The sequence below is a fragment of the Odontesthes bonariensis genome, chromosome 8, assembly GCF_027942865.1.
Source record: "Odontesthes bonariensis isolate fOdoBon6 chromosome 8, fOdoBon6.hap1, whole genome shotgun sequence".
NCBI lineage: Eukaryota > Metazoa > Chordata > Actinopteri > Atheriniformes > Atherinopsidae > Odontesthes > Odontesthes bonariensis.
Window position 1 is genome coordinate 6994229 of NC_134513.1, and position 250359 is coordinate 7244587.

A 250359-nucleotide genomic window follows, 5' to 3' on the forward strand; every position below is an offset into this window, starting at 1 on the left:
AACGCGATGCTCCATTTATTGTATTTCAGCTAAACCAACAGAGTAATAAAGCGTTGGTGCCGTCATTTCAGAGGAACAATAATTGCTACTTCTAGGATGATGAATTATAAAAATTCATCATCAATTTTGCAATTTCAAATTAATGTATTGAAAATTAATGAAAAGGGATGCACACTCTATGTGGAACGCTGAAGCAGCAGATAAACTGTATGCACTTTAAAATTCGAGCTTTAGAGGCAGGTATTTCAAAGTTTTTCACCTGAATAGTTTCAGCTAATCTGTGCTTTGTTTCCTTAAAATTTAACACACCTCAGAAACTGAGGCACTACTGTGAACTTAGTGTGTGATAGTATTAAGACCTAAGACGATTCTGAACATTGTTCATTGCATTTGTAGCTTACATACACAGTGGGATGTGGGATTATCCTCTCCAACAAATAAATGTTGATGTTCCAGGTCTGTTGAAACATGGATTCTAACACAGCTGCAATAACTGAGTGGTCAAAATGAGGATAATGCAAAAACAAGATAACCTGGGAAACATTGTCTGTTTTCTGATGAACTGAGTCAAATAAAACCATTTTTATCTAATCTGAAGCAGGCTGTTCAGAATGCTCAGAACGCAAACAACAGGTGTTACTTGTTAGCACAGGATGGAGGACCAAACCTGCAGGCGACGCAAAAAGTTCATTTAAATTCATCTTACAAAACAAACAGAAAAGGGCTGGAGATAGAGACGTGATAGTTCAAATGAAGTTAAATTAAACAGAGACCTAGAGGTGAACCAGGAAAGTCCAAAGAACACTAACAAGCAACAAGCAACAAATTTGGTAACAAAAGTTCAGGAGACAAACCAGGACAAGCTAAAGACAGAACTATGTATACACATCTACAGTAAAAAACAGGTGAATCCAATGAGGGCGAGTCAGGCAATCAGAGAGGAAGCAAAACTGCAGAAGATACACAAAGAAAGAAATTACATTAAAAAGTTAAAATGGAAGATTGGGACAGGAAAGTTGTTTGCATTGTGGGAACGGCTAATTTAGCTTTCCATAGCCCAAGTCATGCCTGGACTAGGACCTCAAATCCAGACCAGTTTGGGTGACATCTAGCATGCAGAGCAAGAACAAAATGGAGAAAAAGGAGGAAGTGTTGTTGAAGTGTTGTTGAGCTCTTGGCTGTGAGTTCCAGTCCAAGTTGTGTGGTAAGAGAGTTCACCTGTTTTACCTGCCGAACAGGAGCTTCAATGTTTTCTTATGAATTCACTTAAGCAGAGGAAACACTGAAGGGAAAGAAGATCATTCTGTCCCACAGTTCTTTGTGGCCCCAATCATCACATGGACGGTTTATTTTTATACAGGTGCACTAACTGTAATTCATACAAATCAATATGAGGACAGGACGGTGAGTGTGAGGAGCATACGCAAGCACCTGTGACAACAAAGTTCACTTTTGTGGCTTCAAAGTAATTATCCCAGCTTAGTATGTCTGGGTTCTTTGTTTCATAGATCATTCAGAAAAAGTCGAATGATCTCAGTCTTTGCAAAGATTGTGCTGCCAGCAAAAGGTTCTATACTCTGTATCTTAGGAGTATTTGTTTCATGTAAACTTGACCGAACCTGGCTGTAGGTTTTACAACTAAAAGTAAGTCAGACTGCTGGTATTATAAAATGCTGTTCAGAATTCTTAAATTCGCCAGAGCGAGCACTAAAACAGTGCTTGGATCAACGATCAGACGGGGCATTGAAATGAGATAAATCCAGAAAACATTTTCTCCAGCAACATTTTTGCTTGATGTCTGTTTAAGTGATACAAATCCACTGAAAATACGTTTTAATTTCCATGTTGTAAGGAAAGAGAACAGGAATAAAAAAAAAAAATCAAACCCCACACTGTTTGCTGTTGCAGAACAGATTAAGATAAAAGCTTACACTTTTTGTTGCATATCTATTTAGGGGAGGTCTGAATAGGCTCTTTAAAAAAATGTATTGATATAACTTTCCCATTTTATAATGACTGTCCCTCAGCCTAAGATTCACTTTAAACATAGTTTTCCATTGAAATGTAAAACGAAATGTTGGTGGAAAATCCCCATAGTGTGACCATCTAAATGGATTTATGTTCTCACTAATACTTCCCTATTTGTAATTGCAGGGGGTATGTGAGTATAATCTCATTGTACCCCTTTGTCTGTATTGGGAGGGGCTCTGTATTTAAAAAGCCAGATGGCTGGTTAGCTGCATGTTCATCTTCCTTTTTTTTTTCCTCTTTTTATCTTTTAGCTCTATGTCTTGACAGTTATTGGTCTCTATGAAACAGGAAATTACAGGTAATATTAGCATGCCTGTGACTAATTCCTGATGACTAATATATATTTATTTGTAGAAGGGCAGATGGACACCTGCTGCTGACTACTTGATGTGCCGTCTCTAACGAGCACCACTTATTACCATGGCAACTCCCATACACCCGTGCACACCAGCAGTCTCACACACAGTGCAGAGTGATCATTAAAGTCTCGTGATCTTTCTTTTCTGCGCCCTCATCATTCCCCATCACCCTTCCTTTGAAAGCCAAGCAAATTGCCCAACCTCCCTTTAGCAGGCCCTTCCTCTCAACGTCCCCATGCATTCTCCCTCCCCTTCATCAGCTCTCCATTTGCACATAATGGTCCTGTCTCCTCCCACATACTTCATTTCACCAAAATCTTTCATCTTTCATGCTTTATCATCTTTCCCCCAAAATGTTGACAGCTTCCTCTATTTACTTTACTACATCTGTCTGCTATAATTCCCTCCGTCCCACCCGGTCCATTCTTCTATCCTTTAATCACCTTCCACCCCCCCATCTCCCCATTTCCTTCAATTTTCACCCTGTTGGAAGTTTTAATTAGAGAGAAAGGAGGAGCTATTTGACTAGACAGAGTTCAAATTGAAACTCCATTGAATCTCCTCTGGTCGTTGGTATGGAGCTGAAAATGAGATTTTTTTTTTTTTATCAAGAGGTGAATTTTCTGAATTGATTACTTTACCTTCTTGTAAAAGTATTAGGGTGGAAAATCTAAATTGCACAAGAAAGAGTCCACTTATTGGCAGCTATTATAATTGCCTCAAACATTCTACCTCAATTTTAATGGTGGAAATTAACAGCAGAAAGCTGCAGCAATTGAGGAATCCAAAGAAAACAACAAAAAGGTAACCTGTTGCCTTGGTGATAACCATAGTGACCTAAAAAAAAAACAGCTGGTCTTGTTTTTAAGAGGATGGAAATGTGGTACAAAAGCATGGGCTGAAAGTGCTTGTGTGTGTGTGTTTCTGAGGACCCTAACCTAATGGTTTGAATTCACAGTTTGCCAGTTGACTCAAAGCCAAAGTATAAACACACGCAAAAGCCATTTTATCCTTTCTTTGGGCATGAATTTAACCTGCATCATAAGAAAGGAACAAATACTATTCTGGCATCTAAAGTAAAAACAAAGAGATTTGACTCGGCATTTGCACTCACACAGTTATATGTACAGCTGAGTCAAGCTACAGTTAAAGCTGGAGTTGTCTTCATCTTAATGAGGTAATTTCCAGTCACAATCGAGATCCTTTTAGCTGTTTGACAAAAGAAACATATGTGAATGAGAGCAGTTTCATTGGGAAATTGGCTGTATTAATATACCCTTACACTTACCTGTTTCTACCAAAACAACCAAAAGAAATCCACTTTGGAGCATGTTCAAAGCAACTAAGCTAATTAGAGTCTAGTTGTGTGTGTACATGCAGGAGTGATTCAGCCTCTAACCATATTGCCAAGCATTTAGAGGCTTGATTTAGCCCATTTTGGTCATAATAAAATAGTAAAATGCATTTCGAAAGTCCAGTTTAGGTTGGACTATTGCCATTATTCATTTTCTCTGGTGTCATGTAAATGTGCTGGCTTAAAACTGGCCACTGAGATTAGGATCTCAGGACTTTTTGCATTACTAATTATTTACATTGAAGTTTAATTCAATAAAGTTAATCAAGATTAATGTTAGAATAGAATATAGTAGTTTGTTTATGTGGTGTCATTTAAAGTTTTGTGTTTTTCACAATTACAGGAGAAATCCATAAAGTATGCGACAAAACGATGAGCAGACTGCAGATTTTTCTTTACTATAATGGAGCTTAGTGTGCATAATTGGGGATGACAAGTCCATAAAGCTTAGAATTTTTCCACCAGTCAAACAAGAGTGCGGGGAATTCTTAAAGAATGATATTTGATTGAGTTTAAGTTTCCATTTCACTCTTCATCCATTAACTGCATTCATGCTGTGCGACTACAGGCTTTACTTCAGTGTTCAAACACACACTCCGTCTGCCTCAGAATGGATAAACGCTCTATCAAAGCCTTCCACACATTTGCCCTCTTCACTTGATCCCTTCCCTGTGAAAATCTGAAGCAGATGCATTCACATGAATTGCCTCATCTCACACACATACACACACTTTGGTAAACCTTCCCTTCACACTTTCACCCCCTGTTGTGTCCAGCCCAGACAAACGCAGCCCTGTCCTATCTGCCTCCGGATTCAGCCGTAGACAACCACAGAGAAGAGCAGATCCTGATAAGCTCCCATTGATTGTCTTCAGACGGGCTGACTGGCTGAAGACGTCGCTGCCTTCACCCTCTCTACATGAACACACAGACATGCTCATTGCATTTAAAATGAGAGAGAGGAAAGAACTGATGGATAGGAAACAAAATTCACAGAAAGTGAAACATGTGAAAAACAAGGCGAATGTCTGATTGTCTGGGCAGGTCGCTGAAAAGACAGGAAAGAGGAAGGGGATGAAAGGAGAAAAGATTGAAATCAGCAGGTATAAGCAGCTGAGTATAAGATAAGGATTTTGCTCCGGTTGGATCAGAAAAACAGGAGGAAAAACTGGTAGACTGACAGCTAATCAAGCAGATTTCACCAGGCAGACAGACAAAGAATAGATTCTGGAAAAGCTTACACAGAGATAGTCAAATGAAACGAACACGTCATGACTCCCGACTGATGGGCAAATTAACGACACGTCTTGGGTCTAAAAAATGATCTTCAAGCATTTATGGAAGTTAAAATTTGCAGCTTTAATCACCTCTTTCAAACAAATCATTGACTCTCGCTCTGAGCTCCCATTAAATTATTTGTTAGTCATTCCTTTGTATATTCTGAAAATGCATAAAAGAGGAAAGGGAGAAAGAATGACCTTGTTGACTTTTGTCAAAGGCACCGGTTTATTGGGGTGTTGCAAGAGGAGGAAAGGAGAGCCAAACAAGACAAGGCCAGATTCAAAGCGTCAACTCCCTGAAAATGAATTCAGTGTTGCAACCCGCTGTGTCACAAGGATGCCTCTGACTGGAAAGATGGGATTTTTAACAGAGGAATTGTGGCGCTCTTGTTGTTGAGGTGTGACTGCATAGTTGTTCCACTCGGCTACAAGCTGTGGCAGACTGATTCCTCCTGGGGAGTCGGCAGCTGATGCAGGGACGAACTGAACTGGTGCGCCAGCAGGAGCGAGAAAAATCATGAAAAGTGAGAAAAAATTATTTTCATTTCTTTGAATCTGAATGTTTGTTGCTTTGTTGACTTTGAGATATATTAGTTTGCATGAACCCTCTCTTATTTTAAATCTACTTAAGTCACAAATGCAATTAAGCTTTACATGGACTCTGCTGTCATATAGCACTGGTTTAAAAGCATCATAACCAATGCTGTGCATTACCACGGGATCATATGATTTTATGTAATGTGATAAAGTTGCTCACACTGACAGAAACAATAAAATATCACATTGATGTGCAATTCCTCTGAGCTCTGTGAAGTGTCACAGCATCTTTTAGTTCATCTCAGTTTCTCTGTCAACAGCTTCCTGCTGAATACAAGAACCAGTCGCAGCACTGCAGCTTAGCTGAAGCTCTCATGCAATATCGTTCTGAATTTCTCCGCCTAAATATAGATCACTTGAGCCAAAGCAGTGCACTCTTATGTAATTGATATTTCACACAAACTGTAAATTTATGAGGTGTACTGTGTTGCGCTGCAGTCTCTTATGTGATCTTTTAATCTGCTAATTATTTCCTGCTTATATAACTGCAAATAATATAATTCTAATCAGTTTTTTTTTCTTCGGTTATATATCCCAAACAGCAATTCTAACTACAAATAGCCATTTTATTTTTCAAGTTGAAAGTTGGAAAGTCTGGTTTCCTATTTGTCACTGAAATACACTCGTTAATACTAAACAATATACAATATTAGCCACCAATAAGAAAACTGAAGAATGAACAGTGGGGCCTGGGGTTTATGTAGCCTATAGGGAATTTAGAATTGATTTTTGACTGTTGGCTGGCTGCAAAGTAGTGTTTTAACAAATTGTGCCAGCTCAACACATGACTCAGTGTGACTGTGCCTACAAGAGGGATCAGTACCAACTGGCTGTGGCCGAACTGCAGATGTATCTAAGAGTAGAAATTGCTAGTGAAGTAATGATTGTAGTGTGTGTTAGTCTGAGCTTTCAAACGATAAACTGTATGCCCTCTTGCACAGTAATAATATGCTTTGAGGGTCATTACGTAGTTCCAACCTTAAGATAGGCGGGTCCTGCTAAAGGAAAGGTTTAAGAGGTGTATATTCATGGTTGCAAAAAGGCACTGGGCTGTTTTGAATGGGGCATGTTACAGACATTTCATAGTTATTATGAAAACAATGATCAATAATGAATTAGGATTAAATAAATATTAAATATTAATGTTAATATCTAAATTGAATCACTGTGACTCTGCATACCGGTCTACCAACAGGCTGCCGACAGACCCACTGCAGGTCACCAGTATGGTTTCAGCAAATGTTGGGCCACAGCGATAGCCCTACATGAAATACATAGTGTTCCTTTTTTACATCATTATCTCATAAACTGTGCAAAAGTTTTGTGTCGGACAAAGATCTGTGGCAACCGATTCCGTGATTTATCGATACTAATTCGGGGAATGTTAAGTCACAGGAAGGTCTGAGGGGTCAAAATCTGGTGTGAAGCTAGAAGACAATGAGCTGGTAACTTTATGGACACTGTAAAGCAGAAGAAAATGTATGTCAGTGAAGACAGCTGTTTGTAATGAATATGGAATTAGATCATAGTTTTACTATAAGACAGGTTTGAAAGGTTTTGCTTACTCTCTCTTTAATTAACAGTGTATGATAAAATATGAATATCGTTTGACCTTTTTCCATCAATGAACTCCAACTAGCAAAACAGACTCTGATCAAGACATGATTGTGTCTGTTTGCACCAATTAAAAGCTGTAAAGCTCCATTGAGCTCCAGTCCTCCTTCGGTCTTTCGTAGTTTGATGTTGTTTAACTGAGAGGTATAACCTCATTCACCTGCATACTGCTGAGAGATACAGAGATTCTTGTTTTTATTAGCAAAATGTTTGTTTTCTAAAATAAGGTTAGGGTTCCTCTATTCATCAGAATCCTATATAGAACTTGCCCTAGATATGCAATCATGACCCATGATCATGCAATAATATTCTGTCAAAGATTTACTTCAGTAATTGTACGCATCATTGTGTTCGCAGACAGTCAATTATTTATGTTAATGTAGCTTTGAGGGGGAAACAATGTTCAAAGCCCATGTGAGTCTGTGTGCATCTGTGTGTGAATATGTGTGATAAAATAAAACTACACAGAGAGGATATGTTTCTGTGCCCTATGGTCTGGTGAAACCTGCAGGGTACCTTGCTTCCTTACTTTCTCTCACCTCCTAAAAAGACTTCTTCTCTGTTGTTCATCCATGTCTAACATTTTCTTTCCTGTCCCTTGTTCTCCTTTCTTGTTTTCTTGCTTTTGCTCATATTTTTTTCAAAATGACTCTTCTGACACCACATGTCTTCAGGGGAGGCTAACCTGCCAAAGTGTATCAAGAAATAAAAATCTCTAAGCAACGCCAATACAAATGTCAGATGCATCGGGTTTCACTGCAGTGCGATGCAGATTGTGTTGTTTCCTTTTGAAGCATCAGTTTTTGTAGCATTGGTTGGAGCTAAACTGGACTGACTGTTCTCTTTTTTGGGTACATCCAGCAAGCTTGTTTAGTTTCGCTTGTATCTATGGTGCAGTTTTGTTCATTTCTGTCTTTTCATGTTGATATCAAATTACCCTACGGCATTACCTCAAGAGTTTTTAGATTGCAGGTGTTGCAGTTGTTACATATACATCCCAGACTGCCTTCTAGCAGCCCTGTAGCACAATATTAAATTAGAATACACAACATACAACATCATGCATCATAGGACACAAAGAAATGCTTGACCTCAATTTTGTTGAGTGCTTTTTAATCCACTAAAGCATAAAATTGCCTCATAAAACTTGATATTTTGAGCTAGACTAAAATCTCCCATGCTGTTGTCTCATAATAGAAAAACATCTTAGTGTGAATTTTGTCTGGACGCCATGTGTGAAATTTGAGATGACAGTTCAAAATATTGTGTTAGTTTAGCTTTGTAAGGTTTGCTTCCACCGCAAACAGCTACTGGTTGAAGCCTAGCAGACTTAGTAAAATGATTATCTAAGCCCACCAAAGCCACTGTCTGTGCTCAAAAGCAGACATTAACTATGCTGAGTGCAGGGAACTGAATTACACATGGACTTAAAGTAAGGGATTAACTTGTTATCACTCAGCAAACAAGCTTTGTTATCGTAGGATAACAGAATAATCAACTCATAATCTTGAGATAATGGTATCAAAATAGGTAATTGTAGGCAAGGCTGCTCTTGACTACAGCTTTCAGACACATTTATTTCAGCTTCAACCAAAATTTCACTTACAAACTGAACTTTGAAGAACAGTACTTCAGCTAGTTGCCTGGAAAAAGCCAGGAAGTCATGGCATCTGGCTAACATAGCACATAATTTACTTCCCTATTATCTCTGCATGGACTTAAAAAAAAAGAGAGAAATAAAAAGATAAAATAGAATAGAAAGAAATAACAGAATAAAAGTGTACATTTAAAAAAATGTTTATACAGCTTTTACCTCCTAAGAGGAATGAGCTAACAAATTGTTGGCAGCAACTTTGTTGTATGCTCAGACACCAGAGTTTTAACACTGTTTTCCAGTGTAAGCTGAAACAAAGCAAAAGATCAAAAATTCTTCACAAAATTTAATATCTAAAATGGTCCATTATATAATTACATTTCAATTTCCTCACCCAAAACTCAAGATATCCCAAAATGGAAAGTGACTACTTGAATTACCCAGTACATGTATACAAAGTGAGATGATAAGTACATTTTACAGATAGCTTGTGAGTAGAAATGGGACAGTTTCGCTTCAGATCTACTCTGCTGTATCCTTATCCGCCTTGCTTTCTTCCTCATGTCTCCCAGGCTTTTGTCTCACATAACTGTCCTCATGCACACACACACAAGCTCCCCTCACACAAATGTCAGCCAATATTTCACATTCTCTTCCCCAAAATGTCAGTGCATTTAGACAAAGCTCATCTGCCTCCCTTGCTTTCCTGCTGTGGGCCTGCCTTCATCCCACCTAAATCTGCTGTCACTGCCTGACATTTCACATTCCCCAGGTCAAAGGGCAAACTAAAGGTGTGTCAATGAAGGATAGCTCGGGTGGACTAAGGCCTGAACGTAAAAGCGCTGCATAAATTCCATGGATGGTAAGTACTGGTTTCATGATCTGCACAAATGTAACTAATCCTAAGATTTACTAAATCCAAAGTAATCATTGATATGGTAATAGATGTGTATATTCTGTACAGTGGCTGAACTGTATTCTAATATATTCTAGGGCTTCACATGATGGAAACATCTTAAATGTTAGAGCACAGTTAAGTGAAGGACGCTGCAAGTTCCAAATTTAAGTCCAGAAACAACATTCAGCATAAATAAAGGATGTTGTATGCTCTTAATGTTGCATGGCAAGCAGGCTTACACATCTTTATTGTCTCAGGCCTGGAACGCTTTTACAGTCAAATAATCTCAAAGCAAAAGATTTTACGTTATAAATCATATCCAAACCTATTTCTGAACCATACAAAACCATGCAGGGACCAAGTATTACCTTTCATCGGCTTTTGTTTAGGAGTCTCAACTGCAACAACAGAAAGAGAACTCTCATTTTGTTTGTGTTACAGCCTCTTAGATTCCTCGCACCTCCTTCCACTTCTGCACAGTGTGTGCTGAGGTTTTTCCCTCCCAGTTTGCACACTGATTTGTGAACATTTCTATTCCAAAACATTTCCGTTTGATTTCAATTTAGTCGAGAGAGGCTTGACCTTGCTGCAGTGTCAACAGATACTGTTTGGTTAAGACTGGGAATCATGCATTCATTTCCACTTTTTTGTTTCTCTCCCATTTCTCATTTTATTTCTTACGTACTTTCTCCTTCCCTAAGTTATTATCTTATTCTGAAATGTATTTTTTTTTTTTGCTGAAATAGAAAAAATATAATGATGATTTAAAGAAAATTGAAGTGTGGACAAACAAACACGACAAAGCTATTTTTCCCCATTCGGTCCTCTATGTGCCAAAAATTAATTAATGTGACAAAGAATACACATATTCAACCAATTTTTAAATCTAATTCAAAAAAGGGGGAAAAAAACACGACGCTTCAAAAAAGGGTCTCATTTTATTTATCCAAACTGAAATAATATTGATATCAAGATATGTTTAAAACTATTCTGTTCAGTGTCATCAATCGTGAGCAATGACCATTTTAGCTTGAAAGACCACACGATCTTTAGAGGGCTGGCCCCAAAGCAAACTAAACCAAGGGCTAAACAGTAAAATCCACAAATTTCTAAGCTCATAATAGGTAAAGTAGGAGTGCTGACATCCTCAGTGTCTGAGATTTTGCAGTGGAACGACAGCTTTTGATACCCACACATTGCTGATCCTTCATCGATCAATCTTTTCGGGAACCCACCTTCTTTTTTCCTGTATTATACATTTATACATGGGAAATCTCATGATCCATCTCTGTTAAATTTCCCAGGTTTCCTTCCTGCACCTTTAACTCGCCTTGAAGAGATTACAATAATCCACACACACACACGCTCTGACCCACCACCTACTTTAAAACACAATCTTGCACATGTTCACTCACACCTACACATTATTCTAATCTCTTGTTCATACCTGCCAACGACTCACCAAAATGGATCAGGGAATGAGGGGCTTTCTTATTTCCTCAGTGGCAGCCCAACAAAAAAACACTTCACTGCAACAGGCACACACTCCAGCTCAGTGAGTCAAATGGTTATCCATTTTTAATGATGCACAGACAGCTTGACCTAGTATTGCTAGGCTCTGTGTGTGGTTTGTGGTTGTGTGTAGTATCTTGTGGCAGTAAGAGGCAGTCTGCGGATACAACAGTGAATGTTCTGTAAAAAGTGTATAAAAGACAAGCTGAATGAGAGGGATTTCACCCACATGATCACGCACAGTCATATGAAATTAAATTCCCAAAAACCTGGAGGGTGCTTGACTTAATAATCCTACCTGCAGATGTTTCTTTACCTCCCATCTTTCCCCCCTTGATCTAAGCAGCTTGTTAGCCAGATAGCAAGGTGCTTTCAACCCACCAAGATAGAGGTCACCTTTTCATATAGATATTAGTCATTCATCTATGCACACACATTCACACAGAGCACACTTCTTCACTCTGTGCACTCTGTGTGACCTCAATATCCGTTTTTCCCTTTGGGCCAGCATTTGTCTCCTTGAGTCCACATCCATGCCGGTTCCACAGGCACAAACAGTTCTCATGGAGCTGCTTTGAACATTTTATTGATTATTTTTGTAAATTTCTTGTCCTTAAAAAGAACGTTCTATGTGTTATGAACAAATTGAAGACCTATAAATGTAGTAAAATACCAGGAAAAATGTAAACATAGAACACATTTTGAGTGCTATTGTACTTGAGTGCATGGATAACACATCTATGTTGGATAATCAAGCTAGGATGACAATGTTGCCCAAAAATAAGTTTGAAAAAGACCACTTTCATTCTTTCGCTAAATGGATAGAATACAGTTGGGATATAATATATTCACATATCCTGACACCCACAGTCAATGTGTAAATAAAGTTATTCTAATGTGCCTATTTGCACAAATAACCTTGTAATCTGACATACAATTCAAATGGAACATTTTTGTCCTTGTGCATGGATCTGGATCCAGTCTGTATATGCGAGTGTGTGTGTTTGTCCCTGTTAGCCATAGAAAAAAAATGACTCCCTGTTGTCATGGGGAGAGCAGGGTAGTGAGACTAGAGGGATTTACTGAAGCATGCAAAACACACAGTCAGGCACATTAGTAGTCGCACACAGGTTGAATCAAGGGTGCAGGCTGCTTAATGAAACTACAGCACCTATAAGTTGCACTGTGCTGCCATAGCAAGATAAATGTGCAAATCTTGAAAGAAAAACAGAGAATATGCATTTCAAAATTGACTACTCTGTCACTTACACACGACTAAAGACACACTCAGCATGTGTGTCAGGTTGTTTGGAGGAGCAGTAAGTGGATCACCGATGCAGATGCATGAACTACAAATATGCACACACATGCACACACACAAGAGCAACAAGACACTCTCATATGCATACTCTCATATGCATGAGCACAGCGTAGTTAACAGGGATTTTATTAAAAAAAAGTCCCCTTCACATGATGCTGTGTAAGAACTAATATGCAGTGTTGATGAAGCAGGTACCTCATTAGTCTGCAAGGCGAGTCGCAGGCTCTGCAGAAAATCCACAGTAATACCACTTCAGTGGTGCTTTTCAATGTCTGACATGTACTAAAATGTCTTTAATAATCCTTCATATATATAGGCTTACCTGTTGAAGCAGAAAAAAAAGTACATTAAGCGAGGATCAGATGCTGTGCCTTTAAGACCTTCAGACGTTGTTGTTTTTTTTTTTCCATCGTAAACACTTGAGTACAGTTTTGAGAAATAATGACTGCTGTGGAGAGACTTTAAAACAGCTCTTTTTAAAATGATGTTAATGTTAAATACCAGCACTCATCTGTTATCTATTAATCATATTTCCTTCAAGTATTTTCAAAGTGTTCCTTGACTTATTTCTGTGTTGTTTTCAACAAAGAGAGACAGATGGATGGCGACAGACTGGGAGGCCACAGAGAGCATGTGTGGCCATGTAATTTGATGTGAACATTGATTGAGAGTGGGAGAAGGCAGAATGACAATGTAGAGGAAAGAAAGAGTTCATTGTCAACTACTTTGATGTGAACATAGATACGCAGAAAGAGCGGTGGATGACTAAAGAGAGGAGGCAGTAAGAATGTCCATTGTGAGAAAATTGCGACACAAAGTTCTAATTTTACAGGCATTTTACAACATGTTCTGAGCGTTGTGTTTCCAGTTTGTCTCAGCCAAACTAGTGAGCTCCAACTCCATAAGTCTATAGATATAGCCCTCAGATGAGCAACATGCTTCTCGCCTGCAGCTGCAGAATAGGAAGAAAGATGGGGAGAGATGGAGCAAGAGAAATATGTGTGATGGTGATCAGAGACAAAGCGCTGCAGTACAGTGCAGACATAGGCTTCCCTCCATCACAGAGTGCTCATTGTATGGCTCTCAGTGAAATGTTTGTGCCTAAGGACTAACTGAGGAAAGAAAAAGGGATGGAGGGGGTCACTAGTCACCACTGTTTGTGTTCAGCTATGTAGGGTGTGTACATAGTATGTGTGTGCACACAACTGTATATGGTTCAGTTATATGTGTATGTGTAGGCAGCTGAATGCAGGAGTGAGAGGGTGCAGCAGAGTGTTGGTCTGAAGGCAAGTCACCCATACTGTCATTATGCATGTGTTGTGAGATTTAAAGAATTCAGGAACAAGCCGCTATTCTGCTCTCGACCTACAAAAATCCCTATAGGCTAAAATACAAAGCACAGACTGAAAGATCCAACAGAAAACCTCACAGCATGACCTTGGGGTTTTTCCACCCAGTCCTGTATTCACTCTGAAATGTGTCCAAGCCAATAGGCAACATATACTGGAAGAGATTGTTCTGAATAACACCTAAAAAAGTAAACAGAATCTTAAAAACATTGGGAGCCAAACTATCCGACAGTGAATAGAATAGCCTACACGACAGAAAACCAAGAAAAAAAAAATTGCACCTGCGATTTTTATATATTAGAGAAGACTTGAAACAGTTTTCACAAATGCTCTGAATCCCTAGTTTGTAACAGTAACAAGTAATAGTGAATGAAAACCTGATCTACGGAATCATTTCCACAGACACGAGTTTGTGTGATTAACAAATCTAACCTCCATAAGGGAACACGGTGTCGTGGCTTTTCATTAAATAGTCATAAAATGACTGCTGCACCACTCTGAAGAGGCCACATAGTCCATCTTTAGGGGTCACAGGGGCTGATGGATGAAGCCACACAAATAACTGTCGAGCAGAACAACAGCGTTCAGCTCCCAGATGTTTTAAAGTGAAGTTTAAATTGTCTTCTTAGAAATCTGTTGCAGTTTGCCTCCGCTTTCAGTCACTTTATCTCTTGAAAAGTACTCAAAATGCATTACAATATAATTGGTTAAGGTCAAGCATGGGGTGCATGGGGCGATGGGGCGGCCGTGGCTCAGTGGTTAGAGTCGGTCGTCCAATAACCGGAAAGTTGGCAAGTTCGATTCCCACTCACGCCACTCAAAAAAGATTGGTGGAACTGACAGCTGGAGGGGTGTCAGTCCACCTCCTTGTCACGGCTGAGGTGCCCTTGCGCAAGGCACTGTAGCCCCATGCTCCCCGGGCGCTGCGAACGGCTGCCGACTGCTCCAGGTAACCTGGATGGGTTAAAAGTGGAGGACAAATTTCGTGTGTATGCATGACCAATAAATCAGATCTTAATCTTAAAAACTGTATCAAAATATGACAACTGGGACAGGCTCTGGCCGCCAAAACACCAGCGTATCGTGGCTTATAGTTCCTCCAACAAGCTTCCACTCGCTTTGATCCCCTCTCCTCCAGGTGCATTTTAAGACTTGACACATCCTTCAAAATATTTTGCTGTAAACGCATTTTGGGTCAAAAGCAGGAGGATGACAAGATGAGGAGGCAAGAAGGTTGAAATTCAACAAACTAAATTAGCCTTTGGTGGGGCTGATGCAAGTGTTGCTAACTCGCTTAAAATGACAAAGCTACTCTGGAGATGGGTGACCTGGTTAATGCCTCAGAACACAGTGGAATACGGAGGCCAGATACTATAGTTTTGGGAAACCAATAGTATATCTTCCCTGCACATGTACACAGCCTGTCCTTTAGGGTTGGGATGCAGAGGCACGCAAAGCCAACATTGTAATTATCAAACAAAAGAGCCATTTAAATGTTACACAAATTGATTAACCCACACAGAAGCCTCTTTCACACATGTACCATCAACACTGATTATGCATGTTGTAATTATCATACTTTGATATTCACACATGATGTTTGGCATGCATTAAAAGCCTGAATGTTGACTTTAGTTCTTTTCCATGAGTGTGTGGGCAAATGTGACAGTGGCTGCCAGATTTCTTAGAGCTGCTTTATGTGGCTCTCTTTGTGAATTCCCACTCGGATGTAGCCGTTTCTTAAGGTGGAAGGAGAATAGGCGTCATTTCCACAGTCACATGGGCAAGTTGGAACAAAAAGTTTTTGTGAATGTGTCTGAGTTTCCTCGGTGGTGTGATGAAGGGGTCCATGTGGATCAATCATTCCTGCGTCAGAACACAAACTCACCCACCTACACACACCAACATGTGTCCACAAACACAAAACAGAGGGAGAGAGAAATATGCAAACGCACGTTCTGCGAATCAAAGTCTGTCTTGTTCACTCTGTAACACACACACACACACACACACACACACATGCATGCGCACACACACAAACAAAGGACAAATGAAAACAGGAAGGAAGGAAGGAATGTTGGCGCATTCAATTTAAGCTTGGACGCCCAACTACAGGTTTTCTTTAGCAGTTTTCAATTGTGCCACATTATCTCTTGTGTGTGTGTGTGTGTGTGTGTGTGTGTGTGTGTGTGTGTGTGTGTGTGTGTGTGTGTGTGTGTGTGTGTGTGTGTGTGTGTGTGTGTTTCCTGCGTGTAGGTCAGTGTGAATGGATAAATGGAGGAGGTGCGACCAAGGTCAAAGTGGGTGGTGTTAGACACACCACAGCCTTGCGCTCCGTCTCTGTGCATCACAACGCCGCCTTTTTCTTCCTCCCCATTATTGTGAGTCTTCCTTTTTGGCTTTTAAATCCATTTCTCCTCTTTAACATCATCTTTTGTCTATTTGTTCATTCTCCCTTTTGTTCCTGCTTGTTCTTTTTTCCAGAAAGCTTGGTAGAAACACTGCTTCATGCAGGATTTTTACTCCCACTGGAGCGACAACTGACCAAAGTCTATTTCACCAGCCACCAGTCATCCATAGAAAATGCCTGGAGCATACAAGCACCGCCAGCAGACATACACAAAAGGCTTTGCTGGGACTGTGTGGGGTGTTGTATAGTTTCTAGCTCCATACGGGGATGAATAATTATCTGAAAGTATCTGTGTAAATTCTGGAGGAAAAAACTGAAGAAATGGGGGCACAGGGAAGTGTACTTCATTCTCATTATACACCTACTGTATTTTGAATATGAATTATACAAGCAAATTGTTACCAGACTGTTCTTATTCAGAAGAAAGGATCAAACCAACAAATGAAAACACCAAAATAATGCTGCCTGCATAGGAAATGCCTCATGATGAACCTCAGTTACAGTACCACTTCTTTGTCAATGCACTTAATCTCATTAAAGCCTTACTGAAAAAATATCCACACACACTAAAAAAGCTGTCACTGAAATAATATATTGACTGTCACTTTGATTCATTTAAAGCTGCAGTCGGCAGGTTTTCAAAACTCCGAGTCTAAAGTCGGAAAATTCGAACTGATACAACTTTCAGGTCCCTGCTCCGAATCGCCCCCCAAACCCCTCCCCCTCTGTGGACGAGGTTGTGCACGTGAGTTCACACCAGTGTGAGCGCACACAAGCTGGGGCAGACGCTCAGCAGCGTGTGCACAAGCTGTGATTGACAGGTAGGATTCCTCCACCCTAACTTGATTGGTTAAAAACAGCCGGGAGCGCTCGGTTTTTGCAAGCACGATTACAGGCTTCAGAGGGAGCTACAGATTTCGTTATTTTTCCTAAACAGCCTATTTAATATTCTACTTCCAGAATCCCATGACAGTTCAAGCTAATATGACTAAAAAAAAGTTGACGACCGCAGCTTTAATGAAATAGGAACTAAATATCAATTTGAAAGGAGCTGAGAAGTTAAACAGATTTGTGTTCGACAGAGCCAGATGTGGCCAAGCAAGCTTGTGCATAGCAAACAATGTTTCTGAGCACACAACCATGCACGTTTTCTTTGTGCATATTGATCCTAATTTGTTTCAAGTTCTTTTATATTCTTCTCTCATTAAACTCATGCCAGTGTGAGGACATATGGCATCTCCAGATGGTCCCTCAGTCAACCTCTTCAAGGTGAAAGGCAGACATTTCTCATACTTACGATGCCAGGTGATGCCACATTTTTCTAAAAAAAATGTAAATTTTTTTTTTTTTTCAGGAGAATGAAATCTCCAACCTTACGGTTTATGGAAATAGCAGGGGAACTGCGGGGCTACTGTAATAGTGACGGCGTATTACTGAAAGGTTCCAGATACAAGTACTTACAGCAGCTATTTTTTAGATTAAAAAAAAAAATCAAACTCAACACTAGACTTGGAATCCCTTTAGCACCTCATAGAGATAACCATCTCTGGAAACCTCAGCTCATAACGACTTTCTCATTTAACAAATCAATGAGCGATCAAAACATTTTAGACACTTTTCCTTTCATTTTTATGAATAGGGGATTTCAGGAGCTTATAGTAAAGTACAGCATCTCCTGTGTGAGGCACTGCTTCTTTATTACTCAATCCACATGTAACTTGAAAAAGAAATCAATCACCTACCCTCTGCTTTACTAATGTCCTTTCTATTTCCTGGAGACACATCCAGGTCCCATATTGAGGGTACTTAAGTAAAGAGAAGCTGTCAGACAAAAGCACATTGTTTTGCCTCTGGTTTACCTCATCCTCAAGTTAATTACAGGGATGCTTTTCAAGATGGGTGGCATCCCATCTCAAGTTCCTCCTAGAAAAAAAAAAAAAGAAAGAGAAAACAGAGAATAATCAAATTTGTATACGAGCTGTGAACACAGAGGTTTCGGGTGGAAAATCAGCTTCCTTGCTAGACTTGCAATAGTAGATGTGTCAAGATGAGTCATGTGTTTTTCCCAGACCTTCCTCACCTGGCGAAATACGTTTCTCATTAGGGTCATGTGCTCAAAATGTCTGGCTGCAAAGGTTCTACTGTCTGGTCTGTGCCCTATTTGAGTTATAACTCACCTGGACAACACGAAAAGTGATTAATCTTGCGAATGTCAGAACACAACATGCCCTCACTAAAGTCAGAGGACACCTTTGGAGAATTACCTCTACACAGTAGTCACTTTTTTTTTTTACGTCACTGAGACTAAGTTCTCACCAATGACAGCCAAGGAGGCAAATAATTCCAAATTCTCACCAAAGAACTTTGTGAAATTAGTCTAAATAAAACAGCAGGAGTATGGGATGGGTGACACACAGACTTAAGTAAATTAGGAACTACTGAAACAACTAGAATCACATAATCTGTAATGTCAATATTTCAAAAGTTAAATTCACCTGCTTTTGTGTGGAATGATAGGTGGCGAGGAAATGTATTCATAAACATATGAATGAAGATGGAAACAGATAGACAAATGCCAGTCAATAAGATTGAGCATGAGTTGTCTGCCTCCTCTTTATGAATGTCATTAAGCAGGCTGCATTAATGCATGAAGATGCACAAACCACAGTCTATTCAGTGCTGGTCATGCAAAATATCATTTGCTCACTGACATACAAAACACTATGAAGAGGATACTCTGTACTCTTTGTATCAGGTTTAGTTATTACTGGTGTAGTTAGCAAACTCTCAGTCCAGCTGTGCGGGGCCAACATCTGCTGTCCAGTAAAAATAAACAAAGTACTGTGATTATCTCAGAAGACCATGATTATCAGAAGCTGTGTTCCAACACAGCCTGCAGGATGCAGTGTAATGCCATCCCTTTATCCTTCAGTTACGGGCTTGTCATTAAGATGTGTGTGTCTGTGTGTGTTTTATAGTGAGAAATTGCAGCCCATCACAACTACTGAAATTTAAGGTCACACGCCTTCCATTTTTGGAGCCATTTGTGACATACTTATATAGTCATACAAATATTTCTTAGGCTGTGAGTGTTTACGTGAGAGCAAGCATTGGAAAGCATTGAATAAGCAGCCTACAGTGCATGGACTTAAAGCGAGTTTGCAACGCAGGTACTGAGGTACTGCATAATTACAAGGAAATGTGCTCAATCTGGCTGCATTCATGAAGAATAACATTCATATCTCTGTCATTGCCATAGTAACCAAAAGGTCTTTTTGAATATCGTTCTTTTGAAGCTTCCACACAGCCGAAACCAACGTCATCAGATCTGCTTTAAGACCAGTAACAGAGCGTGTGTGTGTGTCTGATTGTGTGCGTGCCAGTCTACCTGCATGGGACCATGTAAATTCATCTCCACTATTCCCAGGCACAGCATGGAGGGGGTGCTGAAAGAAAGGGAGGGAATAAGCAAGGGGAGTGTGCACTGTGCCAGAGTGCAGGCTGTTGCTAGGTGGAGCAAGGATGATGCTTTGAAGCAGGGATTAGGGTTACAGTTGAAGCAAACCAAACACATTTCTGTTTCTATTTTAAACGCTTTAAAATGTACATATGAAAAAAACTTTGCACTCCATGATGCTGTAAGTCAATGCATCAGTGCTGATGTTGGAGATAAAGCAAAGAGAAGACAGGGGGAACAAGAATAGGAGTAGAGTTTAGAATACTAACAGGAAAAAAGGGAAGAAAGCTAATATAACATGGAGGCAATAAGAAGTATACAGTGGGGATGATCCCAGAGAGAGAAAATATCAGATAGAAAGTGTTGAGAAAGAGAAAAGTTAAAGTGAAGTATTGAACAAAGTGGAGAGTTCAAACTTAAAACAGGAAGCAAAGCGAAAAACTGAAAAATGCAATCTAGATGAGTTATTTTTGTATGGAGCTATATGATGCAAAGTCCTTTATTCAATTAGGTATTGAGGACATAGAAAAACACATGTCAAATGGGAAATCAAGTTGGATCTGGATCTTAAATCCTCTCTCTTTACACTGGTTGTAAAACAAAGTATAAACTATAAAGGTGCTGCATGCAGCCATTGTGCAGTCCGACGAAATACACGTGGTCAGTTTCTCTGGTGCGTTTCCAGGCCGAAAGTTGATGAAAGATGCTTTTTGTGTTGTTTAAAACACTGTTATTATAAGCTTAGCTTGAGCATGTGTGCAGTAATTATTCCAAGACACTATTAATGTCAAAGATTTTTTAATGCTAAATATAAGCTCAAAGAAAGTCTGAGAAAAGTTAAAATTTGACAATTTGACAACTTCAATGAGATTACCTGCCGATGTAAAAAAACAACAATAATTGCATGTACACTATTAGCAGGGGAGGGCAGATCATGGATGAAAACAGATGCCTTTGCATTGTGAAAACAAGCTGTTAGCTGGTAAATGCTATTGCAGGTCAATTTTATACAGCCCCTGTAAATGTAGATGTGATCAATGTAAATTTCCCTTTGTCATTTAAGCTTTGCTCCATAAAGCACTCTGGGTTTCTGTGCTTGAAAAGTGCTTCCTTACAATAAGCAAAGCTAAGTTCTATTAAAACTCTTCACTGTCTGTAAAAATGCTCTGATTTGTTGCACCATGGGTCGACAATGTCAGTCTTGCTCTTTTATGCTATTTCTCTATATGCCAACCATGAGCAAGTAGTTTTTAATGCCTAAACCACAGTCTTTAGTTTTATATTTTGAAAATCAACTCAACAGCAACTGAAATCAGGAGTAAAGTATGAGTAAAAATGAAGTACCCAATAGGATGCAAAACAAGCTGTTCCACCACCGAATGCCACCAACTCCAAGTGCAGAAATTTTTTTAGATTCTTTTATTGTACTCCATGCAGATATTTGTGTTCACAAGCAGGAAGAAGATAAATCTGTGTTGCAGGACACAGATCAATAGATTACAGTTTGTTACAGTTTCAAACAATTCTGAGAAAGAGGTGAAGAGGGGTGAAGAGAAAACAGGAAAATCCAAGAGAGGCATCTGGATGACACTTCGACTAAAACAGGACAAAGACCTTTTCCTCCCACCATGTTTGTGAGTCATCACAGCCCTCCTTCCACATCTATCTCAAAGCGTGCTCTCAGGACATGTGCACCCATAGAAAACCCTCATGACGACCATAAACACATCTATGTGCGTGTATACACAGAAACACACACAAGTGCCCACGTAAACATTAATATATAGCCTATGTGTATGTAAAGCTGTGCATGCGTATATGTGCTTTTAAAAGCAAAAGAGGAAGTTGCCCACAGAAACAGACACACACCTAGTTTCTGTGGGCCAAAGGGAGTTCACCATGGCAACAGTAGAGTGGGGCAGCAGCATGCAGTGTGTGGCTGGCACAGGTGTGTGAATGGATAACACTTGCTTGTGCACACACACACACACACACACACACACACACACACACACACACACGCACAAACACACTTGGATGCATATGCACAAACACATCAGCAGAATGGGAGTTAACTGCAGCTGCAGCATCAGCTTATAGAGGAATGATGGAAACATGGTTCTCCTTTTTTCTTTGGGTTTGTGAGTTCTGATGTGAAGGTGTGATCGGATCATGTCTCTTGAAAAATGATTCAATAAGTTATTCACAAGGTGCAAAAATTATACTGTTTATATGAAATACATAAATCACAGATAAGCCTCTCAAAACCCAGGCTGACACATGCAGTGAGAGGGTTCTTGAGAAAACTCACATGCCAAAAATAGATAATAGCAATAGAGTCTGTGTAGCAATACTGTGTGCAACCATAGAAACTAAAGGAGACTGCCAGCTATAAATGTCCCATGATAGACTAAAACCTCACAGATATGAGGCACAGCCGTGTATGAGTTTCACATCTAAAATGATCCCATTGTATTGTCATTCAGTGGCCATTTATAAAGAACAGCGGACTTTTTTGTTCTCTGTCGAGGTGATAAAGGTGGACCCAGAGCTCAAAATAGACACAAATATTTATAATCGGATGCCCTCATGTAAAACTCCAAATGATTTTTTGTGCCTTCTTATGCAAGTGCAGAATGCCATTGTGCTGTGCACTCACACATTAAGGCGACTAATTAAAAAGATAAAACTAATCCATGGGCTCTTGGGTCTGCAGAAACAAGGGATAACTTCTCAATATTTAGAACACGTGTATTTCTTGCCGGCAGTAAAAACGTGAAAGTAGAAGAAGATTTTCTCTCGAAGTGCAACTTGCAGGCTGTGCCATTCAAAAAAGTACACAAATTGTATTTTATTAGACAAATAAGAAAATTCAGAAGAAGCAGTGGACATTTTCTGAATAATGTTTACAGTATAGGTGACTGATGTTTCTGCAGAACATAGGCGAACATTTCCCAATCAAAGTGGGTGTTTTTCCAGTTGGTGGGAGTTTTCAATTGCAAGATGCGATTGGCTAATTTGACTTGTAGCTTCCATGGGCTGTCAACATGATTTCTGTTTGTTTGTTGGTTTGTGTGCTCGATGGTGAGAGGCATCAGGCCGGCTCCATTTCACAGCTGCAGCGACACCAGAACGACAGAGAGAAGGAAGAGGAGTAGCTGAGATTTTCTGCCTCATTTTACCTTCTCTCTGTGAGAAACGCCATACATGTAAATATAGCCAAATTCACAACACAAAACCACCACTTACTTTAACTTGAGTGTGTGATGGTTTTGCCAGATGAATTCAGGATCTTTAAGTAGAGCAGAAGCCTTGCAAGGGACTGCTGGCAAATATGTTGCATTGATGGAATGCTATTCATTCTCACTTTTAGGTCATTTAACCATCCGACAAAAGCAATGGCAAAATATCTGAATGAGAACAGCTTTATTGCATCATATGTAAACAAGGAGTAGGTAAGACACTGTGCTTCTGCTGTGCCGCTTACTTACTTGAGATGCTAACAAGCTCTGTCTTTTTACAGCCCAACAGGTTATCAGCAGAATTGTGTATTTCAATTTTCTGTCATGAAAATTTGTTACCATACAGCTATCTATAATTTGTATCAGTCTGCCTAAAAATTTACTTTATTGTATATATAGTTTTACAAAGATCCTATCCATGATTTAAACAAGGAAAAGCTTGTCCTTCTTCACAGTATTTTCCAATAAGAACCACTTCCTTTGCAGTGAAGTCATCTCAAAGAGCAATTCTAGTCCTACAATTGAAGAACAACCACCAATTGAGAAACTCTCCCTTGGATTGTCAAAAGCCTACCTCTATTCTGCATAGAACTCTTTCTCAGTGTTTCTAACTCAATGGAGCGAACAGAGTTAGATGCACTAGATGAACTTTGTACAAGTGAAGAAAGGGGATTTTACTGCGGCTTTAACAATATTCTAGACAAGAGGATTACGTACCTGGAGATTTTATGGAGTTGCAGAAGGGTGTAGAAGTCAGAATCATGTGAGATTTATAGGTCATAGAGGTTAACTCCTTGCAGCTGCTCTGACTAAGTTTCCACCAGTATCAGGCAGCCAGGACGTGTGTGTAGAAGAGAAAGGGACAGACATTGACACGGGGCTTAAATTCAGCCAAATAGATATTGTGGGCTGTAAGTCTTCATTTCAAACATACTGTAATATTTCATATTTTGTGTCTAACATGAGTGGTATCTAATCTGTGTTTATTGTGTGTTTATCCTTTTGATAAGAAATATACTCTCAAATTTTCCCTATTTCGCACAACGTTCTCATGTTTACCCTAAACTGAATCTTATTTGCTGTGCATATGTGACCAGCTAAGCATATTTGTTTCCTGACTCCATGCAGGACAATTCCCTTATTTAAATGAAAAATATTTCAAGGAGAGCTGGATAATTGGAAATTGTAGTGAATATAGCAGAGATAGAAGGACTGTAAATGTAGACACATATTGAGGTTACAGTTTCTGCCCCCAAATGGTTTCATATAGTTTTAAGGGATAAGTGGTTGTTAAAGCATTAGCACACCATGAGTAAATCATTGGAATTACCAGGCAAGTTGACCATTTAAAGATGTGATTGAGCATCTGTGCAAGGCAATGAATTGGAAATATCCTGAGAAGAAAACATATCAATAGCAGTGTATCAACGGCAACAGCTCCTGATAAAAATCACAGATTTGTGTGAAGCAAAGTCGCTTTACAAAAGACAGCCGTGTGTATGTGTGTGTGTGTGTGTGTGTGTGTGCGTGTGTGTGTGTGTGTTTAGGGCGGGGCGTCACGTCCACAGATATCGATTTAAAAGTCCTTGATAAGAGGAACGTCATGTTCAGGTTCAACTGAGGTGTTCCACATTGATGCAGACAAGGAGATGCGATATGATGATAGAGTGGAAACCATTACGAGCACAGAATGACTTTGAGACAGCCACAGGGAATTGGGTCACTGGCTCGTTGGAGAGAAATGCATCAACTCATCCTGTGTGTACATACACACACATACCGTACACACTGCTGGCACAGCCTCAGATCTCCATTTGAAATACTTTTGTCCAATTTGTCCACTTAAAGGCTCTTACATTCGAACAGAACAGACACACTGATAACACCTGAACACACATACAGCAAAGCATGTATCATTGTAAATGATCATATATCGATTTAAATCAATTAATCACAGTAGATGAGTTAAGAGAGGGAAACTTACTATGTATGAACACCTCTCATTCATACATATGTGCACACATGGGTGCATCTATGCACCCATTTTTACAGTACAGTACAGTAAGTGGAGGTGGCTAAAAATAGATTTTAGCAGACACTGCTGTGATGCAGAATAAATTCAGGAGAGCTGCTCAGTCCCAAGTTCCTCTGTTGCAGGGCAGAAATGGGTTGAGCGAATTCAAAAAAGTGTGGAGCTGCAAAAAAGGAGCAGAGACGGGGGAAGCATTTCGCTGTATCATGCTACAGTCAGAACTGAAGAAGCAGGGGGTGGGTGAGGAGGACACGCACTTGAGCCTTGATGTATTTTATCTCTGGGTGTCAGATAGACCTGGTTTATCAGATCATAAAGATTGTTAGCTGGGGACAGAGTGAAACGGGTAAACCTGAAAATAACTGTCAGTTTGCTCTCCTTTTTATCTCATGTTGTGATTTCTCCCTTTCTCCTTTGCTTTTTACCCCTCCTTCGATCAATATACAGCTTACCGATCATTGCTTCTGCGGAATAAAATCCTTTGAAGCTCCTGCATTATGGCAGCAAAGCAGAATTAAATAAAGCATTATTTAATGAAAACTGAATGATTTAGAAGGTCTATACACAGAGATTCCTGTGTTCAAAGAACTATTGATCAAAAGGCTGTACAGTCATTCAGATTCAGTGACTTGTGCTTCAGTAAATATTCTGCATTTTTAGAAAATGTTTTCATATGAATACAGCTAATCACAGAGAGCTAGAAAATGCACATTTTCTCACCTTAAGGTTTGGTCACACAAGCAATTAAAACAGGAAAATGTCAAGAAAACTTGAAAGCTTGACAGGTCAGCTACCCTTAATAGCTTCCTTCCTAGATTTCCCCTTTATTAACTTTTAATTGAATAAAATCATGTGAAATCCTGAGAAAAATGGTGGGAACTTAAAAAATAGAGGGAACAAGATGTGACAGAACAGCTCCAGATCTTTATTGTATGAATCTTACTTTTCAGAGTACTACATTATGCATCTTTAGAGGCAGAACTTTGGGAGCAGAGAAGAGTTTCCCCACTTCTCGATTACATATGCATGAGAAAGAAAAAGTCAGTTGGCAATCTGAAAGAAGAAGAAGAAGAAGAAGAAGAAGAAGAAGAAGAAGAAGAAGGGATGGGCAGTGGTGAGAACTACAAAGCAGAAAAAATAAGAGGTTGAAAGCAGATAGGGGTCAAAGAGACAGCAGGGAGAGAAGATGAGAGATCATAATGTTGCAGGAAACGGGCAGCGGAGAGATTTGGATGCATCTGGTTGAAATTAACAGCAGGGGCTGACAGCACCCAAGTGAGTGTGTGCGCAAAAAGACTGAATTATTCAGAGACAAGCTGTGGCTCACCGAGTAAACATTAAGTCGATGTAGAGATGCAGACGCACACACACACACACCCCTGCCTTCTAGTGCTCAGGGATACTCTCACGTCCTCTCGGTCCCACAGACAGATGGGACAAGAAATGTGTCACTGGGTCAAACTCAGACTGGGGCGGCCATCTTGGAGCAACTGAGCCCGGAAAACAAGTGGCTTTTTCCCCTGCTTATGGATATCAGTCTGAATAGTGTTCAGTGTTCACCAGCTGACTGATGTGTTGAAATGTTTGAAAGTGAGATGTGTTTGGTGGCTGCAATCATTGCATGGGTTCTTGATGGTCCGAATTGGGGAAACTGAAGTAAACCAGACATTAGAATTGAGATGGTCAAATTGTAGATTAGGCTCAGGGGGAGGAACAGGTCATCCGCTTATCAAAAGACTTATACTCCATCAGCTTCCATCCACGTGTTTTTGGATATGCAATGAGTTAGTGGGAATCAATAAGAGTGGACACATTAAATACTTCAAAAAAAGTGTTGTCTATTATTAATAATATAAAAATGTACACTCCACCACAATGAGGAATCTTAAAGCAGGTTTCATCCTACTGTGTGTGTTTGATTAATTATCATAAAGAATGAGTATTGGAATCCTGTCGGGGGGGGGGGTTCAGGCTTGAAGCAATAATCAGACAACTGTTACGATGCAATGGATGTTTTCATAATCATGTGTCTGTGTCCACTGCCATGAGGATGTATTTCTCCGTGGCCACCAACAGAAACGCCTCCAGCTTGTTTGCTGGAAGGTGACTCCGAAATCTGCTATTGATGAATTTGAGTATTGAGAACATGCTTTTACAGGCCACTGGGTCAAGGAAAAGGACAGCAAGAACTTATATGCAAGCCCAAAGAGATGATAAAAAAAGATAAATAAATAAAATAATTGTTTTATTGGCGTGTTATCACCATAACTGTTTTAAACCGCTAGCGTGTTCACCACTAACTGTCTTTACTAAGAGCTTCATGGGTTCCTTTGCTCATAACAGAGCCTCAGTGATGTGAAAGCGGTTTACAGCAGGTTCGACATTCTGCTGTTCCCCGGTGATGCCACCACCACCATCAGCCACAGAGCTGATGAAGGCCCTGCTATGGCGAACATGTCAATCATTTTTGCACATTTGGCAGCATCTGTCTGAAGTGGAAGCTCCCCCCCTTTGTAATCGTCCTGTTTACTCTCCATCTCAATTCTGACAGATGCCTGCATCCACTGGCACAGAGCCAAAAGGGGTTCAAAGATCTAAATGAGCCAGCCCCATGGCAATTAGGAAAAATAACAGTGAGCTGCAGATAAACGAGTTTCATGGGTCGGTGGTCAGGAAATAAATTCCTGTGCTGACTTTTTTTGAGGAATGCGTAGCATAGCGTGGGCTCTGGGAGTTGAGCAAAAGCGGTGGTGTTTAAAAATGTGATCAGCCCAGCCCAGTGTTAAGAAAAGAACCACCCGAGTTTATGGGCCAGTCAGACCAATGAAACGTTGGCCCACCGGCAAAATGCCTGGTGTGACAGATGGTCAGTGCATCCCTGTGTAGTAAGAAAGCCGGAGAATGATGTGACAAAACGCTGGCCTGTCAAGTGTCTAATAGGACTTTCCAACCCCTTGGCCACACGATTTATACTGTTTAGTGTCTTAGGAAATATACTAAGTGAAGAGCTCGTAATAATAAGCCAACATCACACATAGTTATATCCTAAACTGGAGCTGGAAATCAGAAAGAAACTTTAGTACTAAGCTCTGATAAATCGTTTCCGAGGCAGAAGGTAGCCTATGACCCATTCCAACCTCTTCCCCTCTCCAACATTTTGTTCTGTGTGTAATGAATTTGTAACTCCATACCTGAGCTGTACCTGATTTTCTGGGAAGGCAGCTGGTGAGATTAAGCAAGAGTGTGAAGAGTGACAAAACAAACTGATGGTCTTCCTTAGTCGAAAATATGTTTTCATGTCTGTCATTTTACCAACTGACTCCACTTTGTTGACATACGGGAACAATATTTCATCCAATGACCTGAACGATATAAAGATAACTGACATGCTCACGTCAAAAAGCAAACTGTGATCAGATGCAGACATGTATGGTATTCGAAAATACGCTTGACAACTTTAATACTGCACAGCTACTAGAGAGAATGGACATGCCGTATCCCTTGGCAGTGTATACCAAAGCAGCTTTTTATCCTATCTTGTATCAAGCATTTTCTAAAGTGCCTGTCATTTTTTGATTTTGTCCTGTAAACAGCTACACAAATAATTTCACCCAACAATAGACGTGATCTGGGAATTCATTGTTGTCACAACTGTCTCTTTGGCTAGAGCTGCGCAACCATACCAACATGGCATGACTCCCAGCACAAACTCCTCTAAAACAACAAGCTATTTTACATTTTTGTTCAAACTTAAGTAGATAAGAAATAACTACTTAAATCACTGAGCTTTAGAGTGATTGTATCATTCATTGGGTTGATTCAACATGCAGTCCTTCAGGAAACCGATGCAGAAGTGATCTTGTTGTTTATTTTTTTCATTCTGACGTTTAATGTTCGTTTTTCTTTATATTCTACTCCTATTTCAAAACGAGCTCTGACTGCGCTACTTCATTCTCCCTTCTAGATTTTGTTTGCAAGTATAACTCATGAGCTCTCCGTCCCTTGTTTCTTGCACTCTTCCTATCCTGCATGTTTGATCGCCCCGCTCTGTTGGTGGAGCAGCCGAACATAGCTGTCTAACCCTGTCACCTGTCGAGATATGCTGGATGAGCGCACTCTGAGGAAATTAGCAGCAGGATTATGCAAATCCAAATTGAACTCTGAAGTTAAGAAGCTCGGCCCAGTGACCTCGTCATCTCTCACGGAAGACTGATCGACGTGCTATATTCACCCGCACACACATACGCTCACTAATGCATGCACACACATTGATTTCACATACAAACTCGAGCCCATAGCAACACGCCAACAAATCAACGTTTTTTGTTCTATCTAGTCTGTGCCAGTATCCATGCATGTTTGTGTACACTTGTGAGTCCATGTGCCTCTCCTGCCTGGGTGCGTGATCAGAATTATAATTTGGTCATTAGAGCTGTGTAAGAAATTACCACACTCAAACACAGACGCAGGCACAGGCCACCGGCTTCCCCAGCAGTGACTGTCGAGCCTGCTCTTTGTTAGATGAGTGCATCTCTTTCAGCTGAATTTATAAAACTCTAAACTGTGTAATGATGCTACAAAACAGCATACTATGACTCAAATATGGATTTTTTTTTTACAGTTCTTTAAACAGACCTTAATGCAAAAGTACATATAACAGTAAAGGTGATCCAAATGTGCGCCGCTGTGGTGGCCTTTGTGCCCAAAATACACACACACATACTATGCCATGTTTTCAGAAAACATGGCATAGTTTCAGAAAACATTATGGTAAAAACAGTCAAATTCCAGGAAACAACAATAAAACATATGACACAAAGTATTTTCTTTGTAAGACATGAAATATTTGAGTTTTTTTTTATTTTTTTTTTAACTTTTGGCTTTGTAGTTCTGCCCCTAAAGGCTGGCAACATTTTTACAGCAGGGCATCATGTCAAGATGTGACTTTGTGTAATTTTAAAGCTGCAGTCGGCAGGTTTTCAAAATACCGAGTCTAAAGTCGGAAAATTCGAACTGATACAACTTTCAGGTCCCTCCCCCAACCTCTAACAATCTCCGAATCGCCCCCCAAACCCCTCCCCCTCTGTGGACGAGTTTGTGCACGTGAGTTCACACCAGTGTGAGCGCACACAAGCTGGGGCAGACTCACTCTCAGCAGCGTGTGCACAAGCTGTGATTGACAGGTAGGATTCCTCCACCCTAACTTGATTGGTTAAAAACAGCCGGGAGCGCTCGGATTTTGTAAGCATGATTACAGGCTCCAGAAGGAGCTACAGAATTCGTTATTTTTCCTAAACAGCCTATTTAATATTCTACTTCCAGAATCCCATGACAGTTCAAGCTAATATGACTAAAAAAAGTTGCCGACCGCAGCTTTAAGGTGGTGAATGGAGGATAAACTGACTATTTGAGAGGAAACAGGAAGAAAAATAGATGTAGAAAGATAAATTGAAGGACTGAAATATGGAAAACATCTTTTGTCTACTTTCTCCTTAATGTCTAAAACCACCTCTGTGACAGATGGCAGATATTAATGTGCAAGTTATGACAGATTCACATACACTATATTCATTCAAAGGTGCAGATTTGCACACATACACACTGTGCAGATTTATATTTATCCTTATGTGTGCACCCGTACAGTCTGCCAGATTTTAGATGTAAAAATTAGCATTAGCTCAGCTTTCACTTGACATTTCACTGGAAACGGGCTGCTAAATGTGAGTGGTTTAATGTGTGGCTGTGTGTGGCCGTAGCGGACCCATAGACAGCAGTGGGTGTGAGTGGTGTGTTGGATAGGACAAAGCAATGCAAGGAAGGCGGCTGAGAGGGAAATGACGAGAGAGCAAAGAGGGAGAGTTATTGATGGAAAAACAGAGAACCACAAAGAGCAAAGGTGAGTCATGCAAGTCAAGGGGAAAAAAAGAGAAATAGAGTCACTGAGAAATAAAGAGAAATATCAATCCACCGTCGCCAAGCAGCAGGAAGCAACTCTCACTGGATAAACCAGAAGGTTTTAGCAGCTAGCATGATAATGTCATGCATGTCTTAAATATTTGATTACCATTTGTAGCTTTATTCAATAGAGCTTGGGCTCCACATGTAGTTATTGTGAGGAGCAAAGACATTGTTGCAGAAGGCATCTGTCTGCTGTGTTACACCTTTGGTCCCATTGTTATAGCTGACTATGCTCCAAAGTCCACCAGGAAGAGAAACCTCATAATGCACGTTGTACATAAAAAAATATTTAAAGACAAAACTGAGAGTCGGTGCAACTGATGTGGCAGACATTGTGCACATGCTCTGTTTAAAACCTGCATGATTGTCTGGTAGGTGATTGAATCTCTACCAATATAGACATGACAACGTGAATCATTCACAAAGAGATTATCATTTCTCGGTGTCAGTTTTCACACTAATCTATTTGGGATTTTGCTGAGATTTTGTGAAGCCCCAATTATTACATTACTCTTCCCTTTCTCCTCTCTGAACCCCCTATAACCTATTCACGTCTCTTTTCCATTTCCCTTCCTCCCCCACACAACTTCCTCTCATCCGTCATTTTCCAGTGACACTGAGGATCATATCCTCTCTCAGGGGAACACAATGCAACTTGATGCAGGTCAGTGATACACAGAAATGTTCTAAACTCCTCTAACCCAGTTACTCAGTGACACTGTAGTTAATATGTGAAGCTCCGGGGGGGGGTGGCAGTATGTCTTTGTATAGATATTCTGTGTCCATGCATGAATCTATATCCATTCATGTGGAAGATCCCTGCCAACCCCCAACAACACTAATGAATGACACTGTCTCCTAAAGCTTGCAAACAGGATAATGATGAGTTCAATACACTTTCTGACCTCCGCGAGACTTCATTAAATACTCACAATAATGATAGTGGAGGCTTTCCACTTCTGTGGTATTTATAGGTAATGAAAATTACAATTTAAGATTTTAAAAAGATAATTTCTTTAACAGTTTTCCCCACATGGGTCAGTGGTTCAGAGCACTGTGCAGATGAGCAATAAGTGTGAAATAACTTTTTATTTTTGATTGGCAGGCTAGCCTGCAGATTTTCTATCATTGTAGGGTAAGTTAACTGCTTCTTATAAGTTGACAAACAGCTCTTATCTTTACCCAACTGTCAAAAACATCCAGCATACTTCCAAAACATCCCCTCTCGGATTATTTGATGTCGTCGATTACTGGGAGGTTACCATAGCGTGCATTAGGTCAAGTTCATAATAGAGTACTGAATATTGTTGTTTTCACATGCTGCATTATCAATGACATTTTCTTGTGGATAAAAAATTGTGGTTGAGTCATGCAAGCATTTAAACAATGTGCTGCATTAATTATGCCATCAAAAATGTCAGGATAATGAGCATATGTGCTTGACATTAAGAGTTAAGTGTCTGTGGGTGGGATTGGATGTGCTAGCCACAGTGGTTTGGAAACTGAAAAAAAACATTGGTCATTCTCACAGAGAAGTGAAGGTTGGAGCTTACTCATGTACAGGTCTTAAATGTTTAGAAGAGCAAATCGAGTTCATGTATTCTAATATTTGTGAAATGAACATAAGACGATTTGCTCTTGTGAAATGGCTGTTCATTTTATGACAAACATGTATGAGCAAAAATGTTGCCTTTACGGAGATGATCGGTTTAAGACACTGACTCAGTGGGGTTACGTGGCACTGTAAAAATCAGATTAAGGGCTAAATTACAATAAGACTGAGTTATTAAATTCTTAATCTGACAAGAAATCGGATTAAGACCCCGAGATAACTCGGTTGAAAGTCACACTAAATGTGTTTGTAGACGGTGAAGCACGTGGTGAATTGGACTTTGCGTTCTGCGCATGCTCGAGATTTTTACCCGGGGTCGCGAACCGGCAGTCAAAGGAGACGATATTACTGTTGTTGTCGCCGTCGTAAAGAAACAAACAACGCGATGGAGAATGCGTCGTTGTGCATCCTGTTTGTGCAATAAGCAGCTCATCACAAACAAAGTGTAGAGGGAAGTAGCTTCATCTTGCTCTTTGTTCGCCATCTTTCTCGAATGCCTGAGTTTGTTGTTGTTGTTGTTGGTGAAGAGGTCAACAGGAAGTGGCTCTATCAGCAATAGTTGAAATGGGTACAGCGCCACCTATCGTACCGGGGTATGACATGCTTTGTGCCAATGATTCGATTCATTCACCACCATCTATCCAAGGATAATTACCCTTGCTCAAACAAGGAGCATAATCCAACTATAGCTATAATCTAATTAATCTCACCATGTAGACCCACTGACTGTTTCATAAGCCTTTGTCCAATTTATGCCTAGTCAATGCACTGAAGTTAGATGAAACACTTATGGGGAAATTGCATTATTTTATTCTAATATCATTGGAGTACAAGTTGCGTTTGGCCACCTCCTCAAAACTTGATGTCATAACTTCTGGTTAAAAAGTGTGATGGCAACCTAGTCAGGGGTTAAAGGTTAATAAAAGAAACAGTCATGGTCATTTTTAACCGATTTACTCGATACATTTGATCACAAGGCCTTGGAAAAAAAACACCCATTATACTCAGATTTTAATAGGTAGATCTTAAAAATCAGATAAAGTTTTGACCTGTGGAAAGAAAACTGGGGTCGATTGTGTATGAAAAATAAGAATATTCGTTAGTAAGTCTTAAATACTTAGTTTTAAAAACAACAATAAGAAACAGTTTCTCGTAATAAGTTTGAATGATGGTAAGTCTAAGTATATCGGTTTGCCACAGACTTCCAACAGCCATCTTAACTTTTGATCAAAATGGCCACACCCCAATCATTCCCTCCCTTTTATCCCATAGAAGACCTGAGAGAACATTTGTCAAAGTAGACCAACTCCACACAAATTGTATGCAAATACAGTCGGAGCATGCAGAATCTGCAGCATCTGCATCCTCTAACACTCAGCAGCCCTGCAGGGAAAAGTAAGTAAGGAGGAGCTGAATATCATGGCTGACCCTTTAATACAAAAAGCAAGCACATTTGTTGAGGGAAAGGGCAGGAATAAAAAAAAAAAAAACAGGCTCAGTAGGAGAGGGGAAAAGAGACTGAAGAGTTGCAGCAGTGATGCCAAAGGACGACTGGAGACATATGGAAACCAAAAGTGGCTCTGAGTGGCAGATACTGCACATAAACATGCAATTCCTTGGGGTAAAATAATTGTTAAGGAGCTGTCAAGCTGATTATTTATTGAGTGACCGACTCCTGTAGGAAATCACCTGTAAGGAAACGCATTAGAGCGCAGCTTGTATGATTTACATTCACTGTTAGGTAATCATTTTAATGAAAGTCATTCTATTTTACAGGACGTAATGAAGAGAGATTGTCATAAAAACCCAATCCTCACTTGGTCATTTGTGATTAATGTTGATGCAGTGAGCTACTGTTGGAGTCTCTCCTACAGCAGCTCATTTCTTTAAATCAGAGAATAAGTCAATTTATTAGATTGGGAAGACTTCAGGGAAAAAACCTTTTCAGATCCTTAAAAGGGTGTTCTGGTGACAAATGTCAGTGTACACATTTATTTATGACACACAACAATGAAAGATACTGCTAATCTTTTGCCGGGTGTTGAACTCCCCAGCTTATGATTGATAATAATAATAATTCAGTTTGAATGTTATACAGAAATGTTAACATAGCTATATGACTTCATAATCCACCCATCCTACAGAAAAAAATACTAAATAAGATGTTCAAGTTTCAGGCAGAAATACTCAAGACAGTACATGAGAGTGTTTTTGTTAACCCAACCAGGCAAGCCACCATGGGACCTCATTAGGAGAAAGGATTTATTTTGTTTTTTTGTCCCTGAACTCTTTCCATCACGAAAAACTGCCACATCTGGGCACCCATCTTCAGTTATGTTTGGCAACTTTATTTTTAGGATTCTGAGGTATTTTGACATCGGAGTTGAAAACAGTGTCTTATTTCCATATCCAAGAAGCTGCTTTGTTTATCAAAAGACTCCAAGAATAGGCTTTCTAAAGCTGAAAGAGAGGTGTCACAAGTTACACAGAATGAAAAGATGGGTTTAACTTTCATGGGAGCAAATGACTATTGTTGCACAGCACTCTCTTGCAATTTCCTTTCAGGATGCTTAATTCAAATATTTGTAACATTTGATAATGTATTCATCAGTCAGCATCCTCCCACTTTTTCCAGCTCTTATACAAAAATTTAACTGAGATTAGGACCCCTTGTGTTATACTCTCTGTTTATTATAACTTTTTTATATGTGAAACCAGATTTCAGTGATTCAGTAGAAATGAGTGCTATCAAACTATGAAATTAAGGGAAAAAAAACAACCAGCTAAAAAAAACAAAATCATAAGGGAGCCACAAGAAGGAGGAATAGAAAAGAGAAAGATAGAAGGAAAGATTATTCACAATTGGGAACATTCAAGATAGTTGCCAATCAACCCAGAAGTGGACATCCCAAGAAGTTTCTAAGGACAGACTCAGAGAAAGTATAAAAAAAAAAAACCACCAAGAGCTCCATCTCAGACTCTACATGTTAAAACTCATAACAGCATAATTAGAAAAGGACTGAACTGAAGTATGGCTTGTTTAAAAAGGTTGCCAGATAAAAAGGGTCTTCCCTCCAAAAAGAACATGGCAGCACAACTTGGCTTTTCAAAATTGCATTTATGCAAACCAAATGTTTTCTGAAACAGTGTTCTTTGGACAGACAAGACAAGATAGAGACATTAGAGGACTGACCTAACCAGACACTTCCAGCTAGTCTTCCATCTTAGAAGGACACACGCCCAGAACTCCACAAAAAAAACAAACCAAAGCAGTTCCAGTGACAGTCAGTTCAATTTAATTCAATTTTTTTATTGAGTTTAGCTGACTAAACACTATAAAGATTTAGTTTTTTTTTTTTTAATATGCCAATCATGGCATTTTGCTTGGTCTGATTGGTCGCCATAGCCTCTCGCTCCCATCCCCTGACTTAAGCAGTTCTATGCTTCTCAAAGAGCTTGTGCTCGTGTAACACTAGCTTTTTAGGTCTTCAGTCCAGGGTTTGGTGGTTGACACAGAAAGAACTGGTTCTAGATTAGGCACTTGCCAACCCTTTGTCCTGCACCTTTATATCCTTTTCTAATCTCTCTCATCTGGTCACTCAATCTCTGTCTTTTCAGTCTGCCTGTCTGTATCGAGACAAAGAAAAAGAGAGGGACTCTACTGTGCATAAAGATGCCGCAAAAAGCAACACCAATGACAAAGTGTGAGGCACAGGGCGGGTCTGCAATGATCCATATCCATATCACTACAGGTCTAATACATACCCCAGCCAGTGGTGGATGAACCAATCAGAGCATGACACATTCATAGAGCCTCAGTATCCCATAGCTACAATATTCCAGACCTCCCGTGGGGCAAACAGAGGATAGTAAATAAAATGGATTAACAGGGACTGATCTAACACAGAGGATAGTCTATCTCGCAATCTACCTTCATAACTAGCCTATTTCTTTTGTTCCATCCCTAAAATCTACTAAAGAAGTAGCACAACCACAAAACAGAAACTCCTGCAGCTAGAGTTCAATCCCAAGGCGAGTAAAATTCAATCACATCCTCCGCTGCTGCTGACCCACCCGTCTAGACTGAGAGGGACAGAAAAGAACAGGGAGAGGTGGAGAAATCAATATAAAGCCTGAGGCAGGCAGAAGGCTGGCAACAGGTACACAGAGTGCTGGACTGAGTTAAGTTGTACAAGAGGAGGGCAGAAGAGAGAGGTTCAAGGAGCAAATAGCAGAAAGAGATTTGAGGGAATAAGTCAAAGGCAAAACCAAAACCTTGTATATTTCAGCGTGAGCTGACAGGGTAAGTAATATAAAACAGAGGAGCTTAAACAAGTACTAGAAATGAAGATTTTACAACCATGTGACAAAAAAGGATACGTTAAAAAGGTCCATTTTACCTTTTGTGTACAGAAAGCAGGAGCAAGATACATTTGATATGAGCTGAAGGAGAAACATGTGAAGTGATGTTACATTCAAGACAACTGTCATGTTTGTATGGATTTTACTGCAGAGTGCTGAGCACTGGTTGAAAATATACTGTATGAAATCTACAGAATGAGATCACATGTGGGGCCTGAGAAGTGAGGTCTGCAGTTGGACCCTGATCAAGCCTTCATCTAACAGGCTCCCTTTTGTGGAAGCAGCTCTCCGTTTGGGGTTCAGGAGGCAGACATCCTCTCTGCTTGTTAGATGAAGATAAAAACAGTTGGTGATAAAGCTTATAGTTAGGGCTAGCTCAGGTGACCCTGAACCATTCCTTAGTTATGCTGCTATAAAACCAGGCTGCATGATGCACTGAGCACCATTCACCTCCTTTCCTTGCCCTCACAACTACACATTTTTATTCTCTGTCTGTCTGACCTGTGGTCTGGTTAAGGCCCCATCCACACGTAGCCGGGTATCTGCTAAAACGAATATATTTTTCTACGTTTGGACCTGTCATCCACATGAAAACGCATAAAAACGCATCGTAAACGAATGTTTTTAAAAACTCCGGGCAAAGTGAAGATTTTTGAAAACTCCGTTTATGCAGCTGCGTGTAGACAGAGATAACCGGAGTTTTGCGTTTTCGAACGTCACAATATGTGCCAAAACAACAACAAATCTGCTTTAAAGTCTAAAGTGCGACCTTTGTTTACTGAAGAAGCATGGATGCCTTGAGAACTATGGTGGTTATTATTGTGCAGGCGCTGTTTACTGCCTTGATTTTACACGCCCAAGTCGTACTCCCAGAGGAATGGCGTGACAATTTCGCATGTCCCGGTCCTCAGTCCTCTCGCTGTCGGAATTATTACGTCCTCATTTCGAGGGGCAGTCCACTGTCATGCGATCACCTGTCAGTGTGCTCAAAAAGGTTGCGTGCACACTTTATTATTTAGCTGACAAGGGCAGATTGCGCTAAACAGCAAATGCATTTGGGTTGTCAAGACAGGTGAAAACGCAGATGTTCGGTTATGTGTGGAAGGTGTTTTTTCGAAAACGAGGTAATGTGGATACAGATTATTTTATAAACGGAGGGGGGGAAACATTCGGTTTTAAAAATACCCAGCTACGTGTGTACATAGCCTAAAAAACCACAAGTTTCTGATCTGCTGTTACTGTCCTGACCAAGCTGTCCAATGTTTCCCAGCTGTTGTCTCTTGTTCTTTGTTTTCTGCATCATCCCAACTGGTTGAGAAAAGTAGCGCTAGGGTGCTGGAAGTTTCTTCCTGTTTAAAGTGACATTTTTTCTTCCCTTGTTTGGAAAAACAGTAGTTTGCTTGAGATAAAGGAAGACGTGGCCAAAGAGCTTGAAAAAGAAAATGTCCATAAATGTGGAGGCATTACCAAGGAGATGACTGGAAAATCTCTACAAGAAGTCAAAAGTCAGCTGGCCAAAATTTGCATTCTCACATGCCATCTTCTTGCCACAGCTGTGTGAAAACATCTGTACTCACAATGACTTGGCCAGCATGGTAATGTTAACCCTGTTTGCCATGGCATCATTAGCTCAATGCAAACTGCTAACTTCAAACTGTGCATCGTTTGTAAGCAACATCACCTCTATGTATGTGTGTGGGACTGATTGCTTGACCAGAGATACTCCAAACTCAGTTTCTCAAACTGGTATATGACAATAAAGACGAAAAGGATGGAGGAGTATAAGAATAAAAAAAAGTTCATAAAAGTGCTGCATGAGAGGCTATTCTTTTATTTCAAAAATGCTTTAAGTACTTTAAAAAGAAACAGTGAAAGAAATTTACAATTAAAAGAACATAAAGATACGTAATTAAAAGGTAAGTGGAACTATGTGGGGGGTGATACACAAGATAAGAAATGACAAAAGGGGAAATGAAGGTTAGGATTAAGTTGAAGAGATGTAAAAGCATGGGGGTGGGTTGACGATTATTTAAGATGACAAGGTTAAAAGGAGGGTCACTAAGTCACAGCAGGGAGGAAGAAAACTAAAAGAGAGAGGAGAGAATGAAATGGGTAAAGAAGGGTTGGAAAGGCACAGATTAATTATACTAGGTAATCCGGTGGGATTTAAACAGGAGAGTAAGAAGAGGAAATAAATTCCAGTAATCATTAAAATAAAAGATGATAGAAGAAAGTTGTGAATAGTTCAAAAGACTCAAAAAAGTGGAATTATCTGAGTAATATTAAATGAATATATTTAAAAACCTTGTCATGAAACTTGGAGAAGATATGGAAATTATGAAATAATAGAGGAGGAGAGGCAGTGAGTGAGTGCAGGATGGGTGAGTCGAGCACAAGTTAATTACAATATGAAAAGCAGGGGACAGGAGAGAACATTTAGATGCAGAGACAGGGAGAGAAGAGGCAGCTATGTGAGACGGGGTGAGTCAGAGTTTTATGTTGCCGTGTGTGTGAGCTCCGAAGGGTTTCAGGGTTGAACAGAATTCCTGATGAGGAGGGACTGCCTAAGCAAAACCTAAACTGTTTCAGAAACTGTCTTCATCCTTGCCCTCATTCTCTTCCCAAATCTGGCTGGGGGTACACACACATTCACACACCTGTATATACAGACATGCCACAGAAGGGCAGTTGCACTGGAAATATAAAAGGATCAAAAAATGTATGATATCAAAACAAACAGGAAATAAAAGAGACAAGCACAAACACATTACCCTTCCCAGCATGGCTATGTCAGACAAACCGAGCGCCTGGCCCCATCGGTCCATTCAATAATGGCTCAAATTGATGGAAATGGGTGCTGAAATTACATTTTCAGGGGTTCTCATTTTAAGTGCATGACTGGAGATTCACAATCATTTCCTGCGTGACTCGGTCAAGCATCACATCAATCAAACATCACGTAACTTCATCTCACAGCCATTCACAGTCTGTAATAGCTTAACAGCCTGATGAGAACATGTTGTATGACATTGCATAGCTCCTGTTAAGCACTTGATTAATCCGATTTGTACATTAACAGGAGTTTGTTTTTGTTTTTTTAAATAACACATCGTACAGTGACAACAGCAGCAGAATTGCTGCACACTCATAGACCATGTGCACTTCAGTTACTATAACTTTAAAAAAGCCTCTTTGTTTTGTTTTTTTTGTGAATAAAAGCAACATTTTGCAGCAAGAGGGGGTCCACCCAAACCATCAGAGACTATGTCACATTGCTGCCATCTAGTGTGTAACATGAACATAGTTTGCTTTACCTAAAATAACAGAAAACTGTATTAGCAATTAGAACAGGCAATGTGACTATATTTACGCTGTGGAAGAATAACTGCATGTTTTTTGTGATCATATTTTTATTGATTTGTACATTAGCAAAAACATTCAGCTGTTGAATAAAGTAGTTTTGAGTGGTATCAGCAAAATTAAAACAGCTGAATGAACATTATCCAAGAGTGGTGATTCCATGTTCTTTTGCCCGGGGTTGCAAATTTATACCCAACAAAACTATGGGGGGGGGGTGGTGCATTTGTTGTACTTCATGAGACTGCTGCGAAGTGATTCCCTCTGTTCAAAATCTAATAAACAATGTGTTGTAAGAAAAAGGGAAAAAAGTATAAAATTAATGCATACCCAGAGAAGCAATGACAACAGACTGACTCCAGGACATCAACCCAAGGTCTGCAGAGTTTTTGGATTCTGAACATGGAGACTCGGGAACATGACTCACTGACTGAGATGTTTCATTGTAGGCCAGGAATAGGTGCAATGGTGATATGGACCCGACACATTAAAATCAGATCTGCAGGAATTTGCTTTGGTGGTATTGAACCACACCAGATAGACTTTATCAGAACAAAGAGGAGTCTGCAGAAGTTCAGATCTGTGAGTCAGTTTGAAACCACAGGAGGCACACTGTTATCTCTTAGGCCCCAGAAAGGCCACAGATATCTCCATTTCACACTAGTGCACACACACAAACACACATTTGTGTTCAAAACTATACACACAGACATGCATTAGGCAAAGAGCACACAGACACGAGCAAGAACGGGACGTTAAAAATGCAATTCACAGCAGTCATAAAGCATTAAACATGTTCCGTTTAATATATACAGACTGTGAGACCACAGAGGACTGTTCAAATAGGTCGATTACAAATTCATACCCGCATAAACACGAACAAACTCAACACATGCTGACATAAATTCTGAGAAAAATCACTCCAGACAGAAACTCAGAAGCTTAACCAAAAACCCTTTTAAGAGATACGAAGTGCAAATTATTTCATGACACTATAATAGTTGCATCACATGTCAGAACCACACTGCAACATACACAGACAAAGGGCTCACTATACAACCTGCGATGACAATGTACAATCTACAGTACCACTCTCTGCTTTCGGCAAATACTCAGCACTGCCGCTCTGTGGCTGTGCAGATGCATTGAAAGCATTCTCACATGTACAAGACAGTAGTTGGTAACAGGCTGCAGGCTGTGCAATGATCTGGGGTTTAAATGAATGCCTTCAGAGGTAGTTTAAAGGGATGGTGCATATATTTTAGGCGTGTGATACACTTAAATGTAACAAACACTGCACATGTCTGTATGGGACGTTTGTGTGTCAGGAAAGGTAATTACCAAATTCAACAAGCTTTTTGTATGCACCGCTTGTGAGACACTGTTGAGCCACCTAATGTCAATAAACTTTTTTTTTTTTTAACTCTTCATCTGATTAAAATGTATCATTTGAAATAAAGTTATAGTGAGCGAAAATTACATTTAATGATACATTCAGTGTCAAATAAATAAAGTCTTTCCAAAGCTAATACTGATCAAGCACTCCTAAAGCCACTGTCGCATATTGAGACAGCATACGAGTCCAAGACTGCTGAGCAATTGTTTTCAAAATCTCTTTTGGACCCGAAAATGCAAAATGCTGACTCGTCAGCCTAAAGCATGCATCCAACGCAGAAATGTGTATTGATCTATTTGCATCTTGATTCTTGGTCTGGCTTTTGTTGGGTAATTTATTCATTCATTTGAATGAGACGTGCTTCATTGAATTTCTTTTACATGCGAGTTTAAGTGGCCTCGCATTACAGCACAATAATCTGCCGTAATGATCATTAACAACTTGTAATTACAACAGTGTCAGCACGTCACAGGGGGGCGTGAGCTTACTGCATCAGCTTCATTCCGACTCCTTTATCATCTCGTTTTATGTTGCCTTCAGATGAAATAGGAAATTTGTATATACCGTTGTGTTTACTTCATCTGCATCACCCTTTTACCTCGGACACCTGACCTCGTGGGTCATTTACTGCAACCTAAACATAATTGTTTAATCACCATGTTTTTTTATGTCAGCATGATTATGATTTGTAACCCACATTTTTGGGTAAGAGATTTATTATCAATGCATTTTCTGCAATGCTTTTTTAGTGTTTTTTTTTTTATTTATTTCAAATAAGGGCCTTCTTCAGGCCAACAAATAATTCAAAAACATTCAAAATCGAGAAGTAAAAACGACTGATAAATGTTGGGATCTACTTTATCATAAAGGAAATGGGCAAAATGATTTTTGTTTGATTTCTGGGACATAATGGGTGCGTTTTGGTGTGGAATGTAAACAGAGCATAATGTTTGTTTACAGGAAAACTCGGCGGGATAGAGTTAATAGGACCAACATTTCCATGAGTCCATGAAGGCAGCAGTCGCTACCAGGAGATTTGCCGCAGCTCGCGCCTCTCTGCGCGGCCACAGCTGAGCAGAACAGAAAACACAATGTTAAGGAAGGGGACAACATAATCTCCCCCCGCAGAGTGACTGATCATGGCCGGCCGATGGCGACACGGTCCCCGCAGCTGTTCAGCAGAGCGCGCCGGTGAAACGGCGCCCCCCCAGCGAGCATCCTCCGGGGACACCGGGGATGCAGCTGAGCCTCGGCGGGAGTTGCCGCGATGGATGCGGCTTTACTTCTACGGCATGCACGGTGTGACTTTGGATGTCCTGCTCTCATCATTTCAGGGTTTTTTTTACGATCGGGACCCTAGACTTGTGGGCTTTTCGTCTCCTTACCTTTGCATCATGCACTCGCTGACCCACTTTGCGCTGGAGAAGATCTACTCTCAGAAGAGGTGTTTCCGCGGTCGGCCTGTGGTGTTTCACCTCGTCTTCTACCCGTCGGTCTACATCGGACTTCAGATCCTGATCGGGAACATCAACACTTTGACCGAGCAGGTGCGGGTGGTCTCTGGGACGCAGCTGGCGGCGCACTACCTCCTGGCTCTGTATTTCTCTCAGGTGTTCCACAGAGGGCTGTCACATCTTCAGCATCACCCCTCCTGCTCCGCCGACCAGATGGAAGGTCGTGATCGCACACCTCCCCACGGTCTGCCCGGCTTTGCGCGTTTTCTATTTTTCGGTATGCATGGCTTTCTGGACGAAGTGCTTTTCACTTCTCTGTTCAACTTGGTGGAGAAGTCTGACCGGAGCCTCAGCGGTCATACGTCCCTGTGGTCTTTCCTGATGTACGGCAGCTGCAGCTTCGTAGTAGAGAAGCTCTACCTCCATCTGCACTTCAGCCGAGGTTGGGGCACCTGGCGGCGACTCCCCATCTACGTCTGTTTCATCTACACCTGGGAGTTGACCTGGGGCCTGGTCCTGAGGCAGTTTGACGCCTGCTCCTGGGACTACTCGCACTACCCCCACAACTTCATGGGGCTCATCACCCTCCTCTACCTGCCCGGGTGGGTCTGCCTGAGCCTCTATCAGGACGTGCTCTCCAACGTCCTGCTGACGATAAAGTGCACCCAAAATGTAAATTATGTTTGTGGGGGGAATGGAGAGGTCAACGGACAGTTTGAGTCAAAGAAAAAAGTACTTTGAATTAGATTTTTGTTTAAGTTTTGAATGCGCACTGGGTAAACTCTGGCCTACATTTGATTATGAAAGAGACAAAGGTACATTTGAGTCCAGAAAAGAAAGTAAACAGAGCACATGGGCTATTTTGTCTATTACCAAATGATGATAAAATTGATGAAAATATATGTAAAGTAGGTTTGGGACTTTAAACCTGCCTCAGCTCAAGGTTAGCATTTGTCACATATCTGAATATTTAAAAGTATAACCTTATTCTTAATTTTCTCTGTTGAGCAAAGGTAACAACATTTTGTAGTGACATTTTTTTTTTTGCAAGGTGAGAGTCCAGTGCACATTTCAGTCTTGACTCTCATCACTATGCAGATCAGACATTTTCCACTTGTCAACTCTGCCACATCTGATATTTCAGGCTCTGATAGGACCCTGAGTTTTTTTTAAACTTGTGACCTTGTTTAAATTCCTACTGCCATTTTGTATCCTACAAATGTAAAATAGAAATGGAATATCAATGACTTTCACATCTTCATGATTTTGAAAGTGTGAGTATGCAGGTGTTTTGTCCAACTGTATCTGCAGACTTGCCATCTTATACAAAAGAAGATCTTGTTGCAGGTCTGATTTTTGCTAGATTAAGTCGTTTACATTTGCACGTTTTAACTTGAGCTTGTATCTGCATGCAACTAATGTAACGTGAAAAGTTTATGGTTTTGTTCCCAAATACACAGGTTAACATTCCAAGGTCAGCATTTCAATGATCCTCTTTTTTTAAGTTTCTTAGAAAGAAAAATCACCTCCCCATATGTATATGACTCCTGAGTCATGGACAGCAGCTAACAGAGAGATAACCCCAGTCATAAATGTAGCAGAAAAGAACCGGTGGCTGAATGAATATTTAGAGCAACATGAGATTTTACTGTGAATTTTTCCATGAACCAAACAATACTTTGCTGGAGTGCCTTCCTGTGCAAACAGAATTATTTGAACAAGACACGGCTTCTCCTGCTTATCTGCAAGTGCTAAACTCATGGCTCACACTCGCATACACTCTAAAGATCTTTTGTGAGGGGTTTAATAATTTCATGAAATCACTGAATACACAGCTAAAGCAGTGTGTCAAATGTCCTCGTACGTCACGCATGCAACACAAAATTCAAATCCAGCTTTTGGATCCTTAAATCAAGAAACCAGATTTTTTTTTAATTGTATTTTGTCTGCACATACTTAGAAGGCATTTGGCACAAATATTGAATTGCATCTGAGCCCTATACTGTGGCTCGTGTTTGGTTTTTGTTTTTTTGCACTTGGCTCTTTGCACAGATGTTCTCTAACAATTACAACTTCTGCGACACGAGTGAATTACTTCTTAAATCCTTAAGAAATCCCACTGCCGAATAATTACACTTTAATCATACATACTTTATACTTTGTGTTGTGCACTTGTTTGAAGAAAGAAAAACAAACTCCTTAAGAAAACCATGAAAAGTTGAAGTAAAATGCTAATTAATATAACAGATATATTGATGAAATTTAAAAAAATAAATAAATTCACTCACACTGGCATGTGCTGTATGACCTATAATTTTGATTAAATCTAAAAAAAAAAAAAAGTGACTGTGTCAACTTGTATTCCTTAAGTTTGTTACAGTTGTGTGGTGGTGAAGAGATGAAGACCCAAACGCAGACTCTGTGGACAACCAGAGGTAGAGAGAAACTAGAACTGAACTAGAGCTCCGAGCCAGAACAAAACAAAACCCGAAGTGCAAATAAACTGGAAACTACAAATTTACTATAAACAGAACAAAGCATGATGAAAGCCATGAGATTATAGCAGCGAGGATCTGACAATGACTGAGAGAAACCAGGACGCTTAAATACTGTTGGGGGGAGGGGGGACTGATTAGTGAGCGATGGCAGCTGAGGGTGACGGACAGAAGCGTCAGCGGAGCTAATGACTAGACAAGGGGGAACTGAGAGAAACTATGGGTGAGAATAAGGAACAAGAAACAAACGGAACTGAGATAAGACAAACTGACCAAAGAAAAAAGACAAAATATGAGTAACTATAAAAAGAAACTGAAGAAATCCTGATAACCCAAAGAAACTAAGCTTAAACAAAATGCCAACTAAGAACAAGGACAGAGGGCAACCAAGGAGTAATCAATGAACAAAAAGACAAATCAATACTAAACAAATAGACAGAATGAATCCAAATGACGATCAATGACGGACACAAAATAAAACACAGTAAAACTAAGTCCCAAATACACAAACCAACACATTTTTATGGTAATATTGGCAAATATCATAATCATTATTCAGCACTTCTGAGGAAGTATGCATTTGTTTTACAGCGTTTTTGTATGATATACAATACCAGCAGGTCCAGATAAAAGTTCTGGCCTTATATTTATTTCACAGTTCCAGCTGTATGGAAAATGAAGCAGAGTGTCACGCCCAGAGACTCATGTTTTTAGTTTTCATGTTTAGGTTATGTTTCTTTTCAGTCCATGTTTAGGTTTCCCTTCACTTCCCTCACTCAGGCCATTAGTTCATTCCCCTCACCTGTTCATTCCCCACCAGCTGCACCCACTCACTTAATCACTCAATCCCTATTTAGTTTCCTGCCTCCCCTTTCAGTTTGCCGGATCTTTGTTGTTGTTGATGTCACTAGTACTGTTACTGTGTTGCTGTAGTTTCCACGTCATGTTTCCACGCCATGTTTCCACGCCAAGTTTTCGTCCAAGTTAAGTATTTATTATCCATGCCATGTTAAGTGTTTTGTTTTGTTTTTCCAAGTATTTATTAAGTCAAGCATTTTGAATCCGGCTCTGCCGCGCTTTTTGTTTTTTTGTGAATAAACCCTTTACCTATTTTTTGAAAGTCCGCATCCGTGTCCTCCCCTTCTACACCACAACGTGACAGAAAGATCCGGCCAGAAATGGACGCGGCGGACTACACAACCTTCTGGGAGCTGGCTGGGGACTTCTGTTGCCTCTCATCGAGCTGCACCTCCTGGGAGAAACTGAACTCTGCCAATGAACTAATTGACTTTTTTGTACGAAAGCAGGTTCTCAGGCACATGTCAGGAGTGACGCACATCTGGGCAGAGGTGAGGGGTGTACAGCGCGCTGCTATGCTGGATATCTTTGGCATGGAGCCACAGAAGGTAGCCGCGCTGTACACACCCTCCCTCACCACTCCAGCATCCCAGGCCCCGGCCCCAGCCGTCCCTGAGCTGGCCCCAGCCGTTCCAGAGCTGGCCCCAGCCGTTCCAGAGCTGGCCCCAGCCGTTCCAGAGCTGGCCCCAGCCGTTCCAGAGCTGGCCCCAGCCGTTCCAGAGCTGGCCCCAGCCGTTCCAGAGCTGGCCCCAGCCGTTCCAGAGCTGGCCCCAGCCGTTCCAGAGCTGGCCCCAGCCGTTCCAGAGCTGGTCCCAGCTATAGAGGCCACAGGGCCTGACCACGAGGCCTTAGGGCCTGACCACGACCAAGAGGCCGCAGGGCCTGACCAAGAGGCCGCAGGGCCTGACCAAGAGGCCGCAGGGCCTGACCAAGAGGCCGCAGGGCCTGACCAAGAGGCCGCAGGGCCTGACCAAGAGGCCGCAGGGCCTGACCAAGAGGCCGCAGGGCCTGACCAAGAGGCCGCAGGGCCTGACCATGACCAAGAGGCCACAGGGCCTGACCAAGAGGCCGCAGGGCCTGACCATGACCAAGAGGCCACAGGGCCTGACCAAGAGGCCGCAGGGCCTGACCATGACCAAGAGGCCACAGGGCCTGACCAAGAGGCCGCAGGGCCTGACCATGACCAAGAGGCCGCAGGGCCTGACCAAGAGGCCGCAGGGCCTGACCAAGAGGCCGCAGGGCCTGACCATGACCAAGAGGCCACAGGGCCTGACCAAGAGGCCGCAGGGCCTGACCATGACCAAGAGGCCACAGGGCCTGACCACGAGGCCTTAGGGCCTGACCATGACCACGAGGCCTTAGGGCCTGACCACGAGGCCATAGGGCCTGACCACGAGGCCATAGAGCCTGACCACGAGGCTTTAGAGCCTGACCACGAGGCTTTAGAGCCTGACCACGAGGCTTTAGAGCCTGACCACGAGGCTTTAGAGCCTGACCACGAGGCTGTAGAGCCTGACCACGAGGCTTTAGAGCCTGACCAAGACCAAGAGGCCACAGGGCCTGACCACGAGGCTTTAGAGCCTGACCACGAGGCTTTAGAGCCTGACCACGAGGCTTTAGAGCCTGACCACGAGGCTTTAGAGCCTGACCACGAGGCTTTAGAGCCTGACCAAGACCAAGAGGCCACAGGGCCTGACCACGAGGCTTTAGAGCCTGACCACGAGGCTTTAGAGCCTGACCACGACCACGAGGCCACAGAGCCTGACCACGAGGCCGCAGGGCCTGACCACGAGGCCGCAGGGCCTGACCAAGAGACCTCCGGGCCTGACCATAAGGCGGCAGAGCCCGACATGGACTCACCGGTTCGAGCCCCTCCCTCCCACCCCCAGACTTTGGGGATGTCTGGGATCCATCCCTTAAAGGGGGGGCTCCCCCCCCGTCGGAGGTCCGTCCGACCGGGGGACGGTCTTCGCCTCCTGCTGCCACGCCACGGGATGTCTGGCCGCCCGCCAGACCACCGCCTCCTGCTGCCACGCCACGGGATGTCTGGCCGCCCGCCAGACCACCGCCTCCTGCTGCCACGCCACGGGATGTCTGGCCGCCCGCCAGACCACCGCCTCCTGCTGCCACGCCACGGGATGTCTGGCCGCCCGCCAGACCACCGCTTCCTGCTGCCACGCCACGGGATGTCTGGCCGCCCGCCAGACCACCGCTTCCTGCTGCCACGCCACGGGATGTCTGGCCGCCCGCCAGACCACCGCTTCCTGCTGCCACGTCATCGGGGGTCCGGGCGTCCGCCGGATCACCGCCTGCCGCCACGCCGACGGAAGTCTGGGCGTCCGCCAGACCACCGCCGTCTCCTGCCGCCACGCCGACGGATGTCTGGGCGTCCGCCAGACCACCGCCGTCTCCTGCCGCCACGCCGACGGAAGTCTGGGCGTCCGCCAGACCACCGCCGTCTCCTGCTACGCCGTCTGCGGTCTGGGCGTCCGCCAGACCACCGCCGTCTCCTGCTACGCCGTCTGCGGTCTGGGCGTCCGCCAGACCACCGCCGTCTCCGGCTACGCCGTCTGCGGTCTGGGCGTCCGCCAGACCACCGCCTGCTCCGGCTACGCCGTCTGCGGTCTGGGCGTCCGCCAGACCACTGCCTCCTGCTGCCCGAAGCCGGTACCACGCCCGTTTCTGGTTCCCCGACCGGCTTCGAGCCCCTCCCTCCCACCCTTGGACTTTTTTGGGATGTCTGGGATCCACCCCTTGAGGGGGGGGCTCTGTCACGCCCAGAGACTCATGTTTTTAGTTTTCATGTTTAGGTTATGTTTCTTTTCAGTCCATGTTTAGGTTTCCCTTCACTTCCCTCACTCAGGCCATTAGTTCATTCCCCTCACCTGTTCATTCCCCACCAGCTGCACCCACTCACTTAATCACTCAATCCCTATTTAGTTTCCTGCCTCCCCTTTCAGTTTGCCGGATCTTTGTTGTTGTTGATGTCACTAGTACTGTTACTGTGTTGCTGTAGTTTCCACGTCATGTTTCCACGCCATGTTTCCACGCCAAGTTTTCGTCCAAGTTAAGTATTTATTATCCATGCCATGTTAAGTGTTTTGTTTTGTTTTTCCAAGTATTTATTAAGTCAAGCATTTTGAATCCGGCTCTGCCGCGCTTTTTGTTTTTTTGTGAATAAACCCTTTACCTATTTTTTGAAAGTCCGCATCCGTGTCCTCCCCTTCTACACCACAACGTGACACAGAGTATGCAAGCAAACCTTGTGGGTTACAGTGTGCATACAGCTTCCGTTTCACTTTCGTATTTGTTGCTCTGGGATTACATGTTCCTCTCTGTTGAAGCATTAAGCATAGGCAGGCTCACGTGTTATTGCCAACAGTTTGTGTTTTCCATTACAGATCAGATATTTAACAAAGCTGAAACAATATTTTTGTGCCTGTAAATTCATAACATGCACAGACTAGTTCCTGGTTCTCACCAACACCACTTGTATCAACAGCTGTTTCCTTATTCAGAAGTTGTCATGAAGTAAACACCACAAGACATGGTGAAATCAAATCATTTCAACAGGACACAGTCTTACTCCACAAAATTATATTTTCTAATGCTCATCATTTACTGTTGTGGTTCAAACTGCATGAAAGCGACTTGTCTGACAACCAAATGATAACAGCTGAAGAGGATTACATGTCAACAAGTGTCCTTTTATTACACCTTAGAAATCATTGTCACACACACACACACAAAATCACTACCCATGGGACCGTGACTGAATTCCCCAGTGACCTACAAGACTTGACTGCACACCACAATGGGAATACACCAACTCCTCTATAAAGCCTCACTAGCAGTCTTAATTGTAAGTGTTGGATTGTTGCTCAAACATCACATTATTTGATGCATATGAAAACAGGGAGTGAGAGGCCATTCGCTTAAAATAAAAAAAGGTTTTATGACAGAGCCCTTAATACTTACCCATAACTGCTAAAGTTGTTTAAATCATATGTCAGTCAGTCTTTAATTAAATGCACTGTGAAATAGATCATTAACAGTGACAGGCACAAAAAGTGTACCCCTCTGTAGAATCGCCAGCTTAACATGGTGGAGGGTTTGAGCATCCCCATGATCCTGAGGGTGTTAACCCCTGGTAGGGTCTTCCATGGCAATTGGTGTCAGGGGAGGGGATGGACTAAGAACAATTCAAAGCCCTCAAAAATAGTCAAAAAGGGAAACCGGGGCGCCTACTTTGGGCGAGTAGTAATGCAATTGTTTTCAAGTGCTAACAGTTTATCAGAGAGTCCCCAGAGATAACACAGAGGGGAGACCTTATCAGAAATATGAAGAAACATCTGTCCTTAGCTCATTATCCTTCTTAGCCCAAAGAAGACCCTGAAAATTGGGGTTTATTCAGCTCATCTGATATAGTTCAAACAAAAAGTTAAAATTTTAATTTCCACGTCATGTGTGTGAACAGACAATGAGAAACATTGCTAACAGTAAACTTTTTGGTTGTCTGCTATCACTGTGTTCATCAGTTTTACAGCACATTTACTGTACATACAGTACACAAAGCAAACAGCTTGCTTAGTCTCAAACAGATAAGTCAGATATTAGCTGCTACATTAAATTGAGAGCTTACCTCTGCCCACGATGCACAGCAGTTCATCTTCAAACAATGCCTGTGTTGGTCTTCATCTGCTGAATGTGTAAATAGGAACTCCTTGCCAAGCTTAAACAGCTTTAACATGTGATTTTATTTCTGCCTATTTTGTTTAGCTTTTAGCATCAGCAGGAAATTGATTACATTAAAATAACTACCCCCAATTTAGATTAACTACTTTCAGGATGCTTGTATTGACAGGGTTACACTAATGTAACTGTCATTTCACTGCAGTACTTTGGAAAGGTCAATCAATCTAAATTTGTACAGGCTCACTCAGTACAGAGAGTAGCTCTAATCAAGCAACGTTAGTGAAAACACCTGTGAGGATGTCCCAAGGACTGTTTTTTTTTCTTCTCCTTCTTCTTTTTAATATGGTGATGTGCTAACACAAGAGTTTACAGTAGAGTACATTGGAAAAAAATGGGGCTTCACTTAGAGTAGCCTAAGATATTTCTTAGGATTTTTCTCCATAGCACAGCTGTTGATTCAGTTTCTAGTAGAAATCATCACACTGTTGCAGCCTCTCTCTGCTTTTTTTATACATTTATTTACATAGGCTTTGCAGTCAAATCATATTCAAATATCCACTGGGAGTAATATTGTCATAGGCATATGACACATCTCTGATATTGTAGAGTGTTTATGTTTGGTAGATTCTGTCAGTGGTGATAGAGTCATTAACCTTTAACACACCTATTTAGAAAAATGCTCGTGTCCAGAGGCAGCAACATACAGGAACAACAGTATGTTAGAGGCATATCTACATGTCGGTGGTCCTATGATCTCTGTGCTTTGGCTCTAGTTGTACAAACACTGGTAATTCAATTAGAAATTAACTACGTTAATTAGGAGCTAAACATTCAAGTTCTTCTTGACATATTCCTTAGTAATACTGGACTGTTGTTTATCATCAACCGTACCTTGACTCAGAGTGTAGGACTTTTGGTACAACCCTTGCTTCACACTAAATAGCAGGGCTTTGGCTAGCTCTCTGTAAGTCCTGGGAGTGCAACTCAGACCTTTGTAGCATTGACAGTTAAATCTCCTCCTTAAAATCTTCAGGTCTGCAAATGTAGGTGTCCCCAGAACAAAAAAGCGTTCCCGAATATGCACGACTCTGAAATTCTCAGGGTTAAGGTGGAGGTAATGATTGGACCTGGACTTTTTTCGGACACAGCGGCCATTCCCGCGGCACAGGAAGTTGCTGCAGAGCTGGGCAGCTGCCGTGACATTGGTGATGTAAGGGTTAAGGGTGGAGGTGAGGTAGAATGAGAGGGCTTCACAGGAAGTCTGGAAAATAAAGAAAAGTGAGTGGGAGCATGAAAAAGAAACAGCTATATTTAGAATGTCTTAGATGTAACTCAATCAACAACCTCAGCAATACAACCTTTAAGGACGTCAATTTGCCCGCTATTTATTAAAGCAAAGTGTTTGTTTTTTTAATCATTATTATAATTAGTATCTAAGGGTACTGTTATCTCCCAGAGAGAAAGTTATAAGCGACAGAATGTCTCAAAAGGTTTTTCTCCAGCCTCTCAAGTCACAGCAAGTACAACATCGCACATGAGTGAGCAGCTCACAGGTTCTTTTTCTCTGATGGAGCTGAGTACACAAAGATACTCAAGGTAGAGACATTACTTCTGCAAGGCAGTATGCTCCTTCTCAGGAGTTTCTAGATTTGTTGCTAGTTGCTGTTGCCAAAAAAAAAAGCCCCCATTAGGGTCTGAAAAGTAGTTCAATCTGGCGACAAAATCACCCAAGTTGGCAACACTGAGAGTGTTAGTCTCCTCTTTTATGCTGCAGCGTCAGTCATGATGCATAATGTATGAGACTTGAAAGCCCTGGGCACAAACCATCTTTGTGCTAAGCAAACTGGTAGCTAAGGCTGTTGATAGGACAGATATTTGAGTATAAGGCCAATTTTATTCATTAAAAACATAGGAAGAAAGCAAACTGTGACATTTTACAACATGTCCAGCTTTTTCTTAACAAATTAACTTTAGTGTCTAATGCACTGCAGAAGAGACAAAAAAAGATATCTTTGGCTACTGTCAGTGTGTCATCTCCATAAACTTGATTCACAGTGAGTTCCCCTTCAGAGAAACAAGCATGACAGTAACTTTCATCGAGCTAATTTTAGTTTCTCAGCTGTAGAATAATTAACGTTGTGGCAGCACCAACCACCACAATCCATCAGCAGGTGTTGTCAGTCTCAGAGAAGGGCAGCTTCCAGTCGCACAGCTCAGCTGTACCCATCTAACATTACTCATGCTCACCTTCGTACCTGCAGTCAAATGACCTACAGTACCCAACATGTCTTCGGACTGAAAGGAAGCTCGACCAGCAGTTTGTACCCCCCTGAGCAGCTTCCATTGTCGCCTTATTGTAATTTTTGCTTTGCTACCACTACGTAGTGGCAGTGCACAGTGTCACGTCTTTCAGCAGTCCAGTGGAGGTCTGTGGTGACTACGTGGGATGTTACCTGATCATCATAGTCAGCGCTGGCCCCCCACAGCACAGCACCTGACGCTCCAAGTGCTGCACTCTCCCCAATGGTGCTGATCAGATCCCCCTGGACACAAACATGTTCGTTCACCAATGATTTTTTTTACATTTAGGTATAAAAACAGACAATGAATAACATGATAGGACAGGATAAGAGCTACGCCTTCAGGTGGTGTTTGCACTTGAGCTGGGTGTTGTTACAACAGAGAAACCAAACTCCCCGTTAAACTGGACCTTGTGAAGTGGAAACACCTCTCTCCTGGGATTGAAGATGTAACCTAAGATGTATCTAATCTTATCAAGTGAGCAGTCTCTCCCTAAGGGGTTGTTTCAAAAGATGTTATCTGTTTGAATCATCATTTTGGTTGTTAATATCTGTCTACTATTGGCAGCCAATTGATTTTCCTGGCACAAAACTCTTCATTCTGACTCTTTACCTGACTGAGGAAACGTCTGTTCTGATCCACAAAGACGGGCCGTGTGTAAACAAACACAGGTTTAGTGCCGCTCAGCCTGGGCAGGGCGGACACTCTCAATGCTTCCTGGACACGGTTTCTAACCATCAGTGCTGCTTTGGGATTGTCTGCCAGAGAAGCCTGAAGCAGAAAAATAACAGTTCTAGAGAGGATAATATTAAAGATAACTTATCCGGAAAGAGAAACATTAGCAACCTGCAGGTACACGGAGGGGTAAAGGGCAGTGCTGGAGTCCCAAAGCCAGAGCAGCTCATCGTTCTGCCTTCTCACCTCCCTGGAGCATTGGCCTGAGTAGTTGGGCTCCTGCCAGCCATAGTTAAAGCAGTTGGGAAACAGGTAGAAGCCCCACAGATAGTTTGGTCTCATGGCTTTTCCCAGTTCCAACATACTTGACATGAAGTTCCTTGCTGCCTCCTAAAGATGAGACTCATCAATCTCTAATAGTAACTTTTATATCATAAATATGGTCATTTGTTTTATTAAATCACACAGTTAGTTCTGACCTCGAACTGTTGTTTGGCCTTTTTCGTAGCCTGCTGTGCCGTGAGGGAGCGGTTTGCCTGCTTAACATGGGCCACTGACAGTGTCTGATAGATTCTCTTGTTGCCCCAGTTTCTGTCCCATAGGGGGCGCCATTCCTCCCAGTCAATCACAGCCAAGCCTCTGGTTGTTCTAGAGAGGATAACACAAGTTATGAAGGCACAGTGACACAAATAGAATATAACCTTGTGCTTCTGATTGATTTAGAAGTAAACTGACTTTCGTTATCCCCACTACCCGGCCTGAAACCGTCCTGGAGTGATCCAAGGCTGAGAAACAACATTTCATGACTTCGGTTTCCAACCGCTCTGTTTTGCTTTACGGTCGCTTGACATTTCTGTGGACTTTTGAGGAGTCTTTGTGTTCTTTTCAATATGCCAACATATTGTTGTGTCTGGCGGTACATTAGCAGGGTTCGTGCTGAGGTTTGTGTTATTTGATGATCGTGGTGTTACATTCCACAACTGAAGGGGGAGCCAAAGAGCACATGATTCTCTTGTCTTACTTTAAAGCGATACAATGTAACTTCTCAAAAAGCCCACTATGGAGCTCCCCCTACAGGCTTGGAGGTAAAGTACGGTTATACTGTCGTAAATACAACACCCTTTCGCTTTCACGTTTCACGTTTGTTGACGAACCGGCAAGGAGTCAGAAGGTGCAAGCTATGTCGACCGAGAAGGTAAGAGTAATCAAATGTACCTGGGAGCGTGAGAGGGGTCTATTTGTTTTTGTGGTAGGTGTGCCAGAAAGCAAGTTGAAGTACTTCCGCTTAGCTCCCGGGCCGCTACCGGGCCGCTACCGGGCAAAGTTACATAGCGCAGTTTTTCCAACTCAGACCCCCGAAGGGCATAGGAGACAGGCCAATCGTAATATTAAAACTTATTCTAGCCGCACAATTTTTTTCAAGCTGTTATTTTAAGGTAGAAATGTTACATAGTATTGCTTTAATGCAGTGCCAAGTGAGCTTCCAAAGGTCACCAGCATGCAACACTGATTCTCAGCTGTGTCCCTTCAGCACAGAGAAATCTCCAGATTCTCTTAATCTTTTGATGATGTTGTGTACTGTAGATGATGAAATAATCAAAGTATTCATAACTGTACGGTGGGGAACTTTATCCTAAAATTACTCCAAAGTTTTTGCATATCTTCACTTCTGAGAGACTCAGTTCCTCTAAGGTGCTCTTTTTATACCCGATCATGTCCTTTTTGATCCAGCCATCAAATTCATCCATCCATCCATCCATCCATCATCTTCCGCTGGTCCGGGGATCGGGTCGCGGGGGCAGCAGCTTGAGCAGAGAGACCCAGACGTCCCTGTCCCCGGCCACTTCCTCCAGCTCTTCCGGGGGGACCCCGAGGCGTTCCCAGGCCAGCCGAGAAACATAGTCTCTCCAACGTGTCCTGGGTCTTCCCCGGGGCCTCCTCCCAGTGGGACGGGCCCGGAACACCTCACCGGGGAGGCGTCCAGGAGGCATTCTCACTAGATGCCCGAGCCACCTCATCTGACTCCTCTCGATGCGGAGGAGCAGCGGTTCTACTCCGAGCCCCTCCCGGATGACCGAGCTTCTCACCCTATCTCTAAGGGAGAGCCCAGACACCCTGCGGAGGAAACTCATTTCGGCCGCTTGTATTCGCGATCTCGTTCTTTCGGTCACTACCCACAGCTCGTGACCATAGGTGAGGATAGGAACATAGATTGACCGGTAAATCGAGAGCTTCGCCTTCTGGCTCAGCTCCTTCTTCACCACGACGGGCCGGTGCAGAGCCCGCATCACTGCAGACGCCGCACCGATCCGTCTGTCAATCTCCTGCTCCATTCGTCCCTCACTCGTGAACAAGACCCCGAGATACTTGAACTCCTCCACTTGGGGAAGGATCTCATTCCCGACCCGGAGAGAGCATTCCACCCTTTTCCGGCCGAGGACCATGGTCTCAGATTTGGAGGTGCTGATTCTCATCCCAGCCGCTTCGCACTCGGCTGCAAACCGCTCCAGTGAGAGCTGAAGGTCACGGCCTGAGGACGCCAGCAGAACCAAATCGTCCGCAAAAAGCAGAGACCCGATTCTGAGGTCGCCAAACCGGACCCCCTCAACGCCCTGGCTGCGCCTAGAAATTCTGTCCATAAAAATTATGAACAGAATCGGTGACAAAGGGCAGCCCTGACGGAGTCCAACCCTCACAGGAAACATGTCCGACTTACTGCCGGCAATGCGGACCAAACTCTGACACCGGTCATACAGGGACCGAACAGCCTGTATCAAGGAGTCCGGCACTCCATACTCCCGGAGCACCCCCCACAAGAGTCCCCGAGGGACACGGTCGAACGCCTTCTCCAAGTCCACAAAACACATGTAGACCGGTTGGGCGAACTCCCATGCACCCTCCAGGATCCTGCGGAGGGTATAGAGCTGGTCCACTGTTCCACGGCCAGGACGAAAACCACACTGCACCTCCTGAATCCGAGATTCGACTATCCGTCGGATCCTCCTCTCCAGTACCCCCGAAAAGACCTTACCAGGGAGGCTGAGGAGTGTGATCCCCCTATAGTTGGAACACACCCTCCGGTCCCCCTTTTTAAAGAGGGGGACCACCACCCTGCCAGTCCAGAGGCACTGCCCCCGATGTCCACGCGATGCTGCAGAGGCGTGTCAACCAAGACAGCCCCACAACATCCAGAGCCCCGAGGAACCCAGGACGGACCTCATCCACCCCCGGGGCCCCGCCACCGAGGAGTTCCCTGACCACCTCGGCGACCTCAGCCCCAGAGATGGGAGGTCCCACGTCCGAGCTCCCCAACTCTGCCTCCTCATCGGAAGGCGCGTCGGCAGGACCGAGGAGGCCCTCGAAGTACTCCCCCCACCGACTCACGACGTCCCTAGTAGAAGTCAGCAGAGCCCTGCCCTCACCATACACGGTGTTGACGGTGCACCGCTTCCCCCCCCTGAGCCGCCGGATGGCGGACCAGAATCTCCTCGAGGCCGTCCGGAAGTTGTTCTCAAATTCAATGGAAGGTAAACATTTTCTTTTTTACAAATAGTTTTTAAAAAAGGATTTTTTTTTTAATAGTAAATGTCTTTCAACATTTGATATGTTTTCAATGCTCTGTTGTAAATCAAATTGTGTTTCGTGAAGTTCCCATATCAACTTTCTTTGGCATTGGAGTTGTACATAATTCAGTGCATAGTTGGATTTTTTTTTTTTTTCTACTTACTTGGATGGGATGTAGTAATTAATATCTTCTTTGGCCTTGTCCATGCTGGTTTTCAGGTTTGCTCTTTGGGGGATGCCACCATAGAAATGTTTTTTACTATTGATGTCTACATATGGGTAAAAACCCAGTCTGTTTGTGTAGAACAGAGACAAAAACTGCCCTGGAACCTGCAGAAATAAAAGATAAAAGGAATCACTATATGTTAACGATAAGCTTTACAGCCCACAGTGAATAATCTAAATTCCAAAATAGCTATGGTAGAATAAAGAAATGGATTACGTTTTCTACATAAAATGCTCTTGAGATTAAGATTGTCTTCATATACTGTATAAAACCTTTAGTGAAGCTAAATGTGTTGATCAAAAGCAACCTGAGAGATGACTTATTTGATAACGATGCAGATTTTATGATCGAATGATGATCTAATTGTACACAAAAACAAATATTTACCTTGGCAGGCGTGGCCACTCCTTTAAAGGGTGAGGTGTCCAATGAGATGTTGTACCTGTTACACACCAGGTTGGGAATGTTCCAAGTAACTATGAAAGGCTGATCCTCAAACAACAGGCCTGCAGTGTCGGGGAGAATGTGAGGCGGATGTAGTCCAGGCGGGTTGGAGACTGCTGCGTTTGAAGGAGACCACGAGGATTTGGGGAGAGGAATGGGTGATGTTTCAGCAAGAAGAGGAGAAGTTTTTGAAGTTAAAGGTGGAGTTAAAGCTGAGTTGGAGAGAGGAAACAGTGAGACTGAAGTGTGAGGGGATAGAGGTTTAACAAATAGAGGAGGGAGTTTTTCAGAAAGAGGAGGATGCAGGGACAATTTGGATGGAAGAGATTTAAAGTTGTTGTGCAAAGGAACGTCTACAGGTTTATGGGACAGAGACAGATGTTTGCAGGTGTGTGCCGCCAACTGTGAAACATATTTTATGGGTTGAAGAGGAGAGTGAGGGTAACAGCAGCCTAAATGTGGACCCGGAGATGCTTGTTTCCGAAAGTGACTGATCTTTACGGAGAAAATGTTTGAGGTTACAAGTGTGTCTCTGGTTAATGTTTCGTCATAGAATGGCAAAGACATTTTAGAAGAAGATAACACTAAAGTAAATAGTGACGCTGTTGAAAAAGAAGATGGAGCAACTGCAGGAGAGGTAATGGAGTTTGAGGAGTGTGTGGCGATGGTTGATTTAACAGCCGTAGAGACGATAGCTGGTGAGATACTGGTTGATTTGTTGTCACCAACGGGAAGGGTGATGGCTTTTGGAGATCTTAGGGTAGCTAAAGCTAAGGCAGGCCAGACAGATAGAGATCCAAGAGTGAGGAAAGAGTGAATGAAAAGGGGGAGGATTGGTGGGGTCAAGGAGAGCAGCAGCACACAGCTTTGGCTCCTCTGCGTGACTGAAACCATCCTTCCACTTGACTTTGAAACGAAACAGGAAAAAAAAGTCACAGTTCACATGCCTTCTGAGTAGAAAACTATTTTTACAAGACATTATCCAGTGACAGGATATTTCTGCTTGTCCACGTGCGTGCCCCACTTTCTTTTTCTAAGATACAGTATGTTTACTTTTGTGCTCGTTCTAATAAAGATATGTAAAGGATACTCTTTGTTCTGCATAGCTGTCAAGTCTATCAAGAAAGCCTTATAAATCAAAGTGACTCCAGCTCAAAAGTCCCCCAAATTTGAATCCTATCTACTTATCCTTGTCCTTACTTTTCCAAAAATAACCATAAGCTACACAGCTTGCTGTTTTGCACACTGATATCTCCCTATTCAGAAATATCAAAGCTATAACGAGACCATAAACTAACTCATAACTGAGAGAATATGTTAAAAAGACACAGTACCTGGACATGCCTTCAGCCAACGGTCCCAGCATTAAAAATGTGTAGACTGGTTGAGTGACACAGACAGAGTGAGGGCATCCTTACACATTCATATAACAGAGGCTGAAGGAGGAGGAGAAGCACAGCACAGCGTACCAGGATGCTCTCTGTTGTTTGTTCCAGAAAAACATCGTATTTTGATCACACTCTGCCAAGTTTGTCTTCGAGCAGAGGAAGGGGGACACCTGAGTGTGAGGTCAGGGAGCGTTATGGAGGTCATGGAGTTAAAGGGGAAGTTCGGGTTTTTTAAACCTGGACGTTATTTCTAAAATACATAAAATACGTTCATCTACTCACCGATAACAGTTTGGTAAAAGTCGGCGTCCTTCGGATGCTATTAAGATCACTCGAGATCCGTGTATATCCATATAACGGGGCATCTACGTCATCGACGCGCACCGCCGCAGCAGTATCTTTACACGGAATTTGCTAATGATGCTGGTTACATGGTTCGTTATTGCGTATTTCCAAATTGCCATATTGCACAAAACTAGCAGTAGCAAACTCTGTGTAAAGATAGCCGACAGTCACAGAGCACGGAGTGAATGAGCTGTGCTGCAGCGGCGCGCCTCCATGACGTCATCCCAGTAGATGCCCCGTTATATGGATATACGCGGATCTCAAGTGATCCAGATAGCGCCCAAAGGACGCCGACTTTCATCAAACTGTTGATGTAGATGAACGTATTTTATGCCAGGTTTACAAAAAAAAAAAACTTCCCCTTTAATGGGTTCAAACTGAAATTCGTTTTTTATTAGAAATTAGTGTCTGAGGTGTGCAGCACCACACTACAAGGGTATATTAAAAAAAAGATTCAACAAAAAGTAACAAATTCAACATATTACGAAAGAAAAAGAGCTCCGATCAGAAATGTATGAGCAGCAGCTTTCTGTTGATCTTTTCTGATCCAGGATCTAAACAAGCCAAAGTATATCTTTGCTTAACGTGCAAATGCTTTTCTCAATATGACTAAAAAGTATTTACCAGACACTAAATGAACTCTGCTTGCAGACAGGAGACAGGGAAGCTTGCCACCTAAGTGCCAAAAGAGCAGATGTGTACTGATGGCATAAATAATAGCACATCTCTGCCCTACGGGTGGGGGGCGCAGATGTGCCAGACATAAAAATATGTTTCACATGTTTTTATTTTCCAACAAAAAAATAAAAACATGTCAGACACAAACTCAAAACGCAATTAATAACTTCCCTTGTCTCCTCCGTGTGACACATCTGTCTGAGAATCATACTTCTCACTTAGTTGTTTACTCTGTTCTGCATGTGCTCGTGTGACTGGACAGGCGCATGCAATGCCCCATTTGGCGGTGGTTATTTCACATGTTGGTGGCACCGTGCAAACACTGGAGATAAACTTTAACCACAGCAGTTGTTTTTAGGAAGGTGGAATATTCACTGGCGTGGTGTATTTGTATGACTTGAGTGTAACTTTCCGCTCATAAATTCAACCAAGATAAACAAAATAATGGCACAGTTAATGAAAAAATCAGTTGTGAAAAGGCAGGATTTGTAGAGTAATGATGACGATTAAAAGTAATACCTGGGCAATTAAACTGGACATTTTTAATCTTGCTGATTAATAGGTCAAATTTATTACATCTCAGTTTCAGTATGTTTCAGTAAAAGGTATCCATTATTTGAATTAAAGATCTGCACAGGCTAAACACCTTAGTATAGCCTGGATAGAATTAGATTAGATTAGTGTATAACTAGCACTTGTGGCTGATTAAGTATAAATATATGTCATAATTACACTGTCCAAATATTTTCCACATTCCAAGGTATGATATGCCTGATTAACCGGTCATTAAAGAAACAGACCCACCATCATTAAGGAAAATAAATCCAACAAGATTTATATTTACGTGTCTTCTTGTGCTTTGAACAGCCGCTAATTTGCAAAGTTTTCTGCCCAATGAGTTGAAGTGCAGCGCAGCTGGAACGACCGTCAGCTGCTCTGACTGATGGGGCTCATGTCTGTGGTCTCTGGAGTAATACTGCCATCTTGTGGTCGAGTTGGAGAATTATTCAATAAAACTTCACATTCATCTCATGTCATTGTTAATGTGTCATTATGTCTGTTCATAAAGATGTTTTTCAACAAGAAGCACATGTCACAGTCATGGTTTCACATATGAAACACACATATACACCCGTTAATGCATCTGTGAGATCAATCCAAAGCTGATAGGGTGCATTTTTCTGCAGAAAAAAATTCCTTTATTGTTCATACTTTACATAAATTATCGACTCAAGTACTCAACCCTTTCATGATTAAAAGAAAAAAAGACCCTCTCAAATACACATCAAAACAAGGCACTGTGTCACCTTGGACTTTAGGACATTACAGCAGATATTTTCACAGTTTTATGTCATTTCACAAAGACGGAAACAGACAAAAAAGAGGATGAATTAAACATGCCATGGCTGGACGTAGCAACAAGTCCAAAAATTTCGGATGAGTGCTTGGTTTAAGCTATTATTTCTCATGTAACTTTATGTACATTTTAGTGATGTGCTTTTCTCAAAGTTGCAAACAATTATTCTACCTGAATATGTTTTTAGGTCTGAAGTAGCACTAGCTTCCAGCAATTGACATGCATAAACGGAATCCTTTGTATATGAAAAACACATTTTTGAATAGCAGATATAAATGAATTGTGTGATTTCTAATATTGTTTTGTTTGTTTTTCTTTTTTGTCCATTCATCATCTTGTAGCACTTCATAACTAACTTGTGACCTCCAGATTGGGAAACAATGTCTAGACTAATAACTGTCTTACTTTACCATAGAACAAACATAAGCATATAGGAGATCAGGTGTGGGAAAACCACTATGTCTCTGGAGTTTTTTCCACTAATCCAGTGCTATTTTGCTTTCTTTTTTTTCTTCTTCTTTTTTCTTTTTTTTCTTTTCTTTCTTCTTTTTTTTCTTTTCTTCTTTTCATTTTCCGATTTTTTTTTTCAAATGATTTGGTGTAATTGGGCTGCACGGTGGTGTGGTGGTTAGCACCATCACCCCACAGCAAGAAGGTTCCAGGTTCAACTCTCAGCTGGCGCCTTTCTGTGGAGTTTGCATGTTCTCCCTGTGTATGTGTGGGTTCTCTACAGGTACTCCAGCTTCCTCTCACTGTCCAAAAAACATGCATGTTAGGTTAATTGGTGTCTCTAAAATTGTCCGTATAGTGGTTGTGTGGCCCTGTGATGGACCGGCGGCCAACCTGTTGTGATGTTTTTAAAAAAATTACAGTGAGGAAATAAGGCAAATCCATCTTTTTTTAATTATTCACAAAGAGGCCTGTAGGGGTTATTTTTCCTCCGGATTTCAAACTATAGCATTCATGTTGATCTCATTTGCTGCAGAAAATGGGTCAAAGGATGTTTCGAGCGTAGCCCCAGAAGGTGTGCTGGCAATGGCGCAAATAACCCTCCCAATGGATTCAGCATTAATGTAACAATTGGTGAGCAAACACACATAAAAGTTTACAAACCCATGTAGATGTACGTGTGTTAACATGCTTTGAAAAGACTTGCCCGCTCATGCTCACCCTTCACACATTCTTGATGGTATTACTCAAAAAGTCAGTTAGGCGTTTTACACAAGCAACAGTATCGGCATAACAATCAGGTTTAGTTGTCACTATCTATGAAGTTCCTCAATCATGTGTCTGTATCCTTCTCATCATGTGAATGGACGCAGGTTTTATCTCATGAAACACAAGTAATGATATGATTAGGGAAATCTGTGTTTCCTGAACCAGCCTGAAGGTACCCACAGTATAACGGTGAAAAAGAGCTTCCATGAACCAAAAGGAAGTGAAGCCATTTAAGTTCTCTTTTATTCCCTGTAAAGTAAGGAAGATTGTGGGTGCTGCAGCACAAAGAGTTTCGTATCTTCGCGATCAAGAGTAATAACGGCGTCAATGTAGTTCACTGTCTCACGTCAGCAACATCATCTTGAAACCCCAGAAAAAAAGAGGAAAAGGCAAATGGGCTTTTTCTCAGCAACAAAAGACACATTTTGTGGTTGATTGCTTCTCTTTTCGTGTGCTGTCCTTCAATTTTCTCAGTCTCTCTAACCTTCAACTCTTATTTCCCCATCCGTCTTTCTCTCCATCACCATACGACATCCTATTCATTTCACTTCATGACAATATATTTGCACCACTCGTTCAGGCTGAATCATGTAATACTCACATAACTGAGGCTAGGTGGAGCAATGCAGAGTTTCCTCAGGTGTTTCTCTCCCTGTCACTCAGGTTTTTCAAGTTTGACTAGTGCAGAGGGGAAGGCTTCACCCGATGGAAGCACATGGAAGAGGAAGAACACTGACAAGACAGGTGTAGTTTATGCTCAAGTAGAATTTGTGCAAATAGATTCAGAGCACAGAAAGAGATCCAATCAGTTAGTATTTGAATCATATCACTAATCATCAATCAAATCTCACCAAAAGAAACAATAGTTTGCTGTGTGGTTGCATTCACTACAGATGTCACTGCGGGTGACATTTGAGCCTGTCATTGTGTAAACTGTCAAGAGAAGTATCCACACATGAACCCTCATGGTGACCCGGAGCATAAATAATGGGAATGAGCTGGATTTCTGAAGCACACACACACAGTAATAAGGACAAGGGCAAAACCATGCTCATCTGACAAAGACAAAAACTGTTGTGTAATAATGAGGACATGAGTAGACATGCAGTAAGCTGATCCAAAAAAAGTCCAAAAGATTATAACAAACTGATTTCACGCCGGTCTAACAGAATGTGCTTGAATTATTTGGCAGCTGAAGGCATCTTAGAGTATTTTGATCAATATAATGATTAGATAAGGGTTTACATAATGTGACTTTTAAATGCTGGCTCAAAACTGAACATCAAGACGAGCTGACTTTGCGCTGGTACGAGTATACCAGATTAAGACTGAACTTCTTATCTGTTTCAGGGATATGATTAACTGACTAATTCCAAGTCAAGCTCGGTTCGTTGCATATGAATCAAAATGCAAACTGAAACGCTCTCATTCTTCAGGTTAAAGAAGAACATGACATGAAAATTGACCCTATGAAGTCTGATACATGCACAATGTAAATAATCTAGTTACAAATTGCTCTCGGTCACATTTCTTGGACAGGATGTGAACGGCTATAAAATGTGACATATGACTAAATACAAACACTGGGGTGATCGAGCCTTTTCCCAAAGCTGCCCCCAGACTTTGGAATAAGCTCCCCGTCGAGCTGCGTCTTATTTCTGACCTGGGCCTCTTCAAATCTAGGCTAAAAACCTACTTATTTAGGATTGCTTTTAATACCCAGTGGTATGATGACACTTTTATCTTATTTTATCTTATTCAATTTTGTTTTATTTTATTGCTTTCACTGTTCTTTTATTGTTTTATTTGTTTTTACTTATTCTTCTCTTTATTTATTACCTGCTGTAAAGCACTTTGGTACATCGTAACGATTGTCTGTAAAGGGCTGCATAAATAAAGTACATTTACATATGAGTGCTTTTTATGTAGGACTGAAGAATTCATTCAATAAAAATGTAATGTTCTTACATGTGGCACAGATAACTAATGCTGCCATCCCGCAAACACCAACCTGTTTTAAAGCCTGACTGAGAATGATAGTGTTAAAAATCCTGAGGGGAAATATTAAAATATGCACAAGCCAGACATACTGCCTTTGTTCGAAACTACTCATTACAGCCTCAAATTATCTGTTTAGATGCTTAGATTTGACATTTCTATGGTTTGTAATAAGTGAATACTATAATCTATCACTTTTGTTATCTCAGTCAATTGGCAAGGGGGAGAGGATGACGACACATACGCCTGAGGCAGTGCTCAGTAAATGGAGCAGTCTTAATTTTTCTTTTTCCTTTACTTACAGGCTAAATATAGTTTATTGCAATGAAAGGAAAGGAGTTTGCATCTCCAATGAAATCTGTCAGTACAAGGGTTGATTATTTCCAAGGGAATCTTGAATATCTCAGAAAGCATGAGGGCTTGATCCTAACTTTCAAAGAGAACTGAACCCTGACCTCTGACTTCAAGAATTTAAAAGCATGTCTTTAAATGGAGAGATATGAGAAAATCTGAGGCTGTTAAGGCAATGCCTCCGTGTGTTCACTTAAAATGTGGACTTAGCTTTATATTAATTCTGAATTCAACAATTCCCCTTTCATTGAGTATTATGACATTATCTCTGCTGGCTTTACCTTATTTCTTATCTCCTCCCATTCTGCACTCGCGCACACATTCCTGTCATGAAAGCCACGGGCGGATTGGATCAAACCATCTTCACGGAGAGTACCACGAGTCTTCTTCATTTTTCATCAAGCGGGTTATTTCCACCGGGCTTTCACAAGAATATTATTGGATTTTGTAAATACTTGTCTGTATAATTCCCATCGTTGGATGTCTCAAAGTTTTCCCTAAGAAATTATGTGGGACATAGCTGGGAAATATTGCCCCCCCTCCCCTGTTTCCGAATAGTGGACTCGTCCCTACACTGCCATGTTGGATGGAACTGGCTCAAGGCTCTCTGACGGCCGGACTTCCCAGGAAAGTTTTTGCTGTGTTCCGTCTTCGTCCAGTTGCTCCCGTTTTGACCTTAATTTGAGAAGCTAAGGGACGTCGCACTGCATTCCTAACCAGCATACGCTTTTCGGCATCATAGTCTTGCAGAGCCCCGGGACAAATCCCAACCGGTGTGAAGGGACGGAGGCAGGCCACGGATGACCGAAGGACTGTTTATGTATCTTTTTGGATCTCGTAGATCGAGTTAGAGTCGGTGCATACTTTATATATTGATCACTAATAATGAGTGGACATCCGCCGCAACGGCGGCAAACAAATGTCGGTTCGATACTTCTTACATCGAATGAAAATGAATGCCTTTTTAGCCACCTTGGCAGGAAATGCATCGTAAGTTTTTCCCTCTCATTAAATTGTTGTATGATAGCCTGCTAAGAAAAAAAAAAAGAAGCTAATGCTGCTAACTAATGCAGCGTTTCCTGTCCCGAGAATGGAAATAAGGCTAGCTATAAAGTGCCAAACTGTGTTTATGGCCTACAGTTTTATGCTGGGATTGTTGGAGATAACGTATCTCCACTCGCAGGGAAATATTAGAGACTTCTAATTTACGAGCCTGGCTCGTCTTGACAGCCGACGCGACGACGAAGGCGTCGGGCAAGCAATTGTTTTAGACGTCCCGCTCGGGACAGAGACGTTTTGGGGAAAATGGCAAGTTTTATCCCAGCCCCCTTGAAGTGAAGAGCTTGGCACACCTGAAACCACCCATGAAATCCTGAAATTTGCCCCGCCACTAGCTTAACCGCAGCGAGCCTAGCCGCGGTAAACTGGAGTTAATTGGAGCTGTTAAATCCATCAGCGGTAAACGGGGAAAATTAGTGATTCATAAAAAAAATTTGCATTGGCATTACATAACGTGGCAGAACCTTTGTTGTTTTCGGGAAGTGTGTCCACCGAGAAGAATGTGCCGAGCAGACTTGGCTTAGAAGAGCTGACTAGCTGAAAGTCTTCCCTGTGCAAGACCTGCCAGCACCTAAAATCTGACGTTAAAACGGTGGGAGTAGCCCTCTGTTCCAGTGTGACTGCAGTCAAGATCTGTAGTGCAATGTCACGACTCAATATTGTGAGATAATCTGATATTACGTAATACGTTTAGCATTCAGCTGATTCATTTTTATGTCCTCCTTGTGCTCTCTGTCTCAGCAAGCCCCAAACCCAATTACAGTGGCATGTTAAGTGGCCCAACTGCAGCCTTTTCACATCATTCATTAATCCAGCTTGAGTGTTTGGCTTTAGGATGTTATGATGTATCTCTACCTCTTTTTCTTTCCCCTCATCATCCCCATATGTTGATGCTTCAGTATAAATGTAATCAAGTCACTAAGTGACATTTCAATTGCATTACCAGTTTTGTTTGGATATGAAGGTGATGAGCCAAAGCTGTTACTAAGAGGACAAAACTTTGCACCATCACAGGATGCATTGGTATTGAATCATGGACTATGTCCTACATCTTGTGGATGTGGTGCGATTGTAGCCTTTTGTCTGATTTAAGGCCCTGTGTGAGCCTTAAATACTTTTCCATTTGCAACCTTCCTCTAGAATAACCACGCACTTGTGGATATTTTATTGTCCAGTTGGGAAAAGTGCGCTGAGATGTTCTTAAATCGGTTTATGTCCTCAACAAGGTATCCGTGTTGCAGCTCAGCAGAAGGCCTGAAACTGAGAAACAGAGTTGGAGATTCAGCTTCACTGTCAGATATCACAAATCGTGTCGTCCGCATCGTTGCTGCTGATCAGTTTTGCCAGGATGCCTTGCAAATGTCAGCCGGAAAGAATGTCACACCCTCACCTGTCATTGATTGCCTTCCCAGATAAGACTTATTTTAAAGCAAAGGTTCCAGATTGATTAACATGAGTCAGACTGTGGTTAGTTTTTTTTTTTGTTGTTGTTGTGGTCGCTGGTTAATTCTGTTGGTCTTCTGCTCTTCGGAAGTGTTGGGTTTATGTAAAGCTGGAACAAATTTAAGTTTCACAGTGACCTTCATGTAGCCTGTTCTCAGGTTACTTCCCTATGGCAATCATTGTTTCCTGTAATTGTGTACAATGAAGGTGGTGTGCTTTAGAGACGGAGAAATGTCTCTTCCTCTTGATGCCACTACTGCCTGCTACCCACCGTGCACTCTGTGCTCAAGGTTTCTGTGTGTGGACACGTCTGCTTGGGAGAGGCCACATTTCCTGTCTCATGACACACAAGATCAAGCCTGTGTGAAGGCACATGGTGAGCCGTCCCGCCTCGTCCTTTAGGTGAACACAGTTTTCTAAGGTGTGTCCTGCAACTGTGTAACCTGTTTACACCAAGTCCTGTGACATCGTTCCTCTGGCATCCTGTGAATGATATCATACAGCATGTGACATCAGGAACATTCCTCTCAGGCCCACTCTCTTGCACATTTGTACACGTCTCCTCATGCATAGTGAGACAAAATGTGTGACACTGTGTGTGTTTGCTGGTGGGAGAGGACGACTGGAAAAGGCTGACATTGTGTGTCTCCCTGACCAGATTAATTGGAATGCCCAGCACTGAGGGATGCAGTGGCTGACTGAATGATTGCAAATGATGTCATGTATTTGTTCTGCATAAACTGTAAGAATGCAAAAGTTAGCATCATTGTGTTGTGTTGCATTGCTGTCTTTCTAAGGCGGAAAGTTCTTCACCCCTCAGATTTACTGTAAATGTGAAAGCCCTGGCTGCCTACTAGTAAGTTCTTTGACAGTTTTTTTTGCCAGTTTGTCTGCTTTTCGAGATTGATTTTGGCAGCTGTTGGTTTGTATTGCATCGCTTCAAGAGTTTTCTCAGGAATTGCTGCCCTAATGAAATGATCCGTGCAATGTTTCCCCCCCCCCCTTTTTTTTTAATCCCAAGGCCTTTGTGACTGCCCCAAAGTTGCCTCTTAAAAATGTGTATTTTACAGGGTTTTTTGTAAGCATTTAGAATATTATTTAAGGATATACTTTCGACAGGCCCAATGCTTGAAATATGCACCTGAGATACATAATTCATAGGTTAATAATTACAAGTATTTCACTGCATTCTGCAGGGTGAAATTAGACTGTTTACATATGAGACACCCACAGGTACACACACAATAGTCTTACTGATTGGTTTTGCTCATTGGTATTCCTTGTGCTGATTTCACCGTCAGCAACACTGTCTTACTTAGCAAAAGGTGGACTGGGTCCAGTTCACGCTGTGTGTGTGTGTGTGTTTGTGTGCACAGACTGCCTGATCAGCAGTGCTGTCCTACAGGAAGTCCCGTGGTTGGCCTCCTCTGGTGATTTGTGCTGGAGAAAAGGGACCCCCACCTCTTCTCTTTAATCGCTCACATTTCTTCTCAAGTGCGCTCCTTTTTCTAGCTCTTCTTGTTTCGGCTATACATGTTATCCTCTGTTTATTCGTTTTTAAGCGTTTCTCCACTGCCTTTTTTTTTTTTTTTTTCTTGCTGGACTCCTGTAAGATGTCAACGTAAAAACCTTTCCCATAAAAGACTTCACAGGGACACAGGCCTAAATCTCAATCCCTTTCATTAATATCAATATTTTACAATATTACAATGTGGCCTAATTATTTGTTACTTTTCCTTTCTGTCCTATTAATGTTATCCTTGGTTAAAAGAAGATTACAGTTTTCCGGCTTTTGACACTGATGTCATCTCTTTAATAAAGAGTTGGCAGTCATGGAAGTCTTGAAATAAATGTTGACAGATTCCAGGATTATAGTGTTAAGCGGTTTAAGAGACGAGTTTTATCATGAATAATGTTTGATTGTGCAGGGTTAGCGATTACATCATCAGGTCATCGCAGACGTGGAGGCACAGTGGGAGCGGGTTCAAAAGCAAGTTTTTAAGTCGGGTTCTTGCTGATGTCATAGACAGAGCCCCACTTCCTGCAGCCTTTGGCCTTGTCGGGAGCGTTCAGAGCTGCATGGGAAGATGAAGTTTAGTGGCGTCTGATTGTCAGAAATGTAGGGCTGGGGTATCCCTCTGTATTTTAAGACACAATGAAAATACTCGTTATATATTTAGTTTCTCTATCCATGAATGTTTAGTAGTTACTAAGTGTTTACACTGTGCATGCTATCAGCCAGTCTCAGCCCTTAACATGGGTTTGTTTCTCTTCTGCTCTTTTATATTATATTTTAATGCAGCTCAATGCGCAAAACGGCCAACACTGACAGCTAAAGCTTTACTGATTTAAAAAATACATCGCCCTGTATTGATATCAATGGCATTGTCTCAGAAAATAATTGCACCACTCAAGCCGAGTGTAAACTAGCCCAGAGAAGTTGGTTATTGTCTGCCTAACAGGACTTTTTCCAACTTTGCGACACCTCTATATTTCTCTCCGTTCTCTAAAAAAAATACCTATTCATGAAGTGCTTTATGTAGATATTACAGAAACCGTTATTTTGAATTGTGTTGGGCTGACCTTCAGCCTCTCCTTTTTAATTGGAGAGGGATTTTTACCGGTGTTTCATCACGGTCCAACATCCTAGTCACCATTAACTACACACAGTGCAGGGAATCTGAACTATGTTTTGAAGTATGCTGTAATTCCTGGAAGTAGGTTAGGCTGAAATGTCCCATATGCACCACCGGGCCTTTTTCCCTCATGGAGTTCTTACTTTCATGTGCATCCTAGTGGCTGTGAACCTGGACTCCCCTGTGTGAGAAAACCCCCGCAGCAACATGTAAAAACTATGGGAGTCCAATCTGGCCGTGTGATCTTGTGTGTGCTACAGATGTGTTCTTAGTGTGGAACACCGTACAGTCTCTGACTGACTTTGCCATCTATGCCTTTAACCCAGCAGCTTAATCAACAAGAGCACAACCACGTGTGGTTAAAACTGGTGTGAATGCTTTTACAGAACTTTGTTCTCCATCTGCATCTGTTGAACTTCGGGGTGTTTAATAAGTGCTTCAGCACCATTCAGTAACCCAGTGGTTGCTGCTGGAGACGTTTGCCTAACGTCACCGTATGTAGATATTAGGCTCAGCCTTAAAATCACCCAAATCCTCAAGGATCTTAGACTTCTGGCGGTGATAAAAATGTGTGCCATGTTTTGATGCATAATCAGAATAAACCCGCTTTCCTCTTTGGATCCATGGTCTGTTTGTTTTGAGGCCAGTATTTTCTGACACTGACAGACTCGTGTCAAACAGGGTCTCTGGTCCTACAGCGAAGTGGTGCACAGACAAAACCAGTTTTTGGTCATTATAACGATATATATTTGAATGGTAGTAACCAGAATATCACCCATTTCATGAAGTAAATCAGATATTTATCTTGTAATGGTCATACATCTGTACTTTAATGGATAAAATAGCTTCAGAGCTGTCCTCTGTCACTGTGCATGTGGTTGTGTGGTCATATTTATATATGAATAACATGAATGAAATAATCGGGTGTGTTTTTACTTAAGATTATTTTTAAGCTGTGGAAAAACCCACATGGGATTTGATTAGTCCAGCGAGTGCATCTATGGTTGAAGAAAAATTGTCTGAGTTTGCTGAAGATTTTTAAGTCTGTTTCTTTTTGTTTATACCACCTTCTAATATTATGTAAAAAAACGCAAACTTTTTGAAGTTGAGGCAAAATAGTTGGTGAACATGTGTGGACACCAGTTTCTGGGTTACCCCTGCTAAGTCACTGTTGCATGGCCGTGGATAAATTCCATGTTCTTTAATTCACTCATTGAATTTCTACAGTGGCGTGTATTTACCACGTCCAAATAAATTTCAGCAGTTAAGGCATCTTACAAGATCTGCTGCAGAAATTAACTTCCTGTTCTCCGGCAAAATAACAGAGGCGACATGGAGGGGGAGCTTTATCGCATTGGAGGCAATGAACTAAATGACACATCGGCAACATTATAGCCCAGAGATCTTACGTTTAGCAAACATGAGCTTCATGGATTTGCATTTTTAAGAGATTAGCCTACTGAAAAGTAGAAGCGAATGTTATCAGTAAAACTAGTGGAATTATCAGCTTTCATGTTTATAGATGAACTGTCGTGTTATTTTTAGTATTTCTTATCATGCTGATTTTTGTCTTTTGATCGCACGGAGCTTTTAAATCCATCTGAAGACATGTACGCTCCTACAAACAAACCACTTATTCTAGCCTTTCCTTGTCTTTTTCTCTGCCACCATCCAGTCGTTGTCTTCAGCGGTGGTCCAGGTGTTTACAGCAGATCGAAACACCGGCTGGAACAAGAGATGCTGCGGCGTGGCCTGCCTGGTCAAAGACAACCCTCTGCGCTCCTACTTTATCAGGGTCTTTGACATCAAGGTAGGTGATTACACATGTCAGTGTTATGACCAAGAAACCGGATTTTGCCACATTGATGGATAGTGTTCAGCACTGCTTAATACCCTTAAAGAGCTGTTGTTGAATTGTTGGCGTCTCAACTGGAACTATTAGTCAAACAATTGCAACATTGAGATGAAACACAGTGTTTGACACTAACCCGGCGTTGTGAGTTGATTCAGCAGCTGTTTTTTTTGCTTTCCACAGGACGGCAGGATGATGTTCGAACAGGAGCTCTACAACAACTTCAGCATAAATTTCCCCAAACCTTACTTCATGACATTTGCTGGAGATGTGAGTTGTTACGTTACTCCTTTTATTTATGATCCTCTGTACCCTATATTGGCGCCCACATGTGGTCACAGAGAGGCCCTTTGAAAAAGGTTTTCATTTCAGCTCATGAAAATGCAGCTTTGGCCTCAGCGAGATGTATTCTGTCGCTTGCACATTCAGGCAGATTTTTGACTCGGTTCCTTCAGTCGTAGAACTTCCTGTCTGCCTTGTTGCATCACTATAAACGCACATCTGCACTGACTCTTTCATAAGGGACCACCTAGTATGTCTTACGTTTTGGATGATTTACGGATGAAAAAATGTTTGCATTAATTGGTCCAAAGTTTATTTTTGTAGTTAAAATGCAATTCCATTTTGGAAATGTCCATTCAAGACATGCATGAGCCCTCCTCCAGGTTTGCCAGCTAATAAAAGCCATTGCTCTCTGGATTTCCTTTATATATCACAGCAGTACTAGAATTTCTAAAGTTTATGTAACCCAACTCCTTTATCTTTGGAGCATGCATCTTGTCTGTGGGTACAGTGGCTCAGACATCAGCAGAGCGTGTGGTATGTGGGTTTGATGCATCGTGAAAGATAGGTTGGTAGATAGATTGATGAATCATAGTAAGAAGTAACAAATGTAATTGCATCGCACTTCTATTTGTGGTTTGTGTGTGTGTTGGCAGACGTGCCAAATGGGTCTGAACTTCGCCAACGAGGAGGAGGCCAAGCGTTTCCGCAGCAGCATGTCGGAGTTGATCGGGAGAAGACAGAGGAAAAATGGTACCAATTCACTGCCGTCTCTCTGATTTAACCTGAAAATCTCACTTCTGATCTAACCAAATATTTATACTGTTCAGCGACACAGAACTGGGCAACAAATTTTGAACATCAATGTTAATTCAGAGGCGCTACGATGATGCCACCTGGAAGACGCTCTGAGCTATTTGAACTAGTCCTTTAGCAATGTTGTGGATCTTTTTTCACCCAGCTCTGTTAACGATGTTAGATTTGTTCCCGTCCAGTTTGTTTCTCTCACAGTTGGCAAACCACCATGAGTTTCATTCAGGAGTGCATTTGGAAGTCTTGGCTACGCTGACATAGATCACATATAAGATGCATATCATCACTATTCAAAGTCCTATTAACACAAGTCTGTTTATATTTGTTCCAACAAAGAATCTGGTTTCATTTTAGAGGGGCACAGATTTTTTAGAACTCTCGACCCAGACATTTTTTTAAAGCAACTCATCTCTTCTTTGCACATTATTTTCAGTGTTGCCTTTAATTCAACTAAACATGGTGGTTTGTTTGAGGGGGAGGTTTTTTGAATGAAGCTCCCACTTCCACTGGTCTTTATTGCACTGAATAGATGTTGCTGCTGTAACATCTCATGTTCTGTACATTCTGTCTTATCCTTATCGAAAGGAAAAACGTGGACGAGCATTGCATTGAATCACATTGTTTACCTGCAGCTTGGCAGATGCCTTCTTTAATTTATTTTTTTAATCATTGGCACTTATCCTTCACTTTTGTCGTCACGTGCTTGATTAAGGCCGCCCGTCTCTCCTCTTCCTTTGCTACGGGTCATGTCCTGGCCTTTCAAATCAATCGTTCTGTCATCTGTCTCCCACTCAACCCTCTGCATCCAATGCCTAATCTTATCTTCTGTTCAAAGATTAGTATCTCGATGCGTGTGTGTCTGTTTGTGTTTAGCTTTGCAGAGTAAACCTTATTAATTAAGCTTTACTCTTTTTGGTCATTTTGACTTTAGTGTTTATATTTTTCATAGTTTCCCCGATGTAAGAAGCTCAGAGCACCGTCCTCTCGAAGATTTGTGTGTTTGAGCGTCTGTGTGGAGGCGATACAAGCTGTGACCTGTTATTTATGTCTTTTAAAAACACTAACAGCACACTTTGCCTGGCAGTTTTAATGAATAACTCCCGTCTGTGCGGCACATGCACAATCCCGCCGACTCCTGCGCTTAAAATCCAAATAAACTCCACGCTTTGTACATCTGCGCTCTGACTCTCACGCTCACCCACTTCTCTTTAACGCAACCCCCTGCTTAGCCCAGGATTGTAATGCTATAATTTGTGTGTTTTCACAGAGAAAAGACGCGACCCTCCAAATGGTATGTTTTCTACTGTTTCCTTCAGAAATGATCAGGTGTGAAAGTAAGAGTCAGACCTGTCAGCTCATGGCGTCAAAGGGGAGGCGTTTCAGGATAATTCAGACTTTTGTGGATCATTTCTTTCCCCTTGTGCTGTGAACACTTTAAATCTTATAAAGCGTTTCATGTTTGGCACCCATGTGGGAAAAACTGTGTTCCAAAAATCTATTTAAAGCGTGAACAACCTCAACTTTAACCAAGTTTTAGTAGCTTCAAATAAAGAGTACTCAAAGCATCCAGTGTGTGTAAAGCATTTGTTTTAGTGTTGACACTTTAATTGTACAACACAAAGCTGAGAGAAAATGACGGGGCGGCTTATAGGTGTGAAAATGAGTTGTACTGCTCCAGGATCAGGATGAAAACATCTCTTTTATTGTAAAAGAGTCAGCTTAAAGGAACGTTAAAAACAACCGTTTTACGAGTTTTACACATCCAGATTTCCTGCTAATCCATGAATTCAGAGTTTATTTATAGTTTTGCTCATTATCAGTGTTGGAAACTGCATCCAAAAAGAAAACTTGAACATTATTGAGCCATTCGACCGTAATTACTTACAGAAGTGTAACTTGAGGGTGCCTCGAAGTGGAGTGAAACTGCGTTGCACATAATATTCTTTTTACTAAACGGAGTTGTGGACATGTCTTGTTTGTTGGACATGTGGTGCAACACGTTGCTTAGTGTGGCACAGCAGCTTTTTCATTTTTCTGAGCTTATCGCGCACCTTTAGTCAAAGGAAGTGGCCCCCTCTGAAAGTTATCCTCTTACAGGAATGTAGCTCCTCTCTGTCTCCATCTGTCCTTTTTCTTATTTCCCGCTGCATCGTGGCTTTGACAGCGTCATCTCTGCTCTGGCTGTTGCTCTCGTCCTGTCCTGTCCTGTCCTGTCCTGTCCTGTCCTGTCCTGTCCTGTCGCCTGTCCCAGCTCTCTTATGCCCACCAGTGTCCTCGTCTTCCTTCTCCTCTTCGCTCCTCATTTAATCTGTCTCAATTTGCTTTTCTCTCTTTTTCTTTAACCCACTAAATCATCATGTTTTATAAACCCAGGAGATTAATATGGGATTATGTCATGGATGGGGTTTAATGGTTATGTAAAGGCCAGCACTAAATCCAGAATGATTTTCTGGGATTAAATGCGTCTCTGTGTCCTGCTGGGAAAGGGAGGAGGTAGTTGTGGAGAAATGATCTTAGCAAGCCAACGCAGGCATTATAATCCAGCAGCAGGGAATAGAGGAGGACGAATAAAGTTTGGCTGCTATCGTGTTACATATTGGCTCCATTTTTCTTGCAATGGCGATGCTGGATGTCTGCCTCCGCAGCTCAGGCCGCATGCTTGTCAGCTGCACCAGATGTTTTTCGGATATACATTTATTAAATTAAGACTCAAGACGATCGCAAGTTGGGAAATGTCTTAAAATTTTTGGGAAATCTTAGACCATCTGGGCTTTTAGGTTTCTGCAGCGGCAACATCCCGTTTCCTGACAATACTGCCGTCATCTCTAAATGAGACAAGTGGATTTTCTTTTCTGCTCTGCTTGAGATCTTTTTTTTTTTTTTTCTGCGATGTATTCCTGACTTGAAGTCTCTTTCAACTCTGCTCTTTTCCTCTTCTAAAAAAGGAAACGTCAAATCGGTCTTGTGCGTTCAGCCACGATCTGCCCCTGTTCTCACTATATTTCTCATCCCAAGCCATCAGCTGGAATGATGTTCTGCACAACCTTTCTTTCTACTCCTTCTGAGGAGCTTAATGGTGAGGGTAGAGGACGATCAGCAACCGTAGGCGGTGGAGGTCTGGCCCCAAGCTGCCTCTCCTCCTTGCACTGTCTGGTTCTCCCTCAGGATGAACTGTATCCATCCTATTCCAACCCCAGCAGTCGTCTCTCATTATGCGCAGAGGAGCGAGCTTGCGATTTGGTCGGTAAAATGCTCCTAAATGTCAGCATGACCACCTGCGAGGCAGGAGATGGTGGGTGTATTTGGGACCGGGTGAGGAGGCGACGCAGCCGGTCAGCATCACCCTCGTCCAGCCGGACTCTCAAAAGTCCCCGTAGAGAGAGAGGAAGAGGTACGTGCTTCTAGTTAGAGCTTTAGAGATACTAAAACAAGACGGACTGTGCTGTCATTTTAAAGAGAAGCTCTTGGAAAACACTTCTTAAACTCTGAGCGAATCCCCTGCGTGACTCAAAAAGCTTGTGATGAACTGCTTCCAAGTTGTTCACAAGAACGGCATCTGAAACCCTGATGCCTGAGCTGGCAGATGTTCTGAATGTATATTTTATAGTGACGCTGATGGTTTAAACTCGCCTGCTTGTTGTTAGAGATATCACCTGTCATGATCAGCTATCATCATGCGTTTGCCCGTATCCTGTGTGGTTGAGTTTTAAAGTTTTGAGAAGAAGAGAAAAAATCTGTTTCTCTATAAATGGACAGATGTTCATCAGTGTTAAAATGGAATGTAACCACTGTTTGTCCCCGGAGATGCATTGAGGCATTTTGTGTCGTGGTGTTGCGCATTGTCGGTCTGCGGCTTACGTAAGTAAAAGCGTGGGATGGATCGTGCTTCACAAGTAAAAGTCAGCACACTTTACAATTAACGGGTGTGCAAAACAAGTCATTTGAACAAGATTGTGTTTCACTCTCAGGACAAGTTGTAGAACAGTCTTTGTAAATAAAGTTTTGGCCCTTATTTTTAGGCAGCGCTGCGATATCATTTGAATAGCTTAATTAGCTGTCATGTATCATAAACAGTTATGTCTTGGACACAATTTATAGGCCCGTTTTTCATCAACAAATTGAAATAATATGCTCATTCCTCTGTCTGCTTTACATAGTCTGTTGCAGTGATGCCTTCCATCATTAAAAGGACGTGACTGAAATGTCCGTATTGGATCATTGTTGGATCTTCATTTTGAAGCAGGACCGTGTGTCGTGTTTTATGACTTTCTTCACTTTTCCAAATGAAACCGTTCTATAAAGCATGTGCCATTATCTGAGCTGCAACTTCAGTACCCTCTCCATCATTTTTCCAGGACCTACGTTGCCCATGGCTACCGTCGACATCAGAAACCCAGAGATCAGTGGTCAGCGTTTTCACAGCTCTCAGATGAACAACATTGTGCACTCCTCCTTTCCCAGGAGGGACAAAAAGGGCAAAACCAAGAACAAGAAGAAGTTGACCAAGGCAGACATCGGCACACCCAGCAACTTCCAGTGAGTCACCTCTGACACTAGAAAGGTTGATTTTTCTCTGTAAATAGCCCACAGAAAAGTCTGTTTAGCAAACAAACCCTTGGTTTTCTTTTAATCTGTAACATTGTAATCGAATTGAACACTACATAAGTTACATAACCAACAAAAATACCTGTAATGTATTTTTATTTCTTTTTGAAAAAGTAGATGCGTCCCGGGAGCTCATCATCTCAGATAACCAGATAACTTATTTTATTAGTCATAACTTTTCCCGAGTCTTTCTGAGATTTTTGATCACAGATTCTTGGGAAAATCCTTCAGCTGCTTGTTGTTAGAGGGTTTTCTGGAGTGTAGCATTCCATCTGACTCAAACCCTTGTGTTTAGGATCATCGTCCCTCTGAGAGATCCACTTCCAGTTTAGCATCAGCTCTCTGACAAGTGACCTCACATTATCTTCAAGAGCTCTTTGACATGTTGCAGAATTCATAGTTAATGACTGCAAGCTGCCCCGTCCCTGAGGCAGCAGAGCAACCACAGACCAGAACCAATCAGTCATTTATCATCACAATGGAATGAGGTCCTTTTCCTCGGAATTAGACTTCATCTACTACAACTTCATCTTTGATTCCGAATCTTTCGCTGAATATTCGCCGGCAGTTTTTAGGTCTCCTCAGGGCTCCAGAGTGCGACCAATTTGGTCGCACATGCGACCTATTTTCTCAATGGTGCGCCTAAAAAAAATCTCAGGTTGCACCGGTGCAACCACCCGTTGGAGGGGAAAAAAAAAAAAAGTCTACGCGACTCTGAAAGTCTCCCTGTGGTTCAACAACAGACACACGTTAGACCCATATCGTGGTCTAAACCAATCAGAGATAGTGAAGGGCGGGACCCCCTTCTGATTGGCCCGTGGACGCGTGTGTAACACGAGCGTCCTGTAGTCAGACAGAGAGGTGATGAACCTCGGCTCGTCAGATAAACAGTGGATGTAGCCGCGGGCGATAAGATGAAAAGAACAATTGACAACTTTTTGGTTAAGTTAAGGCCTGATTCGTCCGAAAATAACCACAACCAATGCTCTGACACGGAGCCATCAACCTCCCACGTTATGTCAAGCCCTGGTCCGGAGCTAGCATCAGATAATGAGCCACATACGATCGACTCCGAGCCAGAACCAACTGAAATTAAAAGGGGTAAAGTGTATACACATCTAAGAGAGTGGCTTGACCAGTTTACCTGGCTAAAATACAGTAAAGCCGATAATATAATGCACTGCATTTACTGTAAAGTGTGGCAATAGTGCATTTGTGACTGGTTCTAATACATTTCGAATTGAAACGCTGAAAAAGCACAACACATCTATGAAACACATTACCTGCCGCGATAAGTGCACTGCTCAGTGTCCCCTGTCCCCGCTGCCTTTCAGCGGCAGGCAGCAGCTGAAAGCACCTGATCGTTCAGGAATGCGTCATTGTGTACGGCCGTATCTTGAGGAGAGGAAGACCGGTGAATATACTCCAACTACAGGAGTTGGCCACCCGAGGGGCATGTGACTGCAATGGAGGATAGTCCATAAGACATTAAGCCATGAAATGTTCAGTTTGAAGCCCTTAAAACACTTGCAATTTTAATTTAGATTTTCTTTTTATTTAATTTATCTTGAGATGTTTTAAGTTTATATTTCAGGTCAGTGAAGCACTTTAAGCACCAACACTTTTTCAGTAAGTTTCAGTAAGTAGTTAGTAAGTTAAGTTCAGTAAGTTTGTAGAATTGTGCTTCAAATAAAGAACTTTATTTTGACCAGATTGCGAGTTAATAGACATATATGGACAGCGATTTTTAAAATAAATAAAGTGAACCTGTAAAACTGCGGTGTTAAATGCAATGCGTTTGAAAATTTGGGTGCACCTAACTTTTGTGCTGGTGCACCTAAGAAAAAAAGTTAGGCGCACCAGTGCAAAAAGTTAGTCTGGAGCCCTGCTCCTGGCACGTCTCGTACAGATCAGACGTGTGCAGTCTCTTTCAGAAACGGGCATGTTTCAGAAACGAGCAGCTACAATTACCGCTAGATCCTGTGATGAAATGCTGAGGTCCTTTTTTGGGCTAAATAATCAGTTCTTGGCTCTTAGGCAAGATATTATCCTCGATATTATTGATCACACACGGCCCACGTTTTGCTCCCTGATCATTGGCACCTAAGCTGGAGCACCAGATTCTGCTTTCATGGATCTGAAGCTTTAAGTTTTCCACTGGATGTCTTTATTTATTCAGTCTTATTTTGAAAAAGACTTGTTTGGTTTTTTTTGAAGAGGATGAAATGTTTGCCCTCTGTAAATTGTTGTAAAAGACAACAATTTCGAAGGATTTTAATTTTTCTGCTTGACTGTATAAAAGCAATAATTCATTGTTGAAAATTACATTAATTATTTATTGATTTGAAATGTGGAAAAAATTTAATAGATGATTAAACAAAATACAGATAGGAGTACTATTAATGGTGGTGCAATGGTATCCATTAATCTGGGTTGACATGTAAATGATACTTGCGTATTAAAAGACCCGTCTCAAGGGATTTACTCCATATACTCCAAGCTCCCTATCATAAGGTTCCTGCACAGCAGACACAGAGCCCCAGAATCACGAACTACTCAGATCTGCCGGGAAGACGTCGGAACAAATCAGCCGTAATTACGATTAGCTTTTCTGGAGTTTTCCTGCTCACTTTTCTGTTGTGGACATGGACTCTTGATGGACTGCAAGACTTTGATAGAAGGGTTCTTTCCATTGGGAGGGGTTATGCTCTAAGAGCTGGAGGGGGACTTTACGACCCTTAGCCAGGATCTTCTGCTCACGTCATCATTCATACATAAATATTCATACATAATGGGATCAAAAAAGCCTGGAAGGAAATGGGAGAAGATGGTGGACGGATAGATTATTAGAAATGGAGAACTTGGGATTTTATATTAGTGATTCAAAACTAATTGTTTTATTGGATTAATTTCCTTATTGAAAATATACTAAAACTGTTAATTGCGCTGTATGCTTTAACCTTGAAAATGCTTTGATAAATGGTAAACCTGCAGTTAAAGTTAAAGCTTAGTGTGAGGCATCAGAGGTAGCAGGGTAGGCATCCGGATGGAGGCAGTTGGTGGCCGCCGGCTTAAATTTGTCAGTTTTACTCAGTTTTACCGATAAGGGGACACTCCAGGGCACCTAAGGTTTAGACCCTCATAGACTGAGAGCCGGTCCAGACCCCCTGTAAAGGGGCACCTGGGATCTGTCAGCTGACTGTTGCAATGTGTTACTTACAAGCTGCAGAGCGCTCATTCTAACATGAAGCCGTCTCAGTCAGTTGCCATCAGATTAAGCGATGAGTGCATGTCTGAAAGGGGCTTTAGGGTGAGATTAATAATGTAGAGTGTTGTGTCAGTTCTTGAGGCTTACAAATGAGCCATCTGGGTTCAAAGTGTGTTTGCTCCTCAGGTTTTACGGTAAACGCTTTGTTGACTTCACGTCTGTTGACTTTTGTTTCCTTCCTTGCGTTAATGTCTCACATGTTCTCTCTTCTGCTTTTCTCACAGGCACATTGGGCATGTCGGATGGGATCCAAACACAGGCTTCGATGTAAGCAGCATTTACGTAACCTCCTCGCACGCACATGCCTTGTTTATACACACCTGCACATGCCGGAGTATTTGGCATCGAGACCTTCTTAAAATGTAGCTTATTTGTTTGATGTTCAGGTATTCTCCTTTTTTAAAAGGGATATTTTAGATCATTTATTTGAGCTGCTTGTCCAAGTTGGGGTGAGCGTGAGGGAGATTTTTAAGGGAAGAGAATCAACCTGCATCTACATAATCCATGGCCTCATTCCCAAATGTTACATTCAGTAATACCCCGTTGGATTTTGGATAAGGGCTTTGAGATCATACAGGTTGGAGGGCTTATTCAGTCTGAGAAATGGAACAAATTAAGTACAGATATTTTACTTTGACAAGTTAATGCTTTCATGTGCTTAGATTGAGTCTTAATAGGTGACGTCAGTCAAACTAAGCTTGATCACCTCAGACTTCCTCAGGATTGTAGAGTCTAGGAATGAAGGTGTTGATTCACTAAAAAGTATTTTTTAGTCTTTGCTGTATTTGTTACCGGTGAGCTTATCTTACCTGTCCCAGTTTTCTTCATACAGCTTTGCTTACTTTAATCATGTTAGATTGGATTCAAACAGATGTTCTACTGGAAGAAATAATTTAGTTTTTTAAGCTTGAGCATCAGATTCATCAGATTTACCTCTCTGTGACACCTCTGCACCACAGTGCTGAGCCTTAAACCTCACACTGACGATTAAAATGTGAACACAGATTCATATAATTATTACTTTGAGCTTCATCCCATCGTCACAGTGTATGATTCAATATGAAAAAAGGGACAGCTGAATGAGGGCTTTTTTATTTATTTATTTATTTGGTTTTTTTAAGCAAAAATTCTCTTCAAAACATCCGCCACTAGGTGGCAGCATAGCAGTTTATATTCTGGACTCTGAATGTTTAGCTGGAAACAAGAGAGTTACTTCTCACATTCAGCTCCAGATTGAAGCTCTCAGTTTGGCTGAACATGTTTCCAAGAACCAGTGCCAGACTGATTAATGCTGTGTTTTCAAATGTGCCTCTAATCCTAATGGAACCAAACTCAGCCAAACACATTTGCTTCTAAGATGCAGAGATCAGAAATGAGCATTATTAACAAGGCTGAGGTTGTTTGATCTGAGGAACCCACGGTGGGAGTTGTTTACTACAAGCACATTTTAAAAGATGGGCTTAGAAATATAATCATAGTTTTCATTTGGGCTTTGTATTTAGGAATGATCATGATGGAATAAACCCAAACCGTGATGTCTCCCTGTGTTTTCTTCCCCAGCTGAATAACTTGGACCCTGATCTGAAGAACCTGTTTGATATGTGTGGCATCTCTGAGGCTCAGCTGAAGGATAAGGAGACCTCTAAGGTGATCTACGACTTCATCGAGAAGAAAGGAGGCGTGGAGGCGGTCAAAAATGAGCTGCGGAGACAAGGTAAGGTTGTCATGGTGAGGGGAAATGAAAGTGAATCTTATCTTAGGGCAAGAAATATAAATTAGGACGAGAAATCTTGTAAAGGGGGAAGGTACAGTTCCACCTTAGTTTAAAAATGTCTCTTTCGTTAAATGTCGTGTGTATGTTTTTGCAGGACACTCGTCATGTGGAAATGTGTTTATTGGGTTGATTGTCACTTAAAGACAGTCTAACTAGTGTGGTGGTTTTATTCCCAGGTCCGCCCAGGTGGAGCGGTAGGTTTCCATGCATGACCTGCTGTGTGCCAGCTTGTGTCCATGCATGTAGAGTCGAACTATGGATTCAACCTGTGTGAAGTCTTTGCAGTGACTTCAGTAGTAAACTGTTTGCTCTTGTGCACTTATCAAACTGGAGTTTGTTGCCCCGTCACCTGACTCTGAGCCAGCTGGGGAAATAACAGGCTGTTTTGTCATGTTAGACAGATTTCCTTCATGACGTGGAATAACTGTGGTGCCGTGATACTTCTTGAAATACTGTGTTCTGCTGTGCAACTCCTTTCTACCCCTGTGAGAAGCAGAGCCGCACTTTTAAACTTCTGGTTTGTCGTGTTGTCAACACTTTGCACGTGAATTGGCTCTTTTGTCACTGGCGCTCAGTAGCGAGAGCAGCAGAAACATGGAGCATGTTTAGAAAAATATTCTTGATTCTTAAACATTTGGAATGGGGTTTTAGTTACTTGTTAGGCTGTTACCTTTAATTGTAGTTGTAGGTTTTCCTAATTTACATTTGTTACATTTGAGAAGGCTGCCCCCTGTTGCTTAACTTTGTAATTGCATGGCTTGGCACAAGCAAGATCTGGAGAACTGACAAGCATTTTGGACTGTGAAATCTTTGAAATTTTCTCAATGTTACTTCATTAAAGCGGTTTTATAGACGGTGGGGTCTAAACTTCCCTCGGGACTGCAGGGTGACGTATTAATGATGCACATTCATGACAAGTTTCATCTCTAAACTCGTGTTTCTGTTTTGTTTTTCTCGCTCTTCAGCTCCTCCACCGCCTCCATCCAGAGGCGGCCCTCCTCCCCCACCCCCACACCACGGCTCAGCCCCTCCACCCCCTCCGCCTCCTTCCCGGGGTGGGCGCAGTGCCCCACCGCCGCCTCCTCCCCCCTCCAGAGCTCCCGTCTCTGCGCCCCCACCTCCCCCACCAACCCGACCGGGCATGTCTGCCCCACCACCTCCCCCACCTAGCAGAGGCCCTCTCCCACCTCCCCCTCCGCCAGCACATGCAGGCATTCCTGCAGCCCCGCCCCCTCCTCCTCCTCCCCCTTCATTCTCCACTCCATCCAATATTGCCGGGCCTGCTCCTCCCCCTCCTCCTCCCCCGCCTCCCGGCCCTCCACCCCCAGCTCTTCCGCTCTCGACGGAGGCTGACGGAGGGGACAGTAGTCTTCCCGCATCCGGGACCGGGACCAAGTCGGCACTGCTGAATCAGATCAGGGAAGGAACCCAGCTGAAGAAGGTGGATCAGAAGGAGAGGCCGGTGTCCAGCACCGGCAGAGACGCACTTCTGGACCAAATCCGACAAGGAATCCAACTTAAAGCTGTAAGTATCCGTTCATCACATGCCACAGCGTCCAAACAACTTTAAATTGTTCCTTTATGTTGCATTAACTGTGCTGCTCGTCCATCTCCTTTAACAGAGAGAAGAAGGTTCTGAATCAACACCAGCCCCCCAGACCCCCTCAGCAGGCATCGTTGGGGCCCTGATGGAGGTGATGCAGAAGAGGAGCAAGGCGATTCACTCCTCAGGTACTCTCAATTTCAACATGTTATTGATATTGCAGTATGTTTGTTGATTGTTGTGTATAGTTTAATTAAAAAAACTTTCATTGGTGAATCACTTACAGTAAGTTAACAGCTTGTAATTCAGAAAACCCGCATGGTTGCTTCTCCAGATTTAAAGCCAGTGGCAGCAGGAAATGCCCACGCATTAACACCAGAAAGGAAAATAAAAGAACACTATCTGCATATCCTCATTAATTTAATCTGTTCCACACAAACCTGTGAATCTACTCACTCAGACAGCAGGCTGTGCTTGTGCTCGTAAATCAAACTCTAAAGTTACTATAAATGTTGCTTTGCTGGCTCACGTGCAGTCTGGGCTCCATGTAAAACTCGCACCTTACCGGTCCTCACATCATCTCTTGATTCTGAGCAAAGCGGCGTCATCCCTCAAGGTGCTGCATTAATAACGTGTAGTGAAACATTTAAATTTGTAATTAAGCTGCTCTGTGGAAACAACATAATTGGGTCCATTCTAAAAGACGGAGCCAAAAGCAGCTTTGAGAGCATTTTTTCATCTCTTCTTCTTTCTTTTTTTTCCATTTCATCAGGTTGGCTAACTCGCTGTTAGTCAGCTGATGCTGAATATACGCATTTAAACCAGACTTCCTACTTTGTTGATTATCCTCGTGATTCCTTTTTCCCTTTAAGTTTAACAAACCTGTCTCTCCTTTAATGTTTCTTTTTTTTTTTTTTTTAGAAATGATATATTGTTTTTATTCTGAATTTGTGTTTTACGACAGATGAGGACGACGATGATGAAGATGATGAGGACTTTGAGGACGAGGATGAATGGGATGATTAGTTTTTTTTGGTTCTTTTTTTCTCCTCCCCCCTTCCTGTCCCCTTGATGATCATGACACTAAAAATGTTTCTTGTCTTCTAAAAAGAAATAGTTGATTTCAAATAATGTAAATGTTCTGTCATTTTTGCTGTACATTTTTGTTGCCTTTGCTTTTTTTTATTATTAATCTGTGCAATACCTCATTTAATCTGTAAATGTTTGTCATTCGCATCTTAGGTTGTTCTTTATCTTCGTTTGTCGGCTTCATCTTTGTGTCTTGATAGCATCTCTCGTTTTAAACTCTTTCTTTGGCTTCCCCCGTTGATCAGTCATTCAGACATCTTCCATATCTTCTCCCACCACAGCTTATCCCTCCATGTCACCCTCCCATGAAATCCTCAAATTAATGTGCAATTTTAAGAGTCTCTTGAACATTAGAGCTGAATGTCTTTTCTTTTTTGTTTGTTTGATCATCGTGTTTTTTGGTCAGCAATTGACAAGAGAGCTTACAAGACTCCAAGACAAGTTGCCACAAACATTTTTCATTAATTGTATCATTGTTCATTAGGTGGGAGAAAAAAAAAAAGTAACTATTTTCATACCCAGCTGCTTAGTAGTTTATTTTTACGTTTACAAATGATCCTAGTTTAGCACTCATATTTTCTTAAAACAAAGAAGAAAAGGCTCTTTTTGGAATATTTAGCTTAATTTGCTGCGGACTGTAAAATTGCTCCGGAGTGAGAGTCTTGTTATATTTTTGCACAGATTGAAAGAGGAGACTCGCTGCATGAATACAGGACATTTTCAGGTCTGCGTCATTATGGAACGTACAAACGCTTTAAGTAATGCGACCGAGTGCATTCGGACATGAACGTTTTACACTACAGGCGGTAATGGAGGTAGCCCGCAGTGTTGTGGCTCCATATCTGTTTTTGTTTTGTTTTGGTCACTGTCACACTACAGATTCAGTCGAATATGTGCTTATATTTCTGTTTTCTTTTTTTTTCTTTTTTACACTAGCAAGCAGAGTATTAATAAATGCCTGTTTGTTTGTAATCAGGTTATTCATAATGTAAAGCTTGAGGAATAAAGACATTTTAGTTTTACACACCTGATGCTCATAATGGGTCCATGCTAAGTTACATGACAGAAACAGCAAGGCTTCAGAAGTATTCTTCTCGCTGCACACGTTAAATGTCAAAACATTATAGGTAGAAACTGTGGATTAATGCAACTCCTCTAACGCATATCAACATTTTCATCACTAACTACTACACTATTTGGTGTAAAAATAGGAATCATTTGCGTAACAGCAAATGTACACATGGTGGTTAATCTTTCCTGAAAAAGACCAAATCCCATAGAAATAGCCAAACTTAAAGATGTATTTATATTTTTAAGTTGCTATGTATTTAAAAGTGGGTTTGTCGCAAAAGATATCTCTTTTTAAATGTGTTATCACTGTGCACCATCAATGAAAACCACTGAAAATGTGGGTTCATTAGTAACAAAAGATAACTGCTATGGTTTGAGTTGTCCCAGTATGGTAACCCCAGCCAGTCGGTTTCCAACCCATGCAAACTAGCTTCGTTCACCGTGGCCAGTGCTCTGTGTCTGGATTTTTTTAAACTAACTGATTTGGATTGCCTGAACTTTTACCAAAGCTGTACATCTCCGCCAAGTTTCATGAAATTCGGCTCACTACTTTTTCCAAATTTTACAGTCAGACTAATGAGTTGCAATAAAAGCACAAGTCTAATCTGGTTGCTCTCTTATCTTTAGCAATTAAGTAATAACCCTATTTTTCTCTTTAAAGGAGCACTATACAACTTTTGCTTAACAGCAGATAGCGTTATAACATAGCATCTCTCCAAAGTATGCTAATATTAGCCCGCATATGCTAATGGTAAACATAAGACTACAGTAATAGGCTGAGATAACTCATTAGGCTAATGTTAGATTAAGCATCCTCATACCTAAACCAACAGGGAAATTGACAACAATTCCCTTCAGACTTGGAAACTAATGAAAACTGCACACTGGTTAAAACAGTTTAAAAAGAGAGTTGGCACTTATACCTGAAAGAAATAAACTGAGTAAAGTTGAGTGTTAAAGTTTAGAAATCTGTCCTTTCTTCTTTCAGGTATTGCATGGTATTGTAAAATGTTTCTGCATAGGACAACAAAGCTTCTAACTGGGAAAACCTTTTTCCTTTTAAACGTTGAGTTTACTTTCAGTTGTTTTTTTTTTTTTTTTTTGTTGGCAGCCATTTTGGTTCTGCAGGCTCTAGCTAAAGCAGGCTTTAGCTATGATTAACATGTGAGCAAAACTTCAGCTTATTTTCTTGGTTTGCCTAAAGTTGAGATAGTTAACTAAGGTCGCTTCGACCGTTTCAGACCTGAGAATAGAAAGTATAACAAGAACACTACATGCAACAGACAAACATCCAATGAGAAAAAATACAGAAAACTTTGAAATGTATTTTAACTTCTTTTTAATTGTTTTTCCTCTTTTTGCCAGTCGGCTAAAAAAAGGACTGTTACTCTAATAAATTTTCTGTCTTTGTGAGACAAAGTGCCACTTGTTTGATGGAAGAAAAGGCTTCATTTCTTTGTCAAACATGACCAAAACTGGGACTAAAATCAAGCCATGTTTTTGCTGATGTTAGCTTCTGTAGGTAACTTGCTTAAAAAGATGTTATGGACGCCAAGTCTCAAGAGGCTGGACAAATATTGAACTCTTACACTGTACACTCCAATAAAAGGTTGATCATCATATAAAATTGGTATTTTGGCATCTTTTCCCTTTTCAGCTGGTCATGGTAGAAGTTTCCCTGAAATGATGTCCTGCAAAACTGCTGGTTTATTTAGGCATCGCGGCTGTGCAAGTTAACTTTTCTGAGCATCTACATTTGTGGGAGGAATTCCAACCCCGTCAACTTCTGTGGACATTGAGACCGAGAGATCAGATGAAGGCTAAACAAAGAATTATTACACAGGATGGAGGAAAAAGTCCAGCTCCTAACTCGCAGCAGCGAATCATGAGTGGCAGGGTAGTCCCGACTGCTCTTCCTCATCGGTAGATAAAAATACACTGCTCTGAAAGTGTTTGTGAATGAGACCCAAACTAAGTTCAGAAAAGGAGGAACTCATAATTAATGTTTCACTAATACTTTCAGAAGTCACTGCAACATTTCCTCCTGTGTAATGACCAATTCTATATGTCCAGAGCATTTGTTTGATATCCACATCAACTGACCCTGTGTCTCCTCAGCTAAGTGCTTATGGAAGGGATTAGAGCTGGTATGGCACTTTCCACTGGTGTGTCACAACAGTGCAACCATAGAGACTGACACACAGACGGGCTAAGCTTGTTTAGCAGCTGCAGCACTACTACAGTATGAAGGTTTAAACTTGTCTTGATGTGACTTTTTAGGAGGGCCTGTTTCATTTCATAATCCGTCGTGCACAATTGCTCACCTTTGGGGAATGGATTTTTGTATGGTGATGAATGCAGACCACTTTGTGTGTTGCTTATACAACCTTGTTTCTTAAACAGATGCAGTCCTCTAAGGGAGAAAAGTAGAAATAACAGAATTAAAACCATAAATTATAAACCCCTCTAACTGAAAATATTCCAAAGAAAAACTATCAAATGTTTACACTGCAAAATGTTTGTCGTTTGAAAAAAGCATGCACTGCAGGGACAACGCGTCACAACTGATTAGGTGTATTTGCAGGACCTTACTATCGTAATTGGGTCTAAAAAGGGGCTGAGCCTTTAAGAGGTGGCAGGGTTCACGTTGTCTCTGGGCCCTTAAGCATTTCTTTATCAAAAGCAGATAGTACTCTGTGAGCCCACTTTTTTGCTCCAGTCACAAACGCAGCAACTAAACTACCAATTCAATGGAAATCATAGTTTAAAAATAACCAAAACCAACTACATTCTGCAAGTGTTTCAACTGCATGACTCTGTATTAAGAGTTGAGGTGCTCAACCAGCCTGGCTGCAGTCCTGACCTGCAGCCACCAACTGCAACACAACAAAAGTAACCCAAATCTACAGAGTAGCTTAAATCCTAAAAGAATGGGAAACCATTCCACAAAATCATCAAGACTGCTCTCCCAAAGTTCCCAAAGTTCCAAAGAGTGTTGTCATTTCTGAGCATATATTTTAAAAAATGAATACATTTTCCCAGCTTGGATTGTTGTCTTAATATTTTCCAGTTAAATGTAGGGCTTCTAAATGATTTGTAAATCTGTTTTTATGAACATTTTAGTCTGTATTGTTATTGTTAAGTTTTCAAATAAAGTGTATAATATTATATAGTATATAGTATATAAAAGTATATCATGCAGGCAAAAAATTCCAAGAACTGAATATAATCATGTAGCCTGATTTGCTCAAACTTCACCCTAGCTTGACCAGCTATTGGTAATATAACCCTTTGACACTGGACTGACATTCTATGAATGTAGGAATTTAAAAGGATTTGAATGATGGCCAATGATCTTAACAGCCTGAAGGATGTTGTACGGGCTAAATGCCCGCTTAACATTTTTCTTTGTGCGGTTCAGCGCATGGTGTTAAAATTCTTCAAGAAGCAATAAAACTTCTGTACATCCTTTCATACTGAATTCTATTGAATCGAAGTTTCATACTTCGGACACTGAGCTAAAGGAATGCATTGCACACACTGATCCGCTGTGTTTTGGAGGACGATCGAGTCGACTCGTTTTCAGCAGAACTTCAGTCGTATTTCTGAACTTTCTACAAGTGCAGCTCAAGACTAGATTCATTCTTCAGAGTTTTTTTTCATGCAGTGCACATATTTATTAATTCAAGTCTTTGTCAGTGGCAAATTTAAGGTTATATTGCAGAGACAACTAACAAGTGAAGAGATATATAATTTGGACTGAACAGAAGTGTTTTTGTTTCTTTTCTTTTACCACTAACAGATCTTGCTTTGAATTTTCAAGAGGAAGAATTTGTTCTTTTTCCTCTCAAAAGTTTGTAGTCTTGTTTTAAATGCATTATGTTGTGCAGCTTTTAGGTATGCTGGAGTGTTTTACTTGATGCTCTGATTTTTTTTTTTCCATCAATATTGATGCCTTGCAGTGTTAATTCTCACCTTTCGTGTGTTATGCATTGTGAAATGTTCAAAGTGCGCAAAAGCCCACCTTTAAAATATGCTAAGTGGAGTGGGTGTGATGTGAATGTGTCTGAGTGGGAATCTGCATCAGTGGCGCCTCAGCAGCAAGCGGACTCACTGATTTATAAAAAAAAAAAAAAAAAAGAACGGAAATGTGGCTGTGTGTGTGTCCTACACCCCTCCGCCCCTACAGCTGGTTCACTTTCTTTCAAATGGATCCCATCCAGAAACCAAAGAAGAAGAAAACACTCTCCACACTTAGACGAGTAGTATTGTAAACAGCAAATGGATATATTGAGAAATTAACACGTTGTTCAGCCAACAACAGATCATATTTACAATCTTAAAGGAAAACAGACTTAAAAAACGTATCAGTAAACAAAGCAGTCAACTCATTTCAAGATTAGAATACAAATGCCATTTTCTACTGTGAATAAACACTTTTTAAAGAAATCTTAAAGTCGCTGAAAATGTAAAGCTATTATTTGCAGTGCAAATTTCCAGTATAGTTTAATCTTAGAAAGATTTCAGGTTTTCCTCCTCAGAAAACACACGTTTTCACCTTTCATGCTTCTCTGCTTTCATTCCTGTTGGTCACTCCATCGTCCTCATGACGCAGACATGATTTCTTTGATTTCTGCTCGTCTTATCGTAGGTGATGCGGAACTTCCACCTGGAAAATTACAAGGATGTGTCAAATCTAAATGAGACATTTTCAGATGGAGTAACATCAAAATGTTCATTTACATGCTACACCAGACCATTCCCAGCTATGCTAACATGGTAATACGTATGGCCTCTGTCATTATCAAAGCTGCTGCAAACAGTTCCTATAAATACCTGCATTGAGTGTCAGGAATGTAACAGCTACGATGGGAGACCCCGTTATCTGAGGGCAGAGCTGATTTTCCACAACATTGCAACAAACTGTGCTACAGCTGGAAGAAAGGCAATACTTATCTCTCCTCTTACAGATAAACAAAAGGCAAGCACTGAAAATGAGAGCATGAAACTATAGCCTCAGATGTGCTCCACTTCCTCCACAGTAATGGTTCCTTTTAGTTTCATTATTTCTCTTATTATCTTTGTTTTCCATCCAATCTTTTTACATGTAAGCTTATCATCCTCTTCAGAAAAATACAGCACTTGACTCTAATGGCTGACCTTATTACTGGCTATATTCTCTGTCCCTCTTTGGCTGTAAAAGCATTGTGATCATACCACAATGCAGGCTGATGGCAAACAGCCTTTCGCCTGCCTACTGCAGTCTAGAGACAGAACATCAGCCACAGAGATGACTCAGACACCACTGACTATGTGTCATGCTCATCTAAATTAAACTCCCAGCTCATTCAGTTTGCTTTTACTTTGTACTTTGTTTGTCTGCTTGGGTTTCTGTTCTGTATCTTAAACTTGTTTTTTTTTTGTTTTTTTTGCACAACTGAGCCCAAATAGGAATGTTTTTGCAGCTTTTTCATTGGGTGTCTTTCCCAAAAATGACCCATCCCTCACCCGTCTCAGGCTTCGGACGCTGCTAGTACGGATGGACTCCATCAGCTGATCATGGGCCGACCTCATTGGCGTGGACGGCCTGCTGCCATCCTCCCCTCTCCGCTCCGCCAACACGGGCCTCAGGGCAGTCTTGAGCTCCTTCAGGATGCAGCTGGTCTCTTCCCTCCCCGGCCCCTTCGCCTTCTTGCCCTTCTTCCCTTTAGTTTTGGCTCCCTTTTTGCTGCCGGCCTCGTGCGCTTTGATGACCTCAGCAATCATCCTTGTGGGCTTCTTCTTCTCCTCCTGCTGTAGGAGAGTCGGTGGAAGAGGGGGTGGGGGCGGAGGAGGCGGGGGCGGAGGGGGTGGAGGAGGTGGTGCAGGTGGAATCTGTTTTTTAGCCAGGTCGTTTCGAGGCAGTTTGGGTGAGCTGTAAGGTGATGAACTAGGTGTCCCTCTCTGCAGAAAAATACGGACAAATGAATGTTTAGAAAGACACAAATATATTAATAAAAGCCACAGTTTGGGGGGAAACATTCCAAATGTAAGGGTGTAAACGAGTTAAGCTTTTTATAAGTGAGCTTAAATCCAAGAGAACACCCCGTCACTTCATCATTATCTTAGTATTTTATCTTTTTGTGTTCCTTTCAGTAAAGCAGTGCATCAGTCTGACTGAGTATCTGTCCATTCGTTACCAAGTCTGCGTTTTCTCTACAGTACCTACAGTAATAACTGATCTGTTCATTTCTTTCCCCAAAGTCAGTACTAGAAATCCATCATTACTTCACAATTAGATCACTCCAACATACTTGTATTGTTTGTTATGCATTACAATTGTACTGTAATTCTCCATCATCCACAATATAGTTTTCCATCAGGAAATATAGGCAACTACTATTCATTGCACTAGTTATCAAATGGTTCCTTATTCATTCCTCACTTGTTTCCTAATTAACATTTGCCATGTACTGTATCCCATCCCAGCAGATTGAATTATCATAATTAAAGTAATTAAGAGTAAAGAAGAGTTAACTATCTGTTGATATTCATGAATAATTCATGAACAGTAAGGCATTCTTTCAATGAATAATTCAGCATGTTAAAGAAGCACAATATTGTCCTGCTAGACAAGGTAAAAGCGCAAACCAGTGCAGAGGTTCGGGGGTTAACGACTCCATCTTGCGCCCCCTGTTGACCCTGCTGCTGCCTCTGCTCCTGCAGCCGTCTCTGTCTCTGGCGGTCCTGGTTCCTGGTCAGGATTCCTGTCATGCTCATTCTGGGACCAGGGAGGTTGAACTGGTAACCCAGTTTGATCAAAGTGTGGTTTTCCCTCAGAATCTTTACCATCTCCATTTCTACCTGCAGGAGGGTTATTTTCGCAGAATTGTACAGTTACTTTCTTGGTGATGTCAGAGCACTGCAGAGGGTTTAATTGATTTGGATTGAAACCAACCTGCCCTCCACACATGTGCCTCTGGTTGTGGAAGCGAAGCTCAATCAAGGTGCTGTTCCCTGGAAGTGCTTGAACCAATGCCATCACTCCCTTCCCAGTCACATAGTTGGACTCTATATTCAGACTGGTGATGGACGAGTTCTCCCTTAACATCTTAGCAATAGCCAGAGCTATGGGGTCGTCAGCTCGAGTGTTTGCGAGGCTGAAGACGCGCACATATGTGTTGGACCTCAGGGCTTCAGCAAATCGGATGAGAGTTTCCTGAAAAGTGAGGCAGAATTTTTACACAAGCTTATGGGCTTTTTTTCAACATGAAACTATGGTGAGTAATATTTAAATAGATACCACCCTGAGACTTTAAAACTTGAAACAAAACCATTATTTTCTACAGTTGCCACCACAACGAGGAAGTCACAGTTTCGCCGAAGACTCTGGGCACTTTGGGAAGGTCAGAGCTTATGATGTAACATCTAGGATTAGTGACTGTGTGCCAGTGAGTACATCACAGAGTGATTTAAACACAAACATGCATGATGATGACAGAAATCCTCTCAAAGCTGTTTGCAACTTTCGTTCAGTTTCCAGTCACCCAAGCGTTACTACCAAATGTGTAACTATGTCCTTCATATTACACAACCATGGCAAGATGTCTGGTTCTAAAAATAAGATGGCACACAGTTTAAGAGGCGGAAGCTGGGAACTTCAGTGTCTCAACCAAATTTCAAGTGTTCAAAACAGACCACATCACTGGGAATGTTGGATTAGCTCATATTTCACTCTTCTTTTCAAATAGAAAAAATGTGGGAATAGTGTGGAACAAACCTGTAACCCCCGTACCAACTCAACCAACCTGCCTGTGAACAATCTGTAGTACTGTGCATCACAGCCCTGTATTGTTGACGTAGTTGTAACCTTTAAGTTCTTGCCAGTTGCACAGTTTCTCATTTTACATTAACATACACCCCCTGCTCCCTGTGTGATGTCCTGGAAGCTTCTTGATGGCACACAGTCTCAGTAAGAAACATTAACACGATGACAACATGCTTAATATTGAATAGGTCCTCCTCATGCCACCAAAAAAGCTCTGAACAGTCCGGAGGTGGACAAAATACCTGGGGGTGTCTTGCACGATTGTCTGGTACTAGGACGTTAGCTATACATCCTTTGGGTTATGTGGGTTGCGGGGTCTTTGTGGATTGAGCTTGCTTCCCACAGATGCCTTTAGATCCCATCAGGATGGTATGTGGAGTGCTTTGAGTGTTCTTTTAGCCATTCTTAAACAGCTTTGTTTTTTTTCTGCTGGTAGAAGCTGCTAATCTAGGGGCTTGCTGTTGCCACATGGGGGTGTGACTGATAAGCAAAAAATATTTTGCCAGGTGTCAAAGTATTGTAATTCTTCCCACCAGAACATTGAGCAGCTTTAGTCAGTTGAACTAGATGGTACAATTCCTTTTATGATTCACTCACATTGGAATTAAGGTTTAAGGGAAGCCAACAACTCTTGCTGTGCTGTGGCCACTCCAAGAGGTATAGTGACTGCTTACTTTGGAAAAATAATGGCTGTTTGCTACAAAGGTTTGAAATCTGAAATCTTTTTTTTTTTTTATGGACACCTTGGCACTGAACAGTGTCATGTCCCTTTCATGAATGAAGTGATTAAACAATTTTGTGTGTTGTAACTTGTTGATGCTGTAACCACATTTTATCTGATAAAAAAGAGAGCAAGAAGATGTAGATATTCAGGTCACACATTAATGAAGTTTTAACTACAAACTGATGTCGAAATCAGCGTTTGCATACCTGCGAGATGTCATCGATGTTGTTCAGATTAACTTCAGTGAGTTCGGGGTCATTGCTGAGAACTCGCTGCAGAGCGTCGTCGACAACAGTTGGGTTTCCATTCGCGTTTGGGTCAATAGGTGGAGGGGGAGGAGTCAGCCTAATGGGCTCCACCCTCTGAGGCCTTAGTAGCGTTGGTTTATTGGCCTGCGCCGTCAGCAGCTCAGAAATGTTTGAGGCCTCAGGACTTGATTTAATATCTTGTTCCTCCTCCTCATCATCATCATCATCATCTTCCTCTTCTGTTACAGGCTCTTCTTCTTCCTCACTTTCCTCTTCTTCCTCCTCCTCACTGCTCTCCTCTTCGCTATCTTCTTCCTCAGCTGATTTTTCATACTTTTCCTGTTCTTTCTCATTCTCATCATCTTTTTCATCCTCTTCTTCGCTGTCTCCTTGTGTTATGCAAACCTCTTCCTCCTGTGGTTCAATAAGATTATTCAGAGCTTGAAATGCAAACCATGACTATTTATCATGAATATTGTAAGTAAAGGTAACTTAGCTGGATTCCAACTTATATCATTCCAAAACACAGCATTGTATCTGCCACATTCTTCAAATGCCAAATAAATGTAATTAAAAGCTATCACTGACCGGGTTGGGGCTGCCTCCTTCTATCTCGTCCTCCAGCAGTCTACGTGTTTCATTTTCCCAGTACTTCATGAGGGCTTCTCTGCTGAAGGTGCCAGTTGGGGTTTTATCTGTCTGGTCTCTTTGCCTGAGTCCTATGGGCACATTGGCGTCAGGATCAATGTCTGCCAACTCCTTTTCCAACTCGGCCAGCTCCTCCGGGCTGAGCGAAGCCAAAAGCTCATCCTCATCAACATCTTCGTACTTACTCAGCTCTCGACGATAACCAAAACAACTCATGGCCAAAGCCTGAAAAGTATACACCAGTCAGAGCTAAACTGATACAGAAACACCAGCTGCTGATTCACGTATGACCAGTTTATAGCTTAAAACAAAGAAGCATGGGCAAAAAGATTCCAACAAAAGATCCGTTCCACCATGAGGCTGCTGGAGATCTAAAGACGTAAGGTGTCATTGGAAAGTCAGATTCCAGATGAGAAGATCCAAACAAACCACGGAAAGATGTTTACACAACTTGAGTCCAGTAAAAGAGGACTGCTAATGAGAACCCACACGAGTGTTCGCTGAATTGGTCTTGGCCATCCGACTTTAAGTAAGGGAGACTATGTGCGTCCGTGCCCTCTCCTCTTTAATCTCCGCAGCTGCTGTTTGGGCCTTAAGAGAGGGATCAGGGGGGAACGTACCAAAGTGTAGGCCCCATGATGCAGCTTCTTTTTTTGGGAGTCACTGCCCTGAGAGGCAGAGCTACAAAAAGCCAGTGAGCTCAGAGGCTGTGTGGCCTGTCAACGTAGCAGTCTGACACCATGACTTGAGTGGCATTGTTCATGGCCATAAAAAGACCAACTGGACAGAACAAGAAAGAAAAACAGAGATAAAGTATCACTCAAAAAAATGGCGCAGGCTCTGCCTCTGCATGAACATCAGCGAAGACATGTCTTCTTTCTTTGTTGCTGTTGGATGACATGGGTGATTCTGAAGCTCCTATTTCTACTGTAATATGATGAGTCATCTAGCTTTTGTTATCCTCTGATATTACTTTCAATGCAACAATCAACTAAACTTTTTGAGTTTACATAAAAATGACATGTTGACAACTGTGCCTGGTGTCAGACAAAGTAAACATGTTAGCATTGTATTATTGTCATTTAGCAGAGTCTCATAAAGTTGCTGTCTTAGTTATAAACTCTACTACTTACTCAATGTTTCAGAAGTTTTGGAATAGGAATTGTGTCCAGTGAGTTTTGTGAAATGAAAAAATGCTTATCATTTTTAATAACAAGGATAATGCACATAAAGTTTTGCATTTAAATTTATCAAACAACCCATAGTAATAGTTATTGACAAGTTTAGCTTGTAATCAGATTCTGCTCAAAACTGTTTCGATGTTTTCCATTCAACATTTCAGTACATTCAGAGCCTAAAGACACGGGATGCATTACTTCAGCATTTATAAATTACTGCCATTTATTACAAAACAACAGAACAGTTTAACAAATGCATCTTATATCTAAATAACAATCTGATACATTCAGTAAACATTCAGTAAAGCCCATACTGATCGTACATAATATGCACTCTTAAAACAGGGACAAAGAGAGAATCACACTGTCATCATCAGTTAGACTTTCTCTAAGCTTTGTGTGGGTTTGTGCAAACTGCACTCAACAGAGGATTCTCTCAAACTCCCTGCTCCTGAAGCTGAATGCTTGTAGTTTAGTGGCCACATCATATAACTAGTGAGAAATATAAACACCTGTGTGGGTGTTTAGGTGTTTGTGAAGCACCTATTTCATATGACGTGCGTGCATTTTTCAGTTGTATTAGTGGTATTTTTCCAGGTTTACTGTATAGTGGAGAGCATGAATAAATGCAAACAGGAGAGCAGGAGCTTCACAGCAACCAGAATTTTTACTGTTTGTCCAACTTGTCCGGATGGCCAAAAAGAGCACTACACCAGTGTATGAGTTCTGGCCAGTTCAGTCAGTGCTTCTCCTCATGAAGGTTCCAGTCACAAGTATGATTCAGATGCGTTGCACGTTAATGAGAGTTTACCATACAGGTCGTATTCTCTGTAGGTTAGGTAGCTTATTAGCCTGGGAGGGAAAGGAACGGCAGCCACGGCCTTAGGGTCATTCAGCGTCCTGCTGCTCATTCGACCTCTGATAACCTGTCGACACAAGTGCTGCAGGGAGCGTGGCTTGCCTACAGGCACACAAACGAACATCAACTCCAGTTATTAAAAAAGAATCTAATTTTACCCTGCCTTATTGTGTATGTTTTCTTTGCCATTTTACTCAGTGTGGTAGAAATCTCCTCCCACTCTGGCGTTCTCTTCAGGATGCCTTTAAGGTTCGAACAGATGCTGACATGGCTGACGTAGTCCAGCAGCATCCTCACAATGCTGCCCACCAGATGTTTCATCGATGACACTGACACAAACTCACAGAACTGGAAGAAAAGATCGGGAATGGGGTTACAATAGCTTATTGGCTGATTTGTAAGGATAACTCTTTGACTAAAGCAGATGAGGATGTGTCTGCCAGCATCTACTCTTACTGAGATGATATCAGGTTGACTGTAAATCTGGTAGGTTTGGTTATGGAGGTCAGTCCAGGTACTGTCTATTTCTTCATTGTCACCATGGCAGCACTGAAAACACCTAACAGAGATGTGAGTTTAGAGAAGGAATGATTAAATGTATTTTCTATGCATTTTAAACATGACCAAGTCATAATTTTTACTTGAATTTCTGTGTTTGGATGTGTTTTTCTTACAGTTCCTAATCATCGAAACTAACATGATTAAAATCAAGTTGCTTTGCCTCCACTTTACTTATATGGGCTAACATTATAATATGGACTCTCAGCACATTAGCAATCATTGTGCAGTAAATATACGTGCTTGTGGGCGTGATATCCGCTGTTGAGCAGCAGCCGTAACATGATGTTGTCTCTGAGGCAGTACTGGAGGGCAGTAGGGAACACTGTGTTGCTGAGCACCCGGAAAAAACAGTTCACTTCGACTCCATAAGATAACAGCAGCTGCACCAACTCATACCTGGACAAAATGGTCTAAGATTACTTCAGCACCACCCTACTGTTAGCTTGTTAAAGACATTACTCACTCATCATAAAGTACAGAAATGTGTGCCGCCCACCTCTCAGCCCGTATAGCTACTAAGATGCATCTCAGAGGGTCCAAGTCCGTTTTTGCTCCAGCTGCCAGCAACATATCAGAACAGGTCACATCGCCATTGGAAACAGCAAAGTAGAGAGGAGTCTTCCTGAGATCCCCGTAGTTCTCTGGAAAAATTAACAAAAGATCAGTGGGCAAGTTTCCTGATGTCACTGTGAAACATGGATTTCTTGTTTTGTGACATAAATATTGCGCTTCTTTTGAAAAATACAGCATTGATAGCAGTGACGATGAATCAGATCTCTTTTTGTTTCTTTTTTCCATTTTACTTCACCAATTTGGACAGTTTTTTGTAGATTTTTTATGTATAAAAGCCTCCAAAAAAATCAATTTATATTACAGGTTATAACATAGCTTTTCCAGGCTTTTTATTTATTTGTACTGGGATTAAACACGTGTTACTATGAGTCACAGCTGATCAGCGTTAACTGATGGAACTGTCAAAGCATTGTGAGCTCCTTTTGTCAGAGCTCCAACAGTTAGTCCCCTCAGTGCTGGTAAAAGCAACGGTGTAACATAGTGGTAAACATAGGCTGGATATGTGTATCCAGTTGTACCCTACCAGAGATGTGTGTTTCCAGCAGGGCGTTGACATCAAAACCTCTTTGGATAAGCAGCTTCAGACATTCAGCCTGCCCCCCGTCAGCTGCAGAGTGTACCGGGCTCTGGCCTGAAAGACGGATTGCTCTCTTTGTGGTGATGGGGATGAGAGTCCTCAGGGCTCTAATGGGGTGGGAGAAAAACAGGAAGAGGGAGCAACAGAGACAGCGAAAAACACAGAACAGGACAGGGGAAAATGCTCATTAGATTGTGGTTTGCACTACATTGTTGTTTGGAGACTGAACTGAAAGACACTGATAAACAGAGAGCTCTTTGTGGAGATGAGTTCAGAGAAAACACTGCAGAGATGTGAAGTGGAGAACGAGAGACGGGTTTTACTCAATTATTTGCCCATGTTGGACACAAAAAAGGAGGAAAACAATTTTAATTTATCAGAAGCAGTTTCTTTATTCTGGGAACTTTAAAATAAAGTTGAATGTTGTGTGCCTCATAAACGCATTAGAATGCTGCCTGTTTGCAAATCAAACAGCTTCAGAACATGAAGGTTAACTCACAGTATATGCCCTTCGTATGCAGCTCTGTGGATGGGCAGCTGACAGGCGTAGCTGGCTACATTTGGGTTGGCTCCATGCAGCAGAAGCAGCTCGATGCAGTCCAGGTTTCCAGACCCTGACGCATCATACAGGACTGTGTCACCATTGTTGGCCTGGGCATTCACATCACCACCTGGTGGAGGGCAGGCGAAACACAACACAGGTCTTTGAGTGAAGAAATTGTGCAGCATCACGCAAAATGCACAGGTTTTTAATGTTATACCGTGCTGTATGAGTATGTTCAAAGCTTCAGCGTGGCCATATTCTGCTGCGACGCCCAGAGGAGTCACACCATGACCATCTCTGACTGTTACTTTGGCTCCATGTCGAAGCAGCAGCATTACAATAGATGGACATCCGACCTAGCGTAAGAGATAAAACCAAATTAGCACATTAGGAGGTAAAAAATAAATGAAAGCTATGAGGTCTAATAAAAGTTACACCATTCACCTCTGCAGCTTCATGGAGGGCTGTCCACTTAGTGAGACACACCTGCTCCACAAAAGCCCCGCCCATGATGAGGGATAAAACCATGTCGTATGACCTCTGTCTCACTGCTACATAATGTAGAAAACACAAGATGCAACAGTACAATGCCATGCTGATGAAAGACATCAAATGCAGTTTATTAATGTTCCATTTTTATTCATTTTCAGTTTATTTTGCTAACATTGCCAACTGTAATCCTAATGATGTATGGAAGAGAAAAGAAAAGGTGAGGAGACCAAAAAGTTTGTTTAATTCTTGATGATAATAGCAACTGTACACTGTTTTACTATCGCGGATTGTATTAGCTTGTAATAACATGTTGATAACAAAATATATATATTTTCAAGGTGGCAAACCTACCAGTACCTAAACCTCACTGAAGAGTATTCTATTAACAGAACAAAACTAATCTAGCCAAAATGGTTTGTCCCAATCAAGCTGAAATGCAGCAGGGATGAAGTAACAACATGGTCCACAGTCAGGTCAAGTGACCTCTGTTATGTCCACAAACTGAACAAGACCTGTATCCATCCGTCCATCCATTTTCTATACCGGCTTAATCCAACTGTCGGGTCGCGGGGGGGCTGGAGCCCATCCCAGCAGTCATTAAGCGAGAGGTACACCCTGGACAGGTCGCCAGTCAAGACCTGTATTTTGCCACAATTAATGTCATTGTGCATGGTCCACATTCAGTGCAACTACACTATCATTTCTCAGTCCAAACTAGACTAAATCCCCTCCCCTAAAATACACATACATCTGGCAGCCAATACTGGGCCAGAGCAGTTTTAAAAAGCTGCCAGAATAAGCCAAATGTTGACTGTGATTCTGTGTGCGTTTGTTACCAATGAGCAGAGGAGATTCATTTCTGCTGTTGGTGTTGTGTGGTGACGCTCCGTGTTGCAGTAGCATCTTGACGTTTTCCAACCGGTTGGCCTTTGCTGCCAGGGTCAAGGCTGTGTCCCCATCTTCTGTCTGCTCCTCCAGCGTCAGGTCAATAGATTTCACCGCTGTGAGAAAAACCCAATTGATTCAGAGACTCAAGCCAAACAGTTTTATCAAACTTTGGTTTGCACTCTCACCTTCCAGCACCACATGCAGGATCGCTTGCCGTGGCTGCACAGCTGCTGCATGCAGAGGCAGCCAGCCCCTGCTGTCACTCTCTCTGAAGGCAGAGGCACAACAGGACAGCACCTGCAGCCCACCTATATCACCTGTGGAAGTAGAGGCAAGATCCATACCAAACCTATTCCTGTTCAACAATGACTTGAAATATCATATTTACATGTCATTGAAGGAGCTTCTGACTTGCACAGCTTTGCTAAATGTTGCGCATAACTGTATACTCATTACCTTACCTTTATAAATGGCTGCCATAATGTTCAAAAAGTCTTCACTGTTTTGCCCTTTCCTAATGGACAAGAAATATGTTACTGTGGAAACACTCTAACAGAGGTCCATTACAGAAATTAGGTTAATTATTTTTAATTTGTAGGTTTCACGTGATGTCTTTCCTACCTTTTTGCTCTCGCTGAACATGGCAGCTTGTAGGCATCTTGAATGCTCTCTTGAATGGTGAACTCTATCAGTTCCTCATTTATACGTTCCTGTTCAGAGTCATCCATTTCTATAAAAAGGGACAGAATGACATACCATCGCTTACATGGGTTCCCTTGTAAACACTGGCACTGGAAGATTTGCAAATAAACTATAACATTTTGAAGTTAGATCTCTCTGTAGTCTGCATTTTGTCCTCAGCCATGGGCACGTGGCTTGTTGAAGGGTATCACCACAGTACATTTGCTGAAAATGGCATCAGATGTATTGACAAAGCCTGTCATGTGTCAGATAATACCACAGAATTAAGTTGCATTTTGCACCAATCATATCAATGCCTCACCTGTTGTTCTTGGGAAGTACTCGTGAGTTCTCTAGCACACAGCCTATGTGTTTTTGTTTTGCAGGGACCAAAGCTGTCTGGGTTATTTTTAGAAGTGACCTGTTTTAGATGGCCTGACTCAGCTCAGAGGGTGCCTGTCACCTTTTCGCTGGCCACACGGTGACATTCAGATCAGATCATTTCGGAATGTGCGCATAAAACGCACATGACATGTTTGCGTACCTTCCTATTGAGTACATACGCTTTATTTGCAGAGCATCACAGGCCCAAAATCCTTACTGTTACTGACACTATGTTGCAACGCTCTACTCATCAGTCATCGTAGTAATCAGTTCTATATTTACTTCCACATAGAAACACACAAAAACGTTACCAAAGGTAATCTGTTGTCTGCTTTTTGATTTTGATACCTGTGATGATCGTTTTCACACCTAAAAGATGGCAGCAACAGTGCCACCATGTGGTCAAGATTGGGCTAACACCTCGGCAGGTGTAAAACCAGATGAATAATTAAAACAACTCTGGATTGAGTGGATGAAGCTGAAGATACTGTTACAGGCCATGCACATTTGTGTCAAAAATGTTTCCATAATTATTGACCTTTTGATTCCCTACATTAAAAATTTCATCCAATCTTCTTCTGAGTTCATACACAGTGTGTTTACATACTTCCTACACTGTCTGGCAAACAAACCGCTGTGCATCACATCACTTCAAACTGCTGTAACTCTTCACCCAAATGCTGACATATTCTAACTTTTATTTAAAAAACGAGGGAGACCAGCAGTAATGCTTAGTCTGTGGTTGACATTGTTGCTATCCCAAACAGAAGTGATGTCACAACAGCTGGCATTCAGTGTTGCTTCAGCCAGTCTTGCATCTCTGATTTTGTAACATGTCATGCGCTTTGCAAGGGCCGTATTTAAGAACTGGAGGAGTATGCAAGCACGTCCAAGACTCCTGTGCTCAAAAATAAAACTGCCAATGTCACAAAAACATCAAAATAACTATTAAAAGTACAACAGAGAAGATTAAAAATACCTTTTAATTCAAGGTTAAACTTGACAAATCCTTTAATCTTTCTATTCGAGCAGTGGACACCGGTCATTTAGGATGAAGACTGCAGAAAGTCACACATGCCTTAAAAATCTGCCTGTGCAATAACCAATGCATGAAGCATAACTTCAGCATATTCCAGTTTTCTATAGTGGGGTTGCTTGAAGTACATATGAGCGATCAGTTTAGCAGACAGCAATCAGAGCGTTCTGTGTTTGGAGAATCAAGGAAGAGTTCGGACAGGGCAGCTAAGCTGAGGGCGATTTAGAAGAGGGGGCTTGAGAAGGACACATTTTCGCCATTTAAAACAACCCAAACCATGAAAATTTCGCAGCAGTTTGAGTAAACACTGTACATGGAAAATTTTACAACTTGTCACTTTTGAGTGAACTTCCTTGTTGTTACAGGTTATTGTTGGATAGGTTATTATCATTCATTGCAAAGCTTAAAGAGATGGTAAGCGTTGGTGCTTTTCTTAGTCCCAGCTGATCAGCGGCAGGATACATTGACCAACCACCACGCATGCAACGGCAGGGAGTAACATGAACATGTTTGGTGAAAACGTTTGTAAAGATGCAGTGTAAAATTCAATGCAATGCAGCATTTGCTGAGAATGTTATTACCTTTTTTTCTGTTATTTTAGATGGTAAGAATTGTCATTTCTCTGGTCCCGTTCTGGGTAGCTGTCAGTTTAACTCCCCTGTTACTTAAACTGATGAGGATACAGAGCTGGTTCCACCTTTGAAAAAACAAGCAAGACAAGGCAGCATCAGCTTATCAAAAGCTTTTTGAGATATTTTTTTAAATGGATTTGACTAATGAGTTCTAAAGTACATTCATCCATCCATGCTTCCTTTATTAGAGATGGGATCAATCCTGGATGGGTTTGTAAGCTGTCAGAAAGGCAGACTGTCGTGAGCAATCATTAAAAAATAACCAATTAACCTGACATGGATGTCTCTGTCTCTGGAACCAAAGCCTGAAGAGGGAAAAAAAACAAACAAGAAGGGCAGAGCAACTGTTGGCTACTTTCCTCATGAAATGCACAGTATGCTTTTTGTAACTCTTCTGCTTTTCTTCATTTCCTCAATCTTTTCCTTGTGACTGCTATTGATTTGGTAATGGGAATCAATTATGTATAATGGCTTTTACATGGGTTCACTTAATAAGCAAGTACCATGGGTAGATTATGCAACAAACCTTCTGCACATCCACACTCTGAAAAAACCCAATGCCAGAAGAAGAGCATGTTTGATCAACAATTCAAACCAAATTCATAAACAGATTAGAAAAACTGAAAATAATCGAATAAAGCACAAAGTAGCATGACTGAATACCTGAATTACCTCTTATCATCTTGTTTTCACTTTTACAAACCGCAGCATGGGGAATAGCCCTGACACATTCAAAGTGAAATATTCTCTCAAGAGAACAAGCACCCACTTCTCCTGATGACCAAACTGATACGTGGGAGTTTATGGAAAAGTCTCAGACAGCGTCAGTGTGTGACATAATGACTCAGCTTGTAGGCGGCCTCTCCACCACGTCAAAAGACCCCACCAGTTTGTCTGAAGTGAAAGCAGACCGCTGGCCCATCCTCAAGTTTCACTACACGCTTGGACATTACACCCCTACAAATACGTGCAGAGATGAGCTCTTTCTTGGAACTGAAAACACTGAATTTCATGAGCTAGATTTGAGAAACCTTGGACTTTTGCTCCATATGAGGAAGAAAGTAAGTAGCATTTTTCCTTTTTTTCTTTTCTTTTTTGTACTAATAGTGTTGTGCACGTTAACTAGCTAAATACTATTTTCCCATACTTTGTCCTTTATCAGCTGTTTCCTTGCTGTCAAATGAGACTTTTGTATCAGAAAAACCACACAGGCTTACAGATGTATGAATGTAGCTCAATTGTCTTTTAAAGACAGACATGAATTCTTTTTGATTCAGGAAAAGCAAACAAATGCAGCAGTGTCACAACTGTATAATATAATATAATAATATTATATATAATACATTACTGTACAGTAAAGTACACTTCTGGGTAAAAAATAAAGACAGGGAACTCATTATGAAGGATGCCTCCTTTTAGAGCTGCATTTAAAAACAATCTAATTTGTTAAGATGTTTACGGGAACTGCTTCTTACAGTGCATCTGTTACACTTTTAGTAAAGGGAAAGGATGGTGAGCTGATAAAAGGGGTAATATTGATTTTTGAATAGATGTAGCCTAATAAAAGTGATCAATAAAGTCAGTATTATGGGTTAGGGCTGCAACTAACAGCTATATTTTATTCTGCTTGCTAAAAATGTTAAATTTTTAAAAAATTGTGAAAATGTCATTCAGGTTGATGTCAGGATGATGTTGTCACTTAGCTTGATCACCCAACTAGAAGTCTAAAACTTAACATATTCAGTTTACTGTCATATTTGACAAAGGAAAACAACAAATGTTCACAGTCTGCCTTTTCTGTTGCCACAGTCATACATGTGAAGTGTTGGATATATTGAAATGATCCGTAACTTTTCTCTGGATTCGCTGGTGGCTTCATTGTCTGCAGCTCTCTTTTGGGTTTAAACTGGCATTTCTACTTGGAAAATAAGATATATGAGAGATTTCTATACAGCTGTCTTTATGTTTGGAAAGACATGAGAACCCTTAACACCACCTGGGGGAGAAAAGTGATCGTACTGTCCGATGCACTGAAACAATTATGGAAACCATATGTAAGAAGCTGTCGAGATCAGTAAAGTTTTGTTTGTCTGCTCAGATGTGTGGATACGTTGACTTGAATGAATCTAAATCAGATTTGTTGTAAATTAATGCACAGTAGATAAAAGTACAGGATTATCGCTACCTTCGTAGCTGCAGTGTATTATGTGTGATATAAGGTAAATATATTGTATTACTTTTCTTTTCAGATCTTGAAAGTAACTTGTTTCCTGCTGAGTCTGTTATCAAGTTTGAATCTCTGCTCTGGAAAGTTTGGAAAACCAATAACTGATGATGTGAGCAAGCTGTCAATATTGGTGAGATTGCTGAACTGCGACAGGCTTGATACATATCACAATTACGGCGTTCTGTCCTACCTATATATGCTGTGTGTTCGATAACTCTTTCTACAAGACTGATACAGGGTATAAACATTATTCTCTGTCATTATCCCTCCTATGTAGAAGCAGAATATTCCCTCCGATTATGAGATTCCTGTTAATTACATTCCCAAAGAAGTGGTATGTATGCAATGGAGTGAAACAGTCAAATAGCAAATGAGGGCTGCTTGATTTTATATTGACTGAAATATTATCTGTTTTTGCACCTGCTTTGCAGGCTGGCACCTGCTGGGTGGTGTTAAATATCTATCCTCTGGAACAAAGTCTTCGAACGCTGTCCAACATGTTTGGTGCCATCTCCTCCAACAAAGATAATATTGTTGTCTTCATTGCAATGCTCAAGAGTTTACGCTTTACCTTTGACCACGAGGAACTGGTGGGTGTGAACAATGTCTGATAAACGTAACATGTTTGTGGAGGGATGTGTTTTTAAAAGAGTGTTTTTAAAGTTAAGCCCTTGTTAAAAAAAAAAAAGATGCAACTGTGAAAAACATTGTAGCTCAATTTTAGGGAGAAGTATGCGACATTAAGTAACTGTTTTGCATATTTAATTGCATAAGTGGTTTGTTGGCTGATCCCACAGGAAACAGCGATGCAGGTCTTCCAGTGTCACTATCAGGAAGGGAGCTTCCTGTCCGGTCTTTACTTTGACTACATTGAAGATGTCTTACAATCTGCCGCTCAAGGGACATTAAGCTTCTCATGCAAGCCACCACCATGCCATAACCATCAGCAGACACCAGGTACATAATTGATTTGCATTTAGGGTCTTATTTTTGTGAATGCTTCAACATTTGAAGGAAATCTAGGTATTGATTTAAGGTCAGACGAACACAGCTGTGGATAGGAATGTGTATGATCAAGGGAACCAGCCTTTCCCATATCACATTTCTGATGAGTAATGTAGATGTAGTTAGTTACATTTCCAATCATTTGCTTCTTGTAGAGGGTCAGGGGGAGAGTCGTGGATACAGCTGGTCAACGAGAACTCCCTTGCTTTTGGTGCTCATCCCCTTCACAGCTTGTGTTTTTCTCATAGTGTGGCAGGTAAAAGAACCACGTTTTAAAACATTTATTGCTGTGTCAATGAGCTTTTCTGGAGCAAACGTAGAAAATTACAAGTTTAATTATACAATCTACATGCCTACTAAAAATACAAGTAAGAAATAATTCCTTTAAATAAATAATCACTTTAAACATTTGGTGCACTGTTAAATGCAAAACATGGGGTGGAAAGAAGGCTGCTGAGGGGCTGAAACTTTTAATAAGAATAAAAATAAGATTTTTTAATTAAATTGGCTTTTAAAACAATAATTTTTGCAAAGTGTTGATAAAATAAGAAATAATGCAACATGGTCGTAAACCTGCCCCTATCTTAATGTTTTACATTACTGGCATGAAATTACACACTTCAGGATCAAGATTTATGACACCAATGACACTTAAATATAGATTCAAAGAAATCACTACATCCTGTTCTTATTTACATCTTACACTGCTCCACAACTGTTTTGGAAACAGGGTTGTGATAACAAAATGCTAGCATACTTTAACATCATGCTAGCAAGTGTGAAGACCTTTATTCTTTTTTAAACATCACTGGCATTAGTTTCATTTACAGTAAACCTGTCTTTGTTGGTATGGCTACTTGCTATGAGCAAGCTACTGTTAGCATTAGCAAAAAACCCTTGAAAGTTAATTAATTTTTCATATTTTGTCTACCAATTTCCAAACTTCTTTTTGATGAATTGTTTCTATTACTCAGACGGATAATTGCTTGAATGTATAAATGCTCAATAATGAGATTTCTAAAATAATTTATCACTACGACAATACCACAGCACTTTTTTTACCCCCCAAAATCCTAAATTTCCTTTTCACATTTAATTGTTCAGAGTATGAGGTCTGACGTAGCTACATTTAGTAGCCTGAAAAGTTTTGCTTAGTTTTCTTGCTCTTTTTGACAAATTCCTCTAAGCAGAAATATTATTGGTGCTAAAATAACCCCAACTACACTGACTTGTGTGTCAGTTGGCCTTTATGGTTCTGTCTGATAAAACCTGCAGATAATGTGCTCTCAATTTTGTGAGCACTTCCAGGAAGGAAAGGCTTGTAAATTTTACAGCTCATCAAATATTTAGAATTCCTTTGAGAACCCGTTAATGTAATGAAGCTCACGTCTAGTAATATGTGCCATTTGTAAGACAAACATTTGGAGGAATACTGTTGAAGAGATAGATTTTTAATGTAATTTTTATTTTATTTTTTAGGTCAAGTCTGGAAGGCGTTTACCAATGTGCAACATTGTAAATAACCAAATGGTAACTCCTGACATGATCCCAACAGTGTCTATCTCCATCCCACTTCAAACACTCACCCACGCTGCTAACACTCAGCCAGCGGGGGAGGCGATCGCTGAACATCAAAGTGGATGAAGCGTGATTAACAAAGGAGGGAAAATTGGACAGCAAGATAACAACCCACTCTTCAGGTTGTTCTGTCACTGGCAGAGGCCTGCTGGATAAATGAGTCTGGTCTGACACTCCTCTGCTTTCACTCATCCGAGTGCATGCGCCAGAGCTACTGGATGAAAAAAAATTACAATAAAAAGAATAAAACAGAGTTATTGAAAAGCAGATGTGTTGCAAAATTCCCCAGATTCATCATTGGAGGCAAGAGCTCTCCTGAATAGCTGGTTATTTGACGAAATAGCCAGCAAAGTAAATATATTATCTTGTCTTGGCTGGTGAGTAAGAGCATTTGGCTGGCCTATTCAGTGAAGTTCAACACTCAGTGAGTGTTGTCGTGCTTGTCTAGTTTGAAGATGTTATCAAAAATATCTGTGGAGCCTCAAATCAAAGTGATACCATGCTGTTTGGACAATCTTTTCTTTATTTTTGAAACGGGACTGGGGCCATCAACTTATTGGCTGCATCATGGCTGTTAGTGAGACTGTCTTTTCTATGCAGTACAATCACGTAACAGTCAACACATTGAGTTTCAACCTGCTCCCATACTCTGCCTGCTGCTGAAATGTTTAATCACTAGATGCAAGCACATTCCAACCAAGATTTTTTGCAGTCACACCACTGAATGGACTAATGCAGCTTCTCTTGTACTTGTTGTTGACATTGTTATGATCTGTGACCTGCCACAAATTGCAGACCTGCTAGTCACAAACAGCACACTGAGAAGTTCAACAAGTGCCCCACTTTTTGAATCAAAGATCTGACCAGATGGCAGTTAGCCATTTACCCCGAGGCCCTTTGAATCCAGTCATTGTATTTCAAAGCTGTTGCCCAGAGATCTATTGGTGCTCCTCAGCCACAGTGAGTGTGTTAGAGTTTTAATGCCTCATTCACAGAGTCAATCACGTTCAGTCATGAGAACATGACTCCCCGAGTGTGAGCGCTCTTGTACTGTATGTGTCAGCGACAGGGAGCAAGAGACAGGACAGACAGGACGAGGGAGAGTGAGGCAGATAGGGACAGATAGATGGATGGACGGATGAGCTCAGTGAGAAGCATAAGGAGGGCTTGTTCTCCTCACAAAAGAACAGGCCGTAGGCAGGAGGAAATGCCTGTTAAAAACACGGCCAATGTCGACAGATCCCAATGAATCAACAGGCTAAGAATCTCTCCAGACCACAGGCTATATAGCCTCAATGACAGAGGCTGGTTAGTATAACAGTTTTCTGTATTCAAATGATTTATTTCCAAAACACAACAGTGAAATAAGGAAATATCTTTATTAATGTTTTTTTCCTGTTATAAACTGGGTTTAAAAATGACAGCACTGCTTATTGTTCTCTTAATGTACAACTTGTGTGACTTTTGTGTTTGTATTTTGTAAAAATGTGAGATATTTAATTTATTTTGTTAAAAGATGAACCTCTTACAAAATGTAATGAACCTAACTTACAGTTGCAATGTTGCAAGTGACAAACAGACCCATTCATGTCACGAATGTACAGGGGCTAGACAAAATACTGTGAACATAGGACGAAAATGCCTTTAAAAAAACTGAATCATAGCAACTGATTCTACAGTTGGTCACATCAATGTATTTGTCAGCTCCCCTATAAGAATGTTTTTGGTTTGAGTTTCTTACTAGTGTTTTCCCTTGTCTCTTCAAGTGTCTGAATTGTTCATAAAGCTGAATTTGCGGCATTTTGGGAAGATAATAGTCTTTTTAACATGTTTTGATAATTCACATGAATCCTCAATCGTTAGCTAATTAACATTCAGTGAACATTATACACCAGACAGTTATTATTGTAATGTTTGAGGAAATGTCTGTCCCCCTTTTTTTTTTATCATCTTCTGACTTCTTCTCAATACTGTATAAAATATATAAAGACACAAGTTGTGCTTCATCCATATATCTTTAGAATTAATTGAATAAAATTACACTGCACTCTTCCAAAAAAGTATTATAAGAGGATCCACCATTGTTTCACATCCTGTTTGATTGCAAATATGATACTTTTACCTGTAAAATGTTTTGGTGACTCAGTATGTAATAATAAAAACTGTTTTGTCCTTAAAAAGCTATTGAGTTAAAAGTAAATTAAAAGAAGACTCATGCATGCATGGGTTCTCTCTGAATATTCTGACATCCTCTCGCCGTATAAAAACATGTATGTCAGGTTAATAAGTTACTCTAAATTGACCCGAGGAGGGAGTGTGTGTCTATGGTTGTTCCTCTCTGTGTCTGTGTGGCCCTGTGAAGGACTGGCGACCTGTCCAAGGTGCACCCCGCCTCTCACCCAACGATAGCTGGGACAGGTTTCAGCCCCCCCCTGCGACCCTGAATTGGAGTAAATGGGTATAGAAAACAGACAGATGGACTATGGCTTTGAGCTGAACATAACAAAACGGCAGCTCCATTTAACACCTGAAAACAGCTTGTGGAGTGTTTCTGGTCCTTGTGTCTACAAAAACAAAATTTTTCAAAGCAGAATTTAATACTTTGAAGATGTACATTACACACTCCTATCAATCACTCGCAGGGGAATTAAGACGGCAACTATTCAAATAGTTATTCTCCAGTAGGTTTTGTTCCTCCATAACAAGACGGGGCTTTTATTCTGTACAGAAACATCCGCCGGAAGTCGTCAGACTTTTGTTTTGGAAAGCCGCTACCCAGCGGTCGCCATTATTCTTCCTGGCTTGACGTCCAAGATTAGACGGTTTAATACTTTTAAACACTGTATTTTAGGTTAGACTGCCTCTGTTTAGAGCAGTCAGTTGACTAACTACTGAATTAGCCACGTATCTCGAGCCCAGTATGGACAGGCGGTCCAGTAAAACAGGTAAGTTGCTAAGCTAACGTCGGCAAGCTAACAGTATCTGCCGCCGAGAATGATGATCAGAAAATAAAATGCTGCGCCGTCCATCTGCTGCTCTAAACAGAATGTTTTCTCCTAATCACAAGCCTACGTGAATACACCAATGCCTGTTTTGTTATATTTTGGGCGATGTATAGAAGGAAGCTAGCAAACAATCTTAAGCGATTACGGTTGAGGTTGTCTGATTTAAAATGAAATTGTCCACCGTCCGGATGCACGGATCGACTGTTAAACAGCAGACTATCACTCAGGAGAACTCCTTCAGGCAACAGTGTAATGAACACCCAGCTAACTAAAGTTTGAATCTAACTCTACGGGAGATTGGCGCTCAATCTCTCCATCACAGGACACGCAAACGCGCATTTGTACAACCCTCTGCAGCTCATCTGCAGCCTGGGAAGCTTGTGGTTAGCACAGCAGCGCCCCCTGCAGGAGCTCGTGGCTCTACTTTAAAAACCGCGTTGTTATCTTTATCGTTTGGATTAAGAAAATACGCAAACACCATCAGTGTTTTATTCTATCTTATTCGGGAAAGAGAGGGTTGGTAATGCCAGAAATCAATAAACAAACTCACTTTTAGGTCCAAAAATGGTTTGAACTATGACTGTGGGACTGCCCTCATGATGCAACAGTCCAGCTGTGACTGTCATTGATATGCTTGCAAATGTAATCTTTTCCGGCTTGCTTTCAGGTGCTGGAAGTGCCCTTCCCTTGGCATCCCTTCGTCTTTTGGCTTCTCCTCTGCAGCTGACGTATTCGTACATATGGCAGGTTATACGGCAGAGAAATGTGAAGCATTATGTGAAAGTGGAGGAGTTTGTGACCATGGTCACACAGATTGTTCCTGAGCTCCTGAGTTTCAAGCAGACCTCCCAGCTAATCTTGGGTTTGCGAGCAAGGGTGAGTTTGTTTTCACTGGCTATGTGTGTGGCGAATAATAGAAAGGAATTTATCCATGAAGTAGCTATTCAAACAGTGCACTTTGTGGGGGAGAGATAAGATATACAGTAAATTACAGTTTATAATTCAGGATTAATAATCGGAACCCTCTCGCTATCAGTTTCCACAAGCTTGCCTCCCATTGAATGCTCAAGTTGATACTCCGTTTCATAAAAGGTCAATATTTTTCTTGGTTTTCATTTTTCTGTGAACCACTGTGTCATCTTGTACCGTAGATTATCCTGGAGCTGCTTCACAAGGACGGCCCACCAGATTCCAAGGCTATCCAGACTCTTATAAATAAGCTGAAGGTCCCCTCGTCTTCAGCGGTATGCACGCATACATTTCAATATTGAAATAGAATTTAAAACAAATTGCAATGTAGAATCTTAGGGCAGTAATTAAATCAGCCTGTTTGTATTTCCTTTGTCATAGAAGGATGTTGAAGTGGAGAAATCGCAGACAAACTTCATGGTGCTGGTACAGAATCTGCTTAAAAGCCCAACTGAGAGGAAACGCTTCTTCCAGGTGTCCACATCTGTCTTAATAAATCCCATTGCTTATTTTGACGTTACAATCACACCACAGCTTATGGTGTAAAACCACGGCACAGAATGTAGCTCCACCAAAAACAGTGTTTGTGAGGATAAAAAGACACATGATTTATGGCTTGTTCCTTTTGAATTAAGTGTTTTCTTTTTCAATTTCACACTTGTGCAGGAAGTGTTCCCTGTTCAGTACGGTTCTAAGTTTGACACGGCGCTGCAGGCTCTCACTGCAGGCCTGGTGTGCAAGCTGGAGCAGCTTCTTCCCGTTCCCAATCTGTCCCAGGTATGCAAACGTCATGTTCCTCAACACAGGACTGTGTCTTACTGATTGGCTCTGATTCGGTGGCACAATGTGCTCTTAATGTTAAGGGTGTGTATTATAACCCTTTCCATGATATATTTTATTAGATCCTTAAAGGAACTACACTCAGGATGTTAGTCAGCTGTAAGAAAGAGGAATCTTTTTAAAGACAGACAGAAGATGCAAATAGTTTTTATGTTGTACTGTGAACAATAATAAGAAAAAAGATCAAACCTAAGAGCTAAAAGGAGTGAAAATAAGTGCACTGAACATGTATTCGTTACCTCTTCTTCAGCTTGGTGCCATGATCTCATCCGATGCCACTGTCCTGGATGCATGCGGAGGCTTCATTCCTGACCCAGGTGATATGAAGACTCTTCTTCTGCACCAGCAGGCCAAAGGACTCATTGGTGTTAAAGGTATTATTTATGTTTTTGAAAGCTTCTTTGTTATGCAATACAAATGATATCCAAACATATTTTGTGTTAACAAGTCAGCAGGCAGATGGATGAGTGACTCAACTTGTTGGTCACTCTAAGTTGATAAATACAGAGAAATGCAGCCTCTCCTTTTTGTGCAGCAACGGTCTCGACTTCGGTGGGCGACTGTGTGCTTTCGTCGCTTGCCTTCCTGCCCAAACCAGTGGAACCGCCACCACCACCACCGCCGCCACAATCGCCAAAGCGACCGGAGGTTATCCACAGCGAAAAAAGCCCAGCCTCCCTAAGTGAAAGTGAAGATGTGGGTGGGATTTCAGATGACTCTGACAGTCAATCAGTCCCAGGTGGTCAAGAAGAAGGGCCATTAAGTCAAAAAACAGCTGATGGCAGTGCAGAAAAGGAAAAGGGTGTCGTAGCAACAGCTCAGGGGGAGAACCTGGTGCAGGAAAAGAGTTCTGCTCAGCAGCAGTCTGACACAAGTCCTCAAAGCAAAGGGAATGATGAAGCACCTGCGCCACCAGACAAGCCGGAACAACAGCGGCTGCCCTTGAAATCCATCCCTTTCAGGGTTGTTCAGGTGCCGGTCAAAAATACTCCCACTGTACAGAGTGCCGGTAGTGCTGGAGCAAAGGATGGCCAGAAGACTCAGCGAGTCACATTACATCAGTGGGTGTCACAGATTGCGACTAACTCGATGTCTCTCCCAGCCTTGCCGCCTCTTCCCCCAGGCAGACTAAGTGGTGATGACATGAGGCCAAGCATAAGAAGAAAAAAGCAGTTCAGGCACTTAACTGACCGATTTAGTTGCAGCGTGTGCGACAAGAGCTTCCCCTATCAGTCCAAGCTGATGGACCACGAGCGCATTCACACGGGCGAGAAGCCTTTCCTGTGCACGGCATGCAACAAAAGTTTCCGAACACAAGGGTTCCTCAACAACCACTTGAAGACCCACAGCACGGAGCGTCCTTTCGCCTGTGGGCAGTGTGGCAAGTGCTTCACCAAACTGCAGAGCCTGACAAAGCACATACTGGCCCACAGCGGCCAAAAGCCCTTCTACTGTAACATCTGCAACAAGGGCTTCACACAGTCCACCTACTTCAAGCGGCATATGGAGTGTCACACAAGCCAGATGACGTTTCCCTGCAAACACTGCAACAAAACCTTCCCAACAGCTTTTAAGCTGTCGAATCACGAGCGCTGGCACACCAGAGATCGTCCTCACATGTGCGAGCGTTGTGGGAAGAGATTCCTCGTCCCCAGCTTGTTGAAGAGACACATGGGCTACCACATCGGCGACCGCCAATACCTCTGCTCCCAGTGTGGGAAGACCTTTGTTTACTTGTCCGACCTGAAGAGGCACCAGCAAGACCACATACCCAAAGCAAAGATCCCATGCCCTGTCTGCCAAAAGAAGTTCTCTAGTAAGTACTGCCTCAGGGTTCATCTGAGGATCCACACCAGAGAGAGACCCTACCGGTGCACTCTGTGTGAAAAGACCTTTACTCAGGTTGGGAATCTGAAGGTCCACATCAGGTTGCACACCAACGAGCGGCCATTCAGCTGCGACGTGTGTGGCAAGACGTACAAGCTGGCCTCGCACCTGAACGTCCACAAAAGGACTCACACGTGCAAGAAGCCCTGGACGTGTGACACGTGCGGAAAGGGATTCTCTGTCCCCGGCCTCCTTAAGAAGCATGAGCAGTTACACACGAGGGAGGCCAACCCTGATTTCACCGGTAAGCGGAGGCACAGAGGTAAGCACAAGAAGCACTCCCTGAAGAGGAAGTATGATGAGGAAGAAGAGGGAAGCGATGACTACTAATCAGATATGCTTCGTGGTGGCCGGGTTCCTCATATCAGTGTTTTCAAGATTGAGTCTGATTAGTGATAGAATAGGTTGGTGTAGAAAGCTACAACACAGAGACCATGTGAACGTGTAACTCTAATTACTTGTTTGACTTGCTACCCTGTGGTCAATATTAGGTGACCATGTGGCATAGCCAGCAAAAAACGTATTTTGATCATTTAAACTTGAGGCTGAAGTTATAATCATGAGATACGTTTAGGTAATTGGGTTACCCAAATGTATGACATTTTGAGGAAAAATCAATACCAAGAGAGCATTTGTGATTATTTTCTGGTGTGTTTTTTTTTTTTTTAACGAATTATGTGTTCAACTTCTCTGCAAAGGAGTTGATAAGTTTGAAAGTTGGGAAATACTTTCCAAACATCACGTTTATCAAAAGGCTTGATACATCCAATGTTTAAAAGATGAGCATTGTGAAAACAATAAAAAAATATTTAAAAGTATGTGACTGTAGATTACCTGCTTATTATGTGGTTATTATAAAAAGTGCTGTAGCATCTGTAGAAAATGTTTTATCTTGTTAGTGTGTTCTTCTGGAAGCTGGTGATTCAAAACTGCTTTAACCACTCTTGTTTTGATGCAACTCCAAACTGTAACATTGAAGCTGCTTTTTATTTTTTTTTATATAGTAAATCTGCTAATAAGTGTTAATTTCTCTTTTCTTTCCTAAAATTTTTGTTGCTTTGATGGTGAAACACTCACCAGAATCGAGGTTGATTGCAACCATTTAAGATTTTGCAATTGTGATGAACCCGCATCGACATTATAGCTATGACATCAACCATGTATGTAACCCAAAAATATGTACCCATTCTCACTTTTTTTCCCTTTGTTTTGAGGCTTTTCAGAAAAATAAATACTTTTTGCAAAGGATCTGTTTTCTAACTGGTGTATCTTGTAAAACTGCAGAAGTTGCATGCACTGAAAAGGAGCAGTATAGGCTTTGCAACCTTGTGGATAATTTTGCAAGTGGACAACCTTAATTAATTGTCCTTATGGCAGAATTACAAAACTTCAGGGTTTTCAGGAAAAGGGCTCCAAGTATAAATGAGCACATTTCCAGTGGATGTGCAAAAAAACACTCAAAGAGGAACCACAAGTTCTGGTGTTTTTAAATTGGGAAGTTCCTAACCGAGTAAAATTATTCTAAAATATCAAATAGCAGCCATGATAAGAGTTGTTGGAGTTCTCTAAGCAAAGAGGCCTCGGTGTACTGGAGCATCATTTATGAAGGCAGGAGATAAATTATATCCCACAATTCCTTGCGGCTGTAACTCTCAAAACAATGCCAGCTGATTTCTTTCCTTTTTAAGAACGAATCTTCATAATAACGTTATATTGTATATGATATCTTATTGCAGTATTATGGTATAAATGGTATCCATGTAACAACGTGACGACAGTGTATTAGATGGGATGTCTAAAAAAACTTGTCAAATATCGAGCGGCCGAAGTTTTAATGATGTAGACCCACATCACAGCTTATTAAAAATCCGGTCAGATTTTGGAAAAATTTTCAAGACCTGTTTGTCTTATCCGTAACGTTTCAAACTGGGTAAAGGAAGTCATTATTAATATATATTTTTTTTATCACACGATCCTCTGACCGGCTCAGGTCTTATGACGTCACTCAAGCGACGGGAAAACGGGGCGCCATTTTGAAAAAACAAAAAGTGAAAACATTCCATATCAGTCCTCTCGTTCGACTTAGAAGCCTAAATAAAACCACACAACATTTAAAGAGCAGCGTAACATCAGCGTGGCTTTGTGAAAGACCCTCAAGTCGTAAGACAGAAACTTTACCATGAGCGACATATCTGCTGCTCCCCCGACAGGCGACACGGACCAGTCAGGCACTATGATACTTGAACTAATGATTTCAGATGTGGGAACAGGTAAGTGCTATATGTTTTGCAAGCATGTTGGAGCAAACTTAATGTAAGTGCAGTATCAAGCAAAACATTCACCACAAGTTGCAGTTAATGTCATAGTTATGGGGACGGTGTTCTAGTTCACAGAAAAAAAATAAAATAACGAAAACACTGGGCAAACTGTTATGTATTATTTACTAAAATGCAAACAGCTGAAGCAACGTGGGTTCTAACCGCACTGGTTGCCTTAGGACGTGTTTATTATGTGTCTGTAGGCACACAGGTTAACAGATGAGGGTGCATATAGATACTTTTTCTCTTGCAGATCTACCTATGGTAACACACATTCCTGAAACCCCCGGCACACCTTTCCCAACACACTGTCTGTCTATTAGACTAGAAGACAGTGAGGCTCCTTCTACAAGCACCACACTGGCCTCCCCTTCGGTGCAGACATCAAACATGTGGTCACCCATCCATGTAGAGAGTAGAAAAGGTGAGTACAAAGTGTGATTAGAAAGCCCAGAGACTGCACAACTTGGGAAAGAAAGAAAAGAAAACTGTGACTTAGGCTTTGCTCCAAGAGCGCTTGTCATGCTTTAAATATTTTACCTGAAGTTCTGTTCTGTACGGAAGCTTATTGCTGCCACTCTACGGAAAAAAAAGAGGCTCAGTAGCTAAGTTATTACATGAAAAGTTTATTGTTATAACAATATCTTTTTCACACTTTTACAATATATTTCTCATGTTATAACGTGAAATTATCACATTATTTCAAGATACGACATTTTCACGTTATAACTTGATAAATATATTGTTAAAGTGTGAAAAAGATATTGTAATAACAATAAACTTTTCACGTAATTACGTGCTGCTGAGCCTCTTTTTTTTTCGTAGAGTGGCAGCAATACGCTTCCTTAGTTCTAACTACTTGATGTGTTGTTGTTTTTTTGTCTTGCTCTGGATCTCCTCTATTGTTTCAAAATGGTGAACATTGATTTGATTGGCTTTTGGGGAAAGAGGAAGAAGTTGTTGTGGACATTGGGACATCACTCTAGATCCTGAAACATTAATTCACACGGCACAACACTGAATGTTAAAGAAAACGATTGGCTGATTTGGTCACACCTGATGAGCTTTCTTTGAACGTGCAGACTGTGTGCTTCTCCATTAAAGACGGCTGAGACTTGAGTCTCATTAAGATGATTCATTACAGGTCAGTCTGACACTGAATTTAAGGGAGTGTTTCAAGCATGGCAGGTGCGCTGGGAGCGGTGTATAGCAGCATGAAGTAAACAAAAGCCAAGTACGATTGGACTTTTGGAAAAGGACCTCAAAAAGTACTCAAAACTGGAGACCTATAAGTGGATGTGTGTGTTATAATGTAGGGACAACATGTCTGAATCAGAGGGTTACATCAGTCAGAAAATGCATCTAAGATGGCCTGTGTCCACAAAGCGCTTTTCTTTTCCAGAAAAACACTGGCAGGGAAGTGCTTGCTGCTGGTATTTCACCAAATTGCTCTGATATATCATGCTGTCTTTCAGTGCTGTATTGATTTCTCCTTGGACTAGTTTGTTGCAGTAGTGGTTATATTGTTGACCGTTTTATGTCACATCTCTAACGACTTTCTGACAGTGACCACATTTAAATCAGGTACAGCTTCAGACTTTTATCAGTATAGTCCCTGACCTTTTGATATGAACTTGTAGAGTGCAGCAGTGGAACCTCATATCTAATTTTTATTTACTTATAAGGGTTTAAATGCAGATCATTGCAGGAGTGCTTTCATCTGTTTTTGTGACTTGACAAATTGTGCTCTTTTGCTTCTTTCACAGACAAGCCCTTGTGTAGTTGGTCTAAAAAAGAAGTCCTTGCATTGTTGACTTATTGGGCAAAACCCACTGTTCAGCAAGAACTTCTCCGAAATGTGAGAAATAATGCTGTTTACAATAACCTCAGTGCCAAACTGGCATTGCTTGGATTTGAAAAAACAGCCCAGAAGTGCAAGGAGAAAATAAAAAAGCTGAAGCAGGACTACAGGAAAATCAAAAACAGTGATCGCGTGTATGGGGGAAAGACTATATGGTTCGACATTATGGATGGAGTCCTCAGCTCCCAGGCTGCATTATCAAAACCTTCAGGAACAGCAAAATCTCCCTCAGCAGAGCCCATTCAGTCACTTGTGTTGGATGTGGACACTGATAGTAAGTGGAAATTTAACTAAAACTTGTTTATTGCTGTCATTTTTTTGTTTTCCATTCATTCAGTTTCATGCAAGTGATAACAAAGGGCATGGAAGTGGCTTCACAAAATAAGAGTTAGAAGCATCCACCACTCTGTTGACACTTATCTTCTTTTGAGGGTATGCATCAACAGTTATATGATATACTGGCAGATGTCAAAGAAGACCTCTCTAATGAACAAACTTAAACCTGATAAGTAGTATCCAGTAGCCAAGATGTCAGAGTAGGTGTTTCTAACACTGTAAATAAGGTCACATAAAGGAGGTCATCTGAAATGGCAAACAGGACATTGATGAGTATGTGTTTTAGCTTTTATTTTATTGATTTTTGTAAGAAACAAGAGGAAGATGATAAAGGAGGAGTGTGAGAAAGAGCATTGGAGCTGTCTATAGGTACCACAGAGAACAGGACATCATCCAACTGTATTCTAATTGTATTTTTTCTTTGTTTGTTTATCAAATTGCTTCAAATGATATGTCTATTTTGTTAGCCACTGTCATTGTTGTTATTTTAATAGAGCTATCTGCTTTAATTGGGACATTATTAGATTCAAATGTATCCATAAAGCACATTTAAAACAGCCAGAACTGGTCAGAGTGCTGCACACGGCATTAAAATGCAACAAAAGCAGACCAGAGCATCTTCAAACACCATTTTATAAATAGCCTTAAAGTGTGGTTGTCAGCTGTTCTCTCAATAACATTGACAATTTGCATTCACTTAACTACGACCCTTCATTAATTTTTTTCTTGCAGATTCTTCTTTTAACACAAGCAGTCTTGAAACCGGTATTATACCTGCTTCAGAACCTTGTCCAACAGAAAAACCGAAGGAACCAGATTACTACTTCATTACGGTAGATGACGATGGTGCTCCTTCTACGAGCATCTCAACGGCCTCCCCAGCAGCGCAAACATCATCCTTTTGCCCTTCCAGCTATATGAAGAAGAGAAAATGTAAGTACAAATTGTGATCAAATAGTGCACCTATATAGAAAGTGGAGAGAAAATAGGGTGGCGGATTTAGATTTGGCTACTGTTCCTATCATGGTAGCCGCCCTGTGCAGGGATTTTATGCACATGCTTTGAAAGCTGCTGGGAGTTCTGATCTGATTATGTGAAGGTGTGCATTTATAACTCCCTGGACCTCTTCTACTGTGGCAAAATAGTGAACCGTCAACTTGAATTTGGGGAAGAAAAAGTCACAGGGAGCCACATCTAGGTGAATGAGCCAGTTGCACGAGCAAGGATTACGATGGTACAGCGAAAGAATGAATAAATAAATAACATTTTCAGCATGGTGTGAGCGGGTATGTGGTGGCATAATTGCACATGCCACAGTTCAGACAGTTTGTACCAAATGCACCTCCTCAAACAACTTTCTTCAACATTGAATATAGAAGAAAACCCCAGATGATATTGGTTGAACTGACCCGATGTGCCCTCTGTGGCCTTGGAGACTGTGGTCGCTTTCACTGAAGACTGCTGTTATTCTCTTGTTGTAAGACCAACTGATCTCACCGGTGATTAATGCTTTACATTAAAGTTTGGCCAGTTCAACACAGATTTTGATGCTTTTTCTTCTGCACATGTTCGAGGTTCATGGTGAAACCTTTAAAACCATGTCATGACTTGACAAATTGTGCTCTTTTGCTTCTTTCACAGATGAGCCTATTTGTAGTTGGTCTAAAAAAGAAGTCCATGCATTGTTGGCTTATTGGGCAAATCCCGCTGTTCAGCGAGAGCTTCTCCGAAATGTGAGAAATAATGCTGTTTACAATAACCTCAGTGCCAAACTAGCATCGCTTGGATTTAACAAAACAGCACAGAAATGCAAGGAGAAACTAAAGAAACTGAAGCAGGACTACAGGAGAATCAAGAACAGCCAGCACATGGGTTGGAGCAGGACTGCATGGTTTGGCATTATGGATGAAGTCCTCAGCTCCCAGGCTGCATCATCAAAACGTTCAGGAACAGCAAACCCCCCCCTGTTGGATGAGGACACTGATGGTAAAGTGAAATTTAACCTAAATCAATTAAATGAATATCTTAAGATTGTTTATAACCATAAATACCTTTTTTATTAGGGCAATTTCAGACAAGCAACATAAGGGAATGTTGATTTTTTTTTAATTATTATTATTATTTTTATGATGCCCTATGCTGACAGTATAGTGCTGGAACTACTTTTGTTTAATCCTGAGCTTGTTATTGTTAGATGATAAATTCCCACCTTTTAAAGTATTGATTGTTGTAGCTAGGATACCGTTTTTCCATCTTGCTGAGTCCTTCAAGGCCTCAGTTTTGGTGACTACATTGGAGTTGCCTCACAGCTCCTTTTTAAGACCTTTTAAGTCTTCAGCTTCAGTCCCTTCTCATTCAACATAGAACTCAGAGCTTACCTCTCGACAAATTCTCACAGACTCAGATAAGCTCAAATTCAATGTAGTGAATATTTTATCTATTATCTTTTCCTATTTTTAAAAAAGACAATAAAGACTAGCATCTTGCTTCTCTGTGGGATTTTTCCTGTCTTTAAATTCTTTGTGTAGTTTCCCTCGGCAGATGTATCTAAAACATCCCATTAAAGGATGAAAGAAACTACTGTACTAAACTTTTCAGTAATGCAATGATTAGAAAAAGAGCTAGGCACTCAAACCCACAGTACTTTGAATATCAACATTATTATTCTGATGTTTTCTCACAGATGAAACCCAGTGGTTGCCTGATGAAGTTCAAGTGCTCATAACTCTCTGGGCGCAACCAAACATCCAAAAGCAGCTGCTCAGCTCACAGGCAAACAGTCAAGTTTTCACATATCTCAGCAATGAACTCGCTTTGGTGGGGTTTAACAAGACACCACAGCAATGCAATCTTAAAGTAAATAAGCTTAAAGTGGAGTATAGGAAAATCAAACAAGTAGAACCACACAGGGATGATAAAAGTGACTGGTTTGCTGTTATGGATAGTGTCTTTGGTTCTAATGGAGATGCTTCCAAAGAGGTGGAGTCGTCTGCTGTCCTCGAAGCACCGAAATCACCCAAAGGTAAGCATGTACATGTTTTAAACTTGATGACTAGATTTTCAGCTCTTTGACGGGTGTTACTGTATTATATGTGTTACTTTGCTGTCAGCAGATTCCTCTCACGCTGTTTGGACATCAGACGAAGTCAACATGCTGCTCACACGGTGGGCAGAAGAGAGCGTCCAGGAGCAGCTAAGATCAAATCGGGAAGATGAAAGAGTGTACGCTCAGCTGAGCTCAGAGCTCGCCACTCAAGGTTTTGACAAGACCACCAGTCAATGCAGGAAAAGAATAAGACTCCTAAAACAAGAGTATGAAAGGATTGAGGGACAGGAAGACTCCAGAAAGCACAAGAGTAGCTGGTTTGTCATCATGGATAAAGCCCTTGGTCGCAGCAGGGCAGAGGCAAAGACGAAACTCACAGCTGGAGTCACAGAGTCGGGCTCTAACTTTCTGCAGGCGTTGCAGCAAGACTTGCCTGAACCAGTGGAAGGTAAAAAAAAAAGTATATATTTTACTTAAAGGTGCCTTACAACTCACAATCTGAATTATCCTGCTTTGATGAATGTATTTTCCAGACAGGCGTGATGGAACTTTGTAGTTACAAAGTAAATTTCTTTACATGCTCCTGGAAAAACAAGTCAACATTTAATAATTATGTTGTTCTAAATAAAGAGAGAGTCTTCATAGCTCTATATAAGGGTGGGCTTTGAGCATTTAAGTCAAAGTGGTGTTCTTTGGATAATTATATTGTGAAACAAGGGCAAAAAACAGGCACCGTAACACTGATTTAAGTTCATAAAGCCTAATAGATTAATCTAAAAAGTCAATCGGACATTAAAGTTACAAAGTGGTAAATAAAAGCAAATCTTTTTACCTCCATCTGTCATTTGCTCTGTAATTTTGTTCTCCTTTAATCTTTGTTCAACCTTTCATTTCTCATTCGCAGATTGCCGCTTGTCCCTCCCCTCATTGGGCCTTCTGGTTCCAACCCTGCGTCTGATGTGTGCCTTTGCCTGGCAGGTGGTCCAGTGTTGTAATGTGCAGCATTATAAAAAAGTGGAGGAATTGGTGAGATTGGTGACAGAGTTGGCTCCAGAGCTGCTGACACGCAGAGAGAGAGTGCAGCTCCTTCTCACACTGCGAGCAAGGGTAAGAGGCAGGGGTAAACTAACCCACGTCAGAGTGGACCGTATCCATATTTCAACAATAAAACGAGAATTATTTTTGATGACCATCACTAAGTGAAACGGTTGCAACAGAAATATGTTAATAAGGACTTAAAATTGTCTGTTTCAGCTCGTGCTGGAGTTGTGTCGCAGTAGGAGCACAGCTAACCTGCTGGATGTCCAGGACCACCTGCAGGTCATTCAGGACCTCACAATGTGCTCTGGCTGTGGTCAGGAGGTGGGGCCCGTCAAATATTAAGCTAAATGCAGATTATCACACTGGTCTGCTCCTGTGTTATCATGCACAGGATGAGAATCGAGAACCGTTTTATGTTCTTCTTCTTTTTTTTTATTATTATAGCGTGTATTAGCATACCGTATGTGTGAGTAAGGGGAGTGGGAGGGAGGCAAACATGTAAAGGGATGGAAAAAGCTGAATGTAACAAACCCGGACGGTGGAATCAGCTCTACTTGCATGTACAATGATCTTCTGACAGAGAAAGTACTAAGCGGCAGAATGTCTTAAATGTTTTCTCAAATACTTCCAGTGCTGAGGCATTGGACATACTTCGCTTGATAACCCATCAAGGCTTACTGCCCAAATTAAATGGCACCATTGAGTTGCAGCATTTTACATTAAAAGAAGCAAAAAAATAAATAAATAGATATGTTCTCTGTCCTGCTTGGACTTTTCACTGTTACTCATCACTTTTACCCCCTTAATAAGACCGTAGTTGTGTGTGGAGGACATTGAAGTGGCAACTCCTCCCCTTCCCATACTTGAGACGTATATGATGTAGTATAATGGATTCTTTTTTTTTTTGCCTCAGTGTATTCACCACTGCCCGTCATGTTGCCCAGAACCACTTTTTCCAGCTTGTCACACCCCACATAACGATTGGTAACGCAACAAATCTATAGAAAATCTTTGATAAAGCATTCTTCGTTTAATCCACACAGGGTTGTATAGATTATTACCGACTCACTTCTTTTTTCTCAAGGCAGTTCTCACCCTCACCCCCTCTTGGCTTCACAGTGAAGGCCTTGGTGTTTAGTTTCAATCCCTGATTTTTGCTCCCTTCACTCACTTTGGATTTGCTTTTCTTAGAAGACAAAGTACACCAGTCTCCCCATCTCAAACACACACAAACAATTGCTCCATTATTTGATTTCATTTCCTCTGTCAGTGAATAATCAAATTGGGCCCTCTATGGAATAATCCGTGTTGCTACTCTGCAAGTGGCACCCTGCTTCCTGGTTATATACTTGATCCTTGAAGCCTCCTTCTCCTTCAGACATTGAACAGATCTAATCATATTTTATTTCATTTGTCAGCTATTCGTTGGCCTACGTGAGATGCAAAACTGTGTATAAAAATGTATTTTCTGCCTGTACTGTTGCAGATTTAATGAAAATGAAAGACAATATTCCAGCTTCTTTTCTCTCTTAATATCTAAAAATCATTTTGCAACCTGACCATGTATTGTTTTTGATGACATTTGGAATTACTTTTGCATATTGTTGATGGGCCAAAAAGCCCGCCGGATTATTCTTGCTGTCCGTCACGCTTATTGCTTCCTTGCTTCCGTTTGTTTTTGACACTGATTGATAGGAGTTGGAGGAGTTGGAGAATTCAAAGTCGAACTTTGCGCAGGTCGTTTGTGCCTTGCTCGAGGACCCAGAGGAAAGAAAGAGGTTTTTCACGGTCAGACATTATTTTCTAGTTATCATACCAACTTGCAGTTTGTCACTCTGTTAATACTTGATGACGAAAAAGAGAGAAGATTGGACACCCTACTATCTTTTTTCCTCAGGAAGTCTTCCCTATTCACTATGGCCAACAGTATGAAAGCACATTGCAGAGATTAGTATGGAAATTCATCTCGAGACTTGATAATCTCCTGCCCATCCCCGATATAAAACAGGTAAGCTGCCGTATATGGTCGAATACTGTAATATCTCATTAAATTTGAATTTTTTTCTAGGATGTTGCATGTTAAAATTAATTGTAAATTAAACATATAACATTCTATGTACACTGTTATTTGAATTCTTCTGACCTTTACATGTTCATTTGTGTTTTGGATGCACCGGATAGATGGCAGCATGGCTCAGCACCACCCCCTCTGTTATGGAAGAATGCGGACAACTGGTTTTAAAGCCGGAACAGCTAAAGGCGTTGATTCTTTTCCACGAGCAACAATCGGGAAACGCAAACAAATGTAAATAGTTCACTGCATTGGTAAAGTAAATAAATAAAATCAACACCCATCAGGTGAACACTTCTCTTCAAAAGTTGCTTTTCCTGCACTGAAGTGAAAAAAATTGCTATTCTGGATATAAATAAAACTGTTTGTTTAGTTAAAGTCTGAATATTAAAGTCTAGCAAGTATCTGTGAATATTTATATAGCATCTTTTAACTAAATACTCAAGTTTGCTGATACCATGTGAAACATTTTGTCTCCCACAGGCTCCTCCCAAGCTCAGAACATGTTTCTGCCCACACTCTCTCTTCATCCCAAAGCACCCTCTAAGCAGCTGGTTTCAGAGCAACAGGAAGTGTCTACCTACAATGAAGACGAGCTGTTTGAACACAGCAAGGATGGAGATACGCCTGAGGAAAAGCAAACTGATGATGCATCAACCCTTGAGGTCTCTCTGAAAGGAATGGAAGACCTGGAAGATGACCAAAGTGATAACGTGACCATTGCAAACTGTTTAAGTATGCATCCAGTGTAGGCCTTTCAAACAGCCTTTCCATTTAACACACACAGTAAAACTTTAATGTATAGTAGCCTCCCCTTAAACTGTATCTGCTCTTCATCTCGCTTCTTTCAGACTCAAATCACGCGCCAATGCAGAGGCATCCCTGCTCAATGTGTTCCTACTCCGACGGCCAGGTGTCAGGGCTTCTTAGGCACATCAGAGAAGAGCATCTCAAGCAGGAATCCAGTCCCTTCGACGAATCGGGAGAAGACGGTAGTGAGTATTACAGGGAGATCTTCAAGGATAACAGCCACGTTCAAATACACGATCACTTGTTCGAGTGCAACAAGTGTGATAAGAAGTACGCCTCCAAGGCGTCCCTCAACATACACCATCGGATTCATACGGGTGAGGCTCCATATTTGTGTTCGCATTGTGGAAAAAGCTTCCGGTCTTCCTCCAACTTTGACTTTCACGTCCGAATACATACAGGAGAACGTCCCTACAAATGTCACATTTGTGGAAAGACTTCCATCCAACATATGGCGAGGCACATGCGCATGCACCGAGGGGAAAAGAACTACCTGTGTACAGTATGTGGGAAGGCTTTTCTCTCCTCTGGGGAGTTAAAGCTGCACATGCGCTATCACACAGGCGAGAGGCCTTACAGATGCAAACATTGTGGGAAAGGTTTCACCGCAAAGTGCAATTTGACAGTCCATATGCGCCGACATACAGGAGAGAGTCCGTATCGGTGCTCGCTGTGTCCGAAAGCCTTTCCCACTCTGAGGGCGCAGAAAAAGCACCTGAAGATCCACTCGAACAAGAAGTCTTTTCAGTGTTTAAAGTGCGGAAAAATATTCAGGCAAGAGGATACTTTTAAATTGCACGTTGAAACGCATGATTTAGTATAAACTACTATAAATGATAAAGCTGCCATTCCAAAAATAGTTCAGTGCACGACAGCATTGGCGTGACATGACAGAAGCTGTCTATTACCGACTGAAGGAGTTTTTATTGACTTGATGTTTCATTTAGTCAAAATAAAGAAAAATGTGATAAATTTGCCATCAGTTTTTTTTTTTTTTTAATTTGTTCAGATGAAGCATGCTGTCATTAAGTCTGAGTAAAGCAGCAATAAATCTACCCTCTGAGTTTGTCGCATCACAGACAAATGTGTCATTAACCAACCAACCGGACAGTCGTGGGTGATTAAAACGATCAAGGAAATAAAAATAGTTTCCCTATAACCCTCGGGACAATAAGCAGCACTCTCTGCTCTCAGGTGCTGTGGTTGTGTCTGCTGAAGGGAGCTGTAATTTTAAACCTTTACTCAAAATCCTGAACAGAACACTGATGGAAAAACGATAAGAAAAGAAATAAGTCCCAGGCACTCAAAAGTAGAAAAGGAAGAAGGTATAAATAAAAAGCCTTTAATGACTTTGGCTAATCATAATAAAATACCAACATGTTTCAACCACCACCGTGGTCTTCATCAGGGCAAAGCAAAAGTCACAGAATGAACAACGGTAAAGACAATTAAACCCCACACCTGGATCAGGTGTATAATTAGTGTGCCACCAATAACAATTGGAAGAGTAAGGCGCACCTGTCATAGAGGAGGGAGGGAGGGGGAGGGGGAGGGGGGGAAAAGGCATAGATCACAATACAATAATTGTTGTTAAAGTACCAGCATGACAAAAACAATAAACTCTTTAGATATACAAAAAAGCAAATGGGCAGATAATAACATCAGAAAAAACCAACAGACAAAATATCATAAAAAACATTTAAACTCGATATCTTCATTAAGGCCTGGATACCTAAGCGCATCTAACTGGTGGATCCAAAACGTCTCACGTTGGTTGAGCCTGCGGATCCGGTCGCCGCCTCTATCTAAGGGCCTGATGTGCTCCAAAGCCTCAATTTTTAGCAAGGAGTCGTTCTTATTGTGCACTTGTAGGAAATGTTGGGCCATCTGGTAGTCAGCATTAACAGTGCGTATCGCATATTTATGCTCAGCAAGTCGATCACGTAGGCGTCTTTTGGTGCGTCCTACATAGAACACACCTGGGCACGGACAGGACAGACGATAAATAACAAACGTGGTGTTACAATTTATAAAATCTTTTATTCTATATTCCTTATTGGTTTTAAAATCAGTAAATGCTTTTGAAGGAATAAGATGAGCACAATGAGGGCAATTATAACAACGGTAGACTCCCAACGGTCTCTTGAGCCAACTCTCCTTTTTAACAGGAGGAAGATGGGTGTGTACGAGTCTGTCGCGAAGTGTCGGAGCTCTTTTGTAAGAGACTAACGGGGGTTCAGGAAAGATCTGTTGCAGATCAGGGTCCGAGTTAATAATGGCCCAATTATTCCTGATGATCCGTGTAACCTGTTTGGCCTCTGAGCTGTATTGTGTAACAAAAAAGGGTCGAGATAGTTTATTTCTATTAAGGCTCTTTTTAATCAGAGTGTCTGAGCGCTTCAGAGCCTGCGCTCTTAACCGGGCTTGCGCCACCGTATCAGGCTTGTAGGCTCTCTTCCTAAAGCGGTTAGTCATGTCATTGGCCTGTCTTTCAAACTCCGCCTCATCATTGCAGATGCGGCGTAAACGCTGGAACTGACCAAAAGGGATGTTATCAATAAGGTGCTGTGGGTGAAAGGAATCGGCTCTAAGAATGGTGTTGCGAGATGTCTTTTTCCTAAAGATGGTGGTGTGCAGATTACCTTCTTGGTCAATAGAAATTGTGAGGTCTAAAAAATCAATTTTGTTTTGCGAGTACTCAAGTTTAATATTAGGATTAATAGAATTAAGATATTGGTGAAATCCCTTAACTTGAGTCTCGGTGCCATTAAACACAAATAAAAGGTCATCAATAAAGCGACCATACCATGTTAAGCAATGATAGAAAGGATTGGTAGAGTTAAAGACATGAAGTTTTTCCCACAGTCCCAAATATAAACACGCGTAGTTGGGTGAAAAGCAACAACCCATGGGAACACCTATTTTTTGTTTGTATAGCTCATCAGTAAACACAAAAACATTATTGTAAATAATAAACTCAGTAAGGTCCACAATAAAGTCTGAAGGTGGTCTAATGTCCTTTCTTTCAGCCAAAAAATGTTTTAATGCATGTAAACCCTCTTCATGGTCGATATTAGTATAAAGGGACTCAACATCCATAGTGATGAGATATTGAGACCTCACATTCCCAAGCCTAGATAGGATGTTCAACACATCCACAGTGTCCTCAATAAATGACGGTAAAGTCCTAACAAAAGGTTTAATCATAAAGTCCACAAACTTAGATGCCAGTTCAGTAAGGGTACCATTGCCCGAAATAATAGGTCGCCCCGGAGGGTTGTCAAAAGGAGGCTTATGCACCTTGGGAAGTAAATAAAATGTAGCTAAAGAAGGGAATTCAATAGTCATATATTTACGTTCGTTTTGAGTTATCCATCCTTCGTTCTCAGCATGGGACAACATATTATGAAAGGTCACAGTCAATGTAGGCAAGGGATTAGTATGTAGTCTTTCATAATGTCTTGTTTGCAATTGGCGTGTTGCCTCAACAATATACATCTCTTTAGATAAAACTACCACCGCACCACCCTTGTCAGCAGGGCGTATGATGATATCGTCCATGTTAGAGAGCTCTGTGAGAGCGTTGCGTTCATTCGAAGTCAAATTAAGTTTTTGGTTAGGTCTTGACTGTGTACCAAATACATGTTGTATCTCATAATCCACTTTTCTACAAAATGCAACGAGAGAGGGATTCGACACCACTGGAGTAAAGTAGGATTTGGGTTTGATGGAAAAACCTTTCAACAGTCCAACCCCACAATCAAGTGATACTCTGGGAGATTGATTTTTAAGGAGGTACGCACTTGGACTTGTGATTCTATTACAGATTGAAATGTCTATTGAAAAAATTCAAATTAAATGGGGTTTTTGACAAAATGTCTGCAGGAGCTGAAACTGCATTTGTCGCCTCCATCCATTTCCTGTATTTATCTGCAACACCTGCAGCTTGAAGCAGAGTCCATATGTGCTTCTCCAAAGCAAGAGAGTTGCATTCATTAATGCACAACTGTGAGACGTAGCCTACATACATACTTAGGCAACAATTAAGTATTATCCCTGCCATGGAGGAAAGAAGACACTAGTTATCATATAACTTTTATTGAGATGCATTGATGCCGTTAAAAGAACAATTCCTGATATGAAGTTGCTTAAAAAGAAAATGTAAATGCTACACGTTCGGATATATAAGTCCACAGTCTGACTTTATGCATGAAAAAGTTCTTCTCACAATCCTAGCAGCCACCAATGACTTGTAACTGGACCTCTATAGCAGAATATCATCAAGGACCGAGCTCTGTTAAAGATTGAAGTTCAGGTTCAGTCTAGCTGTAAACATACACTGTTGGTTGAGCTTTGCTGTATTTACACACTCCAGAAAGACTCCTATATATGTATCAAACCAATGTAAAATTTGAGGGGCCTTTAGAAAAAAAGTTACATACACAAAACACTGAAACCCCCATCTCTCCTCTCCTCTGTTGAGCAGACAGCATGGATGTGAACTCTCTCCTTAAGCAGCGAGCCTCATCCGCTTTAGCCAAACGTGCATCAACAATCAGACATATTGTTCACAACACCGTCAGTGCTCTCTCAACAACATGTAGACCACACAGCATTGACCCCCACGCTGGCCTCCCACCGTGTCTCTTCCATGCTGACACGCGAACCCGTCCACAGAGAATCGCTCGCCATTCGTCCGACCCCACGACCCCACCAGGAAACCCCCGTCTGGACTGAACCCCTCCGAGCCGACCGCACTGACTCAGACAGTCAGCCCACAGTGAATGCACAGGGTAGGTCTTCTGCTGCTGATTCCTACATGACTGTATGGGATTGTTCTGGAAGTTTAGTCATGCAGATCATATGTTGTAATGACTTGACCGTGACAGCTGTGTGCATTAATGAATAGAACATATGGGGTAATATAGTTAGGGATATATGATGGGCATGAATCCCATAAAAGGAATATATAGAACGAGAGGATTCCTGATGGGAGTATGAATATATACCACCAGGGATGAATTAATTGAAACCATATTTGTAAAGAATGTGTTTTATTTTGAGATTTAAAGGAAGACGGATGTGGTTTGTTTGATCTCCTCCGATTGATCCTCCTCAGCGACGTGGTCCCAACAGCAGAAGCCCAAATAGAAACTCTTACAGTTTTCTACTACTGGTTAAATAGCTGCAACCTGTCACCTAAATACTTGGTAAAGGTTTGAAATTAAGTTTGAAATTTTTGTGTTTTGTCACAGGGTTGCAGTCATTAATGATATGAAAATATACTGTTGAAATGTTAAACTGCGTTTTTTAGCAAAATGAACCGTTAGGCTAAACAGAAATATTACTTTTACTCTTTCCTAGATCACACAGTCTATCACCAAGAACCTGGTGAACACCACAACACTGTCAGATCAGCAGTCCACATCCCAGCGTCTGTTTCTCATCCACTCATACGCTCACACATCTAAGACGTTAGTCACTGCCATCATCAAAAAAAATCCCTTCAACTCATCTGTTTCCACATGTGTCACCATGTTTAATGACTGAGTTGCTCTAAGTCATTGAAAAGATCTGTGAAAAGATCCAAAATTTGCTCCCTGCTCCATCAGAGATGATTCAGGATGTGAAGTCTTGGCTAATAACTCAGCAAGTGTCACCAACCACATTAACTGATCGGCTGTCTTTACTTAACTGGAGTCTTAACTCTCCGCATTCTTGTTGGAACCGTCACAAACAACATATACACCAGCTTTTCCCTCTAAGCCTCCTGCTTCAAAACGTCAAAGGTCACAATTCCTGTTTCTACTGAAGAAACCCTTAAACTCTCATCTGATATCTCTGCTACAGGCTTATACCACATTTCTAACTCTTGATGTTCTTTGGAAAATGGTCAAACACACCCGCTGAGGTCAGAGAATTTCCAGGTTTTTGTTGTTACCAACAGCTGTTTCTTTGCCAGTGAGCTTTCCTTCATCAGAACCCCCTGAAATCTTGTCTGGCCCCATTGTTCAAAGACTCATTCACGGAGTGGGAATCTGCAAGATTTGCAATCAGAGCAGCAAACTCAGTCTGAGAAGTTTTCCCACATATCGATAGTCCCAGGAATAAACGCATTTAAATATAGATCCATCAGTCCTAAAAGCTCCAAGTGCAGCTAATCCATTTTCAGTTTTTCAGTTGAAGAAATACTTAGATCCAACTGCGCCCTCTAGTGCTCAGGAGGCGTACACAACATCCTCCAGTCACCAAACGCAGAGCCTGGAGCTGTGGCATGTGGCTAATCTGTGGCGCCGGATGTAAGCAGCTGTATCCCACCAATTTAACGCACGTCTTTCACATGACAAGAACTTTTTCAGACCTTTCTAAACAATTCTTCAGAGGAATATCTTTAATTACTATTTCAGAAAATGTTTTAGAGGGACAAATTAAGTCGAATGAACAGAGACCTTTGCGGGCAGTAAGACTGCAAGAGCATACCATGTAATGTCTAATGTACCTCTCAACCCCCCCAGAGACTTCTGTGGAAGGCAGAGTCTTCACTATAATAATACACACATCAATCCAAAGCACAAATTACCTCAGAAGTAACTCGAGTTCCTTGTTAATCTGTCGATCATTTGTTGCAAGCAGCTGGAAGTTAATGACAGAAGGACTCTCTGCTCTGCAGATTCTGAGCCCATCTAATGAGATGTTATCCCCGTCATTAACATTATTACAAACTATCAGCTCCTCATCAGCGAGAGGACTGAGTTCAGTCCAGGCAACTCGCTCTGTACTGTTTGTGCCATTGATCACTTGAATCCCAGTGGAAAAGGTCGGAGTGGGCAGATGAACGGGAGCAGTGGCAGTAAACAGCAGTTCTTGTAAAGCTGTCTTGATTTAAAGTCATCATTCTATTCATGATGAAGGCTTTATTCGTATTCAGCATGATTTGTTAAAAACAAAAATAATAATCCAACAGCAATCTTTTCTACAGTCGGCTTTTATTGTGGAATACAATATGTGAACAGCATATCTACAAAATTCTGAGTAAAAATTTATAAATTCCCTGTTTGAGTTCACTGTCCCCCACAGTTGCATGTCCTTGTTTTGGGAGCAGAACATGACTCCCAGCTCGTAAAAACACTGTGGTCCTCAGTTTCATCCTTGAATGAGATGGAGCACTGGAAAACTGTGGAAACATCATCTGGACGTCTTTCCATTTTCATGAACATCCATCCTGCAAACAGAGGACAACTCAGTTTAGTGCATTTAAAAAAAAATTAAAATCACAGTGTAAAGGCAAAGCTTGATAGATGCACGTTTATTAAAAGCGTATTTGAGAGCAGGATTCCATCCATAAAGGGAAGCTTTGGTCCATTATTTTCTAATGACCCACCCATTCTCGTCTTTGAGGTGCTGGTACAACTCAAACTTGTCGTTGACGGAGCTCGCTCTTCCCATGAACTCCTGGTGCTTTCTGGAATTGGCTACAGTGATTCGATTGGTCCACATGGTGAGGAGTGAGACGGGACCTGCAGAGACGGGGCGGCAGCTTTAAAAGTTGTCGCTGGGAAAGTAATGCAGGAGAGTCTGAAACTGCTGTAGACATTAAAAGCGTTCCTGTTATGGACTGCTGAGCTGTACATTCATGTTCCAAATTGTAGTTTTTTTTCTCCTTTCAAATTCTAAATGTATTCTCTAAATCCTGGAATACAAAAGTTTTACAAGAAGATGTTTCATGCTTTAAACAAAGTTGAATTCAGTAGGTAGAAATTACTCATTTGTGTCCATTTTGACTACAAACTAATACAAATATTTGAAACTGCCTGTAAACACAAAGTCTGTCCTCATCTGGAAGTTTGTTAATGATTTCTCAAAGCTAATCTCGTTTTTTGTTTTATTCTGAGCAGAGATAAAAATGATGAGCCCTGGAACCTTTTGCTCTCTCTGGCGGCTGAACCTCCTCGGCCATCAGGCGCGGCTTCTTGTTGAGCGGCTCCGGTGAGTCCGGGGAATCCTTGATCACCTCTGACTCCTGCTCTTCCTTCTCCAGCAAACCCTTTAGTCTTCGGTACAGTGTAGCACGAGAAAACAGATATTAATGCAAGACTTTCCCTGAGTTCATTTAGGGTCAAACAATGATATGAAACCCTGGTGGTAGGAGAAAGCTGCACATGAAAGCCAACAAACTGTAATCAAACGGAACCCACTGACCTCTCAGAGTCCTGCCAGGTTTTATCTTCTGTCTCTTTGCTGCCATTTTTCTCCGTCTTGTCCTCCTTGTCCTCTCTCTTCCTCCCTCTTTTCTTCCTTTCCTCCTCCTCTGGAGGTTTGCTGCGACAGGCAATGATGCACTCCAGAACTCGCTGGTGTCTATCAGTGGCGCCGGCGTGAGTTTTCACCAATGTTTCCAGCTCATTCCACATTATACGGTACTGTTCATCCCTGAAGACCACACCAATGCAGATGCATTACCAACCCTGCTGGCTGCTTATTTGAGGAAACTCGGGTTGATGCTGGAGGATGTTTTTAACAAAAGATGTCATAAAATACCTCTTGGGGCCTTTGCCTCTGGATCCCACCGTGGAAATGGGGAGTGGGTCGTTCTTCCTCTCCATGTCTACCAGGTTATAGACAGTTTTCTGGCAGGTCAGAACGTCCTCCTCAGTGAGAGTTTCTTTCACGATCAGGTTAGCCAAAGGAACCACCTTTTAGAGCAAATCAAGAACACGCAAGCAAAAAAATGTGAAGATGCCGGACATTTAAGAAGTTGATGGAAATCTCTGCTAGAGGTAATTGAGGGAGAAGGCTGAGCATGTGTGGATGCTGCTCACCGCCTGCATGTTGAAGATGGTGGTCTGGGAGATGATCATTGGCCAGTATCTGGTGTGACGCTCCAGCTGAGATTTGGCCCTCTCAACGGGTAGCTTCCCCGAAGGATCATGGGAAGACTCTGAAACAGGAGTCAGTCGGTTCTCCCTCATAAATTCCCCAAAATCCTGATGGGAAAATATATGTTTTTTAAAGTTTACAGAGGGAATAATTGAGTTGTTTATTTTAACACGGCTGCTGTGAGTTGAACGTACAGTGATTCTGTAGTCCGTCACTCGACCTCCGCAGCCCTCACTGATGGAGGGCGGGTCCTCTAAGGTGGAGCGGTTGCTGTTGAGCACATGCAAGAAAATCTCGCCTCCATGGCTGCTTAGCATGTGGCTGATGACCTTTGACCCCGACTTCCTCGGCTGTTCCAGCAGCACTGATCGACCTGCGGGAAAAGACGAGAGGAAATCGGTAAACAAGGCTAACGTTAGTTTGCGGATCACTCCAGAGCGTGGAAATGGTTTGCACATCATCTCAGGAAGAGTCCAAGGAGAACTGCAACCACAAAGAATGGACTAAAAAAATAAATAAAAAATAAAAAAAGGTTGATCCAGCTCACCATTTAGAAGAAAGTTTGTCAAACACGACGAGGGACGACTGTTAACGTCTGTCGGGGAGATGCGATAGGCTCCTGTGCAGTAATGCAGCTCTGCCGTGGGTTTCAGAAAACAAAGACAAAGAGATGATTGATTATTGCACATCGAGTCGATAGTGTCTCTTTCACTGAAATCCCCGAAAAGGGAAATCCTTTACATCACTTCTTAAACCACAACAGCTTCAAAATGATCTAAAGAAATGTCTAAATGATGCAAAAAAAGGGGAAGATTTTATAATGCTAAACCTTTCAAATTAAATACAAAAGGGAGAACATGCGCCGACTTCGCCCACCTATGCTGTTGGTTCGTGGAGTGCACCATTTCAGTGTCACGGTCTCTTTGAGTCCATTTTCCCGAGTGCTGGTTCCTGCCATATGCAAGTCTCCTGCACAACAAAAAGACCACATATGATCAGTTTGGATGAACCAAATCTTAAAACACAATGGTGAAAAATGGAAATTAAACAGAACATTTATAGAAATTATCTGAAAATCAGTCAAACTCTACATTCAATTGTAAATTGTACAAAAACAGTGCATCAAATGGTCTTTTTTCTTTTTTTTTTTTTTTAAATATGCTTTTGAAAAATACATCTCTCATAAAGAAACTCGCACCAACAGCGCTGACATGTATGAAGCATGAGCACTCACCACTTTTAAAGAACTCCAGGTGAGCGTCTTTGTGATGCAGGAGCTCGACGTCGTAATTAGCTGAGGTGTTGGCATGCTGCTCTTCCTGTCCGTCCGCACAGACAATAACAACGATGGGTTAGCGTGAAGTCAGCTCTTATAATATAGAGTAACTGCTGATTTCATGTTCCAAAGGGTAAGTGATGATGGACAAAGTGAAAGGAAAATGTTGACTCGTTCAGTGACTCAAGCATGTCTTCTTCTCCTCAGTTCAGAGACTAGTGTTCTAGCCTTTTTACACTACTTTTATAGTTGTTTGACTACATAAAAACAAACAAAAAAATATATATATTTGGGCTCAGGCATTGAATGCTGGCAATAGGGATTTAAATTAGAGAGAATAAACTGAGAATAATCAAAGAGAATTCGCTATATTTATGGATGGTCATGTAAAAGAAAAAAATAAGTAATCAAGACAGTACAACTGACAACATCGAGACACTAAATGAAAAGTGTTTGTCATGGAGGGCTGAAAAGGTGTGGGACAGAGAGTAGGGGAAGTCTAAACAAGTTTTATGCCATCCAAACCTAACAGACTGAGGTTGATAAATAAATCAGAGGAGGAAACGCTGGTCTCATTATCACATGATCTAAGTTTTTTTTCTTTTTTTTTTCAGATTCTCTACATTTGAATTTGTTCAGTACAGTTTTAAGGTGAAATTTCTAAACATAAAACGGTACTTTCTGCTGTGCAAGATTTCAACTTTCACAGCACAACTCTGCACTCCCAGACCAGCGTTGCCCGTCCTCTGCTCGAGCCTCACCATCAAATCTGTCCGGCAATTGGCAGATAAAAAAAAAAAAAAAAGCTTAATGATGCTTAAATGAAACACATTACACGGTGGAAACTCTGCCCCTTCCTTAGTTTGATGTGTGTGTGATCAGAGTACTAACCTGTTCGCAAACATTTAATGTGGGCTAGCAAAACAGAAAATACAGCATGAAACCAGCAGCAGGGTCACAGTCATATCAACATGCAGATGAAATAAACAAAAAGATGAGGCTGCAAAATTTCATGCGTTATTTTAGGGAAGGAAGAGCAGATACTTAAAGATTAAGCAAGCAAATGGAATATTATGAGTGAGAAAGGAGAATGTAAGCAATAAAAGAGAAGTGACTGTGCACTAAAATCTGACTTTTTACTTAAAGCAGCAAATAAAAAAAGCATGTCAAAGTTTAAGTAGGTTAAAAAGCAATGAGCAAAACCACACACGAAAGGCAGGACAGAAAAGAAAAAGCTCTTTACTTTCATGGGGATGTTTGTTATGGTGGTGGAAGCCAAGTCAAAGTGCTGCTGCACGAGAATGTTGAGTTTGGAGGCCAGGTGCCTCCCAGCGCGAACACTGTGAACCTCGCTGGTGAGCAGAGAAGAGATCTGGAACAGCAAGAGAGCGGTAAAGTTAGAACTGACATGTGTGCCAAGGTAAGGTTAGATGTGGCCGAGCCCTCTGGTTTTTCTCCCACCTCTTTTTTGGGTCGGTCAGACACCAGTGTGTCCTCACCCTGTGGGTAGATGTGAATTAGAACCAGGTCACACTGCTGGATGGCCATCAGCCTAAAAGTCCCAAACACCAAACCACAACAAGAAATAAAACCAAAAGTCAAATCCAGGTATGGTTATGATCGATATGTATTTCACAATCCTTTCACCAACTCAAAGATCCTTTTCTTTCGTAACCGACTGACCTGTCTGAGCTTGCTGCCAGCTTGTTCTGTTCTAAAATGGTTTCCTGAATGCAATCCTCCAACATCCGCACATGAGTATCACTGTTGGTAAAACACAAAAGAGAAAAGATGTATGACATCCTTTAAATACGAACAGGTACAATGACAACATCTACGTGTTATGGATAGACTGTAAAGCTGCGGGCCACTGGGCATAGAATGTAATGAAATTAAAGAGTAATATTTTTAATTCTTAAGATAAACAAATGAGCAAAGCATTTGTTGCGTGTGACATACTTCTTATAAAACCTCTGATTAATGCCTCGTTAAAGGCAGCGTTTACCTTTTCGCATTGGTTAGGCAGATAATTCGGCCTCTGTTGGCAACTCTCTCGGCTGTTTCCATCAGACTTGTGCGTCTCTCGTGCTGCAACTCCGTGATCTTGCACAAACACTCCACCGCGGCAACCAGTCCGTGCAAGATGCTGCAACACTCCGGATCCTCACGTGGATTTGGCGGCCCAACAGCTGCCAGAGCTGACATGAGCTGCAAAGAGATGGAAGGGGAACTATCTAATTCAGGAGAAGACTTCTGCACGAAAATGATCGCAGTCATTTCGTCAAAATGGCTCCTTAGTAAAGTTTATATGGCAGTTTAAAAAAAAAAATAATTTACCTCATGAGTGCTCTGATCTTCCCGCCTCCAGCTGTTCAAGATGTGGAATTCTGAATCGCTCACAATGTAATTAACCTGTAAAGGCCAGAAAAAGTCAATGGCAACATCACTGACGCACCCAGACTAGACTTACTAAAACACTCGAGACTTTGACTGTCTCTTCAAAAATTGTTGTTTTGTGGTGGACAATAAGCTTGAGCTGCAAAAACAAAGCTCACCAGTTTGTCCACTGGGTAAACATCGTAGAGGATTCGGCAGTACTCCATGGAGCACTCGACGGCGCAGGTCCACAGCGACTTGGACACGGGCGCCAAAGGAATAACCCCTTGAGCTCGGCTCTTTGTCAGCACGTCGCACTCCACCTGCTGACGACTCGACTCCGCCATGTAGGGACAGTGGTCCACTACAAAGACGGTCTTGTGTGCCACTGAGAACATCTTCATTTTGCAAAACTGCAGTGTCTGCTGATCTGGAAGAATGATAGGAGAACTCAGTAACGTTAACCACAGGTGACATCCTTTAGTGATGATCAGAAATGTAGCAGGATACACATAACAAGCGCTGATTATATCATTCTAATCTATAGTAATTGCGATTGCTTCTATCGTTTTACAATAAAACTTTAAACATTTCTGAGGCAGCTGCCATCCCATTAAAATTCTGCAACCGGACCATCAAACTGTCTCATAGGCTGCTGTTAGTTTGTCCTTACATGACATCCGTCAGGTTTGCTCTTCTTCTGCTTTCGCACGGCAAAATCCACAACACCTAAAGAAATATCATTCAGTTCATTCCATGGTGGTTGATTATGTACAAAAATGACCTGTAGATCAGTCACTGAGAACTCACCTGGTTAAAAACCTATCGGCAGACAGCTTTCTGCTCATTAAAAAGTCTAAAGCGTCAGTAAACCGGAGGATGCTCTCTTAGAGCTAAATTAAAAAACGTAAACTTCCTGTCAGGCTGCTAGCACATGTTTATCACGACCAACTCCGAATCATCTGCGAGTTGAAGTCACCCGACCTGATCCAGTAGCATGTCACAGGCCACTGCGTTAGCCCGTTAGCTAATACTATATGGTTTTATTTATTCGCTGATTCACGTTTAACATCAGCAGTGAAAACAAAACTTCGTATGATATTGTACAATACTGAGCTAAATGTCTTCTAAGTAACTAACGACCCTGCAAACGTTACAAAACACTTGTACACACTTAGAAGAGACAAGTACAAACAATGCACTTAAAGCCGTTGCAAGCTAGCAGGTTTGTTATTGGCGGAAATGTGTTCAGTGATGTTCCGTCCTCATTTTCAGTCCCCGAGTCAAATAGTATCAGTTAGAAATAGTTCCTACCTAATTTGAGTATAACCCAAGTTGACATTTGAGGTTCAAACTGATTTCTTTGAAGTTTTAACTTTCGGTCTGCTTCCCTGTCAAGTTTTGCTTTGGCAATGGTTAACGTTTAATGAAACTGCAGCAGTAATTTTAACGTTTATTTGACTACGGCTTAAAGTTGTTTTTCTACACGATATCCACTTAATAAGCTGAATTGTGTTGATAAATGTCTTTAAAACGAGTGTTTATGAGTGTAGCCACATTGGGCGTAGCCTAACTGTATTTGTTAAAATCGACGGAGCCTTCAACCCTCCTCCGCCTCCTCCCACCTACCCCACCCCTATGATTTTTATTTTCTCAAGCCTCAACTTGACCAAACTTCAGCTGTTTCAAACTCTGTTGTGAAATAAAGCAGGAATGTGTGAGAGACGGAGTTCCGCTTTGAAACAACAGCACTATGCTGCCGGTCTATTTCTGCTAATGTAAATTAGTTCATGTTTTTGGTGATGTGACTGAGCCCCACGAGAAGAAAACTATGAACGAAAGCGACATCTTTGAGATGGAGTCGGTCTCTGACATGGAGGAGATGGGTGACATGGAGATGGGCATGGTCGAAGAGGAAGTTGGTGAGAGCGCCACTTTGTCTTTCGCAAGACACAATTTTTGCTTTTGTGTGCATGTGCTGACGTTCTGTCTGGGTTTCCAACAAGCTTTCACGTGATGCTGTCCGTCAGATAGTTGAAGTATTCATCCATCATTTCTCTGTAGTTTGAATTCAGCCCAGACAGCATGGTTTTTATATGTAACCTTTAAACCTATTTGATCTTTTGCATCTTACATTATTACAAACACAAGTTTTCAACTTTTACACACAAAACATGGGTGTGGGTTCCATTGTGTTGTCTCCTTTAAAGGGTTGAGAGTGCAGATAATGCAAACGGCATGCATGAGAATAACCGTTCAGCCTTAGGCGCATGGTGCACAAATTTGCACACCACTGAATCTGTCATTTATGTAAATGTGCCTTTCAGTTAGTAATTCACCACCAGTTTGTAAATAAATCCCAAGATGTGGCTCCTCTGAGAAGCTAAAGACTAACTGGAAGAGATTTCATTTGTTTTCACTCCTTTGCTATTTGAATTCTTTAGATTCCTGCGACTACAGACTGGAACTGTGAGATAAAGTTGCTCTGAAGCAGATCTTAAAATAGACGGTGCTGGAGCTTAACAAATATTGGATAGATTCTTTCTCCTATAAGCTCCTTTGTGTCTGTCTGGTTTTTAGTTACTCACATATTAATTCACCACCATATATATATTTCTAGGAAGATCTTTGTTCATGAGCAATGTATTAAAAATCCCTCACCACATGGAAATGGAAACAACATGTCAGTGCTCTCCCTTTGATGGACTGATAAATTATTAACTTGTTTTCTGATCATGCTGTGTGAAGTATACCGGCCCATTCATTACATTTATAGTCCGCTTCACTTTCATAATAAACAGTGATTCAGGAGCTCGGCATCAGATCAGATCGACCTAATGCTGTCTTTACAGTGTTGTAAACCGGATGCTGCAGCTCAGTCATGGAAACAGCTCTGTCCCCTGTACCACTGAACCTATACTGCCAGTCATCTGCTGGAGGTTTTTTGCACTGGTCTTATCTCGCCCGGTGATGGACTGGCATCCAGTGCAGGGTGTACCCCGCTTCTCGCCCAGTGACAGCTGGGATAGGCTCCAGCCCTCACGTGACCATTAATTGATTTAAGTGGAAATAGAAAATGCATGGATGGATGATCTTATCTCCCATGGAGAATACACAATTACAAGCTACCAAGAATTGCTTTGATAAATATCTATTAGAGTTTTTGGCATTAAAGTCCATTTGTAACAAAAACAACACATTTCCCCAGTATTTGATGTTGATAAGCGTTTCCTGTCTGCTTGTCTTGTAATGATCTCTAGAGAGGAAGTTAATTCTCAGTTGGTGGGTTGTGGCAGGACAAGAGATTTTTAAGTGTAGGGGGGCGCCTTGGCCGTAGTTTCTATATTGTTTTGAAAAGAATCAGACTCACTGCTTCGCTGTGGGTCGATTGCGTTTTTTTTCTTCTGGGGTTTGTGTTGAGAGTTAACCTGTGAGATCTTAAAAAAACATCCAGGATGTCAGATTTGTCGAGGAATCCGGTCTTTGATTTCCAAGTGGACCTGCTGAAGCCAAAAAAAATAAAGAAGGAAAAGACGCCTTGACTGTTCAACTAGAGTCTGAACTGTCAAAGTGCAAAGTTAGAGCTCAGCCTTTGTCAACGGAAAGTCTTACACGATTTGCAGGGATTCTTCCCTCCATGTTACTATAGCAACATGTGTTGAAAACAACATCTGTCCTTAGTTAGTATTCCACTTTAACGGCAGGATTACAAGACTTTCCATATATGTGTCATCTATTTTGCACTTGCAACACATTTATTAAGTTTATTGTGGAGCATGCGTTGGTTTTCTTTTATGTTTTCAGTGGTTTTGATGCTGTAAGTTGAGCATTTAGGAAAACACTGCGGGCGACGGTGACATATCACTCTAATTTTTTTCCCAAAGGGTTGTACAACCTTGAGGAGAGTGGGAAATTGTCTGTGAGAGTTTTAAAAGTATCAACAGGAACAGCGCATTTAGGGAAATGAATAACAGTCTTTGCCGCTCCAGGGAGCACCGCCGAGGCTGAACGTTAAAGGATAAGACCGGTTTTTTGACATTGGGCCCTTGATTTCACATTATAACATGATGTTCTACTCACCCCTGCTTGTTGTTGGTCATTTGGAGCTGTTCCGAAGATATTCGAGAGGCGTCTGGCTGCTCTCTTGAGATATTCGGCCATGAAACGGTTTCCTATGGGCAAGCTTATACAGGCACAAACTATGCTGTTTATAATTTATTAATTACTTTACACTAGCACTGATAACGTGGAGGTGCGTCGCTTACTTAAAAAAATCCGGGTTACTAATTTTGAATTTTAGCCGAATGAATAAATAGGCAGCAGGTCTGTGGGCTGTCTGTGGCAGTAGCACGACGATGACGTCAGTAACACCCACTTTACGACAAAAAAATCAAAATTACAATAACCCGGATTTTTTTAAGTAAGCGACGCACCTCCACGTTACCAGTGCTAATGTACAGTAATTAATAAATTATAAACAGCATAGTTTGTGCCTGTATAAGCTTGCCCATAGGAAACCGTTTCATGGCCGAATATCTCAAGAGAGCAGCCAGACGCCTCTCGAATATCTTCGGAACAGCTCCAAATGACCAACAACAAGCAGGGGTGAGTAGAACATCATGTTATAATGTGAAATCAAGGGCCCAATGTCAAAAAACCGGTCTTATCCTTTAATGTTGTTGTGGTCAGTTTCCTGGAGAAAATGCAGCTGAACAGGATCAAGCACAAGCAAAGCATATATACCTGTATGTGGAGGGTCAATAAGCTTTATTATTATTTATTATATAGTAGTTTTACGCTAAAACATCCAGAACAGAAAGCTATGTTGAATCATTCTTGAGAAGTTTTATGGGCTTATTAGAGGGAGTTTGGATATCTGCGTTTATTCTTTTTATATTTATACTGTCAACAGCCACAAAAAAGGTGTCTCTTAAGGAATGAAATTTGATGTAAATCAGGTTATAAATTATATCCCTGCATGAAAATGTTTTATTTGTAAATCTCTTATCAATAGATAAGGATAAAATGTGAAAGTTTAGTGTGAGTTCATTGCTACTCAAATGAACATTCCAGGCTCAGAGTTTGAGAAAACTTTGACAAAACATCTCTGAGGACACGATTAGTAAGATTTCTCACGTGTATATTACAGACTTCTATTTGTGGGTGAAAGTTTGAACTGACCTATATCACCACAAAACCTCCCTGCTGAAATTCAAACTCTTATTTGTTGTTTGCTGCATTTTCTTTTTGTTTCTATGCTTGCGTCCAGATTGGCATGGTAAGGCCAGGCTCATTTATTTATATAGCACAACTAAATGATAAGGCAATTAAAAGAATATGTTTTTTTTATATGTATATATATTAAAACAGGATCGTATGCTTATTCACGCGCCTGGCCTTTTTCTTTCACAGTGTACCCTCAGGAGTTTATGCCCACATATCACTCTATCAAAGAAGGAGCAAAAGTAGCCAAAGCACATCTGGTGAGTGACAGCTGTCTGTTGATGTTGGTCTAATGTGTTATCTGCATCTGTTGGTTCTACACTGACTGCTGGATTGCACTTGTACTTGTTATTATTAGGACTTCTTAAACTTCTGTCTTTCCTTTCCTCAGTTTCTTTGGGAACAATAAAAAATTAAGTTGGCAGAGAAGAAACAATTGGGACATTCTAACATGAGAGCAATTTCAGCTCGAGCTTTGATAATACTTTGTGTTGTCACAAGTCTTTTTATGTGGAGAGAGGGAGGGAAAGAGGCAGAGGGCGGGCATCCTAATGTTTGTTGACATTTCCCATTTCCACTTCAAGGCCAACATCAGAGATGAAATTAGCCCGTCAAGGACAGCTCTAAACAATATCTCGGCTCGGACCGGCTAAAAACTGTCCTTTTGCTCTTCATGGTGTTCAACATGTATGACATTATGGACGAGGAGGAGTATGAGTTTCAGCCGGCAGAGCTGCCTGATGAGCCCAGTTTTTGCCCTCAGGTGGACTTCAACGACAAACCAGACTCCTTATTCTTCAATGACGGCGTGCGGAGGATTGATTTCATCTTGGTGTATGAAGATGAGGACAAGAAGGACTTTGATAAGAGGCACTCATCCCAGAAGCATAAAGTAAGTTACTCATTTTTTCATCTTTCTGACCTACTTCGTTCAGTATAGTATATATATATATATATAAATATAACAGCTCGATGTACCGTTAAGTACTGCAAATGTTCCTTTGATAAATCAATTGCTACCTAAGTCAAACAATACTTACAGTTAAAGATCTCAATGTGGTTATGAAAACAGTGAATTTTAACTTAAGTCTCAATTGAAAATATAAGATTACCTTGCACTGTAAAGGATTTTTGATTTTCTGGTGTTTTATCAGGTTCTTCACGAGTTATTTTTAGAATATAGTATATATAATATTTAAAATATAAGGACGTGCATTTTATTACTCATACAAACTGTACTGACTTCTGCCTATTTGCAAAAGGTGTTTTGTATTTGCGCCAGGATGACAGTGTTTGACTTTAAACTGTTTAGCTGTGACTGCGTGTAGAAGATCAAACACCGCTTTGAGTGTTCAGCGCAGCCGCCTGCTTTATCCTGCAGCGGAGGACGAGCAAACGAAGAGTGTCGTTCCTTCACTTAGACCACCAAAATGTTTTTAATAGATAATGTTTTTAAAAGTTTTCTCGTCTAAACTCTGCCTGACATTATAATTCATCAAAGATAAACTGGTAAATTCAGTTTTTAAGTGGTTGAAGACAGAGAAACAGAAAACTGAGACATGAGCTGATATACTCAGGTGTGTTTGTTGTCTTTCACAATGGGCTTACTTTGTTTGTGCAATAAAATGTTTGGTGAAACTATGGCACCATACACATTAAAGACTTACGGTGTTGCAATTCAAAGCCTCGAGAAGTTTTGAAATCGAGAATGTCTTCTGTGATTTATAAAATCATGATCAATTGATGGAGTAAGCAGCAGCAATTGGGAGAAAAATCATGTTTGCTGCGATGCGTGTTCAAGTCTTTGAAATCTGATATGATAGAGGGAGTTTCTTTTCTGCAGCAGGTAGTGAGTGTAAACCGAAAACATGCCCTGCAACACAACCCATATCTGTAAAAGCCGATGAGCCAGTTTGAGGTAAGTAGTTGGAAAACCCAGCTGGTTCAGTCAGTCAAAGTCAGAGTTTGTGCCTCCTCACTGCAGATCCAATGCAGCTGAGGAGATTCATACCAAACAAACCAAAGCTCCACTGAGGTGTCAGCTGCACCGCCGTCTGTCAGACACTCCCTTCATGTTGTTTTTTTCACTGTCGAACTCGTCCAAACAGACGTTTCGCAACCTTCTTTTGCTCCCACTCTGGCTCAGTTGAGATGGTGGTGGCCAAATTACTTAGATGAAACAAACTTGCCTTTCTTTCTTGAATATAAGTTCAGTGTTTAATGTTCTCTTCTTTTCAAATTTCCTGTTTGTCTTGGACACATTTAAAAAAAATAATAATAATTGAAACAAAACCAGTCATTACAATGAAATAGTAGAAATGTATATAAGTGTACATCATAGTTTTTATTCACCTTGGAAGAATAAACCAGCTTGTTTGATAATGATTCCAGTTTATCAAAAAAGATCTTTTCTATTATTTGTAGTTTCACATAAGTTTTCATGTTCTTTTTGTACTAATCCCTTAAATGTCTCTTTTAGTCCACTTTTATGCAATATTTATTGATATACTGTCAACAGGAGTCTGTGTTGTGGCCCAACTTGCTGGCAGTATTCGTGGGGCTTATTTACAGTGTAAATAATTCACGTGTTATCGGAATAGAAAGTAAAAGGAAAACGATATTATAGCAACATATGAATAAGATTGTTATTCATGTTAGATCATTAAAAAAAAAGCTGTCATGACTTACATAAAAACAATATTTTGAAATTCGATCAAATTAATTGTACTCATTCACAGGATTAGCTGATCTTGGACAAATTGGAACATCAGTAAAGCACACACACTTGTGTTTGAGAATTGCCAAAGAAGAGCTGCAAGTTTTTAAACGAGAAGTTCACTGAAGCTTTTCTGTTTTTTGTTGTTTTTTTTCTCCCTGAAGAGGCAGCGAGAGTACTTTGAGGCCAGCTTAATGAAGATGGGCTTGGAGTTGGAGGCCACGCACTCTGTAAGTTGAAAGCCATTTGAAGCTTGTTTCTCTTCCCGTCTCTCCTGCTTAAACTAAGCTCTCGCTGTGTTCTGCAGGTAGTGGATGAGAAAGTCATATTTGTGAAAGTTCACATGCCGTGGGATGTGCTGTGCACCTACGCTGAGGTCCTGCACATCAAGGTTCCCATCCAGCCCAACGACCTGTCCTCCCGCCCCTCCATGTGGCGCTTTCTGTCCTGCATCACCAAGGCCTTTTACCCCAGTGAAAACCTGATCAGCAAGGAGACGGATTTCTTCACAGCACCTTTTGAGAAAGACCACCAGGAGTACTTCTTAATCAAGGACAAAGACCTCTTCTTCACTCCTTCCATGAGGAGCAGGATGGCAAGTTGCAACATGCTGTTGCAGTCAGTTCAGGCAGCCAGCAAGTTCTTCTTTTATGGGATGGAGTTAGTCTAAAGATCTTTGTGGGGTTTGCAAACATCTTTTGCTCAGTAAAGTCACAGATTTAATTTTCTAAATATATAAAAAGGCAGTTCAATCAGAGCCCATTTGAAGTTACAGAAATCATGTTATTATCTTACGTGCTGATTGAGCGAAAGCATACGGTGAAGATAACGTGTAAGCTCTTCTCCTTTTCCCAGGCATATTACATCCTGAGCAGAGCCCCCTATGAAATCCGAGGGAGCAGGAAGAAGTTTGGCATCACCAAACTGCTGGGTAATGGAGTGTACAAAGCCGCCTATCCCCTTCACGATGTAAGTCTTTTTAACTTTGCTCGTTGTCTGCATGCTGTGGTGTATTGATGTGGTGCTAGTTTACTGGACGTAAAGTGATTTGTAACATGTATAATGTTTCTATTTTGTTATTCAAGTGTAGGTTCAATGTCAGATCCAAAGAGGATGGTTGTCCCAGTGAGAGATATCAGCTCTTTCAAGAATGGGCTCATCCCAAGAGCTTCTACAAGATGCAACCACTTGACCTCATAAGGTGCGCCTGTGGTGTTTATAATCTTCTCACAGAGATGTTTGAAACTGTACCCGTCGACAAAGAACTGTTTGTCCTCCCCACAGGAAGTATTATGGGGAGAAGATCGGTATTTACTTCGCCTGGCTGGGTTTCTACACAATAATGTTGGCTCTGGCTGCTGTTGTGGGACTGGGCTGTTTCATTTATGGATACAGAACTCAAGAAACAAGCACCTGGAGGTACTGCAAATGATGGAGTCCATTTAATGTTTGGCAGATTTAATTCAGCCTACAAATGACAATTATACTTGTGTTTCACATTGTTGTTAATCTTTGCAACATTCTTTTTTAGCTTACCCTTTCTTATAATGTCTCCCATGTGTGTAAACTGCAGCAAAGAGGTGTGCGACCCTAATATTGGAGGACAGATTGTAATGTGTCCACAGTGTGATTTCTGCAAATTCTGGACATTAAACAGCACCTGTGACACTTCAAAGGTGAGTTTTATTTCATTTAAGCTATACACATGTTGTATTTTTGCTCTAATCGAGCTGAATTTACAATACTTTGTGTAACTGAACATTATTTGAACAGTTAATCGTAGAATTCGGTTAACATGTTGGAATAGTGTGTTTTTTTTACGGTCGTGTCAGCAGTATTATCTGAACTTCACATAGTTGTAGTATATGTCAAGCTGCTGTTTTACTCAGTGACAGCAGTGACGTGTTTATTTATTTGTCTTTCTCTCTTTTATTTTTCAGAAACTTTGCATATTTGATAACTTTGGAACTTTGGTGTTTGCCATTTTTATGTCAGTCTGGGGTAAGCTTGATACAGTCTCAGCTCGATGTTAGTTTCACTGTCTTTGCTTTTATCAAAGTCCAAATAAACTTTGAGTCATGCCATACCTGTAGCTCAGACAGAGTTTCAAGTGTTGCTTCCTTTGCTGAATAGCTTGCTTTTTTCCTGCCTCCGTTCTTTTCCTGCAGTCACTGTGTTCCTGGAGTTTTGGAAGCGTTACCAGGCAGAGTTGGAGTACGAATGGGACACTGTGGAGTTTCTGGAGCAGGCAGAGCCTCCTCGCCCGGAATATGAAGCCAAATGCAATCACGAGAGAAAAAACCCTGTCACGGGGGTGAGACATGCGCAGTTAATTTTTTCTCCCAGCTAATCGTGAATCTTTTAGAAAATTGTTTTGTGTTTTTTTTAAAGTTAAAAGATAGTGTGTTGAAAAAAAAGTTGTTTCATGTGTTGTTTCTTTGAATGTTTGTGGTTCAGGTGAAAGAAAAAGTGCCATACACAGCCTGTGGACGATGCGTTCGGGTGTCCATAGGAATGGGGACTGTCTTATTTTGGGTAATTGTTTTTACTGTAGTTTACTCTGATGTGTCTGAGGTAGTAGTGTGTTCTGCCTGTTTTTGCTTAGAAAAGGAAGTCAGATTAAATTAACGTTATTGATATGGATCTATTTTTGTAAACTAAACTTTTCATTTATATAATTGTATACTTACATTTAGACAATGAAATTTCGAATGAAACTATAAAAAAAGGCGATACAATAATGTTTTAAATTGCTTTTTTGTTCTTTAGATTATGTTGATCCTCGTTTCCATTGTGGCCATCATTGTGTACCGGCTGGCTGTCTTCATTACCTTCTCATATAATCTCAGAAAAAATGACCTGAAGAATTTAGAGCCTATAAAGGAGTATGTGACGCCTCAGATGGCCACCTCCGTCACAGCTTCCCTCATCAGCTTTGTTGTCATCATGATCCTCAATGTTCTCTATGAGCGAGTCGCCATCTGGATCACGGATTTTGGTGAGTTGATGCTGCACCGGTAGTTTTGCCGTCCACTGAGGAGAACATGGATTAATCCCCGAACTTTTCATCTCTGATTCAATCCCAGAACTTCCACGGACCAGGACTGACTACGAAAACAGCCTGACACTGAAGATGTTCTTCTTTCAGTTTGTCAACTACTACTCCTCTTGTTTCTACATTGCCTTTGTAAAAGGAAAAGCAGTTGGCCATCCTGGAGACCCTGTTTATTTGCTGGGAAAATACCGAAATGAGGAGGTACTGTCAGTCTGACTGGCTTAGCTCCAATATGTTTAACTTGCTAACTTTTGATATCTGACTCTTGTGTGCCTTGCTTTTTCAGTGTGATCCCGGTGGTTGTCTGATTGAGTTGACCACTCAGCTTTCCATCATCATGGGGGGAAAGGCCATCTGGAACAACATCCAAGAAGTCTTGCTCCCGTAAGCAGTCAGAATCAAAGAGCTCTTTTCTTACTGAATGTCAGACACACGGACACCAAACAGCCTGTGTAAATTCCCCATTGTCTTCCTGAGACTAAACTACCGCTGCTGTGTGTTAATTCTTCCTTTGCTTCACAGATGGTTGAAGAATCTGATTTCCCGCCACTGCTCTCGTGCGGCCTCAGAAAAGGTGAAACCTCGCTGGGAGCAGGACTACGAGCTCCAGTCCATTTCAAAACTGGGACTATTTTATGAATATCTTGAGATGGGTAAGATGGCCATAAAACTTCACCTCCAAAATTTTCTGTTACATCTGCAGCTGTAGCTCAGGAGCTGGTTGCATGCGCTGCGGTTCACTCCAAATGAATTTATAAAGTGGAAAATGATTGTTCGCCATATCACTATGTATTATCTGTCTATAGGAACTTAAAGGGATGAAAGTTACACTCTTGGACCAGGTGTAGTGGAGTTCTGGATCATTTGTTTCTGCTTTGTCCCTGACAGTCATCCAGTTCGGCTTTGTGACCCTGTTTGTGGCCTCCTTCCCTCTGGCTCCGGTTCTTGCTCTGCTCAACAATCTGTTTGAGATTCGGGTGGATGCTTGGAAAATAACAACTCAGTGTCGTCGCAATGTGCCAGAGAAGGCCCAGGATATAGGGGCCTGGCAGCCCATTCTTCAAGGCGTTGCCATCTTAGCTGTTGCAACAAATGTAAGTTTGTCTTCAAAGTTCTTTCTTAGCTATAGTTGTGCTGTATATGTTCCAATGTCAGCCCTGCAGTGAAACATTTGTACGGCATTATATTAATTTTGTTCTCAGTTTTATGTCATTTCATTTGAATGTGCACCTCTATAACACAACCCCAATTCCAAAAATGTTTGGACACTGCAATATGTCAATGAAAACATCACAAACCAATGTTTTATATGGAGAAAGTAATAGAAAACATATCTCATGTCCTGAATTTGATGGCAGCAACTTGTCTCAAAAAAGTTGGGACAGGGCCATGTTTACCTCTGTTGCCCTCCTCTTTGAACAACAGTCAGTAAACGCCAGGGAACTGAGGACACCAGTTGCTAGGCCTTTAAGAGAGGAATGTTCTTGCTGCTGAACAGTCTTGAGTCTTCTTTCATGATTCACCAAATGTTTTGAATTGTTGAAAGGTCTGGATTGCAGGCACGCCAGTCCAGCAAAATAACTCTTTGACTATGAAGTCATGCTGTTGTAATCGATACAGTATGTGGTTTAGCATTGTCTTGCTGAAATATGCAAAGCCCTCCTTGTAAACGATGAATGGGAAGAAAAGAACACTGGTGTCTTCAGCAGTGACTCACTGTGTTTGCTTATTAAAGCTTTTTTTTGGAATCACAGGAAGATTACTATAAATTTTACATTGACTGAAGAAACCCTTGACAACCTACTTCCTGCTTTCACGACACTCACTTGGTGTTCTTTTGTCTCAACAGGCTATGATCATTGCTTTTACATCAGACATGATCCCACGGTTGGTCTATTACTGGTCTTTCTCTGTGTACCCATATGGAGATCACACTAATCACACCATGCAGGGTTACATCAACAGCTCCCTGTCAATATTCAACATCGACGATTTGCGCCAAAATATAACCGAACTCAAAGAGTCTCTCCCTCCCAACCTCCACACCTGCAGGTAAAAAGACACACACATCTGTATCTGTTCTGTTTATATTTCTGTTGTGTGTAAGAACAGCAGTTTAATTTCTTATGTTGAACTTTCATTCAATTCCATGCTTTTATGTTCATTTAAACAGAAGTATATTCCAATAGGTTCCCTAAATAGTGCTGAAATGATGACATATACCCCACTTTATATTGCCATTATTTCCGATTCTACCATTAAAAGCTACATACCTTAAAAGGAGTAACAAAGCTCTACTGTAGCATGTTCCATTTGAGCAGAATCAGCCTTCCAGCTTTCACTCAGTGGCTCATATTCATGTACGTCAACTTAAAAAGAAATAAACTGTCTAGATATAAAGGTGGAATATCAACCGTCCATTCAACACAGATTCCTGCTATCATGTGTGCAATCATATGATAGGTTCACAGTTTAATGAGGTTGATAGGTAGGTTGTGTTGTAGAGCTTTGAACACACAAACATGTATGTTGCATGGTGTATATACTGTATAATGGCCTAAATCTTTGGTACACACATGGTACGCATCTCATATATATATATAAAGATATATATATATATTTAAGGTTCCCCTTAAACTTAGAGGCAGGAATTTCTGATTTGCCTTTAGGAAATGCTGGAAAAACTTTTCTTGAACTCCGGCCAAAATTGGATTTCCACTTTGAAATGTTGAAGGAACTTCATCGGCCAAGACCTCAGAATCCAACATGGCTGTCCAACACTTAAAAGTATTGTAGTTGCAGTAATACATTGTTTAATTGCACTTCTGTCAGTTTCAGACAATTTTGCTCACCAACTTTCAGTGGACATAATTCTTTTGTGTTTGTCTCCACAAAATAGAATGTTAAGTGGTATTTTATATTTATAAAAAGCTTTGTTAAAGATAATCAAGACACTCTTTCAAAGAAATGAAGAAACAAAAGGAGCTTTCCTTGTAAACAAGAGGGTCTGTTATTATTTTTAGACAGCAAAGATAATGGTACAAAGCTTAATAAAGAGCACAAGTAAGCTAAAAATGCCAAACATCAGTAGGTGCAATTTAAAATAACTTCTCAGACCGTGTGTCTAGTCTGATAACCTGCTGCAGTGTCTGCGTCAAATATGCAGAAACAGCTTCAGGTAGTAGATATGCATGACAGAATTTCTAGAAAGAAAACAAGAGGTAGAGACTGAAGGGCTGTTTATGGTCGGAAACCAGGTCGTCTGCCTGTGTGTCGCACTTAACGCAGACATGCCCCCCCCCTTAAGTGGGCAAAGGGCCATCAACATTGGACTGCAAATGACAGAAACTGAGTCTTAGACTGTCAGAGTGTGAGATCTTTGTTAAGTCAAGCCAACCCCATTTCTATTGAACCTGTTTGGAATGTGGTCGACCAGAGGGTGTGAACCACACAGCCAACAAATGCACCGTTGCTCTGTTTGTCTTCCAACCACATGTGGAGAAATGACAGCAGACCACATAGAAAAGCTTCTTGCCAGAATAGTCAGTGTTCAGATCAAAGGCAAAGGTGGCTGTTTCGAGGACACATTGAACTTTTAGAGTTGCGTTCAGAATATCTTCAGAATATATGCTGTTTTTTCTTTTGTCCTTAAAATTGACCTACTCTAAATTTAAGCTGAAATGATATGTTTTAACTGTATTTTATGATCATGTACAAACATAAAATGAAATAATGCCAGGACTTGTGCCAGGAACGCATGCACAGCAAGTTGTCTGAGTCTGAAAAAAGAAAAAAATGTCCCTTTCAGGTATCGAGATTATCGGTTTCCTGGAGGACACCACAGACAGTACGAGCACAACATCTTCTACTGGCATGTGATTGCTGGCAAAATGGCATTCATAATTGTTGTAGAGGTGAGTAAAAATAATTATAGATTAACCGGGGATCATTCTGACCAAAACAAAAAAAAAAGATTTGACCAACTATTATTAGAGCATTAAAAGCATGTCATATTGATGTCTTCATCTTTCTTCTCTCATTGCAGCACATTGTTTACTTCACCAAGTTCATCCTGTCCTACATGATCCCAGATGTCCCGTATGCTGTCAAGGAACAAATCAAACGAGAGAAGTACTTGACCCAAGTGATTCTCCACGAGACCAATCTGAAGCTGGTGACCAAACGTTTGAAACCAGCCGCAGATGAGATTTTGAGCCACGCAAACATGGCAAAGGAGGAGATGGAAATGGATTCCTCATAGAAAACAATGGCAAAAGGACATCAGACTATTTTAGCTGTATAACCAGGAAGTGGTTTTTCTGTTTTTACACAGTATATTGATTATTACTATTTGTTTTTTTCTGCGTCCACAAATGTTTGTTTACATCCTGCTCAACACCCTGTGAATCAGCAACGAAATTAAGACCCAATATGACTTTAACCTGATCCATCTCATCACCACCCTTACTCACACCTTCTTGTATCCATCCATTCTTCTGTTCTTCTCTTTTTCACGTACCTTCTGGGTAGTCCTAACTCGACTTCACCCAAGGCAGATCCCCCATTCTGACCTCTACTATCCACCAATTACAAGACCCCGTAGATGAGACAATCAAATGATATTCTTTATCATCTACAGCCTCATTCACATTTCCTAAAACTTTTCATTAAACCAGCAAACTCACATGTTTTCATGTGGCACAAGGTTTGGACTTAGGCTGTGGACAGCTATATGAAAGAAAACTTGTTTTTAAAACAAGGTTATAAACTTAGAAAGAAGGAACCACAATGTTCTTGTCTACCACTTTAACCACTATCCTAAACTGTCTCACTGAAGTCGAGCAGGAAAATGCAAATGGCCTCTACCCTCTATATTCTCTGAGAGTGTCATTATTCTGGGGTAATTAAGTGAAACTTGCCCATTTTGTTTGCATCAGACTGAATATTCGGTAACAGATGGAGGTTGTGAAACAACTTTGTTACCATCTGATCAATAAGTAGCACTATGACCACATGGTTGTTTTTCTTAAAGCTTTTGTGCATTTTAATCTTTTTAGACTTTTAAACAGCAACATTTATAGAGAAGGTTAAGTCTAAAAACCCAAATGGAGAAATTGTGTTTCTTTTCCTCTCTTTCGACGTCTGTCTGTTGGACTATATCAGCAGATGGGAATTTGCTAAGTGGTTAAACAGATGGATCAGTTTACAATCAGTCGCTCATAAAGCACTCAAGGTACTTGTTTGAGCTAATGTGCCAGAAAAAACTTCCCTTCTTCCTCAAAATGATGACTGCTTTTACCAGCGGAGTCTTTCAGTTTTGTGACTGTTACATTTTAGCCTGGCTGAATCCCTCTGCTCTTACTATCCATGAAGCTTTCTTTTCTTAAATTCTGCTGTTAACTATCAGTATTGCTAAAACAAATGTCCACCTCTTTGGAACACAATGCAACGACAATAAAGTGTTTTGTTGTTGTTTACTCTGATAAAAGCCAGTTTATTCTGTGTTGCACAGAGGAGGGGAGTCCCTGGGTGTTAAAATATACTTTGTTTAAGCTGTGCTCTTCTAACCAAATGTGCTTGGGAGACAATTTACCTTGAGATCAGTTTGGAAACTGATCTTAAAACATATTAATAATGCATGCGTGTTGATTAATCTAAGTATGCAAATGTACACAAAAAGGTGCCTCATGTCAAATCCTATTCAACTTAACCTGTGTTATGACTGCAACAGTATGAAGTGGTTTGTCTGTTGATCTGAGTACAAACTCTTTTTCTGCTCCGGCTTGTACTTGAAGCTTATGCACTGTTTTGTCTGAGCTGCTTTTATTTACAGGGTCAAATTCCTGTGCCATAACCACTGGACTGCATGTTATATTCTGAGGTTTCCGACAGTGCAGTTGTTTCCTGTGTATTAACCAAAACTATCATTCCTTTGACCCTAAACAATGGTGTTACTACCACCATGTACGAAAGTTGTATCATTTAACATTTATCAGCAAAATCTGATGCATATCTGCATTGTTTTTTTTGATTGATCATTTCCCTGAATTGTTTATTTTTTTATCTGTTGTTTGTGTTATGTTAAAGTAAACAGCTTAAAAAGTAAAAGCTTTCCACCATTTTATATTTTACCAAGTGTCACTCAGTTTTTTAACCTCTTTCTCTTGGTATTTGATCTTGCAGTGATTAGATGATATCAGCTTGTCTGAGTCACTTTTATTCAGACAGAAATGAGTCATGAGCACAATAATACTGAAGTACCAAAGTGGCTGGTTTGTGTTTAAAACATTTCTAGTCTGTGTCCCCCTTTCCAATGGGTCGAGTCCAACAATTCATCGAGTGGATTGATATTAAATCACTTGTCTAATTTTACGTCAGTGATAATTTTGTTTTGCATTTTTCATCCATTCATTGGAATTATTTTCTCATTCTGCATCATTTCTTTTTTTATTAGGTCTTATATTAAGTCTATTCATTCGTCATTTCTGTTGTTTTTTTATCCCATTTTTGCCATTTTATATCCCATTTTGGTTCTTTTGAAACTCTTTGCTGTCTTTCTAAGTCTAGTTTGTATTATATTGTTTTCTGTCTCTTTTTTGTGATATAAATCGTGTTTCTGGGAGAAGTCAAGGGGCCCCTTAACGTCTTTGGTCCCTGTGTCTGCAAGCAGCAGGTTCGTGTCCATGAGCTCATCGGCAGTGTCAGCTTAATGGAATTTTGATCAGGCATAATTTTCAATGCCCTATACTCGACATCTAGATGCGACACAGGACCCCAGGTTCACATGCAAGCCCACTGTGTGCATGCCTGAGGTGTATCAGGGTGAATACAGTTGTATGTTTGTAGATTTCAGTGGTATTGATCCGTAAACGAAGCAGATTTTCAGAATGAGCTCCCAAATCACGTGTGTCGGGTGGGTGAGACGTGGCGTTGCCAAGGAAAACCCAGACAAAGTAAGTAGCATAAACCGCTAGCTGACATTAGCCGACTTAAGCGGCTAATATGTCAACATGGCTGTTCCAGAGCTTTATGGGTAACAGTTTAGATATCTTCAGATAATGTAGAACCTCATTCGTTCATTATAAAAAAAAACAGTTGTGTTGTATGTGACACGTCGTGTCGCATCAGTATTTACAGCTTGGCTAACGTTAGATGTCATAAACTAAGTATTAGCCTCAAAATGCTTCTAAGTCTAAACATGATACATTTGATGCCATAGTTACAGGAATGTTTACTTAGAATCAGGTGAATTGGAAGGTTATGGTAATGTTGCAGCATATGGGAATAACATTTCCCAGGTTGAACGGGTTCCTCAGGAGTCAAATGCGTCTCCTTTCACTGATACTCGTAATAATTCATTAAATTCCTCCAGGTGGAGTTGAGCCAAGAGGAGCTCCAGCGCATCATTACAGAAGCAAAACAAGAGTTGGGGTATGTTATGTTCCAATTACAAAACATACAGTCTCAAACTATCTTTGGCACACTCTCAAAAATTAAGAGGCAACAGATATTATTTCATTTATTGTAAGTGAAGAGATTCCCTGTACTTTACCAAAACATCTGATTCAATGCTTTCTTTCTTTCCTCAGAAACTTGGAAGCTGAGGATGACGATGAGGATGGCGATGATATGCCTCCTGAACCGAATCCTAGCAATGAACCGGCCAATGTTGCTGAAGTTCCATCAGATGAAAAGGATGAGGGAGTGGAGGAAGATGATGAGCTAGCGGAGTACGGCCTGGAGAACTACGACGAAGAGGATGCAGGTGAGAGATGGAGTGTTTGCCTGCATTCAATTTTTTTTTAAACATTAGGTGTGTCAGTCTATGAAAAACTGACCCTGTATGGTGCGTTTATCTGCCCCTAATTCAGCAACGGCTAACCTTGGTGACAGTCTGGCTGGGCTCACAGTGTACAGCACTAATGAGGAGGATCCTTATATCACTCTTAAAGATACAGTGAGTATCCTCCAGGATTAGGTTCACACTTTTAATCTGGTTTTGTTTCAAGTAGCAGCTAATACCTGATTTAGTCCCATCTAATCTTAGATGTGACCTGAAAAATATGCATGTGTTTTCCCTCCCCCTCTAGGATCAGTATGAGAGAGAAGACTTCCAAATCAAACCCACTGACAACCTCATCCTGGCAGGAAAAGCAGAGAAAGACTGCTGTAATTTGGAGGTCTTTGGTAAATATCTTCATGTATGACATGATTTCAAGATGAAATTGATATATTCACAGAGACTTTAAACTGATGTGCCACATTTCAATTCAAACTAAATGCATGAAATGTGAAAATATAAGAAGTTATTACGTTAATTATGACTATGACCTCCCTTTGCAAACACATTGCTAATCTTTTAAGTAGCAATAAACATTAAGTCGTCGATCTCTTACTTTACAGTTTACAATTCTGAGGAGGACTCTTTGTATGTTCATCACGATATTCTGCTGCCTGCTTATCCACTGTGTGTGGAGTGGCTAAACTTTGACCCAAACCCCGCGGAAGGACCAGGTAAGGAAGCCTCGACACACTGCTTACCCGATCTTAATATTTTGAGGTCTTTCTTGGATATCTGTCTCAGTTTATTTGGAGTTTTAATAAACAAAAAAAAACTAATACCATCCCATGTACCTCCTAACTGCAGCTAACTACGTCGCCGTGGGCAATATGACTCCTAAGATAGACGTGTGGGATCTGGATGTGGTGGACTGTTTAGAGCCCGTTTTCTCCCTGGGGAGCAAAAAGGCCTCCAAGAAGAAAAAGAAGAGCAAGAAGGTACAAGACTGTCTCATAATGCTGCACTGTCGTCTGTACAGTGTGGTAAAGAAGATTTAATTAAATTAGCAAGGATCCGATGGTTTCTTTTTTTGTGTTGTACTTATTTGAAATGACATATTATTAATAAACTTGACTGTCATGCGTTTAATCCCCTGCTGTTAAATGTCATGAACCCACTGTCTCCACTAATGGCAGGGTGCAGCAGCAGAGCCTGTTGAAGGGCACACTGATGCAGTGTTGGATTTATCCTGGAACGCGCTGGCAAGGTCAGATTTCTGTCAACAGCACCTTGTACATTTTATTCTTAGTACCACAACTGTTCATGTGTACATATGTGAATCCTTTACAGTGACAGAAATGCTCTTTGTTTTACTCAGGAACGTGTTGGCCAGTGGATCTGCAGATAACACTGTCATTTTGTGGGATTTGACTCAATGCAAGCCAGCCACAACTCTGCAAAGACACACTGATAAGGTATTTAGCAGGATTTGGAAATCAAATTCAATTTATTTTTAACATAACATCCTAAGAATGCTCAGGCTTTGGCTTCTTTGAAACAAAAATCATTTGTTTTTCAGGTCCAAACATTAACATTCCACCCTTTTGAGGCACAGACTTTGATATCAGGATCGTATGACAAGTATGCCTCATCTTCTGTGCAAGTTAACAGATTTTGAAGTGAAGTTTTACATTGAAAGCTGGTTAAAACCTTTTTTTCTTTTTCTTTTTAGGACGGCTGTTCTTTACGACTGCCGTAGCCCAGACAGTCATCGAACCTGGAGGTTCAGCGGCCAAGTGGAACGTCTCGTCTGGAACCACTTTTCTCCCTGCAATTTCCTTGTAAGTGCTCAAAACCTCTTGTTGGATTTTAAAGTACCCATATTTTCATTTAGCAAGTTTTTTTAAATTTTGTTTTGAAGGTCCACTAAAATAGGTCTATATCCTTTCATGTACAAAACACAAATTATTTTCTATTTCACTATAATACTTGTGCTCTTTTTTGAAGCTGCTTCTCTTAAAGCCCGTCCTCCTTAAGAGTGAGTCAGTGTCCCATTGGTCAGAAATGGCTGACTGGGAGCCAGCTGTTTAGTTCCTCTTTAGGACAAAACGTTTCATGGGGATGTCATTAAATGACAGATGAAAAAATAAGAATTTCTAACTTTCAACTGGTGGAAAAATATTTAAGAAAAACAAATTAAAAGTCAGATTTCCTGGTCGGGATGTAAAACATAAAACAAGTTAAAATTGGGATGAAATGAGATGAAGAAGCTGAATAATTCTATGGGGACGTAGTAGTAGTAGCAGTATAAGTTGTTCCGATGCTCCCAATACACACAAAAAATATATTTTCTTATTACATAACCCCTTTAATGCAGTTAAATGCAGTGCGTTTTTGGTGTCGACGTCTGGAGCTGATGTCCTGATCACTTCAGTTGAAGAACTGTACAAGTAAACAAGCCTGTTTGTTTCAGAGTTGCACCATCTTTTCTTTTGACTGCACATTGGAGACACCCGCCCACCACAGGTGGTTTTTATGCTCAGTGCTTGTTAGATGACGAACAATAGCCACACTGTCAGTCATATTTTTTGATAATGGGTTGTAATGTCAGTAAATAGCAATTGATGCGTGGTTAAGTCATAGTTTGCTCATCTCACTCTGTTATTCCTTTCACAAGCTCTGTGGTTGACTCAGCTATGTGCATCTGTGTTTCAGGCCAGCACAGAGGATGGTTTTGTCTACTGTCTGGATGCACGCTCCGATAAACCAGTGTTCACACTGAGGGCGCACGATGAAGAAGTATCAGGTTGGTAGAAGATTTTTCACCCATATTTTAATGTAGTAATTAAACAAAGACTGTTGGTTTTGAGTCCATGTGTTAGCTCTGTGCTATGCAGGTGAACACTAAGCTCGCACACTAAGGTCAGATTATTAGTTGTGTGTTCTTTTAAATCCCTGCAGGCTTGGACCTCAGCAGCCAGATTAAAGGATGCCTTGTCACTTCATCATCTGACAAGCACGTTAAGATTTGGGACATTTTAGGCAACAAACCCAACCTGGTGCATTCTCGAGATATGAAAATGGTAAACAGTTATATATACACCGCGTACCTTTCTTTCCCTGAATGGTTGAAGTTTGTTGTTAATGTATTTCTGAGTCCTTAACAACATGTTTTGCCACCTGTGAACAGGGAGTGCTGTTCTGCGCCTCATGTTGCCCTGACCTGCCCTTCGTCTACGCCTTTGGCGGACAGAGGGATGGCTTGCGGGTTTGGGATATAAGTGACGTTGCAGCAGGTACATCTAACAGTAAACTGTTTCAGTTTGGATAAAAGCTTGAATATAATTTTATTTTTTTCAGACTTGTATAACCCAACTTGTATAACACAGCCTGGCAAATGTATGACTCTCTGTTTTTAGGAAATGATAGACGGCACCAGATTTCATCCATTATATCACTCTTAATGAGTCTTTAATCATGCCATTGTAACTGTTTGTTTTTAGTGACCGAGGTATTTGGCGGTCGAGAGCGCTTGGTGGTGAACGCAGGATCACAGGCAGCCAGCACCGCAGCCGCAGCAGACATGGAAGTCTCATAGTGGTCCTCTGGGTGCTTCAGCAGCTTCTAAACATGAATAAACTGAGCTACAGTGGAACGTCATTGTGCCTCCCTGCTGTGCCTAAGACTGGTTCCCAGAAGAAGGACTGGATCAGATGAAACCACACTCACTGTGTAGACGGACTGGCCAACTTATTTGCAAACTTGTCTAAAAAGAATTGAAGAGCTTTGTTGAGTGTTGCTCTTAACACAAATAATGCTGATGCGTGTTAAAGACATGTTAAGAAAAAGGAAAGGCATCGACAGTGCATCTATATTTATATTTCTGAATTTACATTCGACCTTCGGGTGGAGGCAGTGATTCAGATATTTGTGTCACTGTGTTGAAATGCTTCATTTTACATTCAGATCAATATCAATTTGCCTTTGTATGTGACAAATATAAAATGCTAATAAGATTATTTTCACAGGAAGAAAATACAAGAAGCAGATTTATCTTGTGATATTTCATGCCTGGGTTCATTTATTTTTTAAAGGTAAAACACAATATTAACAAACCTGGTCACTGTAATGAAAAACATTACTCATTCAAGTGAAAACTCAATAAATACACTCTGTTTTATCAAATTTATGATGTTGGTTTTGATGACTGCATGATCGGCCTTTTTCTCTTTATCTTCCATTCGCCTGCTCAAGGTAAATGGTGATTTTTGCTTTAATGCATCAAAATTTAAGGTTTGGTTCCACATATTTTGATTTCATGCAGTTAAAGTTCATGATTTGTGGCATTAGTCATATTTAGGTCTTGGATATTATGTAAATTCAAACCACTAACGCCTGCAGAGAGAATCAGCTAAACGATAAGCTTTTGGATCAATTTGACCCTTTCACTGAACCCAAAGTCGAGGATACATATACAAAAGTGTCAAAACTAATGCCTGTTAAAGAGTACGTGTTAGTCCAAATGTATATCTTTTCAGTTTCCATTACAAGGGATGATTTATATTTATTTATTTATTCTGGACTGCTCCGTGAATGTCATACGTGAAGTGGAACTAATAGCGTGTCAGAACTCCAACACGGACCTATTACATTGACGCACACAAAGATAACTAAGCATGGCGTCGGGTCATTTATGCAAGCTAAACTGTTTATTAACGCGACTTTCTTGTGGCACTCCACTTAGATATGCAAAAAGTAAGTATTCTGGCTTAATTTATTATTTTGAGTAATTAATGGTAATTTTAACGTGTCTGAGTTTATCGGTAAAAGAAAAAAGAATACGGCAGTGAAAGCTAACGTTGGCTAACCTTGACAGTCTGTTTAGAAATAAACCCCTTCAATTTTTTTATCTTCATAACTGTGTTTTAGTTGTTTTTTTTTTATAATTTTTCCATCCCTCACACTTGTCGTGTTAGCGGTCGTCATAACTACATTTTAAGAAGCTGAAATATGTCCGGTTCTTATTATTATGTTTGCAACCTGTTAGCCTTCAGGTAACAGTCATGGGGCGTTCCGTAAATGTTCTCTGGTGGTTAAAAAATTAATTGAATATTTTTTACTTTGCTGATCTTTCACTGGGATTTCATTAAAAAAATAATGAAATATGCAACATTTATACGCTGTTTTCCCGCAGCATCTTGTTTGGTGCCAAATCGACAGAAGTCCAGTGTCGATGCTCCATCACATGAGGGCCCTAACTGGTATGTACATTTGGCCAACTGTTTGAATTCAAAGGCTGCATGTGTGTGCCTTATTATGGCTATTCCTATTTATTTTTAAGTCATGGCCTCTTCCCACTTTGAGAGAGGACCCCATGTTATTGAAAGGTTATGAAAGAACATGAGTAAATGACAACGTGTAGAAAGTGTGTGATTAGATTGCTACCTCGTCCGCCTTTTTGTTATTTCTCTGAGGTGTACTTTGTAATACTTTTCTCAAATGGCAGAACTGAAACTCTGACACTAACTTTCCAAATCTCTTGGATTTAGTGCGGTGGAAATTGGTGTGACTTCAGATGGGAAAACCATAGTGTGCTACCATCCCGCTGTTGACATTCCTTATGAACTCACCCAGGTAAGAGGTCGTGATTGGAATTTCTACATTGTAAATTGTCGAGCTGTGGAATTGTGTTGAATGGAACCTCGTCATGTTGGTAAATCGTTTCAGCCTATTGAACGACCGGATCCCCTGACCAACCCAGTAGAGACCCACGATCAGGTTTTAAAGGCACACCTCAACAAGGAGGTTCTGAAGGACAAAGAGGGACCCACTATAGAGGAGCTGAGCAAGATGTTTTTTACCACAAAGCACCGGTTTTACCCAATAGGACAGTAAGTACACAAATAACACACGCTTGCCTCTATCTGGGGAAAATATGGATTTTTGACATCTTATCAACATGCTGCTACATTTTGATCTTTAGCAAAGTTGGTGTAATTGCAGCAGAAATTGTGTAATAAACTGGTGAAACTACTGAGGAGCATATGGAGACTTCATACTTAAGCACACCGTAGCTTTTTGTGGCGTTTGTTTTGTTGTGTGTACATATTGATTGACATCATTTTCCTCTTATTTCACTATTCACAGATATCACAGGAGGCGCATCAATAAGAACCCCCCAAAGGACAGATAGTTGAAGATCTAACCGCAAATTAAGTTTCCCTTATTCCAATAATGTATAATAAACAGTTAAATATTCAATCTGTTGTTATGTAATATCATTACTTGCTTTCTGATTTGAAACCGTGTGAATTTACATTTCTGTATTTTATTTGCTGCAGATGCAGACGTACGCAATAACACTTTAACATCAGTACACTAAATTAGCCACAACATTTTTTTTTGTGGCTATTTATTCAAAAGAATTGATAGAATTGATTTTTATCAATGCTTTCTCAAAGCAAACGTATCGGTAGCTTGTTTAATGGAAATGAGGTTTAATCGTGGACCAAGAGAAAGAAACGATGAATGCTGCCGCTGTTGTTCACGGAAATGAATGAAATTTAGCCGAGAGGTAACCAATCCTGCACAGACACACCATATTGCTTTTACGAAAAATAAATATTTAGCATTCTTTTTACCCTTGTAATTAGATTCAATATGCTCTGTAAACCTACTTGATCACAGTTTTATTCTTTTTTCTTTTTTTTAAATGTAGCAACAAAAAGCTCCAAGAAAAAATTCAGTTCACTCTTCTAAATGCAATATTTATTCTGTAAATCAAAGAAAGTTTCTCTTCTCAGGCTGCCTCATTTGCTTATGGTGACTTGACTAAAATGTGTTTTCATTTTTTTAAAAACACATCAATCAATAATCCTTTTATTTTAATCAATTATGGAAAGTAAACCATTTGACCTTTCCATGTTGCATATGATTAAAAAGACAAAAGAAAAAAAGCATTTTACATTTTTTTTTAGCTGCTTCTGTGACAGTACTGTTATTGAGCAGGTAAAATGTTTTGGTTTGACTCGATCGTAAAGATGAATTTGCAGACGTGCACTTTATTTGTATTGAATAAGGTAAGAGATGTTTAGAAACTAAGATATGATTACAGATATATGTTGTACTTATGTATACATTAAATACAAAGGTGCCCTTTAATTTGCGTTCAATAAGGGACTACCTTTCAAGGTAATCTAACCCATACCTGTTTACAATGAATGCCAGACCTTGATTTTTACATCAATCAGTCTGGGGACACATGAAGAAACACAAATCCACAGAACTGTGGAAAGAGCTTGCATTAGCGCTTTTAAAAGATGAAGTTCATACCCCATATTTATGTGAACTGAACTTTGTATGGAGATACATGACAAAAATATTCATGGTATTAATTAGATTACTTTTGCTCTTAACTGCTGTTCATGGAATGTTTAATAGTACCATGAAAAGGTACTCGCTGCTGGAAATAGCTGTAAAGTTATATAGAAAAAAAACAACCCTCTTAGTGCAGTTCTCGCATCTGAGTGAATAATTCCTTAATGACTATAAGTTTATATGCTCTGCTATTGTGTCTTACAATGTAAATGTGGGATAGAAAAGAAGAAAGAAACATTTTAAAGGATATAACAGAATATTTATAAACCTCATTTGGCTGTCACATAAGTTTTCAAATAAATCGCCACAAAGCAAATGCAACAAATAAGTCTTTGAAAAGCTGGTTAAGAAAAAAAAACTCTTTCCTTTGTCGTTTTTGCGTCAGATCGGATGGACTATACATAATTTTACCGAAACATTCACGTATCTGCATTCTCACGTCGACAGCAATAACTGACGCCAGAATACTTCCTTACGTCATCTGCAGCCACCGGAAGAGCGAGTTATCTGTCCCCGCCCCGGCAGTTCAGTCAATCCAACCTGAAGAGAAGGCGAGTCAACGGCTAAAAATATAATTGCTAACACAAGATGGCCGGTTTGCCTCGTAGGATTATAAAGGTACACCTGTTAGTAGACAGTGTTAATACATTTAGATAATATTGTGTGTGGTTATTGTAGGTAATGCGTAGTATTATTATGAGCGCACAACTGCAACCATCTCGAATGTAGCCTAACGTTAGCGCGCTAGCATAGTTAGCTGCTGTCTAGCTAGTTATCGAGCTAACTCGCTTGACTGAGTGTTTTGTTTGCCACTTCCGTTTACTCCCCTCTGCTCCGTTTGTGTTTCAAGTCGTGTTATAGGCGACTTGTTGTGTGACTTAGTTCATAATCTTCAGATGAGTATATCCTTAATTTCTTGCACGAGTCATCTAATTATTCCAGTTTGTCCCGGTCGCCATATGAATGGATTCTCTATTTTTGCTAGGCTAGTGGTTGTAGCATTGCTGGTTCGTACACATGTCTGGCGTGAAACGGGACCTTTGTGGTTCCGAAACGAATACATGCCATCAGTGAGGAAAATATGTTAGTTTTGCTTTTTTTTGATGGGATGAAACGGGGGAAATGGTTATATTGCTACGCCTGTTGCGCAGCGGTTTCCTCCCAATGTCGCACCGCAGCCTCTCTGGGCCTGGCCCGGCAGTGGGCGCGATCAGCCTTTTCCGCCACATCAAGCCTCAGGTTAAACAGGTTCCCACAGCCGGTATCTAAATGTGCACGAAATAGAAGCACGACCCAGCTTCTGATATAAAAGTTTACATTAGATTTTTCTCTCACATCACATGAATACCCAAATTTAAGTCCAGATTAAACCAGTTTCCCCCCTGCAGACGTCAATGCACCTGCTTTGCTAAATGCAGGAATATGAAGAATGTTCCACTTCGTCGTTTTGCTTTTCACTGTCAGTTGTCCTTCAGTGCTGCACATTGTTACTGATAAGCACTGAAACTTAATTTTTACAAGTCCACAATTGATAACGTGGGCTATACGTAGGACTCCATATGAATTGTAAAAATCTACTGGGTTCTTGTAATGAAATGACGTGGGGAGGGAAAAAAAAACTCAGTTTCAAAAATTTTTCAAACATGTTATTATGAAAGTGCTAAACTAGACAAAATGAGAATGTTTAATGGTTTCCATTCATCTGAGTACAGCTGATTTAAAACATCACAGATGTCACGCTCCCATCACTTTCTACCGATGCGGTTTCCATAGTTTGTTTCCACTTCCTCTGCTGTGGATGAGCTCTTCAAAAACCTGATGCAAAGTATTAGTATGCCTTTTTCCAGAGGGCCCTTTCGGGTTTTAGCAGGTCGACAGTAGCAGCTGTTTATCTCAAGGTGCTCAACTACTACTATTCAGACAACTGCATTTTAATGAGCATCTGTTGGCGCTAACGTCACGGATTTAGTTGCAATGCCAAACACCACTGCACTGCTGAGGGTGACTTTTGGTTTGAAGCCAGATAAAACAGGAGAGCTGCTCATAACTAAAAGCAGCCCTAAAAGGATCAGGGAAAGACATTTAAATCATTGATTAGACATATGAGTTGATCATGAAAAGCCTGCTACCTGACGGCCTTAGTGTCGGCTCTGTGAAAATATTATTTGCATATTTTTCTGTGCTTTTTTTTTTTTTTTTTTGGAGCGAGTTAAGTTGCAGATAAACCAGTTGATGGGTTATACAAGTGGGAATGCGGTCTTAAATGAATTGTTTTTACTGAAATGATCGTTTAAGTGTTGTGGGAAGCTGTGTACTCTTGTGCTCTGGCCCTCAGCCACCCTTTTTTTTTTTTTTTTTTTTTTTTTTTTGTTGTCGGTGTCAAACAGCAGCTCGAGGAATGTTGTCCTGCCAGTATGTGGGTGAAAGTGTGTGTGTGTGACGAACCAGGGGGAAATTATACATTTCCTTCCGTTATATATCTAAAAGCGTGTTATCTGCTGATGCCCCCACAACACGTCTTCCTACAGCACTGTTTTTTTTCTTCTGATTCACAAAATGTCAACAGCAGCGTTGTGCGTTTTTCTTATTCTGACCACACTCAGGAGACACAGCGGTTGATGGCAGAGCCCGTTCCAGGGATCACAGCTACGCCTGATGAAGGGAATGCACGCTACTTCCACGTGGTCATTGCGGGGCCTCAAGACTCTCCTTTTGAAGGAGGCACATTTAAACTTGAACTATTTCTTCCAGAAGAGTATCCCATGGCAGCTCCCAAAGTGCGATTCATGACCAAAATCTATCACCCCAACGTTGACAAACTGGGCAGAATATGTTTAGACATTTTGAAAGGTAAGAAAACATGTTGGTTATTCTACATTCTTGTTTTTTTTGTTGTGGATACCTGTTGTTTTTGGTTCCCCGGTTGACTTCAGTGTGGAACCACACCCACAGGACTGTGGAGGATTAAAGTAGTATTTGTTTTGCATTTTAAAGATGAGAAGCATCAGATAGTTCAGGCTGTGATAGACAACACAGACTTGTATCAAAAACTGTTATTTCTATGCAACATGCAGTATCACACCAAGCTAATCAAAGGTTGATGAAGAGAAAATACTAGCTCTGCTGTAGATATGGACTCTGCAAGGAGTTGTTGAAGAGCTAAATTATTAGCATTTAAAGGTGACCTGTAGAATGAAAACATTTATCTGACAGAATAATGATGCAGGGTGTGTCTTTTAGGGTTTGGCGATATGTTGTCTTAAAACAATACACAGGCTCTGTCATTTGAATCTTGATTTTTATTTTTTTTGCTCATTTTTTTCCAAGGTGTGGCATTTCTTTCCTCCGAATGTTGTAAAAGATCAGTTAGGGAAGGCAGAAATTCACTTTAAAGCAACTTTATCACTTTATCTCACCAGCTTTTAGACTTGTCAAAGACTTTCACATATTGAAACACCCCAGGGATAGAATCACTGCTGAACTTCTTAAGATTACTGAAAAGCAACTGCTCACAGTCACAGCAAACAGAACCCGCATGATTTACAACCATTATATCAAGTTTTGAGATAAAGGTAATATTTATTTAGAAAGAACAGCAGAGACGCTGTCAGATGTACGGTATTGACAGTGATAACGCACCCTAATGCGCCCGTCTGTTGTTTGCAGTCACACAGATCTGCACAGTGCATTTTATTGCTGTGATCGCTGTTTTTTCCATAGTCGGGTTGCCTGAGGAAAAGCTGTGTCTGCGGGTGAATTCTGCTCAACTTCTTCTCTGCCATAATTGGGTTTTAGCTGCTTGGCAGCCATCAGATGTTTTTTTTTTCTTTCTCTCCACTTTTGACCTATAGACTGATATTTGTTACTCTTTTGCACCTTCTCCTGAATCCTAACAGACAAGTGGTCTCCAGCCCTGCAGATCCGCACAGTGTTGCTATCTATCCAGGCGTTATTAAGTGCTCCCAACCCAGATGATCCCCTGGCAAATGATGTTGCAGAGCAGTGGAAGAAAAACGAAAGCCATGCCATTGAGACAGGTGAGGAGTAGATTTAGGTTTTTCATTTTGACACTCAGGATCGAGTCCATTCATCTGCATTGCCAGAGGTTGCTGTAGAGTTGTAGTGTGATTAAAAATGCTCTGATAGATGGCAGCAAGCATTTGTTCAGTGTCAGACCTCTGACATTCCACCCACATCCCAAATGATCCAAAGGTTTGCTGCCACCGTACCAGTGAACCAGCTGACGAATGATGACCCTGTCAGAAACTTTGTAGGCGCAATAGAATTAGATAAATACAATTAGATTGGATTGCAGCTTTGTTTTTCTAAAAGAAGTTGAGGTTCATCTCGGCTGCCGTGGCACTTTGAGGCCAGATGGACGAGGAAATGCTTTTATCGCTCTATCAACCTTGAAAGCAGCTTTTTGTTGACATGAACTGAATAAATCGATGATAAAATGTTAAAGACGTCAGACGGCGCAGCGGCAGCGTCCCTGCTTGTTTACCTAACATTAGGAGTGCGAGCGAGAAAATAAACGATTCATCCGTTAAATGTTTGCCGCCCTGATGTTACTCAGCCGTCTGCCACTCAATGGGCCTGCAGTCTCAGCCAACATCAGCACTATTGTTCCGGATGTTGCAATTTGACATCTCTTACAGTTTTGCCGTATTTTAATCTAAATAGATTTAATGAACTCGATTGTAGCCTGTCAGAGTAAACAAGCATTTAACTGCTCTAATGGAGCAGCGCCTGACCACTTAGAGATGGAAAGAAGGAAGGCTGCTCAGGCCGGGCACTCGTCAGTAGGACTATCCTTATCTGTTTTTAAATAAATACTTTCATTTTTGTGCCACTACTTGGAAATGCATGTTGTTTTGAGACCCGTCTCATTTAGGTTTTTTCACTGGTGTGTGTGTGTGTGTAACCGTTTCAATTGGGAGGCTGAAACTAAAGCTCAACATGTTCAACATTTCTGGATGTGATTGAATTTTTTAACATTTTTACCAGTTTTACAAATGCGAGTAATTTCTAGTTTAAACTGAATTTTCTGACTATTTTCTGATATTTCAGAGACTTGAGTTCATTGTCGAAGAAATGCAGATTATATATGAATGAAAATGTTTATTCTCGCGCTACCCGAACCACTTTTTTCTTTTTTTTTTTTTACAATATGAGCCCGACGAATCCTGGCATTATCATTTTTGAGCGTGTCTGTGCCATCAGGGAAGAGAAAAACAATCATTCTACATGTTCAGGTTTGTCAGCTGGCGTTTTGACGCGCAGTCCTCACCCCCAACACAACTGTTCTGTCTCTGTTCCCTCCCCAGCCCGAACATGGACCAGGCTCTACGCGAGCAACACTGAAGTATAGAAGAAGAAAGAAGAGGCGTCTGAATGTGATCCACAAAATGTACTCCTATTCTGTCAACATTTGAATTTAATGGACACAAAAAAAAGAGCAAAAAAAAAAGATTCTAAGTCCAAATCTGTTTGAAAGAAATGACAAGATTTACTGCTGCAGACCTCTGGGTGACTTATTTTCCTCTCTAAAACGCGTTAAATGTGTGTTAGCCTTTTAATTTTTTCTTCTTTTTTTTGTTTTTTTTTTCTCTTCCTGTGTTGCTATTTAAATGCATGGGCAAAGAACGACACCCTCCCCTCTACAGTCTTAAAATCACATGCAACATGTTGTCCTGGGCTAGGAACATACTGGTACGTTTGCAAAAATACTCGTGCATTAAAGTTGTCCTTCTTTTAACACATGCATCAGTTTGTCAACACATCTATACGTCTTTTTAAGAGATGACCTGTTGTGTTATTTCCCCACATCATGTACACTTCCCCTCTTGCCTAGTGGCGGTTATGAGACAAAAAATTAATAATGAAATTTGTTTTGGCTCTGTGGGGAATATCAGTTAATTTCCACTGTGTATATGAGCACTTCACAGTACTGAATTGAGTGGATGTTGCAGCTACAGTGGTTCAGCATCATCCCAGCAGCACACGGGGGCACTTAAAACTGAACACTGGGGTTTTCACTGCTCAATAAAGCCCTATAAGAGACTGAATAAACCTAGATGAATCCACAGAGGAAATGCCACCGAGAACTCTTTTTCCATCTTAAAAAAATACTGTTAACTGAGAAAAATAGGAGTGCAAACACATCTGGACTACTAGAGGAGGTTCATGAGGACGTTTTCACAATAAAACATGTAATTGTCTGAAATGCATGTCCAATTTGCTGTTTAGGGACACAAACTCACAGACACGGCAAACATTTAAAAGCATCTAGGACACGTCGGTTTGTAGCCCCTGTAGGTGTCATTTTATGACCATCTTCAGTCAACACATGACACTGGTTTAAGGCCAGAAAAGACGAGTAAATGATTCCAATAATCTGTAATCTGTTGGTTGAATGCCATGTGAAATGACTAACGGTAGTATAAAGTTTGCCATAGTTTCAGAGTAGGTTTCATCATTGATCCAGATGTCATTTTTGTTTCATTCATCTTTGGGTGGGGTGGGGGGGGGTCAGTGACTGTTGGACAGTTTGGGGAGGGTGAAAGGAGCACTTCCACATGCTTAAAAAGTCATTGCCAACACATTCAAAACGGTAGATAACGAGAAGAAACTGTATCCATGTTGCAGAACACGATTTCGATGTGTTGAAAATGAAGCTCTTTTTTTAAGAGTGTCGGAAGTCCACGTTGTTTGTATTTTTTAACTGTCTGTCCATGCTATTTATGTTGCCTGTTTTATTTTCATTGTTACTTCATTAAGAAAAAATCTGGTCCAGAACCAAACTGAGACCAAGACCGTTGGAACTCATTTCTTGATGGGTGTTTTGTTGGAGTTGGGGTGCTTTGGGTGCTTGTTTTTTAAGGGAAAGTTTAAGTTTTTGTCCTCGGTTATAAAGTTGTTTTTCCTCAGTTGGTGAAAAATACTTTTTGCCCTTTCTCTGATATTGATGTGATGAATATGCAAGTACATTTAATTGATTCCAGAGGGGGAAATTAGTTCACTGTGCTAGCAAGGAAAGATGATGTTACAAATAAAACATTCAAAGTTTAAGATCCTACCAGGCATAAATGGATTTTGTATCAGCCGGAGTGCACTCGAGTCAAATTCTAGGGTATGATTCGCTGATATGTGGAAATAAACTTCTAAAGGTCCTTAAACTTTCCTTTTAAAGGATACCTAACTGATTGGAGGAATGAGTTGGATCACAAATCGAATTTCTGCATAGCTGAAAACGCGCTTCTCCAGCTTCTGAGGGAGGACTTCACACATATTTGTCTTCTGTTCTGTCTTTTCTTTTAGCCCTCTTTTCTTGCTCTTTCTTGGATTGTCGCTGGCTCTGTGTTTTGCTCAGATTAGTTTGCGTCCCGTCTTCGCCCAGGCACGCCTGCTTCCAAAATGCCACATTGTGAAGCACGGAGTTAGAACCCGGTTAATTTATTGTTTCCCTGAGGGACTGAACAGTAATTGAAACCACTGAAGTCGCTGGATATCTGAAACAAAAAATAGGTCAAAACACCAAGAGATCAAATTCTGATTAATCAGCTCCCCGTGTGTTTAAAAAAAGGAAGCAGTTATGTCGTAATTTCAGTACATTTGCATACATGATTCTCCAAACACTCTGTAAATAAACTGAGTTGAGTAAGTAAGAGGAGTCTCCTCTGTTTTATGATGTGTGGCTGTGTGATTCCAAAAGCGAAAGGTTACATTTAAGATGAGTTTTACACAGGGTGAGGGCATCCGCCTGTGTACGTGTCACTAGAATTTGCTCTCTTGACATTTTTATTGAGAGTGCTGCGACAGCTGATCCGGCTGAAGTTCATGGAGTGTTGATCACATGAAGGAAGTAAAACCAATCATGACCAGCTGAAGGAGGTGTGCATTGCATGCTGTTAATCCTCTTCACTGATTACTAACTTATTTACTTGTCTTTATCTCTTCAGAACTTTAACATACTCAACATGTAAGTCTGTGCAGATTCTCATTTAAAGGTATTCCCAGGTCTTAAATGCCTAAATCCCTTGACTTGTATGGTTCAGTGCAGGGGAAGCAGGTCCTCGGGTCAAGACTCCGCAGTTCACCTGCATTCAAAGGATAAGGGAGTCTTTTTTTCTGTGTTCTGTGATGTGCACATTCCAGTAAATAAAACTTTTCATGCGGATCGTCTCTGAGCAGGAGCTCAGCAATCTTCCTCCCCGGGTGGTCTCACCATTATTTGCACAGCGAGTCATAAACGTCCTTATGGTGATTGGGTTGGTCAAAAACTCAAGATGGCCCCGAATGGCCTTTCAAGAGTTGAATAACTGGGGAACTGAGAAAGCCTCTTCGATGAGATTATGAAAGAAAAACAACAATATAGTCCCGCTGTCTTTGACTTCCATCTGTGGTGGATACAAGCAAGAAGTAAAACAAACCGAAAACTGTTCAAACAGATCACATTTACATTGTAAAACACCCACAGATTGAGACCGAAATAATCATGTTTAAATTCCTTTAAAAACCATGTGTGTAAAGAGCTCTCATCTAACAAAATGATCAAAAAGTCACTGCACAGTACAGCTTCACGTTGTCCGCGAGTTTAATATTTGCACATTTACAGGAAGCATAATGTCGTTTTTTCTTTCCTAAGAGCACAACAGAGTTAGCATCTCACCAACTTGTGACCAAAGGCCTTTAAAAGGCTTTTAAGGTTTGTTAATATAAAAAAGAAAAGCCTACAGTTTGCGTCTGTTTGTCTTTCCATAGTTTCAGACTGTCTCGTTCTGTTGGATAAGAACTGAATAATAGCTACAGCTATAAAAGAACATTTAGGCCATGTTAAATAAACTGCACACATTTTAACTTTAACAGAGATTATAAAGACTTCTACGAGCAGAATATTTGTGTTAAAGCTCAAGTGAATAGTTATTGTTGTACTTTAGAGCTGCTAAGTTCATGGATGTAAAATATGTTACTTCCAGTTTCAAAAGTTGATCATTAGGTATCATAAACCCGTACAGCTTGTGAATGGTAGTCCTCAAGTTCATGCTTATTATTTGCAGATCTGAAAAAAAATCAAGTTGGTAAATTGTTTAACGAGGAGCAACTGAGCCTCAATGGAGTTCATCAGATCTCTTATTAGAAAAACTTAAATTAAAACAACAGTCAGTTAAAGCCAAAGGTTTTACTGATATCTAGTCAATACAGACACAAAATCCTTTGCCAATAAAATTTTTTTGCACCGCTCAGTTCTGCCAGAAAATGCCACAATAGCAACAGCTATCAGTTTTATCCGTCAATGCAGATCAAATCTGTTGCTGTCCCTCCGTGTTCTTTGTTGGTTCGTTCACAAGGTGGCGCTACAAGCAAAGGCTCCTCATATAAAAAGTTTCTGAGAGCTTGCAAGCACAGAGACGTGCTCTTCATCAAAATTTACACTCATTTCTGTCCGCTTACACCTGAGCACCATCACATGAAGCCACGTGTTCTCATCCAGTCCAGGCCTCTGCAGAGAAGAGTCTTCGGGAACAGATAGTCTGCTTGTCCTTCTTACAGGGGGCACCTGTCCTGGTGGCCTGTGATTTTATGTGTCAACAACAACAAAAAAAAAAGTTTCACAATGTTTTATGACCATGGTTAGATTTATATGGCATCCAGGCAGCCATTCTTTGAGGGGAAGTGCAGGAAATGATTCCCCTTGCTATCTGCAATATCTGACCAAACATTAACCAGTCTGAGAGGCAGCTGTCTCTCATAAGGTTTTGTTGTTGCACAAGTCGTCCTCAGAGCAGCAAAGTGATATTTGGAAGCTTCGTAAGTCATTGACACATGCTAAAAGTAAAAATAGGAACTCACGTGAGTCTCTTTGAAACATAAAAGCACATTATTTACTACTACTTTGTTAGGATGTTACTGTTGATAGTAACAATGCTTAAGACACGTGCGGCCTTATTGTTTGTAGGTGACCAACGCCCTTATTTGGTCAGATTTATTCAGACTGAGAACAGGATCCACTTTAGAGATTGATCCAGTCTTCAGACCCCTTCTTCAAGCTTGTTTCAGTCAACTTTGGAGAACAGGTGAGCAGACTTGCCAACTCAAAACAGTAGAAGAATGCAGGTGGTGAGTAACTTCAAACTAATGAGCTTTCTCTTAAACCATCACTGATCTTCCAGGAACAGAGGTGTGTGGCAAAGCAGTCAACAATTACTTCGTATTACTTTATATTTCTGCTCAGAGCTGTGGACAGAGCTCTACTTTGTCACTAATCTTTGATATGCAGGCATAGCTCAATTTCATTTTTGATTTTTTTTTTTTTATCGTTGCAATATTTCCTTTACATTTTCAACCTGAAGTGACAAAGTTGTCGCTCTATTGGAGAATTTTTTTTTTCCAAGATCCAGGAAATATTGAATTTGGACATAAAAATGTTCCATGTTTAGTGGTAAACGACTTTCAAACAGCTCAGACTGCCCATACACAGCAGCACTGAAAGCTAATCATAAATCAACACAGATGCCATTTTACAGGCCTTGAATAGTGTGATTTATCCATGTAAGTGTATGACAATGCAGAGCTCCGGCCACACAGTGACTGCTGCCTCAGAGGACATGGAGCCAGCATCCTAAACATAGCCCTGCTCCTCTGACACTCAGGATCATCTCTCGCTGTGACTGCTGACTGTAGGTGAAAACATTCCCGTCACACGCTGCTGGTGTTGAGCCGACAGGTGAGGACAGACATCCTGTTTTGACTGCTGCGTGTCTGGCACTCATTGGAAACCAGACTGTAATTGTGGGAATGCGGGGCAGTTTTCTGAGTGGAGAGGTTGTATGTTATGCAGCCTGATGTTTTTCATTTTCGCTCTCCCTTTTTTTTTTTTTCGCCACCCCTTCCTTTGTCTCACAGTTCATCAGTTAAACCTTTTGCTTGTCTTTTCCCGTCCTCTTTTTTTTATCCCCATCGTTTCTACTTTTTATATCTCACTCCCTTTTATGTCTTCTTTCTGTTTTATCTTTACCCTCTTTTTCACCCCCCTCTCCTTTTTCTCATACTCTCCTCCCCCTTCTTAGTCCCACTGCAGATGAAGTGTGGAGGGACTGCAGTCAGAACCTTCTCACCTCAACTCCCCTGATGTTATATAACCACCCTCATTATTCCATCATGCGTAAAAGCAAAACTCAGCAACCCAAAAGGGAATTCCTCCTTCCTTGTAGCAGCAGGTACCCAAAACGACTTCATGCTTCTTTTGTATCTCAATATTTCAGGACCTTTTTGGTTATACAAGACATCTGCAGTGGGATGTTACAGCAGGCTGGGATTTTCCTGCTCTTTTAAGCACGAGGTGCTATACGTCCTAAATCATCCTCTCAGCGTTTTATGTGTTTACATCTCAAGACAGAAGCTGCTGCTCCTTTAAGTTATGCTTATGAGATAGTTCCAATGTGTCTTAGCGATGCGTGAGTGTTCATTGTCAGGGTGGGTCAGGGTACTCATAAAGCACATTTGTTTTTCTTCAACACACATGACATGTAGGTTTATTCTTCCTTTCTTTTCGTCAAATGTATAGCTTCTTTAACAGCGCACAAACGGTTCAAATCAATATCAGAATCCCAAAAAGATAAACAGATTTTTCTATTCTGGGATTTTTAAACAAAACTTAAGTAAGAAATTATTACTGATGAAAATGTCCAAAAGGAGTAATTTCATCACAAATGTGCACTGATTCAGAAGTCATGATAATCATTCTGTAATATGACCTTGTAAGGGAGATATGGTCACATCTACAATCCTGTGTGTGAGTTAACGTCAGGGATTCCTCTTCTCCTCCTGCGAGTTTTTCATCCATAGATAGAACAGTCTGTCCTGGGCCATCCTTGCGCTCCTCTATATATAACAGCCACTGCAGAGAAGGACACAAGGACATATCTTTGCATGTGTGTGCCTTTAAATACTTGCAGAGGCCCCTAATTGTAAGAGAAGGGTGCTGTGGACTTGTGCAAATATTATAACCAAGACAGCAGTGTACTGCTACCACCTTGATGCTTTGCTTAATAGTCGTAGCTAAAATAAAGTCTCAGAAGTAAGATTTAGGAGCCTAATACTCCTGTTTCCTGTCCTCAAATTTGGGTGGAAATGTACATGTGACCCGCGTGGTCAGTGTTAATGGGCACTGACATTGTCAATTAGTTCTGTTTGTGTCACGAATCACACACTGGGACTAATCCTGTCAGAGTTCTGATCTTGTCAAACCCACTCACAGAAACATACAGTGCACACAGTCATTTAGGGGGCTGGTCGTCTTGCCCAGCAGTGTTCAAGGTTAATAATTAACAGCCTCTATTCACTTAGTCGCTTACTGGTGCCTGAGCACAGTAACCACCTCCCAACTTTAAACAAATCCCCAGAAATGTGCGGTAATAGTTTCGTGTTAGTGAACCAGAGGAAGTCACGCTGGTGCTGACAATGCCAATCAATAACCAGCCATTCTGTGTGCTGACAGGAAGCTTTTTGCATTCAGCATTTGACAAAGTTTTGCTTCTGTTGGTTTCCATGGAAAATTTTGATCAACACAAGTTATAGATTAATGGAGCAACAGGCTGCGGTTGCTGATATTTTCGGAGGATCAATAACACTGATGAACACCTCTGTGTACATTTCTGATTGGGTTATCTAAATCTGGGGTGGACATTTTCTTTTGTGAAAGAAACCAGTCAATTGTTTTGATTAAGTTTCAAAACAGCTAATAAGTGGCTATTTTCAGTCAGTAGCCTGAAGCCTATGAGTTATCAAGCATTTATCATGCTGATGTGCTGCTGACCTATAACCTTTGACACTGTAGAAGTAGATCGTATTTGGTATGGGATCTGCAATATTTATGCTGGTTGCCTGCTTCAGTCAACTTGTTGTAGTGGTCAGATTCAAAGGTCTATTCACAACCAAGTCAACATTAGCATGCTAATATTATTTAGCAGGTACCATGGTCACCATCTGGCTTTAGTTTGTTAGCACGTGCCAGTGTTGGCATGCTAACAAGCCTGTGGAAGCTACAGCAGTTGCAAAAACTGCAAAAGGCATGTTCTAGTTAACCAATTATCCCAAACAGTTTGTTACAAGGAACCCTTGGGAAGTCATGGAGATTTGGGCAGGGGATTATAGAATACAAGTGGTCGATTGGTTAAAGCATCCGGCGATCACTGAGTGGACCAAACTTGTGTATTTTGATCATTTGGAGCTGGTGAAAAGACATCTCCTTTTGTTTACACGACACTAGAAAAAAGAAAATCCTGTGTGACCAAAGCTGGACTTTTAAAAATGCAAAATGCAACACAAAATCAAGCTTCTCAAAACTGATCTAACACACACCACAGAGAATGTGGTTGAGGATTGAATCACTCTGCATTTATGCGCCTGGGAGGTCTGCACTTGCTCTAAAGTTCCATGTTTTTAGCAACTTTTTGTAAAAAGAAGAGTATATTATTTCAGTGAAATTCCCAGTAAAACTATCTCTTATTCACAATTCTTTCTGTTTATATGATCAGATAACTGAATGCACCAGAAATTGTGGTTGAAAATAAGCCTGTTAAAACTATGTGTCAACTCAACAAAATCCCCTTTCAAGTGACTTAAAGACGAGTCTGTCCGGGGTATTTAGTTTGATGATCTCCCACAAAGAAAGTTAGAAGCGGCAGAATGTCTTGTTACGCAGTCCACAGCGTTGCGGCGTCAGACATAGTTTTCTCGACGACGCTGCATTTATTCTGGGACAAGGACAGTCGTCCATTTACATGGTCCACTCGAGCTGTCACCATAGCTTGACTGTGCATGTAACCGTGCTGACTGACAGAATGAGGATCCAAATGCAATTTGACATTTGACAGGTAAAATCCAACATGTGAAATCTAGGTAAGCAGTCAGTCACGCAAGCTTCACAATCAACGGTTGGGAAAAGCAAACAATGATTACATAGGCAAGACAAAAAAACAAGGTCATACACTTACTGGGAATAAGCTAAAACAACAAGGTCAGAGAAATACAAATGACATACATGATCTGGCAGAGGAGACAACTGGGGAGGATATTTACAGTACCGGGCCAGAAATGACTGGTAGCAAACAGGTGTAATCAGCAGAATACAAAACAGGTGTGAAGCAAAAGTAACAGGAATGAGCAGGTCCAAATTGAATCTGACCAAAAAAGAAGAATAGAAAAGGTTCTGCCTTGTTTCCACTAAAGTTTTGGACAATTCTTCTTCCTGACTAATTGGGATTATTTCCAACTCAAGACTGGCTTGGAAAGACAAAACAAGCATCAAATTATCATTTAAAAAATCATTGGCAGTTGATTTCTTCTGGTAAATTATTGGTGGCAAATTATTTCTGTCTCATGTTGGAACGTGTTCGCTAACCTTATAATTATTAAAAGTTAATATGCATTCCTCAGCAGCACTGATTGTTCAAGTTTCGTGTTAGGGTTAGGGTTAGTGCAGATATTGCACAAAGAGGCCACCCAACCCAGAATCCATATAAACATTTTAGATAAGGCGAGTGGGATGGGTCAAAGATAACACAGCAGGCATAACATGGAGCAAAACATGATTCAAAACTTGTTCCTAATAAAAAGATTCAGTTCTCTAAAAGTTCAACCCTATAACCAGTAATTACACCTTGTGGTATCTGGATTGTTTCATAGTTTAGTTTGGAACAAAACTTGTTCTCATATTCGAGATCCTCCGTGGCACCATTGCTCTCTCAGCCTCATCAGTAAAGGGAGAAATGTTTGCAAACTTCAGTGAATTTACTTTTCAAATCTGTACGGTATGTTCAAGCCCGGTATGCCCTAAGAGGTAATTACTAATAGATATTTACAAGCAGCAAAACCCTGTTTCCTAGCTGTCACATCATCTGGCAGAAAAATAGAGATAAACAATGGTGGTTATTATCAGGTCATTGTTATGGTTACGCCTTGACCATAACCACCCATAAATCTCCAGCTTTAGTATGACTACACTGGCAATTATGGCATGTGCTTATAATAGTACCTGAATGATAACAACAGTTGTACTGTAGCTGCTAACAAACAGAAAAAGAATCATGATTTCCTTTCACAACAGACTGATGTCAGTTGGATTGCAGGCATGCAGCCCCCCCTCCATCCCTCCATCCCACCCTCCCTTAGTCTGTCTGTATTCAGGTCACTGTTTCTTACATAACGACTCATTCATAAAACAGCACCACACCTCTGGGAAGGAATGTGGAAAAAAGGTGTAGACGTATAGAAAACATCAACACAGGGAGATTTTTTGCTGCAGTGTGAATACTTGTTATGTCATGCTATGCTATGATGTAATACTCACTCTGAATGTCAGATGAACACAACAAATTTGTATTTCTGGGCAAGTTCAAAGGAGTTTGGCACATCTTTTGGAATGATGTTTTTGCCCAAAAGAGGCTGATGATATGGGATGCAGGAGAAATGTCTGGATTTTACTATCATGGGTTCTATTAATGCTACTCTTAAAGAACAAGAATTAAAGATAAAGTAGCTGAGCCATTATGAATCATGTTGCGTATCTGTGCTTGGGTTAACAATGCGTTGTAAAACATAAAGTCAAGAAAATTCTGAGATAACAAAAAAATAAATCATCACATTCATTCAGTCTAAAATATGTGAAAACATGCAGATGCATATGAATGCTGTATCTTTTAATCATGTTCTATATATGCCTGAGCATGTATTTCCACATAAACTCTTGAGAGAAAATATTTCCTTGGTCATTTATTTTTTTAAGAAAATTATCAAAATTAGTCACAGTATCTGTGAGAAGGCAAAAATACGAGAGCATGCTAGATTAGCAGGTGTCATCAATGAGGTTTATGATTAGGGGTGTGTGGGTGGCCTGTTTTATTTAAAGAACAGTGATCTATCAAAGTCTGATCCTCACAACAAGTCTGTGGCAGTGTGTCAGTGATGGAACAACAAAGATGTCCGAGGAGTCAAAAAGAGTTCATCAGTCTGAAACAAGTTACCAAGCCATGTCTAAGAGTTTTGACTCCACTAATCCATTATCAGGCAGACTGTGTACAAATAGAGGATACTCAGGACTATTGATACCCTCCCAGGAGTGGCCAACCAACGTTTTAGAAAAGCATTTTGAGCATAAGAACTTTATCCCATCTGTGAAACATAGAGGTGGTATCGAGTTTGCACCGGATTGTTGCCTGTTTACCAGGACAGCTTGCCACTATTGATGAAACAGTGAATTCTGAATTCAGTGACTTGTTCTAAATTAAAACTAAATCTAAAGAAAGAGTGGGAGAAATTAAGCAAGTCAACAACTCCAAGGACTCAAGTCATTCAACCAAAGAGTGTTTAAAGAATGAAGATCATTTAAATCATTTACATGGACCTTTGCAGGATATAAAGTTTTAAAATGTACTGTTTCAATAGGCTGCTGTGCATAGGTCTCTGTTGTCCGCCTGTTCACAGACTGATGTCTCAATTGGTCGACAACTGAGGATGTACTGAGATGAGACAACCAGTCTGAATCAACATCCTGTTTTTTTGATAGCACTTATGTGCCCATAACGCAATGTTATGACAGACTCGGTTGTTTTGCCCACATTAGGGAAGTGCAGGAAATAAAGCAGATGTTAATGTTTGAACTATAGGACAGTTCAGAGGGGGTGGTCATGTAGTTCATCCATGTCACCTGTTTTCCTTCCTGTCTCTGCAGTTGTGAGGGCAAAACAAAACACGGCCTGTCAGATGACTAATACATCAAACTAGCTGGTTATTTGTTGGCCCATCATGACTTATCAAGGACCTTTCCTCTCTAATATTGTGTGTCGCTACAATTCTTCGTAACATTCTTTCTTTACAATAAACACACTGTAGGTTTCCAGTGAATGAAACCTCATGAACCCCAGATCAACCAAAAAAAGTCCACTGGACCACTTGGTAAAGCTCAACTGTTTACTTCAACAACAAAACACAACAGAAGAAATAAACTTGTCAGAGTCATCCGAGTCCTACATTTTAAATCACCAACACACAGAGATACACACTGACACACTTATCTTTTTCATCACGCCATGAATGATCTTTTAAACGCTTCTGATAATTGCCAAGTCGCTGCAACTTGTCCAGTGAAGTGTTTGATTAAGTGTTTGATTAAGCTGCATTTAGGCTCTGTCTCTGAAGAGGAATAATCTGAATAACCATGTGATTAGAAGCAGTTTGATTGTCCATTTCTCAACAGGTACCTCTGACTCACAGTGTGTCAGGAGCCTATCCCCAGGTTATGTGTGGAAGTTGAATTTCCTCATCTATTAGAGCCCCCGTCATTGTCAAATACCAATTCTGAGCCACTTATTTGGGTGGACCACCTCTTTTTCAGCTGGTGTCAGTCATCCCTGCAGTGGGGTTTTGTTTCAGACGACTTTCCCACACTCAATCACACTGTCTGGCTTTGTTTATGCTCCTTACAGCCTAATCTTCCCATGATTATAGACTGTCTGTGTTTTGGTTCTACCCCAGGGAGACAGAGGCATCAGTTTATCAGCAATAGCTAACAATAACATTTTATTGTTTAGACTTCTGTTGATATTTTAGAACTCCAAAAAATCAACTCGAGATGTATTCATTTATGTTTGATGTATATTGCCATTTCTGTGGTAATCTGCGGTCAAGAACATAAGCCATAAACTTATCCTGTCTTTCTAAGGAAGTCATCCTAAGTGGTGTTTATTCACACTGACTCTACATTATCCACAGCTATCATAATGACAGGCTTTAATATGGATCAACAAGCACCCATTGTGTCCTTCACTCCCTACAAACATGTTTTTGTCATGCTTCCATCTCTGGCTTTGAATCCCGTAAATACAAGAAAATGGCTGTTTTTTCTTTTTTCTATTTGTCCAATCAGTCGCAGCCCTATTCAGCTCTAACGTTATAGCTGTTAGAAAAGCCTTGTTCATTATGACACCGCTGGCCTTTAGTGCTACGATTCATCCTAATATAGAAAGTCAGCTTCATTGCTCTTTGGCAGCTGTCTTCACCAAAACAGTGACCGTACACTTCGTGCCCAGCATCAGGTGTTTGACAGATTAGCTGGTGAACCCAGGCGTCAGGGATATCCCTCAGGAGATGCAGACCAAAAATGAGCTAAAAATAGAGAAAAGAAATTAATGAAATGAAATAAGATGTGTCCAAATAACACATGGCACTTTGTCCAATGAACTTATCAATGTATCACTGTTTTTCAATCCTTAGCACGCTTTTACTACGTTGATTTAACACTGGATGATTTGTGAGATGAAGATGACACAACTTGATAAGTAACCATCAGCTATTGCCTTTGTCAGTCCTGATCCCGCTCAGCCGTGAGCCCTGACAATTATGGAGTAAAGTCTATACCAACATAGCCTAAACTGTGAAGTTTGGCTAAAGCTAACATAAGTGAGGGTCCAATTCTCTGGGTTCTCTGTCGCAACCTTGGTGGAAAAGCAGCTTTATGGAGGGCATAGATCCATTTGAAGAGGTGACACGGGCTCTATATTCAACTGCTGACAGCGGCTCACATCCATCTTGGCAGCCTTGGCCAGCCGTCAGGATCTCACTTCATCACAGGATGACTTCCATCCCACGAGAACATTCACCTCACCTTCAGAACCTGCAAACAACTCCCTCACCTTTGCTTGTAATGATGGATTTATAAGGGATGGTTGAATTCACTAAATATGGATTTCAAGCTGCAGTTTCTAACAGTGGAGACCACAGAGGAAAGCAGACGTCCAGATCTAAAATTAACCGGATATCCAATACTTGCTGGTTATCCATGGACTATATTTAGGAGGGGATAAATGATGCCTCATTGTCCTTATCTTGATATGAGCATTGATATATTGTATGTTAGAAGTGTTTTCACACTGGGAAAAATGCCCCTCCAAAAATAAGTAAAAAAACAGCAAATACAAGACGTTTTTGCTTGAAATAAGCAAAAAAATCTGCCAATGGAACTAGTGAAAATCAGCTTGTCAAGATTTCTTGAAATAAGATGTGATATTTTTGACTTTTGAGATAAAAGTGATCTTGAAATTAGCTTAAAAACCTCTTCAAATGTCAAAAAAAGCTTATTTCATATGAAATCCAACTCAAAACTATTTGTTTTCAAAACTTTTTCACTTAACAAGATATTCAAGATGTATTGTCTTCAAACAAGTCCCTACATCTGGCTGAAATAGCACTTGTTAGGCAGTTGTGTCTTATATTGAGTGTAATGAGATATTTTGCCTAGAAATGAGAAAAATATATACTTGGTAAGACTTAGATTTTTTCCAGTGCAGAATTACTATTGTACTGTATTGTAATTATATATATATGCAGAGTTTTTCATGGCAAGTAGTGTTTCCCTCACATTGCTCATCTCTTGAAGCTCAGAGTTGAGGTCAAAGAGGAGACTTAAGGGCGAGCTAATCAGCTCAGGATTTTATACGCATAATCGCAGTTGGCTGCAAACTTTCAGCGGATCACAGGCAAAAGAACAAGGAGATTAGTCTCCAGGAGGGATTGTTTAGACCACTGTGTCTGTATACAGAAGTGTATATGTTCACACTAAATCTCCACATTGTCTTAAATGTTTGCAGATGTATATAATGTGTATATTTTGGCTTTGTGCGCGGTATTATGTGTTACTTGAGTCGAGTATGTTGTCAGAAAGCAGATGTCCTCTGACGGTGGTGATAAAGAGAGGACAGTGATAGACAGACGTTCAGTTCTGGCCCTGTCGTCCCTCCATCTGTCTGAGCGAGAGCCAGAAGAAACCAGAGCCTTCTATTTCCCTCACACCTCAGCTAAAAGGGGACGTCTTAATATACGTCTTTGCCAATAAGATGACGATGATAAGCCACTTTAAGTATATAATGACAGACAGATGTATTTTTCTTTGAGGTGACTGATACCATTGGGATTGTTACATCTGTCATTATATCTAGGAGTATGACTGAGTCCAGGAGTTTAGATACTAGTTCTAATCAATTAGAAATCACTTATTGCTAGTCATATACAAGGCAAACCACATTCACATATAAAAGCACATTAATATATCAGCTTGTCTCCCTGATAATTCTGATGCTGGATGTGCTGAAGTTGTATTATCTCTATTCTTCAAACAAAGCTTTCTATATAGCAATCCAAAGGTGTGCTTTCTCAGCTACTACAGGTGTCATATAAAAAAATGATCTATTGAAAGTTTTATTTGTCATCTTACATCATATGATAAGTGAGTTGCTGTCATTACATCAGCATTAACATTTGTGTGCTAAAACAAGTTAGTGAGGCTGCCTGACTTTGAGTTTCCAATTAGACAAACTGCAGGATGGTCGTGTTAGTATCGAAGTGATGTGATTTGTTTATCTGGACGGTAACTACGTCCACAATTTGTCCAAGATATGTGTGCAATCTGGGGGGAAATGGGAGGGAAAAAAAAGTTCTTGGGTCGAGTTTGTTGGGTGAGTGTTACTGTTTATATAGTGACATAAGTGAGTTCATTGATTAGTTTGGCAATCACAACACGACTCATGCTGATTTTCAGTAGGTTAAAGAGATGTATGTCAGAGCCCGCTGGAAAACAGCCCACAACAGTGAAACAGCACTGTGAGACAACTCTCAGGGTGCTGAGAGGCTGAAAATGACAGACTCTCAGCTGTCATAATATATATATATATGAGATAAATCCATTTATCCATCTACTGACTTGCAGTGGATCGTCAATACAACCTAACATGTTTATGAATGTCTGTAGGGAATACTCCAGTTGCTGGGGAGACATTTCTAATAAAACATCAGTCTGTCTAAAGTAAATTCAGGGGATCATCAGAATCAAAGAGATTTATTCTGTCTAGATCAAATACATATGTTTCAGATTTCATGGCAGTGGTTGTAATATTTCAATGTGAACCAAAGGACTTACTGACTTGATATACACTGTGCTTTGTTCAAATCTATTAGTCAGCTGTGGCCTTTCTACGTTCCCTACGTGGGGTTTCTCCTGGTGCTGTAGCTTCCTCCCTCAGGTCAAAGACATTCATGTTAGATTAATTGGTTTTATTCTATGTATGTTATGACAACTGAGAGTCCAATGGTATTGCTATGCTGCCTGTTTTCCACTATTCTGTTCAGTGAAGCCTGAAAGGCAGTTGGAAAAGACAAAGAGTCAATTATCTTCACAGATATGTTGATGTTGTCACTCTGTGACACACTTTGATCAACATTACGTCATTGATCTCTGGAGGTCACCCAGCTTTTGATGTTGTCTGGGAGTATCAGCATGTGGGTTCTGCTCAGTCTGCAGGTCAAAGGTGAGCTATGTGGGAAGGAGCCTGCTGCAGAACCTGTAAACCTGAAAGTCTCATCAACACATGCACTCAAACTATAATTGGCTGATCATAAGTTTTTAACAACACCAGGGTTACAGTGTCTCACCTTTCTTCACAGCTGCTCGTGGTCCACTTGCAGTTTCAGAAAACAGTTGACACGATGAAGGGATGGTGTATTTCATTCACTTGAAATGACGCACGGAAGTACCATAAGACATGATCTGTTATCGGTTTGACTCGTTTTGCAGGAGCGTCGGGAGTGATGCTTTCTCAGAAATACAACAGAAAACTATATTGCAACACAGATCTCTGACTGTAAACGTTTACAAATTTTTGGAGAAATACGTAAACCGCCATGTGCTTAAATGATTGCGTTAAGCCACCTTCCCTTTCTGTCCTCCTTTGCATTTTTCAAATGACAACACGCAGTTAAGAGGACAGCAAATTACCCCAGTGATGATACAAAATCATGATAATGAAAGTAGGGAGTCTCTTGCTGATTTCCCAACACATTGAACCTAGCACGCAGTATGTTGCATCTTGCACATTTCTACCAAAACTTCCACCTAGTTGCCTAGTAGGTGTTACGAATAATGCAGCCAAAGCAGCCCCTTTGACCATACAGACAAACCTTATGGAACACGTAAATAATCTTGAGCAAATAAAAGGAGCCAGAATGTAACTTTATATGTGCTTAAACAAAAGGTGGAACTTGAAAAAGAGAACTTCCCAAGGAAAACTCCCATAAAAGTGCAGTAAAGCAGTCGTGGTCACTTGTATCATGATAAATGAGTGAATGTGGTTCTTATTTGTTGGCTTTCATTGGCAGTATACGGCCAAGCCTAACCTTAATAGGTTGGTGAGGTGGGGCCCCAGGCTTGGTCAGTTATAATTAATGTGATTAACACTTATTTCAGGGATTTTAAAGATCTGATCTAAGAAGTGCTGTGTTTGACATGGAGATAATAGTGATAGTACTGGACTGAACTCAGAACATTGCACTTCCAGAATGTTTAGACCAAGTCTTTTGGCTGCTGCTAGTTTGGATCAGACGAAGGGATGAAGTGGGAGTAGTGCTTCATCCCAGTAGGTGCTTAGAGTTATGGTGGGTTGGATGGGGTCCCTGTGCATGAAACAACCACCAAAAATGGCCCTGACAAACACTGATATACTGTAAATTACCTTTTAAAAAGAAAATAAATCTATTTACTCTGTTAAAGAAATAAAAAACACCCTTCGACCTCCTCCATGTGTTCTGTTCTTGTCCTCCTTTACGCTTCTTGAGATCTGACTCGACCCTATAAAGTCTACATTGACTAACAACTTTTTCTTACAATAACAACAAAGCTTGCTTGGATTATAAAGCTGTCATTGGCAGCATAAATATTGCCACATTTTTTCTTTTACAGGTTATACACTGCGCCAACATCAAGGCTGGAGGACAGCGAGATCATGTGCAGTATTCTGGTGTAAAGGAGTTATCTTTGCAGCATAAGAGCTCATTCCACTATGCTTATTTCTAATGACTTTGAGACAAACAAAGAAATAAATAAGCATTTCTCAATAGGTGTTAAAGCTGCAGACTGCAGGATTTGTTGTTGTCATACATAAAGTCCTAATTTTTGACATTTTAAGAGTTCACATGATCTATCAGAACACTTGAAGTTGAAAACGGTGACCTCCGTAGTCGCAAAATGCAAGAAATGCTTATTTTTTAACCGAAAAATAAAAAGTTATTTAACTTCCTGTCCCGCCCCATCAAAACACATGAGAACTCGTGCATGTCTACGTGCACGCCAGATGCGCGTACACGGCTCCTCATTCATCAACTCACCTGTCATTTGCGATCATGGAAGACACAGTAGGTAGACTAGCCCGTAATGAAGTTCAATAGTCTAGATAAATAAGCGTGGGGACGAGCCAACCTTGTATTGCGCGTGCACAATCGGTGATTGACAGGCAGCAGAGCCCAGCTCGTAACCTGATTGGTTACCTTTTACCGGTCCGGTCTGCAATTTTGTAAACAAACCTGCTGGCTTTGGAGGGACCTAGCGGGACATATAGGGGACCTAGAGAACTCTTTTTTTTTTTGTAGTGGGGGTATTTAATGTACTACTTTCAGAATCCCCGGACAGTTCCAGGCATTATGCTTGAAAAAGAGTTGCAGACTGCAGCTTTTAAGGCCTTGTAATGACAAGAGGGCTGTGAAAACAGCACCTACAGCTACACTGCGGGACAGAACGGCCTTAATGAAAGTTTGGACCTCTTCATTCCCATTAGGAACTGCACACTTTGAAAAAGCACAGCTCAACTTGTCAAATCCTCCAGCAGGGCTGCTGGAATATGTCCATCCACTGTTTATGAGCGTAGCCCCGCCCGTTGAGACGAGCTCAACCAATGAGCTCATCCCTGCCTCTGATCTGTGCATGTAAAACTCCGATCTGCGTGTTCATTGAGTCAGCGGCCATGCGCAAAAGGATCCAGAGGAGGGCTGTGAGATGTCGTCTTCATAAGATCTCTCCCCACGGGACAACTCACACTCGTCGCTGACTATAGATCACAAATAGCATCTGGAGCCTTTCGTGTGTCTTCTACACGCTCTGATTTTTACGAGGAAAGCCGAACCCCGCGACAGTGTGACGGGAGCCTCTCCAGCCCTTGCAACCCTCGTCTCTCCGCTGATGACAGACCATCTCGGACCTTGGATGCAGAGACCAGCAACGATGCGGCGGCTCTGCTGTTAACTCTTTGAGGGGGAAAAAAACAACAACAACTCAGTGTTTTGCCTGTTTTATATTGAAGGAGGGAGAATAAATTCGATCCACAATGAAGCTAAAACCGAACCAGACCAGGACGTACGATGGAGAGGGTTTTAAGAAAAGAGCAGCGTGTCTGTGCTTCAAGAATGAACGCGAGGAAGAGGTAGGAGTTCCCACAGAGTAATGTGTTAAACTGGGTTATATGTAGCGGTTCTGTTGGGACTTTGTGGCCTAGTCATGCCCAATCTAATAGGTACCCTGTCATTCAGGGAACTCAGGGGTGATCATGAGTAAAACAGACCACACTCATTAATGATACATCTTGACTTTGATTTGTGACATCGCCTTTTAGCTGTATCTGCATCCTGTATGAGTTTCTTTAAAGACCACTGTTTTGGTTTCTGTCCGTGTTGTTGCTACTGTTGCTGATGAGCCCTGGGCCATCCAGTTTAGGCTAGTTTGAGGAGCACGTAGAGAATAGAGAAAAAGCGCCGTAGTTAAGGAAGCATCACTTAGCAACAAATGACTAATGGAGCTGACTTTCAGTATAAAACGCACAGACAGGAACCCTTCTTGAAATGGCCCTATATGTAAAGCAGTGCTCTTATTTTGAAGGCAGATTCGCTACACATCCTGTTAGCTTCTCGCTAGCTTCTGAGAACTAGCTAACAGAGGGGGCGAGGCGCTTTCCCGTGCACGTTTCTTTTAATAGCGTGTTTAACAGCGTCCTGTGTTGAGTGAAGGGGTTAAAAATATAGTCCATACATCTATTTCTAAATGTGTCTACCAAAACGTCGCGTCACTTCACCACATAAAAGCTCAACAGCGTCAGCATCCATGACCAAGCAGTGGCCATTCAAGCTCAGGCTCCTGCATCCCGCCGGCCTTGAGCTGGCGGCTGCGTAGCAATTATGTCGGGGAGTAGTAGTTAAAGGGACCTTTCGCATATAAATAATAAACGCGAGGTGACAGACACTATTGGCGTCTCTTAAAGACTTCACCCGGTGACATATGATATTTATTACACACCTGAAAGTGGCTTTTTCTTGCGTTCAGTGCGTTAAATTGCAAACCAATAAGTATCTTATAACACAAAAAGAAACCCAGTGACCCATATGATGACAAAGCAAAGTAATTAAAAGCCAAATAAGATAAACTGGCTAATTAAAAAAAGTAAAACTGAGAAAAAGGGTTGGCGTACATTGACATGGTAACTCTCACCTACACTGAAAATACATAAATCATCCAATAGAGAAAATGATTTGCATATACATTTTAAGGAAATCCTTGAGGTTTTTTTTGTAAAACCACAGTTTTACATGAATGACAATTTCACGTGTGAAATATATTATAAGTCCATAAGTCAGGGACCTCTCCATTTTCTTGTCTAAATTTAGCCTTCTCTGAGTATGGCATAAACACAGTGTTACACAATATACAGTAAAAACAGCCCCGTCTGCTGTCACTGCACAGGCACTGCTTCGACCCTCCGGTGTTTGGCTGCACAACACACTTACCTGTGAAAAGTATGTGCAGGATATCTATTGAATGGCCATTGAACAGACTTAGCTATTGCTGATTGTTATATGTATACATTTTTGTCCCCTCCTTACCTGACTAGTTTAACGTGAAAGATCACTCATTAACTACTGTGGCAAACAGAGGTGTTAGACCTCAACCCTCAGGAATTTCAGTTTTTCACAGACATGTCTTCTCACGCAATTGGTGAGAGGTGACTCCTCTTAATGTAAGAGAACCGAGGGATGCTTTGCTTGTAACAGGGGTTGTAAGCAGTGGCCATTTTAAAGACCTACTGGGTTATGTGATACCTGCTTTCCTTATAACACGTGGCTATACTCTCACAAAATAAAATCACCTCTTCTCAGATATGGGACACCCAGCTGTTGTTAAATAGGATCTGTGTGTGTGGCTCACTTGTTTTTGTTTTGGAGAGGAAAAGGAGAAAGCAGAGCCCTCGGGGCATGACACCCCGTGACAGCAACTAAGCAAACCAACTGGAGAACCTGACAATGCAGAGGGGCAGCAGTGATAGCTGAGTAGGCCACATGAGTATAGAAGCAAGTGAATTGCATGGATCATGTGTGACAGAGCCTCTTTACTTACTTTACACTGTTATTATGCGCGGTGAAGTTATGAAAACACATAAAAGACCCAGAGTTGCTTTTATGTTTTCCACAGATTGGCATCAAATTGAAACATTTTTAACAAATACTCCAACAGGGACTTGTTAAAACAGCTCAGCAGTATTTTTATTGGATGTTGTTGAGCACGCAGCAAAGCCACAAATTAACGGGTGTGCAACTTTCTCATGTCGTTGCTGCTCCAAGATATTCCAGTCAAACTATGGTGCCTATAATGGATCACGTGCTTTTGTGTAATGTGAGATGGGTTGTGTAAAGGGATATATCCACTGAGAAATATCGCTGCATTTCCTTTAGGAGGTTTTGTGACTTACAGTTCATTGTTTAGGTTTATGGTTTTATTTTAATTTTTTTGTCTTTACTTGACAAAAGTGAAAACAGCATTTCAGGTTCTCTTTTGCCTCTCAGCTGAAGTGGGTATTGAAGATGAGAATATTTTTCTCAGGAGTCGGTGGAGACCAAAACGAAGCTAAAACTTTGAGTGGAAAAAAAACCCCAAAACACTGTTTATACACTTGATCGGCAGCCCTTAAATTCCCTATGTTTTCTTTGAGGGCATGCATGTGTTCACATGAACGTGAGAACACAAATATCTGCTTCAGACTGACTTTTTGCAGAGTTTACGCAGCCTCTTTTGTCATATTAAATCCAAAAAAAAACGAATTGGCCCATGTTTCAGTAGGGCAGATAATTCTCTGGAATTACTTGCCGACATTGCAGATAATTACACGTGTTCTGGTCAGTTCAATAACAGTCATTCCAAACAAGTCAGGTGCCCCATCAACCGTCCTGGATGGTGACATGATTATCGGGTTACAGCCAGAGGCTGAAAGACTGAAGGTTCTGCTGCAGGTTGTAAACAATGTCACATTGGAAATGGCGGGAGGAGCTTATCAGTGTGAGAGGATGCCTCATCGTGATGTCAGAAACACGGGGTTTCAGGGTGTTCTAACTTAAATCTACTGCGTAATTCAGCAACGATATCGCTGTCTTGACACAGCTGATTCTGTTCCTGCACTTCTTTACTCGACTGTCAACCACTTCCCATCATTCTCTCCTCCCGGCGCCCGGCCTGGCCTGGCATTTGGAGCTTTCTTTATTTGACAGCTCCAGGCATTCCTCCTTGGGGAGGAGGAGATGTTTATGTCCTTCAGAATATTCTTGCCCGTCGTCCCACTTTAAGGCCATAACAGGCGACTGTCATAGTCCATGTGTTTGACGATATTTGTGCTTTATAACTCACAACTTTTCATTTTGGACGAGCGCATGACTCTTACTCTTGAGTGACTTTGGCATTATTAAGCTGATTAGTTTGGCATTTGTCCGTCGCGTTTTTCCTGACGCGCTGTGGTGTTTGCCAGTGGAATGTCACCGATAAACACCACAGTGCTTACTCTGAGGTTTCTCCTTCATCTTGACCTTCTTTTCGTACATAAGTGGTTCAGAGTTTGGCTGTCAGCTGACGGTTGACCCAGCTCTCATGACGATGTGAGTTATTTTGTTTTGGTTCGGGTGCCTGCTTTAAATTTCTGTCTGTAGAGTGTAAGGCAGTGCTATTTGATCTGTAAGCCAGTGTGTTTGGTTTTCTTGTTGTCTTTTGCCTCTCAGATGCAGAATTAATTGTGAAAAGTTAACATGAATTCAGGTCAAAGGAGCACATTTGCAACCACTGGCATCAGTTATCATCGCCACTCATAGACCTCAATTTTTAAAATGTATTTTTTTATTTTCATCAAACAGATTTGGCTACACGTGAGTTCGTTCTGTATTCCAAAATTCATTCACGCGTGTGATGCTGTGAGTCCCTCTTTGGCAATAACCAAAAAAAAAAATGGTGCAAGCAGAGCAGTCCTCGCTGCGGCCGGAAGCTGTGCAACATTTGTTTTGTACACATCCCACCCTGTCGGCTTAGGACGCATCCACATCAGTGATCTCCTTTAAAGCCCTGCTGGCTACAGTTCAACTCACAGACACACTCTGTCAGGCAGGCAGGGCTGGAGGCCGGGGCACTCTCAAATCGCTTAACACACTCAGGAAACAAAAAAAAGAAGGAAATTTAATTTCATGCCACAGGAATAAGCCGTTTTGCAAGTGAACTTCTCATCAGAGTAATGAAAACTGAAAACTCCTGGTAGCTGTCAATCATATTCAAGAGGAGGACAAAAAAGATTATTGTTGTGAATGAGGCATAAATCTAATGAGGCCCACTGAAGCTTCCACACAAAAGCTCCAACTTTTTTTTTTTTTTTTGGAGGCGGGTTGAATAGATGGTTAAAATGCTGTTTGATCTTAAAGCTGCCTTGCCCATAAAAGAGCTCGCTTCAAGAGGTCATGAGGTTCAACTTTGCACATTTCCTCCAGATTGCACTCTCCTGAGAACACGTCATGTTGTGCAGCTGTGCTGCCAGTGGAAAAGTCCTCCTTTAACACGTATACTTTGCGGCATCTTACAGACTCCTTACACCTGTCGTATAGAATGAAGACCTGCTGTGCGGGGTTTTTCCTTGAACCTTCACAACTCTCTTACGGTGCATGCCCACACTTAATTAACATTGCTATTCTGGACACCCGTAGCCCCCCGTCCCTCATTCTAACCTATATAGTCTGGGACTAAAGCAGGTGCCTAAATTGGGTGAGCATGGCACGTGAGGAAGGCAGCAACCGACGGCGCTCGCAATCGGTTTGGCCTTCTGCTCTGATTTAACCCCTCAAAGGAGCCTCATCAGAAACCACAATCCCATTAGGGAATGTAAGAGAAGGTATGTGAAAGCTGAGTTTGGATTAAGTGACAGCATGACTCCTGTGACAGATTACAGTTATCAGCTGCGTGGTGGAGGTGAATGTCACCATCTGTTGCACAAGCTGCCTGACACATGGCGCTCTCTGTATTATAATGTTCACTTCTTGATGGGTATTAAAGAATAATTCCTGAGTTAACTTGACCTTAAACACTGCAGCTCCGAGGGGCTATTCATGTCTCTTTGCCCTGACCTCCTTCATGCCGCACATTTGTCTTGGTGTTTCGTTGCTTTTACTCATACTGACAGTCGATAATACAACCTGTGCCCTGTCGCAGGCCGCTTGTCCTTATGATGATTAAACTTCTCCTTGTTAATGCGATGATGTCCACAGCAGGTGCATTCATGTTTGTTTTGATAGCTAATATGGATGCATCCTTTACAAAACGCACACACAGCTGCATCCGATCTGTGTGTATCAGTGTACATTGCAACCGTAGTGTAATTCAAACTATCGCAGGCCACTTAGGGGGAGATACCGGTACTGACAGAAATTTTGTAGCACATGCTGGGTTTACATGCATTTTTTTTCCAAAGGCATGTTGCGTTGGAACCACTTGTTTCCTTGATTATTGGATTGCAAAAAAAAAAGCCAAGAAAAAGCTTTTTTTTAATGGTGACCGAAACACAAATGCCTCACAAACATCGTTATTACCTCGCAAATTTCTACTTCTGTAAAATGATTAGGTTTGATTCATATTTTAAATGTAGAATATTTAGTAAATCTGGTTGTCAGTGTGCCTTCATCGTCCCTCATCATCGCTGCACAGCGACACAAAAAAAGATCAGCATAATCATTTTTTAAACTTGCTCTTTTTTTCTACCAGGTTCTGCTGGTCAGCAGCAGTCGGCACCCGGACCAGTGGATCGTGCCCGGAGGAGGGATGGAGCCAGAGGAGGAGCCCTGTGGTGCTGCCGTGCGAGAGGTCTTTGAAGAGGTGAACAAATCTGGGAATTTGATTTGTTTTTGATATCGTGTCAACCTAAGGGAAATGCTAAGCAGTGCTCAAAGTCCTTGTTCCTGGCCATATACAGCAGCCTGGCTTGGTGTTACTCCTGGTGTTGTTTAAAGTGCTCCATTCTCGCAAATATCTGTGTTCAAACTCCAGAAATGTTCAAACAAATCTAGAACTTTTAATAGGCAGTAAACAGAAGGCTACTTTTGAAGACTAGCTATTTTCTTTCAGATCAATGTGTGTGCATCACCCTAAAACTCAAAATATTATTTTAAAACTGCAGTTGTACAATTGCTGAGGGCTCCAGTGCCAGCAGGTGGGTAACTGAGGGACCCGATGACATTTCAGAGATGCTACTGGTTGAGAACCACATGTTCCCGGCTGCGTCATTGATCTAAACTTGGCTCTTCCCTGGATTCCTGCACATTCACATACCCAGGAGCCTCTCTCGTTGGACACATCACTGACTGACACATATGAAATATGCTGAGAAGGGGAAAGGACAGATGTCATATGTCTTGACAGTAATTCAAGTCCTGTGAAGTTAATCTAAATCAGTAAAACAGCCGTTATGAAAGAGACATAATTACCTTCATGTAATAATACTCTTCGGGACTCACAGTAGGTTTTTTTCCCAGGTGATGGAATAATATACTGAATGTAGAGTCCATATTAGAGTTTTGTATTGTTCTGCAGGGCCCATAACACATGTTGGACAAACTCTGGTTAAAGCTTGATTGGCAGTTTTTTATAAAAGTAAAAAACTCCCAAAAATATCTCAATCTAGGTGCAGAGGTTTGTTCTGTAGCTCATTCGGATTTTTTTTTTTTGTGCGTGTTTAGATGATTATAAAATCTCTGGAGGTTAGAGTTCAGCTCAGAATGTGTTCTGAACACATTGAATCGTTGCACAGAATTCCTATTTATCTTACATATTAAGCTTTGAGCAATGCTTTTCTTTTCCTTTTTTCATGGGCTTCATTTTGTTGAGAGGCTATTCAAAACACAAAATCTGTTCGTTTGTTTGGTGGTTTCAGTTGAACTGAATCAGTCTCTCTTACTCGTTTCCCAGGCCGGCGTGAAGGGAAAGCTCGGACGTTTGCTCGGTGTATTTGAGGTAAGTTGTTCACATGTTTGAAAGTGCACCAAATCGATGTTTCAAATGCACAAAAACATACAATTTGCACATTTTTAGACTTAAAGATTGCTAAAAGTGTCGCAAATTTAGTGTCACTATTAAAATGTAATTTATTAATAGTACATTTTTCCTATTTTTTTCTGATCCTTGAAGCAAAACCAAGACCGAAAGCACCGAACGTATGTTTACGTGTTGACTGTGACTGAGACGCTGGAGGCCTGGGAAGACTCAGTGAACATAGGTACAGCTTTCCTCATTCTTCTGGTGAATGTTTGCAGCCACTGGGTGTGCGTAACTGCTTGCTCTCTCCTGAGCAAGATATACTGCATCTGTTCTTATTTATGTGGATCCTGCTTGGAGACTGTATGGGTATGCAGTGACAACAGGTGACTATAAATCTAGGGCACTGATCTTGGCTGCAGTGATACTTAGCTGCAGTATATCGCAACCAGTAAGTCAGTAGTGTGGATGCTAGTACCCAGCCTTACTTTGTTATGATGTGCTCAGTGGAGAACATCCTCCGTTTGTATGATACAGACTCTTGATGCAACCTTTACAGCCTGTACTGTCCTGTTCTTGTATTTGTATCCACAATGCTCACCCTGCTGTAAATCATCTCGACCTGACGAATCAGGCGAAAGGAGATCAAATTTAAATACACATTTCCTCATGTGGTAATTTCCTGCAAAATATGTAGCTATTGGACCACACAGTTGCGTGTTAGTTGCACATACATTCCAGTAAAATGTCTTTGATACAATACAAGCCAGAAAGCGTCCTTTAACCCTTGTGTGTCCTTTGTCTCCATCTGCAGGCCGGAAGCGGGAGTGGTTTACAGTGGACGAGGCCATCAAAGTGCTGCAGAGCCACAAACCTGTACACGCAGAGTACCTGCGGAGGCTCCAGCTCAGCTGCTCTCCCACCAACGGAAACTCCATTCTCCCAAGCCCGCCGCCAAACGACAACTACCCCCATTACAGTGCAACCAACACCGCACCCTCGACGGGCAGCGTGCTGGGCTCCTCCTGCAGATAGGACTGCCCCTCAGCCTCCTGTCCTGTCGGACTCGGAGAGTTTACTAAAAGTGTACAGTCTCATGCATGAATCTAATGACTTCTTTGAGCTGTGGCTCACTTGTATTTATAATCTCTAACCATAGCTGCAGGACTGACCAAAGCCATCGCCAGAACTGTGTTAAAGACTGAGCTGGAGAAGCTTGCTAAGCTCACATCTGGTTATGGCTGAGTTATGAACACTTTTCTTTTGCTGGCAAACACCAAACTGGCAAGATACAGTTTGGGAAGAGGAAGCTGCAGACTCTGCTGCCGCGAATGACCTACGGGGAAGGAATGCCTTACAGAAACTTTGTATGAATGTTATATTTGGGTTCTCTCTTTTTTTTCCCCACTTTAGTCATTTTTACATTATAGCAGTGCTGCACAGCTGTCCCCAAAGCACATGAGAGTGCAGAATGTTTCCAGATGTAATAATGTCCTCAGCCCAAGATGGTGACAGGAAATATATTACATATAGACGATATTTAAAAATCTTGTTTGTTCCATTTTAACCTAAAAATTTTGGTATAATTTACATATAAAAATTAGTTTGCAACAGTTTTAGAAAAAGAAACTTCATTGACCAAAATGATAATATTTCCTTTCAAACATTAAATTGCAAAGTTGACGGTATGAAAATATCATATAGCGTACTGGGCCATTTTAAACATGAAATACTGACAGAAAATGACCCAACGATAAAAGTTGTTAATAACTTTCTACCTCAGAGAACTGAAAACTGGATATAATCCTGTGCTGAGACCTCCGTCAACACAGCACTGCTGTTTATAGTTGAGCTTTCGCCTGTGGAGTAAAATGTCAGCAAACCTTTTTTGACTCACAAATATTTGCACACAACCTTTTATCAGTGCTCACCCTTAGTATTCACTCAAGTATGATGCTAAAGAGCTCAGCTGAGTTTCTGTTTATTATGAAAGGTGATTGTAGAGTTTACCTTGAATGAAAGCGATAGTGACTGTCTGCTCTGTCTTTAAACTCCAAGGCAGAGTTAAAACTGTCCACTTCAGATCTGAGACTTAAACAAATCAATCTGGCAATTGTTGTATTTTCTAATCAGCCTGTTAATGTTGGGGTCGCGAGGTGTTGGGGGAGGATGGGGAGTGAAAACTACTAAATTTAGTTTTATTGGAAGAATTGTTTCAGCGTTACAGCTCAAGGTTTGAAGAGTGGCTGGTTGGACAATAAAGTTTACACAAAAAAATGCACTCCTGATATGTAAATGATGTCTGTTTGTCAAGTCCACTTCCCCAAAAATACTCTAAAATACATAGAAATTTTTTAAATGACCAAATTCCAAAGAAAAGTGTCTCACATCAACACGCTCATCCTATCCTCACTGAACCCTGCGTCTCCCCTGCTTCGACAGCTGAATGACAACCAGTCGACCACACAGAGATTTGTAAATAGCTTTGAGGAGGTTTTTAACCTGAAAGAACATGTACATTTTCTCTTAATATTTTCTATATTTTCTAACGATGTACAAACCAGCGGAAGAGGTCAAACTCTACTGAGGATGTACAATGTTGAATGTTTGTATATAGACAATGTGTCACGGGACAGGATGGGAAGGTTTGTGTCGAGATTACAGAGAGAACACGTCTAAAACAAAAATCAAGAAATCCATTCTGTTGTTCATCAGCGAACAAGAGCTGCATTTCAGAATGAGATATCTTGTTCAACGTCGTCTTGTTAAAATGCCTGACAGCACAGAATGGCGAATCAGTTGGTTTGTGACCGGAGACCTTAAAGAAGCGGATGACTTGTTTTAGAGAAATGGCTGAAAATGTAGAGCTTTTTCTTTCTATCTATCTCTTTTTTTAAACACTATAAATAGCATTTTGCTAACAATGTTGTACCAACAGGGCACTCAACATACAGTAGAGATATCAACATGTTTTTTTCTCTATATGTACATATATATATGTATATATATATATATATATACATATTTTGAAAATAACCTGCAGCTTTAGAAACAATCTTAAGAATCAGGTTTTTTCTTTGTTTAATATTTGGAAATGAAACTGTATCTAGTTTGATTTGACGTCTATATACACTGTCAGACAAAACAGTTTTGTAGTAGACACTTCCATATAAATTTTGTCTGGTGACTCAGACGTTTCTCTAACTGAAAAACTTTGACCTGTCCCTGTTGTTGCTGCTCTCACGGAATCTTAACTCCAGTCTCATTGACCTTTTCTCGCCGGTTCACCTCTCATCGAGTCACAGCCTTGCGTGGCTTCTGTCTGTCTGTGTGTGTAAATGTTTATTACAGGTTGATGAACTTGAAATGTGATGTGCCAATTTTGAAAACGTGGAAAAAATCTTGATCTATATGCGAGGGAAAAGAAGACCTTAAACTTAAGTCTGTTGATGTTATTACAGAAAAGTGTGACTGCATTCTCCATTTTTCAAACTATGACTAAGCCCTTGTTCTTGATCTCACACTGTTTTACAATCCACTTGTCATGTTACTAATCATATAACAGACAACAATCTGAATTTCCATTTCATTTGAATCCAGTATACTGATGTTCTGCAGCTGAACAGCAGCCTGAAACACATTCTCTCCACTTGCTGAACAGCCGTTGAATGTTCGAATCTGTTGATTTTTGACTTGTCTTATAATCCTATCAAGAGCATCTTAATCAAAGCAAATGAGTGAGTTTTCACTGTTTATCATGATATTATGCAAAGCAAAGTTAAATGTGAACGTGATCTGGACTGGAAAGATTGTTTGAAAAGACTGCATTAAAGAGGAAAAATCTTACTGCAATCATGACTGAATGCTCGTCTATTTGGATGCAACATAAACTCTGTGCACTATGAGGCAAAATGGTGGGATGACAAATAGGGAAGTTTGCTGAAAGTAGTGAAAATATAAAACAATTAGCTCTTACATTTGCTTTAAAAGGGGGGAAATATTGAAGGTCTACCATACTAATAGATTTGGATTTATGACCAGATTAACCTGTTTAAGAGCCCAAGGGTTAGCAGAGATGGGCACCACCCATTCTTAGCAGGTTTTATAACATCTCTTATCTAACACATGTATGCCCTTGGTAAGAACTTTTTTCACCGTATAATGACAGGCAAGATAGAGCCTATATCAGCTTCCTGGAACTCCCCAAACTGTATCTGCATATCATCATAGTAACAGCGACGTTTCACATCATAGTCCACAATAATAATCTTGAGAATCCAGTATGACTGGGTCGTTCCTCTTACCTGGGATTAAAAAAAAGACAGGCCGGGCAGACATTCATCACTGATGTTCCATGGATATTGCTTGTGAACGTCAGAACAATAAACATTTTTCAAAGGAGTAACTTTCATCAGACAGTCAAAGGCTCAGTTCTGGGAGACGCACACCTGTTTGGACTTATGTACTGTATGTGTTTAATCTTACAACTCAAGCCAAAGAGGACAATGCTGTGGCACAGTGTGGGATATCAAAGGCAACCAAAGGCATTATTGCTGATCATCTCCAGCCATTTCAAACTATTTTGAACTGGGCTGTCGATGTGTATTATCTGTTAGTGAGTACTAAGGTTGTTGTTTTGCATCGAATGTAAATTAAATGTCGATCTGTTCATGTATTTAGATGTTACATTTGTGTATGTTTTAGTTAAAGTTATGTATTGTGGTTGGTGGAAGAGGTATTCAGTCGAACAGAAGTGGTAACGCTTTGATTAGTAATACAAGTAAAGTCCAGGTAAAAGTTATGTTATTGCTTGATATGTCAGCACAAATTCATTTCTGATGCAGGCCATTTATAAGACTTTTCTTGTTGTAGGTTTGCATAAAGGTAAGAGGAAACTACTTCCTTACTATCATCTAAAACATATCACTTCGAAAAACTGGTCTGTTTATCTTATACTTCAATCTACCAGGGAGGGGGGGGGGGGGGGGGTCTGAAATAAAAAATATTTTCTGAAAACTGGATATAAAAATAAAAATACAAATTCAGCATTTGTCAGGATGGACCTGACTTTAACCTGGGGACTCGACTCCCAGCTTAAACCTCCTAAAACGGCAAATTGTTAGTCTTATTGTTAGGCTTTCCAACATCCACTCATTTTCTATACCCGCTCAGTCCCATTCAGGACAGGCAGTGTTGTCCGCATGCTCAGCAACTTGTGCAGCATTCATCTTTGCACAATCCGCTCCAGGGGCTCCAGAGCACAGAACCAGCTTTTAATCTTCCTTTCAATTATTTATTATGAATGTGTTGTAATAAATGTGGGTCTTTACCTTTAAATAAGGTTAAGGATGTCAGAACCTTAGAACAACCACACAGACAAGGGCAATGTACAAAAGGAGGACAACTCCATGTGTTTTATGAACTTGTAAACTAATAAAGCTTGTCCTCCTTTTGTATATTGCCCTTGTCTGTGTGGTTGTTCTAAGGTTCTGACATCCTTAACCTTATTCAAAGGTAAAGACACACATTTATTACAGTATTAATGCTAAGGAAATTAAGTCAAGTTTAACGTAACATTCTTTACAGATGCTGTTAAGTTCCGCATTAAATAAAAATTGTGTGTTTCATTTTGGGAAATGCTGTTTGATGTGTATCAGACATCAGGTTAACCGATACCTGTCTGCACTGACACCTGACACCTCAGGTGCGTCTTTAGCCCCGCCCTCCTCACCGCCTGGAGCCTGGCTGACCCACCAGCGTGCGGGACAACAAAGCAAGACGGACTTTTAATCCAGAAACAGTGTTTGATACGTTCAATGAGGAAAACGACGAACTCTCGGCGTGTTTGTGTTGGCTCACAATGGATGATGCGTTTGCAAAGTCGTCTCTCGACGCGCTGGGCTCCCTCGAGCTGAATGACACCAGTCTGGCTATTCCGGCCGCGGGATCCTCAGCGACAGACGAGCTCGGCAGCCGGAGCCTCCGTGTTCAGAGGCAAGTTCATCTCACGCTATCACGGAAGTCACAGAAGAAACTTTCAAATGGTAATGTTTGTTTTGAAGTTTTCCTACAAGACTAATTCTGTACACGTTAGAATTTGTAACATCGTTGGGCAGAACCAGTTAGATCTGTCCTAATGTTCCCATCTTTAAGGGATCAATTGTCTGTACAGACGGATAATTATGAGGGTGCTACACTGGAGATCAAAGACATACAAACCTCATACTGGTTAGTTTCTGAACAGGCAATTATCCAATGTTGCACTGGGAATAATAATAATAATAATAATAATAATATTTAAATCTTTATATTGTGACCCTCTTGCTTGTGCGGTGGTCGGCAAGCTGGAGCCACTTCTTCAGATTTAGAGATTCTGTGATTTGGCCCCACAGTCCAGAGGATTGGTATGTTGGAGGTCTATAACTGGGATTATTTGATTGAATACTGGCACTTTGGGCTTTTTTTTGTGCGTGGAATGCATACTACATAGTTGTGCCCAGCACTTGTCCAACAGGTTTCTGTGGTTTCATGCATTTGTATAAAGGCAGATTAAAATGACTGAGGATTTAGGCACGGCAAATCTTCATGTTTAAGAAGCACATATTTGTTGTTATTTGTTTCATATTGAGGAAATCAATTGTTATATATACTTTATATCATATGTTACTTAAGTCTAATTTGTCACTAATAAACAAAGAAGTTTTTTTCTGTGTGATTTGTCCTATTTCCAGTTTTTTCCTCATCTGTTAGTCTCATACAAATGATTAATGTGACATTTGGTTAACAGGTTCCAAAGACTCTTGCAGCGCTGGGAGTGAGTGCTGTTCTCTCTCTGCGCTGCAGTAACTTGGATGGGAAACAAACTCGTGACACCTTGCCTTGTGTTAAGCGAAAGGCGGTGTTAAACGGTGCAATTAAAATCAGATTTCTTGGACATTTTTCATTTAAAGGTGGAGTCCATTTAAAGACGTATACAATGAGGAGCTTGGATGATGGGATTTCATCAGACACAAAGGTAAAGCACCCTTTTACAACTTTATTCATGCATACACCAACACACACAAGAAATGAAGAGAAATGTGAAACCCTCACATATACTGGCTGTAATTCATATTCTTACTAAAAGTGATCTGAGGTTTACATCGTACCTTTTCATTTTAAGTATGAGCTACTTAGATTTGTAGCTTCCCATCGTTCTAAACTTTACATGTTGTACTCAATTATTTGAATTTAGCCAAATGGGAGGATCTGAGGATCCTCCAAGTCCATCAGATCAATCACTACATTTTTTATCTTTCGCTCCACATTAAACAGTCAATCTCTGGTGACTGTTTGAAAAGAGTGAAGGATTCGTGGAGCCTTGAAACTGACAAAATACAATTGATAATGTCTGAATTTAGATATAAAATATGTTGAAATATGTTTTTTCATACCTACTAATCAGTTGAAAAAAAGAAAATCTTAGAGGTTAAAGGAAAAGTTGGGAATAAAGCTTTTTCTTTTTTTGATACTACTCTGTTGTAACTTAATCAACATTACTAATCATCCTTCAGTTTAATTTTGCGTAAACGATATGTATACGTGCACAGTCCGGTTTCCTGAAAAGTTGGAATGCTGTGAACAAATGAAGGCGTAAAAGAACGAATGCAAGATTTGATAAATGCCTTTGATGAATGGAAATCCACATAATATATCACGTCTCTTTCGTAAAAGAGTTGAGGGGCTTATTTTATCTGCTCAGTTCTAAACAGTATCCACGTCATCCTAATGAGCTTTTAAACACTTAATTAATGTGCAACACCTACTTAAAACTGTAATAGCGCTTGAATTTGAAGTCCTACCGTTAGGAGAAAGAGCAAAAAGCACAGATCACGGGCGCCGGTTAGCTCAACTGGTTGAGCAGGTGAAGCTCTTGGAGGCAGCCGTCCCTGGTTCGAGTCCCAGCTCGGTGCCCTTAGCTCCGTGTCCTGCCCCTTAATCTGCCCTCATTTCCTGTTCAGCAACTTTCCAATAAAATGCAACTCGTGCTGAAAAAAAGCAACACTGTTCAATCGTGCAGTTTTTGTTTATTTCTTCTCAGGTAATTGGATCAAATTTCTCCAGCCGCTCCTTCTCAGGTAGCCTTATGCAGAGACCATCCAGAAGGGACCAAGTGTCTCCGCCACCAATCCCAGAGCTGTCTCACACTCGTTTTGACCACAGCACGTATCGTCATATGATGCGCACCGCCCCACGACCTGGACATTCACATGCAGTTGGAACTCTGCAGGACTACTCACACGGACCTGTCTTCTCAGAGTGGACATCTTCCTCCACGCCTGTGAAATTCAACCGCAGTCGGTCAATTAGGCCGATGCCAGGACCGCAGTCTGTGTTTGCAGCTGCAACGCTTCACCAAAACTCTGGGGACGGCTTCACTTTGCGTTACAGGCAAAATAGTGTCTACCCGGGGAAACACACTGTACAGGGACACAATAATATGATGTTTAAATCTACCCAGCCTGATGGAGCCTTGTCCTGGCCTTCTCTGGTAAGGGGGGGCGGATACAGGTCCCAGAGAAGTCCCCTAAAAAGGCCCCAGCTTTCATACTCACACACTGTTAACAATGCAGAGGCTAACGTTGGGAAGCAGGCCGAGGCGGAACTCGCCATGCAGCAGACGCAGATTGTCAAAAAAGAGTAAGATCTATGTTTACTTTGTATATCTATTCAGTACATCCCGGCAATGTCCTTATCCAGGCCATGCACTGTATGAATAATTTGTGTCCTCTGACATAGGCCGTCAGGGAGCAAGATGACGCTGCAGAGGGCAGTGAACCTTTTGAAGCATGATGATGAAGAAAAGCTGATCATTGCAGCCAAATACATACAAGATCAATGTCTCCACAATGCTGAGGATAAAAAGATGGTATGTTTAGTCACATACATTATTTGGGATGATTTTACAATGATTTAAAATGGAGCTTGTCAAAATAAAAGCTCTAAAACTATACTTTTACGGAGAAAATGAAAACAGTTGCCCATTTTTCAGTCTTTGACCTGTCAGTCAGTAATCCACTTTGGTTTTAGATGTACAATCTGCATGGGATTGAAACACTCCTTAGACTTCTGGAGAATGAGAATGAGGAGGTGCAGCGTGCCGCTGCTGGGGCCCTGCGGAATGTCGTCTACCAGAACGATGACAATAAGGTGGAGGTGAAGGACAAGGGCGGTTTGGCTCTCATTTCGAGTGCACTGGCCGACAGTCGAGACATGGAGACAAGACGCCAGCTTACAGGTCTGTTGTTTGTTTTTTGGCTTGTGACCATGCTGCAACACTATATTACTACAATAGCCCAACAAGGACAAATCAAACACTGGCTCCAGAGCAGCATCTCTCATTTTTCATACCTGCTGTTTTTTATTTTGTTGTAATCTGCAATTTATGTTGCTAATGTCACTGACAAGCTGGAGGTTGAGAAAGGCACAATGTTAAAGATAAAACAGTCTTTCAACATTTTAAGCAAGCCCAGTGTATAATCTCTCCTTTGCTCAATTTTAGAAGAAGCACCAGACCTTATCTTTAAGGTTGTCAGAAATGTGACTTATTCACAATGACAAGGTAAAGGCCAGGTGATGCAAATTTCAAAGCTTCATAAATACTGACTTCTTAAAGTTCCTCTAAGTGTGACTCCTCTAAGCACTGGCACAGCACTCTAAAAGTTGATATGAGTGATAACCACAAGGCAGAAAGCTCCAGGAAGATAGCCTTTTCAGGCAGCCTCTCTCTCAGTTTGTGATGTAATCGGGAAGTTGGTGTTAATAGGAAATCTAAAGGTAAAGTTGAGGTTGTGAAGGACTGTTAGAAAAGCAAATATTTAGCTCAAACTGGTTCAAGGTGGCTTGCTACACTTGCACAAATATGACCATAGAGGGATCAGAGGAATCCCTTTCTTCCTTCATCATCAGTGTCAGACGTTTATAGATTAATACCTAAACCAGCATGATTCATTTTGCAAACAAGTACTGTGGACCAATGAATCATGCATCTTCATCCACAAAGTTAGATAACAGTAGACTGGGGAAGCAGACTTCATACATACTTTAAAAAAAGCTTAAAATGAAAAGGAAAATGATCTTAAACCTTACAGTCCTGCAACCTAAGCCTCATTGAAATTCTGGATCTGAAAAAGTTATAATTTGAAAGAGCAGAGCATCCCAGACAGGACAAGAATCCCACAGAACAATTAGCCTTTAACTGGAAGATGTGGTGAGGATGCCTTTAACATAAACTGAAAGTATTTCAGGTGGCTTCAAACTGCATTTTCAAGCTGTCAGACAATGCCAAACGGTAAGTGAGCAATAATGAGGAGTTCTAAACTTTTCTTTAAACCAGTTAATCTTCTGATGTACTTGCTGATCTTTTCAGTAACAGAATATTGAAACCAGATGTTTGCATTCCACTGTATGGGATCAGGTTAGGCAGATTCTGATTTCTATGAATTCTATTTCTATCTCAATCCCAGGTCTGTTGTGGAACCTCTCCTCACACAACGTTTTGAAGGAGTTTTTCTGCGAGACCTTACGTGTGCTCACCAAGTATGTGCTGGTGCCCAGCTCCGGCCTGTCAGAGGGCGAGAACCCGAAAGACGAGCTGCTTGCTGATGCTGATTCTTTCTATAACACTACCGGCTGCCTGAGGTAGAAATGTTTTTACTATATTTTGTGAGCTTCTTGCAGGGTATGTTATTACACGAGAGTAAATTTGGTTGATATCAGATAACGAGCTTTCGATAATTTCCATAAAGCTACATCCATTGTAAACAGGAAGGAAAATGGGATTTCCCTGATTTCTGTCATCTGCATCTGCCTCAAAAATCACACTTGATGATGATCGCAGATCTGAGTTTGTTATTGTTTGTAAGCTTGTTTTCTGTAAGTTTAGAAGGTACTCTACATGGTACTGATATAATCCTTCCACTTTAGCCTTCTGGTACACAAAACAGAAAATACACACCTTACTTCTGTGGAATGATAATCATTACTGTGTTAAATTGCTTGAAAAGAATTTTATTGAGTCAGTTGTTTAGACGTGCATCATGTCTGTGTTTAGAAAAGCAGGAAATATCAGTAGTACTGCTCCCTTGGCAACTAAAGCCGGATGAGAAGAGTGAAAGACTGAATTATTCAGCACGCTCTCTTGGCCCTCAGTTCACTCCGCTGAACTGCAATCGTTATGTCCTCGCTGGCCCAGAGTTATCAAGTTCTCCTTATCATGTTCTGAAACCTTTTGAGCTCCCGACGGATGAAAAAATTCCCGTTCCTCTTGTGTTTCATCACTGCACAAAGAGCCACTTGTGTGGATTTGGAATGGAGACTGTGTTTATTTTCCTGCAGAAGTCTGTGAAATCGTCTTTCATTGAAAAGAAAAAATCGACATTTAAAAGCGTGCATGAATTCGCTTGTGCTGTTATGGGTTAGGGTTAGGGTAGGGTTAGTAGGCTTTACTGTTGGGTGATGATACAGACCTGAGGTCCGTTTCACGTAGCAGGTTTAGTGAAAACTCTGAGTAGGTTAACCCTGAAATGAGGGAAACCCTGAGTTTTCCGTTTCACAAAGGGAGGTAACTCAACCCCGACAAAGAGGGGTAACTCTAGCCTGTTTCACAAAGAGAGGTAACTTAACCTCACGGTCAGTTACCGTAGTAACAGACTCTCTGAACCTAACCTGGTCGGGACCAGGTTTTATTCAAGAAACCTCGAGTTTCTTTCTGTCTCCGCCCTCTTTCAGCCACACACGCCATTTGATTTCCTCATTCATTCAGTCAGCAGAGCGAGTTCTTCTACTTCTAGAAGTCCATTAGGCACAGTAGGAGGCGACTTTTTTCACGAACATGTCCTTTTGACAACAATCCCGTGGATGAAGGTGCAGCATTATTGCGCAGAGAAATAAATATTCGTCGGAGATGGTTATCAGACCGCGCATAGATTTTTGCATTTACAGACAATTATCTTTTTGAGCGGCACCATCAGAATGTGTTGGGACAAAAGAAAAAAAAGACATAAAAGACAAATAAATATTTGTATGAATAGGCTTAAAAAAGACATATATAGGCCTATTATATTTTATAAAGGCACTCGTGTCTTGGGGGTGGATTCCCTCAGCCACTGCCCTCCCGTTACAGGTGGCGGTGCTGGGCACCACCTGTTTTACGGGCATCTGCCTTCTTTCTGTTGGCTCAGTAGAAGTCTGTGTTAGTTTAAATAGGCTTAATTATTTAACAGAACATGATGTAGATGATGACTCTAAATTGTCCTTCAGAGTGACTGTGAGTGTGTATGTTGTTTGTCTTGTTTGTTTCTATGTGGCCCTATGATGGACTGGCGGCCTGTCCAGGGTGTACCCCGCCTCTTGCCCATTGACCGCTGGGATAGGCTCCAGCCCCCCCGCGACCCGACTGACGGATTCAGCGGTGTATAGATAATGGATGGATGGATGATATAGATGAGAAGACATAGTTTATGTGTGTGAAAACAGCATTATGTTGGGAATAAAATAACTGCACAGTCAAATAGCCACTTAATATTTACTTTACAGTGTAAAACATGATCAAAATTAGGTACCTCCATGCCGAGGTCTCACCTGTTTGAACAATGTTTTTATATTTCATCTTAAACTGCTGCCAAGTGCGCTTCTCCCCCGCGGGATTGAATGGGCTACCATTCAAGCAGTTTCCCTGTAATATTATTGTGATTGCAAAGGACTACATTTAAACTTACACTTTTGCTGCTGCAGCGGTGTTGCACTTATTTCTAAAAACGTGTTGAAACTCGCCGTATGAGCGCATTAAGATTTCCAATTCGAGGTTGGTGAAAAACGTTGCCCCTCCTCTTCCCCGTTGCCAAGGTGACTCGTCGAATCGGGGCTCCATTGATGCTGGCTTTTTAAAGTTGTGGTGCACGCGCTAAACTCAAGGTGAACCTACTCAGAGTTGATTAACCTCACTCAAATCAGCGTTTCTGGAACCGAAAACTCAGAGTTTTCTATCTCAGAGTAGATCAACTCAGAGATCAGGAATAGACTCAGAGTTGGTTGAACCTGCTACGTGAAACGGACCCCTGGAAAGCTCTATAAAGATAATAGCACACACACACACGTCACACTACAATGATTTTGATTGTGTTTGGCTGCAGGAATTTGAGCTCTGCTGGCCCAAACGTCAGGAGAGCGATGAGGGAGTGTGAGAATCTCATTGACTCTCTGGTTTACTACATACGCGGAACCATAGCCAACTACGAGACTGATGACAAGGTAAAGTGTAAGTGATAACGTTTGAGAGTAAATGTTTGTCTTCCCGGACTCTTGCATAGCAGTTAAAATCCTCACTGTGTTGCCACAAGTCACAGGTAGGAATTTCTGGTTCAGCTCCTTTTGTTTATTTTCTTAATCAGATATTCTAAGAAAAAGATGCACGCTCCATTTCAAAACGGATTACAAATGCTCAAATGTTTATCTTTATTTCTTTTAAAGTCCACAGAGAACTGTGTCGGCATACTGCGCAACCTGGCTTTTGAGGTTGAGCCCGAGTATCTGCAGCAGCACAGCCAGCGTCTCAGCGAACCTCAGCAAAACCTGGCTTCCGAGCCGTCGACTCTCGGCTGTTTTCCTTATCACAGTGCCAAGATCAAAAAGGTAATCCCTTTGTCAAAGTAATCCACTCTGGCAATGCAAAACATTTGGGAGGGATGTTCTTAGACCATCCATAAAAAGCTTCCTCTTACATTACGTTGATGGAGTGAAAAATTCAAATTAGTGGTTATACTGCTGCTTACCGTGGTGCCTCTGTGTCTGCTGTTAATGTTAGCAAGTCAACACAACGAAGCACAGATATTTTGACATCTCAAACACGAAACTTGAGTTGACAAAATCACCATTACATTTTTTTAGTTTGATGTTAATCTTCTGCTGTAACAGCCACTTTTTTTCTGCTTATCACGAGAGTTTTTTGTGCTGGGATTTGGTCCCATTAGGTCCCGTAAACCCATAAAAATGCTCAGTTAAGCAAAAATATGTCAACCCTATGTAAAGCAGACTGAGCCAGTCCAACAGATCTGCTTGGGTATGTTATGGCAAAAGGAGGTCAAGAAATTTACTCCTATCATTATAGCCCCATGAAAATTTTGTGTTAAACCCAAGGTCATGAGTGATGGTGTTTGATGAGGCATAGTCTACACACAGTCTATGTTCAGATTCCTCAAAATGTTCTACTAAATTGAGGTTTTCCTCACAAAGTGAGAATGTTACCAGAACAGTTCCATTTACAATATTGTGACTCAGCAAAACACATGCTTGTAAATGCTCTGGCTCTTTCTCAGGATCCGAATCACGAGCCCCACCTGTTGGAGGAGAAGCCTAACCCACGGGGGATAGAGTGGCTGTGGAGCCCCATCTCCATCAGGATGTTCCTGTCGGTGATGGCCCGCAGCAAGCGTCACTTAACGCAGGAGGCGGCCATCGAGGCGCTGCAGAACATCACAGCTGGAAACGGAGAAGTAAGAAATGGCAGAGCACAGTTCTTTGGACCGTTTCATCAATTCAGAATGTGAGACATGAAGATGCAACTTAGCAGCACATTGATGGGGTTGTTTGTCAGATTTATTTAGAACTTTGACTGTGCTGGTTATTGTGGGTCAGTGGCTGTTGTGGAAGAGCTTTTTAACTATCAGTTACTTTGTAGTGAGATGAAAGTTAAATCTGCAGGATGTTAATCAAGGCATGTAAAGTACTAAAGAAGCCAATAGCATATGGGGAAAATTAAGGATATATAATATATATATATACCATTTTTAAAATTCATACATTGATACAAAAAGAAGAACTGGAAGCAAATACAGGCATTTTAAATAGCAAAGAGCAAATATTCTATTATTTTTAACCTAAATTGTTGGCTGTTTATTTGTGCTTCGGTATTTCTTTAGCATGTACATGCATTCACAGAAGAATTTTCAAATGGCAAACAAGCACTTATTTTTTGATGTACTTGATCATTTCAGCCCCGTTATGCATCAGCATACCTAGTTGCTGTCATGTGTTTTACTCGTAAACCAAAATGCGTCATTTTTCTCCGACCTCATAGATGAGCAGAGCCGTCGCCCTCACCATTGTTCAGCGGGAAAATGGACTCATGCATCTCAAGAAAGTTTTAGAGGGGGACAATGGTCAGGTGAAGACACCGGCCATATGTCTGATAAGAAACCTCTCTCGCTACCAGGAACTTCACCCTGCCATTGGTAACTTCACATTTAAAATGTTATATTTCGTCTTAAATCTGACCGCAGACGATACGTTTCTAACTGCACTCAGTCAACAGATCTTTTATGGGATTCCTTTCCTCCTGCAGGGAACCATGTGTTGTCAAGCGTGGTGCAGATGCTGTTTAATGACAACAGTGGGTCCAACCTGCACAATGAGGTGACAGCTTTGCTTTTTATCCTGATCAACCTGAGTGTGACTGACGTGAATCCCATCAAAGCCATCATCAGCCACAAAGCTCTACCAAAAATCGTCAATATCAGCAATGCAGACAAAGGGTTAGTCAGCGCTCACCTCATCGCTCCTCATGCAAGGCTCTGATTTCTTACAAATCATTTTCTTACTAAATCTTACTGGTATTAGTAATATTCAGTGTCTGCATTTGTATTGAATCTTCAGTTCGAGGAGGATTCAGTTGAGAAGCATCTCAAACTTTTGATATGATGTTACCTTTATCTACTCCAAGTAAAAGTACTTCATTTAAGATCTGACCCCAGTAAAAACAGAACCATTATAATCAATCTTTACTAAGAAGTAATGATGCGGAAAAAGGCAACAAGTGACCTAATTTCAACTTTTTTTATCTTCCAGTGGCGGACTAAACAGAGCCAGTCAGGCAGCAAGTGTTCTGCTGTACACAATGTGGAAGCACAGTGATCTCCATCAGGCCTTCAAGAGGGTGAGTCACTTCACACGTCACTCTTTACCAAGTTTCTCTTAAAAAGATAGTGACGCTGTATGTCTGGGTTTCCTCTGTCAACAAATGCGTGCTTGTGTTTTCCTTGCATGCAGACAGCCTAGGAGACCTTTATCAGACTCTCTTCATGTGTTCTTTCACAATATTTGAGAATGAAAAAACATTTATCACTTGGAATAAATTCGCTAATTTTCTTAATTAATCTTTTATATGAAGATGAAGCAATTAGCTGATTCTTGTTTTTGTACAACAACCAATTCCAGAAATGTTGGGACGCTGTGTAAAATGTAAATAAAAACAGAATGCAGGTCTCATAAACCAAATAAACATATAGAATGTGTGAGACATGATTTTATGTAATGAAAAATGTTAGCTCATTAATTGTGATGACAGCAACACAAATGTTTGGATGGGGCAACTAAAGGTCAGAAAAGAAAGTGGTACCAAAAACACTCAACTGGAGGAACATGTCGCAACTAATTAGGTTAATTTGCAACTGATGAGTAACATGACTGGGCATAAGAAGAACCTTTTAGAGAGGCAGAGTCTCTCAGAAGTAACGATGGACTGATGTTCCGCAATCTGGAAAAAATATGTCTACAAATTGTGGAGTGATTTCAGAATAATGTTCCTTTTACTATTCCAACATCTGGTACATAAAGGGATCATGAGATTTAGAGAATCTGGAGACATCTCTGTGTGCAAGGGACATGACTGAAAGCCAGTATGGGATGCCTGCAATGTTCAGGCAGCAATGCATTGAAAACAGTGGAGAAAATCACTGCATGGGCTCAGGAACACTGCCAGAAATCATTTCTGTCAACACAGTTCCTCGTGCCATCCACAGACGCAGGTTAAAGCTCGATCACGCAAAGAAGAGGCCGTATGTGAACATGTCTTCTCTGGGCCAAAGCTTTTTGAAATGGACTGAGGCAAAGTGGAAAACTTTTCTGTGATCAGTTCAATCAAAATTTGAAATCCTTTTTGGAAATCATGGCCATCACGTCCTCTGAACTACTGGGAGCAGAGGGACAGTCCAGCTTGTTATCAGCACTAATTTCAGAAGCCTGAATCTCTGATGATATGGGGGTCCGGTCCATTAGTGCCTATGGAACTGTTAACTTGCACATCTGGAAAGACACTATTAATGCTGAAAGGTAGATACAGGTTTCAGAGCAACATATGCTCCCATCCAGATGATGTCTTTTTCAGGGAAGGCCCTTGCATAATTCAGCAATTCAATGATAAACCAAATACTGCATCTTTTACAACTGCATGGCTTCATAGAAGAAGAAGTGCCTTTCACCAAATTCACACATTTTGTGCATCTTGAAACACAAAATACAACAAAGAAGACCCAAGACTGTAAATCCTATATCAGACAACAATGGAACAACAATCCTCTCCCAAAGGTCCAGCAACTGGTCTCCGCAGTTCTCAGATATTTACAGGCCGTTGTTAAAAGAAGACGGGATGCTACACAGTGGGAAACATGGACCTCTCCCAACTTTTTTAAATCATGGTGCTGCCTTCAAGTTCTATATGAGCAAACATTTTTCATTAAATAGCAAATGTCTTATTTTCAAAATTCAACATGTTTTATATTTTCTGTTTTCAATAAAATATTGGCTCATATGATTTGGAAATCATTGCATTCTGTTTTTATTTAGATTTTTCATTTAATTTTCAATTGGGGTTGTATTACAAACGTTTGTACATAGATTCGATAGTGATGCAGGTTACTTTATGAGTTTTTGTCTGATGGCTAGTAAATTTATATTTTGTTATTTCAGTCTATTGCAGATGTTATGTATGACAGCTGTTGCTGTCATATGGTATGAGGTTATGTCATTTATTCATTCATTTGTTTTTGGAGTAGTTCAGTCTGTGAGCAGGACTGACTCAGCAATTTTTACTTATTCAATTAACTAATGTATTTATCTTTGACCTGCTTGAAATTTGCCTACCACTAGGGGGCACTAAAATTCCAAATCCAATAAAAATAGCCTTTTCACGTGTCTAATAATAGTCTGATCAACACTTTTCTCTCCCAACAGTGTTCCTTCAAGAAATCCGATTTCATCAACGAAAGGACAACAAAGGCTGTAAATGAGTTTCAGAAACAGAGAAACCGTTTAACAGTATAACAGCAAAAAAAAATTGTTTTCACAACACATTTTCACTCCCAACTTGTGGCATATTGATGCTTGGTCAAGAGCCCTTCGTGTCAGTTTTCAACACATGGAGCACCCCTTTATCATTGCACAGGGAGCTGATCTCCAGCTGCGTATTGCTTGTTGTCCTTCTGCTGTGAAAGGTTGACACACCAGCTGCACCAATAGTTCATGACAACAGGAAAAACCTAAGCTGATGATGCTATGAGTTGAGCGGAGATGGATAGCTACCCTACTCTTCAGCATGATACTCGTGTTTGAATCCAGCCTTGAGAGAAAGTCCTGATTTTGACCTCCTTCACTGTACAGATTTGTTACCCATTAAAAGTACTTGTTTAAGTTTGGAAGCTGAAATATATTTTGTCATGGAAAATTGGCATTTTCTACATTGCCGTGGCAACACGTCCTGCAACTGATATGTTACCAGCTTGGCAAACCCTGTACGTCTTAAAGTGACATTTTGGGGGCACCCTTTGTGTTTAAAACCAGCGCAGTGAGCTCCTGACCAAGCGTCCGTGCGTGCCACCGGGTTGGTTTTCCTTTTATGGATCATCTTCATCATTCATAGTGACAGTTTTTTCTTTTTTGTAATAGTACACACAAAATATTGAGAATTGGACTTCTTCTTCAGTATGTTTCTTTCTTTTTGTTTAAGGACAATTGTTTAGTTTCAATTACATGAAATGAGTGGAAGGTTTTATGGAAACAGAAATGAACTGATGAGCCAACAAACACTTATTATCTCCTGGGACCTTTACTTGTAGCACTTCTGTTGATGTCCCTAATGTTATACATCAAATAGTCAGACAGTAGAATGTAGAAGTTTTAGACAACTTATTGATAATTTCCCCAATGACTGTAGTGGCAGCTCCGCAGTGGATGACAGCAAGTGTTTTTAAGCGCTTCAGGTGATGCAGTCAGTGGAAACATTTGGCTATCCACAGTAACAAAGTTGGAATGAATGAGAGCAGCATTAATAATTTGAGGTACCAAATGCAGTGGCAGATAAAATGATGTGAAATGAAATTTTAAAGTGTAATGTTAAAAAAGAAGGAGTTGTTTCCAGACGTGAACAGTTTTGAATGAACTTTATTGTTTATTATGTTGTAAAACTTTATTTAGAGATGTCAGGAGCTTACAAAACTGCAGAAAGAGAAATAAATAGTAAGATAAATGTCAAACTGATTTTTCCTGGTAATGACTGCAACATACTTGACATGGTTGAAAGGTTCAGTCATTGTTTGGCAATACTGAGTGACGAGTAACTACACAGTGTAATAAGTAGCAGACAGGATTTCCCCTGATACATTTCTGTAAATTAATCTTAACTGAGAAAAAGTTGGCTTTGTCGTCAAAATCAGAAACGGATAAAGTTAAAATTATTTTGTTTAAACTTTGAAAGGTTTTTTTGTATTTATTGGTCGAAACTTGCAGTGTGTAAATTTTGTTTAAAATCCCATTGAAAGATTTCCAAATCATTTTTAAATAAAGTGTGGACACAGTGTCTGTGCTGATCCAAAATCTGTGGCTTCTGTGTTTGTTTGTCAGGCCTCTGAGTGAGTTTTAGTCCAAGAAGGAGTTTTAACCTTGTAGGTCCTGGCAAGGCGAGCTGCACTGCGGTACAGCTAAAGTGGGGGAGGAGCTGTGAGGATGAGTGCCAATGAGCAAGTACCTCTAGGGCAAGAATTTAAGGTCAGGACAGTGAGGAGACAGCCGGTCACTGACTTTCTTTTGATCTTTACAGATATCAACATCTAATTCTTATTAGTTTCACTACTGAAAGAGATTGAAATTAGAAAAAAGCTGATATGACATAAAATGCAAGCAAGCGATGCTCAGATGAAAGAACCCTGTGCCAAAATCCGGCTTGGTGCCCTTGCATAGACAGTTTTTCATTTAAACAGCCAAATTCCCCCAGAGATCTACTTCATCTAATGAAGCTGATCTCAACTGGGAAATTTAGAAAAGCCTCACATGATTTCAGGCAGTAGTTAAATCTTCTTAATCAAATTAACGGTATCCTAGGAAGTAATTACAGCTTTGTGTCAGGGATTCTCCCTGTATCTGCACATGGATCCTCTAAAAGACATGGGAAAAAGTCTGCCCCTCCAAGCACAGATAAAAAGGATTTAAAAGGCGTTCCGTAATATTCTAGCTGATTTTCTGAGAAAAAAAGTGTCACTGAATGATTTTAATCCACTCTCCATATATAAAAAAGGCTTCCTTTAAAGATGAACTCTTTTCAGCCTCAAAATAAGGAAAATGCAGGTTTCCTGTCAATATGTCCTGCAGAGGGCAGCAGTGTAGTACCGCTACACTACTGCATCACAGAGGCAACCGTTCATTAAAAGAACGTGGAGAAAATACTCAGTTGGATGCATAAAACTATTTTAAAGTGCTCTTCCTCCTCTAAAGATATTTTTAATATTAATAAATCCTTCATTCTACGTGTTCTAACATGCTTTGGCTCTTAGATGAAACTCTAAGCCTCTTTGGTTGAGGAACGTGACTGCCCTCTCCTCTTTGTTGCTAATCTCTAATTCACCCATTTTGTGAACCATTTTGGTGACAAAGACCACAATTTTCAAGCCCTGGTTTTGGCTGAAGGAGGAGAAAGACTAAGTGCAGCCTAAATCTGTTTAACAATAGCTTACTTGTTTTTATGGACCTTATGCTGCTCTGAATATTAGACCCAATTTCTTATTTCACAAGAAAAGCTTCATCTTGTCCAAACAAATACAGTCACAAACATCATGGGAATATTTGTAGGATAAAAAAATTAACGGTCACTCTTTTTATTTCTGTTCAGTCATTTTAGCCCAAAGAATATTTATAGAGCACCCCAGAAATAATATATGCACAAACTACTAAAATAGGCAGTGGTAACAGGTGGGAAGAAACCTGAGAATAGGTTTGTTTGCTACTGGAGCAGGGCTGTGGATTGGCACGTGCTGGAGTTGTCACATTATATGGCTGCACATGTTCATTACACAGAGAGAGAAAGGACTCATTCACAGATCTGCAGCAGTGCGAAACAGGCAATATGGAAGATAGTTTTTACTTTACAGAGAGGTCATTGTTGGCAGTGTCACAACTCAGGGCAAATTGCTCTCTGCTGACATGATTGTTCAAGAATATGGGAAATCTGAACTGAAGTTATTAAAGAAATTGCTTCCTGGGAATCCAAATGTCTTTACCCAGCAGACCTTTTAAAAATGTCTGGAATGAAGGTTCACTCTTTAGTGTCACAGAGTGGCACAGACGTTACTGGGAACAAAGAGTGTGACCAGAGTACTGAGGGACCCTATCAGGCAAAGGCCCAGGGGCCCTGGGAGTTAGTCGGCCTTGATCTTATCCTAGAAATATAACATATGTCTGAGGAAGAGGCAGAGAACCAAAATCATATGCAGTAAATATGTAAAGGAGGAGATGGAAAGTGACTACAAAGAGGCCAATTGGGAACAAAGATTTGCAAAATAACCACAAAAAATATAAGATAAAAATAAAGTTAAAAACTGTGAATGGATCCTAAATGAACATTAAGTGACAATATTGAAATATAGTCTGACACGAAAGTGAGCAGAGATGCAAAATAACCAAAAGTAGGCATAAAATGACCACAAAGGCAGGAAAAACTAAATGAGATGCAAAATGTCCTCAAATGGGAAACAGAGCGCTTACAGAGGAGAAAACAACAACCACAATATGACCCACAATGACCAGAATAAAGTAAAATACCACACAGAAATAAAAAAAGACAACCAGTAACATGCATGTGTGGACAGACCTTTTACAGAAACCTCCTCAGATACTAAACCTATTCAGCCTTACACAGGAAGAGAGGAAACATTGAGGAATATGACGTAGAGGTTCTGATATCATTGACCTGAGTGCTGTCATTATGAGTAGACCAAAGGCAAGTTCAACTGTATTTGACATAAATTGGATTTTTTTCCGAATGTGAGCATTGTTAGTCTTGTTTGTCTCTATGACTCATCCAGGCTGTACTGCGTCTTGCATCCAATGGCAGCTGGGATTGGCTCCAGACCCCTGCAACCCTGAATTGGATTAAGTGGGTATGGAAGATGTATTGCTGGATGGATTTTCCACCATCATTTCTGACCAGACTGTGTCACTTTAACCCTGTCCAGTTAAAGTTTCTCTTCTTATTTATATTACTATATTTATCCCTGACGTTTTGTTTATTACGTTCCACGGCACAAATCTTTTTCGTAGAAAACCCAAATGCTTGCACCGATTTGCAGCCCTCTTATCGTCCATTAGCTTTTATCATTACCGATCAAAAGTAATGCATCCATTCCACCCTGCTACTCTAATTTCAAAGCTGGGTCTTGAACCCAACTGCCATTGGGTGAGAAGTGGGGTACAAGTATTTAAAAATGGGAACTGAAATTTAGCTGAAGTTGAATGATCAAGAGTGACTATTTTAAACATAATGGAAAAAGATTTATTGAACAATATGTTTTCTAAATCGAGTATTGGCAGCAGGATTGTGTAAAGCACAGCACACAACAACTAATATATTTAATGAAAAGTATGCCTTTGACGTGGTTGCTGGACCGGTCTAAAAATCGAATGATTTATTATTTGTTTTCCTTAAATGCATACCAAAAGTGATTAAAATAAAGAGTCAGTTGTTTTCAAATGTTGAGTAATATCTGTCTAATTTATGTAAGGAAACAAGACAAAGTTTGCAGCCAGACAAGATGCTCTATGAGACTTCAACATTGTGGTGCTTTAAGCTTAATGGTACAGTAAGAATGTTAATATGCTCCGACACTTGCTTATTAGAGCTTAAAGCAAAGTACAATGGAAGCGTATTGACAAATTTGTTAATAAATTGAAGTACTGGACAAGTTGAGAGTTGATAAGATGTGGATGCCACTTTTAAAATCAATTATCACCATAATACTTCATTTTATGGGAATTATTAGAGCACAAAGTCATTTTCTTCATGTTAAGTGTTGACTGAAAGAAAACGACATGAAGGCCGCTGTTAATGAAATCAGTCCTTGCTGTGCAACAAAGTATGTTTTCTTTACTTATCATAGTAGTTCAAAAAGCAGCATTTTAAATGATGAAAAACATCATGTTCGTTTTAACCTTTGTTAACGAGCACTATTGCAGGCACTGGCTGCTCATTAGGAAGCATTACCTCCAGCTGTGTGTAGGTTTTAAAGCTCCTCTGCCTTCAGGAGCAAAGAAGCACATGCTCTGAGGCCAGGTGATTGTGTGTTTTGTGCAGTCTCTTAGAAAGGGTGGAAAACAGAAAACCAGAAAGATGAAACAGAGAGTAGCTAAATGTCAGATTATCCGGTGTTTGTTATTCTCATGGCAGAACTGGAAAGTTTTAAGCAGATCCAACAAAGAACTTCCGTTCCACCAAACACACCCGTGTGAATGTGGTGACATGCAGGCATTAACCTAATCTGGTCACAAGTCAAAAAAAGGCTGGGAACATGATTTTGTCCTTTTAATGTTGAATAATGCTCCCAGATAACGCTCCCTGTGGGAGAAGGTGGGGAAAAAAATGCTGTTGTTAAGCACATTACAGAAAAGTTTAGACAGTCTAAATAAAACGTGAAATCTGATTAGAATCACATTTTAGAAGTAGTGTGAAATGTGACTAAAGGTGGCCTCTGGCTGTGAAAATCAGATTTTAAAGTGTCTTTTGCAGCACTCTGAATATGACAAACAAGTCCAGATCAGTGAGGAGATGAATCAATACAATGCTGCAACTCGCAAAGGGCTATGAAGGACAATGTGAAGATCAATTCGTGAACACGTGCCAAAATAAATTGTCTGTTCGCGCTGCAAAGGGAAAGACTCAATGCAGGTACAGCTGGAGGGAATCCATGTTTGGAAAACAAAGTTCCAGTCATCGCTATGCTGTCACTTATACCTAACCTGTTAATGTAGAAATATCTACAGATATGTTGATGATTTCTGCAAACACTAATCCATTAATCTGATCCAATGCAAATGACAGTGCAGACACAGCTGTCCTAAAGTTTTGATTTGAGAAACAAATCCAGTGTGAATGCAGACAAAGAGTTAAAGGGATACTCAGACAGCCCTGACTTCTCCCAAAGCTAACTGTATGCTCTTGACATGACAAGTTCACATGTGTATGGCTCGGGACTTCCCACAGTCCGACTAGACACAAGAATTCAATGAAATTAAATTCAATAAAACTTTGATAATCCCCGCAAGGAAATTGTATTTCCGCAGTATGAATCATTAGTAAAGATGCACTATTGTTAAAGTTACATAACAAAATAAATAAAATTAAACTCAGCTGACATAGAATTAGAAATTTGAAGTGCAGCAGAGAAAGGTGTGGTTGAAATCTTCACAAATCTTCACAAAGGGTTGGGGTGTTGTTTTTGTAGCTTGGCAACAACTAAGCTGATGAGTACACACACAGTGTCTGTGGGCAACACTTGTGAATTCTCTTAGTAGACATCATGAACAAGAACTCAGAGCCAACAGTTCAACATCTGGGGTGTAGAAATGCTCCTTCTCAGTGACGTCTCAAGGATTAAACTATCTGTTAACAAGCACTGTAATCCCTCCTCCTTCACTGTTACCTCTGTCTGCCCATATAGTTTTAAATCTGAGTAGAGAGATGTTTAAGATATCCCTGCAGCCAGGTTTCAGTGAAAAAAGAAACATACTGCCTTTCTGATATTCCTGCGGCATCCTCTTCAGGGCTCTAAGTTTGTCCACTTTAACCAACAGTGATCTCACACTTCCCACGATGATCACAAAAAGCATTGGTTTAAACTTCCTCTTCCTTTCTCTCCTTTTAGTTCATGCTCTGCATACTTGACATTTCCTCTTCAACTCATCTGGTTTTGGTGTGTTGTTCCCAGCATTACTTTAGCTTTGGATAGCTAAATCAGCTGCTCCCCCATGCAAACAACTTTCTTGTTGCCATGTTTACTCATCATAATGATAGATGTAAAAATGTGTCAGACTTACCAACATAAATCATGCCAGCAGTACAGCATCCAAGCCAGCAAAGGCCAAAATATCAACAGCTAACAGGTGAAACACAATTTTGCTAATTGTGTAACCCTCTAGCAGTCAAATGCTACAAAACTTTTCTCCGAATGATCCAATTTCGATCTTCCAAAAGAGTCCTTCAGTCGACACGTTTATAAAGGTCATCGGTTCATACCCATGATATAGACCCATAATGATGCCCTGTAAAGTGTCCATCATAGTCCAAGGCCTTAACCACAATAAGAGTAAAAATTAAAGTTTCAGTGTGTAAAATTGAACAGTTTTTTTTTTTAAATTTAACAAAAAATCATATTAGCACAAGCAGCTCGTATCCAAAGATGTTGCAGTTCCACTTCTGCACCTCTTAGTCATGTTACAAAAGAAGCCTGCAGGGGACAAAACGAACACTGGCCCCAGTGTGGGCCTTTCAGGGGTTTTGTGGCCCCCGTAATTTGAAGATTCTCGGAACATAGAGGTGGGTGCTCTTCAGTTGGTATGCAATTTATGTCACTTGATGCCCCTGCAACTAACACAATGGACCTCTAAGGACTAAATTTTGACTTTATTAGTGTGTTAACAATTCCCGTGTGTTTGAAGGGATGAAAAATATTTTAGTCCTCCTTTAGTGTCTGGCTAGACAACAATCCAGCTAAATCCTCCAAGTTTCTTTCCCCTTTTGTTTCACATATTATCTCAGATATACCCTCAGGGTGAAGCATACCAGAATGTTTACATGAGAGGACCGAAGATTTGAATTTATCAAAGAGAAGTCCAGTCTGTCTGTTTCATTATTTTCAGCCTGAGACACAAAGTAAACTTTTCCCAGTACTTTGAAAGCAGGGTGAAGGAGATGTTGAGGACTGAGTGCTTGAATGACTCCTGCAGGAAGATGTAAAAATTATTCCCTGCCAAGTGGAAAGAGACCATATTCTTTAAAATGTTCACATGTCAAAGTCTGTAGTGAGGCATAAAACACTAGACAAGCTGGTTACTGACTGTGCTAAATACAGTAGACAAGTCAGCAAGAAAAAAGTCTGTGAAAAGGGAGATAGCGTGAGAAGTGAGGAGCATGAGTTTCTTCTTCTTGTAGTCTCACAGGACTAAATGGGGTCAAGAAGAATGTGTTGTGTTGTGACTGGTAAAGACAGAGCTGAAGAGCTTGGGTAAAGAGATGGATTCAAGGTCCGATTGCAAACAACTGGCAGCGCCACAAACCTAAGAAAGGAGCAGGAGGTCAACAGCAAAGGTCTGAAAGCAGGGGTGTTGACAGAAGAAAACTCTTTGGTCCTCACAGACTCAAACTTTCGGAATTTATCAGGGTGGTGAAGAGACACGAGGAAAGAAGAGTCTGGTGTGCACTTGAGGTGAAAAGTCTTGATAAAGCTACAGTAGGATTTTCATCTTTAAAACAAATGGTGCAGAAAAACATCCAGACAAGCGAGACATGTCAAAGCATCACAAAATCTGAGAAATCATTTGATTGCAAAATAAGGAATACATTCATTAGGCTTCATGGTGAAAACAACATGTTGTGGACTTCAATGTTTTAAGCCAATTCCAAAGTCAAATGTGCAAAGTCACATTATATATAGATGCTTTGACACTCTGATTAACAAAGCTATGAGACTTGATACCATCAACAGCAGCATGACTATATCTTGGGTAATGTTGGAGCTTTAAATCCTGAGAGCATCTGTCAAAATCTTGGCACAACTGCCTGAAAGAAAACATCAATCACTTTTGATTTGATTGGCGTTCCAGCTGGACCATATGTTTGGCATTATTTACAGAGTTTGATTCTAAATGGATCCACAGCTCAACAGCAGTTAGATATTAAAACTGCAAGGAAAACAAAAAGATTAAGAGATTTGTTTTTGTTTTTATTTTCAGTTTGTGGCTACGGTAAAACTAACAGTGGCTCTATGAGAAGACCCTTAATCTTGCTAGAAAGAGCATTCGAGATAGACTGCAACTATTGCAGATAATTATTGAACTAGTTGAAAGACTAAGCTTAAAACAGTTAGCACAGAGCAGCATTGAAATGACTGTACACTGAAAAACTGGGGATCACGTCTGATTTTGCCTTATCAGCACAACAGGCAGATATCATGGTTAATGCTGAGAGACTTGAACACATGAGCACTGACTGGAATTTTAAGCCAGGACAAACGCAGAATCTGAAGTAAAAACATATTTGTAAAATTAGTAGCAATGCAACATAGATTATAAATGTACTTCTTATTCATTTTACTTGACGCATTTCTTATTTGAGCCTCATCATGGGCCAAAATTGTGATGCCTAGAGGACTGGGTTATAGTATCTCCAGAGCTGCAGCACTTGTTGGATGTTCCCAGATGTTTTTACATCATAGGCATGGTCAAGTTTGTGCTTGCCGCTTACCTGGGGAAAATATGGCACCAGGGTGCGCTGAGTTGAATCCAATTAGGTGAGACCAGTGTGATACTTTGAGCATTAGTCTGCTGAAAAACCCTTTTGTCCTGCAATTAATGTGAATGTGATTTTGACCCATACCACCCACCAAGCTAAATATTTTTGCTGACCAAATATACCCCTTAATAAAAATGGTATTACCTGAAAGCAGTTATATCTTTTAGAAGTATAATGCACCGTGCCACATAGCAAAAATTAGAATGGTCTGAGGAAAACATTTGAGGTGTTGACTTGGCCTCCACATCTCAGTCCAACTGAGCATCTAAGGGATGGAAAAACAAGCCTGATCCACGCAGGCCCCACCTTGTAACTTACAGGACTGCTTACAACTTGGTGCCAGATGCCACAGCACACAGCTGGAGCTTCAGAGGCCTGGAGTCCATGCCACCATAGGTCAGGGTTGTTACTGATGGTCACAACGTTATGGCTGAATTTTGTACGCTTGGCTGTATTTTATGGACATGACTGAAAACTAATGGCCGAGACATCTGTGTTATTTTCAGCTGGTGCAGTCATGAAAGTCATGGTGTCTTCGGTTTAACATTTCCTTCAGTTTAGGTAAGCCCATGATAAAAGCACAAAGATATGAAGTGTTTTCATCATGTGACACCATCAGCTGCAACATTGAAAACACCAAACCCTGAATAATAACTGTCTCACTGAAATGCAAAGCTCCCCTGCAAAAACTTGGATCCTGGCACTCATGTGACGCCCCAAACATTGTTTAGGCAACAATGTTCCTTAGCAGCAGTGGTGTATTCCCACATCAGCCAAATTTAGCTTTTTGCAATGTGCTGGAACAAGCCGAGTAATGCCAACCCACAACACACAGATAGCCAAAAGATGTGCTACAAATGTCCTGTTGCCTATCACATGACCTACACAATCCCAAGCAGGTGAACAGAATACATTAAAGATGGATGCACCCTCCAGGTCTGAAATTTGAACTACTTCTTGCTGTAAACAGTGGGTGACTCCTCTTTTATGAAAGTCCATTTACCAATTCTCACTTAAATGATTAACTCAAAAAACACTCACTTAATAAATTTATGGCCTCAGTCACTGGTTCAAAGTCTTATTCAGTATAGACCGATAATAATTCTAATAAATATAGTCCTGGATATGGTGAAATAGATCATAAAGCAGGAGATGCTTTAGGAGCTAGCTACCATGTGAGTGACTGGTTGTGACTGTGCGAGAGTCCTCAGGTTCTCAGTCAGATGGACCCGTTGCTAAATATGGCCAGACCACGATGAAAATGTTGAACTTGAGGCTTCAAAACAGTAGTCCATAAACCAGTGAAATCATCTTTTGCCATATAGAATCTATTTATACATCCTGTGACTAAAAGACTATATCTACCATAATGTGAAACAATAAGCAGGTAATGACTAATATTTACCATACAGAGATGCCCTGTTTCCCAATCTCATATTCCTGATCGTATCTGGGCTCAAACGTTTACTGATGGATTTGAGAAGATTTTATTATAAGGTAAAGACTTTTTTGTTATAAGATATTATTCCACCAGATAATAGGGAAAGGTTTAAGCTAGCGTATTGACTTCTCCAGCGACGTTTAAACGAGAATAGTCTCATTTGAATTCTGACATTTAGAAAGATCTGTTCATGTTTTGGAATGACTTTGTCCCAATTGAATCTACGTACCCTGGGTTTCTAGATAAGACTGGGCAAAGAGTCTCTGAGACAAAATACAGCAAAAAGGTGGGCAAGAGGTTATTTCTAACCAACCCAGATCAATATAGGAGACACATTAGAATGATGGTGATATCTTAGCTTCAATAAGAATTCAAATCCTGCTTTAAAGTTCCACTGACCCGGAAAAAAATCTATAAAAACACTTTAATTCCCTCTGCTATAACCACCCTGAGCAATATCAGCTAGACTTACCATTATTTGTTGCTATTTCTGAAACGTGTTTTAAATGTGAACTGTTTGAGCCTGAAGAAGAAGTTGGAGTCAAAGTCTGGGGCTAAAATGAGCAACTTCATCTTGTCAGAATATTTGCATGTGACAATTCTGAATTTGTAATCATTTTGACCCATTTTATGTGGAAATAATTTATGAGGTACTATTTATGGCATAGTAGATCTCATCTTCATAGGGCTGTTTCTGAAGGGGTTATTTAAGTCTAATTCAAGACTTGAAATAACACATTTTTACCTGTTTTTTTCTTTCATTATTTCTTGTTTTTGTTTTGTTTTTCCCAATAATTTTAATTCCATGGTTCTGCACCAATTTTCTGCACCGAACTGTGACGATGAGCAGATGTGTAAATGTGTGATTTCTGAGTAAATAAAAACACGTGTATCGCCGCATGTCCTCCTCAGCGCGACTGCATTGGAGCTCAGTGGATCTCGGTCCACATGCGTCGCCAGTGCATTGCAGCTTTAACTGGTCCATCATGCCTTGCGGTGTCCCAGTTCTGTTCCGATGTGATTCACAAGTGAGATCCTTGCCACTGATGGGCAGAGCAGGGGGTTAACAGGCAGAGCAGCAGATGTGTACAAACCTTAGTCGGATGTCCGATGACCGGATGGGCTCCTGTTTACATCCACACTGCTTCATGAAGGCGGGGACGTGCGCGCACCGTTAACTCCGCAGGCACGCATCGTCACGGATTAACCTGGGTTGTCCAGCGAGGGGACCGTTTTACATGCCGTGGGAAGTATTGGGGTTTTAATCAAGCCAGACACACCGAGACAGCAAAACCATCATCGGAGTTATAGATGTTCTGACATACAGGTATGTGTTTGAGATCTATGCCTTGCTGAAGGCTGTGTAACTTCAATGCGTCAATCATTTTACGTCAAGCATTTAAAAGCCATTTAAACGTGGGTGTAAACTGTGGAGACTACCTCAATTACATTATTGGCTATTTACAGTGAACTTAAGCCTTTTATATGTGTAGATGACTGTGAAACAGAGGAGCTGATAAGTGATCAGCAGTTGATTAACTTTGCTTGGCAGATTTATTTATTGTAGCCCAGAAATATGACAATTTTAATAATCTTTCAGTTCTCATTTAACATGAGAGTGGGCTACAACCTCAGTCTCTGTTCTGGACAGAACATACCAGACCCATGAGCCAGCAGGAAGTGAGTGTACAATCTGTGTGCATGAGTAAGTGGGCAGTGTGTGAGAGGATCCGCTGAGCCCCGCAATGATGAACATAAGCGCTCACTCAGCAGTGCCTTTAATGAGAGTTCCTTCAACCGAGTCATGGCTACAGCAGCGTAAAAAGTTCCTGAAGCACATGTGTGATGGAGGCAAGGACAGGCTCATTCACAGCCAGTGTTTGTAAAAGGAATACTCTGCTGTACAAAACCACGACTAAAGGAATTATTTGAGCACAGGACATCTTTATTCGTGACTAATGAAACTGCGGATATTTTAGCGACATGAGGCTGCAATGGTTCATCTGCAGCTCTGTGTTTTTCATGATATATAGTATTTCTTTCTTACAGTCTTTAAAACAATAGAAGTTTTATTTTTTATTGTTTAATGGAGGCCTAATGCCCATTGTCTTCACGTGGTTACTTTGGATTTGCTTTATGTGGGCAGGTGTTCTGTGAAACTAAGCCAATCAGATTTAGGAATCTGCCAATCCTTCCCTCCATTAATGTGATGGTCTTTTGGCCAATAAAATGTAAGTGTCAAAACCCCAAAATAATCAGGTTACACTTTGCTAGAAGAAGAAAAAGCATCAGAAAGTTTTTTTGTCAACTGTCTACTCATTTAGTTTCAGCTGTTTATATGGATTTCCTAAACGTCTCATCTATTTGGGTTCACTCACCCTCCAAAGGATCGATCTCACAGATAGTTTTTTATGTAAACTAATTGACATTTAATTCCATGTAGATATTTGCTTGTGAGAACAGGTCAGTGCTATCTTAGTGGAAAACCCCTAACCGACTTAACAGAGTAAATCCAGTTGAGTTTATCTTTCAGTAGACTCTCCCTTCCACTACCATGTGGTCAGCTAAGCTGCCACTCTTACAAGCTTATTGTCTCCACCAATCTGATTAGTTTTAACTTTTGAAGCTGCGAGATGGTGATTGTTCGCTGTGGCGGTGGAAAAATATTAATGTGGATACACTGTACTCTTACACATGGTAAAGCAAAGGTGACCAGTACCGGCACACTATGAAGTAAAATGTTTCCAGCAATTAGAATCTAAGAGCCTACAAAATGCTGCGTGTGCATGCTTGTCTGTCCACAGGGAAATTTTACATTGTGTCTTACAGAATAGGTGACTGACAGTGCCTGAATGCAATGCTTTCCAGTCTAATTACTTCCTGAAGCTTTTTTTTGTTTTTCCAAAACAAGCAGCCACATCAGAGTCTTCAAATGATAAAGCTGGTGTGGGAGTAGTGTAGAAAAGTCTATTCAGCTGCACCGAGCTGCATCTCGCATACGAAAATGTTAGAACATTTTAACTCTACATTGGACCTTGCATAACTAGTGTTTTCTCATAGGATTTAGTAGCATGAGTATATATCCGTGTTTACGGTATCAGTAGGGAGAAACAGGACGAATGAATGATGATGAATCTGCTGTATAAAATCAAGGCTGTGAGCCAACTCCAAAGCACAAAGTCAGGAGTATATTACCGTATAAGTGAGGGCAGCTGAGTCTCCTGGACACTCCATCAAGGAAAGTGACATGTTGTCTAAGGACAAGGGTTGAAATCTAATTTAATTTGCTTCTTGTATTTGAAATTCCTGCTGACATCAGCATTTCTTGTTGCTATTTTTGCCATGTAGGAGCATGCCCCTAGAGATGAAAAATGTCAGTCACTTTGGAGTATCTCAACAACAGTGGGACAGGGTGTCATACTGTTTTGAACAGAAATGGTCCCCAGAGGATTAATCTTTGTAACTTCAGTAATCTTGATAATTTCCCTGTAATTTCACTGTTTGAGAGACACTATCTTGAGTGAGCGGCATTTCTCTTTAGTTGAAAATTTGTTTTGAAAGTTAAATCTTTGCAACCCTGTTTCCAAATAATCCTAACCATAAGAAGAACATCCTAGAGCTGCCGAGTCTGTCATTAGGACAGTCACATGAGTGTGCTAAACAAACTACCTTTGCTTTTAGGTCTATATCCTGATATTATAAAGGCCTCTTGGTATTTCTTTTGGGTATTGGTCTTTGCTGCTTGTTCAGAGTTGTATGATTTTAGAGTTTAAAACAACTGTTTTCAATCTATTTTATGGACAATTGAAAGTGTATCTCTGCTCACCTTATTTCTGAGTTAAAGAACAAGTACCTGCAAGCAGAATTAGTCATTTTGCAGCTAATTTGTTGGTTTGTCCTGGTCCAGTAGGCAACTTACGAAAGTGTGAAAAGGAAGCTCAGAGAGGAGTACTTATATTAGCAAAAGTTGTAAGAATGTATAACAAGGTAATAACCTGGTAGTTGAACTTTTGAAGCAGATTGTTTTATGCATCTTCAGACGTGGGGAAAAGAATAAACCATTTTATATACAGAGGGCTTTACTATAGATGCTGGTTTTTAGCCTTCTCGTCTGAGATCGATTTTTCCTTTAGGGATATCAGAACTTTCTCTTAACAATTCTGGCTGAAACTTTCCAATCTACAGCTTGAGACCAAACCTAAAAGACTTTCCACCAGCACCCCACTTAATCCTACATTTGAGAATCCCCACTGCAGCACACCTCCATGTTTTTTCTTAGCCTAAATAGAAAGAAGACAAAGAGGAAGTGGCAGGAGAGCTATGGTTGCTTCTTAATTGTAGCCGATTGTTTGGTCTTCTTTCCCAGACCGTGCTCTCCAATCAGTCCAGTCATCTGTGTATAAAGCTTGGACAAAGCCAGAGCTGGGTTGCCATGGTGAGGGATTGTTTGCATCCACTCATGCTGCTAGCCATGTGGGCTCTCGCACACATTACAGCGTGCTCTTTTGTTTGTGCACAACTTGTTTCAGTGGACCCCTCCTGTTGACAAAACCCTCCTATAAAATTGGCATCATTGTGTTGAGCTGCTCACTTTGGCTACTACTTGGGAAAAATCACTTCTACTCATTACAGAATCTACACAAGTGAATATATTTTTGGACTACACAACATTTGTGTGTTTTTAAAGTGTGTTTTTTGCATTTTGGGGCTGAAATCAGTATTCTGTTTGTAGTTGGTGGTCAGGCAAAGACACAACAGGGGTCTGGAGTTCAAAATTAATCAAAGAGTTTGTTCAACTTTAAATAAGCAAGGGACTGAGAGACCTGACAACTGTTGAGTTAGTTTATTGCATTTAAAATCAGACTTGAACTTGGTGTGAAATGAAAAGCTTTTTGTTTTTCAATTTGTTTGATACAATTACCTTTCTACTTTCATTGCCTCTCTGTGGGCTATTAAAGTAGCTTTTAGTGGCTTTTTCTTTCTAATCCTTCTCATGAGTTGCAGTCTATATTTGAAGACAGTCTAATAAGGAACCCTGACTTGTCGCACTGCATCCCCTCCTTCCTTTGGCATCCAGAGAATGAAACTTCAGGGCAGGCAGACTGAAGTCACAACTAAGATTAGCTCAGTGGTTTGAGGCCCAGACACCATGATGTTTTTCATGTCTGAAACAAAATGGCTGCAACAGTAGTCTGACTGCAGGGATTTCAGCTGATGGCGGCAACCTTTACCTCCCCACAGCACTTTTCTTCATATTGCGGCCAACACAAATACTCATGTGTCATCTACTGAAGACATTACATCTTTGCGTTCCTTTTTTATTTCTTCTCTCCTCAGTTTTTTTTCTCCACCTATTCTGGTGTTTAGCATCATACGTTAATAGGCATCTATATCATTTCAGTCCTTGCAGGAACAGTGCTTGAAAATTTGAGTGAATACAATCCTTGATGTTTGAGTGGCACAAAACAATATCAGGTTTAATCTTTGTTTTTGAAGATATGAGGGCATTTAACAGGTGTTAGCAAGTAAAGTGCAACTTAGTTTTCCTGGTCCTGGTTCATAAATATGACTAGTTGACAAAAACTAAATAAAAAAGGGGAGGTTATCGCCAAAGTGTCACCAAAGCCTTTACAAGCTATCTTTAGTGGGAAAAATCTCTCTCCATAGTAATTCAAGTACTTTTAGCAAGCCAGAATTCTGTGGTGCTTGTCTGGGATCTCAGGCAGGAGCCTGACCAGAGATCCTGAGACCTCTCTCTTTCCAGTCACTTCCTCCATTTTTTCCGGAGGAACTCCAAGGCGTTTCCAAGCCAGCAGAGAGATTTAATCTCTCCTGTGGGTCATGGTTCTGCCCTCAGACCTAATGGTGCGACCTCCCTTGGGAAGTGTCCGGAAGGCATCTTGACCAGATCCCCAGCTGGGATGCACAAGAGCAACGACTCCACTCTGAGCCCCCCCCCCAGTTGACAGAGCTCCTCAGCATATCCCTGTTTTTATTAACAATCTCATTCTGTTGATCCCAAACCACAGCTTGTAATTTGAATTCAAACTTGAGATAAAAAAGCAAACTGAAAATAATTCCACTTGAATTTACATTTAGTGACAGCAATGTTTAATGGTCACATATCACACACACACACACACACACACACACACACACACACACACACACACACACACACACAAGTGTATGTGTGTCTCTGAGTGATTCACAGAGCTGGATTTTCTGGAAATGGATTACTATGTGAAGTTGGAATGTGGAGCACTCAGTCGAGCAGTTTATTAAATGGTGACTAATGAAAAAGGAAATTCCAACAGTCACAGTACCTTTCCCACAGGGTCTGACTAAATGTGTGGACGCAGCTCACTGAGGTGGCCTAAAAATGGAGGGTATACATTTAAAATGAAGCAGTCCCAAAATAGAAACTCATGTAGCAGCATACTAATTTGTGTACACCAGTCTGTATGTTTTATTTATTCCCACACTGGCAGCAGGAGCATCAAAGTAACTTTAATTAAGACTGGAGAAATAATCAAAGAGAAAGTGGAAATGGAATGATGAAAATTCAGAGCAGAAGTGGTAATGGCTGCACAGAGCGAACAGTAAAGGTAGCAGTTACAGTCTCCAAAATGATTGCAGATCCTGCAAATTACCAGCAGGATAAAAGAAAATCAAAGCTCATCTCCACAAGGAAACAGAGTGGTGTTGTTGTCAGAGTATTTGAACAAAAAATTAGTTCATGGCATTCACAACCTGACCATAAGGTTTGTAGGTCAGATCTGTCTGAGCTCTGTACGTCAGCTCACAGCTGCAAACTTGATTGCAACCATGGAGTCACCCACTGAGAGCAACTAAGTTGTTCTTAGAGTTCTGCCATTCAGGATCAAAGCTATGAGGCCTGTAGTCCTTCTCATTTAGATAAAATCTCTGAACATCTGCTGCTGCACAGCTGTCTGCTCCGATGACACTGTGTGCTGCTTCTGATGAAAGCAAACATCTATTAGCATATGTCAGCCTTTGAGTGAAGGTGCACCGGTGAAAGAAGCAATCTTTTATGTAAGTAAAAGGAAGGTCATGGAAAAATACCCCCCATTTTATATGTGTAATTAATATTACTGGTTTAGCCCCTGTGATTTATTGCAGCTTATATTGAATTATAATTACTGAAGGCTGGATGTGGAAACAGCATGTTACTGTGGTTGCTGTGGGAGGTGGAGCTGATGGGAATTCCTTTGTTTTATATTCTGACCCCACATAACAGGAGTGCTATTTGTGAGAAGTCACAAACCGAAAAGATTGGAAACCACTGGTTTATTTTAAAGCAATCTAATGTCTTTTAAAACTTATAATACAAATCATTGTGTAAAATCTTCTGCAAAGTATCTATAGCTGTCAGATAAAGGGATTGGAGTAGAATGCACCATATTTACTTTTAAAAGTAGTGAACATAGAGTATAAAGTTAATATATTTGACACGTATTCTTTACATTCTACATATAAAATGCATGTAGAATAACATGAAAATTACCACAAAGTACCAATATTGTGTTGTTTTTCTCATTTTAGAGGCTATTTTATATAAATCTTAATCTTGTAATTCAGTATACCTGCTTGCTTAGTGCAACAGATTACTTGTATTAATGAAGATTCTCCAGCCAGTCCTATAAGTTCCCCTATAAGATGTTTTTTATGTGTTACAAGACATATCATGTGCCAAACTGGCCATGAATGCTATGGCCTGGGATTTCTGCTTCAAATCTACAAAGCACCACAAACAATCTCAGAAAGGTGTGGTCAGATAGCCTGCATGTTCAATTTAGAGGATTGAAGGAACAAATCCTGACTAGTTGCAGGATGGGGCTTGACAGCTACTTAAAAAAATAAAAAAAACAGAGAACCAATGACATGAGGAGATGAGCGGGAAAGGAGAAGTTTGCTGGGAAGTTGATTTAAGTTAATAAAAGAAGCTAGCCAACTAGCGTGCGGGTGCAAGCTGCTGCTGGTGGGCAGAGATGTGGGCAGAACCAAAACATCCTATTAATAGATCACCATTCACTGCATGAGTGGAAAGATGTGTATTCCTGTCCAAGCCATACTTTTTTCATTGCAAAAACTTGTGAATTTACAACGTTGAGGAACACAGATTAATTTTCAGGGGATTAACAGTCATTGTAACACACTTTTTGTAGCTTAATATGAAATGTGATTAGTTTTTTTTTTGCTTATCTAAGTCCCACTAGAAACTGTATTGTCTCACTGTAAACACTGTTCTGATAAGGACTTAAATTCCTTATTTTGTTTGTATTGTAGATCGTATCACAGAGGGGTGAACTTCTTCAGGAGACATTCTCACAGATGCCCTCGTAGATAATGTGCATGTACAAATGAGGTTACTGAACTGTGTGCGTGTGTGTGGGACAGAGAGCTACAGATCACATGCACATGTTTGTGGCAGCTGGCTTTTACACAACTGGATTTGGATATCACTTGTCATAATAATCATAGAGCCGCAACATTTGACCCACAGTTGTGAACATTTCGATGTGTCCTTTACATCTGTTTGGACACTGTAATAAAAACATTTTTTGTGACTGTTTCAGTCAGTTAACTCCTTTTTGGCTGCAGCTGTACTGATGACAAAATACTTCAGCAATCACATGTTTCCTGTCCGGATTTTTTTTTGTACACAGAGCACCTGCTTTGTTTTGTTTGTCCATCTGTCCCTGTAAGCTTTCACCTTGGATGGCTGTGGCTCAGGTGGTGGAGCAGCTTGAGCACTAATTGCAGGGTTGGTGGCTGGATGTCCCAACTCCTCCACATGCCAAAGTGTGCTTGGGAAAGCCACTGAACCCAAAGTTCTTTCCGATGGCAGAGCCAGTGTCTTTCATTCCAGCTCCAATACTGTTGGTGGGTGAGTGAGGGAATAATTCTTTAAATTGTTCTGTTAGCGCAAAGGTATTTTCTCGATTCCAGATCGCACTGAGCTCCTTTTGTACAAATAATCTCTTTTGATTTAAATCACCCTGCCTTCCACCAAATCCGGCTCTTAAACCTACCAGATGCCTTCACCACAGATGTGTGTCCAACACAATGCAGCCACAGTGGAACCAAGTCTGGAGGGGTGCAAGTAATTAAACAGCAGTAGGAATGGGAATCACATTCCAGCTGTGAATAAGACAGAAGGTGCCATATCAAGCGATGTGGAATTGAAAGATCAGAGCTGAGCTGATGGCCCACTCAGGAAAAAGGGAGCGCTTCAGCCCACGAGGGTTGCAAAACTGAGCATTAGGCACCTGCTCCTTCACTACTCTGTTGCTCTGGCTGCTGTTGAGGCCTTGCCAGGTTTGTAATGACTGCCTCACTGCTGAGGCGCTTGTGTCAGCAGTTTGAAAATGGCTCTCATTCTGCGTGCACGTACGCGTTCCAGCACTGAACACCAGCAAATGAAAAATATATTAGAAGAGTTCTATTACATGGTCACAGTTGCTGCACCACGAGAATGCTCTTGCGGCAATTTATCAGGAGCATTTTATGAAATCGCTTCAAAGGAACAAGTGTTGACATCAAGCTTTGGCTGTTTCCATAAACGCTGTATTGTGCTACCGAGTGATTGTAAAGTCATGTAGGGAAATACCTGAAAGCAGAGGAGGTAGGGTGGGATTGTGATGATATTGTGTTACAGTACTCTGCAGCCACCTTAATCAACTGGGGACAAAAAATTTGAGGGGTCACATTTATAAAGCTTTTATGCTGATGTTCATTTTAAACAGGCAGGTTTTTATTTTCACATCAAGTAGACACTGAGCAACACTAACGCTAACTCTGAGGCGTGTTCGTGCCCATCCAATGCAATGAGTGTCAGTTTCCACAAACTCTGAAAGGAGCTGTCTGTTTCTTTAGCTGCTAAATTGTCCCCTGTGTTCAGCGGGCAGTGCACAGTGGACCTGTTAGAGGCATTTCACAGAAAACTGATCTGATCGCTTTATCTGAGAACTAGTTGATGAAGAAGACTGGACCACGTCCATAAAATTGATGCCCTTCAAACCAGAAATATCAGCTGAGAGGCTTTAGATAGGACATTATGCTTTGTGGATTTTTTGTTTTCCTTTCAGTTTTAAACACTGAAGCTCATTTTCCGTTATAAATGAAAACAAGCCTCGTCTAAAAAAAAGATTTATTTAGCTTTTTACATAACACCTGGGAATCACAGGATCTTCTGCTGCTTCATAGCAGAGGGAAAAAAGCATGTGAGAGTTCTCGTGTCATTGTTGATGCTGAGGTTTACCACAGCTCTAATAAATGTACAAAATCGTTGCATTCTCAGCCTCACTTTATGTTAGCAGTAGTAGCAGGTAAGCAGTGCTGCAGCAATGTTGAGCTCATCTGTGGATACTTCCAGCATCAGTGCCTCGCATACTGGTGGAGAAAAACAGTTTGATTCACAGTTCATAGTTAATCTCTTTTTGCCAGGGGGTGCTAACATCCTGGATCCCACACTCTGAGTTCAATAGATTACACAAACATTGGTCAGAGATTAATAACAACCATTAATCAGGTGATTTCTTTAGCTGTGGGTGCGTTCATGTCTGTAATCCATTGTGAACAGAGCCTAATATGTTCTATCATTCAGAAATTCACTTTCAGAGGATTAGGGAATCTGTTGATTTGAGGCGAATGCAGTTTTGTTGTATTCTCGCCCTTTAATAGCCTTTTTTAAATAGATAACAACAAGAATAGTAGAAGTCTCAATAACAGGAAAAGCAATTTTGAAATTGTATCATCTTATAATACGTTGTTGGATCATTGGACATTTTAAGATGATTAGTTAACATTTAGTAAAAAATGTAAAAAACATTAAGACTGAACATTGTTTTTTTTTTTTTTTTTGTCTTTCAGGATGGACGATAGAGCACTGGTAGCTCCCCCTTCTGGTGTGGAAGAATGAGGGCCCCTGGATGAAGGCCATGGAGCTGAAAGTCTGGGTGGACGGAGTGCAGCGGATTGTGTGCGGAGTCACAGAGTTCACCACATGCCAGGAAGTGGTCATCGCTTTGGCACAAGCCATCGGTAACTTTAAAAATCACTGACTACGACATGAAAAAAAAAGTATTCTATTCTCGTTACACAAGTGGTCGATGTCTGAAGAAAGTAAGAGGATTAATTATTGTTGCTTCTTTGATAGGAAACACAGAGCTCAAACTAGGCACAAACTAGCCATGACAAAATTGTGTTTCTAATATTTTGTCTTAGAGAAATCCCCTCGGGGATATTCTGAGATTGTGTTCAGTGTTGGCGGGGGGGGGGGAGATGTCAGACAGGCTCGAGGTGATAAACTACATAAAAATGAAAAGTGACTGGAGGGCACAAAGATTTTCACCCATAAATGGGCCCTACATAATGAGATGAGTCATACTGCAGTATTTGCTTTATTGACATCTGCTGTGCAGTAGCAGATAAGTTCACACTCTGCGTCTGCTGTTAGGTATTGTGTGAACTGTTTTGTGCATTGTGAATTCAAGACTATGATTTCTTCAAATTGAGACATGAGTCCCATTAAAAAGGACGGATTTATCACTTGAGTTTCTGCTATCGTCGCAGATAGGTTAGAGTTAAAACGTGTGTCCGTCAGAGTGACAGCGTTCCTTTGTGTCCACTGTGCCTTTTGTTCAGGCCAGGGCACTTTGATGTAAATGGCTGTAGTGATGAATGTGTCGCTTTTTTTTTTTTTTTTTTACAAGAAACCTTACTGTGCAAGATGGGGGTGAGGGTGAAATGGCCAGTGTTTTTCTCTTATCTATATGTGCACAGACACACACAAAAAACCGTGAACCATTGAACCTTTGGACAGCACAATCACTGCTTGTTGAGTTGAATTTTCCCACCGTAAAGCTCTTTCACCCAACATGCTGGTGAAGTTCTTTGAATCTGCCAGTAGTGCACAAGCGTGGGAGAGTTGTGAAAGAACTTGCTGAATTTGTTTTATTCTTTTGACAGTGTTTAATCTGCCTCCATTGTGCAGCATGTCAATTTCTTTTTATCTTTTTTTTTACTTTTCTTGTATGTCACACCTCTCAGTTCTGGTTTACTCACATTCATCATGGACACTGCGTCAGTTTTAGGCTTTTAGTGATTTATTTTATTTACTATTTTTTAAGTTGTATTTTTATATCTTTTCAGGATTATATACACAATTATAAATATATGTATACACCCACTTAGATTATTAACTCAGTTTTTCTCAAAGCTAAGAAATGCCCTTTAAACTTCCAATTAACATCCTATTAGTGGTCATGACTGACAGCAGCTGGTAGATTCTCTGCAACAACATCAAAGGGGCCTTTTTGGCAGCCCTCAGCCGTTCAACTGGGGGATTGTAAATTTACTCAGCTCAGGAATGTGTCTTAGAGCATTTTCGATTCCTAGATCATCAGTTCAGAATACTTTATGTGGTGCAACTTGTTGGAAGTAAAGCCACTTTTCTGAGGTCTGGTTGAAGACACAAACTGTCACCCTCAGCTGAGAGGAAATTGGTTTGGATGTACTGGAGCAATGTAGGAACCCCTAAGGAACAAGTGTTCCAGAACTAGAAGCTACTGCAATGCCGTTGTGACTGTCTACAGTAAAGTGAGCTCAACTGATGATTGCAGCAGACCACATGGGCAAAGAAAAGCCATTTGGGGGAAAGTTTTATGATCAGATGAGACAAAGATTGAGGTATGTATAGGTGAGGTATTCCACCTCAGGAACACTGTAATAACTGTTAATCATGGTGGCAGCCTTATGCTCTCAGGCTGCTTTGCTGCCAGTGGAACTGATAGATTGCAGTGGATAGAATAATATAGATGCACAAGTTCAGAATTCTTTGCCATAACTTCAAATCTTGACCTAGACAGTTGAAAGTTGGAACATATAATTGTTCCGAAAAGACAGCAACCCCTAAAAACCAGCCTTCCTCTGAAAATGTATGGGAGTGAATTCCTAGTGGTAATGAAGGACTGTCATAAAGTGTTAGGTCTTTTTCTTGTGAAATCTAAGTTTTGTTTTGTTCCAGGACAGACTGGCAGATACACGTTGATTGAGAAATGGCGGGAGACGGAGCGTCACCTGGCTCCACATGAAAACCCTGTGGTGTCCCTCAACAAGTGGGGTCAGTATGCAAGTGATGTGCAGCTCATCCTCCAACGAACGGGCCCGTCGGTTAGCGAGCGGCCGATGTCTGAAGGGCTGCCTCGTGTCCCAGAACGGGGGCTCTACCGCCAGAGCCTTCCACCCCTGGCCAAGCTCCGCCCATCGGAGGCAGACCGCTCGCTCAAACGAAAGGAGCCCAAACGCAAATCTCTTACCTTCACTGGGGGGGCCAGAGGTCTGCGGGAAATATTTGGGAAAAGCAGAGAAACTGAAGGTAATGTGTTAATTACTTGTGCTTGCATATTGACTCTTACATGTTGTTTTGTTTTTTTTAGCATCTTAACTTTGTTTTTTGATTGGGTAAAATTCCATTTTCTATTATTTGATCGTTCACCCATCCCTTCGTCTCTTCTCTCAGCCAAACAATCCCAGCATCGTGGTGTGAGTCTGAACCTGAGCAGAGTTGGAGGGGGTGGAACAGCATCTGTACCTGGCAGTCCGGCCAGAGAGCTGGGCCGACTGGTGCAGCTGCAGAGAGACAAACTTCAGGCCCTGGAGAGCCGTCTTCTGGGCTGCGAGGTGGAGCTGCGAGACTGGGAGGAGGCCAGTGGCGAGGTCAGTGAAGTGAGTGAAACCACAGCTGTCAGGCTGCTACTCACAGATCAGCTACATTCAAAATAAGTTCTTACTACCATATGTCATTGTTACATCCAACAATTCCAGTTATTTTTCACTTAGCAGAAAGGAAATTTGGAGGATGAGCTGCTGCTTTTACAGCAGCAGATGAGGAGGAACGATGCTGAGATGGAGGAGGAAGAATTCTGGCAGAATGAGCTGCAGATCGAGCAGGAAAGCGAGCAGCATCTGCGGCGACAACTGGCAGAGCTGCAGGGCCATGTCCGAGACTGCGAGGCCAAGCTTCTGGAGTACTTAGCTCGTATTCAGGTGAGCTTGGCATCACAGAGATGCTACATCATTCCCCTGTTTTACTGAGTTTATGAACAGCAATAATATTTGTTGCGTTGCTTAGAGCATGGAGGCAGGACTGGAGCAGGAGCGACTGCAGCAGGAGGCTGAGCTCAACCAAAAGGTCAAGGAGGAGGAGGTACTTCCCACTTTATCTTCATTTTCTAAACACACATCTGCCTGCAAGCAGAGTGGAATGTGTTACGTTCAGCTGTAGGGAACTGAAAAGTTTATCTAAAAAATGCCCTTACAAGGACCCTCACTTCAACCTATAGCCCTTTACCAAACATTTAAAGTGCAAAAACCAATAAGATAAGATAAAGCCTCACAAACTCATCTTGTTTTTGCAAGCTGTAAATATCTCCAATAACAATAAGTATAATCAATGACTGCTCCACTCTAATAGGAGAGGAAAGCATCATCTTTAATATGCAGGGGATAAAAATATTTAAATGCGTAATGGAAAAAACAATCTTCCTAAAAATTTGTTTTACCTTTAAAGTTCTGACAGGCTTTGTCTTCCACTCTGGATTGCAGGTGCAGGCCCAGATGGAAAAAGTGAGGGCAGAGTTGGAAATGCAAAGCCAACAAACAGCACGGCTGGAGAACAGCTGTCGGGCGTTGGAACGCTCGCTGTGCCAGTCAGGCAAGAGGCTACAGGTCAGCTCTCAGTCTAATGTGTACAGTTGCAAGTGTTTAAAGCACCATCCTGGCATTTGGCCTAAAATATGAGGTTCCAAATGGGTTTGAAAATTGTGTGTGCAAAAGGTCAGTCTTCTGCACACAGGAAGAAAGTCTAAGCTCTTTTAGTTGTGAGCAGCAAAGTTTTGCTTTCAGCTTGCAGTGGTATATAATGGATCCTTGCATTGATGCATCCTTGCATGAACTAAAGTTCTACGTATGGGCAGGATCCATCATAGTGCAGCAAGCATGAGGTAATGAAAAGGAGAAGGGAGGGTATTAACAACATTCTTTGCTTGATTAGAGAGGGGCTTAATAAGTACGCAATCCATTCCCTGTAGTTGCGTAACCATCTTGGCGCTAACTCTTTCCCTTAGCTGCTTCAGCTTGGTTATGACTTTAGGGATCCTGAGCAGAGCATGATCCCTTTTGCATTTTTACTTATTAATTGACCTCAGTTACAGTTGAGAGACTGAAGAAGTTAGAAATGAGAGTGCAGCAGCAAAAATAATTTATGTGATTGAAGCAGAGGACTTTCAGTGATGTTGCTGCACTAAATGTAACTCTGAGACTTTGAGAAGTGGCTGAGTGTATTCTTCAGTTCCCACTCCTTATATCAGCCGAGGCACAGGCCTCATTTTGTTGTCACGGTGTATTTTCCGTCACAGGAGAAGGAGCAAGAGCTGGAGCAGCTGACAAAAGAGCTTCGACAGGTCAACCTGCAGCAGTTCATTCAGCAGACTGGTACCAAGGTCACTGTGCTGCCTGCTCAACCCACAGAAGAGAACAACAACGGTATGCCGACAATCAGGCTTAAGAACATGTGCACAACAACAGTATCTGACTAATACATATCATCAGCGTGTTGCAGAGATCAATTTCATAGCTCATTGCTTCATTTTGGCTGATGTATTGTCCATACAGTTATTATTATTTGTATATAGACACACTGCCACCTTGTGGCCATCATAAGAACAAGACATTGTTGTTGAGGCAAGATAGTTGACACTGTCCATGACCCTATTGAATACATTAGGAGCAGCTCTGCAATCCTGCAGGTTTCACTGGAAGACCAAAAAGTATTCCATGTAGTGGAAAAGATGGAACTTTGTGGCAGGTATTCTGACTGACTGACTGAATTTATAAAAAGCTGACGTTAAAACATCTGTTTTTTCTCTACAGAGGTGGACTGTGGCTCTCTGAAACGACTAGGCTCTTCCCGACTCTTACCCAGCAACCTGCGTGCTCTGCAGAGCTCTGTCTGCTCCAGCCTCAACCCAGAGGGCATCTACGTTTGACCCCAAACGGTCCAGACAAACAACCGGGGGGGGGGGCTGGCATTTCTGGGCATAACTCTATACTTGGAAAGCCCTAGAAAGATGTTGAGATGGTTTTTAACTCTGCACTTCAAGTTTGCGTCTTTCCTGCACTGTCTCCATCTCACTGGGAATGAAATTCAAACTGATGTCAATGTCTATTTGCATATGAATATTTAACATGCTGTCGAAACTCTGACAGATGAGCGAGTATTCTTTCTGAATCTCTGAGAAAAAGGAGCTGCTACGTACAAAGTTTAAAAACCTATAAGCCGGCAGATCTGTTCTTTGGTCATATGGACGCTTGAGGCGACAGCTGCAAGTCGGACTTATTAATATAATGCATATTTTTGTGCCGTACATCGTGAAAGTATTTCAGGAGTTTTGACTTATGTACTTGTATACATACACAAAAAATAATGAATGCATGAGCATGCACAAACAGACACCACACCTGTGCTATAACCATAGCCATATCTGATTGCCTTACTCTGGTGTTTTGAAACCAGATGTCAAAAAAATGTAATGTAACAGAACTCAAGGTAGCTTCTGAATACTATGCGCCATATGTATTTGATTAAATGCTTTGCACCAATTCAGGTGAATCTAAGTAATGATAATTGATGTCATAACTCAACTTTGGGTCAATTTTTTAATTTTCTACATGATGAATGAGAAACAAATTAACCTCAGTATGTTTAGACATCAATGGAAAATCCCCTACCTTACATGAGATAAATGATATAAGAGAGTTTAAAGCAGATTTAAATGGCCAACAGAGACAGTGAAATGTGAGTGCGTGTATGAACATCTGAACTGTAAATCAAGCATAAAAAATGCAGTGTGAACATAGCGACCACTAGGTGGCGACAAAACATATATTATTCAGGCAAGTGTGAAAGACACTCCTGGATCTTAGCTGACTCTATTCATACATTGGTGGTCATATATGACTGTGTGTATTGTTTTGTAACAAAGCCTCAGCACTTTAGCTTTCAGTCTATAAAGGTGCCACTAATGTTTTTTCATCTGATTTTTAACATTTTAACAAACTAAAGATGTCTCATATGAACCAAAGCTTGTGTAAAGAAACAAATACTGTAGTTAGATGAATGTACTTTTTTCCTTTTAAAAAAAAATATATATACAGGCTCCAGCTTGGTTCAAATAGTGATTGCAGCAAGTTTTTTTTTTTTTTTTTTGTGGCTTGTTGTCATCAATTGTCAGATGAGTTGGCTCAGAAGACATAGATTGTTTGCAAAGAAAAGAAAATATTTCTCTCTTTCAGGCTAATCTGACAAACTGCGCGAAGCTACTGTATATGCGCTACTGTTTATGTGCTTTAAAAAACTGGTACTGAGATCAGTTCAATGTATTCTTTATTTCCCTTAAAGATGAAAGCCAACACTGACCATTTGCAATTTAAAGCCTCCATGAAATCATATTTAATTTCATATTGATATTCACGTGATTAAATGACCTGCTTGGCACAGTATGCCACTTATAAACCAGTACCTGGCCCAAAAAAGACAACAAGACCACTCTGTGGGTATTCTTCATGGTATTTTAGTATCTGCAATAACAAAGTTATTATTGCAGATACTAAACTGATGAGTCATCCCACACTTGTCAATGTACGCTACTTTTGGCTACACTACTCAGGCCTGTGTAGGTGAGAAATTGAAAAACCAATAGCCCCTATAACTTGGTTTGCCATTTCATGAGACCTTTAGATGTGTGGGGCTATGTGCAACTCCAGTGTTTTTCACATTTTTCTTCTTTGAATCAGTATTAACTAGAGGCCACCCTCTAGTTTCAGTGCTGTTTTAATTTGTGCAGCTATAAATCTTTTCTACTCAGCCACAAACTTCAATTTTCCTTGCAGTTTTTTTCCCCCGGTCTGATAAACAACCACACTCTTTACAATTACTTAATTTGACAAGCTGGAAATGTTATTAGAGCCCACGTGAAGACACTTGTGTTTGTGCTGTGAATATACACTAACAAAGTGAGCTCCATTGTCATCTTGCTTGGTAGCTTTGCTTAGCGCAGAAACACACTGAAGACATTCACTTCCCAACTTTTGTAAGTCTTTTCTGTCACTGTTCCGTGACAGAGATTTGCAGTGCTATCGCCATGGTAACAATCTCAGCTGTTACACGGAGACTGTAACAAAGGAATCACAGCCCTCGCTGACAGAAAGTTTTGAATAATGGCATGCCTTACTGTGCAGAAAAAAAATCAATGTCTACATATCACATCAGTATGGACTATTTTTACAGTAGATTGAAGTCTGATATATGCAGAGTGCCAGTTGATAGACACTTAGTGCATGCTAATTTGTGCTCTGTCTATTTTGACTCTCAATTAGTAGCTACCATAGATATGATTTTGTCCCCTTTTTGCCTTGTTGACTTGTAATGATGGATGAGCTTTGCAGAAAAATGGTAAAACCTCATTATTTTCATGCCTTTTATTTCTTATTTTACAAAAATAACATTCATGAATGCAAAAGACATTTGGGTTGCATTGAAAAACGACAAGTTAACCATCACCACTGGTTGTATTGTTTCCCTCCAGTTTCAAGTTTAAAGACATTGCCTATAATTGGCTTCTGTTGAGCCATCAATGGCGCTTTTCAGTGATATAGTGCATAAACAAATGAGATGATGGAGCCATCATGGAAACAGCCATCCAGAGCTTTTAAAAGCTATTTGAAAAACGCTGCGGCTCAGGGATGTTTTAAGACACGGAATTATCCAGACAGAATAGACAGAAAGTAATTATGGATAAATGCTTTTCACAATGTTTCAAGCCATTTGTCAAGTTAAATCAAATGTTTTCTCTCACAGGGACTTAAACAGTTTGACAAGCTGTTTGAGAAGAAGTAATTCTTCTGTACTAAAGAAAATTATGCTAAAAAGTAAAGTGTTTGTTTGTGAAAAGTCGTCCTCTTTGTGTCTCATGTAGATCGCCCATGAGAGCAAAATCTGGGGTTTTGTTGAGGTCATGGGTTTGTAGCATAGTCCTCTTCTTGAAACAAAAGTGTTTACATCAACACTTCACTGTAAACATTGTTCTTATTGGATAAACTGTTCTCTTAACCTCAATAACTTGCATAAACTCTAAAGAAAAATGTGGTATATCCAAAATCTTATTAGAATTCTGTATTGTCTACCTACAAAGTCACCTGCTGTATTTTTTTATCCGTCAAAATGTATCCAATTTTTCTCTTTGGGTTCAGGTACCAAATAGTGATGTTTGAAAACAAATTCAAGAATAGTGTAAAATGTATGAATAAGTAATCAAAAGTATAAAAGAAAAAATAAACTGCTCTGCAATACTGAAAACTGTGTTTATTCTTGTGGTATTATTTCTCAGTTTGGAGTTTTCTTTCATGCCTGCATTTCATTTAGTGTCATCTGTGTGGTGAAACTCGCTGATGTTTTCCTAAGTTCATTCCTGGTTCATGGACTACCATGAGACAGGATTGGTTTTTATAATAATATGCAGGATTAGCAAAGATGCTATCAGGGTAGCCGTTGGACACAAAAGATTACTTTTTCGCCCCTCAATGACACCCGCTGACAACCAAACGTCTCAAAATTATTGGTCCAAACAAATCCTTTTTCACCTATCAACTGTCAAATGTTCTACCTGAAATGGCAGCTCTTACTTACAGATTTTATCTGCAGTAGTTACCGTTCCACATACCATACCACTGGAATTATTTTCCTGCTCTCTAACAAGCTAGTTAGTTAACAGCCTTCTTTGGAAATGATAAAGTTTTATCTATTATTTACATGTTTGTTGTATTTTTAGTTTTGAAGAGGGTAAAACAAAGAAACTATTCAATTGTGTATGAAGCACCGTACCATACATAAAATCTAAGTATGAGAAAATGAAGGTTGTTAGGGCTGCTGTGCCTATGGTACTGAGTGAACAAGTGCTGTTCAGGCCAGGGGAAGGGATTTAGCTGTCTGTCAATTACAAAACCCAGCTGACACACAGTAAACCTGGGGCTTAAGTGGCCCCTGCAGGTCAGTTGGCCACATTGCCTTGGTAGTAATGGATGGCCAGATGAAATAAAACAGATGAGAATCTATGTGGACTGTTTTACACTAGGTACAGTGAAGTAAAACGAAGATTTGGTTCTCAGTCTCACAGCAGGAATAAAAGCCAGAGATGCCTCCTGACCCAGCTGGAGAAGTATGGGGGACTTTAGCTGTAAACAATATGAGACAAAAGCACGGATGACCCTCTCTCAGTCTGTGAAGGGCAAAAACAATTTCATTTTTAATATGTTTCTGAATTGCAGGATGTGGAGTCACAGAAGCCTCCTTACATGCACTTCAAAAGACGAGCAACTGTCAGAATCTTGCCCCCCTCTCTGGCCACGCAGCCGGCTTTGTTTTGAAAGACAGACAGGGCACTGCTGAGAGTGACTGGAATGAAAGTTTCTCAGAAAAGATACAATTTTAGATTTATTTCAAGTTTGTACGAACTCTTGATATTTTACAAAGTTTGTTCCATCGCATCAGGTGTTCTTATTGGGAAAAGTCATTTGTCCCTCAGTCTCCCCTGTGCATTCCAGCTTTAATGCTTTAAGTGAAGCTCAGCAGTTGGGTCAGAGGGACTCTGATTACATCTGTGACCCTCTCACATCACATGATACTCAAAGATTTGAAGTAAAAAAAAACTTTTGTTATGTATCACCTTCTAATTGTACCATTTATTTCATTTGGGAAAAACAAAAATGTAAACAAACACACAATTATACAAACCCAGTTAAATGTCATATTGCAAATATTATATAGTTACAAACAAAAATAAATAAGTTTAGAATATATTGATTTTATTTCTTCTTTTAAATGATAAAAAATGTCAGACGCGGTCCTTTACTGGTTGCTTTAATTAGAAAATGTCTGTTGGGAAGCAATCATCCCTGATTCATGTCACAAATGCACTCCCAGCTTCAGCTTTCAGCTTCTGTCTTTATCCTGAGCTCCGCTGATTCAATCTCAGAGCTACGCAGGACTTGTAATTACATCAAAGTAGTATGATTTTATCAGAAGAAGAGAAGATAATCTGTATAATGCCAGAGTGCGATAAGACTTTTGTGAGAAACTGTCTGGGATGGGGATCAGAGATTTTATGTGAGTCCTCCAAAGGCACAGTACAATCGGGTTGACTACACACCTACGAAATCCAATTTGTTTACCTCAGTGTGTAAATTATGAAGCAAATATTGCATCATAGATGGATTAAACAATTGTGTTTAGAATGAATTATAGTTCAAGCCAGATGATTGATTAGACTTTGTTGTGTGTGCCTGGTGTATGTGTCCTCTACAGAGTGTGTAAGCCATGCCTGATGCTGTCATTAAATAGCCCCTTGGCCCCTCTCCTGAATTTGTTTATTCTGCACTGGGCATGGGAGTAGGTGGCAAACAGATGGGCATCCATGAATTATGGAAATTATGGGCTTTGATTAACCACCACACACTCTGCTGGATAAAAGTAACTCCAGGGTTGCCAAGTTATGTGGTGCAGTGGGCTGTGCCATCAGTCAGTCAGCAGCGTGATGTTCCTGATGCCTGATTGATGTTGTTTGCTGTTCAGTCTTTAAAAACATACAAAACTGCTGCGATTTCCATGCTGCATTTCCTACTAAGTTTGGTCAAGGGAAAAGTGCATCTCAAAATACTGATAGTTCCCATTATTCTGATTTTGTTTGCACTTTAAGAACTGTGGTGCAGAACACTTCTGAAATAAAGTTGAATAATAATAAGAAGAAGGATTAGCTTAAGCTTTAGGAAACATAATTGCCACTGAAATGGTAAACTTTTCAAGCCAACATCTGGTTGCTTTGGGTTAGATACACAGAAATGAGCTTTTCATGGCTCGAATCAACCCAATATTATGACAGTCATTGTTTGTCATTGTTTTTTGCTTTTCTTAATAAGTTTTTAATGAGTCCCTGCTGGTCAGAAATTGCTGAATTAGTCTGATGGAAACTTCAAAGGCACATAAATGACAGCATTATTCTGATACTTTTGACTCAAGTGGCTTTGGTTCAAGTCCATTATGAGACAATATTTGCATGACTTGAGTCCCACATGTGACAGTTATTTCTTTTTCAACCCTATGTGGGTGGGGTACCTGTTACACTAAACAATCTGGCGAAACTGCCGGTGCAACTGTTTGGAAAAGGGCAGTTTTTGAGAAATAGACTTGGTAAGTGAACTTGGACAAAACATCTATCTATCACAAGGCAAGACAAGGAGAGGCAATTTTATTTATAGAGCACAATTTGTACACAAGGTAATTCAAAGTGCTTTACAGCTACATAAAATCACAAGAAGGCAATAAAATCATTAAAAAGAAATAAAAAATAAAAAACGCATAAAAAATAATCATTCATTCATTCATTTAAAAGTGAAGAGTGCAGATAAAATACTTTCAGGTGTCATATGCACAGCTAAATAGAACTGTTTTTCAGCCTGGATTGAAACATTGTCAGAGTTGAACAAGCAGTTTTCTACAAATCAGATCAACAAAGCATAACAAGAGGTGCAAATCTATAAGTAGAATTGTTGATGATTATCACATCTAATACTGTCCCAATGCTTCCTGTATAGGACACTGATTGGTCTTTACTTTAGTCTCTATAGTTAAAAACATGCAAATACATAGTTTGGTGTAATGGGTGAACATCCCACCTACCCCACATAAAACCTCATCTTGTCATTTTGACACTAGGTCGTGGAATAGGCAATTTAGCTGCTGCTGTTGTCACAGCCACAGCTGCGACTCCAGGGCCTGCTTAAATGTTTCTTTTCTTTTCCTGGTTTTTCCTTCTACCAGCAGGAGGAGGGGATGCCATGCTGCCCTGACACACCAGTTTTCTGTTTGTTAATTATCTTCCTTCTATAAATATTTGGTTTGCTTTCCCTTTTCTTTGCCAGATTGTTTTAGCATTAACAATGTTATTCTGGTCTCAAGTGTTTGTTTGGATTACCTGTGCCTGAGCGCACCTACGAGTTTGCTGCCTACCAACTTCAGTTGTCCTCAAATAAAAATAATTTTTGGAATACCATAAACTCCACCCGTTTCTGTGTCTCCGCTCCAGGGTCCACGCTTCTCATCAGATCGTGACAGCTGTTGGACAAAGCCAAGCAAGCTGTTTTCCTCTGTTTATAGTGTTTAAGGTAACATACGCTAGCTTCTAATCATACAGACACAAGAATGGTATTCATTTAGTCTTGGTAAGATA

General features: G+C 40.8%; 16 protein-coding genes across 28 annotated transcripts; 12 read left to right on the forward strand and 4 right to left on the reverse strand.

Annotated features, from left to right (window-relative positions):
• The first annotated feature begins 42750 nt into the window (after positions 1 to 42750).
• tmem229a (transmembrane protein 229A) lies at positions 42751 to 45494 on the forward strand. The gene has a single exon (XM_075472465.1). It carries the CDS (start codon positions 42875 to 42877, stop codon positions 43928 to 43930), a length of 1056 nt encoding a protein of 351 aa, XP_075328580.1. The 5' UTR covers positions 42751 to 42874; the 3' UTR covers positions 43931 to 45494.
• Positions 45495 to 52060: 6566 nt separating this feature from the next.
• On the reverse strand, positions 52061 to 59789 carry LOC142385920 (hyaluronidase PH-20-like). The gene is made up of 8 exons (XM_075472600.1): positions 59782 to 59789; positions 58391 to 58445; positions 57941 to 58107; positions 54693 to 54861; positions 54385 to 54603; positions 54151 to 54309; positions 53691 to 53780; positions 52061 to 52498 (listed from the first exon to the last, which is right to left on the reverse strand). The coding sequence occupies exons 1-8, from the start codon at positions 59787 to 59789 to the stop codon at positions 52061 to 52063; spliced, it is 1305 nt and encodes a 434-aa protein (XP_075328715.1).
• Positions 59790 to 66361: 6572 nt separating this feature from the next.
• On the forward strand, positions 66362 to 88844 carry LOC142385193 (actin nucleation-promoting factor WASL-like). Of its 3 annotated transcripts, XM_075471480.1 has the most exons (12): positions 66362 to 66772; positions 72596 to 72730; positions 72956 to 73042; positions 73711 to 73807; positions 75135 to 75158; positions 78223 to 78403; positions 81965 to 82007; positions 83301 to 83454; positions 83691 to 83708; positions 84480 to 85039; positions 85137 to 85245; positions 86022 to 88844. In XM_075471480.1, the coding sequence occupies exons 1-12, from the start codon at positions 66668 to 66670 to the stop codon at positions 86081 to 86083; spliced, it is 1575 nt and encodes a 524-aa protein (XP_075327595.1). In that variant the 5' UTR covers positions 66362 to 66667; the 3' UTR covers positions 86084 to 88844. The 3 variants fall into 3 exon arrangements, with proteins under 3 accessions (XP_075327595.1, XP_075327596.1, XP_075327597.1); XM_075471481.1 differs by lacking the exon at positions 83691 to 83708; XM_075471482.1 differs by lacking the exon at positions 75135 to 75158.
• A 2636-nt stretch (positions 88845 to 91480) lies between these two features.
• On the reverse strand, positions 91481 to 97258 carry lmod2b (leiomodin 2 (cardiac) b). Its single transcript, XM_075471479.1, has 6 exons — positions 96585 to 97258; positions 95955 to 96410; positions 94155 to 94415; positions 93848 to 94060; positions 92726 to 93160; positions 91481 to 91886 (listed from the first exon to the last, which is right to left on the reverse strand). Exons 1-6 carry the CDS (start codon positions 96858 to 96860, stop codon positions 91860 to 91862), a joined length of 1668 nt encoding a protein of 555 aa, XP_075327594.1. The 5' UTR covers positions 96861 to 97258; the 3' UTR covers positions 91481 to 91859.
• A 632-nt stretch (positions 97259 to 97890) lies between these two features.
• asb15b (ankyrin repeat and SOCS box containing 15b) lies at positions 97891 to 103383 on the reverse strand. 4 transcript variants are annotated; one of them, XM_075472466.1, is made up of 14 exons: positions 103320 to 103383; positions 102938 to 103046; positions 102778 to 102830; positions 102502 to 102633; positions 102265 to 102429; positions 101381 to 101487; positions 101154 to 101292; positions 100892 to 101063; positions 100339 to 100499; positions 99739 to 99883; positions 99483 to 99638; positions 99138 to 99240; positions 98876 to 99029; positions 97891 to 98783 (listed from the first exon to the last, which is right to left on the reverse strand). In XM_075472466.1, exons 2-14 carry the CDS (start codon positions 103042 to 103044, stop codon positions 98590 to 98592), a joined length of 1788 nt encoding a protein of 595 aa, XP_075328581.1. In that variant the 5' UTR covers positions 103045 to 103046; positions 103320 to 103383; the 3' UTR covers positions 97891 to 98589. The 4 variants fall into 4 exon arrangements, with proteins under 4 accessions (XP_075328581.1, XP_075328583.1, XP_075328584.1 ...); XM_075472468.1 differs by having other exon boundaries at positions 102938 to 103222; positions 103320 to 103369; XM_075472469.1 differs by lacking the exon at positions 102778 to 102830.
• Positions 103384 to 105972: 2589 nt separating this feature from the next.
• LOC142385759 (uncharacterized) lies at positions 105973 to 111958 on the forward strand. The gene is made up of 7 exons (XM_075472471.1): positions 105973 to 106110; positions 107299 to 107406; positions 107554 to 107610; positions 107708 to 107866; positions 108074 to 108233; positions 108437 to 108537; positions 109761 to 111958. The coding sequence occupies exons 1-7, from the start codon at positions 106099 to 106101 to the stop codon at positions 109923 to 109925; spliced, it is 762 nt and encodes a 253-aa protein (XP_075328586.1). The 5' UTR covers positions 105973 to 106098; the 3' UTR covers positions 109926 to 111958.
• A 656-nt stretch (positions 111959 to 112614) lies between these two features.
• LOC142385195 (uncharacterized) lies at positions 112615 to 117775 on the forward strand. 2 transcript variants are annotated; one of them, XM_075471483.1, is made up of 7 exons: positions 112615 to 112804; positions 113532 to 113740; positions 114016 to 114108; positions 114215 to 114307; positions 114500 to 114610; positions 114924 to 115047; positions 115209 to 117775. In XM_075471483.1, the coding sequence occupies exons 1-7, from the start codon at positions 112780 to 112782 to the stop codon at positions 116888 to 116890; spliced, it is 2337 nt and encodes a 778-aa protein (XP_075327598.1). In that variant the 5' UTR covers positions 112615 to 112779; the 3' UTR covers positions 116891 to 117775. The 2 variants fall into 2 exon arrangements, with proteins under 2 accessions (XP_075327598.1, XP_075327599.1); XM_075471484.1 differs by having other exon boundaries at positions 114218 to 114307.
• Positions 117776 to 118584: 809 nt separating this feature from the next.
• LOC142385196 (uncharacterized) lies at positions 118585 to 129015 on the forward strand. 2 transcript variants are annotated; one of them, XM_075471485.1, is made up of 14 exons: positions 118585 to 118830; positions 119132 to 119302; positions 120645 to 121013; positions 121808 to 122008; positions 122717 to 123061; positions 123759 to 124097; positions 124186 to 124569; positions 125026 to 125228; positions 125376 to 125483; positions 126858 to 126950; positions 127060 to 127170; positions 127344 to 127467; positions 127717 to 127968; positions 128085 to 129015. In XM_075471485.1, the coding sequence occupies exons 1-14, from the start codon at positions 118740 to 118742 to the stop codon at positions 128864 to 128866; spliced, it is 3573 nt and encodes a 1190-aa protein (XP_075327600.1). In that variant the 5' UTR covers positions 118585 to 118739; the 3' UTR covers positions 128867 to 129015. The 2 variants fall into 2 exon arrangements, with proteins under 2 accessions (XP_075327600.1, XP_075327601.1); XM_075471486.1 differs by having other exon boundaries at positions 124189 to 124569.
• Positions 129016 to 135012: 5997 nt separating this feature from the next.
• On the reverse strand, positions 135013 to 141829 carry ints13 (integrator complex subunit 13). 2 transcript variants are annotated; one of them, XM_075471488.1, is made up of 18 exons: positions 141383 to 141829; positions 141246 to 141301; positions 140752 to 140997; positions 140534 to 140608; positions 140202 to 140404; positions 139880 to 139960; positions 139658 to 139748; positions 139440 to 139568; positions 138155 to 138239; positions 137797 to 137889; positions 137468 to 137557; positions 137115 to 137293; positions 136863 to 137027; positions 136582 to 136736; positions 136243 to 136473; positions 135964 to 136094; positions 135425 to 135560; positions 135013 to 135265 (listed from the first exon to the last, which is right to left on the reverse strand). In XM_075471488.1, exons 3-18 carry the CDS (start codon positions 140974 to 140976, stop codon positions 135229 to 135231), a joined length of 2106 nt encoding a protein of 701 aa, XP_075327603.1. In that variant the 5' UTR covers positions 140977 to 140997; positions 141246 to 141301; positions 141383 to 141829; the 3' UTR covers positions 135013 to 135228. The 2 variants fall into 2 exon arrangements, with proteins under 2 accessions (XP_075327603.1, XP_075327602.1); XM_075471487.1 differs by having other exon boundaries at positions 140752 to 141002.
• Positions 141830 to 142216: 387 nt separating this feature from the next.
• Positions 142217 to 157697, forward strand: ano6 (anoctamin 6). The gene is made up of 20 exons (XM_075471489.1): positions 142217 to 142494; positions 145985 to 146055; positions 146559 to 146687; positions 148676 to 148741; positions 148819 to 149106; positions 149367 to 149480; positions 149597 to 149712; positions 149796 to 149930; positions 150085 to 150187; positions 150452 to 150512; positions 150680 to 150825; positions 150969 to 151046; positions 151281 to 151509; positions 151598 to 151767; positions 151853 to 151950; positions 152089 to 152219; positions 152455 to 152660; positions 153416 to 153618; positions 155375 to 155480; positions 155612 to 157697. Exons 1-20 carry the CDS (start codon positions 142404 to 142406, stop codon positions 155825 to 155827), a joined length of 2757 nt encoding a protein of 918 aa, XP_075327604.1. The 5' UTR covers positions 142217 to 142403; the 3' UTR covers positions 155828 to 157697.
• A 636-nt stretch (positions 157698 to 158333) lies between these two features.
• On the forward strand, positions 158334 to 163531 carry pwp1 (PWP1 homolog, endonuclein). Its single transcript, XM_075472472.1, has 15 exons — positions 158334 to 158519; positions 158939 to 158997; positions 159156 to 159331; positions 159438 to 159523; positions 159657 to 159753; positions 159970 to 160080; positions 160214 to 160344; positions 160543 to 160613; positions 160725 to 160821; positions 160926 to 160987; positions 161079 to 161187; positions 162062 to 162152; positions 162308 to 162429; positions 162537 to 162642; positions 162850 to 163531. The coding sequence occupies exons 1-15, from the start codon at positions 158454 to 158456 to the stop codon at positions 162942 to 162944; spliced, it is 1479 nt and encodes a 492-aa protein (XP_075328587.1). The 5' UTR covers positions 158334 to 158453; the 3' UTR covers positions 162945 to 163531.
• A 458-nt stretch (positions 163532 to 163989) lies between these two features.
• On the forward strand, positions 163990 to 165607 carry mrpl42 (mitochondrial ribosomal protein L42). The gene is made up of 5 exons (XM_075472473.1): positions 163990 to 164101; positions 164541 to 164607; positions 164896 to 164980; positions 165074 to 165237; positions 165494 to 165607. The coding sequence occupies exons 1-5, from the start codon at positions 164023 to 164025 to the stop codon at positions 165537 to 165539; spliced, it is 441 nt and encodes a 146-aa protein (XP_075328588.1). The 5' UTR covers positions 163990 to 164022; the 3' UTR covers positions 165540 to 165607.
• Positions 165608 to 167227: 1620 nt separating this feature from the next.
• On the forward strand, positions 167228 to 172481 carry ube2nb (ubiquitin-conjugating enzyme E2Nb). The gene is made up of 4 exons (XM_075471490.1): positions 167228 to 167341; positions 169327 to 169573; positions 170620 to 170760; positions 172051 to 172481. The coding sequence occupies exons 1-4, from the start codon at positions 167312 to 167314 to the stop codon at positions 172092 to 172094; spliced, it is 462 nt and encodes a 153-aa protein (XP_075327605.1). The 5' UTR covers positions 167228 to 167311; the 3' UTR covers positions 172095 to 172481.
• An 18086-nt stretch (positions 172482 to 190567) lies between these two features.
• On the forward strand, positions 190568 to 199798 carry nudt4b (nudix (nucleoside diphosphate linked moiety X)-type motif 4b). The gene is made up of 5 exons (XM_075471491.1): positions 190568 to 191022; positions 196647 to 196757; positions 197847 to 197891; positions 198066 to 198153; positions 198727 to 199798. The coding sequence occupies exons 1-5, from the start codon at positions 190927 to 190929 to the stop codon at positions 198945 to 198947; spliced, it is 561 nt and encodes a 186-aa protein (XP_075327606.1). The 5' UTR covers positions 190568 to 190926; the 3' UTR covers positions 198948 to 199798.
• Positions 199799 to 203467: 3669 nt separating this feature from the next.
• Positions 203468 to 217576, forward strand: pkp2 (plakophilin 2). 2 transcript variants are annotated; one of them, XM_075471492.1, is made up of 13 exons: positions 203468 to 203956; positions 204863 to 204927; positions 205993 to 206591; positions 206691 to 206820; positions 206982 to 207189; positions 208418 to 208592; positions 211085 to 211202; positions 211422 to 211583; positions 212267 to 212443; positions 213028 to 213181; positions 213292 to 213481; positions 213795 to 213882; positions 215958 to 217576. In XM_075471492.1, the coding sequence occupies exons 1-13, from the start codon at positions 203773 to 203775 to the stop codon at positions 216045 to 216047; spliced, it is 2340 nt and encodes a 779-aa protein (XP_075327607.1). In that variant the 5' UTR covers positions 203468 to 203772; the 3' UTR covers positions 216048 to 217576. The 2 variants fall into 2 exon arrangements, with proteins under 2 accessions (XP_075327607.1, XP_075327608.1); XM_075471493.1 differs by having other exon boundaries at positions 203468 to 203906.
• A 10415-nt stretch (positions 217577 to 227991) lies between these two features.
• Positions 227992 to 246434, forward strand: rassf8b (Ras association domain family member 8b). 4 transcript variants are annotated; one of them, XM_075471494.1, is made up of 9 exons: positions 227992 to 228320; positions 237890 to 238060; positions 240045 to 240395; positions 240540 to 240745; positions 240860 to 241066; positions 241152 to 241226; positions 241625 to 241747; positions 242437 to 242563; positions 242951 to 246434. In XM_075471494.1, the coding sequence occupies exons 2-9, from the start codon at positions 237949 to 237951 to the stop codon at positions 243064 to 243066; spliced, it is 1317 nt and encodes a 438-aa protein (XP_075327609.1). In that variant the 5' UTR covers positions 227992 to 228320; positions 237890 to 237948; the 3' UTR covers positions 243067 to 246434. The 4 variants fall into 4 exon arrangements, with proteins under 4 accessions (XP_075327609.1, XP_075327610.1, XP_075327611.1 ...); XM_075471495.1 differs by having other exon boundaries at positions 240863 to 241066; XM_075471496.1 differs by having other exon boundaries at positions 240540 to 240736.
• The last annotated feature ends 3925 nt before the right edge of the window (positions 246435 to 250359 follow it).

Excerpts from the sequence above, each read along its gene's own strand:
- LOC142385193 (XM_075471480.1), top strand. The coding sequence starts at position 66,668 with ATGAGTGGACATCCGCCGCAACGGCGGCAAACAAATGTCGGTTCGATA. Across the intron at positions 66,773-72,595 it reads ACCTTGGCAGGAAATGCATC|TCGTTGTCTTCAGCGGTGGT; the intron begins GTAAGTTTTTCC and ends GCCACCATCCAG. Across the intron at positions 73,808-75,134 it reads GAGAAGACAGAGGAAAAATG|AGAAAAGACGCGACCCTCCA; the intron begins GTACCAATTCAC and ends GTGTTTTCACAG.
- pwp1 (XM_075472472.1), top strand. The coding sequence starts at position 158,454 with ATGAGCTCCCAAATCACGTGTGTCGGGTGGGTGAGACGTGGCGTTGCC. Across the intron at positions 159,332-159,437 it reads CTACGACGAAGAGGATGCAG|CAACGGCTAACCTTGGTGAC; the intron begins GTGAGAGATGGA and ends CCCCTAATTCAG. Across the intron at positions 160,988-161,078 it reads ATATCAGGATCGTATGACAA|GACGGCTGTTCTTTACGACT; the intron begins GTATGCCTCATC and ends TTTTCTTTTTAG.
- pkp2 (XM_075471492.1), top strand. The coding sequence starts at position 203,773 with ATGGATGATGCGTTTGCAAAGTCGTCTCTCGACGCGCTGGGCTCCCTC. Across the intron at positions 207,190-208,417 it reads GACAAGACGCCAGCTTACAG|GTCTGTTGTGGAACCTCTCC; the intron begins GTCTGTTGTTTG and ends TCTCAATCCCAG. Across the intron at positions 211,584-212,266 it reads ACAGTGCCAAGATCAAAAAG|GATCCGAATCACGAGCCCCA; the intron begins GTAATCCCTTTG and ends GCTCTTTCTCAG.
- ano6 (XM_075471489.1), top strand. The coding sequence starts at position 142,404 with ATGAACGAAAGCGACATCTTTGAGATGGAGTCGGTCTCTGACATGGAG. Across the intron at positions 153,619-155,374 it reads CCCAACCTCCACACCTGCAG|GTATCGAGATTATCGGTTTC; the intron begins GTAAAAAGACAC and ends TGTCCCTTTCAG. Across the intron at positions 155,481-155,611 it reads CATTCATAATTGTTGTAGAG|CACATTGTTTACTTCACCAA; the intron begins GTGAGTAAAAAT and ends CTCTCATTGCAG.
- ints13 (XM_075471487.1), bottom strand. Across the intron at positions 140,405-140,533 it reads AAGATCAGAGCACTCATGAG|CTCATGTCAGCTCTGGCAGC; the intron begins GTAAATTATTTT and ends ATCTCTTTGCAG. Across the intron at positions 137,028-137,114 it reads TGACGGACTACAGAATCACT|GATTTTGGGGAATTTATGAG; the intron begins GTACGTTCAACT and ends TTTTCCCATCAG.
- rassf8b (XM_075471494.1), top strand. The coding sequence starts at position 237,949 with ATGAAGGCCATGGAGCTGAAAGTCTGGGTGGACGGAGTGCAGCGGATT. Across the intron at positions 240,396-240,539 it reads GAAAAGCAGAGAAACTGAAG|CCAAACAATCCCAGCATCGT; the intron begins GTAATGTGTTAA and ends CTCTTCTCTCAG. Across the intron at positions 241,748-242,436 it reads AGTCAGGCAAGAGGCTACAG|GAGAAGGAGCAAGAGCTGGA; the intron begins GTCAGCTCTCAG and ends TTTCCGTCACAG.
- LOC142385196 (XM_075471485.1), top strand. The coding sequence starts at position 118,740 with ATGAGCGACATATCTGCTGCTCCCCCGACAGGCGACACGGACCAGTCA. Across the intron at positions 127,171-127,343 it reads CCATCCCCGATATAAAACAG|ATGGCAGCATGGCTCAGCAC; the intron begins GTAAGCTGCCGT and ends TGCACCGGATAG. Across the intron at positions 127,969-128,084 it reads GACCATTGCAAACTGTTTAA|ACTCAAATCACGCGCCAATG; the intron begins GTATGCATCCAG and ends CGCTTCTTTCAG.
- lmod2b (XM_075471479.1), bottom strand. The coding sequence starts at position 96,860 with ATGAGTTGTTTTGGTTATCGTCGAGAGCTGAGTAAGTACGAAGATGTT. Across the intron at positions 96,411-96,584 it reads AAGGAGGCAGCCCCAACCCG|GAGGAAGAGGTTTGCATAAC; the intron begins GTCAGTGATAGC and ends ATTGAACCACAG. Across the intron at positions 94,416-95,954 it reads ACATCGATGACATCTCGCAG|GAAACTCTCATCCGATTTGC; the intron begins GTATGCAAACGC and ends CTCACTTTTCAG.
- LOC142385195 (XM_075471483.1), top strand. The coding sequence starts at position 112,780 with ATGGACAGGCGGTCCAGTAAAACAG. Across the intron at positions 114,308-114,499 it reads AGAGGAAACGCTTCTTCCAG|GAAGTGTTCCCTGTTCAGTA; the intron begins GTGTCCACATCT and ends ACACTTGTGCAG. Across the intron at positions 115,048-115,208 it reads AGGACTCATTGGTGTTAAAG|CAACGGTCTCGACTTCGGTG; the intron begins GTATTATTTATG and ends CTTTTTGTGCAG.
- LOC142385759 (XM_075472471.1), top strand. Across the intron at positions 107,867-108,073 it reads CCTTTGACCACGAGGAACTG|GAAACAGCGATGCAGGTCTT; the intron begins GTGGGTGTGAAC and ends CTGATCCCACAG. Across the intron at positions 108,538-109,760 it reads TTTTTCTCATAGTGTGGCAG|GTCAAGTCTGGAAGGCGTTT; the intron begins GTAAAAGAACCA and ends TTTATTTTTTAG.
- mrpl42 (XM_075472473.1), top strand. The coding sequence starts at position 164,023 with ATGGCGTCGGGTCATTTATGCAAGCTAAACTGTTTATTAACGCGACTT. Across the intron at positions 164,608-164,895 it reads TCACATGAGGGCCCTAACTG|TGCGGTGGAAATTGGTGTGA; the intron begins GTATGTACATTT and ends TCTTGGATTTAG. Across the intron at positions 164,981-165,073 it reads TTCCTTATGAACTCACCCAG|CCTATTGAACGACCGGATCC; the intron begins GTAAGAGGTCGT and ends AAATCGTTTCAG.
- asb15b (XM_075472466.1), bottom strand. The coding sequence starts at position 103,044 with ATGGATGACTCTGAACAGGAACGTATAAATGAGGAACTGATAGAGTTC. Across the intron at positions 99,884-100,338 it reads GCTGGAAACACACATCTCTG|AGAACTACGGGGATCTCAGG; the intron begins GTAGGGTACAAC and ends TAATTTTTCCAG. Across the intron at positions 98,784-98,875 it reads GGAGATTTCTACCACACTGA|GCAAGCCACGCTCCCTGCAG; the intron begins GTAAAATGGCAA and ends GTGTGCCTGTAG.
- LOC142385920 (XM_075472600.1), bottom strand. Across the intron at positions 54,310-54,384 it reads ACCCCTCCGTGTACCTGCAG|GCTTCTCTGGCAGACAATCC; the intron begins GTTGCTAATGTT and ends TTTCTGCTTCAG. Across the intron at positions 52,499-53,690 it reads GCGCTGACTATGATGATCAG|ACTTCCTGTGAAGCCCTCTC; the intron begins GTAACATCCCAC and ends TTTATTTTCCAG.
- nudt4b (XM_075471491.1), top strand. The coding sequence starts at position 190,927 with ATGAAGCTAAAACCGAACCAGACCAGGACGTACGATGGAGAGGGTTTT. Across the intron at positions 196,758-197,846 it reads TGCGAGAGGTCTTTGAAGAG|GCCGGCGTGAAGGGAAAGCT; the intron begins GTGAACAAATCT and ends CTCGTTTCCCAG. Across the intron at positions 198,154-198,726 it reads GGAAGACTCAGTGAACATAG|GCCGGAAGCGGGAGTGGTTT; the intron begins GTACAGCTTTCC and ends CTCCATCTGCAG.
- ube2nb (XM_075471490.1), top strand. The coding sequence starts at position 167,312 with ATGGCCGGTTTGCCTCGTAGGATTATAAAG. Across the intron at positions 167,342-169,326 it reads TGCCTCGTAGGATTATAAAG|GAGACACAGCGGTTGATGGC; the intron begins GTACACCTGTTA and ends GACCACACTCAG. Across the intron at positions 169,574-170,619 it reads ATGTTTAGACATTTTGAAAG|ACAAGTGGTCTCCAGCCCTG; the intron begins GTAAGAAAACAT and ends GAATCCTAACAG.
- tmem229a (XM_075472465.1), top strand. The coding sequence starts at position 42,875 with ATGGCCGGCCGATGGCGACACGGTCCCCGCAGCTGTTCAGCAGAGCGC.